A 288,358-nucleotide genomic window follows, 5' to 3' on the forward strand; every position below is an offset into this window, starting at 1 on the left:
CCTGTCATTGACAACCATGTCACTCATGTTTATCATATCTGTTTTTTGTCAGTGCAGTCAGTAACGTAGCAGATTGAAAGGTAAACATCAGAGCATCTTTTGCAGCTCAGCAGACAATGGTGCAGTGGTGGATTGTGTCTGTTGAGTGTTGATTTCTCGCTACATTGTTACCTAGTTTGTGAGATGCAATGCTGGAAAGTAAATAAACAATGTCCATATTTTACTCTCTGTGAAATTAAATTTATAGCTAACTAGCTGTACGTAGCTACTTTCATACCTTGTCAGCTGAGTGGAAGCTAATGTGTAAACAGGTATTCACCAAACTTCAACTGAACAATTCCAGTCAGTGCATTTACAAAATGTAATATTTAAAAGTCTGGTTTTCCACCGGAATACAGTGTAACACCACTGCCGCTGTTTATCTCTTGACTCAGCAGCAGTGAACCATGAGTTACAGTTTGTGACTGTTTTGTTATACATTAACAGCATTAATTGCTGATGATGTTTTGATAAGCAAGAAGAGGTACTTGTACTTTACTTGAGTATTAACATGGCATTCCCCTTCTGTCGCTCTCTCCACGTTGTGTCAGAGAAGCGACACTAGGGGTCTCTCCTGAGCGCCGATATCCACCTCTGATCTATGAAAAAAGGCCAATGAGAAGTTGGCAGCCGGTATTTGCATATCCCGCCCCCGGACATACAGGTATTTAAGCGGCACAAATACGGGAGTTCATTCAGAAAATTTCTTCAGAGCCGATGGTCGTGTCTGCAGTTGCTGCGTGTTACACACCGAGTTCCTGTCATTCCTCTGCTGCATGCTGTTGGATTCTACGGCGCACAACAGTGGCTTTCTCTTGTTTGCACGGCTGTGCATTCCTGCCCCTGGGCGCTTCGACAGTTGCAGATTAAAAAGAACTCTCACGAGTCCTTTTTTTATATAAGAGTGATTTTATTTAAAAGAGTAATTTCCTCTAAAAGAGCAAAACACAGCGGCGTTGAACGTCCTTTTAAGGATGCGTCTTTATAAAGATGCCTTTCCGCCCCGTGTTGTTCCTGGATGCGTTAGAGTGCTCTCTGCTTCAGACGGCCACAGGCATTGTCTCGTGTGTCTGGGTAGCGATCACACAGAGGCTGCGTTTGTGGATGGTTCATGTTCTCACTGCAAGAACATGACCATGACAACATTGCGGTCGCGGCTCGCTTACAACCGTAAGCAAGCCACTCCAGCCGCCCCCGCGTTGCTCCTTCTTCCCAAGGGATTGAGGACGATGCGGTTGGCGATGGAGGCGATTTGGGGATGGAAGCGGGTGCAGCTCCGCTGGGTACGCCCCCTCGGCCTACCCTCCTGACACCGAAGCAGATGAGCTCGCCGCGGCATCGGAGGGTGCGGTATCTGATGCTGAGGACTCCCCTGGGCTGCCGCTTTCAGGCCAGCATGCCCAGGCTGAGGCCGACGCACAGATGACTGACATGCTTTCCCGGGCAGCCACTAGCGTGGGCTTGGATTGGAACCCTCCATCCTCCCCACAGCCATCACGGCTGGACGCCGCTTACAGCCTCGTCCCACCCCAGTCCCGTTCTTCCCGGAAGTGCATGATGAGCTGACGTCTTCGTGGAGAGCACCCCTCTCCACTCGTCACACCGCCACCTGCTCATCCGCTCTCGCCACCCTTGATGACGGAGCGCGCCACGGGTACACGGCGATTCCCCAGGTGGATAGGGCAGTTGCGCTCCACTTATGCCCCAGAAGCCCTACCACCTGGCAGGGCCGCCCTGTACTCCCTTCCCGGACCTGTAGAGCAACATCCTTGCTGACCGCAAAGGCCTACAGCGCGACCGGACACGCCGCTTCCGCCCTGCATGCCATGGCTCTCCTGCAGGCCCATCAAGCCAAGGCACTAAGAAACATGCACGGGGGTGGTCCTGATCCCAACACACTGCAGGAACTGCGCTCAGCGACTGACCTCGCCCTGAGAGCGACGAAGGTCACAGTGCAGGCACTCGGGCAGGCGATGGCCACGCTCGTGATCCAGGAGCGTCAACAATGGCTGAACATGGTCGAGATGCGTGAAGCAGACAAGACTCGCTTCCTCAATGCTCCTGTCTCCCAGTCTGTCTCCCAGTTTCCTCAACACCGTTGAGGACTTTGCCCAGCAGTTCTCCATGGTGAAGAAACAGACGGAGGCCATCTCTCACATCTTGCCTCGCCGCAAACCTGCCGCTACGGCTCATGCCCCATCTGCTCGCCGCGGCCAGGAAACCTTTTGCTCCGCCTCAACCCGGGCCCAGCTCTCAGCCCCAGCGTCGAGCCAACCACGGGAAGCACACGCCACAGGTGCTATGCAAGGTCAGGGGGGACGAAGAGCAAGTCATTCTGGTGGCCCCCTACTGGCCCAACCGGACTTGGTTCTCGGACCTCACGCTCCTCGCGACAGCCCCTCTCTGGCGAATTCCCCTGAGGAAGGACCTTCTTTCTCAGGGATGGGGCACGCTCTGGCACCCGCACCCAGACCTCTGGAACCTCCACGTCTGGCCCCTGGACGGGATGCAGAAGATCTAGCCGGCCTACCACCGACCGTCATAGATACTATCAACCAAGTCAGAGCCCCCTCGACCAGGAATCTTTACGCCCTAAAGTGGCGTCTGTTCGCGAACTGGTGTTCTTCCCAAGCCGAAGACCCACAGAAGTGCACGGTTAGGTCAGTGCTCGTGTTTCTACAGGAGAGGCTGGAGAGGAGGCTGTCACCCTCCACCCTCAAGGTGTATGTCACTGCCATCGTGGCTCACCACGACCCGATAGACGGCAAGTCTCTTGGTAAGCATGACTTAATTGTCAGGTTCCTCAAAGGTGCCCGGAGGCTAACTCCCTCCCGGCCTAACCTATTCCCCTCCTGGGATCTCTCGATCATCCTCACGGACCTCCAGAGACCCCCCTTCGAGCCGCTAGATTCAGCTGGACTCAGGGCCCTCTCTCTCAAGACTGCCCTGCTGATCGCGCTCGCCTCCATCAAGAGGGTCGGGGACCTGCAAGCATTCTCTGTTAGCGACACTTGCCTGGAGTTCGGTCTGGTAGACACATACGTAATCCTAAGACCGCGTCCGGGCTATGTGCCCAAGGTTCCTACCACACCCTTCAGAGATCAGGTAGTGAACCTGCAAGCGCTGCCCCGGGAGGAGGCAGACCCAGCCCTTTCGTTGCTGTGTCCAGTACGTGCTTTGCGTATCTATCACTAGACGCTCTGAGCAGCTCTTTGTCTGCTTGGGGGACAGCGGAAAGGGAACGCTGTCTCCAAACAAAGGCTTGCCCACTGGGTTGTCGATGCCATTTCATTGGCTTATCACACCCAGGCCGCGCCCCCCCTTGCGGGTCCGAGCTCACTCCACCAGGGGTGTTGCGTCCTCATGGGCACTGGCCAGGGGCACCTCCCTAGCAGACATCTGCAGAGCAGCAGGGTGGTCAACACCTAACACTTTCTCGAGGTTTTACAATCTCCGAGTTGAGTCAGTATCGTCCCATGTTTTCTCAGGTCCGAGCCCGTAGAACTCGGTAACACGCTGACGATCTGCCCGGGTGAATCGCTTGTGCCTAGCGCCCTTTCCCTCAGCCGAGGTAAAATAGTGTGCCTCCGTTCCCAGGAGACCTCATCTTCGGGTCGCTGGTTGACTCCTCCCTAGCCCTTTTGGGTCTGCAGTTCAGCGGAGGAACTCGCCGACCCAAGCCACTACGGGTACCCAGAAATGAACCTGTACTGGAATAGGTGCTCCACAGGTAAGGCCTCCTGCTCGGACTCCCCCTGTGTGTAATTCTGCGGTACTGTCCCCTCACGAGCGGAACCCCGTGTCTCCCTTAGGCAGTTACAGCTGCCTCGGTCGCCATGCTGTATGCTTCCCCCCTCTAAGAGGCTGGATCTACCACCGCACCAACTTTTCCACATATGTCCTAACAGGCCATGTGATGTATTTGCCACTTTTTGCCTCCCCTGCCAGGTAGGTGTGGCCTCCGCAGGGTCTTCTCCCCCTGAAAGAAGGGCTAAGACCCCCTTCCCTCAATGCGTGTAAGGACCCCGGCCGTAGTTGCTCTATGCGAGAAACATAGAGAGAAAAGAGGCCCAGCCAGGCTGGCCCGTTCCCAGGTTGGCGGCCATCACCTTGTTCCCCCCTCCAGGGTAACCAGAAGGACTCTGATGGCTTTAATGGGGCATTGGGGAAGGGTACGTGCATTCTGATACATTTGGTCACCTTTGCACGTAGGAATACCTGCTCGCTCCAGTAGAGTATCTAAGTCAGGGTTTGGGGAATGTACAATTAATTTTAAATGATCGTAATCAATGATTAATCATACGGTTTGAACCAGATAACAATACATACAAAAACGCCCCAAAAAGGGCTTATATAGTCCAAGAGTCTGCTTCAAATATATATAGATAATTAAACACAACGAATTATAATTAATTAGGAATATACATTATATGCAGACAGGCTATATTAATTTTAATAACACCTTAATGGAATTGACCCGTAGGCTACCGCAATCAGTCAGTTCGTCCAGCGAACCGCTTTGCTAAATACTCCTGATCAGTTCTCCTGAAGGTTTATTCTTAGTTATAAGCTTACTCATCAAAGCACGTTAACTTACTTTGATAATATCAGCTAGTAGCCAAAGCAGGTTAACTTACTTTGATAATATCAGCTAGTAGCTTTAGATCGCACATTAAAGAGGCTTTGTTTTATGACCAACAAACACAGACAATTAAGCGTATAATTGGGTTTAATACAAAGAACTAGGATATATCACTGCACTTAACAAACAAACATTTAACATATAATAAACATAAAATAAACAGAGTAAACACAGTAAGGGAAAATAAAGAATTATCAGAAGCATTGCAAACTTATTTCAACAATTAACCCTTTGGAGCCAGCACGGAAATTACACACTGTAACGCCTTTGAATGTCAATGAAATAATACTTGCACAATGGACCTTTGTATGTCTGAGCAAGACTGCACTTATGTCGTGTCCTCGTGGCGTCCTTGAGATGGCTTTCTGTCAGTGTTTCCAGAGCGTGGGTGGTTCGCGGAAAGTTCAAAGTGTCTTAGAGGGTATCTGTTGAAGAGTCGACGGGTGTTCCGGAGGGTTGCAGCGTTCAGGGGAGTCCGAGGGAGGGGAAGAGAGAGAGTTGAAATGCTGTTCCAAAGGGGTCCAGAAGAATGGGGGAAGGGTGCAGAAGAGAAGAGATGCCAGGGAAGCGAAGATGCAAAAGAGTTGAAATGTTCAGCAGAAGAGAGAGAGAGTCAAAGTTAGAGCTTGACTTTTAAGGCAGGGAGGTCACACCTCCTTTGGGAGAAGTGACCCAATGAGACCCCTCCGTTTTTGTTTCTTTGTTCTGCCAAGGCTCTTCATTTGCATACTTTACGACAGAGTCCTGGATGTGGTTTGAATCACTCAAACGATGGTAACACATAGCAGAATACGTTTTGATGTGACCATATATATATATATTCAGCTAGGACAAGTCGTAAGGTTTAATTTGATACCAAGAAACGTGTATTTAGTACACTTAAAAGTGGATATACATTTTAAGACCCTTATTTAAAGCTCCAGAGTTTAACTAACACAACTAAACAAATTTTTACTAGTTTAATCTAACATCAGAAATACACAACATACAGGGATTAAACGTATTTCCTTAAAAATAAACACTTCTAGGTTTTAAAATGAAAGACAGACATTCTGTTGCCAATTTTTTTCACGTGCCTGGCTCACATGGTACAGCATGAGGATTTGGAGTGTAGATTTGAGTCACATGGAAAAGGGGGTTTGTCAATAGCGCATTATACTTCCCAGACTAGCTGGTGCCATTTCAGTGATCTTACAGGGGTTCTTTGTATTCCGAATCGATGGGTTAATGATTCGCCTTCGGACTCTACAGTCCCCCTTTTCGTCAGATGAAGTCCCTGTTGGAGACATCATCGGACGGCAATCATCACAATGGCGGATGGCAGGTGAATCATGAGGGTTTTGTAGCAGGTGGTTATTCGGACTGAGGGCTCAATTCGATGAGGTTCAAAGTGGTCTCTGGCATGGTCCCCTCTTTCCGGGGGTTCCGTCGGAAACCTACAGACATGGCTTTCGTGAGCTTGGCTGTGGATGTTTGCATCTCGTTGAGCCTCCTGTACAGGATGAAGGCCAGGCCTAGTGTCAGGAGGTGGCTGATTCCCATAGAGATACACAGCGCAGTGTCAGCTGCGGTCCAGGCTCGGACAACAGGTGAGGTGGTCAAGATGGGCATTCGAGACAAGGCTTGGAGGGCTGTGTCAATAGGAGCAATGTCAATTAACTGGGAGCCCCCTCTTTCGATCCACAGTTCTAGTTCTGGATCTAGGGTGAGGTTTTGATTCTGGAAAAAAGATGGGATTTCCAGTTCTGATTCGTACTCTTCGCCTGGGAGATGGTATAGTGCCAGGTCGTCGAGGTGGAGGATGGCACCTTTCGGGACTTGAATCCACATGCTCTGGTTGGGCAAGGTGAGACGGGTGGCTGTGTCATGCTGGTCGTAGGTGAGTGTAGCTGTGTGCACAGGAGTGTTAACGAGCCACCTGTCGCCTACGATCTCTGCTTGTGTCTCGGTGACTTGAGTGCGAGGCTTGGCATTGGCGGGGCAGCGGGTATCACTGCCCAGGTGTTGCAGCCCACAGATTCCGTAGGTGTTGTCTCTGAGGAAGGGTTTACTGGGGCAGAGGTAGTGAATGTCTTTGGCCAACATCCACATGTGCAGATTTGGGGCCAGGTACAGCCGTGGGTCGCTGTCGTGGTAGGCCACCACGTCTGGGGTGTGGATCTTGATGTGCGTGTTACTTTTCCAAAACCCGATATTGACGATGTCCTTGAGCCAGTAGATTTGGCTTGACTCTATGATGGGTACGTTCAGGAGAAAACCCACTTCCCTCTGCTCGGGGTCAACGTAGAGTGGGATGGTGCTACCCAGAGAGTAGGTGTAGTTGTAACGGGTCAGTTGTCGTGGTGATGGCGGAAGCCAGCACGGTTTGCACAAGGCTTAAGGGTATCAGGTACGGTGGAATTCTACCCATGGCTAGGCTGTCAATGGAGGAGCTCACCTCCCGCAGCATGTCTGTCATCAGGGCTGTGATCAGCTGCGTTTGAGCAAAGTCGTTCTGGAAGACAGTAAACAGCTGTTTCATGGAGTTCACTGTCTGGTTCAGTAGAACGCTGTGAGTGTTGAGGATTACCACCGTTCCTCTCAAGGTCTTGCCGATGGTCTGCAGGGATGCACTTCGTGTGGTGAGTTGCTCTTTTAGCTGTGGTATCTCATTCTGAATTTCGGCCACATGCCGCCTCACGGTGGCTAGGTTCACTGCGTTGACACTAGACATACCAATGTTAAACAGAGTTCCGACGGCGGCGGCGGCTCCGAGCAAAGCTCCCAGGAACCGTTTGGAGCGGTGGTTGTGTCCACCTAACTCCGCTTGTGTGACAGTCATTTTCTCAAGTTGGTTGAGCATGTGCGTGACGTCGGCCTCAGCGTGAGAGAGGGAGTCCTCTGTCCATCGGGCACCTGCCCAGCTGTATTGGGCTACCGCGCGGGGGTAGTGGGCCCGGTAGACGTTGCGGGCGTCGAGTCGAACGTACACTTTCTGGGTGTGGGTCCGGCAGTTGGTGATCAGGAGTCCCGGTTGTTCCCTCAGGACGATGCCGGATGCCGGACCGGGTGAGATGATGTCTGACTGCGGCTGACTTCTGGTTGACTGGAGGCACAGGATGGCGAACCACAGCAGCATCCTGGTAAAGGCAAAAGGGAGAGAGACAGTGGGTCAGTGAGGGTTGTCCTTGGTAGTGCAGGACGGTCTTTCGACTCCTAGGACGGCAATCAGGTTAGTTGGTATTGGCCCTCCCTGCTTTTCCCTGTCAGCAGCATGTCGTTTTATTTGATTACGGTGGACCCATTTGAAAACTGGCTCTTTCTGTCTCCGGCTTAGTTGGATCCGGTACGCCACCGGGGAGAGTTTGTCAACGATCTCATGGGGTCCTGTCCAGTGGGGCAGTAATTTCTTTGACAGCCGATGGGAGGCTGTGCGGGATGGCTGAGTGAAGCTATAATACCAGACCCGGTCGCCCACGTCCAGTACTTGGTGCGACGCTTTCTGATCATAGTATGCTTTCTGTCCTTCGGCACTCTTTTGAAGCTGTTGTTGGGCAAAAGCAAATGTTGCTTTCAGGTGCCGGTGTAGCTCGTCGAGGTACTGGTGAGTGGTGCAGGCTGTGACGAGGCTGGAGTCTCCTGGCTGATACAGCAGATGCAGTGGCAGTGTCATCTGCCGCCCAGTCATTAGTTCGAAGGGAGACACGCGAGTCGAGTCCTGCGGGGTGGCTCTGAGAGCCATTAGCACCGGCGGGAGTTTTACATCCCAGTCCTTCTGATTGGCAGACACGTACTTTTTCAACATACTGACCACGGTTTGATTCGATCATTCCACTTGGTCAGATGAGATTGGATGATGACTGACGTGTAGTTGAACTTGGACTCCCAGGAGTCTCCATATCTGTTGCATAATCTCGGCCGTAAAGTGAGTGCCTCTGTCTGAGTTGACTCTCAGGGGCAGTCCGAACCTGGAGAAGATGTGGTTCATCAGGAGGTATGCCGTGGTCTGGGCAGTGTCGTTGGGTGCTGGAAGACACTCTACCCATTTTGTGAACTGGCACACGACTGTGAGGAAGTATTTGTTGCCCCTCGTCGACCTGGGCAGAGGTCCTACCCAGTCGATTTGGAGGTCTGACCATGGGAATGTGACTCTCCTGCGTTGCAGTGGAGCTATGTGGTTTGGGTTTGCCGGTTGAAACTGGCAGCAAACCAGGCATTCTCTGACCTATTCTGTCACATGTTCCTGCATGCGGGGCCAGTATGCCACTTGCTTCAGTGTCTCATAAGTGGCTCTGGCGCCGTGGTGTCCGGCACATGGTGCGTCGTGGGCATAACTTCGTATGACCCCCCTTAGGCACTGTGGCACCACAAGCCTTGGCGCCGTGATGTCATCAGGTGCATACCACAAAATGTTGTTTATCACATGCAGCATGTGCTTTATGTTATGCAGTCGTCTGAGGCACGGGTTGTCAGTGAGGTCAGACGGCGCTAGAGGGTGGTTGGTGGGGTCTGAGAGGTGTTTCAGGAAAGTCTGTATGGATGTGTCAGAGGCTTGCATGTCTGCTATGTCGTTGTTTGAAATCTGTGGAGCCAGCGTTAGAGGCTGTGAGGGTGGCACTGTTGCAGGAAAAGTTTGTTTGCTACGGGTTATCACTGCAACATTCAAGGTGGGGGGAGGGTTGGAGGTGACCATAGAGTACCGTGCAGTGCGTCAGTCTTGGCAAGTGCATCGGTTTGGTCATTCAAGTCTTTGTCAAGGCCTGGTTGCCTTGAGTGTCCTTTCACCTTCTTCCAGTAGACAATCATGTTGTGATTTATTGTGATGTCATCACATTCTTGGAACAGGTGTTGGTGTTTGATAGGCTTGCCGTTCGAAGTTTTAAAGCCATTTTGTTTCCAGTTTGGAAGGTGGCATGTGAAACTGAGTCTGGCGTAGTTGGAGTCTGTGCAGATAAGGAGTTCTCTGATGTTATGGGTCGATGCGATTTGCAGAGTTATGAGAATGGCTGCAACCTCCGCATACTGTGATGACTGCGGGCCCAGCTTGAAGTGTTGTGGTGGGCACGGCAGGTCATTTATCCATAATACACCTGCTCCTGCTTGACACATGCCCTCTTGGTTGTAGGCACATCCATCGACATAGGCTGTGGGCATACCTTGGCATGCATTTTCATCAAAGTACCTGTGACAGGTTAGTTGTTGTTGTTGGGGTTCTTCCACATCCACGGTTGCAGCTGGTGTGTTAACAGAGCAGTTCTGGCAGGCAGCCAGGCCGTTGCCTAGCGTCGACTTGTGATTCTGCGCATATCGTGCCTCAACATTGCGCCCCTGGAGGGCCATTAACCACGTGGCTATGCGTGAATTGGTGACCACGCCATCTCGGATACGCTGGCTGTTGAGAAACATGACAGGCTGGTGGCAAGTCTCTATGATAACCTTTTGGGCTCCAATGTAGTTGGAGAATCTCTGGATGGCCCATACAGTGCAGAGCAGAGCTTTTTCACAGTCTGAGAATTTACTCTCGGGTGGAAGTAGTGTCTTGCTGGCATATGCGATTACTCTTTTGTCTTGGTCATGCCGTTGGTACAGGCCAGCACTGAGACAGTGGCTGAAGAATCCAGCTTCTAAGTAGAACTCTTTTCGTGGGTCCGGGTAGGCCAGGCACGGAGCGGTGCATAGGTGTCGTTTCAGCTCATCCATGGCATGTTCTTGGACCTCTGTCCATACAAATGGGCATTTTTTTTTCAGAAGGGCAGTTAGAGGTTTTGCAATGTCTGAGTAGCTCTCGATGAACTGCCGCGAATAATTGCACACCCCTAGAAAACTTCGCAGCTCTGAGATGTTGGTGGGTGGCTTGATGTTTTGAACGGCTTGAATACGGCTGGACTGTGGTTTGATGCCCTGTGATCCTATGAGTAGGCCCACATAGTTGACCTTGGTTTGGCACCACTGTCCTTTGTGGAGGGCGATCTTGGTGCCGGCAGTGGACAATTGGTTCAAAATATAGTCTATTTCTTTCATGTGGTCAGCCACTGTTGTGCTTTTCATGAGAATATCGTCTACGTAGATAAGATTGCCTCTTGTTCTGGCATCTGGGCATGCTTTGTTCAGGAAAATGTTGAACTCAGCAGGTGAGTTGGCATAGCCGAACGGGCACCTGTTGCAAGTGAATTGTCTGTTGCCGAACGTGAAAGCTAGCTTGTGCTGATCTTCTGGATGCACTGGTATGGTCCAGAATCCAGAGGCCACATCGAGTGTAGAGAAGATGGTGGCTCCTCTGATTCTGGGTATTTCCTGCTCCAGCTGAGTCATGGGCCATCGTGACAGTGGCACCTGTTGATTCAGTTTCCTGTAGTCAATGGTGGGTCACCACTTGCCGTTTGGTTGGAGGACGGGCCAGATGGGGCCAGAATAGGTGCTGTTGCATGGACGGATGACACCTTTTTCAAGCATGGATTCGATGAGCTCTTGCACCGGTTCGTGTGACGCGATGGGGATCTTGTACTGCCTGACAAAAGTGGGAGGAGCATTAGGGTGCGTTGGGATGCGCACAGTGTGGAGCTTGGTGAGACCACAATCTAAAGAGTCTTTGGCAAATGATGCTTTGAACTTGTAAAGGACTCGTCTGAGTTCTTGTCGATCTGAATCATTATTAATTGCGTCAGCGTCTTTCAGAATTTGCTGAACTTGAGACTCAAACCCTGGATACGGCTCCTCTGTCGGTGTCGTCTGTCGTGTTGGCAGGCAGAGGTGCGGCAGTGTCATCAATCTTGCAGGTAGGCTGTTTGGAGACTGTGTATACTGCAAGGTGTTGGTCCTTTGTCAGTTCTGTTCTGCATACCTGGTCTTTGTCCACTGGCATGACTGAAGTTATGGAGATGATCTTGAAGGAGGTTGTGAACACTGTGTTGTCTGTGTACCCTTCGGGTATCATTGAGGCTGGGATGGGCCCAATGATTGGTAATGTGAGTTCAAAGTCATGAAAGTCGTGGCTCACTAGCCATCCTGCCCGGTAGGCTTTTGGAATTGTGATGTCCATTGCCATGCAGTTGTTGAAGAGGATGTAAACAGCACGGGATGACACTTCAGTGAGGGGCGTGGCTTCCAGCGTGAGTCCAAGTTCAACGCATTCGGGTGAAGGTTTAAAGAAACCCAGGGTGTGGTTTAGGGTTTGACCACAGCGCACGTTGAGCCGAACAGCGACCCCTTTGGTGTAGGCTGGTACTACAGTTTCCTGTTCGTTGACCAAGGTGCAGACTTCTGAATGGTCTGGCCTGACCGGAGGTTCGCAGTGTTGGTTGGAATCACAGGAGGCTGTAAAGTCAGTGGGGCCCACACGACCTCATTAATAATGTCTACATGAGCGTTGAGGCGAATCAGAATGTCTGCTCCAATGTAGACATCATGGGGCAGTTCTGGAAGGACCAGGAAGTAGTGGGTCAGACATCGGTAGTTCCACTTCAAGTTCAAAGCGCAGATCATTTTGGCAGTCACCATTGTTGATCGGCATGAGTTCAAAGGAAAACGGGTGCGCTTGCTGGCAGATGGAAGGTCCGGTGTGTCTTCAATGAGAGCATTGTATAGGGAGAGGCTGATGGCTGAGTTGTCTGCCCACAGTGCAAGTATGATGTCAGTGGCAGTTACACCATTCAAGTGCAGGTCAGCTGTGACCTTGGGGCGGAAGGAATCAAAGTCTTGGGTGAGCTGAAATGTGCAGAGTAGCGAACTTGAATCTCGCTCTGGTGCTGATGCTGTGTCCCTGTGGCTGGCTGTGAGAGTTCCCGTGACCTCTGTGACCTGACAGTCTAGTTCAGGTGTTCGGGGTGGCTGAAGGGGGAGAGGTTCTCGCACTTGAGCCCACATCTTCAGCTGTCTGAAGTCCAGCATGGGCTCGAAGCGGTCTAGTAGATCCTTTCTGATAAGGAGGGGATATGTGTTCATCGGCGAGATGTACAGAGGGTGTACCACGCTCATAGGACCAATTGTCAGGTGAATGGGAGTTACCTGTTCAAGCCGGACGTCATTTTGGCTGTATGACTGGACATTTAGCACGCAATTCTGAGATTTTAGAGTTCGATTTTGTCTCTTAGCTTCAAATTTGAGTCTTTCAAAGAGTTCGGCTGACATCAAGGTGAGGTCTGCTCCGGTGTCTACCAGGGCTTCGAGTCTCACCTCATGTTCCACAGTGATGGCGAGATAGAGTTTTCATGCTACCCCCTTTTCGATCAGATTCCCCAGGAGTTTTGGTGTTGGGGCTTGTGTGGTGATCGATAAGCAGTTAGGGTCGGTCTCGGGTGACTCGGTGCAGAGACACACAACCAAAACAGCACTTTCTGGTATCTTAGGGGCTTGGTCACTGGTGTGACGGATTGGGTTGTCCGCTGCAGGATGTGTGGTTGTCAACTGCAGTGAGTGGGTGTCGCTGTCACTTGGTGATGTGATAGCTGGTACGGTAGTCTGTGTCTGAAGAGCGGTGCTCTGGGTGCTTGGTTCAGTAGGAAGGCAGTCAGGAAGGGTGTTGGTTTCAGGCCTTACACTTAGTCATGAGGAGTCTGACCTGTCCTCTTTGTCTTTCTTGTGAGGTGTTCTATGAAGAAGCTCTTTCAGAACCTTCAGGATCTCTGCGGTCTCCGCCGTGGCCTCACTGTTTTTCTGTGGGGTAGGCTCGGACTTGGACTTGCCGGAGGCATGCCGAGAGGGGTTCCGCTGCGGACTGTCTGGGCTTGACGTTCTCGTTGACGGGGTTCGGTTCTGTCTGGGCCGTCGGTTGGCTTCCCACATGGCTCCACCCTTTTGGTCGTGGGATGGCCGTGGGCTGTCGTAGAATCTTTCAGAGCTCCCGCTCTGGTGCTTAGGACGAGCACCATCACGGTTGTGCTGCCCTCTCCTGTCATGGAACGGTCTTGCCTCAGGGTAAAAAGGTCTGTTACTGTGATGCTGTTGGACGCCCTCTAGTGCCAGCTCTGAGCGCTGATCAGTGACAGGGCAAATGGTGGGATTTTTCACAATCTTCTGCTTGGTGAAAGCTTTATGGGCTAAGTCTTGCAGCTGTTGGGTAGTCATGCTACGAGGGCAGGCCAGGACCCCTAAGTGATGGCTCACCGCGGGATGCAGGTTTCGGAGAAAAAGAGTTTTGAAGTTGAAATCTTCTTCCATACCAGGTTCGTTCCTTGCTCCGAAGTAGGCTCGTCAGATGCGGTTGTAGTAGGCCTGTGGAGTTTCCAGTCGGGCCTGTTTGAGGTCCATAGCGGCGATGAGTCCTTGCTCTGACTCTGGATCAGAGAATTCTCTGATGAAGGCCTGCCGTAGCCGTAGGTAGTCTGATTTGACAGTCTCTGGTTGCCGATCCAGGAAGCTGCGCACGTCGCGACTAGACGTAATTCTTAGCAGGTACACTCCCGCATGGTCCCGTGTGGTCACGTTGGGAACAGTGTGCAAGTGAAAGTCTGTCTTGCAGGTAGGCGTGCACGTCGTGGCCTCCTGCAGGGTTTGGGGTGAAAGTAGGGATGTTTCTGGCCAGCTTGTCAAGTTCTTTGGGAGCCATGCCGTGGTTAGTGACCAGGCTTTTGTGGGCTTTTGTTGCTGACGGGGGTTCTTGGAGGCTGGCTGGTGACATGTTGAACAGTGGGCTTTCACCCCCCTTTTCAGCTCTGAGCTCTTGGCTGAAAAGCTTGGGCCCACTGGTCAGGGGAAACTCTGTGGTGTGCGTTTCCCTTTTCTGTTCACTTTGCAGTCTATAAGAATGTTTCAGTTCTCTGTGAACAGTGTCAAGTTCATATTTGAGATGGTCTCTGTACTGAATAAGTTCATGGATTTCAGCTCGGGCCGTGTTCAGGTGCTTTTCACAGGCTCTGGCTTTAGCATCTCTGTCTTTTAGTGCAGTCTCTTCTCTTGCAAGGAGAGACTCGGCTTGTTGCAACTTTTCGTCGAGTTCCTCTCTGGCTTTTCTCTCCGACTGTTCTGTTTGGTCTGTATCTAGGAGAAGATTTTCCAGGGCATTTCGAAGTCTCTCTACTTCCTTTTTCTGTTCTGGGTCCGTTTCATCCTCTTCCTTTCGCTGTTCCTCGGTCTCGAGGCGTAGCTGATCTAGATGACTCTGAGTTTTGGCTTGGTTCCTACGGGCCTCCTCAGCTTGGAGTTTTAGCGCTGCGGCCTCCTGCTCCAGGTCGAGGTTGTTTTTCTCACTTATCCGTGCCTGGGCGACGAGATTGTGGGCAAGACTTCCGATGATCTTGGTCCATTCTTTGTGATTGTAGCTCTGTGTTGGATCGTGGGCCATCAGGCTGTCCAATTCGGCGTCCAGTTGCTCTCGACCTAGGGGCTGTAGGTCCCTGGCGTCCTTGGGTAGGACGGTGCCCATCATTGCGCTCAGCCAGGTCTCGAGGTGATCCCAGTGGGCTGCGGGACTGGATGAACGGGACATACTGGCTTACTGTAGGCGAGAGAAAAGAACAGAAAGAGGCCAATGCAAGTACGCGTAGGGTTAGCGAGCTACAATGAGGTGGCTATTATAAGCCGTAATTTTGACTAACTGGGGTAAACAGTTAGACAGTTAGGTGGGCCAAATTTCGTGGGTCAGTGCTGGTCTAAATAAAGGATATGACAAAGCGGCAGCCCACAAGGGTCATCTGATGATGCGGGCTGCCTGTTTGTCTCTTTATTCTGTTTTCCTTGATGGCTCTTGTAGGCTCTGTCTTAATGTGAACTGGAAGTACACACTACGACAGAACAGAACAGCAGAATAAAGTAGAGCACAATTAATGTTAGGAATAGATAGGCAGGAGAAAAAGGGCCTAAGTCTACAACCACTGCTAGGGTTTATGATAGGACCAACAGGGTGGGGCGCTATCGAGGTATAAACCCTAGGAAGATGGTGTGGCTTAGAGGAGAGAAAGAAAGGAAATGGGCCAAATGCTTAAATGGCTGGGGGAATGTCTACTATTATGTGGCCTATACTGGTGGATGGATTTTATCTTCTTTTAGTTTGCCTGGGGTGAATCGATGTCACTCTGCTGGGGTTAGGATTGCGAGTGGTCAATCCAACGGTTCCAAACACTTGACCGCAGTGCCCCCGGGCCCTCTGCTACTATCACCGTGCGCCCTCTCAAACAACTTGACTTTAAACACAACCGGCAACACCAAGGTGTCAACTGTCAGGCAGCACAACAAGATTGGATTTTCCCTAGAACCCTCGTAAGAGTGGCCCCTCTTCAGGCCCTGGTTTAGGTAATTATTCAAAACTTGCCCTGCGTGTCGACTGACGGGGTTGACGTTCCTTTGGTGTGCCAAATTGCTGATGTCGTTGCGTGCCGCACCAATGAAAAGAGACAGAAGAGTCCGAGATTCACATACGGCCAGCGTCGGTAACGCCGGTCGGATAAACCAGCTTGCTGGGAACCAACCAGAGATGACTGTCGAATCACCACAGCACACTAGGGAATTCTACATACAAATACAGAACAGGATTTAGCAAGTGAAAGTCTTAAAGTGAATTAAGGCTTTCTTGTTTAAACCAAATTGAGTAATTATGTGTGTAGAAATAACAGGCAAAAGTTTTACCAAATAATGATAAATAAAGAAGTTTGATACTGATGTTAATTATCAAAACAATCTAACCACAAGAAAAGACAGAAGTAAACAAGGCAGGATGAACAGACAAACTTAATTTAAATTGAATTTAAACTTGTTAAACTCAATTTAAATAAGCGTGAAAAGAGATGTCAAGTAACATCTAAGATAGTAAGGATACAGTCGTAATAAAGTATCAAAGAGGGAGAAGAAAAAAATAATAATAATAATAATATTAATAATAATTAATAATAATTAATCACATTAATTAATAATAATTGAAATGAGGAACTTAATTCAAATTTACATTCGAAATTTGTTTGTTTCAAACCAAATTTGAATAAGTGTATCTTGAATAAGATTGCTGTAAGATATCAGTGATAGAATCTGAAATAAAACCAACTGAAAATTAACCACTTCAAAACAGAACGCAAGGAGGAAGGAAGTGATAAACCGACTTAGCAGGGGAGGCCCCAAAGGGGGCGTGTTTCCTCCAAGTGGGCATTAGTCACTGGAATGAGACTTAACTTTAAATTTAAATTCAAATCTTGTTTGAACCCAATTAAGTGTAACAGTCGGAGGTAGAAGGATTGTTTAACATCCAATAATATTAGCACAAGCAAAGCTTGTAAATGCAAATATGTATTGACAGTTAAACCGCCCTTTCAATATTCACAGGGATAAAGAATTTGAGAAAAGTAATGACCTACAATGAATGTCCACACGATGGCGTACTTGTGCTTGCGCAAAATGAAGTCATGGAGTGGGAGTAATTTGCGAAAGCAAATTAAATAAATATATATGACCTGTCTGCTAATGTCCACACGATGGCGTACTTGCGCACGCGCAAGATGACGTCATGGGGTGGGAGTAACTTGAGAACTAATCAAGCACTTACAGGCTTCCCTCTAGTGTTTGTCTGCGGAATAACACTCTGTGTGATTTACTTTTTTGGTGCTATACTCCACACAAACGGCGTGGCAGATTTTTTCCTGCACTACGAGTAAATGTGGACAACAGGAAGTGTACGTCTGTTATTCGGCTCCCATATACATCAGAAATATAGCACTTATTCAAAATGTATTAGGTTTTCGATTGATTAGCTACGTCAATGTAAACCAGGAGTTAATTTTATAACGATTATAATCTCAGGCCTTACTAAGATGAGAAAAGGAGCATCAGCTAACCCAATCTTTTATCACCCTGAAAGAAGAGCTTCGTTCTGAACAGGGGATTTTGTAATATTAAAATATAGCGCGTCTTTACAGAAGCAATTTTAATATTATGAACTGCAGTTTACTTCATCACTCAACAGTGGTAACAAATGTTTAGACATTATTTAGCAACTTGTTAATCATGTTGAACTGGGACAGGCTTTTTGTGCCTTTCAGTTCGGCGCGCTCGCGTACAGAATTAACAACCAAAATACACAAAATTGACAATGCATTCGTTCACAAAACAAAGCTTAAAATGTGCCCGCATTATTCTCCACCATTACTGTAGAGTATCTAAGTCAGGGTTTGGGGAATGTACAATTAATTTTAAATGATCGTAATCAAAGATTAATCATACGGTTTGAACCAGATAACAATACATACAAAAATGCCCCAAAAAGGGCTTATAAAGTCCAAGAGTCTGATTCAAATATATATAGATAATTAAACACAACGAATTATAATTAATTAGGAATATACATTATATGCAGACAGGCTATATTAATTTTAATAACACCTTAATGGAATTGACCCGTAGGCTACCGCAATCAGTCAGTTCGTCCAGCGAAACGCTTTGCTAAATACTCCTGATCAATTCTCTTGAAGGTTTATTCTTAGTTATAAGCTTACTCATCAAAGCACGTTAACTTACTTTGATAATATCAGCTCGTAGCTTTAGATCGCACATTAAAGAGGCTTTGTTTTATGACCAACAAACACAGACAAATTGCGTATAATTGGGTTTAATACAAAGAACTAGGATATATCACTACACTTAACAAACAAACATTTAACATATAATAAACATAAAATAAACAGAGTAAACACAGTAAGGGAAAATAAAGAATTATTAGAAGTATGGCAAACTTATTTCAACAATTAACCCTTTGGAGCCAGCACGGAAATTACACACTGTAACGCCTTTGAATGTCAATGAAATAATACTTGCACAATGGACCTTTGTGTGTCTGAGCAAGACTGCGCTTATGTCGTGTCCTCGTGGCGTCCTTGAGATGGCTTTCTGTCGGTGTTTCCAGAGCGTGGGTGGTTCGCGGAAAGTTCGAAGCGTCTTAGAGGGTATCTGTTGAAGAGTCGACGGGTGTTCCGGAGGGTTGCAGCATTCACGGGAGTCCGAGGGAGGGGAAGAGAGAGAGTTGAAATGTTGTTCCAAAGGGGTCCAGAACGGGGGAAGGGTGCAGAAGAAAAGAGATGCCGGGGAAGCGAAGATGCAAAAGAGTTGATATGTTCAGCAGAAGAAGAGAGAGTCAAAGTTGGAGCTTGACTTTTAAGGCAGGGAGGTCACACCTCCTTTGGGAGAAGTGACCCAATGAGACCCCTCCGTTTTGGGCGCGAGTTTGTTTCTTTGTTCTGCCAAGGCTCTTCATTTGCATACTTTACGACAGAGTCCTGGATGTGGTTTGAATCACTCAAACGATGGTAACACATAGCAGAATACGTTTTAATGTGACCATATATATATATTCAGCTAGGACAAGTCGTAAGGTTTAATTTGATACCAAGAAATGTGTATTTAGTACACTTAAAAGTGGATATACATTTTAAGACCCTTATTTAAAGCTCCAGAGTTTAACTAACACAAAACAAATTTGTACTAGTTTAATCTAACATCAGAAATACACAACATACAGGGATTAAACGTATTTCCTTAAAAATAAACCCTTCTAGGTTTTAAAATGAAAGACACACATTCTGTTGCCAATTTTTTTCATGTGCCTGGCTCACATGGTACAGCACGAGGATTTGGAGTGTAGATTTGAGTCACATGGAAAAGGGGGTTTGTCAATAGCGCATTATACTTCCCAGACTAGCTGGCGCCATTTCAGTGATCTTACAGGGGTTCTTTGTATTCCGAATCGATGGGTTAATGATTCGCCTTCAGACTCTACACTCCTGTAACAGCAGTTCACGTACACGGCTCAGCGCATGGCACTTTTATAAGTGGACCCCTAGTGTCGCTTCTCTGACACAACGTGGAGAGTGAGACAGAAGGGGAACGTCTAGGTTACGTATGTAACCTCCGTTCCCCGATGGAGGGAACGAGACGTTGTGTCTTCCCCGCCACGTTGCTGAGCCGAGCCACTGTTGTGGCCGGACCATTTCCGGCTCCTCAGAAAAATCCTGAATGAACTCCCGTATTTGCGCCGCTTAAATACCCGTATGTCCGGGGGAGGGATATGCAAATACCGGCTGCCAACTTCTCATTGGCCTTTTTTCATAGATCAGAGGTGGATATCGGCGCTCAAGAGAGACCCCTAGTGTCGCTTCTCTGACACAACGTCCCGTTCCCTCCATCGGGGAACGGAGGTTACATACGTAACCTAGACGTTTTCTATTACTTTATACTTCCACTCCACTACATTTCAGAAGGAAATTTTGTACTTTTTCCAGTGCTGACAGTGTATAATAATAATAATGTCAAATATTCTTTGATAAATATATATTTTTAAGAAAGCAGCCTTCTGAGTACATTTTTATAGTCATATTGGTGCAAAATCGGTGAACAATCCACAGAGAAAAGGTCTGTTTTTATTCCAGCTCAAAAATTAACTGTATCGGCTACCATATCGGTAATCTGTGAATTGTCCCCCTCTAAAATAGATATCGTCCCAAAAATCCCATATCGGTCAGGCTCTAATACTTTGGGCTTAACCCTAAAACCATGGAATTTAGGAATGTATTTAAGGATTTAAAGATCTAACTGTGCCCATAATGCATGAAACAAATCATTCACATGATTAAGTAATTCAATAGACTGTCTAATATCATGTCAGGTTTTAACAAGTTCACATGGCTGAACAGTCACACTATAGATGCTTTTGTTTCAGTTCAAACAGATGCAAAAGAGATCTTAACCAAGATCTCCACTGCCAGCGGATGTTGGAACAGTGTGTGGTGGTATAAATAGGCTGGAGAAACAGTATTGTCATCATGCTCCCTAAGGCAGAGTGAGAAGGCAGATAATCTGGTTCCCCAAACCTTCTGTTGAATTAATAATCTGCTGGTTGAATCCCCCACCTCCTGCAGCATTCTCTAGCAGCCTACATGAAAACCCAACTCACCCATCCCTCTCTCTCCCCAGCCCTCCATCCACCCATAGTCTCTGCCTCTTTATGTCCATTCACAGGGCTTAGAAACAAAAAAATTCTCTGCTGGCCTGGTTGGGCAAGTAGTTGCATTTTACGTAGCCTAAGAACTTTTTTAGTGACCTACTCAGTTATTTTTAGAAAAAAGTATTGTTTTCACCAAGCATTGTTTCATTTAAAAATTGCAATCTATAATTTTTAATTTAGAAAATAACTGCAAACACAATCAGCTATAACTGTATAAACAACTGTATAATAAATCATAATTTGAAAAACAAATAAACAAAACTCACTACATACACTGTGCCTTTAAGCAGCTTGAAAAATTTCAGAAAATTATGTCAAGCCTTTAGACAATTAGCTTCTGATAGGAGGTGTACATGTGGATGTATTTTAAGGCCTACCTTTCAACTCAGTGCCTCTTTGCTTGAAAATCAAAATAAATCAGCCAAGACTGCAGAAAAACAATCGTGGACCTCCACAAGTCTGGTCCGTTCTTGGGAGCAATTTCCAAAAACCTGAAGGTACCACATGCATCTGTACAAACAATAGTATGCAAGTATAAACACCATGGGACCACATAGCCACCATACCGCTCAGGATGGAGACACATTCTGTCTCCTATAGATAACCACGTAGCCACCATACCGCTCAGGAAGGAGACACATTCTGTCTCCTATAGATAAAAATAGACAAGTATCTATATCCACAGTAAAAACGAGTCCTATATAGAAATTACATGAAAGGCTACTCACCAAGGAAAAAGCCACTGCTCCAAAACTTGCATAAAAAAGCCAGACTACAGTTTGTAAGTGCACACGGGGACAAAGATCTTACTTTTGGAGTAAGATATCCAAATATCCTCTGGTCTGATGAAACACAAATTGAACTGTTTAGCCATAATGACCATCATTATGTTTGGAGGAAAAAGGGTGAGGAAGCCAAATAACACCATCCCAACCATGAAGCATGGGGCTGCAGCATCATGTTGTGGGGGTGCTTTGCTGCAGGAGGGACTGGTGCATTTCACAAAATAGATGGCATCATGAGGAAGGAAAATTATGTGGATATATTGAAGCAACTCAAGACATCAGCCAGGAAGTTAAAGCTCTGTCACAAATGGGTCTTCCAAATGGACAATGACCCCAAGCACACCTCCAAAGTTAAGCAAAATGGCTTAAGGAGAACAAAGTCAAGGTATTGGAGTGGCCATTACAAAGCCTTGCCCTCTATCCAATAGAAAATTTGTGGGCAGAACTGAACAAATTGTGTGCGAGCAAGGAGGGCTGCAAACTTAACTCAGTTACACCAGTTCTGCCTGAAGGAATGGGCCAAAATTCCAGCACCTTATTGTGAGAAGCTTGTGGAAGGCTACCCAAAATGTTTGACCCACTTTTGAAACAGAAAAACAAAAAGAAAGGTTAGAGTGGGCAAAGAAACACAGACATTGGACAACAGATAATTGGAAAAGAGTGTTATGGATCTTAACCCCATTGAGCTTTTGTGGGATCAGCTAGACTGTAAGATGTGTGAGAAGTGCCCGTCAAGACAGCCACATCTATGGCAAGTACAACAGGACACGTGGGGTGAAATGTCACCTGAGTATCTGGACAAACAGACCAAGGATCTGCAAAGCTGTCATTGCTGCACTTGGAGGATATTTTTCATGTTATTAATCTCCTGACTATACATTGTGATCAGTTGAATAAAAGTACCAATTTCTTTCCACAAGAGCAAAATCTGTACATGATTCCAAACTTTTGTCCGCCAGTGTGTGTGTAGTGGCGTCTCGTTTCTTCTAATTCTTCTGCCACCTTTTGAAGTCAGTCTTAAATACAACCAGTATTTGAAACACGAACAAACCAAACGGTCTTCTTTTTAAATGTTTACTTATTTAACATAAAATTCCACAGACATGGTACGCACGGTCAAAAAACTGTGTTGCTTCCAACATTTCTAACTTCAAACTAAAAACTACATCACATAATACGCTATGACGTAATACTATCTGATTGGAAGCTCAAACACTGAAATGTTATCAAACCTAAACATTACTAAATTATGCATTTTATACCAATACATTTCCAATGAATTTTCAAGAAATAGTTTCCCTTTTTTAACACTTAACTGTTTTTAAATTAAACTATTACTTCAGATTAACTAATTCCTATTTGGCTCTTACATTACTTTGTGTATGTATATATAAACTCAGCAAAAAAAAGAAACACCCCTTTTTCAGGACACTGTATTTTAAAGATAATTTTGAAAAAATCCAAATAATTTTACTGATCTTTATTGTAAAGGGTTTAAACAATGTTTTCCAAGCTTGTTCAATGAACCGTAAACAAGTAATGAACATGCACCTGTGGAACGGTCGTTAAGATACTAACAGCTTACAGACGGTAGGCAATTAATGTCACAGTTATAAAAACTTAGGACACTAAAGAGACCTTTCTACTGACTCTGAAAAACACCAAAATAAAGATGCCCAGGGTCCCTGTTCATCTGCATGGAGGCATGAGGACTGCAGATGTGGCCAGGGCAATAAATTGCAATGTCTGTACTTTGAGAAGCCTAAGACAGTGCTACAGTGTGTCAGGAAGGTCAGCTGATCATCCTCGCAGTGGTAGACCACATGTAACAACACCTGCACAAGATCAGTACATCCGAATATCACACCTATGGGACAGGTACAGAATGGAAACAACAACTGCCCGAGTTCCACCAGGTACGCACATTTCCTCCATCAGTGCTCAGACTGTCCGCAGTAGGCTGAGAGAGGCTAGACTGAGGGCTTGTAGGCCTGTTGTAAGGCAGGTCCTTTCCAGACATCACCGGCAACAACGTCACCTATGGGCACAAACCCACCTTCGCTGGACCAGACAGGACTGGCAAAAAGTGCTCTTCACTAACGAGTTGCGGTTTTGTCTCTCCAGGTGTGATGCTCGGGCTCGTGTTTATCGTCGAAGCAATGAGCTTTACATCGAGGCCTGTACTCTGGAGCGGGATCGATTTGGAGGTGGAGGGTCCGTCATGGTCTGGGGTGGTGTGTCACAGCATCATCGGATTGAGCTTGTTGTCATCTCAATGCTGTGCGTTACAGGGAAGACACCATCCTCCCTCATGTGGTACCCTTCCTACAGGCTCATCCTGACATGACCCTCTAGCATGATAATTCCACCAGCCATACTGCTTGTTCTGTGTGTTATTTCCTGCAAGACAGGAATGTCAGTGTTCTGCCATGGCCAGCGAAGAGCTCGGATCTCAATCCCATTGTGCACGTCTGGGACCTGTTGAATCTGAGGGTGAGGGCTATGGCCATTCCACCCAGAAATGGCAGAGAACTTGCAAGTGCCTTGGTGGAAGAGTGGGGTAACATCTCACAGAAAGAACTGGCAAATCTGAGGCAGTTCATATTACCGTCTTTTTTAATGCTTTACTTGTGTGCCATAATGATGTAATGCATTTTAATTATATATATATATATATATATATATTATAATTTTTTATTATATATATTTTATTTATAATGATTTAAATATAACTGTTTATAAGTATTTAATCATTATTTAGTGAATTATTGTTATTTGAGGGGCTTTCTAAGCAAATATTTATATATGCGATCAATTGCGATTAATTTGATGAATTTATCGGCATACAATGTAATTAATTTGATTCAAATTTTTTATCAATTGGCAGCCCTAATATGTATGTGTGTGTGTATGTATATATATATACTCATACATATACTGTATATATTCCTATTTATTCTTGACTCTAAAAGATTTAATCGGCCAGAATCTCACACAGAATTCTGATATATGGCCATATATGAACATATGTTTACAATTATAATTCGGGAAAATGTGACTATGATTTAGGAAAATGTATGTTACATACTGTTTTTTGTATTTTCAATTATATGTTGCGTTTATGTACATGTTTTTGACTTTTTATATAAGTGAAAACCATGCATGACATGGCATGTATTTCCATACATCACATTCCTGTTTGGTAAATTGCTTTTGTGAGTGCAATATTTAAAATCTACATGAACAATTGGAAGAGAAATGGCAAATCGTTGGTCAAAAAGTTGAGGTAAACTTAGAAATACAAATGTTTGAGTTTTCAGTGTGTATAACACATAATCAGTTGTAATAGGGTTAAAATGGGCAAGGAGGAGGCGGGAAAAGCTGAAGAGTCAAAATAATGTTTAATGTAAACTTAAAAAGACATACACACACAGGGCAGCTGCGTGTGGCTCTCTCTCCTGAACTGCCTTATCCCTCTCCTTGGCAGATTATACCAACCCTTTCCAAAGCCTGCCGGCAGGCTTTACCCACTGCTCTCAAGACCTGGGAGGGAGACAAGGGGAGGGAAAAGTGGAGAGGGAAGAAAAAGCTACAGTGAGAGAAAGAAAAATTGCTCGCCGGTTTCCAGACATGCTGTCGGCGAGCCCCTCCGCCCCTCGTGGTCGGCGGCCATTCCTCCACAACAGCGCAGCCCTCCTCCTTCCTGTGTTTTGGCACCAATGTAGCAGTGTTAAAATGGGCAAGGAGCTGTCGAGAACCAGCTGAACAGTCACAATAATGTCTAATGAAAACTTAAAAATACACAAACATAAAACACATGGCAGCTGCATGTGGCTCTCTCTCTCCGGAATTGCTGCATCCGGGTCGGCCTTATCCCTCGGCTGATTAGCCTGATTGGGGGCCGACCGTGTGCACTCACTCCTCGTCACATCAGCAAAGGTAAGATTAAGTGACAATGCAGCCCTGGCCTGATAGGCTAAGTGATGGTTGTGTAAACTGGCCCGAAACTCTTTCACACTGGCCCAGGGCTAACCAATTTAATTTGATTTAATCCAGTCTTGCATTAAATCTCTTGCTTATGGCTACAGGTTGACGCTAAATGTCTCCTGTTTCTTACAGTTTATTCACAATGTTGTTTCTTCATATACTGCCAAAACTTAGGGGAGTAGGGCAGATTGTAAGACTATTAAACAGAGAACATAAACTGCCACATCGAGCAACAGAGGCAGATACATTAATAAAACTGCCTGGATGTGTTACAGCTACATATCTGGCATCAAGGAGGTTCATATGAGGTGTGCAGACACATACTCGCAGTGACTATGATGAAGTAGAGTGATTATGAGGCAGACACACAGCTCTAATAGTAATCTGTGCTGCAGCAAGGGGGTTGTGCCACAAGCAGTCCATTCATTACCCGCCACATGAACACACACACAGGCATTTGTGACCTAGTCTGTCTTGCTGTACAGTTACACAGCAGTAATACACTGAGGTATATGTGAGACTGAAAAATGTAAACTAGCTTGTGGTGATTCACAGGCCACACCCACAAAACACAAAGGTGTATACCTAGGGTTCGTAGTATAAAATTTAATTATAAGAAATCTCTTAGAAAGAGATTATAGAAATAGTATAAGCAAAGTGTAAGAGGATCAAAAACACAGTACAAGCCAAAATTAAACATACAGATAAATAATTAAAGACTAAAAAGTACAGGTACTTATTCCATACTAATTAAAACAATCCAGTAATTTATAATTACAAACAAAAAGATGAATAAGTGATATTATTTCAGCTAACTGAAATAGTATTAAAAATCCCTGTGCAAAAAATGCATTTAGTGCTTTAAGATTCTTAAGATTGGAAAATTAGTCTTTTTCAAAGGATATAAAGGTAAAGATTGCATTGCTCCGTTTGTTCCCCAGTGTACCTTTGAAATTCAGTTATTTCAATGACTATTTCTGTATCTGGTCAAGTAGCCTAATCAGTTAGTTATTGCCATATGCTGATTGGTAGTGTAATAAAAAATGTAATCCATAAAAATAAAGTGGAATCTGATTACATATTTACAATAGAATGTAATCTAATTAGAAGTATTTGATTTTTGTAATATTTTTTTTTTAATCCAAATTACATGTAATTTGTTCTTAACTTTTCTTATACAGTAGTTACTGAGATATAGCCCTTGGGACAACCTCCCCGTGTGACAAATTTTAATTATGGGTCTAAAAAATAATTAAAATCACTTGAATATCATATACTTGATGGTAGACTATCGTTCCTATCATAGCAAACACAAATCAAAGCAATCCACATTTTAAAACATTAAATTATTTGTTTCCATTGCCTGTAATCACTGGAGTAATATACAAATAAAGTTTAGAGCTAGTTATTTTACTGACATTTAAAATCTGTATTGCTTGCTGTTGCTTTCCCAGAATCCACACCAGGATTCTCTCCTGTCCGTCTTGTCCATGTTTGCATTACGTTTGTCTGAAAGGCTCTGGACACAAAAGCATCCAAGAACTAGATATACAACAGGGATGATTTCACAAGGATTATACATCCCATAAACAGATTAGGTCACCACATGAGGCCTGTCTACAGCAAACGCGTTGGTGTCAATGTCTGAGTGGTGCAAAGTTTGTCAGTTGGGATCGCTACTTATGTTTAATTCTGGTGTAGAAATAATGGTTTGGGGTTTAATGTACTAAGGCTTCTGAATGTATATAAGTCACGGGAGCACATACAGAATGCAAAACAGAGGCAAAACATACAGCAGTGTAAGATACAGGCCAGTGAAGTGATGGATGAGTTCCAGGTGTATAACATTATTATTAAAAGTCTTATACAGTACTTAATATGCAGATGTGAATTGCATTGACTCAACTTAATTTTATTATTATTTTATATATATAGTATATACTGTATGTTCAGAGACCATTTATCAATTTCCAAGAAAGGGAGTGTAACGGTATTCAATGGAAAGGAGGAGGCGAGAACCGGCTTGACGATGTAAATCATATTTTAATAGTAAAGTAAAAAAACAACATAAACACACACATGACGGACATGTCCGTAAACGAACTCTCTCTCCCGCACGATCCTCTGCAGACAGCCTTTAACCCTCACGGAAGCATAATTAGCGTAGAATCACGACCCGGCCCCGCCCTCCGCCCTGCCGCAGTGAGATATCTCTTTTTCTGCACTTATGAAGCCAAATGTGAAAGTGTTTTAATAAGAAGGATGTCTCGTCATCAAAGCAAGTCTAGAACATAAGCTATTTCATATAAGACCTTATTAAAATGAAATGTATCTTTTTTTTTACAAATAATGGCATGTGTTAACCCTATACTCTGCAAGCAGATATATAAAGAATACATACTACCAAATGCTGAAGTAAAACTTAATCTGGAGACTTCATTGTCAACATTAAGAATTTCTAGGTATATTGTGATTAAATGGCATTGAGCAGTAACACAATGGACATGCTGTCCAGCATATTGATTGCACTGATTTTAACCAACGTAACCATGTTTACATAATGGTACAATCAAGGGACACATTATTGAATAATAACATCATTGAACAATGTAAATGTAATTTAGGGGTTAGAAGTGCAAGTTTGAACAAATTCATTCTGTAGTGCCCCCTATTGGAGAACAAAAAGTAATGCATTTGCAATGAAAGTGAAAAATAACTCCCTCCCCCTCTAGTGTTTCTGCGAAGAGTCTTTATGCTTGCCACCTGCATTCTTTGCTGCAACGAGACGCCTACCAGCTTCCCACAGCATTACAGCAGGAGCTGTGCATATCACGTAAAACACTCGATAAAGAGATGCTTGTGTGTATGCATCTTTTTAAAGATTGCATTTACTGTGAGGACATGAGTCTCTGGATGCTCTGCTCAAGGATCGTCCTCGTTCTGAGGGACAATCTCACCCCTGTGATCCCCTCGATCTTCCAATGCAGAGTCCACGGCAGTACAGTGTATGCATGATATCGGTATGACCTTATCACGTTGGTGGTTCTGATGATGGGGATGACGTTCTGTCCCTCGCAGCATCAAATATGAGGATGTTGCCGTCCTTTCCCCCAGTTAGGATGAGGAGCTTGCAAATGCCACTGATTATGGCGGAATTATCTTGCCTGGAAGAGTGGTCTTGCAGTCCGGTCACCATCAAAAGACTGCATCTCAAAGGGCATTTGCATTCTTCCTGGAGATCTGGCTTGCATATTAACTTGCCTCATTAAGTGTTGGCCTTAGAGTCAGAGGACCGTGGTTCAAAACCAGCCTTGGGCCTTGTCCACACTAATACGTTTTCATTTGAAAACAGACTTTTTTTGTCCGTTTTTGCCTTCCGTCCACACTGAGATGACGTTTTTGTCCTCAATAACTGAGCTTTTGAAAATGCACTCCAAAGTGGATACATTTGAAAATGCCATTTTCGCATTGTATTGTGGACTGTGAAAACAGAAATATCTGAAAATTATGATGTATTTGTTGTCATGTGACACAGTGATGTGATCTATCCAACCAAAACAATCAAGATGGCGGCCCATGTTTTATTGGTGCTGTTGTACTTGATACTCACTTTGATAGCATTGTTAAAATATAAATGTTCTTTTGTACAACCATCACATTGCATTTCTTCAAAGGCGAAGGGAAGTTTCGCCTTTGAGGGTCAGGGCCAGCTGTTAAGACTCTGGGTTACTGACCGAAAGCTCGGGGGTTCAAGCCCCAGCACCACCAAGATACCACTGTTGGGCCCTTGAGCAAGGCCCTTGACCCTATCTGCTCCAGGGGTGCTGTTTCATGGCTGACCCCAGCTTAGTTGGGATATGCGAAAACAACTGCATTTCATTGGCTCTGTACCTGTACTCTGCACAATGACAATAAAGTTGAATCAATCAATCAATCAATCAATCAATCAATCAATCAATCAATCATCAAGTTTACTCCGGCGATGGAACATGAGGACAATTGCATTTCAGACCGTACATGCAATGGGAATTTTCCACATGTGCAGTAACATGATTTAAGCGTTTTCATATGTTTCAGTGTGGACGAGCAACTTTTGGAAAATGCTTGAAAATGCTAGTATGGACGGAGAGCGTTTTGAATCGAAAAAGCTGTTTTCAAAAGTATCTGGATTAATGTAGATGTAGCCTTTGACTCAAACTGATACGTGCCATGAGTCATGGATGTGATTTGAAATTTCATGGTTGCCTCAAGATGCCGCTGCAGGTCACAAAATGTATTGCTCCGCAAAAGACAGCTGAACCATCGAATAGTTTCTGTGTTGTGATCAAATAGAGAATGTTCACACAAGAAACAGAAATGCGCTCCCTGCGAGACACCATATCCATACGTTGCTCATCCTCGCTGGGTATGACCGGTGTGGCAGCGGGGGCATGGTCAAGCATCCGTCCGGAGAGAGAAACGCGATAAGGGTGCTTGCACCTGAGCTAGATTATGCTTAACACCTGTTTCTAATTCCAGTGAGCATGGGGAGAGTGGCATATAAGCAGCCACACCACCAGCAGAAAGGAGAGAGTATCTGGCACAAGGAAGGCCACGGTGCTTCTGAAGCTGTTACATGTAATCTATTGTGCCTGTGAAACTGATGTTTAAGTAACTATTTGTAGTTGTAAAGTTGTAAAGCACTGAAGTGGCTGATTAAAGTCTTACCTGAGCCTGGAAAACTCGCTTCCCTTCTCTTTGTAAAGTGTTACACTGGTGCCGAAGCCCAGGATAAAATCGAATAACATCCTATGGAGCCCTCCCAGCTGACCGAGATCCTCCAGCACCTCGCCAGCCTGCACTAGAACCATCAGCAAGCCCTGCTTGAGCTTCGCCAGGACTAGGATCGTGGGTTCTTTGAGATCTTGCGAGCTCAAGCAGAGGACCGGTATGGGATCCGGAGCCTCCACGGCTGCAGCTCCCTGCCCCCACCCATGCTCCTGAAGATGGGAGCGGATGATGACGCCTAAGCCTTCTTAGATCTATTTCTCTGCTCTTTCCCCAGGGCCCGTTCCTCCCCCGCGGAGGCGAGGAGGGGATTTGCAGTTTTACAGTTCCCCGCGCATGGGGATTGGCACCCCCGTCAGCCCCTACAGTGCTCCGCCGCTCTCCTTCTCAGGTGGAAGTGTCCATCGACGCAAGTATGGGCACGGCACCTGGGCCGGCCTGCTGGAGTTGCTGGGATCCGGGGCACTTCCGGGATCAATGCCTTGTGATGGAGCTGGCTGCCCCGACTGGGCCGGAAGGTACCGGATACCGGTAAGTGTCAAGGGGGTTACTTAAAGCATTAGTGGATTGTGGTTTGATTACAAGCCATGTCCACCAATGCTTGGTTCAACATGAGGCTTTGGTCTCAGCTAAAATGGTGAGAGAGAAGTGTGTGCATGGGGACATTCACAAATACCCATTAGTGACCCTTGTGATTAAATTCGAGTGGAGGCTTCGGTTAGTTCCCGCCTCACCCATCCGCTGATTCTGGGGACTAATTGGTCAGAATTTAGAAACGTATTGAAGGGAATATGCGTGGATGAGTCCTGCACAAAAGTGATGAGATGTGAAATGTGTGATGCTCTTGCAGGGGAGGCGGAGCCAGGACCGTCTTCGTCAGCTCCACGTCAGGATGACGCGAGGGGGGATGGAAAGTGGCCCCTCCCGTCCTCAGGGATTTCCCTTTGGAGCAGTCGAGAAACGAAAGCACGCTTTTGACCAAGTGAGAGTGACCGATGGTCAGCAACTCTGGCAGTGAAACAGGACGCTCTAACAAAGGAGGATACAACCCAGCTCTTAATACTGTGGAGCTGGTGGAAAGTGGTGTTCCAGGCTGCTCATTATAATCCGATGGCAGGTCACTTAGGGGAAAGAAAAACACTAAACCACTTAATAGCCTGTTTTTATTGGCCGGGCATTGGCGGCGATGTTCGCAGGTGGTGTGCGGCATGCCGCGAATGCCAGCTGGGGAATCCACCAGGCAACCCCAAAAGCGCCATTGCTCCCTCTTCCTTTGATCGAAGTCCCCTTCGAGAGAATTGGAATGGACCTCGTTGGGCCATTAGAGCGGTCGGCACACAGGCATCACTTTGTATTAGTCCTGGTGGACTATGCAATGCGATATCCGGAAGCATTACCTCTGCGCAACATCTCAGCACGTAGTTAGGATTCCAAAAGAAATCTTCACTGATCAGGGCACAACCTTTATGTCACGGACACTATGCAAGCTTTACGAGTTACTAGGAATTAAATCGATCCGTTTAAATCGACAGCCTTTCCCATCCACAAACCGATGGCCTGGTGGTGCGATTTAATAAGACCCTTAAAAATATGATTCGTAAGTTCGTGCACGAGGATGCTAGAAATTATATCAATATATCACCTCAACCTCCTGAAATTGTGGAGGGAGGCAGTCCCTGTGACGTTGGCAACGATAGTTTCGGAGAGGGCGGAGCCTGGGCCGGAGGTGAATATAAAACACAATCATATCACCCTGGTCACTTGCGGAGACCACTTCTCCCTGTATCAACTCGCAAAGGTTGCCAAGTTGCAAGAGGAGTTTGCAGGCACGTTTTCCCCTCTGCCGGGTTGCACGAACCTGATCCAGCACCACATTGAGACCGAGCCAGGGGTGGTGGTACGTAGCAGCCCCTACCGAGTGCCCGAGCACAAAAAGAAACTGTATTTTCATAAAAATCTGAAATATGCTTGTCGCAAATTTTGAGATTCATCCGCTGCTCATACCGTGCCATAGGTGACTGAGATGATACACAAATGTGTTTCTGTGTGTTGTGTTCTCACACAAAAGGGAAAGAGCTTGTTGCAAGAGACTCTGAAAAACTCTGGTTCTAAAGGCTCGAGGTCTAACTGATGCAGTGTGAAGATTCTGATTTCTTAACAACCACAAAACATATTTCGTGGTCATGGAAAAATGTGTACATCTAAGGAGATGGAAGCTGAAATCACTGGAATTGGGTTAAGAGCTGTCCAATGCATTATTAAAACCTGGAAGGATAGTGGTGAACTGTCATCTTTGTGGAAGAAATGTGGTCGTAAAAAAAATCTTGGAAAATCATGATCAGAGATCAATAAATCACTTGGTGAATTCACATTGTAAAAAACACGGCTATGTTTAATAGTGAAAGTAAGAGCATGTCCACACACACAATGCAACGCTATCTTACAGGATTGGGAGTAAACAGCTGTGTGGCCACAAGGAAGCCACTTGTTAGTGAGGCTGATCAGGAAAAAGTTTGCTAGGGAGCATAAAGATTGGACTGTGGAGCAATGGAAAAAGGTCATCTGGTCTGATGAGTCCAGATTTATTCTATTCCAAAATGATGGGTGCATCAGGGTAAGAATGGAAGTGCGTGAAGCGACACACCTGTCATGCATAGTGTCCACTGTATGAGCTTCTGCAGGCTCTGAGTTATGATCTGGGGTTGCTTCAATTTGTCAGGTCTAGGCTCAGCAACGTTATGTGGCAATAAAATGAAGCCAGCTGACTTTCTGAATGTACTGAATGACCAGGTTAATTGAGTTTTTCTTCCCTGATGGCATGGGCATATTCCAGGATGACAATGCCAAGATTAGTTGGGATCAAATTGTCCTCACCTTAACCCCATTGAAATTATTAGGGATGTGCTGGAGAAGACTTAACAGAGTGGTTCGACTCTCCCCTCATCAATACAACTCTGGATGGAAAAAAATGTTGTGATGTTGCATAAGGTTGTCGAAACAATGCCACAGCGAATGCATGCCTTAATCAAAGCTAAAGGTGGTCCAATGAAATATTGCAGTGTATAATGGCCATTAAACAGTTTTTTTGACTACTGATTTTATGAGGAACTGGTTTTATGTCTCTTGAATCATTCTTTCTTTATCACATCTGAAGCTGTTACATGTAATCTATTGTGCCTGTGAAACTGATGTTTAAGTAACTATTTGTAGTTGTAAAGTTGTAAAGCACTGAAGTGGCTGATTAAAGTCTTACCTGAGCCTGGAAAACTCGCTTCCCTTCTCTTTGTAAAGTGTTACACTGGTGCCGAAACCCAGGATAAAATCGAATAACATCCTATGGAGCCCTCCCAGCTGACCGAGATCCTCCAGTACCTCGCCAGCCTGCACTAGAACCATCAGCAAGCCCTGCTTGAGCTTCGCCAGGACTAGGATCGTGGGTTCTTTGAGATCTTGCGAGCTCAAGCAGAGGACCGGTATGGGATCCGGAGCCTCCACGGCTGCAGCTCCCTGCCCCCACCCATGCTCCTGAAGATGGGAGCGGATGATGGAAAAAAATGTTGTGATGTTGCATAAGGTTGTCGAAACAATGCCACAGCGAATGCATGCCTTAATCAAAGCTAAAGGTGGTCCAATGAAATATTGCAGTGTATAATGGCCATTAAACAGTTTTTTTGACTACTGATTTTATGAGGAACTGGTTTTATGTCTCTTGAATCATTCTTTCTTTATCACATAATAAAATAATTTCATCATAATGGACATTTCATGTTTTTTTATTTATTTGGTAGGTAGTGTGTGATAAGCAGGATAATGTATAGTCAGTCGTTATTGCAAATTACAAGATATATTATGAAATACCTGTAATATAATTAAGTATGAAATATCACATTATTTCCAACTCAATATTAGGACAAGAATTCTAAATGTATAAATAATTCCCATTCATTTTTGTTTCTTTCTGTTTATGAATGGATGTCTGTATATCATTGACTTCATTCTTTAGTGATTTTGTTTTGTTGTGGTGAAATAAACATTTTGTCTGCTCCTCAAATTGTGGCCACGCTCTTCACATTTTGTCCACAATCCAAACAAAGAGGTGAGATTCAAAAGCATGAATTCAAGCTTGCCTTCTAAAGGAAAATGAAAAAATGTTCCACCCTGTTTTCCAGTCACAAGCTATTATAACATATTTTTAAGATTTAAGCATTTCAAAACAAAATTCCAAGAAATGTAATTGTAATCTTTACTAAAATAAAATAAAAAAAAAGTTGTATGAATTTAATTTAGTTAAACATTACACAGTTCTATTTGATGGAATTTTGTTATGAAATTGAAATACATACATCTTAAAAAAAGGCCCAAATATTTTGAGCATTGGAGAAAATTTTGCAGTCCAGGCCCAATTTACAGTATGCTGAGAGATAATCAAGAAAAACTATCTAACAAAATATGAAAACAGTCCCACCCAGTTTTGAGACTATACTGCTTTGTTTTCTTCCTTACAGTCCTATCCTTTTTAATGTCATATCTGCCTTTGACATAAAAACAGATAAAAAGAACATCAATTTTCCAGAAGTCCATCTGTGTGTGTAAAAGTAAAGGATTTAAGTACATTGAGATCATTGACATATTTGTGACATACTATAATCAGTAGAATGTCATAAGGACCTGCTCGCACTGGGTGCGGTTACTTATAAATAATGTTGCACGTGTGCATATTTAAAGACCTCATGAAACTAAAATGTCCTCGTCTGTTAGCTTTGAGGTCATCTATATCTAAGCATTGGCAAAATTCCCTTTTAGCAGATAGGCCCATTCAAAATGTACATGTTTTTCTCTTCCGTGAAAACAGACCACTACTATTGATGACTGATCTTGCGCTCACTCATTTTGGCCAGTCAAATGCCCCCATAAGAATGTCCTTTTTTTTTTCTTTTTTAAATGCCGAACCCAATCTTCCTGTTCAATAGAGTGCACTAGTTCCACCATCTTGGTTATGGAAGTATTTTCCCCATTCCTTTTTTTCCGTTGTGATTTAATAAAATCGTTCATAAAAGAATTGTCATGAACCAAGTCATGAACCAAACCAACCAGCTCCAAGGTGAAACACAATATTACAAACTATTATTTTAAGCAGTGAAGTATTTAAAAATCAAACAAATAGGCAATACAAGGCTATGTTCAAGGCATGTGGGGAAATGCGTATCAACATTTGATATTATCTTTCATAACGAAATATGACAATGACATAATCGATTGAAAAACAATGAAAAAATATAAAACTAGTCATTGTTGTTGATTATTAGTACAGAGACAAAAAAAAAAATATTATATTCCAAAATATTCTGATATTTCCAAATATACACACAGTTTGAGAGTGTAGGGAAACCCACTCGATTGCGCTGCGGAGTTCTTTCAGCCTGCTTTGTTGGCCATGATTCTCTGACTAGTGGATGCTTTCTCTTCAGAATTATGGGTAGTGTTGTTCTTAACCAGGAATTCTGCTTTTAAACATGATTTTTAAACAATGAAGTTGAAATAATGCTGACTGATGGCTTCAACAGAAGCATATACCATTGAATAACAACCTCAGAGCTCACGGTTGGTCTGTCTTTAAAGGTTTCTAAGTTATCGTTAAAATAAATTCACCTATTCAGAATATTTATGGGATTTTTACCTTCGGAACACGACTGTTGCGCTCTATAGAAAATATGTCAACACAGGAAAGAGAACTTTGCTCGTCAAGCCATTTCATGGGGTTTTTAAATAAATAAGATGTAGAAGCACAAAGCGACCAGTAGTCAAGCCAACTAAATGTTACGACACTTGGTGTTGTACATGAGCATTGTAAAAACAAAGCAATGCTGGAATACAGAGGATGGCAAAGGTTTACATATGCTTTAATCTCTTGTAACAACAGCTCCAACTTATAAAGAACATTCAGCTATTTGACCACTTTTATGGCAATTATGAAAATGTATTATCTAACATCAAAGAACATTACAATGGAGTATATTATAAAATCTGTGCCAAACTAACAGATCTCAAAAGTCATTCCAAAGGCACTGGCCAACTAACTGGTGTACAAGATATTAACTACATAACATTTGGTAGAACTATACTGCATAATGTGCTTTTACATTTCCCTTTTTGCTTCACAATCACTACTGTACATTTGTGCATGTTATGCACATTACATCATAACACAGAGATTATGCATTTGACTTTGGCCAAAATACTCAAAAATGTACCAGCCCTGGTCAGAAGGCCATGTCAGAATATTAAGACAACCCCTCCCCCACCCACACACACATTTTCCCCTTTTACAAAGAGAACAAATCAATTCTACAAATTAATAACAGTTGGTCTCTTACTAAAATAGCATTTTATGCATACAAAGGCACTATGATATATCAAGAATATACTGAGCCTATAAAACGTATTTACGTAGAAATAAAGACTGATCATTAAACAGCAAAACAAAACAAAAAATGTATATTCTTAAACTGAAACATTTAAACCTAGAATGGCATAGTGATTCTAAGCATAGTATGATACATTTTATTATTACTATTTTAGGTAACACTGAGAGCTACCATTTCACTCATTTGTCCGTCTCAATTAGAAACAAAAACGTTACAGAGATTGATTGATTGCTACTGTCTGTAAATTATCAAAGCAAACTACTAAAAAAAATACGGCTATAAACAAATCATAATAAGACAATATGCACAATACAAATTTAAATAGTACCTCTATCACATGGTACATGTTTGACGTACTCAAGAGTTAAAGTACTAAATATATACCATACATGTAAAGATAAAGCAATGCACTGCAAATTACTCTGTGAGTGGTACTTCCTAGTAAAATATTTGTACCTTTTAGAGATCTATAGTATCGGAAACACTTTTGACATATAATCATGGGCAGGATATTAATTATAGATGTCTAGATTTTAAATTTTCACTAGGTAAATATTAAGTAATTAAAATTGAATTTGCAATAGTAACAATGTAATTACTGATATTAAAAAAAACGATATTAACTAGTAAGAAGTGCATAGCTGATATGTGTATTTGGAATTAAATAGTAAAAAATGACTGCTTTTACTAGTTGAAATAAAAAAAAATGATATCAAGTATGGGTAATTCTGTGGGTGATGATGTACAACCCCAATTCTGAAAAAGTTGGGACAGTATGAAAAATGCTAATAAAAACATTTATTGCTATATTGAAAGCACTACAACTACACAGTATATAATGTTTTCAAATCAGATGATTGCAACACACTCCAAAAAAGTTGGGACAGTCGAGTGTTTACCACTAAGAAACATCACCTTTTCTTCTAGTGACACTTATTAAGCATTTAGGAACTGAAGACACAATTTGTTAAGTTTAAAAAGTGGAATTGTTCCCCATTCATCCATTATGAAGGTCTTCAGCTGCACAATTGTTCTGGGTCTTTGTTGCCATATTGTGTGTTTCATAATGCACCATACATTCTTAATTGGAGATGGTCAGGACTGCAGGCCGGCCAATCTAGCACCCGCACTTTCTGCTTATTCATCCAGTATATGATTTGAAGTTAATGGTGCCCTCACAGATGTGTGAGTTACCCGTACCATGGGGACTGGCACACCCCTGTCCCAAACCAACTGGCTTTTGGACCTGATGCTGATAATAGCTTGGACGGTCCTTTTACACTTTGACCCAGAGAACACGATGGCTGTGTTTTTCATGTCGACTCATCGGACCAAAAAACACAGTTCCACTGTTCTACTTTACATCTAAGATGAGACCGACCCCAGAGAAGTGGCAGCGCTTCTGGACAGTGTTGATGTAGGGCTTCTGCTTTGCATAGTAAAGTCTTAACTAACAAATGTTTACTAAAGCAATCCCAAACCCATGTTCATGATATCCATTACAGATTAATTACGTTTGTTAAGACAGTGATGTCTGAGGAAATCAGAAATCATGTGCATTCAGAAGTGGTTTCCTCTCGCCCTTTACGCACTGAGATTTGACCAGATTCCTTGAAACTTTTAACTATACTGTGCATTGTAGAGGGTGACATGCCCAAAATCCTTCCAATTTGTCTTTGGGGAAAATTGTTGCCAAATGCTGGATTATTTTCTGAAGCATCTGTTGGCAAATTGACAAGTCTCAATTGATCCTTGCTCTAAATAATAATAATAATAAATTGAATTTGTATAGCGCTTTTCTCGAACTCAAAGTCGCTTGAAGAACTAGGCTGTTTTTGGAGGCTCCTTCTATACTGTGACACGATTGCCTCACCTGTTTAACATCTCCTGTTTCACATTGCCTTATTTCAAATTGCCCCTGTCTCAACTATTTTGGAGCATGTTGCGAATGGAGATTTAAATGACCTTTTCATAAAAATAAAAAAACTTAATTCACAAGGTAAAACATCACAATGTTTAGTTGTAGTGTTTTCAATTTAGCAAAGGGTGAATATCATTTACAAATCACTACTTTTTGTTTTTATTAAAATTTTTCATACTGTCCCAACTTTTTTGGAATTAGGGTTGTATTTTTTTCATATCAATAATTCATGTTTGCAAATCTATTTTTCTAGTAGTAATATAATTTCTGCTTTAAACAATAAGCATTTCAATGAGAGAAAATTGAATTGTAGATATCTATAATTCATATCCGGCACATGTTTAAATGTCAGAAGGTCTTGCAATATTGATAGTCCTTGATTACTTTGGAAAAGTTGTCAGTGCAAAACACAAGGCACTTGGTGGTTTTAATCCTTCAGAGTACACTTGGCAACATTCACAGCTTTAGATATATTCAGTTGGAACTGAAATACTTGCTTTGGAAACATTAACGAGGATAATTTGGAAACATAACTGAAGATAAAGAATTAAGCACAATAGGATTTTGTAAAAACAAAACTACAAAAAAAACATGTAAAAACTGCTTTAGACAGCTTAGAACATCTAGAACTTCTACAACTCTTAAACTCTAGAAACATACAAAAACTTTGGTCGTCTGCCGGAGGATGTGGCAAAAATCTGCTGAAAATCTTTAACATGTTAATTCAGCCTAAGCTGATTTCCTAGTCTTAGCTGGTTTAAGATGGGTCTCCTAGCCTGGCCAAGATGGTGTTCAGATGATTTAATTGGGTTGCCAGTTGGTCTCCCATCCTGATAAATGTCCCAAACCTCTTCTAAAACCAGCAACAGGGAAGGCAGATGAAAATGGGAAGGTAGTTGGGAGAAAAGCAGTAGATTAAGCCATGATCATGTTCTGAGAAGAATTCCAAGGTTTCACACAGCGCTCAGTTGGAGTGTAGTAAATTAGGTTGTGTTTTTAGAGCTTGTGGTCTGTGGCATTGAAGAAAGTGGTTGAAACCGATTTGTTGTAATTTGCACTTCTGTCAGTGGGTAATACTGAGATGCTATTGAGAACTACTACTGACAGGATGAATGGCTCAAAAGCAAACAGTTAAGAGTCAAGCATAGGTTCAAACATAATCTGTAAGAGGAACACTGACAATGTAAAATGGACCTTAGTCAGGGCAGACAACATATTTAATTTTATGTCAGTGAAAACAAGGTTGTGAGGGATAGACATATACAGTTTGTTCAATGGATTATACTGTATTCACCGAACAAACGGTGTATCTTGTCTAATCATAAATTTAACAAAAAGGTTTATGCTTAAAACAACAAATAACAATGGGGCAATGAAAATAAACTTAATTCAAGATGTATTCTCTGAAAACAAGTATTATTATTTTTTGTACACAATTTTGCTTCTTTAAGGGATATTCTGCATTCAATACAATTTAACCTCAACCAACAGCATTTGTGGCACTACATTAATTACCACAAAAATGTATATTGACTTAATTTTGACCCTCCTTTTCTTTAAAAAAAAGCACTTACAAAGGAAGTGAATGGGGCCTATCTGTAAACATTAAAATACTCAAACGTTTAGCCACAAGTCTTAAACAATATGCATGTTAACATGATTTTAGTTTGATAAAAATCACTTACTAACTTTTTCTGTGTTAAGTTATAGCCAATTTTACAACTTCATTGTCATGACAAAGTACAGGTGAAACTCAAAAAATTAGAATATCGTGCAAAAGTTCATTAATTTCAGTAATTCAACTTAAAAGGTGAAACTAATATATTATATAGACTCATTACAAGCAAAGTAAGATATTTCAAGCCTTTATTTGATATAATTTTGATGATTATGGCTTACAGCTTATGAAAACCCCAAATTCAGAATCTCAGAAAATTAGAATATTACATGAAATCAATAAAAAAAAAGGATTTTAAATACAGAAATGTCGGCTCTCTGAAAAGTATAATCATGCATATGTACTCAGTACTTGGTTTGGGCCCCTTTTGCATTAATTACTGCCTCAATGCGGCGTGGCATGGATGCTATCAGCCTGTGGCACTGCTGAGGTGTTATGGAAGACCAAGATGCTTCAATAGCGGCCTTCAGCTCTTCTGCATTGTTTGGTCTCATGTCTCTCATCTTTCTCTGGGCAATGCCCCATAGATTCTCTATAGGGTTCAGGTCAGGCAAGTTTGCTGGCCAATCAAGCATAGTAATACCATGGTCATTGAACCAGGTTTTGGTACTTTTGGCAGTGTGGGCAGGTGCCAAGTCCTGCTGGAAAATCAAGTCAGCATCTCCATAAAGCTTGTCTGCTGAAGGAAGCATGAAGTGCTCTAAAATGTCCCGGTAGACGGCTGCGTTGACTCTGGACTTAATAAAGCACAGTGGACCAACACCAGCCGATGACATGGCTCCCCAAACCAACACAGACTGTGGAAACTTCACACTGGACTTCAAGCATCTTGGATTGTGTGCCTCTCCATTCTTCCTCCAGACTCTGGGACCTTGGTTTCCAAATGAGATGCAAAATTTGCTCTCATCAGAAAAGAGGACTTTGGACCACTGAGCAACAGACCAGTTCTTTTTTCTTTAGCCCAGGTAAGACGCTTCTGGCGTTGTTTGTTGTTCAGGAGCGGCTTGACAAGAGGAATACGACATTTGAAGCCTCAGTCCACTCCTTGTGAAGCTCCCCACACATTTGAATGACCTTTTCCTGACAATCCTCTCCAGGCTACGGTCATCCCTGCTGCTTGTGCACCTTTTTCTTCCACACTTTTCCCTTCCACTTAACTTTCTATTAATGTGCTTTGATACAGCACTTTGAGAACATCCAACTTCTTTTGCAATTACCTTTTGAGGCTTTCCCTACTTGTGGAGGGTGTCAATGATGGTTTTCTGCACAACTGTCAGGTCAGCAGTCTTCCCCATGATTGTGAATTCAACTGAACCAGACTGAGAGACCATTTAAAGGCTCAGGAACCCTTTGCAGGTGTTTAGCTGATTAGAGTGTGACACTTTGAGCCTACAATACTGAACCTTTTCATAATATTCTAATTTTCTGAGATTCTGAATTTGGGGTTTTCATAAGCTGTAAGCCATAATCATCAAAATTATATCAAATAAAGGCTTGAAATATCTTACTTTGCTTGTAATGAGTCTATATAATATATTAGTTTCACCTTTTAAGTTGAACTACTGAAATTAATGAACTTTTGCACGATATTCTAATTTTTCGAGTTTCACCTGTAATGTCAACAAACCCTAAAATGACAGTAAAAATTATGATTTAAACTTTAAAACTCATATTGTACATACAAAATTGTATTTGAATGCAATGTAAGTGCTTTTATAAAATTCTAAGCCTCAAAAAATTGGCCCATTCACTTCCATTGAAGTGCCTCACTGTAACCAAATCAAAATAATTTTAGTGGTATTCAAAATTATGCCATAAATGATGTCGATTGAGCTTGTATAGAACCCAGAACATTCCATTAAGTAAATTGATCATGTTTTAAGGATGTTTCAATATTTTCATCGGAAAACAAGACAAAAATACTGAGAAAGTGAACCTTTTTTTGCTTTAAAACAAAACAACCCATTATATGGACTGTACTTCTATTCTTCACAGCCTCATTTTCATTCGTGTCAAATTTAGATTGCCGTTTACCCCGACTAAGCTTCATAAACAGAAGCAACAGATTGAAGACTTCACTGCAGTGTAGCAGTGACTTAAGATAAGATTCCCTTTTGTATATTTCCCTTTTTTAACCTTCAGCGCAATTTGAGCAGAACACTTGAGTTTGGCTTGATATCCATTGAAGTGCTTAAAGTAAGATCCAAGCGCATCTAGTCAGCGGATCAGACAAACATCTCTCCATAAGCAAAGTATTTAGTATTCTTAAAGTGCAAAGAATTAGTACGACAAAGACTAAAACAAGCATATAAATAAAACTCTGCCTGCTCCATATATAAGCACAGTGCAGGAGCTTGAGTGCCCTTCACAACATTACCATCATTTTAACATGAGTACCATATTGCATAATGTACCATACCACATGTAATATTCAACATGAATACAGTTCTTTGACCCTTGCCCTCTGTTTCCATGGATGTTATTTATTTGGCACAGTTTCAGAAGGTCTGGTTTTTTGGTCCAGTACTGTAAGTCAGATTGGAGTTAGGAATGGGAATTTGTGCAGTTCCGTGTGTCCGTTGCATTGGCATGGGCTTACCAGCGCCCGCTCACACTGGCAGTGTCTGTGTGGAACTGGCGTGGCAGTCGACCACTGGCACCCCCTTCCAGGAATGAGGAGCGGATGTTTGGGGCCTCAAAGAGCTTTCTCCGGTTCTTGTTCAGCTCTGTAAATACAAGAAGAGAGCTTCAACATTCATAGTTTACACTGCATAATATACATGTTTAAATCACCAACAACTCCATCAATTCACTTTTAATAGTTAAAGGACTACCTTGAGTGTTTTAATCCCAAACCACTGGGCTGATAAAACAGGAACAATATGTTCCTTTTGGTAAACATCCATACCAGACTGCAGAAAATTATTATGGTTATTGAGCAGTGGGTAGTGAAGATACGTTTATCACAGCTGTTTTAGATGTCTAATGACCAAGTCTTGTCACTTCGACTTTCTGTCATGCTGGGACGTGGACAGTCAGTCAAGCTTGGGCTGTTATGTAAATTGAAAGTCAAATCCAATTTCAACCCTAACATCTCAATAAATCATAATCGTAATCCCCAAAACCCTTGCCCAGCTGTCCGAATTATTAAAAGTCTCTATTAAAAGAAAATCTTATATGGCATGTTGGTCTGGGTCAATCTGTTCCATCACATTGCAAAAAATAGTTTTTACTCAGTATTTTTGTCTTGTTTTAAGCTAAGTAAGTAAAATAAACATATTTATTTTCAAGTAAATTTGTCTTGTTTTCAGGACATTTAGGTATTTTTAATGGAAAATAAGACAAAAATACAAAGAAAAATTATTTTCTTTAATGCATGGTTAGTGTTGTTTGAAGGAGAACTGACCTGAAATGGCCAGCAGCATTTTCCTGCGAGCTCCGAATGTGGTGATGCCCAGCTCTTTCAGATCCTGATCAGTCAGTGTAAGGAACGTCTGGAGATCAATCTGAGAAACAGACAGAAATCACTTGGGGAAAAAAGCTAAAACCTTATTCACTGTTCACTGAACCCAAACCCAAACTTGCCCGTTATATGGCAAGCTGTAATCTGATTGGCTGACTATACGCAATTTGGGGAGTAAAGGCACACCGAGGGGTAAATTATCTGTGTGGAATTTCAGCGCAAAAACCTGCATCTTATTTACTAACCACATGCATCTAACACTCACTGAGCACATTATTAGGAAGTCTTCTGCTGTTGTAGCCTATCTGCATCAAGATTGTATGTGTTGTGCATTCTAAGATGCTGTTCTGCTCACTACAATTGTAGAGTGTTATCTGAGTCACCATAGCCTTTCTGTCAGCTCAAACCAGTCTGGCCATTCACCGTTGACCTCTCTCATCAACGGGCATTTCCATCTGCAGAACAGATTTTTTATTTTTATTTTAGGCACCGTTCTAAGTAAACTCTAGAGACTGTTGTGCGTGAAAATCCCAGGAGGTCAGCAGTTAGCAAAATTCTCAAACCAGCCCATCTGGCAACAACAATCATGCCACAGTCGAAATCACCGAGATCACATTTGTTCCCCATTCTGATGGTTGATGTGAACATTAACTGAATCTCCTGACCCTTGATTTTATACATTGCACTGCTGCCAAACAATTGGTAATTAATAACATTGGATCAATGGATTTGCCAAAGTTTGCCAGATTAGTGGCATAAAATCTTTGAAAGATACTTAGAATTTTGTTTGATTGAACTTTACAGCAAAGTAAATTAGATATTCATGAGCAGAAATTTATATTTTCCTTTGTTTTATAGAGCGCAACAGTGCCTGCTTGCTTTTTCATACATCTTGGTTCCCATTTCCCTTTACCCATTAATTTGTTTCCTAAAGTCCTTCATAAAAGAGATCTAAGTCATGAACCAAACCAACCAGCTCCAATGTGAATCAAATCATAACGCCTGTTTCACACATACTCCGTTTGCAGTGCGTATGCGGTGCGTATTTTTTTCCGTACCCATGTTAACAGGTTAGAGCTTTCAAACTGCACGCGGATGCAGTCCGTCGATCCGTTCCAGTTGCGGTGCGTATACAGCAGTGCAGCGATCGTTTCCGCACCGAGTCTATTTTTGCTGTGCTGCACCGCACTGAATTAAAGTGGCAGCGCATTGTTCACATTAAAATAGACATAGATTGACAAGAAACTGTAATAATTTCATAACATACGCATAATTATGGTTAATGTGTTCTACAGTTACCAAATTACAGGGGCAAGAAAAATAAAAAAGGAAGATTATAGACCCAAAAGTTGCAAAATGCCATTATAACCCAAATGGGTCTCATTCTTCTCCTTCTTAGCAACAGATATAGCACAATAGCTTTTCTTCTGTCAACAACTCGAACTACATGTAAAACAAAGAATCACAATGATTAAAATTAAATAATGTCAAAGTTAACGTTTGGATGTAAAATCAAAATTACTTACACATTTTTGATTTTGTGGCACACAGAAACTGCGGATAAGTAGCGCACTGCAAACGCAGCATATGTGAAAGCACTATAGCACGTGCTGCTCCTGTACCGTATACGCACCGCAATACGCACCGCATACGCACTGCACACGGAGTATGTGTGAAACAGGCGTTACAATCTTTGTTTTGAAGCAGAGTATTTAAAAATAGGACAAAAAGACAAAGGTACAAGACTGTGTACTTGAGCGTCTTTCATGAGGAAATTAACTACAAACCCAAGAAGCATTGTGAATGACGCAATCAAATAAAAAATTATGGAAAGTTTAGAAACAAAGTAGTTGACGCTTAATAGTAATTTGCAAAGTTGGCGGTAGCTGCTGAGCTCTTTTACCGCACTTTGTTTGCTGCAATTCTGCAATGATTAGTGGATCTTTCTCCTCAGGATCATGAGTAGTGTTGCTCGATTGCAGTAGTCTGCTACATCTTCCACAACCTCATTTTCATAATTCCTTTAGGGTGCAAAAACAACGCAGACACATCTTTGCAAATTTTCTAATATATTTTTACTTTTTGAGAGCAAATTTATGGGGAGAGAGAGAGGAACTGACATGGTCCGGGCTCAAATCGGCACTTCAGCTCTAACGTGTTGAGAGCATGTGCAGTAACCGTTGCTTCACAGCTCTCTCTCTAAAATTCTGATGAACTTTTTACAACAGAACTAAATTCTGTACTCCACAATGACAACTCTGGCATCTAGGAACACAGAGCTTGGATTATTGGGCGAATTTGAATTTAAGTTGTGTCATTGTAACCTTTGTGTAATATTAAACAGTTTACATCGCATTTCATGAGGACTTTAACTATTGACTGCATAATCCATTTGAGACATAAACAGAACCTTCCAAAGGAAGAAATCATACAAAACCAATTAATGTCCTCTCATATCCAACAGTAACACTGATAATGATCACATTAGAAGGTCTGTCGGTACCTCCTGTTGCTGGAAGACATCGGTATACTTTCCAAGGCCGAGTTTACTGAAGAGCTCAGGCAGGTCTGATCCTCTGAGGGACATGTTCAGATTACAGCCATTAGTTCCCATCACTGAAGAGATGCAGTCCATGTAGTTGCTGCTGCTTAGGTAGTGGTCTAACCCAACATACAGAAAAAAATGGTTACCTATGTTTACCAGGCTATTATGTTCCTCCTCAGAAAGTACTGTATTTTAAGGCATCATAGGCATAGTCCCGAGGCAAACGCTGTTCCAAACAGTAACACCTTCTAAGATGGTATATTGTTTTGGAAAACACATGGTTTACACATTGACAAAGCCAGCCTGATCTCATGAAAATTACGTTGACTATGATGACATTTAAGTAAAAGGATATTAGTGGTTTACTACACATATTGAAGCAGTTCCGAGGTGAAATGTCGACTGAGTGGCTCTACAAAAAATAATTACAGATTCTCTTAAACAGATGAGGTTTGATGAAGGCTAATGCTTTATCGAGTTTTAAATCAACAACAAAAAAAAAAAAATGTAAACCTTAAAGCTAACCATAAGTGTAATTACTAGCAAATTAGAGATGAAAAACAGGTTAGGTTTTTAAGGTTAATTCTCTATAGAGTTGTAAATGTCAGCAAATGTAACATGAAAAATGCAATTGCTGAAGCAACAACATCATTTTGTGGTTCTTCTGTGATACTTTCAGCTCACATGTTGACTAGGGTGCTCTGTGGGACTCATATCCCAATAATTTGAGCTACCTTTCAATTTAATCATGAACAAGCTTTTAAATGTAGTTAGTTATGTAATGCAAACATTAAAATGTATCGCCTTACAAGTCATGCGCTATAGTGAAAGTGTTTCTGTGTCATTAGATAGCATTGTTTGAAAAACAGGGCGAAAAGTAGGTTTATGAACAGATAATCTGCCATTTTACTCATGATTTGTGTGAAAGCACAAAAAAAGTCACCAGGAAACTGCTCCACATAAAATACAACAATCCACATAAAAATCACTTTGCAAATGAGCAATGTTGCAGTGCAGTACAACTATGCAAATGTACAAAAAAGAAGCATTGATTTTTCACTTTGGATCGATGCAGTGCATACCAAGATTGCCTTCTCCATGAACCTAGCATGTGAAGATGTACTGTATCTTAGAAGGCAGCATAATTGGGGGCCTGGGTAGCTAAGCGAGTACTGACGCAGACTATCACCTCTGGAGTCGCGAGTTCAAATCCAGGGCATGCTGAGTGACTCCTGCCAGGTCTCCTAAGCAACCAAATTGGCCCGGTTGCTAGGGAGGGCAGAGTCAAATGGGGTTATCTCCTTGTGGTTGCGATTAGGGGTTCTCGCTCTCAATGGGGCACATGGTAAGTTAATTGCGTGGGTCGCGGAGGGTAGCATGAGCCTCCACATGCTGTGAGTCTCTGTGGTATTATGCACAGCGAGCCACGTGATAAGATTTGCGGATTGAAGCGGAGGCAACTGAGAGTTGTCCTACACCACCCTAATTAAGGTGAGTAACCTTAGTATCTTTCCTAACATTTGGAGCAGCCTTTGTTACTGCATCAAGGCTATGACGTCTTAAAATGCTGCCTACATACACCACCGTTCAAAGTTTGGGGTCACTTACTCATTATTTATTTATTTTTACATTTTAGAATTATAGTAAAAAGTCACCACAACTATGGAATAACAGAAATGGAAATATGGGAATTATGTTGTGACTAAAAAAATCAAAAATTAATCAAAACTATCTTATATTTTAGCATATTCAAAGTGGTAAAGACACTTTGCCTAGATTTTGCAGAAATGTACTCTTGGCATTTTCTCAACCAACTTCTATCACCATGGGAGGCTTTTTAAACAGTATTGAAGGCATTCCCATCTATGTTAGGCACTTATTATTCGGTCAAAAAAAATAAATTATTAAATAAAATGAATATGTTGGCACAATTATATTTTTGTCTTCAAAACTAATTTCAAACATTTAAGCATACACCTACAGATCAAAAGATTTTTAAGATCATGACATTTCAGGCAAGTGACCCCAAACTTTTGAAGGGTAGTGTGTGTTTTGGAAAAGAACATTTATGTTTATGAAATTCTAAACTGTTTGATTGATGCTCACCTGTTTTGTTCTGTTTCCTCTTCGGGCTTATGGGAGAAGGGAAGTCACTGTGTGCTAGGAGCCCGCTCCCATTCCTCTCTCTCCAGTTTTCTGAGTCACTGCCACTCGCCACCCCTTCTCTACTGTTCGACCGGGACAAGGCTAGAGGTGAACCCTAATAAAACACAAATCATGTCATCATTAGATCAGTTTATTCTGCTAAAAACCTGCACCAAAAACACACAAATCATTAGAACTACTAAAGACCTTATTCTCAGTAGTGGCATCTTTGATTATTGAAGGGAATGAAATAGAGTCTGTGAGGCATAGATTTACAGTCTCTTCAATGGCATATACTGTATAAAGCTATACAACAGCTCCAAGATAACGTCAACTCATTTTGTCTGGAGTTTTCTGTCCACTGAAATTACTTGGAAAGATGTTATTTTTTATGTTTCATCAGCAGAACGATTCAAAAACACTTTCAACAACTGTACAACCCACTGAAGAGACTGTATAAGCTCCTCTTCATAGGAGACCTGTGCTAGAGACTGTATAAGGTCTGTTTCACACTGCATGCCAAAGAAGCATGTAAGCAGTACACATTTTGGTGGCCATATTAACAAGTTACAGTACTCACGCTGGGTGCATGAGTCAGAGGTATCACGTAGCAGGAGCATTTTTTTGCTGCATGTAGCAGGTGGGCAATAAAATGCTATCAATATTTATTGAGAAAAAACATTCAAACTTTCTCGATAATTAGTCTATGTTCTACATGCGTGTCTCTTAAAATGCAAGCAACTAACTAACTGAATCATAGTCTTTAAATCAACCAGTTAGGAAGTTGTGGCAGGGCTCTCCTCCACCCCTGACAGCGGCTTCATAGCTCCAGGAAGTCCGGGTGGCCGTTCACCGCGTCCGGGCGGATGGCAGCACCGCTCCCCTGGGTGGACAGCAGTGTCGAGGACTCCGCGACGGGCATCTATCCTCCTTCTCGGATTTCGGCACTAGTGTAACGCAGTTCAATGGAAAGGAGGAGGCGAGAACCGGCTTGGCAATATAAATAATATTTTAATGATAAACTGAAACAAAAGACACAAACACACACATGACATACATGACCGTAAACGATCTCTCTCTCCCGCACCATCTTCCGCAGTTGGCCTTTATACCTCTCGGAGGCTTGATTGGCCTGATAAGGGACTGGGTGTGTAGAATCACGACCCGGCCCCGCCCTCCGCCTTGCCACAGAAGTATTAGCTGGACAGCGGCAACATAGCGCTGCTGTCAAATAAACCAGTGATGAGACCAAGTTGCCAGTATCTAGCACCTAGCCAGCTATCGACTGAACACAACAGCAACTTCGACATCAACACCATAGCTAAAATTTTACACATGAAAGAAAGTACTTCTTCATGTGATGTTTGTTGGGAGATGACAGTCTAGCTTATGGTGCATTTCTGCCACCAACTGAGCTGGAGAGTGTCACAAGAAAGTCTTTCAGTGGAGTCAAATGTCTGCTGAAGACAAAATTTCATAGGTCACACAACTTATGTAGGATTAAAACTTTAACCTTTTGAACTTCAAATTACAGTTTTTCTCAAATGCTAAAACACAAAAGCCAATCCTCTAAACCAAATGACCAGTTGTCTAAACACATTTACTAAATCTAGCCATCATTTTCCAATATCATAAACACATTTCACATGAAGACACAATTCACAAAACACAATCCTCCGTTCTCATAAATCTTAACACATTTTTCCTTGCTAAAACACAAGTTGCAAAAGAACTCTGCTCATATTCTCAAATGAAAGCTCATGTGATACAAAATGCTTGCCACAGTCAGCAATATTTGAACACAATGAACACACCTGGCATCATTCATTACACACAAGGACTTAAAATTGAAGACACTTGTTGCTAATGCTGTGACAACATGTATAAAAGCAAGTTCAGAGTGCACAGTTTGCTGAAGATTCCAAACAAACACAATGGATGAAGGCAGAGTCAGGGGAAGAGGAATTCGAGTCAGAGGAGGGAGAAGAGCTGGCTATGGAAGAGCAGGCCAACGAGGAAGAGGAGGAGGCCAACAAGGGAGGAGGAGTCCAACAAGGGAGAGGAGGAGGTCCAGGAGGGAGAGCAAGAGAACCTCGCACCATCATTATGGACGAGATGCGAGCAACAGTCATTGACCATGTCATTGTCCATGGCATGACAACAGCTGAAGCAGGACTGAGAGTCCATCCAAACCTGAGTAGGTTCACCGTGGCCACCATTATCAGGGCATTTAGACAACACAACAGGTATTGTACTCTATTTGTGCTGGACTTTAAACTTCGGTTTAAATAAGGACTTTTATTTTGATACTTATTTTTGAGTTTTCCTTAGTTTTCCTATGGCTTCCTGTTTAAAAGAGGAAGTAGGCCATATTTCTTCTGTGCTTGAGTTGTGCAAGGTGCTCCATGTGGTTGCCGACATCCAGCTTCATCTTGCCTATCAAAGCCTTTTGCAATGCAATATCTGTAAGTGACTGTTTGATTTTGTTTAGTGAGCATTGTGTGTACTTTTATTGTTGTGTTATGTAATGTAGCATTTAATTCAGCATGTTTGTTACTTTTTTTACTCAGGTTTACAAAGTATTAATGCTGTTTACAACTGTATTGTTGTTGGTTATTTGCCTTGTGTGTTTGTGTGTGCTCATTTTGATGATTTATTTAATTTGTGAAATTCATGCTTGTGTATTTTCTCTTCTTTGTAGTTTCACACTTTTCATGATTAAACTACATAAATTGCACCTTCATGGAGTTTACTGTGGAAGTGTTTAGCGACTGGATAGCTGGATTAATTAAAACAGTGAGGCCAGTGACACTATTGCTTTCTTTGTCACAATACAATTTTACAAGCCTGTGAAAGTAGTCAAGCCTAGAAAGCAGGTTTCAAATCAGTTGTAACTATATTGTAAAACATGTCAATTGACAACACATGTTTCATTCTTTAGAGTTGAAAGAATGCCACATAGAGGTGGGAGGGTTGCCATATTTACAGCGGCACAAGAAACCCTCATTGTGGATATGGTTCGTGAGAAGAACCTCATCAGACTCCGGGAGATCAGAGACAAAGTCATTGCCGATAATGTCAACTTTGAGAGCATTGATGTCAGCTTGGCCACAATAGACCGAGTTCTCATGATGCAGATGAAACAAGTCTATAGGGTTCCCTTTGAGCGCAACTCTGCACGACACAAAGACCTACGTTACGAGTATGTGCAAGTAAGTATACATCCATGTTCACAGTACAGTTAGTGGACATACTGTGTTGCTCAGTGGCCTACATTACTTCTGGACAATACTGTGCTACCTGATTGACTGTTGTTCTGAACACCTGTGCACTTTCACATTTTCACAGAGGATATTACAGTTGGACGCGATGGCCAGACCTCATGAGTACCTCTTCCTGGATGAGGCTGGCTTCAACCTGCAGAAACGAAGGCAAAGAGGCCATAACATCATTGGCCATCACAGAGGTTCCTGGCCAATGGGGGGGGGGTGGTAATATTACTCTTTGTGCGGCCATGGGTTTGGAGGGGCTTGTCCAACGGCATGCTGTCCTTGGGTCTTACAACACCCAACGTCTCCTCACCTTCCTAGAGGAGCTAAAAGACATCCTCCTGGACCGCCAACAACACCCTCCTGGACCGCCAACAACACCATCCTGGGCCCGCACATCACATTAATGTGATCATTTGGGACAATGTACACTTCCACAGAACAAACCAAATCAGAGAGTGGTTCACCACCAACAGTAACCACTTTTAACTCCCCTTTCATGAACCCTATAGAGGAGTTCTTTTCATCGTGGAGATGGAAGGTTTATGACAGACAACCATACACTAGAGAGAACCTCCTAAGGGCAATGGAGCTGGCCTGTGTTGACATCCCAGTGGAGGCCTTCCAAGGATGGATTCGCCATTCCAGGGTTGTTTTTCCCGCGGTGCCTGGCAAGAGACAATATAGCCTGCGACGTGGATGAGGTGATGTGGCCCGATGCAGCTCAGCGACATGATGCCGCACTGTGTGTGTGTGTGTGTGTGTGTGTGTGTGTGTATAAATAAATAAAAACTTCACACCCTGATCATGTTTTCAAGAGTACTGTTGTGTGCAATAGATTCTGTTTTTGCATTGAGTTGTGTTACAGTAGTGTACATGCAGAATTTACTATAGATTTATACTCTTCATATGAAACTCACAAATCTAAATGCCTAATCCTCTGCAGAGATCTAAGAAGATCCATTACTGTAAAGTTTCTAAAAATATGCATTGGCAGTTATGAAACAAAGAACCTTCTCAAAAATTGAGCATTGTGTTTTCAATTGTTTTGCTGTAGTGTGTAATGATGAGTATAGTGTTTACATTTTTGAAAGCTTCAAGCTGCTCTTTTGGTGTGAAAGTTTGAGTTTTAAAGTGAGAAGGTGTGGTTGTGTTTATGTAGCTTTAGAAAAGGGTGTTGTGTTTAGACATTGGGGAACATGGAGGAAACGTTTGTGAAATGTGTTTTAGCATTTGAGAAAAACTGTAAAAGGTATTTTACCCTGTGAAAATTCCTTGTAAACAAAAAAGTTATGTTTACATTTATTCTTAAGGTCTAACAAACAAGTGGAATGCATTTAATTCCCCATTAATGGTATGAAATGTATATCATGATAAATATCGATATGAAAAAAGAAATTGTGATAATCTTTTTGGCCATATTGCCCAGCCATACGTAACGTGCTGAACTCAACAGAAAAGATATTTTGCAGTGTATAGCCTTTTATGTAGAAACATAAAATACTGGAGCGAACTACACACCTATTGTTTGAAACATGACATCTGTTGGGCTTGATGCAAATTCCACACACAGCCAGTGACATGTACACAAAAACACACTGCTCATTAAAACTGAATGAAGTCAGTTGATTTAAGCAGCTTACAGATACACTTTGGGGTTTTTGCTCCCTTTTTCCGATTAATTTGCATGAAATGAAAAAGTTTCCCAATAAAAGGAGCCATTCAAGCTTGAATTACTACCTTCATGTTTTTACGTATCCAGTCAGAAGGGAGCAATCAGTGCAACTCCAGCTGTCAGGCAATGCGCATGTTGTACAAGCAACAAACTGACAATTCTCAAAGTTAGTTCCAAGGCACAAAACGAAATGCAGGTGTCTCCTTTAACTTCAAACCGCATTCTAAACAACAGAGTTCATGGCACGAGAGTTTCACCATGGTGAAACGTTACAAAAGGGTCTGTCTGATGCATATGTTCATAGACCAACAGTGCAAAAATGCTCAAATTTGTTCTGTGAGAACTAGAGGTAGACCGATATATATCGGTTTTGCCATTTAATCTATGCCGATAGATGCTTTTTGAAATGACTGGTTATCTGCAAAAATCTGTTGATAGTTGTCAACAGTTTTTTCATCATTTTTAATTTTAAAACGAGAGACCTCTATGTGTTTTGGGCTTGTTTATAATTAAAAGTCCTGCATTATGCACCAAATCTTACTTTTTTTCTGGTTATTATTGGGATTTTGGTAAAAAAAAAGTTTTATAAATTTTTGACTCCTTGTCTTTGCCCACCATAGTATAGAATGGTAAAAACTATTGGCCAATTAATTGGTTATCTACTTATCCCACCATCGGTATCGGCAAAATCCTTTATCGATGGACCTCTATCGAGAACAGTCCTTGGGCAGATTGTCAAACACAGTTGCAAAATTAATTGCTGTGGACTGTAGGCCAGTGATAGGTTTATGTTCAATGATATGGAAATAAAGCAAACAATACACAGTATTGACTTCTAAAGCCACTTTTTGTATTGTCTAATCAATGTTTTCCTTTTCTGCAACAATAATGTCTTTGAATGTACATTTACATTTGCATTTAGTCATTTACCAGATGCTTTTATTCAAAGCAACTTACAAATGAGGAACATAGCAAGCAATTTGTCATACAAAGTTCAACAACATCTAAAGTGTTGTACTGCCAAGCTCTCAAGGTGGCTGGAGTAGTATAGGCGCTAGCGCAGAAGAAAGAGACAGATAAGGATTTATTTTGTGTAAAGTAAGTGAAGTTAGGTTCAATAGCAAGTACAATGAATGTGGATTGATTAAGTGCTTGTGGAACAGATGTGTTTTTAGCTGCTTCTTTAATGTTGAGATGGTATCAGCTGATTGTGTGAAGGTTGGAAGCTCATTCCACCACAGTGGAACAGAGAAAGTGAACAATCGTGAAATAGACTTTGAGCTCTTTGTGATGGGACCACCAGGCGTCACTAATAGACTGAGTTCATAGACTGCAGAGAGCAAGTTGGAGCATAGACCTGAAGAAGTGAATTGATGTAAGTGGGTGCGGTTCCATTGGCTGTCTCGAAGGCCAGAGTCAAAGCATTGAATTTGATGCGGGCAGCTACAGGTAGCCAGTGAATTGAAATCAAGTGTGGGGTTACATGAGCCCTTTTTGGCTGATTGAAGACCAGACGTGATGCTTCATTCTGGACCATCTGCAGTGGTTTAATTGTGCTAGCTGGGAGCAAACAAAGCATTACAGTAGTTCAGCCTTGAATTGACAGAGCTGTGAAGCATATTCAGACAGAAAAGGTTTGATTTTCCTGATGTTGTAGAGAGCAAATCTGCAGGACCAGGTGGTTGGTTATATGTGGGCAGGAAAATGAAGCTGGCCATCTACCACCACTCCCGGGTTCTGAACTGTTCTGGTTGGTGTCAGTGTATTTGAACCAAGATGAATTGTGAGGTTGTGGTCAACTGATGGGTTGGCTGGTATCACAAGGTTTTCAGTCTTGGCAAGGTTGAGCTGAAGGTGGCATTTCTTCATTCAGCCCGAAATGTCCGAGAGGCAGGCAGAGATATGAGCTGAGACTTGAATTAATATTTTGAATTGAATATTATGTATTTATAATATAATGTATTTATTACAAATATTATATTTTTTATTATTTTATATAGAATTATCTTTACTTGGGGGGCTTTTTCAGCCATAATGTATATATGCAATTCATTTGATTAATGAATAGGCCAATTGTCTTTTTAAATCGAAGCATCACCTGTTATTATTTTGTTATTTTTAACCCTTGAAACTCCTACATTAGCTAGACCAGCCTGAAATGTATTTATTTTTTTATTTTTATTTGTGATTTGTGCTGAAGAAGCTAAATGTATTATTATAACATTCTTGTCAGATTTTATTGCTAATTTAATATATGTTATCCAAACATATCTTTGACAAATAGTTTTGGAGATTTTGGTCTTTCCCTAATAAGATAAACAGGAGCTGTACTTGGCTTTCAGGGAGTGTTACAAGTTGGCCACAGATTGAACTGAATTTCCTTAAAGGGCCTTTGCTTGTGCTAAAGGCCATCTGCTGAAGAGCTCACCTCATATGTAGTAGACATGGTGGGTTTGTAGGGCACGTGATTCGCCCTGCGCAGCTCCTTAATGGTTTCTGCAGGCATGGACTTAGAGAAGCCCAGACCACTCCATGTGTTAGTGGGGGTGCGGACCTCTGTCACCACTGGCTTCTTTAACATGGCTGAAAACAGACAGAAACAATTATTTAAAAAACTGATAAGACTAGAGGTCACAGCCTATGTATTACATTTCATGCAGAAAATCATGCATGTCAGTGAAAGCCATGTCTGGGTTATAGTTCACCCTAAAATCAAAACGGAAAAAAAACAAGAAAATATTTTACTGAATGAAAATGAAGCATTTATTTGGACCATTAAGATATTTTTGCATTGTGAAATTATTTTAGGACACCTAAGTACACCCAATTCTCATTCTCATTCTGCAATACAACTTTCCCATTGTTTTCATTGTACAGTACAGTGATTTTAAACTAAATTAAATTAAAGGCAGTACTAAAGGTGTACTACTATGATATATAAATACTTTACAATTTAAATATTTGTTTTTTTTTCACATTATGAGAATATCAAAATGATCATAATTGAATAGGCTTAATTTCCTATATGCAAAATATAATTTCATATTTGTTTCTTTTGATTTTGGAGTACAATAGGACCAGCACATTTTCTTGACAGGTTTCATGAGAATCACCCATGTAAACTTATATATTTTTTTTTTACTATTAACTATCATTATTTAGTTCAAATATATAAATTTTGCATTACAGTACCGATAATGAAATATTTATGCATTACAGTAATGATAATTTCAGGGGAAAATGTGCTTAATTTTAATGAAAACAATGCCACACTTCAAAAAACCTTCACTTTCTTGCGATTCACCCATGTTGGAGTCAGAAATGAGGGTTTATCAGGAATTTGATGCCAAATTTCCCAGCAATGTGCTAAATCAACCCAATCCCAGAGCTTTACAATAAAACTACACCACATTTCGACACCGTTCCAACATAAATCATTAACAAAGTATTATTTACAGTATTTTGGCGAGAAGACCGATTGGCACTGGGTGCATTCCTCATTTTCAGTCTCATAGTTTACAGTATGAACGCTGGACACAGGACATTAAGTATGGAGAAGCTTTATGAGGCTGATTTTATTTACTGTAAATGCGAAACAGGACTTTAATGACACCCTACTTACTGCCAGACATTCAGTATATAAAGACAACTGTAGTCGTGCTTTGTTCATTGCTGGCACAGCAGACTAAACATATCCCTTTTCCAATTTTCCCAAACTCCCAACCAGCAGAATTGTTTTGAGCAGTATGGATGGGTGGGGGACAATCTTAAAGTCTTGGTTTATGAATTCTTTGATTTGATTGGTCGATCACATACCTTTGGTCGCCAATAACTTCTTTTGCTCATAGTCAAATGCCTGTATAGGGGGAAACAAAGAAAGCAAAGTATAGTTTAGGCTGTTTGGAAGTATTTTATAGTTATGCTCCTCATTTCTCCTGTCAGCTTGGTTTATATAACTTGAAGGCAAATGGTAAGCATTGCCTCATTCTGTCACAATCGTTTACCAGATTGTGGTGAGCAGACTAGTGTTGACTCTCTGTCGATTGAGAAACACAGCATTGTCTTGGGAGACAGGGCATGAGATCACAACACAGGCAGCAGGAATTATTTCCATGTGGGATTTTAGGCTGTAATTTAAGCATAAAATGCAAGCTAAGCGTGATATTCATGCCTGCTCAAATTCATTCAATAACTGTTATCGCAACTGAGGGAAGCACTTTGACACTTTAAGCTCCAAGCTAAGGATATTCAATTCAAGTTCCAAGAGATTCAGCTTCTAAATTTCTTTCCAAGCAAATATGTAAAAAATCATAACTTACTCTGGTTCAATAGTCAATATGTTGTATGCAAATGACATTTTAGGAATTTTCATTGTACATATTTAAGATGGCAGCCAAATAGTATGTAAAAGTAAGAATGAATACATCATAAATAGTCAAAACAGTCTAAGATTGCCGTTTTGTCAAGTAGAGTCACAGATGCATCATTAGTTCCCATTCTGTCACTCACTCAATGTTGTGTTGATGTAGTGACACTAGGGGTCACTCTTGAGAGCCCCGAACACCTCTTATTCTTTGAGAAAAGGCCAATGAGATTTGGGGAGTGGAATTTGCATGCCACTCCCGGTATAAAAGGAGTTGGAATGCAATTCCATTCAGATTTTTTCTTCGGAGCCGAGTGGTTGTACTATCAGTGAGCAGAATACTACTGCTGTTCAATTCACCTCTTAAGAAGCGTATGCTGTTGGATATATAGCGCACTTCCAGCGGCTTTACCTCCTTCTGCACATTGAGTGCAGATTTCATCCCTGGGTGCTTCAACAGTGCTAAAAGAGTGTATATTCCTGCTAAAGAGTATATTTTCTCTATTAGAGCACACAAATCGGTGTTGAATGTCTTTTTAAAGACGTGTCTTTCTAAAGATGTCTTTCCGTGATTCCCGGATGCGGTCGTTATCTCTCCGCTTCTGACGGCCACGGGCGCTGCCTCACATGTCTGGGCAGCGATCACACTGAGGCAGCGTTTGTGGATGGTTCATGTTCTCATTGCGAGAATATGACCTTGGCAACTTGTGGTCACGGCTTTAACAGCGGGAAAGCCACTCTAGCCTCTAGAACTCTTTCGCAGAGCAAGGTAAGTGCTTTGAGCTCCCCCTCAGCACAGCCGCCTCGGGTCGAAGCAACACTCCCTGACGCGATGTCGCCTGCTCCCCCGCCGCAAGGCCCCACCCTCCGGTACATCAGACATGATCGTCCCGGGCGATAGACCTGAAGGACGCATACTTTCACATCTCGGTTCTACCTTGACACAGTCCCTTCCTAAGGTTTGCTTTTGACGACCAGGCTTATCAGTACAAAGTCCTCCCCTTCGGCCTGTCCCTGTCCCCTTGCGTCTTCACGAAAGTCGCAGAGGCAACTCTTGCCCCATTATGGGAAGTGGGCATCCGCATACTCAACTACCTCGACAACTGGCTGATTCTAGCACACTCTCGAGAGTTGCCATGCGTGCACAGGGATTTGGTGCTCAGGCACCTCAGCCGTCTAGGCCTTCGGGTCAACTAGGAAAAGAGCAAGCTCTCCCCGGTTCAGAACATCTCTTTTCTCGGCATGGAGTTAGACTTGGTCTCAATGATAGCGTGCCTCACAAGCAAGCGACTGCCTGAAGTAATGCAGGTGGAGGACAGTTGTTCCACTGAAAGACTTTCAGAGGCTCCTGGGGCTTATGGCTTCATCAGCGGCAGTCACGGCGCTCGGGTTGATGCATATGAGACCACTTCAGCATTGGCTTCAGACTCCAATCCTGAGATGGGCATAGCACCTGAGAGCTCTGATAGAACTTATTCAGCTCTTGGACAAACCATGCATTTCTACGGGCAGGAGTTCCCCTACAGCAAGTGTCCAGACGTGTCGTGGTCACCACAGACACCTCCAAACTGGGCTGGGGCGCCATGTGCAATGGGCACGCAGCTGCCAGTACCTCGTCTGGCCCACGACTGGGTTGGCATATCAACTGCCTAGAGTTGATGGCTGTACTACTCGCCACTGGGTTGACACATCAACTGCCTAGAGTTGCTGGCTGTACTACTCGCCCTGCGAGGCTATTGTTGTTGATCCAGGGCAAACATGTGTTTGTCTGGTCCAACAACACAGCGACTTTAACATATATAAATCGCCATGGCAGTGTACACTCTCGTCGCATGTCGCAACTCGCCAGCCATCTCCTCCTCTGGAGTCAGCAGTAACTGAGGTCGCTCATATCCCGGGTAGCCTAAATGCCACAGTGTACGTGCTGTCATGGCAGGCAATGCTCAGCGGAGAGTGGAGACTCCACCCCCAGGTGGTCCAACTGATTTGGAGTCGATTCAGCAAAGCACAGGTAGAGACCTATTCGCTTCCCGGGAATCCTCCCACTGCTCGCTCTGGTATTCCCAGATGGGAGCCCCCCTCGGGACAGACACGCTGGCCCCGGGACTGCGCAAATAAGCATTCCCACCAGTGAGCCTTCTTGCACAGACCCTGTGCAAAGTCAGGGAGGATGAGGAACAAGTCTCTCACGTGGCCCCATACTGGAGGAAGGACCTTCTTTCTCAGGGATGGGGCACAATCTGGCACCCAGGCCCAGACATCTGGAACCTGCTATTATGCACGCAGCAGCCTGCTTGCACCTGCATCAGCAGTTCACGTAACATGGTTCAGCTGTTGTGCCGTTTTCCCCTAGTCAACACAACGTCGAGTGAGTGACTGAAGGGGAATGTCATGATTACTGTCGTAGCCTCCATTCCCTGATGGAGGGAACGAGACGTTGTGTCCCTCTTGCCACAACACTGTACTAGCCGCTGAAATGGCCGGACCCTGTCTCGGCTCCTCAGCAAAAAACCTGAAGGAATTGCATTCCAGCTTCTTTTATACCTGTATGTCCAGGGGAGTGGCATGCAAATTCCACTCATCGATTCTCATTGGCCTTTTCAACTGTAATTCCTGTGTAAATCAGGGCTGTTAAAATTAACATTATATCATGTATGAATGACCCCTTAAGGGCACTGTTGTAGAAGTCTGCCACTGCCTGGAATCTTTTTTATAAGCGCATATATTCTGCTACAAAATACAGTCTCAATACAAATTGCAGAACTTAACAATTATACATATTATTTTTGCTTTATTTTCTTTAAAAAGGAATCGACTGTGTTAACTACAAAATATTACTTGATTAATTGTGTTCCAAAAAATTTGTGTAGATGTGTAAATACATTTATGCCGCTTCTGTAACACCTGCTTGATGTGAAGAGGAAATAATGCTGTTTATATTTATATAATGATAATGTATGTGTAATAATTTGTGTTCCTAAAATACTTAATCTGGACTGTGGACCGCTAAATGGTGACTTCTGCTTTGGACAATTAAAGTAAAACCGCTTTTGGCACATTTCTTGTGATTGAGAGTGGGACTTAAGGGAAGAGTTCTTCACCTCCATGTTGGAGAAGGAGGATTGGGGTGGCAGGCGGATTCTCTCTGAGTTCTGCTGAGCGGCACGTTCTGCTGCTCTCTCGCTGCCTGGAGCGCGCTTATCAGCAACTGGACTCTCAGAGGCGCTGGAGTCAGAGTCCGATAACAGACAGTCTGAACTAGAGTGAGTGGAAAAGAAAGAGAATTAATAGGTAAAAGGCTAAGGAAATACTGTATATGTAAACATGCTGCATTAGCCACAAACTCAAGCTTTGACTTTTGTACTGTTTACTCCAAGATTCACTTAGTCAATTGAACCTTTAATATTCTTTTGAACTGCTTGATCTCAGACTCACTGATCCCTTCTGCTAAAGCTAAATTTCACAGTTATGCTCTAAAGAATGCAACAGGTTGGTTCTGGAAGTAAAAATCTAATTTATTTTCTCCATAGGCAAATTGATTTTGTAATTACAACTTATTAACCTTTAAAGGCACCCCTATCATGAGTTCTGAGGTAATTAATCAATAGCGCATGCTTCTTCTGAAGCCATTAGTCTCCTTTATATCAAAATCATTTTTAAATAATTGTAGCAGTGTCTCAAATGACGAACTATACACTGTGCACTCAGCCATGTAGTGCATGCATTTTCTATTGTAGTGCAGTATCGTCCCAAATGCAACATTTAAAGTTTCTTTGCTACACAGAAACATTTTCCATTTTTCAGCTGATGGAAGTGATGTTTCAAACGCATGCAGTGTTGCCATTAGCTTTAGCGCGTTAGCCAAACTCAATTCAACACTTGTATCTCAAACAACATACATATTCATTCAGTTTCAGTGACGTCACTTTTCCCCCACAGCCGCCATATTTGTGACAATCAGCGGGAGGAAGTAATGGCGGTGAATTGAAAAAAACCTGTAAAACGATCTCAAGAAAAACATAAAAAAATGATTTTGATCAATGCAAAGTCCCAGGAAAGGTGTATACAGGCCTGAGGTCAGCACAATATGGCCAAATTTGACTTTCACTGACATTTAAACATATTTTATCCACAATTTATCTCTGTACGCTGGCGAGTATGATGTGCACACACCTACTTGTCTGGTACATCACATCTCTCATTCAAAAGTTATAAATGTTTGTGTTGTTTTATGCTCTGATTTCGTCATAATCATCTGTGACGCAACCAAGGCATATTAGTGTATATGATTAAAATTATTACATTGTAGTCTGGTGGTGTATATAATGTATGTTCTTCTTATGATCTTATGATGTGTTGTTTATTGACTAACATTAGTATATACTCATGAAATATATACTATGTATTCACATTATAGTGCTTTTTATTTATTACAATGTGTTACAATTATGATGTACCTTTTATACAGTCTGGGTGTTATGAATAGCATCACCCTATGTGCATTTCCAGTTTAATTGTATCTGACTCGATTATGTTATAAATACAGTAGACATGTGTATAGATAACTGACATGTCTGAAAAATGAGCAAAGACTGCTCTCCACCTTCATCGCTGATTGATTTTGGCAAAATTAAGCTGTCACTTAAAAGATAAAACATTATATATTAAAAAAATGTTGCAGACGTTTGCCGCACCCTACAATGAAGATATATGGAATTTTGGTCACAAACATGGCGGTGCGGTCATAGAGTAATGCCAGATGAAACAGGTCAATAGTGCAATTCTGGTGAAGAACTAAACTAATCAGAGAATAAATCCAGTCAGTCAGTCTCAGTACACTCTTAAACTTCTTATATATTTGCATATAAATATACTAAGATTTTGCAATATACTTTTAATATATTGATTCTTTATGTATAACTAACAACTTAAAATCAATAGATTTATATTTACCATCGTTTTAATTCTATTCCATCATTTGCGATGCTTCATGGATTGAAGTGTATTCCCTTATGACACATTCTTGTAACTTTGTCTTTTTGTCTAATTTTCAAATATACTATTGCGTAAAATAAAAGTAGGTAATGTCGAGTTTCACCTCGGAGCTGGTTGGTTTGGTTCGGTTCATGGTTTAGAACTCTTTTATGAAGATTTATATGAAATCTCCATGGAAAACAAATTATTGGAAAAATACTTCCGTAACAAAATTGGGCGGAAACTGTTGCGCTCTATTACATATCTACTGTTGACCTTTAAAAAAGGGAGACAGATAGAGAGACAGACACACTAGATTTGAAGTTCAGTTATAAAGTTGATATAATGATGAAATATGCAGTGCATACATTAAATACAAATTTGAATAGGTGGTCAATTTTAACATTGATTAGTGGTATCATGTTTCTGGAAATACAACATATGTTGTGTGTTTAAGTGCTGTCAGTCAATAAAAAAAATTAATTGCGATTAATCACATAATTTTTTTAGTTAATCGCAGTTATTCACAGATTTTAAAAGTGCAGAAATTTGACACTAAATATACTTCTTTTCTCGTCAAAATTCATTTATTTACATCTTAGGAAAGAAAAAAAAAAACAATATGCAGCAATATAATGCTTCATTAACATTTTCCAAACAAAGCCTTTCACAATATAAAGATAGAAATGCACTAAAATAGAGTCAATTCAAGTAACATTAAACATTTCCCATAGACTAAATTGGAGTTTGACTAATTGAAAGAACTACTCCTCACATAGGTTGCATTTGCATTGCAATAGGCATTACATCCCTTAATCTCTCATCCTGCACAATGTTAATCGGCTTTGTTACAGCAATCGTGAAGCTGTGTTCAGCGAGTAGCTCAGAGAGTATTGACGCTGACTACCACCCCTGGAGTCACAAGTTCGAATCAAGGGTGTGCTGAGTGACTCCAATCAGGTCTCCTAAGCAACCAAATTGGCCCAGTTGCTAGGGAGACTAGAGTCACATGGGGTAACCTCCTTGTGGTCACGATTATTGGTTCTTGCTCTCAATGGGGCACATGGTAAAATGTGCGTGGATCACGGAGTGTAGCACGAGCCTCCGCAGTGTCATGTACAAAGTGCCACGTGACAAGATGAGCCGATTGACTCAGAAGTGGAGGCAATTGAGACCTGTACTCTGCCACCCAGATTGAGGTGAGTAATCGCGCCACCATGAGGACCTACTAAGTAGTGGGAATTGGGCATTCCAAAATGGGGAGAAAAAAAATTATTTGGTGTGCTTCTGTGGTAATCAAAGAGCTCCTTTCTCCATCATTTTATCACTGACAGGAAAGTGCTGTCAGAGATTATTTTATTTATTTAGATAACAACCTTATTGACTCTATCATAGGAGAGAGCTTAACAGTCACGACAGTGCTAACCATAGATTGTCTATAGGACCTATGATATTTTATGCTAAGCTTGTAGGCTCCTTTGTATAAGGGCTCTGGCACTGTTGTGTTTGTGGTGTGGGGTAATTGTAATGACTCTGGACAGAGACATTACAAAGAATTAGCGTTAACACGTACATTTTGACAGCACTAATGATAACATATTTATGGATGATTCATATTAAGCAAATAAATGCATTATTAAAAACTAGACTTACATCAGTTCTATAAACATTTTGAATTTCATTCCATTTTAATTAAAGTCCTGAATATTTACTACCTCCATTCAAATTCTGTTATATTGATAATTTTCAATTCAGTTTCAAAGGGTACACTATTGTGTTTGTGTGTGTTCATGTGTGGTTCATACTGTAAGAGAGAGTTCTTGGTGCCCTGTAACAGCTCCAGAGCTTGTCTCTTTCCTGAGGTCGTCTTACAAGATGCCAACATCTGCTTCAGTTCATTACTGTTCCCAGAGTGAGAGGGGCTACGTGGCATGCCCACCTCCACAAAAGTATCCGAGCCTGAAACACACATGCAAAAGTGTTATTCTTTCCTTAAGCCCCCTTATTTAATGTTTTAGCTGAGTAGTTTGAAATTGTATTCACTATCAAAGAATCTACTACACCATTTACCTTCAGTGCTTTTAAGGAATAATGAGATCTAATTTACTTCATCTCATCTGGTAGTAAAAACAAACATCTCCTGACTAAATGGAAGTATGGCTCAAACACCTTTAACCACAACAATGGCGGAGCACGGAAAACCTTGCACAAAAGCCCCATTCACAGAGCAGGAAAAGAATGGTATAACCATTTGGAAGAGTTTATATTAATGCATAATTAGACTGAACAGTCAATAAATTCTCATTTCCAAGTAGTAGTAGGTTAAGGAGTGGCTGCAAGTACTAATCAAATGGTTGACATAATTCAGCAGTGAATGTCACTGGTTGCATTAAGATCTAATTAAGGCCAGCGTAATATATCTTTTAATTAAATGTTAATTCACATGACATACTCTGTAATATAAAAACAAAGTGTACTGGCATTTTCCAAAGAGCATTACTCAATTTTGACATATGTCTAAAATGTATCTTGTAAACCATGCCATTAAATTTGATTGACTGTAATAGTGTTCTGAAAGAGAAATGTGTGCTCTAATGAGAATATACTGGCCTTGTTTACACCTAGTATTAAGACCTGGTTTGGGTGATCCAATCACAAGTTGTTAGTTGAGACAGATCCCTGTGACTACTCGTTATCAAATGTTAACCTAAAAATGGGCTTCATGTGGAAACATCTAAATTAAATGATTTTATTAAAATCAAAAATATTATTTAACATTACTGAATCAACCTGAAAACATTAGGTTACACCACTAAAACTAAGAAGCTTTTTCTACCTGATCTAAGCTTTGAACTTAAAGGAAAAGTTCACCCAAAAAGGAAAATTCTCACATAATTTTCTTCCAAGTCATCCAAGATATGACTTTCTTTCTTCTGCAGAACACAAGATGGTTTTTAGAAGAATATCGTAGATCTCTAGGTCCATACAATACAAGTGATTGGGGTCCAAAACTTTCAAGCTACACAAAGCATATAAAGACGCTGATGGTTTAATCCATGGCTACTGAAGGGGTCCAGTCAGTTTGGGTGACAATAGTTCAAAGATAATTATGAATTTTGACTGGAAACATGAGCCAAATGTTCATTGCTATTTTAGTCCAGCTCAAATCAGGCATACAGAAGTATTTTTCATGTATATATGGGCTTTTCAAAATTTTTCAATTAGATTGTGGTATTCTTTAAAGGTGTACGTAACCGAAAACGTTTAAAACACTTGTTTTAGTGCAATAACTGATTAACAGGTGACTAGGAAGTCCTTGGATATTTACCCAGGATGCATCAGGACACATTAGCATTTTGCACTAAAACTGCAACATTTTTGGCAGTGTGGTTTAAATCTGATCTCAAAACATTTTTGATTCTGATTACTCTAATGATTTGCAAAACTACATACATTGTTTACTAGTTGAATAAACAGTCTAAAGGAAGCCCTGTATAATTTGAATGACACCCAACGGATGCCTTGCTTAGGGGAGGGTATTTACATATGACGCGTTCTTGCGTTTAAACACAGCTAGATGGAGTACAATGGAATATATATATATATATATATATATATATATATATATATATATATTTGGCATGTAACGATACACAAATTTCACGATACGATACAAAGCCTCTTGAGATGATAAAATAAAAAACTCTAAAAGGAGCCTGACCTCATATGTACATAATCCAATATTATTTAGCGGATTGAGTGAAAGACGATCGGCCCACATTCATTGTTTTTTGGTCTCTTCCCCGTTTCACTTTGTATGTAAACATTACCAGCGTTATTACCGGCATATGACATCAGTTGTGCTCATAACCGTTTACATTTCAACGTCAAAAGCAGCGAATAGTAAGTGTCATGTAATCGTGGGTTTCTTACATTGTCAGATTTTAAAATAAGATTGTTTTTGTTACTTATGAGCGTCTTGCTCACTGTCATGCTGGTTAAAGGTTTTTCCTGTGAGTGTTCAGCCCATCCTCACTGTGGATGAGATTGTTTCGCAGCTCTCAGTGTTGTGCTGCTTGGTTTTAATTACACTATAACGTGTTTGTTTATGTATCGTATGATACATATGGTATTGAATATCGTGTGATACAATACGATACGTAATTTTTTACGTATAATTAAGAAAAGTAGCCACTAAGTGCCCAACATTGATGGGAACATCCCAGGGTGAAATCTCAAGAAGTTGGTTGAGAAAATGTCAAGAGTACATGTCTGCAAATTCAAGTCAAAGGGTAACTACTTTGAAGACGCTAAAATATAACACCATTTTGATTTATTTTGGATATTGTTAATTCCCATATTTCCATTTATGTTCTTCCATAGTTTAGATGACTTCACTATTATTCTAAAATGTGAAAAAAAAAAAAAAGACAATAAAGAATCAATAAGTGTTTCAAAACTTTTGTACGGAAGAGGATTAGGGCCAAGCAATAATAAAAAAATAAAACCATCTCGAGATTAAAGTCATTATAATGCGAGATTAAACTCGTTAAATTTCGAAAAAAATGTCGAAATACAATCTTGAGAATAAACTCATTAAATATCGAGATTAAATTCATTATAATGCGAGATTAAACTCGTTAAATTTCGAGAAAAAAGTCGAAATACAATCTTGAGAATAAACTCATTAAATATCGAGAATAAAGTCATTATAATGCGAGATTAAACTCGTTAAATTTCGAGAAAAAAGTCGAAATACAATCTTGAGAATAATTGGAATTGGGGCAGTGGTGGCTCAGTGGTTGAGGCTCAGGGTTACTGACCAGAAGGTCGGGGGTTCAATCTCCAGCACCACCAAGATGCCACTGTTGGGCCCTTGAGCAAGGCACTTAACTCCAGGTTGCTCCGGGGGGGATTGTCCCTGTAATAAGTGCACTGTAAGTCGCTTTGGATAAAAGCGTCTGCCAAATGCATAAATGTAAACTCATTAAATATCGAGAATAAAGTCATTATAATGCGAGATTAAATTTAACAAGTTTTTTCTCGAAACACAACGACTTTATTCTCGATATTTAATGAGTTTATTCTCAAGATTGTATTTCGACTTTTTTCTCGAAATTTAACGAGTTTAATCTCGCATTATAATGACTTTAATCTCGATATTTAATGAGTTTATTCTCAAGATTGTATTTCGACTTTTTTCTCGAAATTTAACGAGTTTAATCTCGCATTATAATGACTTTAATCGTGATATTTAATGAGTTTATTCTCAAGATTGTATTTCGACTTTTTTCTCGAAATTTAAAGAGTTTATTTTTTTTATTATTGCTTGGCCCTAATCCTCTTCCGAAATTTTGACCACTAGTGTATATATATATATATACACTCACCTAAAGGATTATTAGGAACACCATACTAATACTGTGTTTGACCCCCTTTCGCCTTCAGAACTGCCTTAATTCTACGTGGCATTGATTCAACAAGGTGCTGAAAGCATTCTTTAGAAATGTTGGCCCATATTGATAGGATAGCATCTTGCAGTTGATGGAGATTTGTGGGATGCACATCCAGGGCACGAAGCTCCGTTCCACCACATCCCAAAGATGCTCTATTGGTTTGAGATCTGGTGACTGTGGGGCCATTTTAGTACAGTGAACTCATTGTCATGTTCAAGAAACCAATTTGAAATGATTCAAGTTTTGTGACATGGTGCATTATCCTGCTGGAAGTAGCCATCAGAGGATGGGTACATGGTGGCCATAAAGGGATGGACATGGTCAGAAACAATGCTCAGGTAGGCCGTGGCATTTAAGCGATGCCCAATTGGCACTAAGGGGCATAAAGTGTGCCAAGAAAACATCCCCCACACCATTACACCACCACCACCAGCCTGCACAGTGGTAACAAGGCATGATGGATCCATGTTCTCATTCTGTTTACGCCAAATTCTGACTCGACCATCTGAATGTCTCAACAGAAATCAAGACTCATCAGACCAGGCAACATTTTTCCAGTCTTCAACTGTCCAATTTTGGTGAGCTCTTGCAAACTGTAGCCTCTTTTTCCTATTTGTAGTGGAGATGAGTGGTACCCGGTGGGGTCTTCTGCTGTTGTAGCCCATCTGCCTCAAGGTTGTGCGTGTTGTGGCTTCACAAATGCTTTGCCGCATACCTCGGTTGTAACGAGTGGTTATTTCAGGCAAAGTTGCTCTTCTATCAGCTTGAATCAGTCGGCCCATTCGCCTCTGACCTCTAGCATCAACAAGGCATTTTCGCCCACAGGACTGCAGCATACTGGATGTTTTTCCCTTTTCACACCATTCTTTGTAAACCCTAGAAATGGTTGTGCGTGAAAATCCCAGTAACTGAGCAGATTGTGAAATACTCAGACCGGCCCGTCTGGCACCAACAACCATGCCACGCTCAAAATTGCTTAAATCACCTTTCTTTCCCATTCTGACATTCAGTTTGGAGTTCAGGAGATTGTCTTGACCAGGACCACACCCCTAAATGCATTGAAGCAACTGCCATGTGATTGGTTGATTAGATAATTGCATTAATGAGAAATTGAACAGGTGTTCCTAATAATCCTTTAGGTGAGTGTATAAACTGTGTATAAATATATGTATTTAGTGTAGCACTGTCCACTTGTGACCTGATCGCCCACAACAGAAAATCAAACCAGATGTAATGGGGGTCATTGAGGATCTGTGAGTTATATGGACCTTGGTCTTGGCTTGACTTGCTGGACAGCGGTTCCGAAGGGCAGTGAGAGCTGGCTTCCTGCACAGAGTCAGCATGAGCTGCTGTCATAACTTTATCAGCCAGAGACGTTGCAGACATTCTGCTGTACATGCAGTTGGGCTGCTACAAACACACATACAGAATATTTTGGTCAAAGAAAGAAATCAAAGGATGCTAATAGAGTACCGTAGATATTCATGACAGCTTTAGACTGCATATAATGTCCTGATGATGATGGCTTGCTCACTTTGCTACTGAGGGGGGACACAGCCTTACTGCAGTCTGATACTCCATTGACTTGGGTGTCTATAAGGGCAAGACCGGGTGGAGGCTGAAGGGGTGTTCTGGGTGTAGCCTGGCACTCCTGACAGCAAGATGCTAGTTAAAGCCTGGGTGGCTGGATGGATCATTAGGGGCTGATGAGAAACCTGACAAACAATTGGGTGGAAGAACACATAGAGAGAAGCCCTTACAAGTCATTACAATATGGCTTTAAGTATGGAAGGCCAAATAACTTAAAATTGAATAATTTAATTAATATTGAAATAAATCATTAAATACATAGTAAATTAATGAAATGCATCATTACATCAGTACATAAAATCTCCACTGTCTTTCGTTTCGGCACTAGGTTTCAATCTATTTCATTTCAACAATAGCTCCTATCTCCATTTTTATTTAAGAGCTTGCTTTGGGATCTTTTTCATTTAAGCAAGAGCATTACTGACACGCCAATCAAAGCAGGTGGGTGTAATTAAAAGCACTCTTTGAGATTTTCTCATTGGCTCAGAATGTCAGCAGTCTAAATGAATCGAATGCAAAACACACAAAGTTACTGTCACTGACAGCTTTAATTTCAGCCAACATCTCCCTTACATTTTTTTAATATGGGTTAAAATTAAGACATTGTCAACTTTTTTGGTTAGCTACATCATCTGCAAGAGTCAACAAGAAATCTTTGATTATACCAAGCTCAGACATAGCCTTTGCGGTTTGAAAAAAGCACACTAAACTAACCAAAAAGTCCAAAGAAATCGATTTTGAAAGGTGACGCCAACCATTTAATTATGTATTTAATGATTTATTTAAATATTTCTTTAACTAATAACCTTTTGCATGCAATTAATTCACTATGTTTTAATGATTTATTCAATTATTGAAATATTTAATTACTTGTTTAAATATTTATTTAAGTAATTTGTAATTTATGTAATTTTGACTGCAATTTGTTTTTTTTGACTGAATTCATTATATGATATATATTATTTAAAGATTTTTTCTTCATATTGTGTGTGCACATGTTAGTGGAGGACAGTCTGTTCTATTCATTTCTCTACCTGGAGTGCAGGGCTGGCTGGCCAGTGAGTTGGACCAGAGAGTGGGGCTGGGTGTTCCAGAGGTGGGAGTCTGTAATGGGCTGATGGAACTGTTAAGGGCATTCAGGAGGGAGTTGGTTGAGGGTCCAGTCATGGCTGTTGTAGGTCCCAGAAGACCTGCAGGTCAGACACACAACCAGACATTAACCATACACACACAGTCAAAACAAACTCTCTTGCTTCAAGCACGTGTTTAATTGTTTGATCCGAATCAGAGTTTGATTCCACCCCTGCCCCTGCAGGTCTCTTTTCACATTTGACTTTTGAGTCAGAACCACCAGAGTAGAAAACCACCATGTGTACTAGCGGAAGCTGTTTACTACTGTAACTATGTAACAACACAGGAGGAGAAGACGTGAGTTTTACTGTGTTATTAAAATAGCTGTCTCTTCAGATTTACTACCAAAACTTCCCAAGCATAGAAAAGAAGTTGCATTTGTCTGCTGTGGATACATCCCAAAAAATGTAAAGAACAAATGTATGCTCTCTAATGGCATTTTATGCAGAGACAAGCAGTTATGAGAAATGCATTACTATTGTATAAGTTAATAATAACAATATGGTAAGTGTGTGTGAGTGGTAGCATACAAAGATGCAGATTAGCAGATCACTTCCATGAGTTAAGCCGGATTGCAACAGATGTCTCAATTTTCACTGAAACATTACTTACATTTCAGTTAACCCAATTGTAATCTAATTTTAGTGGTAGTCTTCTGACTTCAAATTGTGTAGTCAAAGCAATGAAAACAATCTTACTTTATGTATAATCTTTTTGTCACACATATATGCAAAGTAAACATACTTTTATAGTAACCACAATATAAATTGACCGTTGTCTTACCCAGGCTTGTGAGCCCGAGGCCGGCAGAGGCCAGTATGTCTAGCCCAACCGGGCAGCTGAGAGCAGGGGCAGGAGCGGACGGAGGGCTGCTGGAGCTGCTGCTGGTGATGCTGGTGGAGGCTGATACACCACTGCTCTCCAAACCCAGCAGATAACGCCTGGCCTCATACATGTTCAAAGTGTTCCTCTCCACACTCTTCACTATCACTGACTGACAGCCCAGAGAAAGTGACATTGAGATGGTTAGGTGAGACTTTAGAAATCAGCTCTCATCCACTAGTAGGTGCTCTATTATTGTAGACACAATGTTTTCAGAGACTTGATTCTTGTTTTCTGTACCTTATGACACAGTCAAAGTCTTCAGGCCATTACATTTGTTAGGAATAATTTACAGTCAAGCTAGTCATTATCTCAAAAAAGGATCCTGACGTGAAGTGGGTGTTCTTGCAACCAGAAGGAGTTAATTTTGCAATAGTGACCAACTAACTGATTATGGATATAATGTGCTTAGTATGTTGGAAAATAATAGTTTATTTGAAGTCACAAAGAACAGGCTTGACACTGTGAACTCTATAAACTGAATGCCAACAGCATTAGTGGTGAACTCTATAAACTGAAATGAATCTGACTGGAGGATTTATGAGGATGTAAATTTGCTAGTATTTACTTTCAAAATATTTCTTAACATATGTATATACTAGATATGACACCGCAGGTTAAGACTTCTGTTGAAGAGAACTATTAGAAGAGTGAAAGAAGAGAAGCTGGTTTATACAGAGGCATCAGCAGACAAATCACTCTAATGGAAAACTATGGGGTTTATGCAAAGACACATAATCTTCAGTGCTGCTATTCAGCCTAAAACACAGGCTAGGATTTCACCCTTGACCATGGCCAAGGACGTGAACATGAATACTGTGGAATTTTCCCAGTTTCCACATCCCAGACTTAAGCCACCCAACATGATTTGAGAATGTTTCAAAGAGTATCTTAACAAAGGAGGTAACATGGTCAATGTCACAAATGTACTTACATTTGATTAGTGAAATAGAAATAGTGCAAAAACCTAAATATTTCATATTAAGTTTACGTTTTAATTTGTCAAAATCCTAAAAAACTACTTTACTCTTAAACAATACCAGATTTTGTTATGTCTCATAATAGAGGTGAAGTGGGACCATTTTTGATCATTTGCCATTGGTATTGTTTTAAAATATTATCCAAATGACTAAATCAATTTCATCCCATACTTGTTAAGGGTGTACTTAACAGTTTTGGGGAAACTACTTTGAAACTTTAGCTTACCAAGCTACAAGCTACTCATAACTTAAATTAGTTATACTACAGTAAAGCTACTAAATAGCAGGCTACTAACAAAAACTAATTCACTACAACCCCAATTCCAAAATGTTGGGACAGTGTGACAAATGCTAATAAAAACAAAAAGGAGTGATTTGTAAATTATATTCACCCTTTGCTATATTGACAGCACAACAATTAAATATTATATAATGTTTTACCATGTGAATTTCATAGTTTTTTTTTTTTAAAGGTGCAGTAATTTCAAATCAGATGATTGCAACACACTCCAAAAAGTTGGGACAGTCGAGTGTTTACCACTGTAAAACATCACCATTTCTTCTAATAACACTTATTAAGCATTTAGGAACTGAAGACACAAGTTTGTTAAGTTTAAAAAGTGGAATTTTCATCCATTATGAAGGTCTTCAGCTGCACAATTATACGGGGTCTTCATTGCCATATTGCTCCACCATTCTCAGTTGGAGATGGTCAGGACTGCAGGCAGGCCAATCTAGCACCCGCATTCTCTGCTTATTCATCCAGTATGTGGTTTAAAGTTGTCCTGCTGTAAATTCCAGAATGTCCCTGGAAAATACCCAGCTCCAATATTTGCACATATCTGTTTGCATTAATGGTTCCTTCACAGATGTGCGAGTTACCCATGCCATGGTCACTGACACACCCCTGGCCCATACAGACACTGGATTTTGGACCTGATGCTGATAACAGCTTGGACGGTCCTTTTCCTCTTTGGGCCAGAGAACACGATGGCTGTGTTTTCATGTCAACTCATCGGACCAAAAAACACAGTTCCACTGTTCTACTTTCCATCTAAAATTAGACCGACCCCAGAGAAGTCGGCAGCGCTTCTGGACAGTGTTGATGTAGGGCTTCTGCTTTGCATAGTAAAGTCTTAACTTGCATTTGTGGATGCAGCAGCGAGTGGTGTTGACAAACAAATGTTTACTAATTTGTTGTGTTTTCAATATAGCAAAGGGTTATACATTTTAGTCATGTCAACTCTCGAAAAGATTTAGCATGTTAATGTGGGTATGACATAATTGTAGAATTTTTGTCTTGGTGGACTAGATTTGCTACACTGCTGCTACTGTAGAGCATGTACAGAGACTAGAATGCCCATATAGCAGATCTAGACAGTGGAGCTGGGGTGGAGGTGGGTCTTAGAAAAAAATATTTGCAGCGCATTGCAGTAAAACTGGCTTATCTGCAAAATTGTGCTACTTAAATGTTAGACAATACAATTTGATTGGCTCCTCGATTACATGGTAAAGGAGCAATCAGCTTACATAATGCAGCTATGTTTAAAATGTCACTGTAACGAACTCTAATCCCCAAGTTCACTCTGCCCCCTCTGGCTCTCACACTGGCTCCCAATCACCGGAATATTAGTTTCACCTGCACTGTTCTATTCCTCTATTTATACCCTGCTCTTTCTCCCCACAGTTGTTGGTTATTGTTTAGTTTACCCCTTCGCTTTGCCAACTCTGGTGTTTCGCTAGTTTTCCCCAGTTTACATTCTCTCGTGTTGTATTTGTTATTCTGATCTCCCGGCTTCGACTTTACGCTTCCCTCTGACTACGCTTATCTGGATTTGCCCCTTTGTACTTTTGCCTGTCTGCAAATAAAGCAGTTTTATCCCGCATTGTGACTATCTCGTCTTGTGTGCGTTACAAAATAACCAACCCAAACAGATATTAGTCACAATGGATTCCGCGGAAAACCTTCACGGCTCACTAGAGCGGATTTGTGCGGCGATTTCTGCCCAAGGATCTACTGTTGGGAGACACGATCAAGCGCTTGCAACCCAGGGGCAGCAGATCCAAGAGATACTACAAACGGTACGTGCTCTTTCTAATCAGTTGAATCCTGTTCCACCTGTGCATGTCCCGGAACCCTCTGATGCTCCCAACGTATTTCCGAGCGCTGTGAGTTTTCAACCTCCCGAGAGGTTTGATGGCTCTTCTGACACTTGCCAGGGTTTTTTAATGCAGTGCAGTGTCTACATGAAGTATCACCCCCTTTTACGCTCTGACAGCGAGAGAGTTCACTTTTTAATTTCACTTCTCACTGGCAAAGCGCGGCAATGGGCCACCGCGTTGTGGATAGCTTCATATGATCAATTCTGTCACCAGATTGCCGTTATATTTGATCACCCTGCAGCTGGTAGAGATGTGGGCAGCCACCTCGTGTTTCTTAAACAGGCGTCACGCACTGCAGCCGATTATGCCCTTGATTTCCGCACCCTTGCCGCTGATAGCGGGTGGATGACACCGCTCTTCTGACTGTCTACCGCCTGGGTTTGAGTAGTCAACTGCAGATGGAGCTAGTCTGTCGAGGAGAATCATTGTCGCTGGAGGATTATATTCAACTCTCCATTACAGTAGATAATCTCCTACGCGATCGCGCTTTTAGAAGTTCCTCGGCCATCCAAGAGCATACTATAGGTTCCAACTCATCTCACCCCCCCCCCTCTCGAAAGCTCTTCCAATCCTGAACCCATGCAGCTTGGCCGCGCTCCATTAACCCCTGCAGAGCGTACTAGACGTTTGACACAGAGCCTCTGTCTGTACTGTGGCAAGCCGGGTCATCGCATTGCCTCATGCCCGGTCTGCCCTCAGCCTTCTCTCTCCAGAAGCCAGGTCAGAACATCTGTCATTCTTAACATTTCCCAGAAACAAGTCTGCCTCCCTGTGGTTTTGATCCTTAATGATGTCTCCTTTTCTGCCTCAGCCCTAGTTGATTCCGGGGCAGCGGGGAATTTTTTGGACGATGGCTTGGCCCAAACACTTGGTATCCCGCTTAGTCCAGTTGTACCACCTCTCAAGGTTAATTCTTTAGATGGTGCACCTCTCGGATCAGATCGTTCCCACAGAACAATGCCATTGTCCCTTCAAGTAGGTTTGTTCCACAGGGAGATCATTCAATTTTTTATTTTTCGATCACCTAGAGACCCAGTAGTTTTGGGTCACCCCTGGCTATCTCTCCATGACCCCCATATTTCCTGGCGCACGGGGGAGCTGTTGCGCTGGAATAACCATTGTCTGTCTCACTGTATTCACCTACCTGTTTGCTCAACCTCCGTAGAGAGCCCCGAAATGAGATCTCTGGTCTCCATTCCCCCTGAGTATTTTTCTTATGCTGACGTATTCGAAAAGACCCAGGTTAATCTCCCCCCACATCGTAGTGTGGATTGCACCATCGATCTTCTTCCGGGGTCCCCGCTCCCTAAGAGCAGAGTATACCCCTTAACGCTGCCTGAAACCAAGGCCATGGAGGACTACATCGACGAGGCGCTCAGTCTCGGCATAATACGACCGTCCACCTCCCCAGCAGCGTCGGGCTTCTTCTTCGTAGACAAGAAGGATGGCGGGCTTCGTCCCTGCATCGATTACCGTGCCCTAAATAAGGTAACGGTAAAGTTTGCCTATCCCTTGCCTCTCATCCAGCCAGCCCTTGAGCAAGTCAGCAAAGCCAAAATATTTACTAAGCTTGACCTCAGGAGCGCATACAACCTCGTGTGCATTCGTAAGGGGGACGAGTGGAAGACAGCGTTCATCACCACCAGGAGGCACTATGAGTACTTGGTTATGCCGTACGGCCTCGCTAACTCTCCTTCGGTGTTTCAGTCTTTCATGAATGAGATCTTCCGAGACATGCTGGACCAATTCCTCGTCATCTACATAGATGATCTTTTAATTCACTCCTCTACACTTTCGGAACACACTAACCACATCTCGAGGGTGTTACAGAGACTTTGTTAGCACGACTTGTTTGTTAAGGCAGAGAAGTGTGCCTTTCATCATTCCTCCGTCTCCTTTCTGAGCTATGTCTTGTCCGCAGGTACCATGAGGATGGAAACCAACAAGGTTGCTGCAGTCCTGTCCTGGCCCGAACCTAGGACGCTGAAGGAGCTCCAACGGTTTCTGGGTTTCGCCAACTACTACAGGCGCTTCATCCGAAACTTCGGGAAGATCACCACACCCCTCACTGCTCTGACACGAGGCAACCCGAAGTCCCTCACATGGAGCATATCTGCTCAACAGGCCTTCCAAGCTCTAAAGAATGCTTTTACCACTTCCTCTGTTCTCCAGCAACCCGATCCTACTCTCCCTTTCGGGATGGAGGTGGACGCCTCTGAGGTGGGGGTGGGAGCGGTACTCTCGCAGCCACACGGGACTCCCGCGAAGCTGTACCCTTGTGCCTTCTACTCCCATAAACTGTCTCCCCCCGAACAAAACTATGACGTCGGGAATAGAGAGTTGCTAGCCATTAAACTAGCCCTAGAGGAATGGCGTCATTGGTTAGAGGGTTCTATGTTCCCTTTCATTGTCTTCACCGACCACAAGAACCTGGAGTACATTCATTCAGCCAAGAGGCTGAACCCCAGACAAGCCAGATGGGCCATGTTCTTCACTCGTTTTAACTTTTCGGTAACCTTTCACCCAGGCTCCAAAAACACCAAGGCTGACGCGCTCTCTCAACTCTTCAACCACGGCTCTAAACCTCCGGAGCCAGAGACTATTCTCCCCACATCGTGCATCGTAGCCCCCGTTAGGTGGGAATTGACGGAGGCCATCCTACGGGCTCAAGGTAACGAGCCCGCGCCTCCTCAAACCCCCCCCAACAAGATGTATGTACCCACCATTATTCGCCCTCAGCTCATGCAGTGGGTCCATACTTCCCTTTGTTCCAGTCATCCGGGTATCACCCGTTCCACCGAGCTGCTCACTAAGAAATTTTGGTGGCCCTCACTCAAGGATGACGTCCACGACTATGTCCTTTCCTGTCCAGTCTGTGCTCAGTCCATAACTCCTCGTCACCTTCCCGCTGGACTCCTCCAACCGTTGCCCATACCCGATCGGCCGTGGTCCCACATCGCCATGGACTTCATTACCGACTTACCTCCTTCAGACGGTCAGACGGAGATCCTAATGGTGATAGACAGGTTTTCCAAGATGTGCCGCTTGATTTCCCTACCCAGACTACCCAATGCAACCCAGCTGGCCGACCTCATGATCAGTCACGTCTTCCGCAACTTTGGCATCCCCGAGGAGATTACTTCGGATAGAGGGACCCAATTCACGTCTCGATTCTGGCGAGCCTTAAGAATCGAGACATATCCCTTAAGTGACAGACTAAGCATCCAGCTAAACTTCTCCTTGGGATACCACCCCCAAACTAATGGTCAGACTGAACGCCTCAACCAGGAGATAGGTAAATATCTGAGAGCCTACTGTGCTCAGAACCAGGGTAACTGGCACACCTACCTTCCTTGGGCCAAATACGCCCAAAATAGCCTGGTCAGCTCTTCGACCCGTCTCACCCCATTCCAATGCGTCCTGGGGTATCAGCCTCCCCTTTTTCCTTGGGAGGCAAATCCCAGTGATGTTCCTGCGGTGGATACCTGGGCCCAGAAGTGTACCCAGGTCTGGAGAGCCACCCATGACTGTCTCCAGCACTCTAGCCAAACCCAGAAATCCAAGGCTGACTGCCGACGCAGACCCACGCCTCTATTCCATCCAGGCCAGCGAGTGTGGTTATCGACCCGAGACATCCGTCTTCGTCTCCCGTCGAAAAAGCTGAGCCCAAAGTACGTAGGTCCCTTTAAGATTTTAAAGAGAATTAACCCTGTCACTTATAAATTACTTTTGCCACCCCGCTACAAAATCTGTCCTGTGTTTCATGTCTCCCTACTTAAGCCAGTGTTTTACAGCCCCATGTTCCCTCCCACTGCATCCCAGACACCCCCTCCACCACTCGACGTTGGAGGTCAGCCCGCATATGCGGTCCGGGCCTTGTTGGACTCCAGACGTCGTGGTGGTCAGTTGCAGTATCTGGTAGACTGGGAGGGCTACGGACCTGAGGAACAGTCGTGGGTACAGTCGAGGGATGTCTTGGACCAAGCTCTCAAGCTTGATTACCATCGCCAGCATCCCGATCGTCCCGCGCCATTCCCCAGAGGTCGCGCTCCTCGCAACCAAGCGCCGCCGTCCGGAGCCGTCCGCAGCAGAGCGGGAAGTACTGTAACGAACTCTAATCCCCAAGTTCACTCCACCCCCTATGGCTCTCACACTCGCTCCCAATCACCGGAATATTAGTTTCACCTGCACTGTTCTATTCCTCTATTTATACCCTGCCCTTTCTCCCCACAGTTGTTGGTTATTGTTTAGTTTACCCCTTCGCTTTGCCAACTCTGGTGTTTCACTAGTTTTCCCCAGTTTACCTTCTCTCGTGTTGTATTTGTTATTCTGATCTCCCGGCTTCGACTTTACGCTTCCCTCTGACTACGCTTATCTGGATTTGCCCCTTTGTACATTTGCCTGTCTGCAAATAAAGCAGTTTTATCCCGCATTGTGACTATCTCGTCTTGTGTGCGTTACAGTCACAAGTGAGCGAGCCAATTGGATAACAGATAACAAGTTCAAAGAAAAATATTAGCTTGCACCTCATAGTTACATGGCTGAACTTATTTTTTAGATATATACCAATCAGATGATATTATCAGTTCTGTTGAACAATGGAGCTTGTTAATGGAAAAGCTAAACTATTGTGAAAATAGCTGAGCTTAAAATGTAGTTACTTATTTGCATCGCTACTTTTAGTTACTACTCACTAACACTGGAACTTGATGATGATTTTTTGTTAATGACAAATATACACATTTATCTTAAGTGTCCCAATTTACCTGTATTCCCCCTAAATGTAAGAAAAAGGGGTAATTTAACTTTCTAGTTTGTGACAATGTGTGCGCAAACCTTGCTAGGTTGTTTGGGTTTTGGTTTGACGCTAATGAACACATCAAGCTGTTCCATCAGAGAAGAGATGCACTGCGGCTCCACCTCAATGTCATCTTTGATATCAAACATCAGAACCAGCGGCAGACATCCCTGCAGAAATCACAAGCATGGAAGTATTAAACCAAGTTTTTGTACATAGTTTTAAATCATTTGTTCAGTCAAGCTTTAAGTGTTTCACGGACTTTGCTGGATTTGGTCCTAAAGCAGCAAATCTCTAGTTATTCACCAGTGATCCATCACCTCCTCATGTTGAAAAGAAAACAGCAGCAGGTCCTCCAGGCGAAAGGCTTTCATTTACTGGGCATTGACCCCCTTTTTCCTCTCTCGGCACAGCTAACTCAGCAGACAGCAAGGAAACTGCTAAATATGCAAAAGTTCTTGAGGGTAGATCGTGCGGTAGAATCCTGCCATGACAGTCTTATTTGTGAATGCTAAAAATGTCCTTAATGGATCTAAGTTTAGCCAGAAAGCTTATGTGAATAAATTATTCTAAGCTGCTATTCTAAGCCTCCCCACAGTGTGTGTTTAAATCAGGACTGTGTTGTCTTGTGACAACATGCAGAGCAATCGCTGTCTCTTAGCGAAGACCACAGAGCTGCGGAGTGCTAATTATTTTGCTTTCTTTCAGCAAGGGAATGCTCTCCACATGTGTGTTCCTTAAAATGGATTTTGTTTTTATACTACTTCTGGTCCCCCTGGCTTTCTCAAATGTATCTTCCTCTGTGTTGGTTTGGAACCGTTAATTTGAAGAGGATCACCACACAATAAGACTAACTAGCTCTCAGTCACTCTTTTCTGTGGTAGCTAGAGATGACCTGGCAACTTTCCCAGGAATTATTAAGTTGTTCTGAGTGGCAACTAGGGCATTAATACTGTATGTGGTTGGGTGTTTTGGTTGAACTCAAATCCCTAAACCCTTAATATAATAAACTTCACCTCGTAACTCACAATATGAATGATACCTAAAATTGTGCGGCTTTTGAGATGGTTTTAGAGGCAACATGTTAAAAATACACTGATAACCCCAAAGCAAATGCATAGAACACACTGCCAACCACCCACTACTCTAGTGCAATTTAGACATTAGTTCGGGAACCACACTACACTGGTTGCGCTGTATGTTTTGCACTGTAGACTCAAAAGATTCATTTGTTCGAGAATCAGACTACATGGTTGTGCTGTGTTTCATGCTATAGATTCAAAAGAGCTGGCTCATAAGAGTAGTTCGTTCAGAAACCGCACTTCACCGCGCGTGCTGTATGTTTCGCACTGTAGATTTAGAAGAGTCATCCGTTAGGGAATCACATTACACTGGCTGCACTGTGTGCTTTGCACTGTAGACTCAGTAGTGAGGCAGCGCTGCCGCTTAATAGCACTGCAGAATATTTTAGTACAGTGTTCCATTCACATTGGTGGAAAAATTGATGGAACCGAAAGTCATGAAAATATCTGGATTTCTGATATTGTTTTTAGAAATGGAATCAGTTCTGAATAAGAACTGCTTCTTTGTACCCAACCTGACAAAAAACAGAAACATATTAATACAGGACAAACCAATCGCTTACCATCAGGTACTGGCGGGCAAGGCACACAGAGTCAATATTTCCCTGCACGTAGATGGTGGACTTCTTCTGCAGACAGTTGGGGTCCGGGAAGTGGACCTGAGCGCCTGTGCGCTGCATGATGTGCTTGATGTTGCTGCCATTGCGGCCCATCATGAAGAGGTGGTGCTGTGGTGCAATATCCAGCTGCGTGCTGACCGTGATGGCGCTGGCCAGGTTACCCGTGAGGTGCTCCAGTAATACGGCCGTGCCCCTCTGCAATGAGACCACAAACACCTTGCTGACCCCTTCTTCAAAGTCATGTCAGTCTAAACCAGTGGTTTTCAATTGGTTTTGCTTCAGGATACAGATTTTACATTAGAAATAATGTTGTGACCCATCACAGTGCTAAAATTGTGTATTAGACCAACGTAAACAAAAATGTCCTTAAAATCAAATATTGGAATAATTCACCTCAGTAAACATTTAATTTGGCTAGTTTCTATCAAGTGACAAATGAATTAGCACCGAAATAATGTAGAGTTTGATTGGACACACATATAGTGAAGTCAACACAAAAGATACAGGACACAATTTGTCCTCTGATTTAATATTCAATGAACCTATATAGTTTGCCTGACTATGCACAGTTATATAGGTAGTTACACTTACCATTGCTTTTACCTGCTGTTTGCGACCCAATCAGAGCAAACCTGTGAGTGACCCATTTTTGAGTCATGACCCACTAGTTCAAAACCACTGGTCTTAACCACCCTGGTTACGATCTGCCAACATGACAGGTGCTTTTTGGAGCTAATGGAGCGTGCTTTGGTTAACAACAGCATCTTTATAATCTTGTTTTTTTTTCTGGCCCATATGATCCTGAGAATGGCCTAGATTGAAACATTGCTTTCAGCACACCATTAAAAGAGGGCAAAAGTGGACAAAGAGAGGAGCTCTTTTTGGGCTCCATTCTGGCTGCATCTGTAGGTGGGTTTGGCATGGGACTCCCCACTCTGACTCTCAGCACATACCAGGCATAGCCAGCAGCCCATAGGACAGCTCCAATCCACAAACCCTTCCTCAAGACTAGGGCTGGAAGAGAATTCTCCTTGAAAAGGTGAACAGGCTCTGGGCTTTTCTCCCACACAAGAACCACCGTCTAAACCACAATGCCTGCAACTATTCACACAGTATGAAGAGCTCACCACCAGTGGCAAACATCAGGCACATAGAGATCAAAGGTGTGGAGGTGTATGCTGAGGATCTACTGTTTCTAAGGTAAAGAGTTGCTTTTTCCTCACCTCTTTATTCAGTTTGAAAATGTGTTTGCCACCATATTACCCCATAGGACATTGAAATAACAAAAGAGATTTCTTTAATATATCAATTGTTTCTCCTAGATACAAATGAGCCTGAATGTGATTGTGTTCTGCTTCTCTCTGTTCTCTCCTCTGGAGTTTTTGAAGAGAACTCAACAATGTCTAGAACTTTGCTCAGATTTGCCAAGATCCCAAAGTCTGCAATCAAAAGTCAAACATTTCAACATGAACTCATTCTCATCATATTCTTCCAAAACTATTTGATACATTGAACCCATTTGTGTGTGAGTGTATGTGTGTCTCGTGAAACGTCTCACCTTTACAGCTGCGGCATTATTCTGTGAGCCCCGCACAACACCGGTTGCTCCGTAGAGCCTGGACCTCTGTTTGAAGGCCACAGAGAGGTTGTATGTCTGGGATATGTGCTGGATGGCAGGAGAGCTGGGGTCAGGGTTTAACTGTACTATGACCGGCAGCTCAAACATCAACACAAGTGGGAGTAACTCCTGAAAGATGAACGCAGACCCATCATTTAAAGGAATCTTATACCATGGTCTATTCGAATACATTCTGATTGGCTGGAATGGGTGGATTAAAACGGTTTAGTTCACAGGTAGTTCCAGTCAGTTTTAATCAACCTTCTACACTCAGAGACCACTTTATTTGATACACATGTACACCTACTTATTTATGCGATTATCGAATCAGCCATCGTGTAGCTTTTATAATGGGCAGAACACTTGATCTGACAATTCAATGACAGCTTTAACTAATCAATGCTTGCAAGTGACCATGGTATAAGCGGGATAATCCAAGGCTAGGTTAAATCATTTGAATGCACTTCACAGAGGCAACCGCCTCGGGTGGTTCTTCGCCTCCATGGCAATCATTAAATTCATTTAACGCACACTTAGCCATATTATCCCTTACATATCACATGTTTTTCAAATGATTTTCTTTTTTCCTAAGGGTCCACTTAAAATATTAGCCAAGGTTTTTTGCATAATGTATTTTTCTTAAAATTAAATGGTCCATTATTCGCACCTTCATCACGTGTGAAATGAGCAACAGCACTTCGCTGCGCTCACACACTGGCTGTGGGTTTGCAGTTGGGTTGAATAAAGGTTTCAAGTGCCCCATCTTGCCCCATTTAATTATTATATTAGAGTTTGAATTCATGAGTTAATGAGTTTGATTCCCGGTGAAAAGTCAATCCGATAAAATGTATACCTCAAATGCACTTTACATTGATTTGGATAAAAGGATCTGCCAAATGCATAAATGTGATATCAATTTTGTAGTTTATTTTACATTGACAACAGGTACAAATTATGGGTAATAAATCAGCAGAACTAGATTGGTCCAAAATGGCACTTCTACAAACAAAACGCATTTACAAGCAAACAACAAGGAATGCCATTCAACATTGCCAAAACCGCTATTAAAACCATGGCGTTTAGCCAATGGCACCTGGGTGAGAACATTCAAGCCATAGAGATCATTCAAACAGTAATTTATCATGAGCAATATGAGCTCACAGACAGGTATGATAAAAGGAGAAAGTGAGATAATTCTTCCATGATAAAAGGACACAGGCAAAAATCATCCCACTCTGATTTAGGGTCATCAAGGGCCCAGCAAAGAGTGCCTTGCCAAACTGAATTAGTAAACAGTATGAATGGCTAAGTCTTAAAATTTAGCTCTGATCAGTCCCATATGTTGTTGGGGTTCTGCTCACACTAATGTTCTGTACCGGGGTCCAAAATGAAAGATATTCTCTGACCCTTTAGATGTGGTCAGGACAGTCGCTCTCTCGCTTTAGACGAGGATACTTTTATTAGGTTTAACGTGAGCTAGGAGCAGCACATCCTTCATGCTTTGGAATTCTAAAAATGTATCTTTGCAAATGGTACCACTCATCTTCTAAGGTATTAAAACCACAAACATGGTTATTTTTAACCTAAGGCTTATGAATAGGCTATATGCAGAGCTTTCAAAACAAAAACCTCCTGTGCTTTTTTTAGATTATTGTTAATAAAGGGTCTGTAGGAGAACGCTGTATTGTCTGATCTTTTACAAACATGGCGACTAGACGTCTGAGCTTTCTTGTGACCTTTTGTAGAATCAATAACTTCTGTATTTGCTTTGCTTTGTGTTATTATTGACAACACAACCAAAGAGCCTGGAAGATGCTTTGTGGCTCATTCCACAGGAATGAAATCGGCTCCACTGAGAATGCAATTCTAATCTTTAAACAGGCTAATCTTACTCAAGCATCAAGTGCTGAGGACTCGGCCAACACGCAGTGATTCCAACTCATGCACAGATACATATTATTTGCTTATACAACATCACCCTGAAAAACAAAAACCTTAAACCAACATAAGGTCTCGACTGGTTTTAGCTGGTCTAACTGGTCTCCCAGCCCAGCCACTGGGTTTCATGTGGTCTAGCTTCTCTTTCAGTAAGGCCAAGCTGATTTTCAGGTGGCCTAAACAGTCTCCCAGCCTGGCCAAACTGATTTTCCAGCCCAGCCAAGTTGGTTTTCAGGTGAAATAACTGGTCTTCAGAAGATCCAGCTGGTTCTCCAGTCTGGCCAAACTGGTTTTCAGGTGGTCTAGCTGGTCTCTCAGCCAGGTCAATTTGGTTTTCATGTGGTCTAGCGGGTCTTCCAGCCTGAGCAAGTTGTTCTTCAGATGGTCTCCCAGTATGGCCAATCTGGTTTTCAGGTAGTCTAGCTGGCCTTCAGATGGTCCAGCTGGTCTCCCAGCCTGGCCAAGCTGGTTTTCAGGTGGTCTAGCTGGTCTTCCAGCCTGGCCAAGCTAGTCTTTGGCTGGTTTAGCTGGTCAGCCACCAGGTTTCCTAGCAGACAAGTGCTCAAAACCCCCTTAAAACCAGCATACAAAACCAGCTTGACCAGGGTGGGAGACCACTTAAAACCAGGCTGGTTTCAACTGTTTTCTTGAGCAGGTAACATTATGATTTTTCTAGTGAGGTTATGACATTCTAACAGTTGGATATAATCTCCTTTGGGGTTCCATGGAAGAAAGAAAATAAAAAGGTTTGGAACAAAATGAGGGGGAGTAAATAATGGCAATTTCATTTTTTGGATGAAACTAGATTTTGCTGAGAAGTGAGGTTATCACATTCTGACAGCTGGAGACCTTCTGAAAGACAAAAAAGTGCTATTACAAAATTTCAGCAATAATCGCAGTTGGCCTAAAAAGAGGCTGAAAAATGTTAACTGAAAGACTTGAGATTAAGTGTGAGAATTACGCTTGCCCCATCCTATTCACAGGGCGTAACAACACAAGAAAGCACAAAAATGACTGTGGGTGAAGATCTTTCAAAGAGAAGTGAAAAACTGGAGATGATTAAGTGGTCAGGAGAAGAATTCCCAGAAGTTCTGGTCACGCGAGCAAGGAAAAGAGAAAAAGAGGCTGCCCTACTAACTTCTTTCCATCAAACGCATAGTTCATCCACAGTACTTGGCTTTATATGTTTTGGACATAAAAATGGGGTGGCCTGGGTTTTTCAAGGGTGCTCATTTTGTACAAATTGCTGCATGAAAAATAGTGAAGGCTTATGATGGGGCTTGGAGCTAATTGGAGCTTGGTCTTTGTGCAAACACTGTGGAAGCATGCTGTTCTTGAATGCTTTGGCTTGTTTTTCTTGGTTCTCTCTGAGGAGGAAACATGTGTGAGGAACCCTGGCACTGCTGAAACCCGAGGAGTGAGTCTGGATTGAGCAGGAGCACAGGCGGTGACACCCAGCCAGCTTCAACTGGCACCATGTGTTTCACATCACATTAAAGGAATAGTTCACCCAAAAATGAAAAGTCAGACAAAATTGACTTCCGTTCATGTTGTTCCAAACTCGTGTGACCACAAAAGTAACTTTTTGAAGAATCTTTCACCAGCTCTTTCCATACAATGACAGTTATTGTGACCACATCTGGCAAGCTCCAAAAAGGACACAAAGAAGAAAAAACAGCATGCAGGTTTGGAACAACATGATGGTGAATAAATAATGGAAGATGACTTGACAGTCAAAAGAGAGAACCTTCTTATTCCTCGTAATTTATTCCATTAAAAGACTCCACATCTGGGTGAACGATTAATCTGAAAATGGCCATGACAATGAAAAGTCTAGAAGGATATAGCAGCAGTGATTATAAAACACCAACAGAGGGCAGCAGTTCTGACTGTACATTTGTAATAATTTTTTGAAAGTTTATTTACCCGAATTCTGGATCTGGCAGCCTCCACCCCTCCTGGCTGACCTGCTATGGACACCTGCAAAAGGAAGGAGAGGGTCACATATACTGTGACTTCCAAAAGTCTAAAACCACTCGTGAATCTGTGATTTCTTTCATTATACCCTGGAAATAAACAAAGTTTTAGGATTTTGAAAAATGCAAAAAAAAAAAAAAAACTGTTTTTCAAGACATTTAAGCTTCTGCTTTAATTATAAAGTAAGCACGTTCCCTATGCGAACTTCCTTGTATAGATGGTACGATTTTCTTTGCTTCAATTGAAAGCACACAAGATGCTCCCTGTAACATTCTTAAATTATGCTGGAACAAGGGGCAGTCACACTTGGATTTGAGCATGCACATTTTTTCGTACAATGCAACGGACCAGAATATGATGTCATGCATGAGGCCTTCTGGTGTAGTAAATAATACATCGCAAAATACAAAAAATATATATTATATTCAATGTTAAAAAATATTCTACTCAAGTTCCTGCAACAATAAAATATGCAGCCTTGTAATATGTATTTTTTTTTAATTGAGTCTTCTTTTGCCCAAGAGTCCTCTTGTGATATAGATTCACAGGTCAGAGTTCACCAAACTTCAACTTTCAATATGCAGTGTAGTCTGACATTACTTCTCATGAAGCTGTGTTCCCGGTCTCCCACATTCAGATGCATTTGGAATGCAAATGGAAGAAAATGGAGCACGAAGTTTAGTGTGACCACCCTTAACATGGATCATCAGATTTTGCACAAACTTGTAAACAAAAGGGGGACATACTGACCAAATAAAGATAATGTAACATTTTTAAATATACGTATTTAATGTATTCAACCTCATTCGCAACTCCACATATTCAAATTTGCCATATTGTGATTGGTCACATGATGAACAAAACATGAACACGAATGAGATTTGAGAGCTACAGCAGAGGGAAAGACTTTCAGCAAAGTGCCACTTTTTTAGTCTGTTCAGCACAAACAGCTATCCTATGGCTTCAGAAGACTTGTAATAGTGCACAAGTTGTATGGATTATGTTTATGTTGCCTTTATGCTGCTTTTTTATAATTTTTGGAATTTTGACAGCCCCTAGTCACTGTATGCTTTCATTGTATTGAAAGGAGCAGTATGAACATTCTTCAAAACATCTCCTTTGTGCTCTACTGAAGAAAGAAAGTAATACGGCTTCGGAATGAAATGAGTCAATGATTAAAATTTTTGGGTGAACTAACACTTTAAGAATGAAATATAACTTCTTGTCAAATGTTATCATAAGAACACCACTAGGAGGAGTGTGATTTCTTCATCCTACCCTGACTGGCTCTCATTCACCTGTCAGCGAGTACCAGCCTCTCTGCACCAAACACATTAGCCCACACTAAGGGAGTGCCATGTCATTGCTCAATGTCCACATTCTCCACTTCATCAAGTCTGGAAAAATATCTCACATCCAATAATATCTCTCTCTCTCTATCACTGAGCCTCTCTTACAGAGGCAGCAGACAACATATACCATATACATAGCTCAGCAGTCCACTCTGTTAAGAAACTGAGGCAGGCCTGCTAAAGCTGGGATGTAAATTATAATATTCTGGGGGAATCTCATGAAACCTGTCAAGAACATACCAGAGACATTTTTCACCTAAAAAAAATGTAAAAAGAAAATTGTGCAGTCCCACTTTATATTAGGTGTTTAACTAGCATGTACTGAGATTAAACTACAGAAAATAAAAAATATTTATTGTATAACCACAAGATGTTCTGCAAAATTCTTACAAGATTCACATTTGCTGCCACTGTTGTTAAGGTATAGTTAGGGTTTAAGGTAAGGTTAACAGTGATTTTCCTACATTAAGATCTTTAATTTATGCTGATTTAAATAAAAACATTAAGTGACTGTAATACAGTTAAACAAAATTAAATACTGTAAAGCAGTAATGTATTTAATAAGAATCTATTAAAAATCACCATTGAGAATAATGGGGGGAAACACCATGTTAACATTATTGTAATAAGAATTTGGGTCCTACGATGCAAAAAGTATTTATTTGATTTTTTTTGTAACCTTAAAAAAAAAAATACTTCTTATAGTTTGTTAACATTTAAATTGATTGTTATATATACATATATAAATATATAAATATTAATTTATAAGATAAATAAATTAACCAGACATATTTGGTTACACTAATAAAAATAATTTGTATGTGTTAGATCAAGTAGAAATAAATTCTAGAGATAACAATTGTAGGTTACCACTTTGAAGCAGGCTTCTTTTTGATTATTTTATTTTTAATGAAAAATATAGTCTTATTTTTGAATAATTTTTAATTAGTCAATATCCACGTTTCCATGACCTTTCCAGTCATTTGTGATTAGTGCAAGGATTTTTGAAAAATCATTTTGTTTCAAATCATTCTCTAATGGATTATTCAGACAGATTTCTGAACCGGTTTGACCAATTAATTGCAAAGAACTGACTCATAAGAACGATGCACTCACAAATCGAACAAATGATTTGCATGCAAGTTTTACTCTACATAAGAATAATAGTTAGACAATGAAAAAATTCTGAGCAGACAACGTACATTCACAGATTTCTATGACATATTCAAGACTTTTAAAGGGATAGTTCACCCAAAAATGATAATTCTCTCATCATTTACTTACCCTCATGCTGTCTCAAATGTGTATGACTTTCTTTCGTCTGTAGAACACAAATTAACATGTTTTGACAAATGTATGGTGTGTTTTTGCCCACACAAAGTAATTCAGTGGGGTCCAAATTTTTACAAATGGACCAGATGTTAAGATTTATAGTGAATACGGACTTTAATTGTGATCTGTTTCCCACCCAAAGCAATTATATTACTTCAGAAGTCATACATTAAACCACTTGAGTCGAATGGACTACTTTCACACTGCTTTTATGACCTTTTTTGGAGCTTGGAAGTGATGGACCACATCGACTTACATTGTTTGGACAAAAAAAGTTTGAGATGGCATGTGGGTGAGTAAAAGATTAGAGAATTATCATTTTGGGGTGAACTAATTTATTAATTTATATGTCATCTACCCTTACTATTGACTAAATGGTTAGAGATGGGTAAGTCAAAATCACACCTGGTTGCTCTTCTCAGCCTGGTTATTACGGTTGGAGTCGGGGAAGTGGATATGACAGCCTGTGTCCTCCATCACCTTCTTGATGTTGTTTCCACCTTTGCCGATGACGTGTGAATGCTCCGTGTGTGATACGTCCATCTTTAGAGTCACACGGTTACTCTGAGATGACAAATAGTTGGATTGCATTGATTGTGGTAATATAGCAAGCACACATGATGAATACAGGAAAACAGATACAGCCCCTCTGAGCTGCTTCGTTAGCATTGCAAGAGACAGATGAGAAGCGTATAATTTTATAAAAGCACGTACATTCATTCTTCTGTTAAAACTCGTATTATCTGAGCTGTAAAGTTGTTTAAACGTTTAACGTTTAAAGAGGGTGCTTTTAAATATTTCCTGTTTCAGTAGCATACCCAAAATTAAAGGTTTATAACTCGACAAAAAACTAAATTAAATAATATAGATTATGATACATTCTCAGACTCCTAGCCTAAGAAACAAAACAAAATTATATATATATATATATATATATATATATATATATTATTTATTTATTTTTTTCTTTCTGATTTGACATTATATATTTCAGTGTATAAATAAGGTAGCTCCAAATAACTGCATTTTGTTTTGTGTCCATTCAAGTCCCCTGTAACTGAGTAAAATGCTGTGTTGATAAGACAAAACAATAAATAAGAAGTTATTGCATGACAAAAAATTGCTCCAAGTGTCGGAAAGCCTCTCCAAACAAATATAACATAATAATTGTACAGAAGAACTAATTACACATACTAATGCAACAAGGTATGCTCTCTCTCTCTATCTCTCCAAAGCATGCAGGCATGAGTAACAATATCTACTTCCGTTCCATTCTGTGTAATTTGGGCAATCATTGAGTCTGTGTCATATACTTGGTGCCAACTCCTGGTGGCCATATGTAATTAGAGTGAACAATCCTCTCTGCCCATATTTGGATGACTTCCAAATCTGGTTGTAGCGATTAGAATCATAATACGATTGGTTTAGCGTTCCATGATTCTTTAAAATGTAATACATTTCCGATGAAGCCATCTGATCCAGGAAAGCTAATGTGTTTTTAGCCAGATTTGCACATTATGTGCTGTTTGCACATTGTGCTTTGTGTGGATTATAGAAAATCTTTGCATCTGATTATATTGTGTGTGAGCTCGTTTTAAAGATAATCACCTCCTCTAAGTAATGGTATGTGATATTTGACTTGATTTCAGTTTATTTTGTGTACATGTACATTAACATGTTTGTCAAAGACATATACTTAGTTATTACTTGCAATATTTTTGTCTGTGAGTAAAACAATTAGGCTGGTTGTATTATATTCTCTGTGGGAGCTATTTGACAGCTTTCTGAAGGTCAGTTTTCTCAGTGGAATATAGACGTCCAAGCAGGGTATTCCACTCTATTTCGGGGTAGCCGGTGCGCAAATGTCATTCACTATAGGAACAGCGATGTCCTCTGCCATTTTAAACAGTATGTAACCAATGTGGAAACTCACAGGGCGCTGTTCTATGTAAACAATGACTAACGGATTGACTTTACGTCACCAACTGGCTCATATTACACACACAAATTATCTTTTGCCACCACCTGCTGGCTAACATATGTAATTTCAAAAATAAAGACAGTAACTCCTAACACATATGCACTACGCTTACACTTTAAGCGTATATATACACCACAGTTAGTTCCGGTCCTTGAATCTGATTGGAGGAGAGACGTTCCGTGAGCATCAGCACTCAGACGCTTCGCTGTGTGTATCACTCAGCTTGTGGTTGTGCCATTCTAAACTAAAGTGTAAGAGCAGTGCAGATTGTTAAGAAAAAGAGCTACTATTTGTCTTTTTTTTACATGTCTTTTTTTTTACATTATATATGTTAGTCAGCAGGTGGTGGCAAAAGATCATTTTTATGTGTACAGTAATATGAGCCAGTTAGGTGACGTTAAGTGAATCCACATCAGCCAGTGTTTACATACAGCACTCCATGATCGCATGTATTACTACTACACTACTAAAGCTAGGAAATAGCTTTAAACGGCTTTAAACGAACAACTTCAGCATTATGGCTCATCACAGCTGAAAGACACAACAGGCTGATTAATTACAAAAACTCTTATCGGACTTTCCACATTGTAGTGGACACACTGTTTAAAATGGTGGAGAACATTGCGGTTTCTATAGTGAAATAGGGAGAAATACCCCCGCATGGACGGCTACTTATCCACTGAGAATGCTGACAGCATCTCTGCTTGGGTGTGGCAACAGGTGACCACACACGCTCCGTCTCTCTATCTCTCTCTCTCTCTCACACACACACACACACACACATCTATCCATCCATCTTTGTTTATCAAATAACTTGTTAGAAACAGCACAAGCCATGATACATTTGGTTTGAATCAGCAATGGCAGATTCTGATCCGTCGCATCATAAAGTAGTTTCATGCACAAATGCATTTTTATGACAGTACAACTTGTTCATTGAACTGTTGTATATAAGCAATATCATACGTGCAATTGTGCTATATGGAACTAAATCAGCACTGCTGTGATTACCTACGGCACTCGGCCTGCGGCCAAATCGCAGCAGTGCTGATGCAGGGCCATATCGCACTCTTGCTCGTGTGATATTTCTTATATATATATATATATATATATATATATATATATATATATATATATATATATATATATATATATATATATGTCATGCATATTATTATTTTTTTCTTTTTACATTTGGACTTCAAACTGTGTTTCTGAATGCTCTTTAGCTCACTACTAGTTTAAAAATGTAAAGGAACTTTATTGCTTTATAATAATCCCTCAAGATTTGTTATGGCTCATATTTCCACAAGCTCAATAACTTCAAATGTCACAGCTGCGCTAAAACTCAACACATCCAACTGCAGGAGTAGCTGAGTTTAAATTAGGCTATTGTGTTGCACATTTGTCAATGCTATATCAAATAAGACTCGTTTAATTTGGCTTGATGTGATCACCTTTGTGTCCAGGACAGACATAATCTTCTCCTTGGCTTCCTTTACATTGTCCCTCTTACCGCTTACTTTGATGTGCGGATCTGAAAGACAGAAATACAAGTGTAAGCCATGTCATAAAGCTTATTTCAGGGGCTAATTATTAGAAATGTTTGCTAAGGCAAGTTCACAGTTAGGGTCAGGAATATGGATTGATGTAGATGAGAAAACATGTTAAAAGATCAATTAGACTTACATTGAAGGAGGGTACTGAGATATAGTTAGAGACCCAAATTTCAATGACACTTTGGGGTGGCCACTTTTTCTTGATTCAGTAACCAACTACTTAGCAACCACTCAGAACACCCTACAAATTACCCAGCAACCACCCAGAACACCCTAGAATGTATGATATCTCACATCACGTTGGGTTCAAGTGTGGCAGACAGAAATCTTTATGCAATGCTTCACAGATAAATGAATCCAGACATTTGTATCATTTAAACACTTGCTCTTCCTGTCATTCACATCTGCACCATGGACAGCCTTATTGTACTCCCCAAATTCCCCAGCATTAATCAGTTTTCCCAACCTCTCATTCCAACATACAGTTGACCTCTCTGTAGTCAGACATTTGACTACTGGCATAATGTTTTGTCCACATTGAAGCTTATTCTTATTCTGAGTTATAATGACACAAGAACTGCCCACTTAGGCAGGAAGATACTATTTGACCAACATGTATAGCAACCAAAGGGGTATCTGAAATAGATTATACTACAATAATAGACTGACAAAAATTATTTTAAATAATGGTGCGAAAGACTCTGCGAAGCAGCCTGATCTGAAATGGCCACTGTGTGGAGCTAAAACCAAGAACATTTTCTCTTAAACTGATGAGGTCTTTTAAGGTTAATGCAATTTTTTGGTTCATGGGTCAACTTCCATGCTCTAATTAGCATGGTCCTTCTGGGTAAGCTGGTTGAACGCTATGCTAGTTAAGAAGCATGGAGGGGAAACCAGAATCCAAAACAAAACATATGCTGGTGACTAGCAATTCTGGTCTTTTCTGCAAGAGAGTAAGCATCTAACAACAACAGCAACTAGTGCCCATAAACTCACACACTTTTTGTAGCAAACCAGTCAGTCAAAATATCTGGAGCAACCCACAAGACAACCCAAGCCTTACAGTTCACTCTCCGCAAAGGGTGAAAAGAAATTCAAGGCTGCAAATGTAATGCTAAACGCCTGCCTTTCTGTGCTATGGCTGCTGTTCCGTGGCTTCAGTTATTATCCCCGTCCCTAAGAAACCTAAAATCACAGGACTTAATGACTACAGACCTGTCGCCCTGACATCTGTGGTCATGAAGTCATTTGAGAGACTGGTGTTGGCCCACCTGAAGGACATCACTGGACCCTTTCTGGACCCCCTTCAATTTGCTTATTGAGCAAACAGGTCTGTGGATGATGCAGTCAACATGGGTTTGCATCATATCCTGCAACATCTGGACAGACCGGGGACATACGTAAGGACCCTTTTTGTGGACTTCAGCTCGGCTTTCAACACAATCATACCAGATATACTCCGGACTAAGTTAAACCAACTCCCTGTTCCCACCTCTACCTGTCAGTGGATTACCAGCTTTCTGACGGACAGGCAGCAGCTTGTGAGGCAGGGAAAATTCACTTCCACCACCTGTACCATCAGCACTGGTGCCCCCAGGGATGTGTGCTCTCCCACTTCTCTTCTCCCTGTACACCAATGACTGCACCACCAAGGACCCCTCTGTCAGGCTCCTGAAGTTTGCAGAGCGACACCACTGTCATCGGTCTCATCCGAGATGATGATGAGTCTGCATATAGAAAGGAGGTTGAACGGCTGGCTTTCTGGTGCAGTCAAAACAACCTGGAGCTGAACACGCTCAAAACAGTGGAGATGATTGTGGACTTTAGGAGGAACACCCCAACATTGTCCCCCCTCACCATTCTAAACAGCACTGTGGCAGCAGTGGAGTCATTCAGGTTCCTGGGCACTACCATCTCACAGGACCTGAAGTGGGAGATACACATCGACTCCATTGTGAAAAAGGCCCAGCAGAGGTTGTACTTCCTTCAGCCAGCTGAGGAAGTTCAACCTGCCACCAGTGCTGCTGAAACAGTTCTATTCAGCAGTCATTGAGTCTGTCCTCTGCACTTCAATAACTGTCTGGTTTGGTGCAGCTACTGAAATCAGACATCAGAAGACTACAAAGGACAGTTCGGTCTGCTGAGAGGATAATTGGTTGCCCCCTGCCCCCTTCAAGAACTATACACTTCCAGAGTGAGGAAAAAGGCTGGTAAAATCACTCTGGACACCACTCACCCTGCCCACTACCTTTTTGAACTGTTGCCTTCTGGCCGGGCTTCAGAGCTCTGAACACCAGAACCTTCAGACACAGGAACAGTTTTTTCCCTCAGGCCATCCATCTAATGAACAATTAAATTGCCCCATTGAGCAATAATTATGTGCAATACACAGTTTAATTTTAATTTTAATTTATATTATCCAACATATCCACTTCTGCCATTACCTACATTGCTCTGTACATAATATACAGGTTTTTGTTCTTTATATAACAGATTGTATTAGATTTGCACTACGTGTATGTGGGTATGTATGAAGGTGAGTGTATGTACGTATATGTATAATTATTTATTTTGTGTTCTTTTCTGTTTTTAATTACCTATGTCTTGCTGCTGTTTTTGGTATTGATTGTATTGTTGTTGACTGAAGCTCCTGTCACCTAGACAAATTCCTTGTATGTGTAAGCATACTTGGCAATAAAGCTGATTCTGATTCTGATTCTGATTCTGATTTAAGAAAACTTGTGATGGGAGCTTTCAATCCCTTGGGGATGGAGTAAAAACTACGCTAAATCGCTGTCCCACGTGGAATGAATTCCTTCGCCACAAAATTCTGCAAAACATATATTTGACCTGATTGGATCGACATTGCGGGAGGAAATCGCTTCAGCCTGGCTCCAATGGCATTTCACGCACCAGTAAATTTACTGAGCGTTTAGAGTTAGCCAAAACAGTAAGACTGGCCTTAGATATAATTGCATGTAATGTGACCATTTTCTGTGGTCAAGCCCAAATACTCACTCAAGGTTTTACAGTTTAAACTGTGGTGTTGGGGGGGAACGGGAATATAATTGCATACAAAGGGGCTTGTTTCATATAAAGGGGCCAATCCAGTGTGGTTTAGCAGTTGTAGGATTACACCAATAATTGGGATATCTCAACTTCTATGTTAATGATTACTTGTCCATTTCAATTTTAAGTGGCATTCTCTCATTTTTGGATTAACAAGAGTGGTAAAAACTGTGCAATTAAATATGTTCATTTCACACTACACGAAAGTATGCTAGTGTGGATGGTGTTCAATGTTAAATCAATGCACTGAACATTCAAAATGGTGCATTAGAAGTAAAAATGGCTTTTTAAAATGCTACAAACCATAAATCAACAAACCATTGGTGCAATTATTTTTTAAATACTGAAAAGGAGGGTTACTACACTCACTGAACACACTATGGTTCTAACAAAGTTCCTGACGTAGTCTTCTGCTGTTGTAGCCCATCCGCCTAAAGGTTCGACATGTTGTGCATTCTGAGATGCTATTTTGCTCATAACAATTGTACAGAGTGGTTATTTGAGTTATCATAGCCTTTTTTGTCAGCTCGAACCAGTCTGGGCTGGTTTTTCCAAAAGCATTGTAAGCTTAAGTTGTATTGTAGAGACCATTGGCGCAAATGGTTTCTACGATCTAATTACACTTAATTTGCTTTTGGGAAATGCAGCCCTTGCCATTCTCCGCTGATCTCTCTCATCAAAAAGGCATTTCCCTCCACACAACTACCACTCAATGGAGTTTTTTTTTTTTGTTTTTGGCACCATTATGAGTAAACTCAGAGTTGGTTGTGCATGAAAATCTCAGGAGATCAGCAGTTACAGAAATACTCAAATTAACCTATTTGGCACCAATGATCATGCCACGGTCGAAAACACATTTAAGATCAAATTTTTTTCCACATTCTGATAGTTGATGTGAACATAAACTGAAGCTCCTAACCTGTATCTGAATCATTTTATGCACTGCACTGCTGCCACACAATCGGCTGATTAGATAATCACATAAATAACTAGGTGTACAGGTCCCTAATAAAGTGCTAAGCGAGTGTATATGGAAAGCATTGATGCATGGATTGGAATTTACAGCTGAAATGACCAACTTAAACAGCATGCAGTTTTCATGGTGGTCTAGGCTGATTTATGCTGGTTAATGTTGTTCTAGCTGGCGGACCAACATTGTCATGTTGTTTTTTTCTGGTAATGCTCATTTGCAGATTTTTACAATCTTTATCTTCCAGGAAAATGGAACAAAATGTCAATGACTCATGCTGCATTATACAGATTTTAGTCCAATAAAATGCCCTCTAGTATGATAGTGTCCCAAACTTCCTGTTTCTTAACTTTATTAACCATAGTTTAACCATAGTACTTGTAGTAAAAACCATAGTAACCACAAAAAGAACCATGGTTTCTACAGTCATAGTTACTACAATATTACTATAGTAAAAACTTGGTTAATTTCCATATAGGGTGACAACATTCAATTGCACACAAATTTGTAGCTAAAAATTAATGAATCAGCCACAATATTAAAACCACCTGCCTAATATTGTGTAGGTCCCCTCGTGCTGCCAAAACAGTGCCAACCCGCATTTCTGAATAGCATTTTGAGATTATATTCGTCTCACCATAATTGTACAGAGCGGTTATCTGAGTTACAGTAGACTTTGTCAGTTTGAAACTGTCTGGCCATTCTCTGTTGACCTCTCTCATCAACAAGGCATTTCCATCCACAGAACTGCCTCTCACTGGATGTTTTTGTTTTTGGCAACATTCAGGATAAGTTCTAGAGACTGTTTTGTGTGAAAATCCCAGGAGATCAGCAGTTACAGAAATACTCAAACCAGCCCATCTGGCACCAACAATCATCCATGCGATTATCTAACCAGCCAATCGTGTGGCAGTAGTGCAGTGCATAAAATCATGCAGATACTGGTCAGGAGCTTCAGTTAATGTTCACATCAACCATCAGAATGGGGAACAATTTAATTTCAGTGATTTGAACCATGGCATGATTGTTGGTGCATGATTGATTTTTAAATCAGATTCACATTGTTGTACCCTATGTTTCAAGTTTAACACATCTTTAACACACAACAGTGTTTAATTATAGCTCCATAAAAGGATACTAAAACACCACCAGAACTCATACACCTCCCACAGCTGGATTTGATAAGCAATGCACTGGGCTGATTTAGGGAAATCTGTTTAAATTACTCTAAGCTAATTTCAAAAACATCAGTGGAATGTAAAAAAATGACTTAAAAGCACAAGCTCAACACAGCAAATCAATTCATTAAAATGATGGCTCATAGGAACATACTGTAGATCTGACTCATGAGGAAAGAATCTGTTTGACTGCTACTGGCTAATCAACTGGAGGTAAACAAAACACTTTCCACTAGCAACATAATGTTGCTAGTGGAAAGTGTTTTGTGATCAGGATTTTCTGAAATGTTCTTATAATATTTAAAGTTTAGATAGGTGGGGAGGCTGAGCTTCTCAGAAAGTAATTTATCCACACAGGGGGTGGTATGTTTTAGCCTAAATGGAGCATACTGTTTTGGAGGCTACAGCATTGTATGGCCTCCCAGCAGAGCTGTTTGGGAATGCCCACTGTGGATTATGTCATGTGCTGAGGGACCCGCAAATTCTTGTAGTGCTGCCTCTGCAAGTGAAAACAACTGAGTATCTTCAGCAGATTAACTACTTGGAAATGTTAGTAGGAGTGTTCAAAGAGTTTTGTGGCTTTTATTCTATGTTTGTTAGCTTTGAGGCCATCTCTATGTTAGGGTAGTGTAGAGTAAATAAACTTTATTTTAATCTCTTAAATGTAAAACTTCAACTTAAATTAGTCTTAAATGTAAAACGTTATAAATTATTGTCTTTCTCTTCTGGAGAAACAGACCAAACATTTTGATGACTCTTTGTCTAACTGTTGATATGTCATGGAAGGTTTGACTTGGAGACATCAAACATCATTGGCTCTCACGTGTTTTGAGATCAATAGGCAGTGGCGTAGCAAGGCTTGTACTGACGTGCCATATTTGAATACAAGTTAATGCGAATATGATCCGAGAAAGTTTTTCAGCAAATAAGGCAAATTTGTATCTTTTCCTCAAACAAAGACGTATTAATTCAGAAGACTTGTAATATGGCGCACAAGTCGCATGGACTACTTTTATGATAAATTTACAGTGCTTTTTTTTTCGGAGCTCAACAGCCCTCATCACTGTATTCTATTGTTTTTTGGAAATTAACTTCTCCCATTGTGATCACCATACTGTTTTAAAATGACATGAGGTAAATCAAAGACATAATTTTCATTATTTGGTGAAATATTCCTTTAAGACATGTTTTACAGAAGAAAAAGGTCTTTGCTAAGCATGTAGCCACATGATTATGTTTAATTGTTTAGCTCAATGCTTAGTATAATGGATTTTAGGTTTGCTTTTCCACTAGGTGGCATCCTAAAAACCTTCTCTGCTGCCCTGGACTTTGAGGTCATCTTTGAAGGGAAGTATCCTTTTAAAGATGTTCACTAATGTATTACAAGAAGCTTCAACTATAGAAAAATGTCTTTGTTATCATGTTTTGAAGGGTCATGATTTTAACACTTAAGGTCCTATAAATCTCATCCATCCCTTAATTTTAAAATTTGCATTCTCATGTGCTTCATAGGTCTCATTACATGGCACATCTGGAGTCAACAGCATCTTGCACAACAAACACTGTTCTGTTCTGAGTGTGACCAAACAGATGTTCATGAGCTAACAAAAACACAATGCAGTCACGCACACTGGCTGATTTCACACCATTGTCGACACGTCCAAAGAAATAAATTACGTAAGAAATTCATTATTGAGAGTTACAATTAATTCCACCTCAATTGACAGCGATTCTTTAGTGGTGCAAATGTTATGTCGGGGGGGGACCACCACTACTACTGCATGTAAGGGGGGGACCACCACTACTACTGCATGTAAGGGCTGCAACCAAAGAAGGCTTGATAGTGTTTTGAGGCTTTAGTGGGGATATCCAAGCCTTCCTGTGGCCCTCTAAGCAAATGCACCCTCCAAAGTGTTTACTGCTGTTGTCTTCTAATAAAAGTCACAGAAAACAGACATGTGAGCTGTTATGTAGCAGAACACTGCTGTGTGCTCAATGCACCGTTAAGGAGTCAAACAGACTTAGCAGTCTGCACTCTGATAATAATAATAACAACACTAACCTAAAGCTTACCTTTTATCTCCAAGAGAGGAAGTATTACAAATCATTATGTACGTAAACAAGTACATGTGAATCATGTGGTGTTGTCAAAGACTAAAGAGGAACGCAGCAAGGAAAGTTTGTTCTTTTCTGCATCAGTGTTTATATTGGTGGGAAACAAGTTGGATACAAGATCCATGAATGATCATTTTGAAGGATTTAAATATTTGTACTTTTTGTAATGTTTTAACTTCAACTGAACTACCAAATTCCATGAACAACCAAACTTTCTTTTTAGGGCTATCGATTTAACTTGTATATAAACAATACATTGGATTCCAAAAGTTACATTTGGTATTGTCTTATCAATGCTTAAAGCTAGGGTGTGCAATCTTTTCCAGAAATGTTTTACTATTATACTGGTTTAAAGTCTCTTCACATCCTGAAAGCAATCAGTAATATAAGTGGTCTAAATGTAAAAAAATATATATATATTTTTTTATATCCGTGGAAGGGACAGGACTTAAAAATGATCAACCGATCATTGCATTCGGTCTAAATGTAATGATAGGATGTCCTTCCTGTCTGTCAATCTATATTTGTAAACCACCAAGCAACTTGTTCACGCAGACAGTCACACGTCATCAGCGTGGGTTCCTTGACGCTGTGCAAAGCGAGTGCGAGAATTACATTGTTATTATTGTAATGTCTAAACTGTGAATGAGACATAAGGTAATCTGAAACCATTGCGATCAATTCCACCAACACTTCTCTCCTTCTGGAGCTTAGACTCTGCTCTGTGCATGTGTGTTCATGTGTGATTGAGGAGGCATGGCTTTGGAGATACCTCTGAACCCTAGCTTTATCTCCTCTGCTGCAATGATGTAATGCATTTGAATTATCTGAATATATATAAATATTATTTGTAATTATTTAAATCTAACTATTTATAATTATTTAATCATTACATATTGAATTATTGTTATTTGAGGGGCTTTCTCAGCAAATATTTATAAATGTGTGTATTATGATGTGGTTCTAGAATGCATACATTTTCTTACGTTTGCACAGATACTGAAATGTAAAATGTTAACGCATTGATAGCATCTAAAAAGTTGACGTACAAATGTTTACAAATTCTTATTGAATTAATGAATATTGAATTCATGGATTAATCCATTTATTGCATTGTATTTATAATAGAGCTGTCAGAATTAATGCATTAACTCATGCGATTAACTAAAAAAGTGAACACATAAATTGTTCTCAAACGCAGTTACCGTTAATACAGCATAAACCAGCATAAACACTTGTATGAAGGGTAGAACCATTGTCAGACTCATCAAATCACAACACACAAACACAACAACGCTTCCATGTCAGTGATCAAATGATGGAGAAAGGAGCTATTGGCGCTATTTAATATACAAAAATATACAAAATAAGCCCAGATGGGACTTCAAGTATTTTTACATTTTACATTTTTACATTTTATGCATTTGGCAGACGCTGTTATCCAAAGCGACTTACAGAGCACTTTTTACAGGGACAATCCCCCCGGAGCAACCTGGAATTAAGTGCCTTGCTCAAGGACACAATGGTGGTGGCTGTGGGGCTCAAACCAGTGACCTTCTGATTACCAGTTATGTGCTTTAGTCCACTACGCCACCACCACTCCAGTGGTGAAAGCACTTTTTCATCCTATATAAGAAACATTTTAATTACCACAGAAGCACGTCAAGTCTTAACTTGACTATCACCAAAACACAGAATCAGATGGTTTTGTCAGCAAACACTTTTCATGTGGAGTTCACTGACGTTGACACCCTGATGCAAATCATGAATGCGGCTTCACGATTGCTGTAGCAAAGTGGATAGCCATAATCTACCAGCAGATTAATATTGTGGAGGATGAGAGTATAAGAGATTTAATGCTTATTGCAGTGAAAATTAAACCTATATGGGGATTAGTTCTTTAAATGAATCAACCTCCCATTTAGACATTGGGAAACATTTATTGTTATTTGAATAGGTGATATTTTAGTACATTTCTATCCTTATACTGCTGAAGGCTTTGATTACATAATGTTAATAAAACATTATATTGCTACATATTGTTTTCTTTCCTAAAATGGAAATAAATACATTTTGACAGGAAAAGAAGTATATATATATATATATAGTGTCAAATTTCAGAACTTGACAAATCAAAATCAACTATACATTTTTTGTGATTAATCGTGATTAAATATTTTAAATGACTGACTTAATTAGAATATTTTATTTTTTTTAAATGCCATCACATTTATTTAATGCATTTGAAGCATTAACTTAATTTGACATAGCGGTTTCATCCATTCTGTGGGATTTCTGGTGCTGTTTTCAACTTGTTTCTAAGGATTATATCACTTTAACCAAGACTAAAGTTTAAAATAGTAAAATAAATACAAATTCTGTGATCGTTTCATTAAATATTTATTATTGTTATACATTTTTATTTATTTATTTTTCATGTTTAGGACTACTAACAGGAGTTTTTAGGATATGCTGCATCACAAAAAAACAATCATAGAAGCAAACTATTCTATTCATGCACCATAAGTCTTCATTAAGTTACCGGTATCTTCATCAATGAGCAGGAAATCATTGTTTGTAGTTCTTTTGCAATGCTTTTTGCTAATTATTCTGATTTAATTAGTTATTATTGTAACAGGCAGATAATTGTAGGGTAAAAATAATTTTAGTTACAATATACTGTTTTATGTTTATATATAATATCTTAACATAAAATAGTATATTGTAACTAAAATAATTTTTTACCCTACAATAATCTGCCTGTTACATTTTTTATATTGATAAAAAGTGGTTATGTTTAGGGGTAGGGGTGGGGTTAACGATCTAAAAATCTATAAAATTAAAATGTAACTATAAAAATTTATTTTAAAATGTATAAATGATTCATAAATATGTTTTTTATGTTTCTAAAGCTGTAAATACATAAAAATGCATATACATTTTAGATGCTGTCAGTGCATCCATTGTACATTGTAACCCTTTCCAAACATACAGTTCAAAAATATGCATTTAAATATCACACATGAATAGCTATGTATAATAATGAGATCAGGCTGCCTTGTCTGTTGACCAGTGGTATTTTAAGTTATTTTAAGGAAATTGTTTTGTATCATTCATAAAATCCTGTGGGAGCCTTTGCCATAAAATGTGTCGCTCACATCTGTTGTCATGGCAACATTTCATTTGCTCCTCACACTGCAAAAAGTTGTTCAGGGGATAAATGTATTTCCTTGGGAGCAAGAGGACGAGTCAACAGTCTTTAAAATCTGCTGACAAAAGAGCCAGAGGTCTTAATTTAATGGAAGGAACCTTAAATCGCCCCTCCAATGTGCCGTTCACTTTAGAAGCATACTGGGCAGCACACGCCAGCAGCCTAGCAGCTCTCCATGGCGACGGTGGACCGGGTCTGTTGCACATGAGAGGTGGAAAGGCCAATAAGCGCAAGAAGAACAGATCGCTCCGGACTGTTTTCACAGCTGTGGCCCCCCTTCTTTAAGATCAGGCCAGTGGGAGTTCTGTTCTCCTGTCCTCCTATAAATCTCTCCATACAGCAGCCTAAGATTTATCCAGAGCTCCGAGCTGGATTGGCCAAAACAGGCAAATCTGAAATGTCAGCCAGGATCTGGGTGTTTGTACTGTATGCGAGGAGATGACACGGTCTGGGTTTCAGACAAGATTTTGCAATCACTTAAAGAGTATGAGGCATTTTAAAAAGATTAACTCGAAATGTGTCATTTCTCCACCACTAATAACTGTTTTCAAACAGGTTTAAAAAAAAACACCCATCTTCCATTGGTTTAACAAAAAGACATTCCTGCCGTAAACTCACATGATTGGTTGAACCAATGTTGCCGTGTTGGGCTGGTTGGGACACTGAAATAAACAACCACACCACAGAGCCCCAGTGTTTACAATTTTTGAAGATATATGGTTACTGACGCTCAGCTGATCATGAAGTCTACCAATACAATTCAGACGCTTATCAGTCCTGTCACCATTCATTTATTTCAAGGGTGGGGAACGTCAGGCCTGAGGGTCGTATAAGGCCCGGAAGACCATTTTACCTGACCCGCGAGGCAATTTCAGAAATAATTTGAAAATTTGCTTTGATTCAATTAACCTGAAATAAATTCCTTTCAAATAATGTTTAAAAATCATTTCACATGATAAAAACACAAAATATTGTATAATAGACAGACCTTTTAGTGTTTTTGGTGTGTGAGCACGTAACGGAAAGCGTATATTAATTTCCACCCACAATCAGAAATTGCAAAGATTGTATGGCCAGCGAATAATTTAGTAAACACTCAAATGGCCCTTAATGGAAAAAAGGTTCCCCACCCCTGATATATTGCCTTAGCTGTCTTTACATTGCATGGATGCAAGCTAGACTTAACATGCACCACCCCATTTTTTCTGTTCAGGTAATAGCGACATAGTGTTGCAGTAAGCTCCTATCAGACAGGGTTTGGCAACATGCTGTTGCCGTAAGCTCCTATCAGGCTGGGTTTTGGCTACATGCTTGTTGCCGTAAGCTGCTATCTGGCCGAGTTTTATCGACATTCCGACATTGATCGACATTGACTGACTGGGTTTTTTGGTGATGCACTCGTTGCTTCAAGAGTGTATAAGTCCCACTCATTATGTCCAGAAGGTTTCTTTCAGTGTTCATGAATGTATAAATTCAAGATACTGTAAAATCTCAACATTAGCAGTCAGCGTTTCCAGCTATGATTCGATATGGCATCTCTTGAGAAATCGTAGCGGTCAGTGCTCATAGCAACAGATTTGGAATTTCGTTTAAAATATTATCTCAACATTCATTACGCCCTGTTGGTTAGCATATGGTTTTCTTTTGAGGGGTTTTATTTGTTGTACTATCTGCTCTGTCCATGCATGGCTGCATGGATGGGTGGACAGTTTTCCCAGAACAGAACCCCAACAACAACAAATTGCTTTACTTTTCTATATGTGAATATGTATTCATTCAAGTATTCCTGACTGAACTCAAATATATTCTTTAAACTTTGGCTTCGAGTACTACTAACTAAAAATTATTAAGTATAAAATTGTGGCTATAGGTTTGATTGAAAAAGGGAAGTTATTTACAAAAATAATAATTGTTATTTAAAAATGTATATAGTTTTAATTCTTATGACTATTGTTGTTGTTTTTTCGTAGGTGGTTGATTTGTGTGAAGTCACCATGAGGGTGAGTAGTGCTACCTCTAGTGAACTTGGAGCATGATAAAATTTTTTTTACTCAATTGTACTTTACAAAAGTACACTAACAAGTACTGAGGAGAATCCAATGTGCCATATGGCTAACCAAGAGTCCAGTTATAATTTCCCTCATACTGTATAAGACGTCTTATAACCCAATTTAAGTCATTACAAAAAATATCATAAAACAACAATAATTTAATTGCAGATGAGTTAAGTTTACTTGTAACTAGTTAACGTTATTCAAAGAATTAAGTTCAGTTTTTCTTGAGCCAAATAAATGGTTTTACTACAGTAACAACTATGGTGTTATTTGTTATAAACCCATAACCACCTAACGTACCATAGCTTTACTACAGGTACCATATTTGAACCTTTAAGTTATTTGTTTTGAAACCATAGTAAAAATACAGGAAAGCAAAAACTATTGTAATCAAATTAATGATCATGAGTTTTATTATAGTAACATGGTTAATTTGTTGAACAAGTACAATGTTTTTTTAAAACTATTGTTCCTTCCAAACAAACACGTCTTTACAAAAATTGGACATGATTTCACTTAAAACTGCAATAGCTTCTTTTCAACCATATGGCTGAATAGTTCTCATAGCAAAACGTCTAGGTTACGTATGTAACCTCCGTTCCCCGATGGAGGGAACGAGACGTTGTGTCAAAGAAGCGACACTAGGGGTCTCTCTTGAGCACCGATATTCACCTCTGAACTATGAAAAAAGGCCAATGAGAGTTGGCAACCAGTATTTGCATGTCCCGCCCCCGGACATACGGGTATTTAAGCGGCGCAAATACGGGAGTTCATTCAGGATTTTTCTGAGGAGCCGGAAATGGTCCGGCCACAACAGGGGCTCGGCTCAGCGACGTGGCAGGGGAGACACAACGTCTCGTTCCCTCCATCGGGGAACGGAGGTTACATACGTAACCTAGACGTTCCCCTTCTGTTGCTCTCTCCACGTTGTGTCAGAGAAGCGACACTAGGGGTCCACTTAAAAGCAGCCATGCGGCTGAGCCGTGATGCGTGATCCGCTGATACAGGAGCCGAGCAGGTATTCCTACGTGCAGAACGACCAACTGTATCAGGCTGCACGTACCCTTCCCCAATGCCCCATTTAAGCCATCAGGATTCCTTATCGTTACCCTGGAGGGGGGAACAAGGTGACGGCCGCCAACATGGGAACAGGCCAGCCTGGCTAGGCCTCTTTTCTCTCTATGTTTCTCGCATAGAGCAACTACGGCCGGGGCCCTTACGCATTGAGGGAAGGGGGTCTTAGCCCTTATTAGGGCGGAGAAGACTCTCTGGAGGCCACACCTACCTGGGAGGGAGGCAAATTTTGAGTGGCAAATACATCGCATGGCCTATACTTAGGTCTTATGCTGGAACAGTAGTCGTGGTGGTAGATCCAGCCTCGCAGAGGGCGAAGCATACAGCCACGGCACCCGAGGCAGCTGTAACTGCCTAAGGAAAACACGGAGTCAACTCTCATGAGGGGACAGAACCGTGGTTTTACACACAGGGGAGTCGAACAGGAGGCCTTACCTGTGGTGCACCTATACCAGTACAGGGTAGCTAGTGGTACCACGCAGTGGTTTGGGTCGGTGAGTTCCTCCGCAGAACTGCGACCCACGAGGGCTAGGGAGGAGTCAACCAGTGTCCCAAACCTGGGATCTCCAGGGAAAGAAGGCGCACTGTTTCCCCTGGTTAGGGGAAGGGCTGGGTGCAAGCGATTCACCCGGTCAGATCGTGGGCGTGCCACCGAGTTCTCACGGGCTCGGTACCTGAGAGAACACGGGACGATACTGACTCAACTTCGGAGATTGTAGAATCTCGCAAAAGTGTTAGGTGTTGCCCAGCCCGCTGCTCTACAAATGTCTGCTAGGGCAATGCCCCTAGCCAGTGCCCACGAGGGCGCTAACACTCCTGGTGGAGTGGGCTCGGACCCGCAAAGGGGGGCGCGGCCTGGGTGTGATAAGCCAGGGAAATGGCGTCGACAACCCAGTGGGCGAGTCTCTGCTTGGAGACAGCATTCCCTTTCTGCTGTCCCCCAAAGCAGACGAAGAGCTGCTCAGAGTGTCTGGTGCTCTGTGTGCGGTCCAGGTAAATACGTAAGGCACGTACTGGACACAGCAGTGAAAGGGCTGGGTCTGCCTCCTCCCGGGGCAGCGCTTGCAGGTTCAACACCTGATCCCTGAAGGGTGTGGTAAGAACCTTGGGCACGTAGCCCGGTCGCGGTCTTAGGATCACGAAAGTGTCCGCCGGACCGAAATCCAGGCAAGCGTCGCTAACAGAGAACGCATGCAGGTCCCCGACCCTCTTGATGGAAGCGAGCGCGATCAGCAGGGCGGTCTTGAGAGAGAGGGCCCTGAGTCCAACTGAGTCAAGCGGCTCGAACGGGGGTCTCCGGAGTCCCATAAGGACGACCGAGAGATCCCAGGAGGGAAACAGGTTAGGCCGGGAGGGAGTCATCCTCCGGGCACCTTTTAGGAACCTGACGATTAAGTCGTGCTTACCAAGAGACTTGCCGTCTACTGTGTCGTGGTGGGCCGCGATAGCGGCAACATACACCTTGAGGGTGGAGGGGGACAGCCTCCTCTCCAGCCTCTCCTGAAGAAACACGAGCACTGACCTAACTGCGCACTTCTGCGTGTCTTCGGCTCGGGAAGAACACCAGTCCGCGAACAGACGCCACTTCAGGGCGTAAAGATGCCTGATCGAAGGGACTCTGGCTTGGATAATAGTGTCTATAATGGCCGAAGGTAGGCTGGCTAGATCCTCCGCGTCCCGTCCAGGGACCAGACGTGGAGATTCCAGAGGTCTGGATGCGGATGCCAGAGCGTGCCCCGTCCCTGAGAAAGAAGGTCCTTCCTCAGAGGAATTCGCCAGGGAGGGGCTGTCATGAGGAGCGTGAGATCCAAAAACCATGTCCGGTTGGGCCAGTAGGGGGCCACCAGGGTGACTTGATCCTTGTCCTCCCTGACCTTGCATAGCACCTGTGCAAGAAGGCTCACTGGGGGAAAAGCATACTTGCGCAGCCCCGCGGGCCAGCTGTGCGCCAGAGCATCTGTCCCAAGGGGAGCCTCTGTGAGGGCATACCAGAGCGGACAGTGGGAGGTTTCCTGGGAGGCAAACAGGTCTACCTGGGCCTTGCCGAACCTGTTCCAAATCAGCTGGACCGATTGGGGGTGGAGCCTCCACTCTCCGCCGGGCAAGTTTTGCCTTGACAGCGCGTCCGCTATCACATTGAGGTTGCGGGGATGTGAGTGGCGCGCAGTGACTCCAGTCGCTGCTGACTCCAAAGGAGGAGGCGACGGGCGAGCTGTGACATGTGGAGGGAGCGTACTCTGCCTTGGCGGTTTATGTAGGCCACCACCGTGGTGCTGTCTGTCCTGACTAGGACATGCTTGCCACGAATCAACGGAAGAAATTTCTTCAGGGCAAGAAAAACGGCCAGCAGCTCTAGGCAGTTGATGTGCCAGCGCAGCGGGCCTCGGTTCCACCGGCCTGCAGCTGCGTGCCCGTTGCACGCCAACCCAATTTGGAGGCGTCGGTTGTAACCAGAACGCGACGGGACACCTGCTGCAAGGGTACTCCTGCCCATAGAAAGCAGAGGTCTGTCCAGGGTTTGAAGGTTTGGCGGCAGGCGGGGGTAACTTCCACGCCGTGCGTGCCGTGGCGCCATGCTCGTCTTGGGACTCGAGTCTGGAGCCAATGCTGAAGTGGTCTCATATGCATCAACCCCAGTGGCGCGGCCGCTGCGGAGGATGCCATATGCCCCAGGAGCCGTTGGAAACGTTTCAAAGGGACCACGGTGCCTGGTTCGAAAGAAGCGAGGCATTCCAGCACTGACTGAGCACGCTCGTTGGAGAGACGTGCTGTCATTGAGACTGAGTCTAACTCCAAACCGAGAAAAGAGATGCTATGGACCGGGGTGAGCTTGCTCTTTTCCCAGTTGACCTGAAACCCTAAACGGCCGAGGTGCTCGAGCACCTGGTCTCTGTGTGCGCATAGTAATTCCTGCGAGGAGGCCAAAATGAGCCAATCGTCGAGGTAATTGAGTATGCGTATGCCCGCTCCTCGTAGCGGGGCAAGAGCCGCCTCTGCGACCTTCGTGAAGACGCGAGGGGACAGAGACAGGCCGAAGGGGAGGACCTTGTACTGATACACTTGGCCGTCGAACGCGAACTGTAGAAAGGGTCGATGTCGAGGGCGAATTGAGACGTGGAAGTACGCATCCTTCAGGTCTACCGCTGCGAACCAATCTAGATGCCGGACGCCAGATAGACTTTGTTTCTGGGTAAGCATTTTGAACGGGAGTTTGGACAAGGTCCGATTGAAAACTCGCAGGTCCAAGATCGGTCGTATGCCGCCGCCTTTCTTGGGTACAACGAAGTAAGGGCTGTAGAAACCCTTCTTCGTTTCGGTCGGAGGGACAGGCTCTATCGCGTCCTTGATTAGAAGGGAGGCAATTTCCTCGCGCAGGGAGTGGGCATGTTCGCCGTGCACTGCGGAGGAACGAACGCCCACGAAGGGGGGCGGAGACCTGGCAAACTGAATTGCGTAACCGAGTCGGATGGTCCGGTGCAGCCAGCTGGGCAGTGAAAGCCATGCCTCTAAGCTCTGTGCTAGGGGCACCAAGGGGACGAGTATTTTGGACGTACCTGGCGGGGCTTCGCAGCGGTGCGGAACAGGTAACGCGGCGTCGGGAGGCGCTGTGGCGTCCCGAGGCTCTGGTGCTGAGAATAAACTCAAAGCACTTACCTTGTTCCACGCACCCGGCAGGGGGCGGGTTCGTGACTGAGGAGGAGGTCTGATGCTGGCGTCCTCTGGACTCGTCTGAACCGGCCGGCCAGGGAACAGTCGTGGGGCTGAGGGCGGAAGCACCGCATCCTGGGCGCCTGAAAGCAAAGTGCCGTGAGAACGGCATTTGCGGGCCATGTGACCCAGAGGTAAAGGAAATAGCTCTTTTATTGAGAATTTGGGAATTTGGGCAAATGAAAAAACAAAAGATTCTCCTCCCGGCCCTCCACCGGGGGACGGAGTGGTCTTACCACCTCCGGAGCTAACTTCTCGTTCTCTGGGTCCGCTGTCTCAGGGACGCTTGGGAGCCTTCCGGGTCCTCGAAGGGGTCCGTGAGGCAGGGGGCGTACGCTTCCTGCGGTTTGCTTCGGCGCCGGGGCTGAGAGCTGGGCCCAGGTTGGTGCGGAGCAGAAGGTCTTCTGGCCGCGGGAGGACGCCCTCGGCGAGCAGGTGGGGCCTGGGCCGTGGCGGCAAGCTTGCGGCGCGGCATGATGTGCGAAATGGCCTCCGTCTGCTTCTTCACCAGGGAGAACTGCTGGGCAAAGTCCTCAACGGTGTCGCCGAAGAGCCGAACTGGGAGACAGGGGCGTTGAGGAAGCGAGTCTTGTCAGCTTCACGCATCTCAACCAAGTCCAGCCATTGCTGATGTTCCTGGACCACCAGAGTGGTCATCGCCTGCCTGAGTGCCTGCGCTGTGACCTTTGTCGCTCTCAGGGCAAGGTCGGTCGCTGAGCGCAGTTCCTGCAGCGTGTCGGGATCAGGGCCACCCCCGTGCATGTTGCGAAGTGCCTTGGCTTGGTGGACCTGCAGGAGAGCCATGGCATGCAGGGCGGAAGCGGCGCATCCGGTAGCGCTGTAGGCCTTCGCGGTGAGCGAGGATGTTGCTCTACAGGACCGGGAAGGGAGTACAGGGCGGCCCCGCCAGGTGGTAGTGCTTCCGGGACATAAGTGGAGCGCAACAGCTCTATCCACCTGGGGGATCTCCGTGTACCCGTGGCGTGCTCCGCCGTCGAGGGTGGCGAGGCGGATGAGCAGGTGGTGGTGCGGCGAGTGGAGAGGGGTGCTCTCCACGAGGGCGTCAGCTCATCATGCACCTCCGGGAAGAAAGGAACCGGGGGTGAGGCTGTGGCGCGCCCACGCCCAAGAACTAATCGTCCAGCTGTGATGGCTGTGGGGAGGATGGAGGGTTCCAATCCAGGCCCACGCTGTTGGCTGCCCGGGAAAGCATATCGGACATCTGTGCGTCGGCCTCCTCCTGGGCGTGCAAGCCCGAAGGCGGCAGCCCAGAGGAGCCCTCAGCATCAGAGCCCGATGTCGCAGCGAACTCATCTGCTTCCATCGCAAGAGGGTAGGCAGACTGGCTGTGAGGCGAGTCGCCGCCACCTCGAGCGGGGACGGGAGTCAACGAGCGTGCCGGGCGCGGGTGGTCCGAGGGCGTACCGGCGGAGTTGCACCCGCTGCCATCCCGAGCCGCGATCGTCCTCAATCCCGTGGGAAGAAGGAGGCGGCGAGGCGGCTGGAGTGGCTTGCTTACGGTTGTAAGCAAGCTGCGACACTAGCGATGTCATGGTCATGTTCTCGCAATGAGAACATGAACCATCCACAAGCGCAGCCTCAGTGTGATCACTGCCCAGACACCGCGAGACAACGCCTGTGGCTGTCGGAGGCGGAGAGTACTCTACGCATCCAGGAACAACACAGGGGCGGAAAGGCATCTTTATAAAGACGGCGTCCTTAAAAGGACGTTCAACGCCGCTGTGTTTTTTGCTCTTTTAGAGGAAATTACTCTTTTAAATAAAATCACTCTTTTATGAATGAAAGAACTCGTGAGAGATCTTTCTTATCTGCAACTGTCGATGCGCTCAGGGGCAGGAAGTGCACAGCCGTGCAAACAAGAGAAAGCCACTGTTGTGCGCCGTAGAATCCAACAGCATGCAGCAGAGGATAGCAGGAACTCGGTGTGTAAAACGCAGCAGTCTGCAAACATGACCATCCGCTCCGAAGAAAATTTCTGAATGAACTCCCGTATTTGCGCCGCTTAAATACCCGTATGTCCGGGGGCGGGACATGCAAATACTGGTTGCCAACTCTCATTGGCCTTTTTTCATAGTTCAGAGGTGAATATCGGTGCTCAAGAGAGACCCCTAGTGTCGCTTCTCTGACACAACGTGGAGAGAGCGACAGAAGGGGAACAGTGCCGTTCAATGCTGATCTGGGCAAGTTGGCACAGTTACAGTTTCTTTTTCCACCTTGGTGCTGTGTACCATGGTACATGTAGAGGTACGTAACAAATACGTAGGTTGGTAATGACGTGAGAGGTAGAAATTGGAGTGAGTGCGCTATGGAGGATGATCACATATTAAAAAATGTAGAACGTCTTTTTCCCCTTTGTTTTCTCTGCTGAAGCACAGGAAAGACATGTCGTAAAAAGGAAAGCAAAGAGAAAACGGCGAGAGGCATACCATAATTTGCTGAGGGGTACTGCATTCCACAGGACATGAACATAGAGAAAGGTATAAGTTCTCCATTAAAATGTAATGATATATTTTATGAGTTTTAATAAGCTAGCTGACGTAAACTTCCTCCTTGATGAAAAAGGTATGTAGAAAAATTATGAACTATACTAGTTAAACCATTATCATAAAATCATGAAGCTAAACCAAGCATACACTAGTGGAAATGCAACTGGAACCGTTCCTCACCATGCCCAGAATGATTATGATTTTTAGTAGTTTTGGTTTTCCAATAGTACTTCTATGGTTTTACTACAAATATCAGGGTTAAAATGTGGTTACTGTAGCAAATACGGTAAATTTTGTGGTTAGTGTGGTTTTACCAAAAATATTATAGTAGTTGAACTGGTTACTGTAGTAAAACCCAAGTAAATATTGTGGTTACTATAGTTTTTCAACAAATATCCTAGTTGAACTATGGTTACTGTGGGCCAACATGGTCATTTTTACATAAAGCTAGTGCTAGGGAACTAATTTAGAGGGAATTTAGAGGTTTAAACTTTTCAAAATTGACTTTCTTAATTTTAATACATTTTAACTTAACTTAATACACATTCATAGTCTTATTGTGCACAATTAATTGGTGTACAATATTCCGTGTAAATATTCCACTTTAAAAATTGTTGGTTTAGAAACAAGTGAGTGGATCTATTAAGAAGGGGGATAAATTACAAATACTTAGACAAAGAGAGGCTTTTTGGATCTTTCATTTAAATGCCACAACTTTCCCTGGTTTGAATGTAGAATTAGATTTGACCCCATATCTATAAAAATAATTTTCTCTCTCCTAAATTTTATTTCTTACAGTGTGTTTTTTTATTTATTTTTTTATTTGTATTATGGTCATTTAGTAAATGTAATGTATTTTTTATATTAGTTTATTGGTTCCTCTATATAATACATATTTAAGGCCTGTATATGTGGTACGTGCAGACATGCATGAATGTGGGGTATATACATACAGATACATGTGCAAATATGTGTTCATATTTGTATGTATATTTGCAAATTTTTTATTGATGATGTTGTGATGTCTAATAGACTGGTCCTCTGTAAGATTTTGGATCTCCTCAACCCCACTGAGTAGTTAATTGCAGTAACACCTTTTCTGACACACTTTGAAGGCTGCTTGCATAAATGCATCAGTGTGCAGTTATTGTTTTTTTTGTTTGTTTTACATTTTTAATGTCCTAATGTGACCAACCATACAACAATAAAGGCTATTTAAATTTTTACTAAAATAAGTGCCTTGGACTTTTTTCAAATTTGTATTAAAATAGATACAATTAGGGCCGCAACTAATGATTATTTTGATAATCGATTACTCTTCGATTATTTCTTCGATTAATAGGATAAAACGCCACATTTTATTTCCATTATTATTATATTACATTCCAGTTCACATTAAACTGTATGCTTAAAATATTCCTTGAAAAGTTCTCCCATGCGTGTCCATGTTTTTTACCGCTTCACAACTGAAAAATCACAGGTAAAAATTCTCCATGCATTTGTTGTCTGTGATTTTCATTATTGATTATTATTGACTTTATCGATTAGTTGTTGCATCTCTATAAACAATACAATATTATTGTGTAACTACAAGATGTTCAGAAAATTCTGCCAAGATTCTGCTGCTACTGAGGTTGAGGTACGGGTAGGTTTACGGTTAGGGTTTAAGGTCAGGATTGGGTAAGGGTTGGGTTTAGGATTAGGTGTAAGGTTAACAGTGTAACTACGGATGTAATTAATGCAGGTACTTTAAACTACAATGCAAAAAGATATAGAGTATCAAATGTTTAAGTACATAGTACTTAAAGACACCTAATATAAAGTAGATCCCTAATTTTAGACCAGCGTATATATTCCATACTGCTTTGATACAATTAAAAGGACTTAACTATGATTTATAGTCAACGTACACACAGAAGGATAACTTTGCAAGAATCATAGTCTTCCAGAGTAAATCAAAGCCAACATTTTTTGTGACAGTGTTGTTTGAAGGTCTGCAGAGTATCAAGCCAAGCTTTGCTGCAATGTCAAATGAGTGAAACAGACAACGGGAGAGACTTCAGAGACCGAGATGAGAAATCCCCACATCAGCTCAGACTCTGCAGAAATGGAATGTGTCCTCAGGAGCCACATAAATACACTGCGAGCTGCATTTCCACTTTTAACACATAAAGAAAGAGTCTCGGTCTATTTGTACTTATTAGCATTCCAGTTTGGGCCCATAAGAAGACAATGATGATTACATTAGTTGTGATGGCTCTTTGGCCAGTAGGGGAGAGAGATAATAACACATAGCTTTGGGTGTTGGTCGCCTCCCAGATGATCCACTGTTGTGGAGACTTTTAGGAGCCTGTAACTGTGTCTGCAAAAAATCTGTCATTATTAAGGAGGCCCTGATGTTACTACGGTCTTTTAGTCACCTAGAGAAATTACTAGTTTAAAAAACTTTACTCATGCTCTCTCAGAGGTTATGAATCTATGGCATTAGAAAAATAATTATTTTATTGGTTGACTTAAAAATGTCACGAGCTAGTTTACAAAGGCTTTTGTAGTTTACAAAAAATGTAATTGGTCTACTTCTTCTCAAAGATTACCTGAATTATCTGGATTATCAGAACTAGGGTATTTACACTCACCGACCACTTTATTATGTAACGGTACACCAACATATTCATGCAATTACCTAATCAACCAATCATGTGGCAGCAGTGCAATGGATAAAATCATGCATACATGGGTCAGGAGCTTCATTTAATGTTCACATCAACCATCAGAATGGGGAAAAAGGTGCTCTCAGTGATTAAGCCATGGCATGATTTTTGGTGCCAGATGGGCTGGTTTGAGTATTTTTTAAATTGCTGATCTCCTGGGATTTTCACACATAACATTCTCAAGTTTACTCAGAATGGTGCCAAAAACAAAAACCAAAAAAGCATCCAGTGAGTGGCTGTTATGCAGACAAAAACACCTTGTTGAAGAGGGAGGTCAACGGATGACCTGGTCTGATAAATCTCGATTTCTGCTGAGATTCATCAGACCAGGTAATGTTTTTCCAGTCTTTAACTGTCCAGTTTTGGTGAGCATGTGTCCACTGCAGCCTCAGCTTTCTGTTCTAGGTTGATAGAAGTGGAACACGATGTGGTCTTCTGCCTTTGTAGCCCATCTGCCTTAAGGTTCGATGTTTTGTGCATTCTGAGATGGTATTCTGCTCACTATGATTGTACAGAGTGACCATCCTCTGCTGACCTCTCTCATCATCAAGGCGTTTCCTTCCACAGAACTGCCGCTCACTGGATGTTTTTTTTGTTAATTTGTTGCACCAGTAAACTCTTAAGACAGTTGTGCGTGAAATTCCCAGGAGATCAGCAGTTACAGAAATACTCAAACCAGCCCATCTGGCACCACAAATCATACTACAGTCAAAATCACTGAGATTCCACATTCTGATGGTTGATGTGAACATTAACTGACCCGTATCTGAGTGATTTTATGCATTACACTGCTGCCACATGATTAGTTGATTAGAAAATCGCATTAATAAGTAGGTCTACCTTACAATGTAAAAAGTTCTTGTTAGTAGTGTCTGACTCCATGTATCTTTCGTTCATTCAATTTCCATTTTGAAATAAAAAAACAGATAATGAAAAAACAGGTTTACATTTTTCATTTTTCTGCAAAAGTAAAAAACAATGTTACAAAAATGTATACATAATTATAATTACATTTGTATAAAAAACAATATATATATATATATATATAATTCTAGCATTTTTCTATTTTTTTTTCTCATTTTCCTTTCAAAACTAAAATTGAAGAGGAAAAAAAAACTGTTCCCCTTCTGTCACTCACATGAGGTTGTGTCGATTGTAGTGACACAAGGGGTCTCTTCTGAGAGCCTCGCGTACCTCTGAACTTGAGAAAAGGCCAATGTAAAATTGGCAGACAGAATTTGCATGTCCCACCCCAGACATATGGGTATAAAGGGAAGCTGGCAAGAATGGAGGTTACAACAGTAACCATGACGTTTTTAATTTACACATCTCTTCTCATAAACACTTGCAAAAGTCACCAGCAGGAGGAGTTTAAGATAAGAGACCTAACATTTATTTTAATTGGGGTAATTGGGATGTGAATATTCAGATGATAAATAATAGTATAGTAAATATGGCATTTTGTGGAAAAACTATTGTTATCATGGTGATTTTAAGTGATACACAGTAAAGGGACATATAAGGGGAAGGAAAGCCCTATTCGGATGGGATTAGTTTACCGGACATGTCTGTATGTTATTATTGCAGATGTCTATAAATTTGCCGTCGATTTTCATGGGAGTTAAGTAGAAATAACATGTCTGCAGAAATAACAGAGCCACATAACTGAACTATCAGAAATGTATGGCAGTACTGATTAATTATGCAGGAAATTTTAAACATGATCATATATTGTATCTGGGATTATTAGAAGAAAATTATAGGAATTTCTGGCAAAATACAACAGAATTGGTGATATTAATGAGCCTGAAATAATATATTACAATATATTATAATATATAAAATATATGGACAATCCATTCACATTATATTTGTCCCTCTGCAAAATATGTTCTGGAATGTGGTGGGCAAATCACAATATTGCATGCTTGTGTATGCATTTTTATATGCATCAGTCCAAACGCAACAGCCAGCGTTATCTGCAGTTTGTCTGAAGTGGAGCACGTTTTACAATTTCTGGTGTGTTCTCTTGAGCAACATCCATTTCAGACACTTGAACAAACTGAGAAACAACGAAAGTTAAAGTGTTCACAGACAGTGCAGTTTGCATGGGATTATAAACAGGGGTTATTTTTTCCAGGTTGTTTTATAGAAGATAAAATAGCTACGCTATAATCTTTATCAGCGGAGGATTGTGCAGTCTGGAAAAAGTCCGGAAAAAGTACTGGCATGACCAATTCACACAAGATTAAAATCACAGAGAAACTCTGGTAATTATTACCTTTCCCCATGTCCCCAAATTAAACTAAGATCCAGCATCTATGATCCTCACAGGAACAGTAGAACAAAAAGTAGGTTAAAAGGGTCAATCCTCGTTAACCTTTACGCAAACTTCTCTGGACATTTCTGGAAATAACAGCCTACAAATGAGTTACAGATAATTGGAAACTTTTATTTACAAAATCAGTATTAAGGTTATTTTTCTGAAACGTAATACTCCAAATAATCTTTTTTTAATGGATATGGAATGAACGGAAGATTCACAGATTTGTCTGACTGACACGTGGCTACTTTCTAATGCATACTTGCCTTGTGGAAATGCAGCCCAGTGTGTGATAGATCAAATTTGTATTAGTCAAATTTCTTCATCAAATTGTCCGTCTTGGCGAGGTATTCATTTAAATACAGGGATTGTCGGTTTGTCATAAGCAAATGTAAAAAGATAGGTAAAATAATATATATTCGTATCAAAATATTGTATTTGTACATTAGGCGGTTTCTTGGAAGACAAAAAAGATTACAAATTTAAATCAGATGATACGGTTAATCGACCAACAGTTTTTAAAATCAATACATTTAATGTGTTCTTGATCTTAAATGTTCTTCCATACTGTGATGGGACAGCCAAGACAAAGAGGCTAAAAATGAATGGAATCTTAGATATAGGCTAGTTTCCCAATAATCCCAATAATTACGAGAAAAAAATTAGATATGGTGCATTTAATATATAAACAAATACGAAATACAGCAGGGACTCTTATTTTGAAATGCTTGTGCTTCCATCAGCTCAAACAAACAGAAACCTAAAGATGGACACAAAATATGCACTCTTACAATCATTCACAATGTATTACAATTTAAAATGTAAAAATCTCCACAGACAAGTTCCACAGGCAATAATCAGAACCATTAGCAGAACCAGCCTTGTGTAACTGTAATCACATTTTTTATGACAACACTTAGCAAAAAGTTTAAATACGTTACAATCTACGTTATGCAGTACTTACATTTACATGAATTCATGATGTATAGTTAACATTACCTAAAAAAAAATTTTTACACAAACTAACAATGAACAATTTTACAGCATGCATTTATCTTGGTTAAAGCAGAAGTATGTAACTTTTCAGTGTTAAAATGTTTTCTATCCCCGTTTAATATGCTGAGATAACTGTAAGTAAGCCATTTATGTTCATTTTCTCAACATTGAAACACTGTGTCTCTGTGGCACTATAAAAATTCCTCTGTTTATTTTGAGTTATGTTTTATACCAGCCCCAACAACACAACTCAGCCAATGATGTGATTTGGGGGCGAGACTCTCTCTTTGTTTGATCAATGGCAGATGAGGGGCGTATTCAGATAGCGTTTTTGAAAACATTGTTTATTTTTGCACTTCGATTCGGTGGCGCTAGTGTTACAAAAATTACATCAGCTTTAATGTTCATTTCTGGAAACTAATACGAATACTAATATACTAATACACTTTTGACATTAAAAGTATATGTTAACATTAGTTAAAGCATTATGAACTAACATGAACTAACAATAAACAATATAATATTTATAAATCAACATTAACCAAGATTAATAAACCGTGTCAATAATAATTAATTGTTAGTTAATGATAATTAATTAATTAATGTTAATGTATGGAACCTTATTGTAAATTATTTCAATTTATACAATCGCAAACACCCAGTTCAAATGACTGCATATTAGTTTCACCATGCAACAGAGGTGGACCCAATGTCTGCTGGGGCAATCGCATGCTGTGCTATCGAGTTGACCGGACTGTGTTTTGCTCAATGTTGTGTTGAAGTCAACACTTCTTCATGGTTGTAATAAGCTGCAGACAGACTCACAGGAAGCAGCATGTCCCCGAGGACCACATGGGCTAAGCCGGGCCTGGTGTGATGCACATGTCAGAACTCTGCATGTGTTTTCCATCATTAATTAGCTGGGATGTTTGCTGTATGCAGTCTAATAAGATAACCACAAATAATTATATAACATTTTTGTCAGTGCCGACAATGCCCCAAGCCGCTTGCCAACATAAACCATGTGCAGGAATTTGAATGGCCTTTAGCCTGGGTCATGACCCTATAAACACATCGCTGGCACTCGTGAACTTGAACGGATGGTTTGATTATAAAACAGATCTGATCTTTGTTTGGAACAGCTAAGATGTTGTTGTCATTGTTTGCATTCCACGATCTTGATAACTATTAAAAACATGCCATTAGCTATTATAAAATTGCTAGAAAAACACTTGTGCTGAGTCTGTATAATATTGCACCAAATGTGTTTTGAACACTGAAGATGTTAATGCTTAAAACATTGAGGCACTGTTTTGCTGGTCATAGCTGATCTAGTGAGCCTTGGAAACCATCTGGCCAACCATTTAATCCAGTGGAGCGATGAAGTTTCTATTAAACTGACAGACGCAGCCCCGTGCAGGCACCTTAAAAAATCCCACTGATTCACTTCAATCAGCAACTGTAAATATGATAATATTCCAAAAATATATATTATCAAAAGAGGACTGATAAACAGAAGTGCAATTTGTTTTCTTACTATGATAACTAGGCCAAAACACGGCCAAATTTGGGATAGCCAACAACCAGATACTAGTAGAATTATCTATGCAACCCTGAGGCCAAGATACTGTCAGGGATGATATTTAAAATTTTATTTTGTCACATCATTTATGTAACACTTTGATAAGACACATTCCAATGAAAATCTAGTGTAAATGCTAAACAATGACTGAGTAAAAGGAAATACCGAAGCAAAGACACCAGCCAACCTAGCAACAAAAATCATCTATGGGATTATCTTACCAGCCAATCACATGGCAGCAGTGCAGTGCATAAAATCATACAGATATGGGCCAGGATCTTCAGTTTATTTTCACATCAACCATCAGAATGGGGACAAAATGTGATCTCAGTGATTTGGACCGTGGCATGATTGTTGGGGCCAGATGGGCTGGTTTGTGTATTTCTGTAACTGCTGATCTCCTGAGATATTCACGCACAACTCTGAATGGTGCCAAAAACAAAAAACATTCAGTGAGCGGCAGTTCTGCAGACGGAAATGCCTTGTTGATGAGAGAGGTCAACAGAGAATGGCCAGAGTGGTTTGAACTGACAAAGTCTACGTTAACTCAGATAACCACTCTGTACAATTGTGGTGAGAAGAAAAGGATCTCAAAATGCTATTCTGAGATGAGGGTTGCCAGTGTTTTGCCGGCACGAGGGGGACCTAGGCAATATTAGGCAGGCTGTTTTAATGTTGTGGCTGTTCGGTGTATAGCACGGCCTCTCATGACTTATTGCTTAAATTAAATTAGCTTTGGTATAATTTTGGCTGTGTCGTCCTTGAATGTGCAATCCTCAAACTTGGTCCTACTCTCCTGAAAGTTGGTTGGTTGGTTGTCTGATCGGTTGAATGTGGAGTGTGGAAATGCAGATTTGAAACTCAAATTAATTGTTTATTGGGGAAATAAATCGTTGATTTGCTGCACATTTTTAAATGTATGACTCTGATGTTTGGTTTTAGAAGGTATAAAGTTGTTGTCAAAGTTGTTGTCAAAGTCTAAGTCGATTCGTAAGTCTTTGATTATGTTGAGTTGCAAGTCCTCAGATTTGTGACTCGAGTCCAAGTCACGCAACTCGAGTCAACAACCCTGCACTTTGTATTTTTATAATGATGATGACTGCTATTATTTTATACCCTATCCTTGACCCAAAATATAACCTTTACACAAAGCTTTCTGCATTTTTATATTTTCATTAAGACATTATTTGGTGTGATAATTAAGCAGTTTTCCCTCCTAGGGACAGTTGGCTGGTCCCCACAATGTCAGAGATTCAACCAGAATGAACATTACTATAACTACATTTTTCTAAACTAAATTTTATGTGCCGCATTCTACATTTCGCTGCAGTGGGAGGCGCTTCAACATTTAATTCACATTTTATTCACTTTCGAACCAATCACGAGTACAACAGCTGATTATGACTTTATAAACACTTATGTTTTGCTCTATTACTCACACTGTGCTGTGTTTATGATATCGAAACACATCACTGATATACTCTAACACATCATTTGAAAAACTATACATTTAAATGCTTGTATTACAGGCCCACCTACATTCACACTTATTCAAATGCGATTAGCTTGCGCGGTACCTTACCTGATAGAGTGATAGACTTTTATGGAGCCAGAAATATGACAAAACAATTTGAACTAGAATTTTTAACATTTGAATTATAGACTTTTGAATTTGAATTATAAGTGTGATTTTGCCAAATGTAATATTACTTTGTATTTTAAATAGGTTTGAATATGAATTCTTTAAACTCCAATCCTGGATATTTCATATTTAACCAAATTGAATTGGTTTTTTTATGGCACAATTTTATAAATATGTATTTTCAAACAGCAAATTTTTTGTTCTGAATTCTTACACTGTAAATATACAGTTTTAAAAAGTACAGCTTCAAGTTTTCAAGATGAAGAAGAAATTCAGAACACCTAATTCAATATTATAAATCAGAAAATCAGATCTACAGAAAGTGGGTCAGAGATCAAGCTTCCGTGTTCTACAGGGAAGAGTAGAGGGTCTCGGAAAAGTCGAACGGAGCATTTTGGCCAATTGCAGTTCGAGGTGCAATAATTCTCTGGTGCGAGAGTGATTCAAAAGGTCGCCATTCTGAACATGAAGTGGTTCTTAAAATTTATGATTTATATTTTTGTGCTTAGCACATTAGCACATTCTCAGCACATGAGACATTTGTCTAAGTGGTCTCTGGTATTTGTTTTAGTATAAAGTATATTTAGTATGAAAGTGGTTAGTATGCGTAAGAGTAAGCATCACATACACTCACCTAAAGGATTATTAGGAACATGTTCAATTTCTCATGAATGCAATTATCTAATCAACCAATCACATGGCAGTTGCTTCAATGCATTTAGGGGTGTGGTCCTGGTCAAGACAATCTCCTGAACTCCAAACTGAATGTCAGAATGGGAAAGAAAGGTGATTTAAGCAATTTTGAGCGTGGCATGGTTGTTGGTGCCAGACGGGCCGGTCTGAGTATTTCACAATCTGCTCAGTTACTGGGATTTTCACGCACAACCATTTCTAGGGTTTACAAAGAATGGTGTGAAAAGGAAAAACATCCAGTATGCGGCAGTCCTGTGGGCTGAAAATGCCTTGTTGATGCTAGAGGTCAGAGGAGAATGGGCCGACTGATTCAAGCTGATAGAAGAGCAACTTTGCCTGAAATAACCACTCGTTACAACCGAGGTATGCAGCAAAGCATTTGTGAAGCCACAACACGCACAACCTTGAGGCAGATGGGCTACAACAGCAGAAGACCCCACCGGGTACCACTCATCTCCACTACAAATAGGAAAAAGAGGCTACAATTTGCAAGAGCTCACCAAAATTGGACAGTTGAAGACTGGAAAGATTTTGCCTGGTCTGATGAGTCTCGATTTCTGTTGAGACATTCAGATGGTAGAGTTAGAGATTTGGCATAAAACAGAATGAGAACATGGATCCTTCATGCCTTGTTACCACTGTGCAGGCTGGTGGTGGTGGTGTAATGGTGGGGCGGATGTTTTCTTGGCACACTTTAGGCCCCTTAGTGCCAATTGGGCATCGTTTAAATGCCACGGCCTACCTGAGCATTGTTTCTGACCATGTCCATCCCTTTATGGCCACCATGTACCCATCCTCTGATGGCTACTTCCAGCAGGATAATGCACCATGTCACAAAGCTCGAATCATTTCAAATTGGTTTCTTGAACATGACAATGAGTTCACTGTACTAAAATGGCCCCCACAGTCACCAGATCTCAACCCAATAGAGCATCTTTGGGATGTGGTGGAGCAGGAGCTTAGTGCCCTGGATGTGCATCCCACAAATCTCCATCAACTGCAAGATGCTATCCTATCAATATGGGCCAACATTTCTAAAGAATGCTTTCAGCACCTTGTTGAATCAATGCCACTTAGAATTAAGGCAGTTCTGAAGGCGAAACGGGGTCAAACACAGTATTAGTATGGTGTTTCTAATAATCCTATAGGTGAGAGAATGAAGCAGAATTAAATTAATTATTGAGTTATACAGTGATCGGAATCCACATCAGATCCAAGTTGGATGTTATTACAAACACTTCTTGGTGTTTGTAAGTGCGTTTTGAGCTCAAGACATGAACATCACAAATGATCATTCAGATTAATTTCACGCAAATTGTAGCTTATTGTAAGGCATTTAATGGCTAATTTACACAGATCTCCAACAAACGTTATGAACACAGGATGACTGTCATTCTCACATGGAGAGTGCACATTCCTATTGATGTTTAGTCATTATGCCATTTATTTTTAGTTTGACTGTCAGAATCATTTTAAACGGAACATTTCAAGTGTTCTTGAAATAAAACTTAAAAGCAGCAAAATAAGTTTAAACAAGCAACATAAAAAGGTTCGGTTTTGGGTAATGTTAATTATTGATAACAATAACAATGTAAAAATGTATAAGCCTTTTTACTGTTTCATAATTTTATTCATCATTATGAAGGCATTTCAACGGCATTAATCCGCACGCGTTATTGATGCTCGCACGCGCGATAGAGTAAATATTAGATATTTTATATATTCTAATGTATATAAAATTAGTTTTTTTAGATATTCTAATGATATATTAGAATACACATATTTTGCTTTGGGACTTTTCATCCCACTCAATGTCTCTAAATACATTGAAAATACCTCTTCCTTTGAAAATAAGTTCTTCCTTTTTCCTCGCGCGGCTTTACTCTATCGCGTGTGGGAGCATCAATAACCAGACTAGACGCAGCTGCCTCTTGCTGTAAGACTTGAGTTCTGCACATACACAATTGAACACAAAGGCATCACCAGCTTTTTGCATGGTTTATAGTGACAAATCATATCAGCGTACTTTGATGTCAAAATGAGTACCGTTGCACCAAAATGCATACAGGTTGGCAAGTCTACTATTGGTTAGGTTTAGGTTAAAATGTTAGGTTAAGAAGGTATATTTTTTATCATTAAAACAACACCTATTCACTCGTTTTTAGCACACCTCACTGGACATTTTACTGGGAAACTGCCATGAGATCAGGCTGCAGAGATTCAGGTATTAGTATCCTTGTGGTGACATTTGGTCCCCTCAATGTAGGAAAAACCTGACCCACACACAAAGACACACAACCCCTTAACACATGTTTGATATAATGGTAATACTTTACAATAAGATTCCATTTGATAAAATAAGTTAACAACATTAGTTAACATGAACTAACAATCAACAATTGTACTTTTTATTAACTAAATATTACTAAATGCTGTAAAAATCTATTGTTCATTGTTAGTATTTTGATACCTAATGTTAACGAATGGAACCGTATTGTAAATTGTTAACAATGTAATGTATCAGATGAGAGACTCTTACCCTTCTTTGACTTTGCACCGATCTTAAGTTTTGATGGCCATGCAATCTGAGTGTTTGTCTCCTCCATGACCTGTGACACACACAAAGGACATACACAATTTAGATTAAATGGACCATATTCTACATTTTTGTAGCATTTAATGATTTTTTTCACCAAAGTCCACATACATTGTCATGGTTTCTTTTATCAAAAAGGTTCTATTAAGATTTTATTTACATTAATTTAGATTATCTTGACCCATTTTACACCCTCTCTGACCCTTAGTATCAGAAAGGCTGATAGTTGCTGAATACTGAATAGGCGTTGACATGGGTGGGTGCATCCTGAGGTAAATCATTTATAAAGTGCTTTCTGAGGAGGATCAGTTTAGGATAAACTTGCCACATGTATACCACTATCATTCGCCTTCACTTCCTTGCTATGGTAACCATCAACATCAGAAACTGTGCCTGCCGTTGTAATTCACATTCCAATAAGATGCTGTCGGTCATTTGTATAAAATGTCAAGAACGCTGTTTATCATTAATGTGATTAATGATAAACCACTAATTACTTAAAACATCCCTGTAGAGCCAAGAAAAAGAAAAATACATTCCTGTGGAGATTATATTTTCACTGCACTAAATATGAGAGGAGTTTTGACCTTAATTAGAGATGTAGATGACAAGAAAAAAACAACACACACATATACAGTTAATTCAGAATGAAAATATTTATCCCTTAACAATGCACAAAAATGCTTTGGAAAAGTTATTTTCAACAAATGGAGGAGTAGACCATTTCATTTGGTTAAAACATGTTAAAGTCTGCATGATATCAAAGTTGATCATTTTTATTTTCGTACTGCATTTTATTGTTCTTCTTGTGGATGATTCATCCATGCATCTTTGTTTTTAGATATAATATATTTTTTTCTGACCTTGTATTCTTTAATCAAAATGACAACTTGTTCTTCCACTGATATGACTGACTCTTCTCTGCAGACATTTGCAGGAATACAGTTGAGCCAAAAGTCAAAAGGTTTTTGTCTGTTTTAACCAGTGGTTGAATTGGCCAAGATTCACTAGGACTATTTTTTTTTTTCCCCCAGATGACTGATGTCTATTCAAAAATAAATATCTATATAATCTAAAAAGCATAATTACAGATCTCTACATGTAACTACTGAGCATAGTTTCTATTTAGGCTATCATAACCGTGGATATAATTCTTAGCTAGCTATGATAGTGAAAATAAATAAAGGTGAATAAGAATGTTCAAAATAGTCTCAGTAGTGATGCAATGAAATACAAATTATTGGCCAAAATGGAAAATTCTGAACACAAGCCAACTCTACAGGATGTTTCTCTTAATTTTCCCCATAATAAATGGGCAATGGGTAACTATTCTCCCAGCATATGATGAAGCATTGTGTGTGTTGACGTCAAGACTGCAGAACAGATATTCTCGGGGAAGAATACCAATACAAACAGCTCAGTATTTATTTGTGCATTCAATTACACATACTGTGTGACTTTTGTGTATTTGTGGATTGTATTGTAAGCACACACAAAAAAGTTGATTTTTGCATTCTTCTGGTGCATGGAATTGTGAATTTGAGTGCATGTGGAGCTGTTGCATGCATTCATGGTTAGATGTGTGCATGTGTGGATCTGTTGCGTGCATTCATGTTTAGATGTGTGCATGTGTGGATCTGTTGCGTGCATTCTTGGTTAGATGTGCGCGTGTGTGGATCTGTTGCGTGCATTCTTGGTTAGATGTGCGCATGTGTGGATCTGTTGCGTGCATTCTTGGTTAGATGTGTGCATGTGTGGATCTGTTGCGTGCATTCATGGTTAGATGTGTGCGTGTGTGGCTCTGTTGCGTGCATTCGTGGTTAGATGTGTGCATGTGTGGATCTGTTGCGTGCATTATTGGTTAGATGTGTGCGTGTGTGGATCTGTTGCGTGCATTCGTGGTTAGATGTGCGTGTGTGGAGCTGTTGCGTGCATTCGTGGTTAGATGTGCGTGTGTGGAGCTGTTGCGTGCATTCGTGGTTAGATGTGTGCGTGTGTGGCTCTGTTGCGTGCATTCGTGGTTAGATGTGCGCATGTGTGGATCTGTTGCGTGCATTATTGGTTAGATGTGTGCGTGTGTGGATCTGTTGCGTGCATTCGTGGTTAGATGTGCGTGTGTGGAGCTGTTGCGTGCATTCATGGTTAGATGTGTGCGTGTGTGGAGCTGCTGTGTGCATTCATGGTTAGATGTGTGCGTGTGTGGAGCTGTTGCGTGCATTCATGGTTAGATGTGTGCGTGTGTGGAGCTGTTGCGTGCATTCATGGTTAGATGTGTGCGTGTGTGGAGCTGTTGCGTGCATTCTTGGTTAGATGTGTGCGTGTGTGGAGCTGTTAGCGTGCATTCATGGTTAGATGTGTGCGTGTGTGGAGCTGTTGCGTGCATTCATGGTTAGATGTGTGCGTGTGTGGATCTGTTGCGTGCATTCTTGGTTAGATGTGTGCGTGTGTGGAGCTGTTGCGTGCATTCATGGTTAGATGTGTGCGTGTGTGGAGCTGTTGCGTGCATTCATGGTTAGATGTGTGCGTGTGTGGAGCTGCTGTGTGCATTCATGGTTAGATGTGTGCGTGTGTGGAGCTGCTGTGTGCATTCATGGTTAGATGTGTGCGTGTGTGGAGCTGTTGCGTGCATTCTTGGTTAGATGTGTGCATGTGTGGATCTGTTGCGTGTATTTCTGGATTCCTGTGTGGATTTGTGGGTCTGTTGCGTGCATGTGTGGGAGGTCATTCTGTTTTCACTCAATATATGCTTCATCAACAGTAAAAGGAGGGTTTTTTATGACTAGACATCATTATCAGACAGCATTTACATTAAATTCGATCAAGCCAGGATCATTTCACGTACGTACACGCAGCTACAATCTATAAGTGAATGGGTGACACAATTTTGACACTCCAAAAAGCACATAAAAGCAGCATAAAAGTCATTCATAAGCCTCCAGTGGTTAAATTCATATCTTCAGAAGTGATATGATAGGTGTAGGTGAGAAATAATCAATATTTTTACATCAGTTATTTTTAGATCAATATGTTTACATTATATCAGTACATTTTTGCTAGAAATGCGTGTGTGTGTGTGTGTGTGTGTGTGTGTGTGTGTGTGTGCATGAATCAACTTGATTTACTGAGCAGGGAGGAGAATTTAGGTGTGAAAATTGACTAAAATATTGATCTGTTTCTCACCCCACCTATCATATCATTTCTGAAGATATGTATTTAACCACTGGAGTCTTATGGTTGACTATTATGCTGCCGTTACAGTATGTGATTTTTGGAGAGTTACAATTTTGGCACCCATTCACTTGCATTGTATGGACCAACAGAGCTGAGAAATTCTACAAAAAATCTTAATTTGTGTTCTGCTGAAAAAGGAAGTCATACACATCCAGGATGGCATAAGGGTGAGTAAATTATGAGAGAATTTTCATTTTTGGGTGATCTAATCCTTTAATCTCTGCGAGGGATAGTTAGGGTGGGTCGCACCAATAAGGATTAAATTAATTTAGAGCAAATCCAGCATTTGTTGATCCAAGTTTTAATTTAATTTGAGTTGTGCTGCACCACTTAATTTTAAATACGGTTTAACAAATCAGAGATTAAACTTTTAACCCATGATTAAAACGGTCACCTGCGATTAATTTTGTCCGCCATGATGGATTCTAAACTTAGCTGTAGATAGTTCGTACACAGGGCCAATCAAGCAGGTTAAGACAATGTCACAGCAGTGTGTACAATGTCACAAGCTTTAAAATATGACATCATAATTTAAGAAAAAAGGACCACACAGGTCTCTGATCGACTATTGTGGCCAGAAATGAACTGCCTATGCTGCCAACTGAAACAAGTATAAGAGAGGAGGGGAGCAATAAAGATCACCTTTCGGTTGAAACTGCTCTAGTTAAATGCCGAAATTACACTTTACTCTCGCTTCTCCTCGAGAGAACAGTCTCTGTCCGGTGTCTCCACATGTAAAGGATGGAGAAGTGGGTAACTTAGATGAGCCGCCGCACTCACACCAAATTTGAAAGCACACATAGTGGCCAATTGACCAACATTTTGGACCATAATAAACATAAATAATATGATAAACATCTCTGAGATTGTTGACTGCACATCCACTCTTCATTTACCTAGTCATACATGTTTAATTGTAGGTCCTTTTTTATTTAAACCACCTCAACTGCAACTTTAAAGTTAATCCCTAACTGAGATTTAAATATGAGTTTTAAGTATTGGAGCAAAAGGTATAAAGTTAATTCAGATTTACAGTAAAATTTTAATCAGGATCAAATCGATGGATAAAATGTCATTTTTCCCCTTTTGCTCCCAATTTGGCATGCCCAATTCCCAATGTGCTTTTAAGTCCTCGTGGTCGTCTAGTGATTCACCTCAATCCGGGTGGTGGAAGACGAATCCCAGTGAATCCCATGCATCTTATCACGTGGCTTGTTGAGCGCATTGCCACAGACACATAGCGCATGTGGAGGCTTCATGCCATCCACCACGGCATCCACGCTCAACTCACCATGCACCCACTGAGAACGAACCACATTATAGCGACAATGAGGAGGTTACCCCATGTGACTCTACAGTCACTAATCATGCCCTGGGATTCAAACTAGCGAACTACAGGGATGGTAGCCAGCGTCTTTTACCACTGAGATACCCAGGCCCCTGATTTAATCTAAATTTAAGATTAATTCTTGTTGGTGGAATACACACTTACAATGGGTTTTACAGTTGTTTAAAGTTTTTTTTATATTTCCGCTGACTAAACAAAAAAAAAATATATCTTTACAAGAATTTTCAGTTCACAAAAACCTCCAGAAAACATTAGTTGTGGAAAATGAGATGCCATCTAGGAGCTTTTTACAGCTTTATACAGTGCATGCCATTGAAAAGACTAAGTCTATCCATCACAGCCTCGTTTTCATTCACTTAAAATAAAACATGGCGTGAATAAGGTCAATTGCCTTGATGTATTTCGACCATTTACTAAAGGCAACATTGCGCATCCAAAGATCCTACATTTATGTACATATCTTGCATAGCTTTCAAAGGGTATTGTGTGGATAAAAGAAAGAAATCCTCTTCATTCCCTTAAAACTTTTAACAACCTTGAACACAGTCCCCCCTTGAAATGTACTCCCCGGACACAGTCCCCCCACGTTTCCAACCCTGGTTGTAACCCTGCCAATTCAAGAGTCATGTGCACAAACCTGGTGAGGAGATGTTGAAGAGATGTTTTTTTTTTCAACTGTTTCCCTCCCAAAAACCTGTTCCATACTTCAAACTATGTACCTTGGTTAGAGGCCCGCTGGTGTGATTTTAAAATGTAGAAAAAGGGGGAATAACAGAGAATTTGCTGTTTTATTCAAGACATTTCACGCAATTTCTCCATCAAATGTATACATTTTTAGTTTATTCATATCAGTCAGAGTTTATTCATATTTTTAATGCAAGCATTTTTCAGAGGTATCTTGGAATGTACAGCATGGGTAAAAAAAATGTATTCTTTATATTTATTGTATTGTGATTCAAAACATTGAAATATTGTGATCTTTTACTTGCTTGTTTCTCATTTATAGACAACTGCTCCAGCCTTGCTGTTAGCAAAGATGCAAATATGTGCATTTGTGGGCTGGTTTTTTAATAAGCTAATGTTGTCAGTTAGATCATCCTTCAAGTCAGTGAAAAAGCTGGGCCTAGTTTCCCAAAAGCATTGTAAGCCTAAGTAGATCGTAGAATCCAACTTATGGTTCATCTTAGTTTTGCAGCCCGTTTCCCAACAGCATCGCAACTTAAGTAGTGCTTGAAAATGCTCATAGATTTATGAGTGTTCTGGAGTAATTGTACAGTGCTAAGAGCATTGTAAGGACATATGCAGACACCTGCAGGACAATTGTGAAATTACACTTCATTAAAACCAATAGCAACACTTTATGCTGAGACTTTAATATATTAGGATATAGTATGTATTATTTATTTTAATTTTAACAGACAAGTCTAATAATAATAATAATAATGATGAAATGCATCAAATAGATAGTCTAAAAGATTGAATAGATTAATTAGTAAACAAATTAAATTATTTGTGTGGAATAGTTGGAAACAACAAAGAGGTGGCATGATTGATGCAGACAACATTATAATTTAATATTGAATAGAGAAGAAAAAAGTGTTTAACTTGCTACCATGCATGAAAATCGACCATATATAAATTTGGCAGATCCTTTTATCCTCATCCCCTCTTCCTCTCTGACACCCAAAGGCACTATCGCCAGCACTACAAGTTTTGTCGCAACACACATGCTGCATTGCTGTCACAGTTATCACTTTTGGGAGTAAAGAGCAGACCGTCGCTTCATTAGTGAATGTCCTTAAAGCTTCTAAACGTCTCCTTATTTTGCGCTCATGATAACAAGTTGAACCTCGTAATATTCATTGAATACTTCATGAGCAGGATAATACACAGGGACTCCACTGTCTTCACTAATCCTGGAAGCTTTTGTATCGAGAGGAATTTGTGAAAACAAAATATTACAAATGCACACCTGATTATGGAAAACTATTTTTTAAATGAAATAAATTGTTCTGCACAACATTATTGTAAAAACAATATGTAAATATGTACAGTAGTTAATAATGTCATAAATTTAACAAGGTAAATTACAAATGATTGTAAAATTACGCACAAATATAATGACGTTACAATGACAAACAGCACTATATGATCACATTTCAGCACTGTCACATGGACAGTGACTCTCTTAAGTAGCACTTAAAGCATATCCTTGCATGTTCATGGTAAGTGCAGTTTTGGGAAACGCACGTAAAAATAACAAACATCCATAAAATTGAGGTCTTCGATCTAAGATCGATCATTATTGGGAAACGCAGCCCTAGTTGGTATTGAGATCGGTTCTCATTTTCCCCCATAACCAGCTCTTGCATAAACAACAGGTTGAAAAGTGAAAGTGGTATGTGTGTGTGGATGTAAACTAAAGCCTATTGGCTATTTTTGTAAAAAGAAACAAACCGTTCGAAATGTCCTGCACCCACTTCCTGTTTTAGTAGGAAATATTTCAAAACACTAAACAGTACTGTGCTCATCAAGGCACTTCACTGCGACTTTAATAAATTCTGTATACGTGTAACAGAATTAGAATTAAAATCTAGATTTGCATTTCCTTAAAGAAAATAAAAGACTGATGAAGAATAGTGTTAAAGTTTTAGAACACTGTTTATCCAATCAGATTAGAAGACCAGGATTAACTGATGAATAAAATAAACTATGAACTAAGCCTGTATTTTTCTTTAAGTAACATCACTCTCCATTATATCTGTTAAAACCACCCATGTTATGGATTTGTATCACCCTTTAACATAAACCTAGCAAAAAAGAAACATCCTCTCACTTTCAACTGCTTTTATTTTCAGCAAATTTTACATGTGTAAATATTTGAATGAACATAAAGATATTCTACAACTAAGACATAAACTGAACAAGTTTCACAGACATGTGACTAACACAAATGGAATAGTGTGTCCCTGAACAAAGTGGGGGTCAAAATCAAAAGTAACAGTCAGTATCTGGTGTGGCCGCCAGCTGCATTAAGTACTGCAGTGCATCTCCTCCTCATGGACTGCACCAGATTTGCCAGTTCTTGCTGTGAGATGTTACCCCACTCTTCCACCAAGACACATTTCTGGGGGGAATGTCCCTAGCCCTCACCCTCACAGACATGCTCGATGGGATTGAGGTCCGACCTCTTCGCTGGCCATGGCAGAACACTGACATTCCTGTCTTGCAGGAAATCAAGCACAGAACGAGCAGTATGGCTGGTGGCATTGTCATGCTGGAGGGTTATGTCTGGATGAGCCTGCAGGAAGGGAACCACATGAGGGAGGGGGATGTCTTCCCTGTAACGCACAGTGTTGGGATTGGCTGCAATGACAACAAGCTCAGTCCGATGATGCTGTGACACACTGCCCCAGACCATAACGGACCCTCCACCTCAAAATCGATCCCGCTCCAGAGTACAGGCCTCAGTGTAGTTCATTCCTTCGACGATAAACGTGAGTCCGACCATCACCCCTGGTTAGACAAAAAATGTGACTCATCAGTGAAGAGCACTTTTTGCCAGTCCTGTCTGGTCCAGCGAAGGTGGGTTTGTGCCCATAGATGACGTTGTTGCCGGTGATGTCTGGTAAGGACCTGCCTTACAATAGGCCTACAAGTCCTCAGTCCAGCCTCTCTCAGCCTATTGCGGACAGTCTGAGCTCTGATGGAGGGATTGTGCGTTCCTGGTGTAACTCGGGCAGTTGTTGTTGCCATTCTGTACCTGTCCCGCAGGTGTGATATTCAGATGTACCAATCCTGTGCAGGTGTTTTTATATGTGGTCTGCCACTGCGAGGACGATCAGCTGTCCTTCCTGTCTTCCTGTAGTGCTGTCTTAAGCTTCTCACAGTACAGACATTGCAATTTATTGCCCTGGCCACATCTGCAGTCCTCATGCCCCCATCCAGCATGCCTAAGGCACATTCACACAGATGAGTAGGGATCCTGGGAATCTTTCTTTTGGTGTATTTCAGAGTCAGTAGAAAGGCCTATTTAGTGTCCTAGGTTTTTATAACTGTGACCTTAATTGCCTACCGTCTGTAAGCTGTTAGTGTCTTAATGACCGTTCCACAGATGGATGTTCATTAATTGTTTATGGTTCATTGAACAAGCATGGAAAACATTGTTTAAACCCTTTACAATAAAGATCTGTAAACTTATTTGGATTTTTACAAAATTATTTTTTAAATACAGTGTCCTGACAAAGGGACGTTTCTTTTTTTGCTGAGTTTATGTTCTGCTGTAAGAGAAAAATAATACAAGCCAATTAAAATATCTCAAAGTATCTAGAGCAATAAGTCAAACATCTCAGTTCCTTTCTGGGGATTTATAAATGGAAGACAGAAAAATATCCTTATGAATATTTTCAGCTTTACAAATGGAGCATAAACAAGCCTTCAGACATGGGGAAAGATTTATGACCTGAACAGGATGTGAGGGCCAGTTCAGTGCTTATGAAAATGCTTGTGTCTATCTAGCAAACTGCAACAGTCAGTCACGATACCAGCAGTGGCCAAGAAGGTCATTGATTTGGGCTTCCAAATCTGGAGATATGGAATCTGAGGTGTCTTCAACAAGTGGGATGCAAATAAAGAGACGTCATCTCTGGGCATTAGACTTAGTATGTCACAGAACTCTTTTCAGCAAACGTACCCTCTGGCTCTGTTCTGAAGCCTAGTAAACTGCCTACAAAGGCTCTTCCTAAAGGTAGTATTACATGTACCCTGTGCAATGAAGGCAATCTCAGAATTCACTGCAACAAGCATAGTGAAAATCATTTTTTGTAAAAGAGTGAAAAATGTCCTCTAAAAAGCAAACGTTTATTTATATAGACCCTTTCTAAAACCCAAGGTGCTCTGCATGCTTCTTACTTGTCTTTTATGCTTTTTTATCAATTACGACTGAATAATTCTGTTTGCTATATTGCACAGCAAGAATGGCAATGGCTTATCTAACAATGACCCATGTAAAATGCCTCTGTGAATGCTCTTTTTGGCAAAGCTGTGAAAGACATTTCAAACAGACCACACATAGCCAACGTACATAGCCAAGACTTTTTACAACATGCAATTGGACACATCTGTAACAGGAGTAATATTCTTACATATTAAACGAGACATTAATTTAACAGGCCCAAAATTACTAATCGACTCCAGTGACCCATCCACATACTTTCAAATATATATATATATATATATATATATATATATATATATATATATATATATATATATATATATATGAGTCATTGAAAACTCAGCCGGTCATTATCACAAAATATACGACATGAAGTGGATATTTCCCTTATTGCACAGCTTTGTACCAAATAAATATATAAAAGACATGGAATGCTGATTTGAGTTGAAATTATTGTATTATGTGGAAGAGAGAGACCGCAGGCAGCTATGAAGGAAATCAGATGCCTGGGACAACAATCAAATACCAGGGGTTTAATTGGGGCAGAGCGGTCCGGAATGGCTTTCCGATACCTTGAGTAAAAAAAAAAAGGAAAAAATATTGGCAGATCACTTCTTTCAATTTTCTACATGCTCTATTCCACTTTGTTTGATGCATTCCATCTCAAATTAGTGAGCGTCCTAAATCAAAAACACAAACCCTGGCGTGCTGTAGACTTTTCGCTTCAAGCGGGGTGCAGTGCAAATGTGCTCCTCTCTCTTTTCCAGTTAAACCACAGATGAATATATAACCAAATGTGCACCCATTTCTGAAATACATTCACTGACATGCAGTAGCAATTTTGCTTGGTTTATAAAGTTGTATACGTGAGTGGGTTTTAAACCTAGGACCCTGTTCTTGTCAAAAGCAAAAATCCTACTTTTGGACCAACACTTGTCAATTAAATGTTAGCGCTATTTGCACTAACCGTACATATATATCTGTACATATGTGTATTTTATTTTTAGTGCATTATTTTATAAAAAAAAAAAAATCTCAAAAAGTGTGAGGTCAAGTGAAAATGATTCTATAGAAACGCATTTGGTTGCTCCTCCTCCAAAACCCAATTTAACCCACCCATTAACGCTTGGTTTTCATTACGCAAGATCTACAGAATGATGTGAGTGACCAATCAAAATCAGGTATTTCAGAGAGCAGTGTAAGAAAAATAAATAATCGTACAGTAATAACTGGATTTCACTACACAGTTTTAACACAGATTTTTAGTCCCAATTTGCAGTCGGGCCGAGTCACTGCTAGTCACCAAGAAGGTAATTATATAAATTTGGTCTGTCCTTCACACAAAGATATTGTGACTTCGGAAGACTTGAAATGTTGTGCACGAGTGTTACTTTTATAATATTTTTTATAGCCCCCTTTTGAACCGTTACAATCCGTGGTCACTATGAACTGTTGTTGAAAGGAAAATACCTATGTGAATATTCTTAAGAATTATCCTTTTGTGTTTCTACAGAAGAAAAAAAAAATCTTCATATGAGTTTGACATGAGGGTGAGTAAATAATGACAGAAATGTTCATTTTTAGATTAACTGTTCCTTTAAGACATGTTTTGGGGAGGAAAAAGCACTTTGCATCACATGATTTGAGTCACATGATTCTGTTTAGAGTACGAGTACTGTATGCTCCTGCTGTGCTCCACCGTGAGAATGGACAGAATGTTGCAAGACTGCGATTGCCACCTGTTTCCAGCCACAGTCCCACTGTGAGGTGCCACAGGTGTTCAGTAAGCAATCGTGGCCAATAAGACCAGACTCAATCTGGGCCTTAGTTTACATAAACAGCTTTAAGTGTCATAATGAAAATGAGGGGCCTTCTATTGATTCAGCTGAAGCTCTGAAATGTGTTTTGCCCACTGGGTCGGGTTGACATTTTTACTGTTTTTTATCAAGTTTTGGTACATAGGGAGCATGAACTTAAGTGAAAGGAGCACACAGAATTCAACTCAGCATCAGACATGTTTGACTGCTGGCTGAAATTGAGTTGGCAAAAACACACAAGCATCACGTTTCTACACAATCACAAGGGATGAGAGGAAATGCCTGAAACAGTTTCTACAGCAGAGACAGGAACTGTATAATCGCACCCTGTTTTTCTTGATCTCCTCAAAAATTGCTATCTTTGAAGATTCCCTTCCATGAATAGAAAGGATTGGGGGAGTTGAAAAACAAACTAGGGTGCTCTATTCCTACACAGAGAAAATTGCACATCCACTGTTCAGCCAAAGAAACTGGGTGAACTCCTATAGGGATATTCCATGTCAAAACCAAATTTCAAATTTTTTTAACTGTGTTAATACTTTTTCTGAAGAAAGATACAAATAAATAATGATGAGTTCGTTCTGAGCAGAAACTATTTTTTTGTTCTGGATCCACTGTCTCTTTTCCAATTGGTAACTGTTTAGAATTCAATTAAAGAACGGTTGATAAGGTCCTTTTTTTAATGAGAGTACTCTGTGCTAAGGGTGGGTGATGTACCCACCCTTAGCACAGAGTTAATCAGAAGGTCGCTGGTTCGATCCCCACAGCCACCACCATTGTGTCCTTGAGCAAGGCACTTAACTCCAGGTTGCTCCGGGGGGATTGTCCCTGAAATAAGTGCACTGTAAGTCGCTTTGGATAAAAGCGTCTGCCAAATGCATAAATGTAAATGTAAATGTACCAGATGCAGAGTCACCAGATCTCTCAAGAAAAAAATGGATCTTGTCTGTAAAAACAAGCTCAAAATAATGGACTTGCCTCAACCAAAATAAGTGATAAATAAGAAATTACATTTAGTTTTCTCCATGTTGGGGAATTATCAGCATAGAAATCATAAAAGGCAAAGTATACAGTAGACACTTGAAAGGGTCTTTGTTCCGTTTTCGGTTAAGTATATGGTTAAAATGACAATTTTCATCTATGATTTTGGAGCAAAACTACAGGTCAAAAAAGTTAAATAGTGTTGAAACTAGAAATGTACCTTTATTTATTCACACATGTGGCTCTTCAGTTATTGTCATACTCCTATCAAGTTTTTGGATTTCAGAAATGGTCATCTGCAAAGCTCTGAAATGCATCATTAGGGATCGAAGCACCAAAGGTAAAAGAGTAAAAACGAACCTTTTAAACTGTGTTGTTCTGGGTTTAAAATCATATAGGATGAGTTACATTCAGAGTTGTTGTAAAATAGATAATATATGCACACCTGTGAACCACACATCATAATGTGCGTTGCTCGACAACTGTAAAAAACAATTTAAGTCATCACTGACTGGTTACAGGATGCTGGTGTGCTGGTGTCCCCACCAAGGTTCTTAACTAGCTTAACCAGCTAGATTTCTTTGGTCAACCAGCCTCAACAGAAAGATCTGGCAGGTTGACCAGTTTCATTAGCTAAGTTTAACTGGTTAACAGTAATGCCATGCTGGACCACCAGCTACCAACCAACACTAACGAACTTGAACCAACCTGGACTCAATTCGCAAGAACACATCCTTCTTTTAACTATAAAAAGGTTAGAGGCCAAAAGCAAAATACACCAAGGAGCCATAACATTTCTAGCTACATCCCGGCATACAAGCACTAAAAGAAAAGGTTGACTAAACAGCCAAACATTGATCCAGCAAGCATCCAACAGAGATACTCATCTAAGGCTCTTAGCTGCTTTAACATCCAGATCAAACAGCAACCCATGCTGTTAATTGCATTAAAAAATAAATAAATATATATATATACATTTGCCAATTAGAAACTTGGACAGAAATGTGAAATAAGGCCATCATTTTAATCTATGTTAAACATGATCAAAAAGCCCATGGTTGAATGCCTAGCCATCTGTCACTTGCATGAATGAAGAACACATTACTCAACAGCATAATGGAAACCGGGCCGTAACCTCCAACATATATTATGATAGTCAATATGGTGATCACCCCATTCCTCCATAAGTGAGTGTGACTCGTCCACTTAAACATGCTTTGATGGCCAATGCTAAAAACCCCAGAGGAAAATTATCTCAGATGATTTAGTATTCAGTGGCACAGTGGCTCCATTTTTAACTTTGACTACTTTTTTTTTTGTCAATCTTCGTCTAATACATCTAGATTGATTTACAACCTCATTCCAAATTGCCTCAGTTAGGAGCAAGGCCAGAAAGTTAAATTAATAGTTCACCCCAAAGAGAGAATTCTAAACCCATATGACTTTTTTTTTTCTTCTGTGGAACATCAAAGAATACATTATGATTAATGTACTGGTCGCATCATGCAACTACAATGATTGGGGACTGGAGCTTTTAAGCTTCAAAAAGAACACAAAAGCACTATAAAATTATCATTCAAGTAGTTCATAAGACTAATATAAAAGTCCTCGGAAGTTATAATCTAAAAAAGTTTTTGCTCCTAAAGTTTAAATAAGAAACACATAAATGAGGTTTGATTTGATTGACGTAGCCCCCATATTTGATTTAACAGAGTTCATTTATAGGTGTGTTTGACTTCATGCATGTAACCTATTAACATTAATAGTGTTTCTGGTTATTATATGTAAAATTCAAGCATCTCTATATCTGAATTTCTATCAAATCCAGTTCGTATGCAATAAAGAATGCAAACATTGTGCAATCTGCCATGACTGATGTAGGTTCAGCACAAGGCAGGAAATGCTTAGTGTCTGGCTTGATGGCTCTCATTTCAACTCCTCCCCCGACTGCAACTGGCAAATATCGCCCATCGGTGCTGTAAGCAGTTTCAGCCGTTCTACTTCAAAGCTAGTGGATTAGCCCCCCTCTTTCCAAATCCCAGCACTCCAAAGATAAAAAATTAGCTATATTTTCAGTCAATTTGAAAAAAACTCAAATTATGATCTTCCAGAAAAAAGCCAGATTACAGGACACCAGATACACATTCATGCTGGGAAACACTGCAATAGAACACACCCTACACTATGACTACCTCGGTCTAAAAATGAGTGCTTCAGGGGGTTTTGGTCTGGCAGTGAATGCACTAAAAGAGAAAGCTAGAAGAGCATTCTATGCTATTAAGGGCAAATTTACCCAATTGACATTCCTGTAACAATCTTTGTTAGTATTATAATGCATATTACTCTGTATGGATGTGAGGTTTGTGGTCCACTCTCTCTGGCAGATTACTCAAGATGGGACAAACACCCCATAGAATCCCTGCATGGAGAATTCTGTAGAAACATTCTAAGAGTTCAGAGAAGAACACCTACTAATGCATGCCGGGCCGAACTAGGAAGATATCCCCTAATTATACATATTGAAAAAGGATCCCTCAAATTTTGGACACACCTAAATTCAAGTTCCCCTAACACACTGCAACATGAAGCCCTTAAAACCCAAGAGCTGAAGCCTAAAACCAGTCCCCTTTGTCAGCTGGCTCTGAAAATCTCAAACCCACTAACAACTAACAAACACCAGTTTCAGACCAGCACTGCTGAACAAAACCAGATCAGAATAAACCAAATCATTAAAAAAAGCAAAAATTCATATTTGGACCATTGGGAAAATGAAAGAAATGTTATCGGGCTGTAAACAGAACATATAATCTGGCAGAATATCTGCACACTGTTAGAGATCCAAAACAGAGACGGATCCTCACCAAATACAGACTCAGTGATCACAGTCTGGCCATAGAAAAAGGCAGACACAGACAAACATGGCTTCCAAAGGAAGAACGAGTCTGTGCTCACTGTGACACACTTTCTCCTTCACTGTGAGTAATTTACAGAGGTGAGAGAGAAATACCTCCCCAAACTCTCAAACCTCATGCCACAGTTTTAAAGTTTGGCAGAAACAGATCAGATGCAGGTGTTACTGGGGGAGGACAATCATGCAATCAGACCGCTGCCAAATTCATTTTTGAGATGCACACGCTCAGAAACCAATCACTGCCTTAATGTACTTCAGTCACAGTACTTTTATTCTCTTATGTTTATAATGTCATGTTATATGCTTATTTTATTTTATATTGTATAGTGTATTGTGGAGCGGAGGGGGGCGGGGCCGGTCGGAATATCGCGAGCCCAGTCCCCAATCGGCCTGATGAGGTGCGCGAGGGATAAAGGCGGCCGGTGACGATTGTTCGAGAGAGAGAGAATTACGGGCATGTCCGTTATGTGTGTTTGTTTATGTGTTTTTGTTTTGAGTTTAATTAAATATGATTTATGTTGACAAGCCGGTTCTCGCCTCCTCCTTGCCCATCCTTTAACATGATAGAATTCACAGCCCGCGGACGGGCCCTTAAATGTACAAAATAAAAGTATGCGATAAACATAACTGCTGTGTGTTACATTGGTACACATGCCACATATCTTTGGAAAGCTAAATTTCTTGATTTTCTATTGATATAAACAATTTTAAGATACATTCACAACAGCAGGTACAATCTATATCTTTGTCAGACCACCAACATATAAACAACCAATAACAAAATTTAGGCAACTCACCTATGAAGCATCATAGTATTCCACTGATCCATAACTTCCTGACAAAAACGGTGTTGTTTCATTATCAAATGTCCAAATGATCAAATCAAGTAAAATGTTTAGTCCAAATCACATTATTACATCAATAAATATCCACAGACTCTTGTTGCATCATTTCAAAGCACCTGGCAGCTGTACCTAAACTTTCACATATTATCGGTAATAACTTCAGTTCAGATGTAAACATTTCCTATATCCGGTATCAAAATGGAAGCACGCACTCTGGCCTTTCGATTGACACCTCATTTGACCCAATAGGAGCTTCCATGTCCTGTCCAAAGCCTTCAATACCCAACCACAGTCTGTGTCGAATGTAAGGGCATACCCACTTTCCTTTGTTTACTGATCAAACCAATTACATCGAAGAGTGGAAATGACTGACGCATCGTATAGCCAATGAAATTCTGAAAACAGTGATATGCAGCTTTAGTGGGAAGATTAGAGCACGGTTCTGTAATGTGTGTGCACAAAATTGCCTTGCCATTACCGAGTGTGTTGTGCGTCTGTGCGTAAAAATATTGGAGAACTGTTTTGGAACTGTTTACACATTTGGCGATTTAAATATGGTGAAACGGACGCGAAAAACAGGATTTTCACCCCAGGATGTGATATAAGAAGGCATTTACTGTGGAAATGATGAGTTTGGAGATGAAATTTCTGAAAACAATACGGATAATTCGGAGGCAGAGGAAATGTTTATGGAGAGATGAGACATTGCTCTGGACAAGTGTTTTCTTGTGTTTTATAACATATTCCGTACTGTATATTCCGCATAAATACCGTAATTTCCGGACTATTGAGCGCACCTGAATATAAGCCGCACCCACTGATTTTTAAATAAAATATTATTTTAAACATAAATAAGCCGCACCTGTCTATAAGCCGCAGGTGCCTACCGGTACATTGAAACAAATGAACTTTACTCAGGCTTTAACGAAACACGGTGTGGCAGCGGGGCGTGGTCAAGCGCCCGTCCGGAGAGAAAAGCGGTAAGGCGCTTACACCTTAGCTAAATTATGTCTAACACCGGTGTCTAATTTCAGTAAGCATGGGGAGAGCGGCATAAAAAGGCAGCAGCCACAGAGCTGAGAGAGTGACACACGTCAATCTAGTGTTGGCGCATAGAAGAATTGAGAAACTTTATAAAATTGATTGTAAACATTGCTGTGGCCATTAAAAGCCTTACCTGGAACGTCAAGTGCCCTGCTGAAAACTGTCACACTGGTGCCCGTGTGACAGTTTTCCCAAGGACACGTGAAGCAGGGCACTTGAAATTAGACACCGGTGTTAGACATAATTTAGCGCAGGTGTAAGCGCCCTTACAGCTTTCTCTCCGGACGGGCGCTTGACCACGCCCCCGCTGCCACACACGGCTTGTAATAAAACATTTGCAGTAAATAGTAGCCTACCAAGAAAGTAATTGGTCACTATCTTCCTCGTCCTGTGCACTGAAACCACTGAAGTCATCTCCTTCGGTGTCGGAGTTGAATAACCTCAGATTTTGTCTTTTTGCACTGAGTCAATTCCTCAAGCTGCTGTTTCCAACGTCTTATCATCGACTCATTAAGACCAAGCTCCCGTGCAGCAGCTCTATTTCATTTTCCAACAGCCAGATCAATCGCTTCAACTTGAAAGCAGCATCATATGCGTTTTTCCATGTCTTTGCCATGGTGAGGGTGACAAAATTACTACCGTAATCAGAATGATGGGAAGTTTGAGCGCGCTCGATTTAATCTAAACAGTAAACAAAAAAAGTTGTTTTGACCTTAACCCGTTCGGCAATTTCATTGGTCTAATGAAAGCTTCACGCTGCCGAAAAACTGAGCACGTCACAGAATATATATATTTTTTTATTTTTTTTTATAAAATTTGAAAGCGGGAAAAATCCATATATTAGCCGCGTCATTGTATAAGCCACGAGGTTCAAAGCGTGGGAAAAAAGTTGCGGCTTATAGTCCGGAAATTACGGTAAGCTTTAGTTTGAATAATGAATACACATTTTGTAATTTACCCTTTGTCGTGTGTTTCCTCAGTGAGTGTTTGAACCGTTTGTGCGTGTTTTTTGTATTTGTTTGTGCGTGTGTGAGTTCATTGAGTGTTTGAACCGTTTGTGCGTGTTTTTTGTATTTGTTTGTGCGTGTGTGAGTTCATTGAGTGTTTGAACCGTTTGTGCGTGTTTTTTGTATTTGTTTGTGCGTGTGTGAGTTCATTGAGTGTTTGAACCGTTTGTACGTGTTTTTTGTATTTGTTTGTGTGTGTGTGAGGTTTTAGTTCATTGTTTGTTTCAGATCTATTGACATGCTATATAGATGTTTTGTATATTTACTGTAAATATGTATATATATATATATATATATATATATATATATATATATATATATATATATATATATATATATATATATAAATAAATCAATAAATATAAGTTGAAAATAAGAATATATGTTGTGTTTGAGAGTCTATTTGTTACAATGCGGGGAGGTGGGGGAGGGTAGGCCCATCTATTTGTTACAATGCTGAATTCATGGGGGAGGTCTAGGCCCATCTATTTGTTCCATAGTACATTGGCAAAGTATACAGTATTTACAGTAAATATACATACAATAATACATATTTACACAGTCGAAAAGAAAAACTATATATATATATATATATATATATATATATATATATATATATATAGAATACAGAAAAGATGGAAAAGTTGTGTCTAGCTTTGTAAATTACATTTATTTATTCTCACTGAATCAGATAGCGATTGGGAGCCGGATCGCGGGCCACATAAAGTGGAGCAGCAGGACAGCACCTCATCAAGAGAGGAGGGCTTTCAGAGAGACCCTTGCTGAGGAGCTGGCAGAGTTGGGGTCTCACTCCACAGCCAGACCCGTATCTCCTGCTCCACGAAGAGCACATCACAGGCCGTTGCACATCACCAAATCTTGCACCGCTGGTCGTCTGAAGTGCAGGCAGTGTCATGCAAAGACACCAGTGAAGTACTCTTCCTGTGATGTGCCTTTGTGCTTTGTACCCAAATGTGACTGCTACAATGACTGGCATGTTGCTAGAAACATGTACAATTTTATAATGGTTTGTAAATACTTTGTGTAAAAATTCATGTAAATAGTTTGTGTATTTTTTATATAAACAAATTGTCCACCATAGCACTAGTTTTGACTCTTTTATGTGCACAACATTTAGTTTCAAGAAGGGAAAAGGCACTCTAATGTGTTTATGCATCAGTTACTCTGTGTCAGCAAAACTAATAGTGGATCTGGATATGGAATATGATAGCTCTAAGTGTCATCTTTCATTAGAGCCCAAAATTATGACTGTACGTTGAAGCGTTCAAAAGTAGTAGCCTTTTTGTCCTAGGTTACCAAAGGGTCCTTTTGGAGTATCCAAAAGGCACTTTTGTAAAACGCCTGGGTGTACCCTTAGAAAAACATGTGTAAAATATTCATTTTTTATGGTATTGTTATAACATTTGAACTTGGACTAGGTAAGGCTTCATGCTGTGATCCCATTGTGTTCTCAAGCTAATAGCTACAAGTTATAGTCATCTGCAGGCATCTGTATGCAAAAAAAAATTCAGGTGGAAAAACAAACTTCTATTTCATTGTGTTCAAACTTCTATTACTCAAAATCAGTAGCACTTACAGTAATTCTGACTGCTGGGGAAAAAACTTCAGAGTGTCCCCTTTCAAATGTGACCAAAACCATGCATGTACTCCAAACGGTTCAAGAACAGCTTTAAATTTACTTTGGGTATGCCTTGATTAGGCGTTTTAGGCTAATTTTACAGGATTGGTTAACAGTGTTACATTGGTGCTGAAACCCGGGAGGGAGGAGGGATGCCCGTCGCAGAGTCCTCGACACTGCCGTCCACCCTGGGGAGCGCCGCTGCCATCTGCCGGGTGACGGAGTGGCCCGACCGTCTGGATGTGGGGAACGGTCGTCGTCCGCGGGGCAAGTGGGGACGGGATACCCCGACTGCCTGGAGCGAGGGAGCCGCTGCCGGGGGCGGAGGAGTGCCCTGCCGTCCCCAGAGACGCGGAGGGGTCGAGGGAGAACGGCATCCGCGAGGGGAGGAGGGAAGAAACTCTCCAACCGCCCGGAGCGGTAGGGCCGCTGCCAGGGGCGGAGGAGTGTCCCCATTTGCTGTCAGAAAAGCGGAGGCGCGTTCTGCCCGCTGGGGGTCGAAGGTTTCACTTCGGTTCGCCCGGGGTTGGAGTGGCTGTCGTCCGCCTGAGTGTGGAGGAGTGTTCGGGGACCACGTGATGGTACATCAGAGAACCGGTGAGTGAGCTTTTTCTCTCCCTCCTCTCTCTCTCCCTTTCGCACCGTGTTGGCCTTTTCCCTCACCTATTTTGTTTTGTTGTTTTCCCCTCCTGTCTCCTCCCAGGGCGAGGAAGGTGGGGATGACCACGCGGGACGCAAGATACACGCCCCAGGGATGGGGGAGTGTACGTCATGCCGGTGGCTCCCCGGCCTGAGATAACGCCGGGAGGAGTGTGGAGCGGAGGGGGCGGGGCCGGTCGGAATATCGCGCGCCCGGTCCCCAATCGGCCTGATGAGGCGCACGAGGGATAAAGGCGGCCGGTGAGGATGGTTCGAGAGAGAGAGAATTACGGGCATGTCCGCATGTGTGTTTGTTTATGTTTTGTTTTAAGTTTCTTATTAAATTATTATTTATGTTGACAAGCCGGTTCTCGCCTCCTCCTTGCCCATCTTTTAACTGTGTTACATGTATATTGCTATTATAGTTTTTATTTTATTTGATTCATTACCTGGCACCTTATATATTAACTCTATCTTTATTATTATTTGTTACTATTTTATTATTATTATTTGTCTTGTCATTATCTGTTTTGTGTATTAGTGCTTTGGCAATATTGTATGTAAACACGATCATGCCAATAAAGTACTTTAAATTGAATTGAATTGAATTTATTGAGACCAACATGAGCAGAAAAGGGTGTTTAAAACAACAATAGCAAAATAGCGCCCTCAACAGACAACTGTTATGAACAACATGGCTTAAAAATGTCAGTAAGACTCAATAATTTGCTGCAACTACAATACTATGAGAAGATTCTCAGGTCCAAAGCATTATTGTCCGCAGACCACGGACACATTCTTATTTGCTGTTTACAGAGTCTAGTGCTGTCAAAGACCGGTTAGATAACTCATGAAATTATTTCATTAATGTCTTTTTGGGAGTGGGAAAATGTTTTGCATACCATTCCATGAAAAAAAAGCACCTTTAAAGCGAGGCGCGATTGAAGTAAAACAGACCTGTTGATCTGAATTCAGATTAAACATATGCTGGTATTCGATAATATGTTATAGTGCAAAAAGTTATAAAAATGAGGACACTTCAAAAAACAATGAAAAAATCTAGATAACCTATTAGTTTACATCCACAAGACAGACCAAAATTGACACTCGCCAAGCACCCAGTGCAAGTAATTATTTGCTTTGGTGAGTAAAAAAAGATTACTTTCCAGTGGCCAGTCTCTTTATTGCATAGTCTATACTGCATCATTAGTCAAATTGTAAGAATAACAGTGGGGCCCTTGCTAATGTTTTCACGAAGACATTCGAAGTTACCACGTACTTCATAACTTTGAAAGTGACTGCAACAAAATAGATGGATTAAATCCAATTGTAAGATTGATATCTCTTGCTTATGACTCTCGCTGATGTTCAAACAGTCTATGAAAGTGAATCTCGAACATCTTCTAACAGCTAACTTAAGTGGAAAATGTATCATTTGATGTTTATTTTAAAATGCCTAAAATTGTTCTCCAGAACTCCATGTGGCAAGACACATATGACATATTCTTTGCATTAAGACACCAAAATGAAAATGTCAGATACAAAATCACAGTGTGTTTTCATCGTTGTTGTGTCAAGTGTCGTTTCACAGAGAGACAGAGACTGGCTCATATCAAGTGACACAGTGACCTTTGCTGTTATAACTACAGTAATGTCCGTACAACGCAAGTGAATGATGATCAGATTAGAAGCCCCAAAAATGAGATAACGTCAGCGTTAAAGAAATTTATAAGACTCCAGTGGTTTAATCAATGTATTCTGAAGTGATCCAGTTGGTTTTGAGTGAGAACAGACCAAAATATTACTCCTTTTTCACTGTACATCTTGAACGAAGTCTCCTTGCCGATCATGATTTCAAGCTTGATTACACTTCTTATAGTGCCATCTATCGCTTTGCGCATTCGTCAAGCACTAGGAAATGCAGCCCAGACATGCCTAGAGACTACAACTGCCAGATATAAAGTGAAAAAGGAGTTATATCTTGGTCTGTTTTCACCCAAAACTGATTTGATTGCTTCAGAAGAAATGGATTAAACTACTGGAGTCATATGGATTACTTTTATGCTGCTGACTTTATCTCCTTTTTGGAGATTCAAAGGCCTGATAACCATTCACTTGCATTGTATGGACCTACAGAGCTGTGAGCTGAGACATTTCTTTTTATAAAAATCATTATTTGTGTTCTACTGAAGAAAGCAATTTTTGTGTGAACTACGCCTTTAACAGCTCACTGAAGGGGATGATTACAAGTGAATAATTACTTAAATTTCAGTCTGCCCCTCAAATAAAACTGTCATATAGCTTTAGAACACTTAAATATAGTGCAGAAGTCTTATGGACAACTTGTGTTATTCTAGTATGTACTTTTGTGTCCTTTAAAAAAATACAAAAGTAGCAAAATCCACATTGATTGCAATTGCATGGAAAAGAGCAACCAGTACATTATTCAAAAATGATTCTTGAGTTCCACAAATAAATAAAGTCATATGGGTTTGGAACAACATCATTTAGATTTTGGGTGAACTATTTCTTTAAACTATTCTGCATTATTCAGAACATGTCACAATGGAAATGTTTACAGCTCAGTTTCTGTGAGATGAATAGAGTCTTTAGTGGTGCAAAGAGCTGTTAACTCATCTAAGATGTGCTCTTTACTCCTTTGAAGGGATAAAACTTGCAGTTCATCCAAAGAAAGGAAATGCACTATCACATTCAAAACAACTTTCTCCTGATCTGAGTTAACAAGAACTTGTAAATAATTCTCAGACCTCACACACACCCTGGTCCAGGGCTTGGGAAAATCCCCTGCCTTTTGTTTTGGAAGAAATGTATGGTAGAGAGGTCAAAAATAAATCCAGCCAACAAGAGTACTTTCTTTACAGCGCTTGGCGGAAATCAGGCAGACAGACAGTGAACAAGAGAGTCCATATATTTATCATGAGGCACGGAAAAGGCCTGGCAAATCCAGCTAGTGATTACTGATAGGAATGGGTGATTTAACAAATTATACCTTGATATTTTTCAGGCTTTTGTCGATAGTTGATAAACATCACAATATTTATGTATTTGATTTGGAATGACTTAAAACTTTCTTTTTTCAATAATTTCAACCAGCCTTGTAAATTAGATTATTTAATAGAAATATTTAATTTTAAGAAGTAAAATACAGTAAAAATATAGTGAAAAGCTGAATCAGTGAGTCGATTCACTGAAATAGGACAATTTGAATCTGGTCTGCTAAAAATATAGAGAGAGAAGTGATCGCAAAAATTATAACAATATTAAAAAAAACAACAACAACAAAAACACAACAAAAGACAAAAATAACTGTTTTCAATTGTGATATAGAAGCACTGTATTTGATTCCTTAAGTAGAAAATTAAGCATTTAATTAGACCCCTTTTGATGTTAAGTTGAATAAAACTTTAAAATGTGGAAGTTTGCATAAAAACAAAAAGGAATTTGAAGACAAAAAACTAAAATAATAAGGGCCCTAATAAGGTTGTTTGGTTGCACTTTACATGACTTTTAAAAAATTATAATAATTCTAAACCTCCATTTCCTGATATACACCCAGCCAGTTGTCCCACAAACTTACCTGTTCATGCCTGACAACACACGGGACGAAACCGGCTCAACCTGGAGACTGTAGAATCTTGCAAAGGTGCTGGGTGTGGCCCAGCCCGCTGCTCTGCAGATGTCTGCTAAGAGGCGCCATTGGTCAGAGCCAAGGAGGATGCCACACTCCTAGTAGAGTGTGCTTGTAGCCCCAAGGGGGGCGGCACGCCCTGGGCGTGATATGCCAAAGTGATGGGGTCAATGACCCAGTGGGTGATCCTCTGTTTGGAGACAGCGCTCCATTTCCACTGTCCTCCAAAGCAGACAAAGAGCTGCTCAGAGCATCTAAAGCGCTGCGTGCGATTCAAATAGATGCATAAAGCATGTACCGGACACAGCAAAGACAAGGCTGGGTCTGCCTCCTCCTGGGGCAGCTTTGCTTGCAGGTTCACCACCTGATCCCTAAACGGGGTCATGGGAACCTTGGGCATATAGCTTTGGGTTGTGCCTTGGGTTGGTGCACTTGCAGGAGAGCCGTGGCATGCAGGGCGGAGGCGGCCTGTCCAGTGGCACTGTAGGCCTTAGTTGCCAGTGACAACGTAAACCTACAGGCCTTGGACGGATGTCTCAGATCGGATCCAGTGGGGGGTTACATGGCAGAGCGGCTCTCATTTGAATCCCGGAATTGCCCCCAATGCTAAACGACGCGGCCTCAAAACCATAGGTAGGCCTGCTGTAGGAAGGACCGCGGCAGGGAGCCGCTGGGGTGGCTTTCCCTCAGAGGAAGGAAAGCCGCGACCGCAACGTTGCCATAGTCATGCTCTCACAGTGAGAACATAACCCGTCCACAAACGCTGTCCCCGTGAGGCAGCGATCATTGGCATCGGAAGCAGAGAGGTAACGACTGCAACCAGAAATTATACACAAATGGAAACGCTCACCATGAGTGCCACTCTTTTAGAAGGAAATATCTTTAACTTACTAATCCATCTATAACTCACTAAGAACAGTCTCCCTCTTATTAATAAAGCTGCATGCTGCCAATTTTCTTCACGATAAGAAATACGAGACATCACGTTCTAATCTAGCTAAATTAAGAGCGCTCGAGGGATGAGCATTCCCGCCACAAAGTGTGACTCAGCAGGGTGCAGTTTCAATCTCTCCCCCTTAGATCGGGACATCTGCGCAACTCACAGAAGAGGTGCTGACCGCACAGAGAAATGCCAGTTTCGGAGTTTGAAGTATTTAAATGATCTGCTGCCATATTATTTGAACTTTAATAATGCTATAACACATTAAATATAACTGCATTTAAGATGTAATGCCTAGGTGTTTCCTTTAAAGAGCTCCGGCAACGATAGTGCGTCTGAATAATTTGTATAAACTTTTGTATAATTCCCCCATAATTTGCAATCTACATCACCTGAAGCTGTTTAGAAAGTTTAGAATGCATCTGAGCAGTGTAATTCTTCCCCTCCTCAGTCAGGTGCGAGCTGCAGTGCTGCTCTTGCGTGCCATCGTTACAGTTTAATGTGATCCCACGTTACGTTAAATAAGATCAAACAACAATTTTACAACGAATATTTCTGTCAACAATTTTTTATTGTCGACGTTGTCGATAATGTCGACTAATTGTTTCAGCCCTACTCTAATGCGCCATAAATCCAACAGCTTTGCAGAGGTGAATGGATCGGTGGAGGAATTCCGCTCGCTGAAACACAACAGCTCGGCTCCGAAGAGTGGATCCTTTTATACCCGTATGTCCGGAGGAGTGGCATGCAAATTCCACTCGCCAATTCCCATTGGCCTTTTCTCAAAGATCAGAGGTGTTTGAGGCTCCCAATTCACAAACCTGACCTGATTCACAAAAATGAGTTAAAGTTACTAACTCTAAGGCTGTTTTTTCTACTGAATTTTAAATCAGAGGTGATATTAAAACACATCCGACTTAACACTCTTGCAAATCGTGAGACAAGGAAGAATTCAAAAACTAGTCTTTTCACACACTCATTAAGAAACGTAAAGACCATTTAAAATGCACATTAAAGTTGTTGTGATATTCATGATGTTGCATAAAAGGACAGTTCCCTCAGATACTTAACACTCTGGGGTCTGAGGGTGTTTTGGGACCTGGCGAAGTTTTGAAATGCCTTGACATTTGTGCTTTTTTCAGTTGCTTAAAAAAGTGTCAAATAAGCATTCAATGTAACTTTAATAATCAACATTTTCTATCACGATTACAATATCAAAGGATGTAATTGACCATTCTGATTTTTTGTCATAATGCTACAGCTCTCTCGGCCCTTATTACACAAGTCTGTCGCAAACAGATTCTCAGTGTTCATATTATATCTGTGTGAGGCACAAACACCCGCCAGGTCCGGGAGTTTGATCCATCGTGGCAGCACACAGATGTTTACCTCACAACCGGGTGTCACATCCAGAGAATGGGATTATGGCTGGCAGGCTGGGAAACAGCTCAAATCAGTGTTTCCATGAGCACACTGCTTCAGCGTACTGTGTAAGATGTTGTTGCACACCCTGTGCATGGTATGAGATCGACATACTTCACGACTGTTGAATCATGCTTGTTTTTCTAAAATGTATGAGGTCTAGTCAAATAATGAAGGTATAGTAAAACTCAGAACCAAAAGGAAATACAAGTGTTTTTTTTTTTTAGATGAAAACAAGCATACAGCAGTAAAACGACATCAATAACAGGTGGCGTTCAGTAAGGTTGAGAAAGATCCTGGATGAAAATGAAACAGGGAATTTATAAGAAATTAAGAAGCACCAATTTCAGACCAATTTAAAAGCCTGATTCATGCAGCAGTTTCGAGTTCTAGTCCAAGACCATATTTCCATTGTCTTGGTCTTGTTATAACTCTTGTCTATTAAAAAAAAAAAAAGGAAGTTAGATATACCTAGTGCTTTGAGGTTACTAATGTGTTGTGAGTTGTTGCTATGGCTTGAGTATCTACACAACCTGATTGGGAATGGCTTTTTCTTCTGCTCAATGTGATTTGGCTGTTAAGTCATGGCATTCTTGTTTTCATTTGCATGTAAACTGTTTCTAGCAGAAAGTATACACCTGCTTTTCATTACACTCCCAAAATTCCAAATCAGCCTGTTGAAAAATACTTTTACAATAGTTTACAATTAATCCTCATTTAATAAACAACTAGCAAGTTTTAGCAAGAAGGGACCAGCGATAACCTAGAAAATGAGCTAAGGATTATGGAAATCCGAAATGAACAGAAATGAAAAGAGGCATCATGAAATATAGACAATCTTTGACAATCTAATTTTTCATTAGCTAGGTTTCCATCCATGTATTTGTATGTTAAATTTGGCATGTCGCATTAAAAAATGCTGTATTGAAATACCAAGATGAGAATAACATTTAGAAAATGTGGAAACGTTAATTCGCTCAGAGAATATCTTCAAAATCAAATGTTGCTCTGGTTATACTGAAATGCCTTAATCATAATGATTACTGGCTACTATCTCCTTCTAGAACTGTCTAACCTGCTTTCGCTCCCAGACATACGGCATCTGCGGCTGAAAACATTACGTTTGTCCGAGTATTTTTTTCTGCACGCTCTAAATCACAAGTAATTTATTACATTTAATAAAAGAGCCACAGTGGTTTCAACTTCTATTTTTATTTCTATTTTTCACAAAAGTACCCAGAAGTTACAATTTTGTTTTCTTAAACACATGGAATGGAAATGCTGTTTCATTATGTTGGCCTGAAAAAAACAGCATACTGTTCTACCCTTTGAGCTTATTAGAATTTTTCCAAAATACCCAAACAAAGACCAAAATTATTACATGCAACTCCTCCTACAACTTTCGAGCTGCAGCCAACAAACTTGACACAGACCTTCAGCCTGTTCTGATTCAGGTTGCTATATCTTTTCTAACTGAACTGAATTACTTTTTTGAATTTAAAACCCCCAAAATCCTATAAACTTACATTAGCCACGTTTCCACTGTCGGGCCAGGGCCATTTGCATTCCCACTGTCACTTTCAGGGCTCCATTGTGACTCATCTGTGCTTTTTCTGGGCCAACGGCTCGCCGTTAGCGCTTGAGCCAAACAAGGCCAACTGGGAAGTGAGACGGGGTCAATGTCAAAGGAGTTTTGAGTTTGAGTTTGTGAGTTGTCAACGCTAACTTATCTTGCTAGCTAGCTAATGTTTACAAACTGTATAAACTCGTTATTGAAGTTAACTAGATAACATAATACCTCAGCTTGAGCTTCCCTGTTGCTTGTGAAATTGGCAGGGTGTGTGAAGTTGGCACCAGGGCGGCATATTAAGGGCGGGTTTGAGGTGCTGTTGGCCCAGTGGTGGGAATGCAGATCGATTTTGGTCTCGCGACTCGAGGTCCGAGGCTATTGGCCCTGGCTGGCCAGTTGATAGACCTGGCTCACACTGGCCCGATAGTGGAAAAGCAGCTATTGAAGGAATGTTCAAAAGGGCCAAGATAAAAAAAAGAATTAAATGCAAACAAACACAGCAAATGCCTTTAAATATATACTTTGGCATCATTATGCATTCATGCACATAAGTGATTTTGTGCCACTCTGTATTTAGGCCATTCTTATTTTTAACTCTTTTTACTATGATAGTTTAGTGCAATAAGATGTTGTAGTTATTTAGCCTATTTATTTGTTTCATAACCATTAGTTACCATGTTGAAATGCTGCACTTAGCATCCATTTTTCCTTCTGAAACTCGTCTGATCAGGGTCAAGTGATCATAATGGAGCCTATTATACATTAGTATCTTTAGCACTGACTAGTCGTTCAAACAAACAACTGACAAGTTGATTAGGAAAATTGGTAGATTTGCACATCCCTAAGACCTAGAGAGAATATACACTGTCTATTCTTTCTTTAAAAAAAATCTTTACATGAAAATATCTGAAAAACATCATCAAGGACACATGCATTTGCTCGAAGGTAAGTTAAAGCTAATAACTTCACACTAATTTATTCATGAATTGATTCAGGTCTTATTAAAGGCGATAGTAAATAAAGAGTTCACAGCATTATAGTGTGTGTGCTATGAGCAATTCTGTTCACTTAAATTTTTATACTTTCAATGTTTGTCTTGAAAATCTTGACCTATATAGATCACAAATAGTTTTTGCAAAATTCCAGTATTTTGCATAAATTAAATTCGCAACATGTATTGATACATAGCTACTGTCGGCTTGATATATGACACACATTTAAACACTGCTATCAAAGGGAATTCATCTTATAAGGAGGGATCTACATCATTTTGGGACCAGAATCTCAAAGATACTTGGGGGTGGGCTCTTTTGATTTGGGCCAGTACGTAATGTCCTAGCAATGCCCAAGAAATCAACCAGAACATCTTGGCAACTGCATAGCAAGACCCTGGCAACCAAGAACAACCTAGCATTGAGGCAGCAACTTTGCACAGGCATGTACTGGTTCAAATTTTCAGAAAGTGTAAAAAATCTAGTATTCTTATTATTCTATTTTCTTAGTATTTTGGAACCCTTAATATTGGCATGCTCTTTCAGACAGATGAGGTGAGATGAGGTGAGGTTTCCTGAGGTTTCGTCTGTATATGAGACCTGATCTGAGCTCACAGCTTGAGAGAAAAAGGGCTGAATCCCATCATTGTGCAGAATCACGGAATACTCAATGGCACAGACACGAAACTAAAAGACATCATGAAAGACAGGAACGCAATGTTGTGATTGAAAACACACGTAATTTTAGCAGGCTGGTATCACTCTCAGAGAGACATGCTCTTGGGATGCAGGGTGCTAAGTCAGCTTAAATATGTTCCACACAGCTCGGGCTGTTCTCTTCACTAGGTGTTGCGTCAAAAGGTTATACATCAAAATACTTTTTTTTTTCTTCCAAAAAGTACTTTTTCTAAACACAAGGATGTTGATTTCCAGATCTGTGAGATAATTTCTGAGGTCATTTTTTTGTAAATTTGTCTGTGTCTCTGGGTGCAGGTAGAATTTCACATTCTTACATAGAGTATTTATATAAAGTATTTCTTTTCAGCACAAGTATGTTGACGTGAGCAGCAGAATAGCACTCTTGTTTTTTCTTTGCTAGATCTACAGTGTCAGTGTTCACGTTTCCATCGAAATTGCAAATGTAATTTATATGAAAAATCAGAATATCACTAAACAATCTATGTGTTCCATCCCAAATTTTTACTTCTGTGGAAATGGTGGCTCTTTTATTAAATGTCATAAATATGGAGGGGAATTGATACAGATTTACCGTTTCAATTCCATTCCATTTCATATGGGTATATTTCAGTCGCAATGTCCATTTTGCTTAAAAATGAAAAAACAAAATATATATATATATATATATATATATATATATATATATATATATATATATATATATATATATATATATCAGCTAATGCTGCTAACTATACAGGGGACATTCTAAGTTGGTACATTGGAAAATTGCTAATTTTATACATTTTATCATTACTTTTTCATAATTTTGGTTCAATTTTAGCTTTTTAAAAATTTACAAATTCCACGTATTCCATCAATAAAGAAAATGTCTTGAAATTGCATTATATTGCATATATATATATATATATATATATATATATATATATATATATATATATATATATTGTTACGTTTATAACAAGTATTTACAGTGATTTGTACAACACAGGCTAAACGGTACTGTCTCTTTAAGAACACTGGCAGTTTAGCGAGTATCTCACAGAAGAGCTTTGTTTGACTGCATATTAACGAGAGTCCCATGGCTGCTTTACCGCATCTGTGCTATGTGTGTTTAGAATTAAGTGAACAGAAAGGATATTAAAAGAGACATTATTCAGTGACAAATGGATTGCGTAGATCTCGTATTTGGACACACTACACGGAACGAGTCAAACCAAACTTTTACTCTCAACACACAGTGAAAGGATCTCATAGCTGAACTTTTCTGCTACAACTCAATTACTAGTGAGTGAAATCTGAACATTTACCAGTCAGTGGCTATAATAACAGACATTTTTAGTCACATAGCATGAAATTTGGTCAAATATGCAAATATGGAGTTAATTCATCAGAAAAAATATATTTTATTACCAAGCCCTAGTTATACATCTCTTGTGGTTTAGAGCATGCAGCACTCGGCAACAGATCTGGGGCCATGTCTACACTAGCCCATTTTCATTTCATTTTCCAAACTATGCTGTAATGGAGAGGGTTTTGAAACATTCAGTTTATGGTTAAGGAAAACGTTGTTCCTGTGTGGAAGCAAAACTAATGCTTTTTCAAACAAAAACGTATCAGAATGACATCGTGTCATACATTTCTGTGAGGTAAAAGTAGACAGTCATTTTGATGACAGGCTTTTGCTCCGGCATTTCATGCTATGCGATGATATTGGTTCGCTGTTACATGGCTTATGCACATGTTATGGAATTTATTCAGGAAATGTGTTTCCATTGTACTGTAGTTTATGTGCATGTTACTTAGTTTCTAACTGAAAAAAAAAAATGCTATGCCCATTTTGGAAATTCTGTTTGCATCTTGGTGTTTTTATCCAACCTTTTCTCTGTGATCCCAAAATATGCATAACAATATGCGGATGGAAAAACAGCTTGTCATTCTTTTCAGTGCAAACACACCTTATTTTAATTTAAATCAGGCTTATTGGAGGATTCTCATGACACCTGTCAATAAAATGTCCTGGTCATAGTTAACCACAAATATTTGTAATATATATACACACACACACTCACTGAGCACTTGGGCCTAATAAAGTGCACGATGTGGTCTTCTGCTGTTGTAGCCCATCCGCCTAACTATTCAAAGTGTTGTGCATTCTGGGTTGTGCACACTACAATTGTACAGACTGGTTATCTGAGTTCCCGTAGCCTTTCTGTCAGCTTAAACCAGTCTGGACCTTCTCATACTCTCTCATCAACAAGGCATTTCCATAATTTCCTAACTGGGTGTATTTTGTTTTTGGCACCATTTTGAGTAAATTCTAGAGACTGTTGTGCATGAGAATCCCTGGAGATCAGCAGTTACAGAAATACTCAAACCAGTCTGTCTGGCCCCAACAATCAATGAGATCACATTTATTTCCCCATGTGTGTATGTGTGTGTGTGTGTGTGTGGTTTACGAGGACAATTGTTTAGGTTACAAACTAGTAATTACAAGGGTATAAATGTGCTTTATGAGGAAATTTGTAGTATCCTCATAATTTAAATAGCTTAAAAAACATATTAAACAATGTTTTATTAAAAATATTTTGTGAGGGTTAGGTTTAGGGGTTGTGTTAGGTTTAGGGGATAGAATCTATAGTTTGTACAGTATAAATGTCATTATGTCTATGGATAGTCCTCATAATGATAGGTAGACCAACGCGCGCGTGTAAAAATACTTTTCAATTTAAATATACCAGACATTTATTTCATATCGGGGAATACTGTATCTTAATGTCTTAATATATAATATCTTAATGGCCCTAAAAAAGACTTAATTTGCAGGTTTTGTGAAAATCCCCCTATTATACATTCACCTTATTCACAAGCATCAGTGCTATTTGCCTGACACAATCAATGTTGCATTAATATCACCCACAAAAAAGTGCCAGTAAGCTCTAATTTCCCATGCATGCAGGCATTATGACCATAACTGAACAAGTGCTTTGACATTTGCAGACAAATCAGAAGCGTTACATTTTGATCATTTCTAAAACAATTTGCACTGTAGATATTATTGCAATCAGTAAAAACTGATCAAATAGCAATGTGTCATATGTTGTTGGAAATCTCTCAAAGAGTAGAATACAAACAGCCTATTTTTTTACTCATAGACAAATATAGCAAGTAATAACTATGTATATGTCTTTGACAATTATGTTGGTGTTGCTTATATGCAGCTTTTTTGCTTATAACTTCACAAAAAATAAATGGAACAAAAAATATAATATTATTTCTTAGAGGAGGTGATTATCTTTCAAACGAGCCCACGCACAAGATAATCAGATGCATAGATCATTAGATAAACCACACAAAGCACATGTTACATATGACCACCTCGAGATAATGGCATGTAAATGACACAGAATCAATGATGCGAGTGAGTCAAAAGGGCAAGGATTCAGGGGGGCCTGAGTAGCAAAGCGAGTATTGACGCTGACTACCACCCCTGGAGTCACGAGTTTGAATCCAGGGCGTGCTGTGAGACTCTAGCCAGGTCTCCCAAGCAACCAAATTGTCCCGGTTGCTAGGGAGGGTAGAGTCACATGGGGTAACCTCTTCGTGTTCGCTATAATGGTTCTCGCTCTCGGGGGGGGGTGCGTGGTGAGTTGTGGGTGGATCCCATGGAGAATATCATGAAGCCTCCACACCTGCTACTTGTCTGCGGTACTGTGCTAAACAAGCAACGTTTGCGTGTATTGTCAGTCTCAGTCTCGAACTAAGATTCGTCCTCTGCCACCTGGATTGATTGACATTATGCCACCACGAGGACTTAGAGCGCATCATTACTAATCATGTCTCCATGCTATGCAAACATTTAGTCATTGTTGTGTTCGCATGTGTAATTAGTTCTTATGTACAATTTATGTGTTTGGAGAGGCTTTTGGACACATGGAGTCATTTTTTACAGTATGATACATTATATTTGTAATGCTATAACTTTTGATTGCTCTGTCGTATCAACACAAAATTGCAACGTGCAAATAAACAACGCTATCAATGGCCGCAATTCATTCCTTGTAAACTGACTCCAGAAACTGAAATAATAGCTTGTCATTCACCATCAACATCCTAATTCAGCGGACATATTGTTAACATGCTGTTCGTGACATTTTAGACAGTGTTTATTTGAAAAGCACGAATTGGCATTCCTGAAGCTCGGCATCAGCTGCGACTGCTCAATTTTGTGGCAGTCCAAGTCCTACTGTGCTTCCAGCCATATCAGCCTGAACAGGCTCACTAAAGCCCTATCCAAACTCTCTAAACCTGGTCTGATTATTTTCCCACACCTTTCAGATTTACACAAATGGAATAGCTTTGATGAGGGCCACATTTCTTACCGTTATCGACATACGACTTTGAGAGTGTGTCTATGTTGAAGGCCATGCTCTGTTTTGCCTCGGCACTCTGCAGACTTTCAAACAGGAACTGAGTGCCCAGTATGCTCTCATTCCTGCCCTGAGCTGTCTGGATGCTCATGTTCTCCCGTCTGTATTTATTCACAGTCTGCCAATTAAACCTGCAAGTGCTCGCCCTTAAAACCTATGACCATTCTCACCCCACTTAATCCAAACACGCGAAGTGTGCTTGTTTTGGCGTAGACAAAAACGAACAGAAGACCTGTTTTGAATATCCTTCGGTGAAATGTGTTGTGTCATGAGTCACCTCTTAGGCCCTCAACGCAAAGGTGATTCATCACACAGTTCACGCTTTTGTGCAAGCATTGTGTACACTTTTGCAGTTAGCATACAATGTGAATTTCATTATTTTCCTATTTCAGAAGCCAGAGTTTTTACAGGTGAATTTAGCATTTCCATTAAGGTTGTCACGATAGGTTAACCTTGTGATGATTTGAATGAATAGTAATATTCTAATATTCCATTTCCATCATCCGGCCGGATGGTTCAGAGCACGGTTAGTAAATGTACCAGTAGCATTTCCTTTAGAAAACATTAGTTCATTCAGCACGGTACGATTACAAACCTGTCCCGTGCGGATTTCTCAGCACAGTTAGCTAACCGTGCTCACGGCAGGAGAACTGTGCTAATAAAATGGCTTTAGTGACGTGGCGACTCATTATTTGTCATTTGCTCAGTCACTTCTAATCTTGATTTGGCAGCACCGCAATGGAAAAAAGAAACCGTAATCACGTCAATGAGGCCGAATCGGTTTAGCAATTGTAACTGTTCAGCATGATGGAATCGAGTTTTTTGTAAAACTTAACATGGCGGAAAAATTTATGGACAGATATTAAATTAGAAATAGACATTTTCTTTCAGTTGACTAGGTAAATTTAGATTCTAGCCCATACGGTTGTGATAATATTTATGGCACCTAGGTTTGGGTGGGTGAATTTTGGACCATCTTGCCAAATTCATTGTCTCTAGGACTTATAAATATAAAAATAATAAGATGATGATGAAGAAGAAAATACAGTAGAAATACAATAGATTTCCGGCATATTCTGTGCTTGGACCCCTAATAATTAGAGCTGAGTGATGTTACGGTATACAACATGTAACATGTGTCAACCAATTTTGCTATAATGATTATACTGTGGTACAATTATTTTAAAGGCTATCAGTGGGCAGGCTGCTTTAAGCTGTTTACACATGAGAATGACAATGAAATGCAAAGTAATGTGAAAATACTGTATATTTCCCAGATTTTCAATGACTTTCAGACTTTTGGTCCCCACTATTACTTTGATTAAACTTTTGGTGGAGTAAATAATATTTTAACTATGCATGCAACTGTAGTTATGGTAACACCTATTTACAATACTACTCTTTGAAGAATACTGTGACTCAGATGGTATACCGTGCAACACTAATCACCATATGCCATTGAGTAAAAATAATTACACATGCAATGGGATGCTAACCTATTTTCTAGCACTGTACGAGGCTGCCAAAGCAATGTGGTTTTCCTTACCTTCTGAAAGAAGTCCTCACCTCCGTTCACTCGCCCCTCAGTGGCAGCTGCAGAGAAGAAAAGGACATTTAAGAAAAAGCATAACATCAGGGATCACTTATGTTGGTGTATTAAAAAAATCAACAATTCATATCAACACGTTTTTCCACATGGCCTTTGGTGGAAATATGCAATTTAGGCAGGGCGCGGATCATTTTCCTGTTCATTTGCAGCAAGTCTCTGTAGAAAAGTCAATGCATTACTACTGCACTTTTAAAAGATTTTGTAGGGTTGTAAGGAACTCTATGATGCATATTACAACATTTAAAAGGTTTAAATTAAGTGTATCTTTGTTTATAACCCACAGGAGATGAGGAAAATCATGTTAGTGTTAAACTCCAGATACTGTACACACTTCTTTGGTTTGAGATGTTTGTCTAAAACATACAGTACACTGCCAATTAAACACAAACAAAATTTATGTTTCTCATGATCTTGAAACCCCTTGAACCCATGAACTTGATATACAGGCTTATGTCTAACCATTGTTTGTTTGTAAGTCACACTTGAGTTGTCCACAGGTCAAATTTACCCAAACATACTGGCCCAAGTGTAGCATTTACATTTTTTATTTTTTTTTAAATATGTAATAACACTAATTTCACTAAAGTAAAAACACATTTACGAAAGGGATTTTATGGTATTTAGACTTTATTTACCTCTAAATAACTCAATTATACCATTCATTTTCATATAAAATAAGCACATTTAATTTTATCTTCAGTTCAATAAAAATGTCCATTTCAATAAATTGGAAGAGTGTCAATATATCAAACTGTGTAATGCATTGTGGGTCCCTTCATTTATGTGTGATTGTGTTCGGCTTGCATCTGAACTATTGATTTTTATTTAACAAATAAAAAAAAAAAAATGCTCTGTGTTGTAGTCGCTCCCATTCATTTCCTATGGAGGGTCAATTTTAACCTGAACAATACAAGTGAAGTTTTTGACTTAGAACTTTTCAAATCAAGTCAAGATTTTGATTTTATTTGTACTTGAATTTTAATTTTGTATTTATTTATTTGTGTATGTGTGTGTGCGTGCGTGCGTGTTAATATAGCAAGTGGAGGAAAAGTCACCAAGTCTTGTACCACTCACATAAAATGTAAAAAAAAAAAATGTAAAATCCTTGAGATTTGAGTACACAAATGTATTTATTTATTTATTTTTACTTTTTGTGTCCAGCATACATGGGATCTCCTTTAATACTGTTTAAAAAACATACCAGGGTGCCCCTCATAAAGTCGACTGAGAAAGCTACTTTGAAAAAGCAAAGTTTTGCTTGAGACAATTTTGATTTGTTGAACATTTTCAGTTCACTACATAATTCCATTCTTCCATGGCATTATGTCCATTTATAATATTTTATATTTCAAGTTTTGATGACTTGATGTCTCTAAAATGTGGAAAATAGTAATAAAGAATGAATAGGTGTGCCAAAACCTTTGAATGATTTAGATTAAACAATAACACACATAGACATGATTTGTTCATCACTTGTTGACAATTAATGATTTGCTGCACGGCCAATTTGGATGCTGCTTCAAGACATCAAAACCACAAAATCTAACATTAACCGATACAGCAGCCAAAAGACATTGACAGCTGTATTGTCAAAGTACTGCAAAATTACCACAGATTAATAAACCACTTTGTAGCAGGAACGTGACCTACATCGAAAGATTCAGTTATGTTGCCTCAGGCATTACAATTTGTGTCTGTAATGCAGATAAATGTGAAGTGTGTATTTATATCCTATGAATTACAGGGGAGAATTTCGTTGGAGAATTACTAAGAATTACTCAAACCACAGGCACCAGCTAAATCAGCCTGCTTTACCACAAAGACATGCTATCCAGAGGCAGTGGAGGAAGCTCTGGAGGCCCTGAGAACTGCCTCACTCAATTCAGTGAACTTGACAGAGTTAACTGCATTCTGTGAATTTTTTTTTTTCATTCTCATATTTCTACAATGGGCCAAGAAACAAACCCAAACAGGGCCTAATGGATTTATGAGAGTGTGGAAAGGTCTCAGGAAGCTTTTCATAAACAGCATTGTCTTCTCAAATAACTTTAATAATTTAACTCCATGTTGTTTGAAATACTTGATGTGTGGTCAATAGTCAACGTGGAAGTAAACTATAGCAAGTACAACACATATACAGTATGATATGGCCATTACCAGGAGAACCGAGCAACGTTCCCAATGGGCCACGATAAGTTAAAACGAGCCGCCGCGTTATGCAGAACGGACCACAAAACGGTGCCGCGATATGCAGAACACCCAACCCAAAAATACCTACATATATTTTTACAATAACATTTTAATATCTGAAAAATGACACAACGGGACTTCGATGAACAAGTTATAAGGCATGCTAATTGTTTAATCAGATTGTTAATCCATTCATTAAAACACTGTTTAAGATAATTCAGGTAAATTCAGGTAAATTAATCCAATTTACCAACTGAAACTCTGTTCATGCAACTGAAATTTCAATTAGAGACCCTAATAAACATCTTTGTCTCACCACTCTCACCCGCGAGTAGCAAAGTAATGAGGGATTGTGAAATTAGTCTAATGACACAAACAAAAAGTATAATAGAATCATTGTGATATATTTTTCACTTAATTATTATGAAATTTCAAATTACACTCACAGATCACTTTATTAGGTACACCTGTACACATACTTCTTCATGCGATTATCTAACCAGCCAATCATGTGGCAGCAGTACAATGCATCAAATCATCCAGATACAGGTCAGGAGCTTCATATAATGTTCACATCAACTATCAGAATGGGGAAAAATGTGATTTCAGTGATTTCAACCGTGGCAGGATTTCTGGTGTCAGACAGGCTGGTTTGAGTGTTTCTGTAACTGCTGATCTCCTGGGATCACAATGGTGAATGACTGGTTTGAGCTGACAACGAGCTGACAATAAGGCTACGGTAACTCAGATAACCACTCTGTGCAATTGTAGTGAGTATAATAGCATCTCAGTATGCACAACATGTTGAACCTTGAGGCGAATGGGCCTGACCAATTCTGACCAGTGCTGTCTTAGCAGCTGTCGCCAGAGTCAAGTCAAGTGGTTTTTATTTTCGTTTCAACCATATACAGTTAGTACAGTACACAGCGAAACGAGACAACGTTCCTCCAGGACCATGGTGCTACATAAAAACAACTTAGGACAAACACAGGACCACATGAGACTACACAACTAAATAAAATACCTATATAAAATACCTATATCGGTATATATACCTATATACCTATATAAAGTGCATGTGCAAACATGTGCAAAAAGTACCGGACAGTACAAGAAATTTCTGACAATGAACAGGACAATAGGCACAGTGAGAGACAGTGCAACGCCGACCAGTACACAGTAGTGCAAAAAGATGAGAGTTTCTAAAAACGTAAACATAACATACTATGAGATAGTGTTCTATGCACATAGCAGTTATTGAGGTAGCAGACAGTTATAAAGTGACAGTAATTAAAGTGTAACTCAGGACACATGTGTGTGTGTCAAACCAGTCTCTGAGTATTGAGGAGTCTGATGGCTTGGGGGAAGAAGCTGTTACACAGTCTGAATGCTTTGATACCTCTTGCCAGACGGCAGGAGGGTAAAGAGTTTGTGTGAGGCGTGTGTGGGGTCGTCCACAATGCTGGTTGCTTTGCGGATACAATGTTTTTTGTAAATGTCTTTGATGGAGGTCCGAAACAGTGCAAGTCCCAAACCAGGCAGTGATGCAGCTGCTCAGGATGCTCTCAATAGTCCCTCTATAGAATGTAGTGAGGATGGGGGGTGGGAGATGTGCTTTCCTCAGCCTTCGAAGAAAGTAGAGACGCTGCTGGGCTTTCGTGGTGATAGAGCTGGTGTTGAAGGACCAGGTGAGGTTCTCCGGCAGGTGAACACCAAGGAATTTGGTGCTCTTGACAATCTCCACAGAGGAGCCATCGATGTTCACCGGAGAGTGTTCACCTTGTGCTCTCCTAAAGTCAACAACCATCTATTTTGTTTTGTCGACATTCAGGGACAGGTTGTTGGCTCGATACTAGTCCGTTAGCTGCTGCACCTCCTCTCTGTATGCTGACTCCTCATTCTTGCTGATGAGACCCACCACAGTCGTGTCATCTGTGAACTTGACGATGTGGTTCGAGCTGTGCACTGATGCACAGTCGTGAGTCAGCAGAGTGAACAGCAGTGGACTGAGCACACAGCCCTGGGGGCCCCCAGTGCTCAGTGTGGTGGTGGTGGAGAAAATGTTCCCGATCCGGACTGACTGAGGTCTCCCAGTCAGGAAGTCCAGGATCCAGTTGCAGAGGGAGGTCTCCAGGCCCAGCAGGTTCAGCTTTCCAATCAGGTGCTGAGGAATGGTCGTTGGGAGGAGGGGTGGTCTTCCTCGCCATCACGTCGTTCTGCACTTCAAACCGAGCGTAGAAGTCGTTCAGCACATCTGGAAGGGAGGCATCTTTGTCACAGGCAACTGATGTTGTCCTTTAGTTGGAGATGGCCTGGATGCCCTGCCACATGTCACCGCTGTCCTGGAAGTGACTGTGGATTCTCAGTTTGGCCCTAGCTGTTCTTAGGGCTACCTTATCGCCTGCTCTGAAGGCGGAGTCTTGGGTCCTCAGCAGCGTGCGCACCTCCGCAGTCATCCACGGCTTCTGGTTAGAGCGAGTGGTGATGGTCTTGGAGAAAGTGACATCATCAATGCACTTGCTGATGTAGCTGGTCACTGATGCTGTGTATTTCTCCAAGATGGTAGAATCGCCATATGTTGCAGCCTCCCTGAACATGTGCCAGTCAGTACACTCAAAACAGTGTGAGGTTTTCACATGCTTCTGATGGCTCCTGCTGGCCAGGTTTTCACATGCTTCTGAAGCGGTTTTGTGCGTCTGACGAGCGGTCTGTATGCTGGAATTAACATAACAGAGATGTGGTCTGAGTAGCCGAGGTGGGGGCAGGGCTCCGCCCGGTACGCGCCTGGGATATTTGTGTAAACAAGATCAAGTGCGTTCGCCCCTCTCGTTGCAAAGTCCACATACTTTAAGGAGCACTGTCTTGAGATTTGCATGGTTTAAATCTCCGGCGACAATAACCAGTCCGTCGGGGTGAAAGTTCTGCAGTTCACTTATAGCCCCATACAGTTCACAGAGCGCTTCCTTAGCATTAGCGCTGGGAGGAATGTAAACTCCGGTTATGCAACAGTGGTGAATTCCCGTGGTAAATAAAAAGGTCTGCATCTAACAGTCACAAGCTCCAACATCGATGAACAGTAACTAGAGACTAGCATAGAGTTCTTGCACCATTCCGTGTTGATGTAAACACACAAGCCACCACTGCACTAAATGAGACGAGCCCGTCTAGCTGAATGGTGGCATCCGGAACTCTGTCGCTGAGCCACGTCTCCGTGAAAACAAAGACGCAGCAGTCTCTAAACTCATGCTGCATAGCCTGATGGAGTCGGATATAGTCCAGTTTATTGTCCGGGGAGCAAACATTTGAGAGCAGTATAGATGGGAGAGCCGGCCGGCTAGGGTTTGTTTTTAGCCTAGCATGGACCCCTGCTCTCTTGCCGCGCTTCCGCTTCCTCGCACACCGCTTATGACGTCCTCTCCCCCGGCCACCGGCATCAGGCAACGCCGAGGACTGGAGGCCTGGTCTCCGCAGCAAGCCGAGTATCCGTAGCACATCCTGCAGGTTATCATGCAGCTTGGTTTTTGCATGAGTCTTATATTTCAGTAGTGTCTGGCGATGGTAGACACGAACACCGGTTTCTCTGATGTCCATGTGCCGCAAAAGTCTGGCATTTTTAACAAAAATAGCACCATTTTGGATCCGAAGGGGCCGCTGCGAGCTACCGTGCCGCCATCTTGGGAAGTGCCGCTATTACTCTGAAAAGCATTAGCTATTTTCCAATGACAGCCTATGGGAGTAATGCAAGATTGAGTAGTTTTAAGTGGGATTTAATCAAAATGATATAAAAAGAAAATCTAAAATGATGTTGCCAGGTCACTTGTAATAGTGACATGAGGTACATGCGCAGTGTTTTTCTTTCTTTAAAAATCAAGCTATAGTAAATAAAGAGTTCACAGCATCATAGTGAATGTGTTATGAGATGTTATAAGCAGTTCACTTACATTAATGTTATCAGGTGTGTAATCACTAACAAATTATTCTTTTCTCTTTTCAAGTGACTGTGATAATAGTTTTCCTTTATTCTGATTCACAGTATCCACAGTTTTTAATCAAATTACTGTGTAATATGAAAATTTAATTTGCACAATGTTTTAGATAAATATGCCTTACAATGTCACTCTTTATTTCAGCCCATTCAAGAATATTATCCATTCCGTAATGAGAATATTTAGCAACAAAATGTGCTGTTAATCTCCCATTTATTCCTATGGGAAGTTCTGCAAAGCTTGTCAGAGCGAGCGACCGTAACGAAGGGGGGTGGAGTTGAACATTGGTCAGTTGAACATTGATATTCATCATTTTGCTGTTGCGCGTCATTTTGTAAAAGCAACAAGCCACATGGGGTCTTGTGTTCCAGTGTTTTTCCCATGGTTACATGGTTTAACTCGGCTGTAACGCATGGTCTCTCATCCCTTATTGCATTAGGCAACAACATTTCCCCAGATACAGGTACACTTTGCTGATTTGTCACAACTACACATGGGAAGACAGAGAAAGCAGAGATTGTTCTCTTGATGCTCTTACAATGAGCCAACCTCTGTATAATGGCTTCAAAGACAGATAACTTTCTGTAGTTGACATGATTTTACTTGGCACTCAGAGAGCTACAGCAGTGTCTAAGTGCAGCGTGCCAACATAAGCCACATCCTTATGGAACACATGCATAAATCAACAGAATGCCTAAGCCTTTGTTAGTAATCACGTACGGTGAATAAACAATGTCACTATGAATTACTGGTACAGGTCAAACATTCATTCTTATCCAAGATAGGCAGTATTCAGGGAATAGTTTCCAAAACCAGATCAGTGACCCAAAAGTCTTCTTTGTGACTAGACTTCTTCCCTTCTGTGTGAAATGAAAAGCTAAATAATATAGGGCTGCCAACATCCTCTCAGGCAAGGTTAGTGGTTAACTTGACTGTAAGTAGAAAAGGCCCCCAGGTTGCTAAATTTGGCATGGCTACACCACTATGAGAGGGGGAGTGTGAGTTTATTTTTTTACAATAACAAAAAAGAAACATTTAATTCTAATCAGGCATAGCACAGATGAGATATAGCCATTTGATTCTCTCTCGTTAACATGCACTTATTTAAAGATGCTGTTTACAGTAATGCAGGATTCCCTTAAAGAGACACATGTTCACATGTAGCACATGTTCAACAAATCAATGTACACTGGGGGCTAAAAGTTTGGAATAATGTACAGGTTTTGCTGTTTCAGAAGGAAATTGGTACTTTAATTTACCAAAGTGGTATTTAATTGATCACAAAATATAGTCAGGACATTATTAACTTTACTATTGAAAATGTACTATTACAATTTCCCATCAAAAAATCCTCCATGTGCAGCAATGACAGCTTTGCAGATCCTTGGCATTTTAGCTGTCAGTTTGTCCTGATATTTAGATGACATTTCACCCCACGCTTCCTGTAGTACTTGCCATAGATGTGGCTGTCTTGTCGGGCACTTCTCACACACCTTACAGTCTAGCTGATCCCACAAAATCTCAATGGGTTTAAGATCCATAACACTCTTTTCCAATTATCTGTTGTCCAATGTTTGTGTTTCTTTGCACACTCTAACCTTTTCTTTTTGTTTTTCTGTTTCAAAAGTGTCTTTTTCTTTGCAATTCTTCCCATAAGGCCTGCACCCCTGAGTCTTCTCTTTACTGTTGTACATGAAACTGGTGTTGAGCGGGTAGAATTCAACGAAGCTGTCAGCTGAGGACATATGAAGCGTCTACTTCTCAAACTAGTGTCTCGGATGTACTTATCCTCTTGTTTAGTTGTAGATCTGGCCTTCCACATCTCTTTCTGTCCTTGTTAGAGCCAGTTGTACTTTGAAGACTGTAGAGTACACCTTTGTCTGAAATCTTCTGTTATTTTTTGGCAATTTCAAGCATTGTATAGCCTTCATTCCTCAAAACAATGATTGACAGACAAGATTTATAGAGTTACTTTTTTGCCATTTTTGACCTAATATTGACCTTAAGACATGCCAATCTATTGCATAATGTGGCAACTAAAAAACAAACACAAAGACAATGTTAAGCTTCATTTAAGAACCAAACAGCTTTCAACTGTGTTTGATATAATGACAAGTGATTGTCTAGTACCAAATTATCAATTTAGCATGATTACTCAAAGATAAGGTGTTGGAGTGATGGCTGCTGGAAATGGGTCCTGTCTAGATTTGATCAAAAATGACTTTTTTCAAATAGTGATGGTGCTGTTTTTTACATCAGTAATGTCCTGACTATACTTTGTGATCAGTTGAATACCACTTTTGTGAATTAAAATATCAATTTTTGACAACACTAGTAAATAGTACAAATTATGAAATGAAACAATACAAATTTAACAAATTATAATATATGCAATATAATATTATATTTATTGATATAATACATTGATTTGTTCATTTTTAAAATGCTCAAATGTGAACAAAATGATGAAAAACTAATAAAATATAATTAATACAAGTTATATTTTCATATTGTACCAAGTTAGAAGGTCCCCTGTATAATTCACAGTATTAGCTGGGAGAGAATGTGTTTCATATGCAAGAAAAAGGGACATTATAACTGAAATATACCCATATGAATCAATATCAAATCAAAACAGAATTGAAAGCTTGTGAATCAGAATTGAATCAAATTGGGAAATCTGTATTGATACACAGCCCTAGTCATCATTTACTCACTCTTATGCCATCCCATATGTGTGTGACTTTCTTTCTTCTGCTGAACACAAACAATATTTTTAGAAGAATATCTCAGCTTTGTTGGGCCATACAATGCAAGTGAATAGTGGCCAGACATTTGAAGGTCCAAAAAGCACATAGAGGCAGCAAAAAACGAATCCATATGACTCCAGTGGTTAAATTCATGTCTTTAGAAGATATATGATAGGTGTGGGTGAGAATCAGATCAATATTCAAGTAATTTTTTTACAATAAAATCTCCTCCCTGCCTATTTGGTGGCGATATGCATAGAGAATGCGAATTACCAAAAGCAAAAGAAGAAGAACGTGAAAGTGAAAGTAGATATTTATATTACTACTTAAAAGGACTTAAAGATTGTTCTGCAGAAGAAAGAAAATTATACACTGGAATGTCATGAGGGTGAGTAAATGATGAGAGAATGTTCCTGTTTGTGTTCAGACTGAATTCAAAGCACTTCATGTACTTTTAACTGCAACACTGAAATAAAGCTACACTGTTTTATTGATATATTCTTACAGTTGATTTCTGCCATTTATGTTGCAGTATATTAGGCTGAAAATTTATATTTACTAATACATTCTAATATATATTGACTTCTAATATACAGTTTAATGCTATTCCATAATGCAAATTTTAATGTAAAGTTTCTGTTATCTTAAATGCCCCACAAAACGGTTTGACAAATGCAATTTTCTATCCTTGATGACATATTTTCCTTTTGAAACAGACATACTGTATCTTGAGATGGGTAATATCACAGGGCGTGTCATTTCTTTTCTTTTTTTAAATGGCAAGTGGCCTTTTTTATATCTTTTTTTCAAAGTTTATGTCACAACCCAACAAAACCATGAATACCTTGTTGCCATATTAGTATGAGGGACATTCTCATTCTAGAGAGCATTTTACTGGACCAAAATGTACTGTGCATGCAAAAAAGTACACTAGCATAGCGATTGGATTCTGATTCACAAACCTTTGATTCAATTCTGATTTTGTTTTGATTCCAGTTCATATGGGTACATTTCAGTTTTAGTGTCCATTTTGCTAAAATATTAAAGAAATTCTCTCTCAGCTAATGCTGTTAATTACACGGGACCTTCTAACTTGGTACATAATGAAAATATTAATTTTAAAAACTTTATTTTAGCATAATTATTTCATCATTTTGACATCTAATGTCTTGAAATTGCATTCATTGTATAATTTGTCATATTTAAAAGTATTTACATTGATATTTAGGACAAGTGCTAAAACGGTACTCTCTTTAAAGGGGTCATGTCATTCGGAAAACAAATTATTTGATCGTTTGACATGTAAGTTCATTGCAAGGCAAAGTTCATATGCAAGGTGCTAGCCTGCCATTGGGAGCAACTTGGGGTTCAGTGTCTTGCCCAAGGACACATCGGCATGTGGGCCGGGAATCGATCCGCCAACCCTGTGATTAGCAGCCGACCCGCTCTAAGACCTGAGCCACAGCCGCTCCCGACATTTGCTCTCTTAGTTTCATTTAAGACCAGCCGTGCTGCTCCATTCTGGATCATTTCCAGAGGCCTAATTGTGCATGCAGGAAGGCCATCAAAAAGAGCATTACAGATATCCAGTTTAGATATGACAAGAGACTAAACAAGGAGTTGTGCAGCATGTTCAGAGATGAAGGGTCTTATCTTCCTGATGCTGTAGAGTGCAAATCTAAATGATCGGGCTGTTTTTGAGATTTGTCTATGAAACTGAGTAAGTTGTCAATTGTAGATGAACCTAGCAGATGTTGTGCTTACCAACAGGGTTGGCAGGAAAGACGAGGAGCTTGATCTAGTGTATGTTTACTTAGACCAACAATTAAAAATAGTGCAGATGGGTGCAAAAATGCCCCCCATTCTGCGTCTTGTTAGGCACGTTTTTGCACCGATCTGCTCTATTTTAAATTGTTGGTCTAAGTAAACTAGATGGACGTCTTTCCTCATTTTGATGTGTTTCTGGGCAATGTGTGCAATGCTTTCAGAGCAGTGCAAGCTCAACTTTTAAAAAAACACATATGTTCAGCTCCATTGCATTGCTGCCACTGGCTGGGAGAACCATGTCTCGTCCAGAGTAAACAGACAATGAAAGATGCAAGATGTCGTGCCTGTGAAGACCAACACCTCTGCTTTGGCACTGTTGAAGCCTCCCAACATCAAGACATAGTGACTGAAGTTTAACAAAGTTTGCATCGCATTGGTTCAGGGTGATACGTGTTAGTGTCATGTTTCGTTGTGCATTGGATTATATGTTTTCGTCATGTTTCACTGTGGATTGTATTATGTAAGTTCAGCTTTGCAAAGGAACTGTTTTTGAAGGATGTGGCAATTGAAACACTATTGGATCCACGGCAAAACCGTAACTGAAGCATAACTGAATGTTATGACTATTTAATATTTATAGTTTATGGTGCTGCTTATCTTGACTGAACAGTTTGATACATTCAGATGCAATGTGTTACATTTACTTTTAGCAATTTAATAGATGCTTTTATCCAAAGATACTTTCAAATAGGGACCGACTTTCCAAGTAGGAACATAGCAAGCAATTATGTGTTATGTGTAAACCCTAAAATATAGCTTTTTTTATTGTTATAGAGCTGGTTTATTCTCTTCTGACTGACTTTTAAATATATATGGCAGCACAATGTTAGCAAATCTTAAGAATGGGCATTTACATTAATGTTTAAAGGAGAAGCTGAGGCCAAAACCCACACTTTTTAGACAGAGGGCTGTGGAAAATGATCATGCACTCACTGAGCACTTTATTAGGAACACCATCAACAAGGCGTTTTCATCCAGAGAACTGCTGCTCACTGGATGTTTTTGTTTTTGGAGTAAACTGTAGAGACTGTTGTGTGTGAAAATCCCAGGAGATCAGCAGTTACGGAAGTACTCAAACCAGCCCATCTGGCACCAACAAACATGCCACGGTTGACATCAGTGAGATTAGTGATGTTTCCCCATCCTGATGGTTGATGTGAATACAAGCTCCTGACCCATGTCTGCTTGATTTTATGCATTGCACTGCTGCCACATGATTGGCTATGGCATGATTAGTGTGGTGGTACTTTAATAAGTATGAGAGATAATTACTGAGGTTTAATGTTTGCTCTGTCATGACAATAAAAATTATTATACATACACTCATTAAACATTTTATTAGTATCACCTGTACACATAATTATTCATGCAATTACCTAATCAGCTAATTATGTGGAGCTTAAGTTAATGTTCACATCAACCATCAGAATGGGGAAAAAATGTGATCTCAGTGATTTCAACCATGACATGATTGTTGGTGCCAGACGGGCTAGTTTGAGTATTTGTGTAACTGCTTATCTCCTGAGATATTCACGCACAACAGTCTCTCGAGTTTACTCAGAATGGTGCCAAAAACAAAAAGACATCCAGTGAGCGGCAGTTCTGTGGATGGAAATGCCTTGTTGATGAGAGAGGTCAACGGAGAATGGCAGACTGGTTCGAGCTGACAGAAAGTCTACTGTAACTCAGATAACCCCTCTGGACAATTGTAGTGAACAGAATAGTATCTCAGAATGCACAACACTTAATACCTTTAGGCAGATGGGCTGTAACAGCAGAAGACCACGTCGGGCACTTTATTAGGACCATAATGTTCCTAATAAAGTTCTCAGTGAGTGTAAGGCAGTCAAATAATTAATGGCCAGTGCTTTCGGCTGCTAACACAAGGGTTACTGGTTCAGTTGCAGGATGAAGTCACCCAACTGAGAATTAATGAGATCCCATTCAGTCCTTTAGCAATTTTGGCACTTAACACAAGGTTGCTCCAGTGGGACTGTATCTTTTATATGTAAAATTTTAATTTCTTATGATGGGAAACTTGTCTATTAAACATGCCATTACACTAGTCTAATAGACCTCTCTGGAATGAAGGCCTGCAGTTGCCTGGACACCACCAAACAATCGCACAGATGTGTGTTGCTGCCTGATCCAATACTCAAACTGGATTTGTTGAATTCATAATTGTTGGCAACAATATCATTAACTTTAACTAATGTCATGGAAATTATGCATAATGCAAACAGAAGAAGACACGGTCTGATGGTTTTTGAATGCATAAACTGTGGCAAGTTATATGCATGACAGATTACAAACATTTTAAAGCCTCAAGAGTTTTCATTACATTGCATTAGGGACAATGAGCAGATGTGGTTTGTGGCTTAAGAAAGTAGAATCATGAAATTTACACAGTTAAATTGAATAGCTGGCAATGCAACAATTACTAATTGTGCAAAGAATTCTGGTCTACATTGATGGAGGTTCAAATCTCAGATAATAAAATTATCTCTGCATCAAATAAAATAAAGGAAACTGGCATCAAGATTCTCGATTCATATCACTCACAAGTGTTTAAGGGTCAATGGTGTGACACTTATATTTTGTCTGGATTTTCTTTTTCTTTTTAATACATTCACATCATACATAAAATGCTTTGAATACACATCTGCTATGCTGGACATGTTATATATATATATATATATATATATATATATATATATATATATATATATATATATATATATATATATATATTTTTTTTTTTTTTTAACTGTATAAAAGTTTTTAAAAAACATGAAACCAGCATGAATACAAAGATTGTGTTTCTAAGAACTTGCACATGCCGCACGTAGTTTAAATTATTTATCTTTTTCATAATCTTTTCATATCTTTATTTGTCACTGGCCCTTAAAGGAAATCTATGGAAACCATTAAAAATTCTAATCAAAGCTTGCAATTTATCTTCAGATTGCAGCACATCATTCACATGTCCCAGCTGGGCGTGAGTCAGTCTAAAAGAATGTATACTTTCTCGAGATTATCAGTGGATGAAGGGAACATACCATCAACATCCACAAAAAGCTGGACACAGCAGTCTATTGAGAAACCATTATCAGCAGTTGACTTTATTAAGTTTCTTCAATGGGAGTGCTCTCCCATTTAAAAACAGACATACTGTAGATGATTTGCTTAGGCCAAAATATTCTTGTATGTGAGCCACTTAAAGGATTGGTTCACCTAAAAATGAAAATTCAGTCATTGTTTACTCACCCCCATGTTGTTATAACCCAATTGTGATGTCATACATTGTGACAATGGCAGGTCAAAAATACCGGTACTCTGGTACCAAGTCGGTACTCAAACAAAGAAACATTTATGATACCAGAATTTCTTAAGGTACCGGAGAACCGAGTACAGGGTCTACCCGGTTCCCAATCAGAGTCGGGAACTTTCAAACGCTCACAACAAGCAAAAGATGACGACAAGCAAAGAAGCTGCTGCTGCAGAGTCTCAACTGAATCTTGTTGAAAAGAAAAGTGGAACAAGCCAGGTTTGGAAATTCTTTGGATTTGAGGCTGATAAAAAAGAAAACATCATAGATCAGCAAAAACCTATTTGTAAACGGTGCTTTCGCAATTTTCTGACGAAAGGAGGAAACACATCGAACTTAATAAAGCACCTGAAAGACAGACACCCGGATTTATTCAAGCAAATAAAGCAGGTTAGTTTAAAAGCATATTATCATTAGGGCTGAAATGATTAGTCGACATTAATTAACAATGCAATAAAAATTACATATTAAATGCAGTTATATTTAACCCATTATAGCTTTATTAAAGTTCAAATAATACAGAAGCAGCTCTTGTTAATAACTATAAACTCAGAAACTGGCATTTCTATGAGTTGCGCGAATGTCCCGATCTAAGGGGGAGATATTGAAACTGCACCCGGCTGAGAGAGACTCTGCCTCGGGGACACTCATCCCTCGAGCGCAGATGCTTAATGCAGCTAGATTAGAATGCGATGGCTTGCGACTTATTAATCATTATATACGTCACTGAGCATTTCTTATCGTGAAGAAAAATGGCAATATGCAGCTTTATTAATACGAGAGCATTTTGCGCATTAGTTTGGAAATTGTTTTTATTCATTCTATTGTATGCTTGTTTATTTAGTTTTTTTATGCACTTGGTAAAAACATAAAGTAAAAGTTGAAGCAAATCTTATAGAAGTGTTCAAAAATACTTTTAAGCATACATTGTACAGTTTTGTTATAATACAAAAAGAATATATTTAACTTAAAGTGTTGCTCAATGGCATATTTTTGTTCTTAGTTCTGCTGCTAATGTTTTGTGAACTTTGTTAATAAAGGAGTGTTGTTCAGTAACCTGTTTTTGTGTTTTGCTTTGGTACCGAAAATGGTATCGAGTACCGTGAAATTTCACTGGTATTGGTACCAACTACTGAAATTTTGGTACTGTGACAACACTATTGCTTACCATTAATTTCCTGTACATGCTCATGAGAGTGCATGAGAGTAGCAGTTTGCACAGCCCACACTCATGAAATGGGGTGTTCAAGTGAGAAACTATTTTGTTTCATTTCAACCCGACCATCAGCAACATTAACAACAGAAAACACAACACAGCTGCACACAAACCAGAGAACAGAACATGTACATCTTACAAAATATGTCTGAAAAGTTTGAAGTCAACAAGGAGATGCATTTCTATGCCTAGCCTTATTTGGTTGAACCGGAGTACCCAAAAGATAAACAGAGAGAAGGAAGAGGCTGAGGCAGAGAGTAAAGGAGGTTGCAGCATTGTGGAGGTTTTGCTAACTGATAGTAAACTGGAAAAGCCAGTGAGAAAGGTGGAAGACATTCGGTAGGTGTGACACCCTCTGCCAAAATGAAGTTTTTTAAATGAATAGTTAGATGCTGGCTTCAATATACAGTTGCCAGTTCATAGCCACAAAAAGAAACTAAGCCAACAATAGAATGTCCCATCATTTATCACAGCTGGTTAGGACAAAAACTCTGATTAACTTATAAAAGATACCTTTTATTGTGTGTGGTTTTGGTGTCTGGTTAGGACACGGTGTGCCTGGGGCTGCCTTCTGCCTCTTCAATATTTCTCAGTTTGATTTCCGAGTGTTCCGGTTCAAACAAACAAGGCTGGCTATAGAAACGCATCTTCTTGTCGACTTCAAACATTTCAGACATGTTTTGTAAGTTCTGTTTTCAGGTTTGTGTGCAGCTGTGTTGTGCTTTCTGTTGTTAAGATTGCTGGTGGCTGGGTTAAAGGAAAACAAAGTGGCCTCTCGCTTGAACACCCAAAGATTTTGGTTTGTTTCTCAGCAAACCTAATCATATGCCTTCAGAACAAGGCATGAGTCGCATACAATAATGTAATAGACTACTGAACTACACTTTTGTGTCCTTTATAAAGCTTGAAGATGTGGTCACCATAAACTGCCATTGTATGACATCACTGGACACATTTTATTTATTTAGTTTTTTTACAATTTCTCCCTTTGTGTTAAGAAAAAGAAAAAAGTAATATGGGAATATAGCACAGGGGTGAGTAAACAATGACTGAATTTTCATTTTTGTGTAAACTATCCCTTTAAATGTTATCTTAAAAAGTACATTTCTCTGAAGCCAACAGCCTCTAAGCATGCAAAACTCTGGAATAGCATGTTGGAATAGACTAACCAAACAGCCTTCCTGTAAACTGACATTTTGTCAAAAGTACTGGTACTTACAAGTCGATAATAAAAGAAGATTTAAGCATACCAGTGTTCCTGTAGCAATTTCCTCGCTGTAAATGTGGTCATGTGGCTGCACGTAACAGTCTATTATGTTGTTAATATTAATCAAACAACAATATAGAAAAAAAAAAACATTCACCACTATATTGAAAAGAAAACCACTCACTTAATGTATTTCTTTGTTTTTCATTACTGTTCTAGTTTACATTATAGCCTACTTATTCTTTTATTATTATGAATCTTTATTAGTGGTGCTTGCAAAGCATCACTATTGTAATCTCACATACTTATTTTTATTTTTATTTTTCTTCTTTTTATTATTATTCTATCTCCGTACAAAACTTCGGCACCTAACTCGTCCCGCACCGTTTAGCGTAGACCCACAAATGAGGTGTCAAATCGAGCGGCCTATTGAGGACACGTGTGCTATGACTTTTATAAGCGATCGAGTGCGGTATTTGCCCCAGGGGCAAAAAGCGGCGAAAAATCCCATAGACTTAACATTGTGACAAACTTTGAGGCGTCACAGCTCCGAGCGAGGATTTCACAGAAGCGTGTGATTTGCCACATTTGAAGAGGCTGGCAGGCTCTGTAAGAGCATACCTCAATATGGGGTAAAAGTTGCACCCTGGGGGCAGGAGCTGCCCAAAAATGCCCCAATTGACTTATAATGGTGTAGGACGGCCCATGACATGAAAAGGCATAGGGATTTGTATTGAACATAGCTCTGGATCACAGTGTCATAGAGACGAGGGGTGGGCTCATTTTACTCAGACGACCAATCAGTCTCTCAGGATCATTGTGAAGCTATCAAGCCACGCCCTAGCAACCATTAAGAGCACCTTAGCAACAAGTCCCATAGACTTCTATTGAAACAGATCAAAGGGATATCTCCGGATAGAAGTGTCATAGAAACACAAGGGTGGTCTCGTTTGACTCGGGACAGCAAACAGCCAATCATGCATCAAATCAACACTTCCTAGCCCCTCCCTAGCAACCATTGTCGAGCACCTTAACAACCAAAATCCATAGAGGGATATCTTCCATTCTGAATGTCACAGAGGCATGGGAGTTGGTTTATATCATTCATACTGACAAGCAGCCTTTGGAGATTCATCATTGGCAGCTGCCAAGCCACTCCCTAGCAACTAAACAGAGTACCCTAGCAACCGTTTAGCAGTAACTATATCTCTGCACCACAAAATCAGAGAGACTTCTGGGTTGATTTATTTCAATCAGGATGGCAAGGAGACTTGATTAGTATCACTATGGTAACTGCCTAGCAACCACATGGGGTTACCCTAGCAACCGAGTAACAAATCACATATCTCTGCATCAGAACAACGTAGAGACTTCCGGGTTGACTTATTTCAATCAGGATGGAAAGGACACTTCATTAGTATCACTATGGTAACTGCCTAGCAACCAGATGGGCTTACCCTAGCAACCGAGTAACAAATCACATATCTCTGCATCACAAAAACATAGAGACTTCCGGGTTGACTTATTTCAATCAGGATGGCAAGGACACTTCATTAGTATCACTATGGTAACTGCCTAGCAACCAGATGAGCTTACCCTAGCAACCGAGTAACAAATCACATATCTCTGCATCAGAAAAACGTAGAGACTTCCGGGTTGACTTATTTCAATCAGGATGGCAAGGACACTTGATTAGTATCACTATGGTATCTGCCTAGCAACCAGATGGGGTTACCCTAGCAACAGAGTAACAAATCACATATCTCTGCATCACAAAAACATACAGACTTCCGGTTTGACTTATTTCAATCAGGATGGCAAGGACACTTGATTAGTATCACTATGGTGACTGCCTAGCAACCACATGGGGTTACCCTAGCAACCTACTAACAAATCACATATTTCTGCACCAGAACATTATACAGACTTCTGGGTTGATTTATTTATGACCACAATTTCTGTTCTTTTCAAGCAGGCTATTTGACGAGTTTTGCCACGGCAAGCACCACTCACATTTTCTTCAGGAAATGTACCTATCTAGTTATATTATATAACTCTTAATTATCCCCTGAATAATTACCTACAAAAACATGAAGCAATGTTTACTTAATTGACAAACAGTAAAAGGAAATATGCAATTGTTTTAATTTCTTATTTACATTGATATTTTACTTGATATTTTACAGGCTAAATATGTTCAATAGCATATTACCTATTTTTGCTGTGGTATTGAGAATAGTTCAATTGGAATAGCCTTTCTACTCACCGCGGGAGTTCCCTTACGAGGAAACTCGCGATGCGTCGATGACGCTTTGGGAACGCCTTTGTGTGATTACCTCTGAAGCACGTATGTCAACTAGTCAATGGAATGAATGAACGCCACGGGCGGGTGACCTCATGACCAGGAAAGGACATAAGCACATCCGGTGTGTTACTCGCGTTAGCTTTTGTGCCTCAGCAAAGCGCTCTGTGTCAAAACTGTCTGTCTTATTTATTGTTGTCTGTCTCTCTTTATATTGGATATTATGGCGAAACAACTATTTAAAGCCTGTGCTTCTCCTTGCCCTCGTTATATCACGGGTGGAGATACACATGAGCTTTGTGTAGTTTGTTTGGGAGTGGAGCATGCGATGTCAGCCTTCGAGGGGTCTGACTGTCAGCATTGTGAGCATCTGCCGCTCCGCGTGCTCCGCTCCCATCTGTCCGCATTTGAGGATGATGGACAGGCTCGCGAACCTCAGGGTTCTGGACCCGCGGCTGCCGAGGCAGCGCGGAGAAAGCTCACTTGGGTTCGCAAATGGATCTCTCGGCGGGGTTGGAGACGGGCTCTGCCTTATCTCCTCCTTTACCCGAGGGATCCATTGCTCTCTTGCCGGTGTCGGAAGCCCAGCGTGCTTCTTCCGCCGGAAGAGAGCCTGATGCTTCGGTGCTCTAGCTCTGAGGAGGTAGAGTTACTGAGCATTTATGAGAGTGACACAAACACTAACACAATAAGGGGAGAGGATTCGCCATCCCTCTCCAGAGCATATGAGGAGCTTATTGAGGTGATAACTCGTGCTGTTGATAAATTAAATATTGACTGGCCAGCAGAAAAAAGAGATACTCGTCCTAAAAGCAAATTAGACGAGCGTTTTCTCACATCTAATGTTTCATCTCAATCACGGGCCCTTCCATTTTTTCCTGATCTACATAGTGAGCTATGTAGATCATTGAATAAACCATATTCGTCACGTCTTTTTAGTCCCCATGTTCACATGTATTCAAATATAAAGGGGCTGAAAGATTTTGGTTATGGGTCGATGCCCCCAGCGGAACAGACGCTCGCGAGCTATCTGTCTCCTGGGTCAGTATCGTCCCTGAGGGATCCCGTGTTGCCGAATAAACCACTAAAAACCACATCCAATTTAGTAGGTAAGACTTATACGGCAGCAGGTCAAGCTGGAGCCTGTCTGCACACGATGGCAGTGCTCCAAGCCTATCAGGCAGATCTGCTGGGGGATATCGATAGGAGTGAGGGAGTTAGTCCCGACTAAATTCGAGAACTTCGTCGGGCTAAAGATCTTTCTCTCAGAGCTACGAAGGAGACCGCCCGTGCTATTGGGCGGTCTATGGCAGCCCTCGTAGCTACTGAGAGACATCTTTGGTTAAATCTTGCAGAGATTAAAGATAAAGAGTGGGCTTTTCTTTTAGATGCTCCTATGTCTCCCTCTGGTCTTTTCTGTGACTCGGTGAATACGGTTGTTGAAAGGTTTCAAGAAAATAAAAAACAATCTGAGGCTTTTAAAAAATTCCTTCCTCGCCGAGTCCATCCCCCTGGGGATGCTGGGCGTGAGCATCCCCAGCCAAGTTCCTTGCACCGTGTGCAACAGAAAATAAGTGTTGCGTCTCGTGCTCCCCCGAATAAATCTTGGGGACCGAGCCAACGCTCTCAGCCGAAGTCGGCTAAGTCTAAGCCGGATCTGAGGACCGTACTTACGGCTAAGAAGGCTTCGGCTCAGAAAAGGTCCTGATGCTATGCACGTCAGACCATCGAGGACAGCCCCAACCGGGGTGGAGCGGTGTACACCTCAGAATACAGTGCCCGCTCCACTTCGGGGTCCTCATGGGACCGGTCTGCCAACACCGCCACCCTTGGTGCTTCGGGGCGCAGTGGTATCCAGCGAAAGTTCGGACGTGAGCCCTCTGAGGGGGGTTCAAAAACAGTCAGTTCGGTTGTTTCCTGCCAATATGCTTCAGGTCGCCGAAGTGGCTGTTCCTTTAACACCAGAGGCCAGTCTCGAGAGACTGGTACCCTTAGTAGATTTTCTGTCAGAGTGGAAGAATCTGACGAATATATCTCCTTGGGTCCTGCAGATAATACAGAAAGGTTACAGAATCCAATTCGGTTCTCCTCCGCCTCGTTACAACGGGGTGTTACTCACGGTAGTACATCCCAAGCAGGCTCTGGTAATGGAGCAAAAAGTAGAGTCTCTCTTAGCAAAGGGAGCTATAGAACAGGTGTACTCCCCCGACACAGAATCGGGGTTTTACAGCCGATACTTCATTGTTCCAAAAAAGGATGGGGGTTGCTTCCAATTTTAGATCTCCGTTTGCTGAATCGTGCAGTCATGAAATTAAAATTCAAGATGCTCACACTCAAACAGATAGTGACTCAAATCAGATCCGAGGACTGGTTTGTCACGATAGATTTGAAGGACGCTTACTTCCATGTCTCCATCCTCCCTCAACACAGGAAGTTCCTGAGGTTTTCTTTCGGGGGCAAAGAATACCAATATCGGATGCTTCCATTCGGTCTAGCTCTGTCACCCCGCACGTTCAAGAAGTGCGTAGATGCAGCTCTGGCCCCGCTCAGGCTGCAGGGCATACGCATTCTGAACTACATCAACGACTGGCTGATTCTGGCGGAATCAGAGCAGTCAGCGGGTCGGCATCGAGATGTCGTTCTCGCTCATATGAAGAAATTGGGGTTGAGACTCATTGCCAAGAAGAGTGTGCTTTCTCCATTACAGAGAACCACTTTCCTTGGTGTGGTATGGGATTCAGTCACGATCGCGGCCACACTATCGCCCGCTCGTGTAGCTGCTATCATCACAGCCACAAAAGAGTTGAAGCTAGGCCAGTCACGCACTGTGAAACAGTTCGAGAGACTGTTAGGCCTCATGGCAGCAGCGTCCAATGTGATCCCCTTTGGCCTGCTGTACATGAGACCTTTGCAGTGGTGGCTCAGGACCAGAGGGTTCTCCCCGTGGGGGAACCCACTTCATATGATCAAGATCACGCGGCGGTGCATCCGCACCTTGATTATATGGAGGAAACATTGGTTCCTGTCCCAGGGTCTGGTGTTGGGAGCTCTTTGCCATCGAGTTGCTATCTCGACAGGCGCTTCTCTCACCGGCTGGGGAGCGGTAATGGAAGGCCGCTCAGCTCAGGGTCTGTGGAGGAACCATCATCTCTCTTGGCACATAAATTGCCTGGAGATGATGGCCGTCTTCAATGCGTTGAGACATTTCCTCCCAGATCTGAGGGGCCATCATGTGCTTGTCCGTACAGACAACACATCGGTGGTCTCTTATTTAAATCGACAGGGGGATCTGCGCTCGCGTCCACTCTGCAAACTGCCGCACCAGATCCTCTTGTGGTCCCTGGGGAAAATACTCTCCCTGAGGGCAGTGTATATCCCAGGGTACCAGAATATAGGACACCCTGTCGAGGCAGGTGCTGAGGCCAGGGGAATGGAGACTCCACCCCGAGGCGGTGGAGCTCATTTGGGAATTTTACGGCCAAGCAGAAGTGGATCTGTTTGCGTCTCAGCTTACGATGCACTGTCCACTTTGGTTCTCCCTCATGCAACTTTCCCCCTGTTGCTCTGCTCCCAGGAGTTCTGGAGAGAGTCCTCTGGGTCGGAGTAAGTCTATTATTAGTAGCTCCACGCTGGCCGAGTCGAATTTGGTTTGCGGACCTAATTAATCTCCTTGACGGCCCTCCTTTCGAGGTACCTGTCAGGAGAGACCTTCTGTCTCAGGCAGGGGGCACAATATTTCACCCCCGACCGGAGATTTGGAACCTATGGGTTTGGCCTCTGAGGGGGCCCAACTTTTAGAGAGTGGTCTCTCGACTGAGGTCGTTGAGACCATTCTTAGCTCCAGAGCTCCAGCCACGAGGAAATTATATACACTTAAGTGGAAAGTTTTCACGTCTTGGTGTCACCAGCATCAGCGAGATCCAGTTAACTGTTCAGTCAATACAGTACTTGAGTTTCTCCAGTATCGTTTTACATCAGGTTCATGTCCTTCTATCTTAAAGGTTTACGTGGCGGCCATTGCGGCTTTCCACGCCCCTGTGGGTAGTACATCTTTGGGTCGAGACCCCCTGATTATTCGTTTCCTTCGTGGCACCCTGAGGCTGAGGCCTGCGGTTCGAACTAGGGTGCCGGCATGGGATTTGGCAATAGTTTTGGAAGGCTTGTCTGGGGCTCCCTTCGAGCCCCTAGAGTTAGTTTCAGAAAAATTTCTGACGTTCAAGACTAACTTTCTGTTAGCCATTTCGTCCCTAAAAAGAGTCGGAGACCTTCAGGCTCTTTCGGTGTCCCACACCTGTTTGGAATTTGCAACGGTTATGGTTAAGGCGTTCTTATACCCTAAGCAGGGTTACGTCCCTAAGGTGCCAACCAATATTCCAAGGCCTATTGTACTGCAGGCATTCTGTCCTCCTCCGTTTACATCTTCGGACCAGGAAAAACTGAATCTCCTGTGTCCAGTGTGAGCACTGGACACTTATGTCCACAGGGCTGCCCTGTGGAGAAGATCTGATCAGTTGTTTGTCTGTTTTGGTTCACCTAAGAAAGGTCTTCCTGCTTCTAAACAGACAATCAGTAAGTGGATAGTTGAGGCTATTTCTCTTGCATATGAGTCCTCTGGCCAGCCGTGCCCTTTGGTGGTCAGAGCTCACTCTACCCGAAGTATGGCGGCCTCTAAAGCCCTCTTATCAGGAGTTTCCCAAACTGGAAGCTGCCCCAGGCAGTAAATTCAAGTAAATTCTTTACTTAATTTGCCGACAGTTTTTTCATCTGGCATTTTGTAATTATGGCGGATTGGGTATTATCGTTCCCAAAGCGTCATCGACGCATCGCGAGTTCCCTCGTAAGGGAACGTCTCAGGTTACGACTGTAACCCTAGTTCCCTGAGAAGGAACGAGAGAAGGGGCCTGCCATACTTCCTGCATCCCTGCGATCGACTTTGCTTCGGCTCTAAAAGCTAACCTGAGTAACGCACCGGATGTGCTTATATGCTTTCCTGGTCATGACGTCACCCGCCCGTGGTGTTCATTCATTCCATTGACTAGTTGACATACGTGCTTCAGAGGTAATCACGCAAAGGCGTTCCCAAAGCGTCATCGACGCATCGTCTCGTTCCCTTCTCAGGGAACTAGGGTTACAGTCGTAACCTGAGACGTTTTCCTTGTGTATTCTTGTGAGTGTTTATATTCCTTCACATGCATGTGTAAGCGCAGCGCTGCAACAGCTGGCTGATCAGATCACAGAAACGGAAAAATACCTGGACTCACTTATTATTATTCTTGGAGATTTTAACAAGGCAAATATTACACATGAACTGCCCAAATACAGATAGCACATTACATGCCCCACCAGAAATACAATGGATCATTGCTACAAAACAATAAAGGATGCATATCGCTCTGTCCCTCGAGCAGCTTTGGGACTCTCTGATTACTGTCTGGTTCATCTTCTTCCAATATACAGGCAGAAAATAAAATCAGCTAAACCTGTAGTAAGGACTGTAAACTGTTGGACCAATGAAGCAGAGCTGGAACTACAAACCTGCTTTGACTGCATTGATTTGAGTGTTTTTGAGGCTGCAGCCATAGACCTGGACAAGCTCACAGATACTGTGACATCATATATCAGTTTCTGTGAGGATATGTGCATTCCTACTTGTACTTATTTAACATACAACAATGACAAGCCATGGTTAACAGCAAAACTCAGGCATCTTTGTCAGGCCAAAGATGATGCTTACAGAAGTGGGGATAAAATCTTGCACAATCAGGCCAAAATCAGACTGACAAAGGAGATCAGAGTGGCTAAAAGAAGCTATTCTGAAAAGCTGAAAAAAACATTTTCAGCTATGACCAAGCATCAGTGTGGAGAGGTCAGAAAGACTTTACCAACTACAAGACACCATCCCCCAATACTGTAGGGAATCAACAACTGGTTGATTCCCTACAGTGGGGGCAGTGGTGGCTCAGTGGTTGAGGCTCAGGGTTACTGACCAGAAGGTCGGGGGTTAAAGCCCCAGCACCACCAAGATGCCTTGAGTAAGGCACTTAACTCCAGGTTGCTCCGGGGGGATTGTCCCTGTAATAAGTGCACTGTAAGTCGCTTTGGATAAAAGCGTCTGCCAAATGCATAAATGTATAAATGTAAACGATGACCTGAATGTGTTTTAATGTAGATTTAAAAAGCCCAGTCACACACCCCACACCCACGACCTTTACAGCACACAAACATTTACACCTCCTGCAACTACCCTCCTCTCCTCTCCTGCTACTCAACCTGCACTTAAGATCTGTAAAGAAGATATGTGCCAGATATAACAGAAGGAAATGTTGTCGTCAAGCAGTTTTATTTATCAATGCTGATATCATAACCAAGGTAATTCTCTATCGGTTTGGCTCGGATGTGTAGCCTAAACAGACAGTATTAGTCTGTCAAAGTTAAAACAACATATTTAAAACTAACTCAATCTGAGACTGAATCAGTTCAACGAATATTTGAGGGGAGATAATCATATATTCATTGTTTAATGATTGTTTGTGGATAGGCTGATGCCTAATGTTTTTTTTGCTGGCCAAGGATGTGTTCCTAGTTGTAGGACCAGACGAGCCTGTTGAAGAATCTTTGCAGTTTGGTGGGAAAGGGGTGAACGCCGGGTCGTTCTGTTCAAGTGCGTTCAAGAGCCATGGTATGCAAAATCGTAGCTCAGTGCATTCAAAGGTTTTTTTTTTCCACCCTAACGGTTTGTTATTTTTATTTATTTATTTATTTTTATCCCTTTTTTTTATTTTTTATTTTTTTTATTTTATTTATTATTATCCATTGTCTGTATGATCATAGAGTTATGGAAATGTGCTGTTGTAAAACATGGCAAGTGAATCTCAGATAACATTTATTTCCTGGAATGTTAGGGGGCTAGGTAAACTTTCCAAGTTAAAACAGGTTATGACTAGACTTAAGCAATTTAAAACACCTATGGTGCTGTTACAAGAAACTCACCTTTTGTCCGGTGAACTATTAAAAATATGTAGAAGGTGGCCGGGCCAAGTATTCTCTGCTTCATATACATCTAACTCAAGGGGAGTAATGATTTTGATTCATAAAGCCAATCCATTTAAAATTTTAAAAGTAATTCCAGATAAATTTGGTCGATATCTAATTGCACAAGGCATTCTTTTAGACAACACAATTACCCTTGTGAACGTGTATGGGCCCAATTCTGATAGTCCAGAATTTTTTGAAAACTTATTCTTAACTTTGGCATCCCAACCTGGATATTTAATCATCGGAGGTGATTTTAACGTAACATTTTACCCAAATTTAGATAGGTACAACAGTAAAGACACAGCTCACATGCAAAGTAGGAAAACACTTCATAATTTCATAAAAGAACTAGATTTATGCGATCCATGGAGGAGAAAATATCCCAACAAAACTGAATATTCATGTTATAGTTCATCACTATAATCATATACACGAAAAGACTACTTTTTGATTTCTAATCATTTATTTCACCAGATTTTTGACTGTTCCTATGAGTCGATTGTGATTTCTGATCATGGTCCAGTTAATAGCATGTCGAAAACTATTAAGGGACCTTGTAGATGGAGGTTACACCCTAGATGGCTTCATGATTCAAAATTTATGGAGTTCATTGGAATTCATATAGATTTATTCTTCACAATTAATTTGAAAGAAACATCGGCATCTCTTAGATGGGAAGCTTTTAAAGCCTACCTCAGGGGTCAAATGATAAGCTACACAAGTTCCTTAAATAATAAAATTAAATTGGAATTACAAAATTTAGATGAAAGAATAAAAAAATTGGAACAAGATATTTACACAGATCAGTCAAATCCGAATCCTCATAAGCAGGAATTGCTCATTTTAAGAGCGCAGTATAATGATCTATCTGCAGCAAAAGCTGAAGCCAGCATAATCCGTCTCAAGCAAACATTTTATGAATATGGAGAGAAGTCAGGTAGACTTTTAGCATGGCAGATTAAACAACTCCAATCGAGTAAAGCAATAAATAGCATTTACACAACAGCTGGAATTCTGACTTCAGATCCAACGGAGATCAATGAAACTTTCACCAAATATTTCCAAGCGTTATATACTGCAGAATCTACAGGTCAGAGTATGCAGCAAAATATATTTTTAGATAATCTCAAGTTTCCATCTATGAACAGCGAAGCCAAAAGACAAATGGATGAACCCTTAACTAGTGTAGAAGTGTTAAATGCTATAATGAAGATGAAAAGTGGTAAAACAGCTGGCCCTGATGGGATACCAATAGATATATACAAAGCCTTTAAGGATAAATTAGTGATTCCGCTATTAGAAATGTATAAATAGTCTTTACTCGAGGGCTGCCTTCCCCCTTCTCTTAGAGAAGCTTTAATAACACTCATCCCCAAACCTGACAAGCCCCAAGACAGATGTGAATCATATAGACCGATTTCTTTAATGAATTCCGATGCCAAAATTATAGCAAAAATTTTAGCCCTTCGGTTAGAGAATAACATGCCTTCCATAATAGGAATTGACCAAAATGGTTTTGTCTGAAATAGACAGGCCTTCCATAATATCAGGCAAGTACTTAATATTGTTTATGAGAAGAATGGCTCTACAGGCTCATGTATCTTGTCGTTAGATGCAGAAAAAGCATTCGACAGAGTCGAATGGTCTTATTTATTTGATGTACTCAGACGATTTGGATGCGGTCAGAACTTTTGCCAGTGGGTAAAGATTTTATATCATAGCCCAACAGCAGAGGTCATTACAAATAATTTAACTTCCAAACCTTTTAATTTATATCGCGGGACTCGTCAAGGTTGTCCACTCTCGCCGTTATTATTTGTAATGGCCCTGGAACCCCTGGCAATTGCGATTAGATTGTGCCCAGGTATAAAGGGAATTGAAATTGCAGGCCTAGAACATCGGATTTCGCTATTTGCAGACAACATAATTGTTTATTTAACTAAACTTAAAGATTCAATACCCACTCTTAACAATTTGATTAATGACTTTGGAATATTTTCGGGATATAAAGTTAACAAATCAAAGTCATCTATACTTTTTCTTAATGAACAAGAAAGACTGAATCCAACAGTTCAACATCCCTATAAAACCTCTATCGATGGATTTAGATATTTGGGAATAAAGGTTATTCCACGGGGTGGCACGGTGGTGCAGCGGTTAGCACTGTCGCCTCACAGCAAGAAGGTCGTGGGTTCAAACCCTGGTTGCCCTGGCCTTTCTGTGTGGAGTTTGCATGTTCTCCCCGTGTCTGCGTGGGTTCTCTCCGGGTACTCCGGCTTCCTCCCACCATCCAAAAGACATGCAGGTTAATTGGTGTCTCCAAAAAAATTGCCGTGGAGGTGAGTGTATGTCTGTCTATGTCTGTCTATGTCTGTCTATGTGTGGCCCTGCGATGGACTGGCGACCTGTCCAGGGTGTCCCCCGCCTTTCGCCCAATGTTAGCTAGGATAGGCTCCAGCCCCCCGCGACCCTGTACACAGGATAAGCGGTTGACGATGGATGGATGGATGGATGGATGGATGGATGGTTACTCCATGGGTGGAGGATCTGATTGCATCCAACTACACTCCCCTGATATCTCAAGTAAATGAAAGTTTAAATAGATGGATGTCTCTTCCTCTCACCACTATCGGAAGGGTGAACATCATTAAAATGAATATACTCCCTAAATTTCTATATTTGTTTCAATCAATCCCCTAACTCCTCCTACTTCCTTTTTTCAAATATAAAGAAGTCATTTGTTAAATTCATTTGGAACAAGAAACGCTCCAGGCTTCGCTTATCGCTTTTGTACCTTCCATTCGAAAGAAGGGGGTTACAACTCCCTAATCTTTTATGGTATTTTAAGGCAGCCCAACTGGGAGCTGCATGTTTCTGGTTTGCTAGTCCATCTCATACTCCATGGGTTCAGACTGAAAAAAAAGGCACAGGAGAATTGAGTCTTGATACATATTTATACTCTGACTCTGTAAGGAGACTCAAACAAAATACAACTAACCCATTTGCTAAAACCACTATTTCAGTATGGCACGAATCACAAGTTGAGATGGGAGTGACACCTGTATTATCTCAACTCTCCCCTATTTGGGGCAATGCAATGTTTGCTCCAGGCAAATCAGACTCAGGCTTTAAGTTGTGGTGGCAGAAAGGCTTACAGAAAATAGCAGACCTGTATGCCTGCAATGATGCCCTTTGAAATCTTAAGGGAAAGACACAAAATCCCCCAGTCCCACTTTTTTAAGTTTCTCCAGATCCGTAATTTCATACGATCTAAGACTCATTCATATCAGTGTCCTCCCTTAAGTAGTTTAATCCCAATGATAAAGGTAAAATCTCTATGATATACAGCCAATTTGTTAATGCTTCTAAAGAATCAACAAATCATAAAAGACTGGCTTGGATTGATGATCTCCAAATGGATGTTACAGAAAATGAATGGGAAAAAGCCTGTCTCCAAGCACAAACATTATCGATCAACACTCATTTTAAAATGATCCAATATAATTGGATAATGAGAACATACATAACACCTGAAAAGTTGAATAGATTCAATCCAAATATCCCAGATATCTGTGGAAAATGTACAACTCATAAAGGAACATTATTTCATTGCATCTGGCAATGTGAGCACTTACAATCCTTTTGGAAAGAAGTAATCGCTGTATTATCTAAAATAATTGCTAAAGAAATCCCTGTTTGCCCCAAAATTTTTATTCTTGGTCTACTTCCACCTGCCTTATTGAAAATACATGAACAGAAGCTTATAAATCTGTGTTTATTGCAAGCGAAACGCCTGATTGCCATACACTGGAAAAGTACTTGTTGTCCATCTTCATCACTCTGGATCAAAGAATTGTCTTCTTGTATAGCAATGGAAAGACTGACTTACTCAATCAAACAAAAAAAGCACATATTTTACAGGATCTGGGACTCGTTCCTTCATTTTCTAGAACAGAATGGAATGACTCTTGAGTAATACTAAGTATGTGTTTTTTTTTTTTTTATGGGTGTGAATATACCTTTATGGCTCTCTTGTTGGGGTAGGGACTAGGGAGGGTGTGTTTTCTTTCTTTTTTTCTGAAAATCCTGTATTGTACATGTATTGTAAAATAAAATAAAAATATGTTAAAAAAAAAAAAAAGATATAACAGAAGACAAGAAAAGAACAGGGCCCAGATGCTATTTCACCCACTTGTCTAAAGTCCTGTGCTGACCAGCTGGCCCCCATCTTCACAGATTTTCAACAGATCACTGGAGCAGTGTGAGATTCCCTGCTTCTTCAAATGGTCCACAATCCTCACCATCCCAAAGAAACCCCAAATCACAAGACTTAATGACTTCAGTCCTGTTGCTCTGAAGTCTGTGGTCATGAAGTCATTTGAGAGACTGGTGTTGGCCCACCTGAAGGACATTACTGAACCCTTCCTGGGTCTCCTGCAGTTTGTGAACAAACATGTCTACGGATGATGCAGTCCATATGGGACTCTGCATTACATACTTTAACATCTAGACAGACCAGGGACTTATACAAGGATACTATTTGTTGACTTCAGTTAAGCTTTTAACACCATCAACCCCCTCTCCTGTGAACTAAATGAACCCAGCTCTCTGTTCCTACCTCTATTTGTCAGTGGATCTCCAGCTTTCTGAGGGACAGGCAACAACTAGTGAGGATGGGAAAATTCACATCCAGCACATGTGCAATCCGTGCTGGTGCCCCCCAGGGATGTGTGTACTGTACTCCCCACTATACTCTTATCCCTGTAGAAGGGAAGTTGAACAGCTGGCTGTCTGGTGCAGTCAAAGCAACCTGGAGCTAAACATGCTCAAAAGAGTGGAGATGATATTGGAGGAACATCCCAACACTGACCCCTTAACATTCTAAACAGCACTGTGGCAGCAGTGGAGTCATTCAGGTTCCTGGGCACTACCATCTCACAGGACCTGAAGTGGGAGACCCACATAGACAACATTTTGAAAAAGGCCCACCAGAGGTTGTACTTGCTTTGACAGCTGAGGAAGTTCAACCTGCCACAGGCACTGCTGATACAGTTCTACTCAGTAGTTATTGAGTCTGTCCTCTGCACAAGTGTTAGATTATCAGTTCATAAACACTTACTTTTCGCCCTGTTCCTAACAAAAAGCTTATCTTATGATGTCAAAAACTTTTACTATAGTGCATGTAGGGTGATACATTTTAAAATTTGAATTACATAACCAACTACATTTACAAGCTTATTTGAGTGCAGTTAAATTACCTGGTAGCATAACTGGTAAATCATTGAACTTGCAATGTAACTTACAGTCCTTAAGAGCATGTGAGTCAACACTTGAGTCAAAAGTGTCATAGAAGCACCCCAAAATGATGTGGTTGTTTCAACAATTATGTTTTCATCTCAAATATATTTTATGACACTATCCATTAGGTTTAGGGTCATGGTTTGTGGTGGGGAGGTAGATCTTGTTGGCTTAAAACTTTATGGAGCATTAACCTTAAAAACCTCATCTGTTTGAAAGAAAATGTAACTCACTTTTAGTGCCACACAGTAAGGGGTTAAATTGGGATTTTTGAGGAGGGGGAACCCCTCTAAACTACTGAAAACATGACAGTACTATGCCCCAAGATGTAACATGTTTTTGGGTTTGATTGCACTTTAAAACAACCTTTTTGTTTTGGACTCTATGATTTGAGTTAGTAGCTGCAGTGCAATGGCTCGTTTTTATCCCTTGTCATAACAAAGTCTCTGGTTCTCGCCAGCTTTTAAAAAAAAAAAAAACACAGCGACTCTCCAACAGCTGCAGTGAATTATGTGCTGTGAGCACAGGCACTCTTCCGCCCACCAACTCTCAGGGGTCTCTCATACCCGACCAACACTAGCCAGGGCTTCCAGAATGCTCCCAACATACTGGATTCTACCACCTTTCACAGACTGATTTCCACTGTTTCCAACATTTATTGACCTTTAGCATTGCATTTAGTTTTTATACGAAATGTATACTATATATGTACTATATTCCAAATGAGATCCTCTTCTTTTTCTGAGGGATCGGATGATATGCTCAAAATGCCAGGCCAAATTACAGCCTGTTCAATTGTGAAGTCGAGGTTAAGAAGCAGCGATTTGACTCAGCAGTAGTTCTTGAGGAGAATGCCACATTTACCCTCTTAAAGCTACAGAGAAAAGTGTTACCCAAGGCCCCAATCCAGAGAACAAGTTAGCCCCAAGCACATTCCTGACCCGACTCACTTCCTGCCTCTATACATTTATTCAATAGACAACAAAAAGTTTAACTTTTTAACCAGGCCTTGCCATTGCACGCACACAAACATACCAAGAATGCAGCCAAAGCACACTTAATACACAAGGAGCTGTATTATCTACTCTATATATTTTAAATAGCAGACCAGCTTTATAACACAGATTGTTTAACTTGTATTTTACTGGTAATTTACTAAGCTAGTACACCGCATTTTAAGGCATCAAAAGCACACTCCAAACAAGGAGGCTATCCCAAAAGAATTAGGCTGCCTCAGTCAGAACATCCAAGATGAGAGAAACATTGATTATTAACATACTTGTATTTAACTATTTTGAAAAGTGGTTCAATCTGATAAAATAATTACTATTTTTTTTGTCATTGACAAATATGGGTGTCTGAGTTGAAAAAAATTATAAAAATCAACAGTTTAAAAAAGAGATCAAGTTCATAGAGATGTAATGTTTGTGTCCGTGTTGGTTTAATACATTTTAGAAAAACATTAGCACAATAAAATAAAAAAAAAATTAAAAAAAGTTTGAATGTCTTAAAAAAAAATTATGTGGTGTAACCATTAATTAAAATGCTTTCCTTGCACCTAGAAAACATGAAAGAATACACAACTTTATCATTAATTCCCAAAAAGTTTTCAAACATGTTTTTCAAGGTAAAACAAACAAACAAAAAAAATAATAATAATATATATATATATATAATTTTTATAAATATAATACAATTTAAATGCAAGAATATCAAAACGTTTTCTCAGGATTACTCCATATAACCCGAACAAAATGTACCTTTTCATATATATATAAACTTTTTAAAACACAGTCATGATGGTCTAAATGGGTCCTTTCTGTTAAATGTATTTATTTATTTGTGACATGACAACAAAATGGCTTCCTGGTTACACCACCTGACTTTGATTTTGTGGACAGAAGCTTTACAAATATTAATAATAATTACAAAACAAAACAACTGTTTAACAGCCTTTTTTTTAAGAAATAATAAAATATTATTATAAATCTAAATGACTTTGAATTCAGAAACTAAAAATATGTTAACAGATGCGGTGTAATCTTTTGGTGCACATTGCATTTTGTCATTACTCATGTGTTTTAAGTGCCTTGGTTAACAATACCAGCTGCCTTTAAACAGAATCAGCCTCCAATCCAATAATCAAGCCATTATTGTGAGTTTGTCATGTTTGCCCCGTCATAAACACTTAAGAAAATGCTAAGTGTTTTCCAAAACAATCAGCCCACGCATCAACAGATTTTAATTTTGGCTCTTCAGAAAGGATCAAACCTATCTGTAACAGAGTTGTTAAACAAGGCATTTAATCTCACTCTGTTTGGACATCTTCAGATTACAACAGATTTCAGGAAACAAAAAAAAATTGGTGCCCGAGTGCGACGATCAAAGATATTGACTCTGTGAGCTGTTCTGTACACTTGTTTGTGAATGACTTTCTCAAGAGTTCTTCTGCAAATGTTATGCTAAAATGTGGGTGGAGAAACTGTTTTCATCTCATCTATGACACTTCATACAAAAAAATCCTGGGTTTTGAAATAGTGGAAAAACCTTATACATAAATGTAAACTGGAATTATCCCAGAACTGTGGGATGGTTCATGTGAGTGAGAAAGCAACCTGTACTCAGATACACACTAGTTCAAGAAGTAAATGACTGTCAGAAAAATGTTGTGTTGCCTTTTATATATGTGTGTGAGTGGGCATGCAACCAGCAGTGTCCTCAAAAAAGATACAAAAGAGCGTCAGATATAGTCGTCTTATCCTGAACATGTACAACTGCTGAAGTACGGCATGTGACGCACAGAGGCGCAAATGTCGTTCACTCTAGTGAGCACCGACACCCAATTAATAAAAAAACACAAATAAAGTGACCATCGTTGTGTTTTCCATCACTTGCACATTTGTGATGACGCAAGTCGATGACAGAAAACCACCAGGGTTTGACAGAATCATACATGACTCTGAAACCAGACCAATGCACATAAGATGAAAACCACATAAGAACAATGCTCTATCGAGTTTTACAAAACCTCCCTACTCTAAACCTTAAACCTAATCGATAGTGTCATAAAAGCAAATGTGAGATGAAAAACTTTGCTAATGCCGCTGTGTCAGTAATGTGGTGTCACTTTCGGCTCACATCACAACTCATGTGCTCTTCAGGACTCGAATCCCAATTCCTTTGAATTGCAAATGCAATGCTCTTTCAGTATAGCTACCACACAGATTGATCAAACTCCAAAAAGCTTGTAAATGTGGTAAGGGCGGTTCTGACACCAGTACCGAACTGTAATGGGAAACATAGCTCCTATGATCAGAAAAACCAGGTATGCTTGAGGTCAATATTAGGCATATTACTTCCTGTTTTTAGTCCGTTTACGTCTTTGGTCCATGTTGCGTTCATATATCAATCAAACCTTACCAGAGTTCGTTTGGCAGCGGACGGAGACCCACTTTTCAGGTGGTCTAGGTTCACTTGTTTAGTGCGCACCAAGGCTAGGGTGACAGCGTTCACACTTGTTCAAATAAACCGCACTAGTGTGTTCACACTTAGTCGGATTGGTTCGATTAAAATGAACTCTGATGCGATTGCTCTGTTAGTGCGGTTCATTTGAACAAGTGTGAACTCTGTCACCCGAACCTTGGTGCGCACTAAACAAGCGAACAGAGACCACCTGAAAAGTGTGTCTCGGTCCACTTTCAAAGAAACTCTGGAACGGTTCGATTGATATATGAACGCAACATGGACCAAAGACGTCTAAACGGACCAAAAACAGGAAGTAATTTGCCTAATACTGACCTCAAGCATGCGATTATATACGATTTTCTTAACACTTCGTTATTTTGATTATATTACAATTTAGTTTGAAGTGTAATTTGAATTTAAAAATATTTTCACATTATCTGCAATTTAACAGAGCATATTCTGAAACACAAGAATACAAGAAGTGTGTCCCATTTAACAAGGATGCAGTTAATGCACAAAATAATGTAAACCATATATCTATTCTTCAAATTCATACAGTCCATTTACACTACCAACTTCTAATGAATGTGCTGTCTTTTGTTATATCCCTGGTGCTTGACTGTGAATAGACTGAATAATAGGATGGTGACGGTGCTGGAGAAGAACTTCTCTTGACCCGATTAGTGCCTTATGCACGCGATTTCGCCAAACCCACTTGCACCTAGACTTAGTGCATGCTTTCACGAAAATACCAAAACTTCATGGCCATGCCTATTGACTTATGACTTATGGTAGTGTGCTGCAATTACAATAATAGGGCTTTTAAAATAGGGCCCCTTGAAGGTTTGTCAAACCAGCAAAAAACTTGTTGCCAAGCAGCCTATTTTTAATGCTGCACTTTATATTTTGTGAATGTGAAGTAAAAAAAATTTAACTTGCAGCTAAGATGATATCCTTGTCCATTGTGAATATTAACTGTAGCTGTGTACGAAACACCGCCCACACAGAGGTCACTGCCAAACCTTGCAACTTCCTATTGGTCAACGTGGCGAATTTGCCTGTAAATGTTCACCAAACTTGAATTCCATGCAAAATCATCAAGGGGAAATTCTTCACCACCTAAAGTCCATTGCACAAAATTCACGATCGTTGCAGATTCCCAGAGATAATATGACTCTGTTTCGGCAACAGATTTTCGCCATGTAAGGTAAAAGTGACAGCACCTTTAGACTTTGGCCCAAAGAAGGTATCCAACAAGGCAGCTTAATTATGCTTTGGCTTGCTCTTTGGAACTTGGAATCTTAATGTCTGGAGTGCATTTGATGCCTTAACATGATTCCTAGGTTGGCAGCTAAACAGCTTTTGGAACAAAGCCTACGTGTTTTGAGTACTGTTCACATTACATGTAGGTAAGTGTAACATTTTGACAGTGGCAAATTCTCACGGCCAGCAAAGCCTTCTCTGCTGGCCTAACATGCCTAATGAATAAATATTTTTCATCTTTTCATTCTCAATCACCTTTTTGCGTATGTATTTTTAACCGCTTTCCACTCTTAATTAATCTACCAACAAATAGAGAAAAACGAAAAGTTTATCCAGTCAGAATTTATTCCTTGATGCTTACAAGTAAAGTGTGACAACTGTTTCACAAATCGCATGCCCGAAGCAGCATGTGAGTTTGAACTCCAACCCGTCAGGCCTTCAGAATTTCTTCAGAATCCCTCAACAGTACAAATGAATGAGTAACTAAAGTCAGATTGTCAGATTCATCAGCCAATAAGATTGATTTATTTGTTCTTGGTGGGTGTGATCTTTAGGATATGTCCTGGTCAAGGCCTTCTAGCTGGCCTTGAGTGACGCAATCACGCTTTAAGTGATGTAACTTGAAAGCAAAGAGCGTGAGATCTTGCTGATGAGTTGGCTGTCATCACCATTAAGAAAGAGATCCTTATGGATTCACAAACAGGAGATGTGTTTACTGTCTAACAAGTATGATGCTGCTGAGAGTTTAAAGATCCCCAATCAGTCATTATGCTGATGATACCTCAGTATTCAGTACAAACTGATTTTTAATTGACCTAACCATTAGCTCTTCTCCAATTGTAACCTTTAAAAAAAAAAAACGTATATGACAGAAACTCTCAACATAACAGAACATTAAACCCAACAAGTCTCCTACTTGTTTAATTTTGCACAGAAATTAGGGCTGTCAGAATTAACGTGTTAATGCATGCAATAAGATCATAAGTTTAACACGTTGATTTTTCTTAATTGCGATTAACATATTTACTGTTATTTTATCATAAACACTTGTGTGAAGGCCAGAATATTTGTAATGTGTCCGTCCGGAGTGATTACATCGATGCACAAACAGACAGAACAGCGACAAGGGGAATCTACAAGCTTAGCATGCGAAAAATTAACTGCCCCCTTAAACTTAACAGCTGGTTTTGCCACCTTTAGCAGCAACAACTGCAACCAAACGCTTCCGATTAATGGAGATCAGTCTTTCACAACACTGTGGTGGAATTTTGGCCCATTCAACTTTGCAGAACTGCTTTAGTTCAGCCACATTGGTGGATTTTCGAGCATGAATTGCCCATTTAAGGTCCTACCACAGCATCTAAATTGGTCACCCAAAGCTTTAATTTTCCTTCTTTTGAGCCATTTAGAGGTGGACTTACTCCTATGCCTTGGATCATTGTCTTGCTGCATAATTCAGTTTCGCTTGAGCCTCAACTCAGGACTGATGACCGGATGTTCTCCTTTTTTCTGGTAGAGATCAGAATTCATGTTTCCCTTAATCATTACAAGTCGCCCTAGCCCTGAAGCAGCAAAGCATCCACACACCATCTCACTACCACCACCATGCTTGACCAAAGGTATCGTGTTCTTTTTGTGAAATTCTGTGTTTGATTTACGCCAGATATAATGGGACCCCTGTCTTCCAAAAAGTTCCACTTTCAACTCATCAGTCCATAGAACATTTTCCCCAAAGGTTTGAGGATCATCAAGATGTGTTTTGGCCAAATTCAGATGAACCTCGATGTTCTTCTGGGTTAGCTGTTTTCGCCTCACCACTCTTCTATGGATGCCATTTTTGGCCAGTGTCTTCCTGATAGTGGAGTCATGAATAGTGACCTTTACTGATGTGAGTGAGGCCTTCAGGTCCTTGGATGTTGTCCTTGGCTTTTTTGTGACTTTCTGGATGAGTCGTTGCTGTACTCTTGCAGGAATTTTGGAAGGTTGTCCACTTCTGGGAAGGTTCACTACTGTGCTAAGTTTTCTCCATTTGGAAAAAATGGCTCTCACTTTGGTTCTTTGGAGTCACAGAGCCTTTGAGATAGTTTTGTAACCCTTCCCAGAGTGATGTATTTCAATCACGCTTTCTTCATCATTTCTGGAATTTCTTTCTACCTTGTCATATTGTGCTACTGGGTGATGCCTTTGAGTCAGCTTCATGCTGCTGAAAAAGTTATTTTTTGGTGTTGACTTGATTGAACATGGCTGGCAGTAATCAGGCCTGGGTGTGACTCGACCAGCTGAACCCCATTATAAATGCAGTTACATAGATTTGGGGACTTAGAAACTAAGGGGCAAATACTATTTCAAACAAGCCCAGTTGGTATTGATACCTTTTTAGCTTCAATAAATCACTTTATAATTTAATTACATTTTTGAAACACTTCAGTATGAGAAATACACAAAAACAGAACAAATCAGGATGGGGGCAAATACTTTTAAAAAGCACTGGAAAAACAAGCCCAGATGGAACTTGTGATAAAAATTAAGAATTTTTCAGCCTATGTAAGGCACATTTTAATTAGCACAGAAGCACATCAAATCTTAACTATCACCAAAATGCAGATTGAGATGTGTTTGTTTGCAAGTGCTTGAGTGGAAAATGATTGCCACATGTGCTTAACACCTGTCTTGTATGTCATTGAGGAGTGATTAGGGATTTTAAGGAGAGGAGACAGCCGCAGTCGGGAGAGAGAGCCCAGCTGAGAAGCTGTTTGTGTGTGTTGGCAAATGCCGTGTGCTTATCGAAACAGCACTAGTAGAAATACATTAAAATGACACTTAATTTTAAAATGTAATCTCCCAATCCAGTCCCATGCAAAGCACGCTGGGAACTGGAAATCTCCTGCCTAGTTTCAGCAACACATTGATGCAACAAATATTATTCAAAAAGTCCCAACACAATTGGATTAAGTGAACATACAGTGGATGTTTTGTACACAATGAAATGTAATCAAAAGATGAGATCAAATACTAAAGAATTGTGTTGCATTAGCTCATTTTAAATAAGTTAATTATGCAAGCAGTAAAATCATGTTGAGTGAACACCATCAGTTAGAAGTCTGAATCCATTTGAAAATTCCATAGCAACGTGTTGAATATCAGTTGGACTGATATATGGATGCAATACAATTATATTCTCATCTCAAACATAATCATATGAAGTTGATTTCAAGTGTACTGGTTTAGTATTTTTAATAGTGCTGCTTTCCCTTTTCTTTTTTCACTGTTTCCATTCCACTCCAATCAATCTACTCATCTGTACATGATGATACTGGTCCACAAAATCTACACAGATTAAATGATTAATATATATTTGGAACAGAATATAAATCCAGATATACTTTATGTGATTCATTAGCAATTCTAGAAAATTCCAAACTGTCAGTGTTCTTCTTCCTTGTGAGCCAGCTAAAATAGTTATAAAATGAAATGATGTATGTATGTTCGCATCCAAGATGTACAATAACATTCACGAGGTCTCGAATGTTGCTTAACTCTTCACATTATATCTGATGGACTAAGTGCTTTTGAAATGCATACCTGCGATGTTAACATTTCTGAAAACATGCAGAGATGAGCCAATTTTCTCCACTCACTGCTTTTAAATGTGATGGCTGAGCTTGGAATAGTAAAATATTTGACAATGGAGAAAAGAATGGAACAAATGGACTCTCCCTCTCTTAACGTAAACAGCCTTCAGGGTCTTCAACAAATTACACTATATCTGGTAATAGTTGCCTATTAAAGTAATAGTTCACATTCTAACAAGGCAACATTACAAATTCTGTATAAATTGTCTGACTAATCCAACTTCAGATCTATCACTCGCATCTTGGTATGATTGTTTTGGATATGCAACACAAGGCCACTTCATGTTTGTTCTCACAGCTATCCAGTTTTATGACTGGTCTGTAATCAATCTATCATTTGGTTTGGCAAAGAGATCTCGTAATTTACATATACTCCTCTGTATGTCTTTCAGAAGAATTTTAACAGCATTTCACCAACAAGTAAGTTGATAAAATACAGTCAAAAAGTCCCATGAAGAGATGATGTATGACCTCAATGGGAAGGATTGCTGTGGTGAACTGAACCTGGTGACTGTGTGTGTGTGTAGGACGATGATGTACCATTCAAAATTAACTCAAGCCCATGAGGAAATAACACGGAATGCATGACCTGACATGGCCAAACTATTACTACAGACGGCATCAAAGTGTTTTACCATCACAGATGATGAGCTCCTGTCCACATTGATAACTGCTTGATAAATCCATTTAAGGTCGATAGAGATGCAGCCAGAGACATTATTACAGTGTTGTTTCAGTGCTCTGCTTGAGGTGATACAGTTTTTAATGTTTTGTTCAGTTAATAGCACGTCAGAATGTGAATTAAAGTTGCTGAAAGCCTCTTTATTGTTTATAAAATTACTTTTACCCAATTTATGTTCATATATAATTATAATGCACCCCAGAGGGGGCTGGAAGCTGGATCCTGACATTCTGAATTTATATCTAAAAATTGTGACTTTATTTAACTTTACTGCCCACAATTACGAGATACAATGTATTTATTTATTTCTTGCAGTAAAATTGCAAAATATAAAAGCTTTTGTTGTTTCTTGCAATTGTGACATTTTTGACGTAATTTCTCGCAATTGCAACTTTATTTCAGCCTATTGCGATTAATTTTATTTTGTGGTGGAATAAAGGCACTCAGGGTTGGGGAGTAATGGAATACATGTAACAGAATTATATATTTAAAATAAGAAATAGTAACTGTAATCCACTATAGTTACAATTTTATCCTTTAAGATCTAAGGGTGTTTTTAAAGATTTCCTGTTTCAGTGGCATACTCAAAATTAAACTTTTTTCTTATTTTTCTGATTTGACATTATATACCTCAGTATGTAAATAAAATTGCTCTGAAAAACAGTTTTTGTTTTGTGCCCAATCATGTCAACTGTAACTGAGTAAAATTTTGTGTTGATACGACAAAGCAATCAAAAGTAATAGCATTACAAATGTATTTATCCCAGTGTCCAAAAATGTCCCCTCAAACAAATAAAACATAATAATTGTACACAAGAAGCTTTATACACATGCAAACACAACCATGGCTAAAGGCTTGCATAGCATTCAGACATGATTTTAGAAATGAGATTAATTCTGTGCCATTAGAGTCATCATTGAGTCTATGTAACGTGGCGCAATCTCTTGGTGGCCATATGTAACAGTCAACAATCGCATGTCTTTCTGCCCAAATATGGATGACTTTATGCACCGAACAGATCCCAATCCGATTGGTTTAGCGTTCCATGATGCTACATCATTTCTGATAATGTAATTTGATCCATGAAAGCTAATGTGTTTTCTGTCAGATAGCAAGATGTCAGATAGCCATATGTTATGTGCACTGTGCACATTGTGCTTTGTGTCATTTATCTAACATCTGATCTTGTGTGCGGGCTCAGTAAAGGTATGATATTTTATGTTCTGTTTATTTTTTTGTTAAGTTATAAGCGAAAATGCGGCATATGAGCAACACCTGCTCACATGAAATATACATTTCAAAGACATACAGTATACTTAGCTTTTACTTGCAATATTTTTGTCTGTGAGTAAAACAAAGGCTGGTTGTATCTACTCTTTGAGCTTTCCATCAACATATGACTATTTGATCAGTTTGATCAAAACGGAACACTTCTGATTTGTCTGCAAATTTCAAAGCACTTGTTCAGTTTTGGACACGATGCCTACATACATTGTAAAGAAGAGCTTCTTCGCTTTAAAATGATGCCTATTTTGTTTTGGTCAAGACTGTTGTTATTAATATTTTGATTGTTTTTTGTCTCATGGGCCTGCCGGCAGGGATAGTTCACCCAAAAATGTAAAATGAGAATTCTATGATAATTTACTCACCCTCATGCCATCTGAGATGTGTATGAATTTATTTCTTCTGCAAAACACTTTTTGGAATATTTGAAGGTCCAAAAAGCACAGATAGACAGCATTAAAGTAATCCATCCTACCTTCAGCGGTAATATTAATATCTTCTAAAGTTAATCGATCACTTTTTGTGGGAAAAAGAACGATATTTAAGCACTTTTTAACTAGAAATTTACATTTTAACTTTTTAGCCGAATTTATCCGAGTGCTTCCGAGACTTAATCGCGATGGCATGTGAAATGACGTGTGACAGAAACACAACCAATGAGTCAAAGGAACGTGCCAACATCTTGAGTAAATTATCAGAGAATTTTCATTTTGGGTGAACTATCCCTTAAAAGGATTAAATGAAACAAATGACAGTAAAATGCTAAGTATTATCTTCAGTTATCAAAATACTTAATTAACATTACTGTATTCTGAATACAAATGATTTAATACTCAGTTGAAAAACATTCAAACATTCATCAGACGATGTGATCTGAGGAGCATTTGAACAGTGGTGAAACACTTTCTTATGATGTGGTACATTTATACAAGCAGATAGAGGGCACTTTCTTCACCCAATATTCTCTCATCATTTACTCAACCTCAAGCCATCTAAGATGTGTATGACTTAATTTTTTTCTGCTGAACACAAACAAAGGTTTTTAGAAGAATATCTCAGCTCTGTAGGTCAATATAATGCATGTGAATGGTGACCAGAACATTGAAGGTCCGTCCAAAAATCACATTAAGGCAGCATAAAAGTAATCCATATGACTCCAGTTAAATCCATATCTCCAGAAGCAGATACCTATCATATCTCTTCTGAAGACATGGATTTAACCACTGGAGTTGTTTGGATTAATGTTATGCTGCCTTTATGTGCTTTTTGGAACTTCAAAGTTCTGGCCACCATTCACTTCCATTGTATTGACCTACAGAGTTGAGATACTCTTCTAAAAATCTATGTGTTCAGCAGAAGAAAGAAAGTCATACACATCTGGGATGGCATGAGGGTGAGTAAATGATGAGAGAATTTTCCTTTTTGGGTGAACTATCCCTTTAATGTCCATGTGCCACAATTTAGCATGAGTTCATGGTCCAGAATCTCCACAATGAAGCATTCTCTTTCATTTCATCCTCAGCCCTTTCTAAGACATGTGACCGTGTGGCCAGAAAGCCACCTGTTCTAAAACAACTGTAGAACTACAGTGCAGAACAAGTTGAGGAAAACGCAACAATCAATTCAAATGTAGTAACATCGCCCCCTATTGGTCGAGTTATTCAATGCAGTGTTCAGTGTTGCGTTGTGTCAGAGTATACAGTCCTGTTATTACTCTTACCAAGAACAGGAAAAGGAAAAATTGGGGTGTACAATAAACTTACCTAAACATTTAGGAGGTCAAAGACAAAATAGGGAATAACATACAACCCTTATTTCAAGATGGGACTTTTAAGCTGCCGAAAAATGTATCCAATATTTAAAGTTTCCCAGGTATAAAATAAACCTATTAAAATGTGGATTAACAGGATAAAGGATCAATTAAAACTCCAAGAATCATGACTTTAAATATGTTGACGCTATAGTTTAAAGGTTTATTTTTTAAAATAGGCTATACTTTGTGTCTCCAGTAAATTATAAAATAGGCCTACTCATAGATACAGTCATGTTATATATATATATATATATATATATATATATATATATATATATATATATATAGGGAGGGAGAGTCCATTTGTTCCATTCTTTTCTCCATTGTCAAATATAAATATTAGTTACAGCATGTATTAATCTTTTTTAATGTTAGTTTGTTAGTTCCTGTTAGTTCATAGTGTATTAACATGTTAACAAACTTTTGAACTTTAAAAAAATGTATTAATATAGCCTATGTTGAAATTAACATGAACAAAGATTAATAAATGTAAGTATTGTTCATTGTTAGTTCATGTATACTTATGTTAATAAATGGAACCGTATTGTAAAGTGTTACCAAACAACGTTTATGCTCATGCATATGCCAAGCAATTCTCATAAAACTGTAAGCAAAATCAGCATGGAAAAATAATTATACATGTAAAAATATGACTAAGGATCAAAGGAGTAAACAATAGAGGAGTTTAACACAAAAAATGTCTCAAATCTATACATGCTTTCTTACTTTCTTTCTTCAAATGCAATGCAATGGTAGGCTATTTGTTGTCATGGAAATAACGGTTTTACCTAATAGCATGATCTCCAGTTTCTTGCGGTCCACTCGAAACCTCTCCTCGGTCCACTCGGGGTCCGGAGGCGCCGTGGGTCCGGTGGAGTCATCCTCAGACACGGGCAGAGGGGAATCAGTGCTGCGCTCGCTGTTGGATCCCGGATCAGACTGCTGTAAGTATCCGCTTAAGGGTTCACACTGAGCGGCCATGACTTTCACAGAGCACCGCTGACTCTCCGCTGTGCCACGCACGCACGCGCTCTCAGATCAGACACATTCCCGCGGAGGGTGAGAGCGATTCATCACGACCACGGGCTCTCTGTTACTTACACTGACCACGGGAGGATAAGTTGAGGGCAGGCAGATGTAGAGCGCCGCCCCTAGCTCAGTAGGAGCCAGAGGATCATGGATGGATGGATGGATGGATGGATGGGATCACTAAACTTAGTGAATTGTCTAGTCCTACTTGACAGCATTTTGGCCACCAAAGGCGCGTGTTGCATATTTGTTCCGAGTCAGCTCTTCTTTTGATGTCCAGAAATATTGCACAAAGTGGCTATTTAGGTAGGAAGGTGGAAGGCCACTAAGTTTTGAGTGTTTTAAAACTACCTTGTCTGATACTGTACCTCAACCTACCTTCCTGCTCCCTTTATAATATTAGAAAATAAAAAAGAAGGATGTCTTTATATAAAATCACGAAGTTGTTGCTATTTCTTTGTTATTTTATTTTAATTTCATATTGTCGTTATGTTTTCTTACATAGGCCTAATTGATTTATCTATGATAAATAAAATACATAATAAGACGTTTAATAATAAGACAAATATGACATCATAAGAGCACACGAGCCACATATGAAATATATTTTATAATATATAGTATAATATAATATATTGTTAAATCTAGTGACTATCATAAAAAAAGTTTTATATCGCATCAATTATTTGTTCTTTTAATTTGCCTTATTTCAAGTGGAAATCTTCTTACATAGGCCTAATTTATTTAATAATTTATGAATAAAAGTTTAATAATAATAAGACAAATATGACATCATATCATATTTTATAACACAAACTATATATATATATATATATATATATATATATATATATATATATATATATATATATATATATAATATATAAAATATATATATATATATTAATAATATATATCATTATATAATATGCTAATATATTGTACAATCTAGTTATTATTTTATATAAAAAAAGTTGTATATCACATTAATTATTTGTTCTTCAAATTTAACTTATTGTAATGTTATCTTTTTACATGAATAAAATGTTTAATAATAAGACAATCATGACACCATAAGACCACATGAGACACAATTATATATTACTAATATATAATGTTATATAATATAATTCTAGTGTTCTATATAGTGAACATAATCAAACTTTGTATTTCTCGTAAATTATTTTGCTTATCTTCTTGCATAGCCCTTATTTATGAATTATTATTTTTTAAATATAATTTAACAATAAGACAAATGACACCAAGGCCAAATGAGACAAATATAAATATTGTGGCATCCCAGCATAACTGTGTGCTTAGTTCTAATTGGCTGTTCCGTAACAAAGAATTATGGGTATTTGCTATTTTGTGTCTCACCATCTTGCAAACCTGTAGTGCTTTCAAGTAATTGCTGTTGTGTACCTGTTCAGAGTGAGTGTGAAGTGTAATCTGTCTCATGATTAGAACATTGAGCTGTTAATTGATAAAATAATTTTTATTATTTAATATAAACCAATACATTTGATGTTGGAAGTGGGATGATAGCTCACTTCCTATTGCGACATTTCAATGATTTAAGTGATATTGATTAAGAGGTGCAATGACATTTTTAATATAGAAGTCGAGGAGAGGAGGCAGTTACTTTACCAAGCACACTGGAAAAGGAAAAGTACATTGAGGTGCCGAAGTTGAGGGAAGTGGCTGGAGCCAGCACAAGGAGCATTCGCTTCCGGGAGGCAGGTGCCTTCCATGTGTTTTGTATATCCTTTGTTGACTCGGCCACCTCTCTTGAGGTGCCTGCTTTTTTAGAAGCAGTTCACGTGGGCAAGGGCTGGAATAAGATGCCAGAATGGTGGGCAGTATGGAGCCAAGAAGATGCTGCAGTTCACATGGTCCTGGCGCTTGAAGGCCCAGCGCTGCAAGTTTTGCTTGATCTCACACCGGCAGAACAGCAGAATTACAAGGCTCTCATCTCCACTCTTGAGCCTCGATTCAAGAAAGGATGAATGGAAGGTGATAGTCTGGGAGCTTTAGCCATAGATGTGCAGATCTATGTGCAGTGCGGCTATTCGCAATGTGATGTAGCTGCACAAGAGAACTTGGCCCTTCATGCATTCCTGCAAGCCCTTCTTCCTGAGAGGCTGCGGCAGCATTTTTGCCTCGCTGCCCCAAAAACCTTGGCACAAGCGCTGGTAGAAGCAGAGTGGGCAGAGTCTGTGTTCTTTATGGATTTTGTAATGATGGGTTTCAACAACCTGCACACAAGGGTATGGCAAGTGCAGTGTGCGGACAATGCGGACGTGTGACAGGTGGAGGCAGTCAGACCTCAGTTAGAGCTTAAATAATTTCCACCAAGAGAGAGGAAGCGTACCATCAGGCGTGAACCATGTTACCGCTGTGGGGAGATGGGGCACGTGGCACGTGACTGTCCTGCACCTGCACCTCAGCCCCGCATTCTTTCACCATCAGAAAACTGATGATGAGCGGCAGGGCGGAGGGACTGCCACTCCATCCCATTTCTACTCCCTTCCATGGCAGGTGCTCACTCGTGGGCCACACTCAAGGCCTATATGTTGTCTGTGTCGTTGATAGCCATCCCTGCCAGGCTCTGATCGACACAGAATCCACCATCTCTATCGTCCATCCTGGAATCGTTCCAGGAATCACGGGTACGCAATCGGCTGGCTGGTCACCTACTGTGATGAAGATGAAAACGGTGACTGAGGAGCACATGTCCATCAAAAGATGGACATGTGCAATTGGACGGAGCAATTGCAAGTGACAATTGGGGCTGAGACCATCATCCATGAGTTTTGGTAGGAGCTCAGCTATGACTGGGCATGAATATGGTACCCTTGCAGAGGGGTAGGAGAACCACTGGATTGTCCCAGGCTTGCTTTTGGAGGAAGTCAGCCAGCAAACGGATTCGCAAGCCATTCCATGGAGATGCTTCTATGACAATTCCAGCCATGGTAGGTCAGTCAGTCCCATCAGGATCATCAACCACCTGCAACTTGCTACAGGGCAAGTCACCATCAACAGAGACTGTCCAGGCTGTTAATGAACTGTGGCGGTGCAGTTAGCAACTCCATGAAATGCTTGACAGAAACCAATAAATGTTTGTGGTGCGTGATAAGGAGTGTGGCCGGATGGGGCTGGTGCAGCACGAGATTGACACCGGTACTGCCCCACCTATTCGCCTATGGCCCCATCGATTGGCACTAGCCAAGCAAGTGGCAGCAGAGCAAAAGTTATAGGAAATGGCAGAGGCAGGAGTCATTGAGCCAGAGGCAGGAGTCATTGAGAAAAAAGACTCCTCCTGGCAGTTCTTTGTGGATTACCGATGGCTTAATACGGTCACCAAGAAGGATTCCCATCCACTGCTCCGCATTGATGAGGCTCTTGATTACATTGCTGGGTCCAGTTTCCACCAATGTCAGCCTGCTTAACTGGCTGATGGAAAAGGGACAGGCCTTTGACAGGGTTGACACCTGTGAGGAAGCTTTCCATCGGCAGTGGGAGACACTGTCTGGGGCACCCGTGCTGGCAAATCCTGATCTAGAGCGTCCATTATTTATCGACTGCTTGGTGCAGTTTTGTTACAAGCAAAGGATGATGATGAGAACGTTATTGCTTACTACAGCCAAGCCTTAAGTAAAGCTGAGAGAAATTACTATGTTACTTGTCAGGAATTAATGGCAGTGGTGCAGGCTTTCCACCATTTCCGGCCCAAATTATATGGTCGACTGTTTTGCTTGCGGACTGACCATGCTTCCATCACTTGGTTGTTATGTTTCAGAAACCCTGAGGGATAGGTTGCCCGGTGGCTAGAGCTACTTCAGGACTATGACTTTGAGATCCAGCACTGGCCCGGCAGACACCACGGTAATATACAGTAGATGCTCTGTCCAGTCACCCGGGTGAGGTGGCTGACTGTCATTACTGATTGCGGCTGGTGGAACCAGAGCATGCAACTCCAGATATGATTGTGCTACAGGCCGGCGGAGCAGCTGGTGCCTGTGCAGCCATAGATCGGTAGCAGCTGCAACAGCTACAAGAAGCCGGCCCAACCCTGGTAAGGATACGAATATGGCTGGTTGCCGGGCGTCAGCCAGAACGGCAAGAAATGTCGGGATTGGCCTCTGAGGTGAAAGTCTATTACTCCTAGTGGGACACTATCACTCAACACGATGGTCTGCTGTATAGGCGGTGGCAAGCACAGAGCGGGGGGACTACCTACTTGCAACTGCTGGTTCCATGTTCCATGAGACTTCGGGTCCTGCAAATGTTCCATGGCTCTGCGGGCGCTGGTCATATCGGGGTGTCAAAGACCTTGAGGCGGCTGAGGAGCTGATTCCACTGGGCAGGATGCCATCAGGATGTGGAGCTCCACGTCCACTGCTGTGATACCTGTACATCTCAGAAAGGTCCCACACAACGACCACACACCCCTCTGCAGCAGTACCCGGTGGGGGCAACAATGGAGTGGGCTGGCAAGTATGGACTGTTTGCAGCAGCTGCGGGACAGGCTTTGAGTGGTATGCCAGGGGGCAAGAGACCACCTGGGGAATGTTTGCAGTTAAACAGGTGAATGAGGGCTTACGATGTACACAGTAATAAAAAGACTTTGCTCCTGGCGACAAATTTTGGGTTTATAGTCCGAACCGGAAAAAGGGCCGCTCTCCAAAGCTCTGTAGTCCGTTACATACAGAATAAAAAAACTCCTATGTGATAAAGACATTTCTCTTTACAATATATTTTTCAAATAATACTAATTCATATTAAGGCGTTTAAATAAATAAGTCTGTCTATGGCAGAAATAAAAGTAGTGTGGTAGTATGCCATTACCATGGTGTTTATTCTGACACCTTTCTTCTGCGAAAACTATCACAACTCCGTGTTTTACAACAGTTCATCATGAGGCTTGTTCGATATGAGCAAAATCTGTGCAGCACCAATCACCGGTGATCACCGCGAGGCGGTTAGAAATGTGTCCGAGTGTGGTCCGACTTGCTCTGATGATTTGTTTGTATGCCAAACAAATCTTGCGATGGCGAGGCGGCTGTGACAGGTGGTGCAGTCGAGTGCAGTTGCTCTTCCCTGACTGTGCTGAAAGCATGATGGGAAAAGACTTGCTGAGGACACAGCTTAACAATAGGCTCATTTGAGAAGCCAAATGCCTCGCTTTGAAAGAAGATGAGAGTAGCAGCAGTCAGGGGAGGAATGAAATACGTGCTGTCAATCGGACATTTCTCACTTCTTGTATTCTACTCTTGTCTACTTTCAAGGTGAGGCATTTGGCATCTCAAACGAGCCTATGTTTATATAATGTTATATTATGTTTGTCATATTATGTTATGTTTATTCATTAAAAACCTTCAAAATGATAAAAAATTCAGATTTTATTGTCATTAAAATAATACAGGCTTTCATTGTTATTGCACACCCAACATGCACTGTATTAAGCAGCACATAAACCTTTCAAATGAATAATGTTTCTGATTATGTTGTGTAAAATTCAAGCATATGTCTATGCAACACATTCTCATGGTGAAATCGTCAGGATTCGAACAACTTTTTAAATTTGGCTAATTTGTATGATACCGTGCGACTGTACTCGTTTGAATTCCTACGACTTTCACTACAGCCAATGACATCACTGGACATCGATTTTATCTAATACGCAACAATTACTTGCTTCTGTCACACACAGCCACCTTCCTATCATGTTTGCACACTCTGCTGATTGGTTAAGTTTAGATAAGGGGTTTGGGTTAGGGCATAATATTAATAAGTGTGTATTTAATGCCTCATTTGTTTATGCGAACAACATCGAAATAGCCAACTCGTAAATTATGTATGACTTTTCATGAGATCGAGGTGGTCTATCTGAATCACATTTCGTCTGCAAACATTGCGTGATCTTCCACACAAAGAGTCTCCTTTCGAAGACTGCATGCTAGGTAGGATGCGTCATTTGAAGGCTGCAGTATACTGAGCATCCTCCCACAAGTCTTGTTTAAACGAGACGGTCTTCCTATGATGAACGGAAACGTAACGTAACATGGTTGCCAGGGTTGAGCAGTAACAAAATACATATAACGAGAATATGTACAGTATTTAAAATACAAAATATAAATAACTGTATTTCCCTACAGTTAAAATGTAAACAATTGGTATTTAAAATACAGTTAAATTCAAAAAGTATTTTGATTACTTAAGAGATTACTTTGCATTGTAAAATAATGTATAAATGTATACATATAAATGATGCGATCCAAAGTGTATTTGAACAGCAGTGAAACACTTTCTTATGATGTGTTATATTCATACGAGCAGACAGAGAAGTTTGGAGCAGAAGAAATAGAAATAAACCTTGTGTACATTGTCAGCTTTATGTTAAGCTAAAATGCTATTTCTAGCCATTTTACATGCACGTTAACAAGCATGATCATATTTATTAATTAAAAAAAGTTTTAAAAAAAGACATTTGACATTAATAAAAAAAAGTCTAGAAAGACATTTGATATTAGGGCAAAAATCTTATTTTTGATAATATTTTTCATATTGTTTTCCTGTAAAAATATCAAAAATCCTTAAAACAAGATACATTTTATTTATCTTGTTTTAGAAACAACACTGCATAAGATATTTAGGTTTTTCAGAGAATGTATTTTAACATGTGTCTTACTGTTTGGCAGATTTTTTTTATAGTAAAAACAAGTGAAAAACTCTACCAGTGCTGAAGAAGTAATCCGAAGTATTTAGAATACGTTACTGACCTTGACTAATCTAACAGAATACGTTACAAATTACATTTTACAGCATGCATTCTGTAATCTGTAGTGAAAAACATTTCAAAAGTAACCCTCCCAACCCTGGTGGTTGCTATGACAGCACGCCACTATTTAATAAGAGCAGGGCGCTTAGAGTGAGAAAGGAACAAAGTCTCTTTCCAAGGGAATGCATGAGGTACATGAGGGTTAGACTTCCAAACGAGACACAGCCAAAGGGAAGAGCAAATGTCCGGGTTGGCTGCTCACTTTTTAACTCCTCCCCCGACTGCAAATGCAAAATCTCGCCGATCGATAAATCGAGATGCAGTTCAATTCGAACACACCTAATATTATAAGCTCGTGCGAAATGCCAAACGCCTCGCCTAGAAAGTAGACGAGAGTAGACATCTGCAGTCAGGGAAAGAGTGAAATAAGAGATGTCAATTTAGACAGTTATCAGTGGATCAGAAACCTTCGCGATTAAAGCAGATATCGCGGGATTCCCGTTCATGTGCTGTTGCTGATAAAGTGAATGCAAATTAAAATCTGTTGATTTAAAATTAAAATAAATATGTTGAAAAGACTCTCAATATACCTTTTATTTAATTCCCCTCATAAGCCTTTCCATCCATTTTTAATTTAGTAAAGACACATATTTGAGATATTTCAGAAATATGATAAAAATCACATATTCCATAGATCGCACTGTCAGAGTGTTGGGAATATTCACACGTCATTTATGCTAATAAAAACATAATATTAGAGATAAAAAAAAAATCCAAAATTTTAGAAGATACCGAAACATAAAGGTTGTTTAATCCAATGAGCCATCAGCCAGTCATTTCCCATCATGCACAAAGCTCTGAAAAGCAACTGCGCCGCCTGCCTGCTACAACTGCGCCCACCTCACCAAAATACAATTAAAAGGCCATCCCTAGTAGTATCAAAACTCTTCTGAAAGGAGTGCAACTTTCTAAATCCATTTTTTTAAAACAATACCGTTTCAGTAGAAGGAATTTGTATTACTGATGACAAGTTTTGTAGAAGGTTTATTCCAGCATTTTCCTTTCAATAGATGGAATTAGCTATAGACTCTAGTTGGATTCTAGTTTGTTTTTTTCTCCACAAATTAATTTATAAGATTAAAGAATGTTATCCCTGTAGTAGTAAACTTTCAAAATATATTCAAATTGTGGAGAGAAAAAAATAGTTTCTGTGATCAAGAAGAGACGATTGAACATCTTTTTGTGTGAATGTGTTTTTATTCAAACATTTTGGAATGAGTTAGGGGAGCAGTTAGGGAAAATAAATAAAAAAAACTTTGGAAGACATCGCCAACATTTCATTTTAAATGAGCAAAAGTAGAAATTCACATGAAAGTAGGCCTACATTTTCATCGCTGTTTTTATTGTTTATTTAAAATGAAGCAAACTTGGTATCATTTTAATCTCCAATTTTTAGCTAGCAGAAGTGACCAACCAATTTTATATCCCAGTTGTGCCGACGGGGCACATTGTAAAGCAGTGTTATTTACTAACGACACAAAACTAGGCCTATATGCAATTCCATGCAGTCAGATATGTAATTTACATAATTCCCCTTTGTCTTTGTGTGTGTGTGTGTGTGTGTGTGTGTGTGTGTGTGTGTGTGTGTGTGTGTGTGTGTGTGTGTGTTGTCATCAATCTATTATTTCGGTCACTGCTGTGGCTTTGTTGTGTATTTATTGTCAAGTGTCAAAATTATTGCTATATTATATTTGACAAAGTTAATAAATGGCTTTTATTGAAATGGAAATTTGGTTTATCTTCTAGGCTCTTTACAGTTGTAAGAGGGGGATTTTAAGCTGTTATATGGTCTTGTTACAATGTGCCCCTCACCTGTAACGTGTCCCGCCTATGGGGCACGTTGTAACATACACTTACTCGCCTCTCAGAAAAACAAATATTAACAAATGTATTAATACAGTAACATATTTTTCTATCAAAACACAAGCCTTAGATTCAGTATTTTATTTAGTTATTTATTTGTTATTCTTGAAAAATATTTTTTTACATAAATGCAAACAATTTTCTGTAATACACTCCTGCTTTCTTTTTAATAGATTATGATTACATCTAGTTGGGAACAAATAACAAAAAAATCCTTAAAATGTCAACTACTAGCATTGTTTTTTGGTGTTATGTGATTCCTGCCATCATCTGTCTTGTTAAACGTTTTTGGCATAATAATAATAATAAAATGTAAAAAAAAAAATACTAAATACAAAACTCTCGTAGGGGATATAGAAATATACATCAATAGGAACAATACAATTGTTGTCAGTGTAAATGAAAGAAAAGCGTCCCCTACATAATAGGCTACTGAATATCAAATAGCAAACAACAAACGGGTAGGCCTATAGTAAAAAAAAATATATATTTGCTCATCTCGAACGAGCCTCATATCTTTCTTCCGAGAAGCCTGATCACGTGATCCATAATGCTTCCGCGAGTTTGTGGCCGTCAGCTGGACGAATGTAACAAAGGTGTTTAAACAAATTTCAAGTACGTATAGTCTTTATTGTCTTTTGTTTGTATGCAAGGCAAACGTATTAACGTCATTGTTCCATGCATTTCCAAATCCCGGTAGTGCAAAGTAGCATGAAGAAGCATCTCAAGCTTTGTTTTGACAGCTGATGTTGCTAACAAAATGGAGGCGCGTGCGCCCTAAAGCGTAATTTCAGTTTGCGCGCAGCGTCTATGTTGAACGAATGCCTTTTTTATTAATTATTATTCACTTTTAAAAAACAAACCAAACCATGACTGTCTGAGTCTGTGTAGTCTTATGGAGACTTTAATGAATACGCATACATAAATGATGCAGAAAGCCTGATTGGTGCGTCTATGATGCGCGAAGATGCTGCCTAGGTAGTCGGCTCATTAGGGTTTCAGACACAGCTGCATATCTGGCTATGAATTAGTGTCTTATGGTGTATTCAGTAAAGCAAGGATTCCATTCCAAAAATAGAATGTGTTTTCAATATATATATATATATATATATATATTTATTTATTTTTATTTATTTATTTTTTGTCAGGATGTCTGAACATGGCGATGGGGATTCAGAGGCAAGTTCATCTGCCAATTTCAGACCATCATTTTCTCCAGGTAGAGGACTGCCAGGCCGGATATCACTGAATCCACCTCCTCCTGGCAGACTGACCTCTCTGCGCTCCAGAGACCTGACCCTGGGTGGATATAAGAAGGTTGCACCCTATTCTGTTTCCTGCGACTCTCACCCCCTTTAGATGTTTGACCAATTCATGGAACATGTTAGGTTGAATGGGAAGGGAATTCTTAGCTCTAGAAACAACATATGACTCAAATAGTGTTTTTTTTCCCCCCCAACAGAAGACGTTTTTACCCAATGTTCACTCTGTTCGCAAAACTAAAGATGAGTAAGTATCTTAGATTCTCTTATAAACTTTATTTCAGTGCTTTTGAGGCTTAACGTACAGACTCCGTTCATTGTTAATGGTATACTTTTGAAGTAATTTAAGACAACAAAAGTTAACTAACTTTGTTAGAATCTACAGCATTCAAAATGTAACTGACAGTGATAACGTGTAATGTTTCACAATCATGATTGGTCTTTGGTTCTTGCATGTATTTAACCTTTAAAGCTGCCTTTATATTGCACTCATGTTTTCTGGAGGTTACAGGAGGAGACTCGCATTCCACCAAAGAAAGAGAGGAGAGAAAGGGAAGATAGACAAAGAGAGAGACGGCGACGAGAAAAGCCACAGACTATTCAGTCTCACTCCATCTTTGAGCAGGGACCTGCAGACACCTACAGGAAACATGGTGGAACACACTTATACAACATTGTTGGTGGAACATTGAAAATAAAATGGCAAACTAAAAGCTGAACTGCTAATGCAATTTTTGGGTGCATAATCTTAATAATTTGCAGGTAGTTGGGGTAGTTCTAGCCTAAGTGACTGTGACCCCGCACTTGTCACAAAGTGCATTAAAAAGGAGAAGAAGAATACTGAGGATGATGATAATGAAATTTTACAAAAACTCCAACGAGATGATGTAAGCAACACACAACACAAAGACACTTTATCTTTACATATGTAGTCTGATGTGCTTGAAAGTTGATTAGTAACATTTAATTATTTATTTTTTTGAACAGTTTTTGGATGATCCTGGATTAAAAAATGATCCAAAGCGAAGACCAATAAGACTTCCACTCCATCAGTCATGCAGCTTTTTGTCAACAGAGGCAGCTAATGCATGTAAGTTGTAGTTTATGCTAACAATATTTTGATGTGCTTAGTGGTCAGGTATTGATGATTTGTTTAAAGGGATAGTTCACCCAAAAATGAACATTCTCTCATCATTTACTCACCCTCATGCCATCCCAGATGTGTTTGACTTTCTTTCGTCTGCTCACATCAAGACACTATAAAAGTAATCTATTATAGTTAAAGATCCATATCTTCAGTAGTAATGTGATAGGTGTGGGTAAGAAATAGATTGATATTTAATCCTTTTTAATATAAATCTCCACTTTGACCAGCCCTCCTATGCGGCGGATTCAAGAGAGGTCATCTTTAGTTTTTGGCAATTTGCATTCTTTGTACATATCACCACATACTGGGCTGCTGTGCAAATATAAAAAAAAAATTATCTTTCCTTTATTTTCTTTCTCCTCCCTGCCCAGTAGGTGGCATTTTGCACAAAGAACGTGAATCGCCCCTAAAAAGAAGAACTTGGTCCTCTTATGAACGCATATAGGTGGTGAAAGTGTATAGGAAATAATGACTTGCATTGCAATACATACTTGCATTGTATGGAACAGAGCTGAGATATTCTAAAAAATAAAATGTGTTTGTGTTCAGCAGAAGAAAGAAAGTTGTTCACATCTGGGATGGTATGAGATTTCACGATTAAATTTGGTTCCGATTCACAAGCTCTTGATTTGATTCCAATATTGATTCGATTCGATTCGATTCGATTTTGATTAGTTTTCACCAGGGCGTAGCCAGGAAATTATTTTTGGGTGGGCCTCAATAAAATTGGATGAGCCCCAATTTTTTTCTCCAACTTCTCCAGAAAAGTTGAAAGGCGGCACATTCAAACAGTCCTTTCACACTTTCAGAAAGCAGAATTTATGCTTTTTTAAAACAGCTTTATAAATGTATATTTGAATAAAAAAAACCAATTATCTCTAATATTCGCACCCTGGCCCACCCTTGGCTACGCCACTGGGTTTTCATCATTTTGGTCACATTTTAGCTTTTTAAAATTTAACAAATCCATGTATTCAATCAATAAATATGATATTATATTGAGTATATTATATTTTGTTACATGTTTTTTGGTTAGTTGCATAATTTGTACTTGTATTTACATTTGATTTGTTGAACACGTGCTAAAAACTGGTACTGTCTCTTTAAGAAAACCAGCTGTTCTGTAAAGAGCATCTGCAAATCAGCGCATATTAATGAGAGAAGACTCGAATGGTTTATCTCGTCCGAGCTATGCATGATTAGAATTGAGTGTTTATTTTTTGTTGTTTTTGATCAACAACTGACTGAAAATAATAGAAAGGGTATTGAGATAGACATTATTCAGTAACAAATGGGTTGCGTGGATCCACTTTTACTCGCAGTAAAATGATCTCACTGCTGAATACTCCACCACTATATTACACAATCACTGGTGAGTGAAATCTAAATATTTACCAGCCAGTTGCCAAATGTATACATTTTTAGATTGATCTTGGGATTAAAGAATCCATATCAGTTTAGAGAGAAATGCAACTGAAAATAATATTTTTTGAGGGTGAACTGTTCTTAAAATGCACTCGAGCAATTTCTCGAGGTCGTTTTGTTTCCTATGCTGACGCAACTCCAAGCCTTTAATTTATGTCACACCCATGAACCATTGTTTGCTACTTAAAATTGATAGTCAGAAGCATGTTTATGATACTAGGGGATATACATTCTTGTTCTAGAGAGCATTGTATTGGACAAAAAATTCTATTTTTGCCCCTGAGTGACATTTAGAGAAAGACTACATTGAAAACATCTGCTAAGAGATAATCAACCTTTAGGGATAAAATAGCATATAGATGGTCTCAAAGCTAATAGACATGTACTAAAAGCCTAATTTATTTTTTGCAGTTAAAGAAGACGCCGTGTCCGATTATGCACTGAAATCATCCAGAGCCGAGAACAAAAACCCACTTCAAGTGAGAGGTGCATCCATGTGCCCGCAGCAGCCAACAATTGGAGAACTTTTTGAACAGCTAAGTGTTTCAGATAAAGAAGAACTACTGTTTATTCAGCTTCCTGATACCTTACCTGGTCAACCCAAAACCACCAGCCCGGAGAAGATGAGGAAGGAAGATAACAAGCCTGAGGACAAACGCTCATTGCATGTTAAAGCACTGGTTAGTTCACATTTCACACTACAGAATTGTGCCGGTTGTGGTAAACCACATTCAGTTTGATATAAAACATTTATTACATGGCTCTCTGGAATACTTCATTCTGATTGGTCAGTCAGGGAACTCTGCTATCACATTTATGTATAATAACTGCTAAACTTCAGTATATAAACAATTTCCTACATTGCTGTGCTTGTTTGATGTCTCCTCACATAACAAAATACCTTAAATTATCAATATTCCATAAGTAGCAGTGTAATAAATAGGATTATGTACAGTCATCTAGTCATTATATAAATAAAATAAACTGACTGTTGGGTTTTATTTGGCTATAATTATTGTCTTACTTTGTATTATCATTTACTTATTATCATCTTGTGTCCTCTGAAAGATTGTAATGGTATGATATCATTCTTTAGGATCAGACTGATAAAGCCACTATGCCTCTATTGTCCGACTTCTCAGAGGGTCTAATTGGAAAACTTCAGATTAGAAAGTCTGGGAAAGTCCAGCTGGTGATGGGAAATGTTACATTAGATGTTTCGGAAGGAGCCGCCTTCTCTTTCCTACAAGTGAGTTTGTGTGCTGTAATTTTAATTTAATGTTGCAAAATTGTCTAGTAAAGAGAGATAAAAAACCAACATTCAACTGGCCCCAAAAAGTATTGGGAAACACACTTCAACATGGGCACTTTTTAAAAATGTTTTATTTATTTAATTTTGATATACCATTTTCTTCCAATTTGGAATGCCCAATTCCCACTACTTAGTAGATCCTCATTGTGGCGTGTTTACTCACCGTCAATCCGCGCATGTTATCAAGTGGCTTGTTGTACTCAGAGACTCACAGCAGAGCCACCACTGCCCCCTTAGTGTACTTCGATACAAGTATACATGCCTAATATCAGTGGACATGCTGTAATTAAAAGTTGGCCAAAATGTTTTGCCATTTTCCAGTGGACTTTTTTCATATGGGATTATATGGTCAGATTCGATTCATATCAAGCTTTATTTTGCCAGGACATGCATTGTGCATAATGAACAAGCATGCACTGCTCCACACAATCAGTTTTTGTGTTAGGATGTGCAGTCGAGTTGAGCGTGTACCGCCTGGAAATGTATATATGCCAGATATAGCCACAGGAAATGGGGACAAATATTAGTAAAGTTTCAGGAAGTGAAAAAAAAGTGCACACTGTAGTAACTGTGTGAATAATTTTTTTTTACATGTTAATCAGTCAACTATTAACCAAAGAAATGAACACATTCAATTGACCAGCCCTAGTTTGAACGTTAATATCCTGGCCCCATTCACTTCCATTGTAAGTGCCTCACTGAAACCCAGATTTCTTTTTTAAATAAACAAAAGTCGAGATTAATTATTTTTGTGGTAATCAACACTGTGACAAATGCTGTTTGTTTAGCTTACCTTGTTTTGAACCTGGTACATTTCTTTTAAAAAAAATGGCAAAAAAGCTTTTGGCTCATTTGTCCTCAGTTCCCACTTGTTTTTTAAAATTGTATTTGATGTAATGACTTTCAGACATTTAGGGTCCAAATACTTATGGAGCCACTGTAACTAGATTCTGATGTGTATATTATATTTGGACAGCTTAATTCTTGGACTTGGATGTAATTTACGTCAAAGTAAAAACATATTTTTTTATTTGCAGCAACTTGTTTGTGTGCGGCTGTCAGAAGGTCTGACTGGGGACATGACCGTGCTGGGAAACATCACACACAAGCTGGTTTGTTCCCCTGATTTTGAGACTTTACTGCAGGAGGCCAAACTGCCACCTGACCCCCGCTCTGCCTCCAAGTCCTGATTTTATCCCCATTATTTAACAAATAATGTAAATATCTTTCTTAATGTTTTTTAAATGTAAATGTTTTAAATGTGAAGTTTTGTTTCCTGAGGATTACAAAGTATTGAACATTGCATATAGGTGTACAGTTGGCTAATATTTAACCTGTAAATCTGAGGCCACATGACTTGCATTTAAAGGAATAGTTCACACAAAAAATATCTACTCACGTGCATATCGATTGCTTACTTGGTAAGATATCTGGGAAGAATCTCCAATCTATTCTTTGCTATACACCATATATATATTGGGTAAAAAGTGATAAGTTAATAAAAGTAGCCCATACAACTCATGCACTATATTCCAAGCCGGTAGCTGTGAGTGAGAAACAGAAATTGTATTCTATAAAACTGTTCCCACTGCCATAGCTCTCAAATCTGTGTTTATTAGAGCTGTCAAAATTAACATTTTAGCACATGCGATTAATTTAAAATGTTTAATGCGTTCATTTTTCTTTTACGCAATTAACGGCTTTACCAATTTGACATTTTATTCAGCTCCGTGCAAGTTCTGAACACTGGTTGGAGTAGGGCATAACCTTTGCTATGTATCCAGGGTGATGATTGCACTGACACACACATCACAAAAGCAATTCTTTGTCAGTGATAAAGTGATTGAGAAAGGACATTTAAAAATACTTTTTGCCAAAACAAACTCCGATAGGACTTTTGATTCAGATGACATGCTGGAATGAAGCATCAACATTTTCATGGCATCATGATGCGCTTCCATCTAACCGGACAATTCTAATGAAGTATTGTACTGCCAGAGCTAAAAGCAAAACATGTTCTCTGCAATCGCTTTTCATGTGGAGTTCAGAGCAGCGTAAATCATGTTACTTGAATTGGTGCAATTTTAGTGCATTTCTATCTTTATACTGTGCAATACTTTGTTTGGAAAATTTTAAAACGTATTGTTTTGCTTTCTTTCCTAAAAAGGAATTTAATGTATTTTGACAGGAAAAAAGTATGTGTTAAATGTCAGCACTTTAAAATATACGATTAATCACAATTAACTATGAAAAATCATGCCATTCATCGCAATTAAATATTTTAAGCAACTGAAGGCGCTAGTGCCTATACATTTTCAAATTTAGCATGTAAAGGCTCATCCCATCAAGCCTTGACCTCAATGATGATAAAGGAACACCATTGGTTCTCAATTTATTTGCAAAATGCAAAAAGTTTACATAATCAGAAGCATGAATAAGATTTGAGAGCTACAGCAGCTGGGGACAATTTTCAGTGAAATTTGACTAAATATTTCTTAAAATCAGCTTTTGTGTCCCACGGAAGAAAATAATGTGTTAGGAACAATATGAGAGACTAAACAGAGTTTTCATTTTTGGGTGAGCTTTTCCTTTAACCTTTGAAAGCACAGACTTTGTACACTATATGATATTCAATGTAGAGTTGTATAGTATGAATTTGTAAATACTTGTTTTTATAGAAAATATGAATGTTTATTTTGTAAGTAAAGACATACAAAACATGGCATCTTCTACTTCAAAGCATGATATGCAAACACATAAGAAGCAAAAGAAAACCGTTGTCAGTATTACGGTTCATGGCTGGTAAAGAAATTGTGACTTGTTGAGAGAAGCAGTACAATACAAATGTAAGCAGTCCTAAAATATTGTTTACATAATACAGTCTATGTCAAACCTGCAAGAAAATGATATATAGAAAAGAATACCACCTCCTGACTGGCCCTGAAAGGCTCGTCACAGTTTTAAAGGGGTTCTGTCATTATCTACTCATAACTAAGCATAACATACTGCCAATCATCATCTTTAGTGCTTCACGGAAGATGGAAAGTTATGCAGGTATGGAATGACATGAGAATGAGTAAATGATGACAGAATTTTCATGTTTTGAAGATGTTGTAATAACGGAAAGCATGTAGCTTTTTTATTCAGGACGGAACTGGCCTTTATGCAACACACTCGGTGTAACATAGTATACACCCGATCAGCCACAACATTAAAATCACCTGCCTAATAATGTGTAGTTCCCCCTATGTGCCGCCAAAACAGCACCAACCCACATCTCAGAATAGAATTCGGAGATTATATTCTTCTCATCAAAATTATACAGAGTGGTTATCTGAGTTACCATTGACTTTGTCAGTTCAAACCAGTCTGGCCATTCTCTGTTGACCTCTCTCATCAACAAGGCATTTCCATCCACAGAACTGCCGCTCACTGGATGATTTTGGCACCATTGTGAGTAAATTCTAGAGACAGTTGTGTGTGAAAATCCCAGGAGATCAGCAGTTACAGAAATACTCAAACCAACCATCTAGCACCAACAATCATGCCACGCTCCAAATCACTGAGATCACATTATTTCCCCATTCTAATGGTTGATGTGAACATTAACTGACGTTCCTGACCCATATATGCATGATTTTATGCACTGCTGTCACATGACTAGATAATCGTATGGATGATTGTTGGTGCCAGATGAGCTGGTTTGAGTATTTCTGTAACTGCTGATCTCCTGGGATTTTCACAAACAACAGTCTCTAGAATTTACTCAAATGGTGCCAAAAACATCCAGTGAGTGGCAGTACTGTGGATGGAATAGTCTTGTTGATGAGAGAGGTCAACAGAGAATGGCCAGACTGGTTCGAATTGGCAAAGTCTATGGTAACTCAGAAAACCGCTATGTACAATTGTGTTGAGAAGACTAGCATGGCCTGTTTTGGCGGACGAGGGGACTTACACAATATTAGGTAGGAGGTTTTAATGTTGTGGCTGATCGGTGTACATCGTCTCACTTCTTGGTGCTCTTCACAGTCTTTTCAGCATTTGTTCCAGAAGCAGCTTTCTTTACAGCCGTTTTCTTTTTCGGCGCTTTTGCTTTCAGCGCTGTGACTTTGGATTTATTTTTTCTGTCTTTGGTGGCTGTTGCCTTCTTGGGCCTCCTCGCTTTCCTCCGAACGAGGTCTTCCCTTCCGATCTCTGTCATGTGCTCCTCCCACGATTGCATTTCATTTTTGTAACGGACTTTGTCATCTTCTGCCAGCTGCATGTAAATCTGAGAATGGAACAGCAAGGTCAGATATAATGTGATTATGCACGTTTGAAAGGAAGATAGTGAATTAAGGTGAAACTCACTTGTTTCTGTGGGATGTTGAGCATCTTCCAGTCATCTGTCAGTGACACCATCTTCGCCTGGAAAGAGAAATGACATTCGACAACCAAAACACATTTTGTGAAAATAAATAACAGGGTTTCTACACCTTTTGATTCAGGAATTTCCATGGCTTTTCCAGTTGTTTGTGATAACTGATTAAGGATTTTTTAAAGGGCACATTCACAAAGAGCAATTTCTAGATGAAAGTTAGATTAGATAGTAGGTAGTTATAGTTATTTTATGGACTATTGTGTATTGTCCATTAAAATATAGTATTAGAATAACTCTTTTTCTGATTACTGAACATTTACATTAACAATTTTAATCACTATCAATTGGCTAAATGCAAACAGCTAAACTAGGTGCTTAGATAGAACTGTTATTCAATCTCCAAAAATATTTGGTAAGATTTGCAGACTTCTGTACTTTATAGCGGTGGTTCTTAGCTTGATGGTTTGGGACCCAAAATGTGTGGCAGACAGATAAACACATGCAACTAAACTTATGTATAGTCACATAGTTAGGGTTACAAAAGAAATAGGCTTATAAAGTAAAAAAATAATTTGTAACACTTTGCAATAAGGTTCCATTTGTTAACATTAGTAAATGCATTTGGCATCATGACCAAACAACTAATATATTTTTACATATTTTATTACACATTGTAATAAAAGTTAATGTTAGTTAATACAAATATAATTACTCATTGTTAGTTCATAGTTCATTAACTAATGTTACTATACTATATGGTGAAATTAACATTAAGACCTATAAATGCTCAAGTATTGTTAATTGTTAGCTCATGTTAACTTATGTTGTTAATACAATGTTAACAAATGGAACCTTATTGCGGTGTTATCATATAACGTAAAAAAAAACAAACAAGTGTAAACACTCCATGTTCAATGATTACAGTCTAATCAGACTATGGTATTATGGCACAAATTTATTTAAATTGATGATAAAGATGGAATAAAACCATGCCTATACAGACATGATGCCTGATATCCCCTCATCCAACAAAACCATGAGCAAAACAACATAATGTAAAGAGAAAAATTACATTAAATTTGGGTTCACCTGCAAAGTTTTTAGCTTTAAACATCAATGTCTACAGTATAAAATTAGACATTTAAAGGCCATGAACAAGAGCCAATCTTCACCTGCATAGTAGTTCCTCTCGCTTCCTCAAAGTGCTCTGCCATGAAGATGTTAAAGGCGCTCCTGGGGCGTTTGGGCTTGCCAAGAGCATTCAGCTCCTACAGTTACAACATAATATTCCTTTAAAATAAAGCACTGTTTCAATGTTGGACATGTTAGTACCACAGATTTAAAATAATGTATGCTTTTTGTCCTCTATTATAGGCGAGACTCCGGTGAATCAATGTCTTGATAGCCAGAAACATTAAATCTTAGGTAACCATAAAGGTTTAGTAAAATGAACACACTCTCTTCTGATACTCACCCTTATACCATCCGAGCTGTGTATGACCTTCTTTCATCTGCAGAACACAAACTACAATTTTTAGAAGAACATCTCAGCTCAAGTGAATGGTGACCAAAACTTTAAAGCTCAAGAAAGCACATAACAGCAGCATAAAAGCATACTCCAGTTGTATAATCCATGGCTTATGAAGCGATCCAATCGGTTTTGGGTGAGAACAGAGCAAAAAAAAGTTTTCACCCCCTATAAAGGTGCGTACACACTGCCAGCGACATCGCGCGACAGTGACTCCATACCATTCATTTTCAATGAGAGCATAGCGACTTCCGGCGACACGAGCGGTCACGACCGTTCGCGACTAGATGTGGGCGTGTCCAGCGACGCGACAAAGTTGAGACAAGTTCAACTTTATTCAAATGAAGAGCGACTAACGGAAGCGGCAGCCAACAGGAGAGAAGACGGGAGAGCTCACGTGATCCTTCTCTCTCTCTCTCTCTCTCTCTCTCTCTCTCTCTCTCTCTCTCTCTCTCTCTCTCAGCTCCTGCAGTAACGGAAAGATGGATGAAAGGCTAATTCTTGCAGTTAGAAATTTTTCATATAAAGCATTTTATGTACTGATTCCATTTATATTTAGTCTTTTCCCTCCAAAATGTTTGTTTTTAGTGGCAAGAAAAGAGATTCGCTGTCAACAGCAATGGAATGGAATGACATCCGTGAATGTCATTTATAAACGTTACTAGGCAACCAGTAGTGGGAACACCCACTAGCGACTTCACCGCCAGCCACTGGCGACCTGCAGCGACAAAGTCGCTGGCAGTGTGTACGCACCTTAAATCTTGACATCAGAGTCTCCTTGTTGATCATGATTTCAAGTTGATTACACTTCCTAGAGCCATCTAGCGCTCTGTGCATGAGTCAAACACTAGGAAGTGTAATCGTGCTTGAAATCATGATCCTGGAATGCCAAGAGACAGCAATGGCAAGATGTATAGTGAAAACTTTTGTTACATTTTGGTCTGTTCTTACCCAAAATAGATACTATTACTTCAAAAGACAAGAATTAAACCACTCGAGTCTTATGGATTACTTTTATGCTGCCTTGGTGTTTTTTTGGAGCTTTAAAGTTCTGGCCACCATTCTCTTGAATTGTATGAACCTACAGAGCTGAGATATTCTTCCAAAAACCTTTATTTGGTTTCTGCAGAAGAAAGAAAGTCATACACATCTGGGATGGCATGAGGGTGACTCCAAACCTAATCATTACTTAAATATAGCCCTTTGATAACTTCCCTGTGCTACTACTACCCCCGGGCACGCCCTATTTGCACTCCTCTGCTTTTCTGATAATAATAAGAACTATAAATTGGAAAATTATCTAAACCATGACCCAGACTTTTGGGATGACAATGTCTGCTATATGTGACCAGTTCTGTTCCAATAGGACCTGGGTGCAAATAGTCACTCCATTTTTTGGGAATGCAAAAAACAGGAACATCCATGATTTAGCTAAGGAGCTATTCTGGTTGCAGACACAACTTGGTCAATCAGCTACTCAGGAGGAAACCAAAGAACTATTTTGTAGTTAGAGCCATAACCTAGCGGACTGCAATCATGACATGTGGTTCTGATACATCGCAGGTTTCCCGAGTTTGAGTCCCGGCTTGTGAGGTCCTTTCCCGATCCCATTCCAACTCTTCTCCCTCTCATTTCCTATCACCTCTTTGCTTTCGCTATCCCATTAAAAAAACATTGTTTGCAGACGTCCATGACTCTCTATAGGAGACCAAGCTATTGGGTGGAAATACATCTTATTGGTGGTCAGGTTTACTAAGTATGCAACACTCACCTTCTTTTTCCTAATTGCTTTTCTTTTGGCCATCTTCTGTCTCCTCTCCACTGCAATAGCAGCAGACTGTGCCGGGGTGAGCTGGGCTTTGTATTTCTCCACAGCAAGCTTGTACTGCTCCCTAGCTGTTAAAGATGCATCCTGAAATGGCTATGAAACATATGATATACAATAGATCAAACATAAGAAATTCTTCTGCCGCCATTGGTGTGTGAATGAGACACAGTGTAAAGTGCTTTGGTAACCACTAAGGTTAAAAATAAAAGCACTATATAAGTGCAGACCATTTACTTTAAAATGACCAGTATGTTTTAGAGTTTACTGAAGTGATCAAACTAAAGACTGACCGATATATTGGCCAGGCCAATTAATTGGTCGATGATTATCTATTTTGAGATTACGGTGTCAATCAATGTCCTCAAGAGTAACGTTTTCCTTGTGTCAGATCCAAAATCTATTCAAAACTCATTGAATTTGTGGATTTTGGGTAAATAAAGTGTTCATTTCATTGTTCACCCTGCTCTCTAAATATTGGTATAAGACATTGAATCACCTACATTGGTTGACCACTACAATAAAGCATTGTGTTTTAAAAATAATCTACACTTTGTTAATATTACAAAATAAATTAAGAGACCACATTAAAGGGATAGTTCAGACAAAAATGATTAAAATTAAATTCTCTCATTATTTACTCACCCTCATGCCATCGCAGATGTGTACGACTTTCTTTCATCTGCTGAACACAAAGATTTTTAGAACATTTTCTCAGCTCTGTACATCCTTACAGTGTAAGTGAATGGTGGACAAAAATCTGAAGGTCCAAAGAGCACATAAAGGCAGCATAAAATGAATCAATGTGGCTCCAGTAGTTTAATCTAGGTCTTCAGAAGTGATATGACGTATGGGTGAGAAACAGATCAATATCAATAAATCTCAACTTTTACTTTCACATTGTTCATCTTTTTTATTTGGAGATTCACATTCCTTGTGCATATTGCCATGCAACTTACTGGGCAGGGAGAAGATTTATTGTAAAAAAGGACTTTATTGATCTGTTTTTCACCCACACCTATCATGTGGTTTCTGAAGACATGGATTTAACCACTGGAGTCTTATGAATCACTTTTATGTTTCCTTCATGTGCTTTTTGGAGCTTCAAAGTTCTCTTGCATTGTATGAACCTACAGAGCGGAGATATTCTTCTAAAAATCTTCATTTGTGTTCAGCAGAAGAAAGAAAGTCATACAGATCTGGGATGGCATGAGGGTGAGTAAATTAAGAGATCTTTTTTTTTTTTGGGTGAACTATCCCTTTAATTTAGAACAGAAACAGAATATAGGCCTAAAATGCTCATCAACCCAAATGTACCTGCTTCTGTTCAGGAGTCAGATTTCTCCACTGCTGTGCAATCTTCCGAACAATATCCACGTTTTTCACTCCTGGTCAAAAGAGATTGGTCATTATCTGAGAGCAATATCTTTTTGTTAAACAAACCTCATATGCAATGAACCAATGTAGTTACAGTAGTGAATTCTCCAATTCAACATATTACCTGGATTTTGTCTGATGAAGTTGGGCTGCATCTCCTGCACATATTTCATGTATGCTGTGAGTGGTCTCTTAGGTGGAATCCCTGTTGTGGTACTAAAACACTTTATCACTGGAACTACACATGAGCACCTACAATTACAAAACAATAGGACATTACCCAAGACTACCATGAATGGCAATTAAAATATACATATGCACACACAGTATATCAGCCACAACATTAAAACCACCTGACTTATATTGTGTAGGTCCCACTCATGCTGCAAAAACAGTGCCAACCTGCATCTCAGAATAGCATTCTGAGATTATAGTTTACTCATCACAATTGTACAGAGTGGTTATTTGAGTTACCGTAGACTTTTTCAGTTCGAACCAGTCTGGCCATTCTCTGTAGAACTCTCATCAACAAGGCATTTCCATCCACAGTACTGCCACTCACGGAAGGTTTTTTTTTGTTTTTGGCACCAGAGACTGTTTTGTGTGAAAATCCCATGAGATCAGCAGTTATAGAAATACTCAAACCAGCCCATCTGGCACCAACAATCATCCATGCGATTATTTAATCAGCCAATCGAGTGGCAGCAGTGCAGTGCATCAAATCATGCCAATATGGGTCAGGAGCTTCAGTTAATGTTCACATCAACCATCAGAATGGGGAAAAAATGTGATCACAGTGATTTGAACCGTGGCATGATTGTTGGAGCCAGATGGGCTGTAACTGCTGATCTCCTGGGATTTTCACGTAGAACAATCTCTAGAACTTACTACGAATGGTGCCAAAAACTAAAAACATTCAGTGAGGGGCAGTTCTGTGGATGGAAATGCCTTGTTGATGAGAGGTCAACAGAGAATGGCCAGACTGGTTTGAACTGAAAGTCTATGGTAACTTAGATGACCGTTCTGTACAATTGCGATGAGTAGAATTTCATTTTAGAATGCTATTCTGAGATGCAGCCTGGCACTCTTTTGCTGACTCCTACACAATATTAGGCAGGTGGTTTTGATGTTGTGGCTGATCGGTGTGTGTTTGTACACACATATACACACACATATATATATATATACACATACATATATATATATATATATATATATATATATATATATATATATATATACACATATATATATATATATATATATATATATATATATAAAATTCATAAAAAATGTTTGTATGACTCGGCATTTACGTTACGATCCACACTCCTATAGTAAACTGCTAATGTTTTTTAAGACAATATAAAACGATAGAGCGCAGTGTAAAACTTTGTTGGATTATTTTGTGGTGAGGCCAGCAGGATATTTTTTTTTTTTAACAAAATATAATAAGATATATATATATATATATATATATATATATATATATATATATATATATATATATATATATTCTTGAGTCATACATGGTACTGGAAATAAACACCATAGTACTGAAATTATTACCATATTCATACACCATGATATCGACATGGTTCCCACGGCCATGGAAAATCTGGAAATATCAGGCAATTTCAAATAGGGATATTCAGGCCTTTCAAAGTCGTAGAAATGAACAACATTTTTAAAAGTCATGGAAATTTCAATTGTGAAAGTGAATTTGTCCATAAATGCTAAGCTCTAAAATATTTAATTTAGAAATTGCTTGTCTGGTTGAATATCTATACAAATTATTTTAAAAATGCATTAACCAGTAACACAAATGAAAGGAAATTAATTGTTTAAAAGGTGTGGGACAAAAAAAAACTAAAAACATTATAATACAAAAAAAAAAAAAAAAAAAATAGTATTATCATAGTAAATGTCACAAAACATTTAAATGGCATTGTACATGTCCACACTAATGTCCAAAAAAAAAAAAATCATTGTACATGTACAAAAACATGTCCAACTTAGTATTACGATAGTAAATGTAAAAATAAAAACACCATGGTGCAATGGTACATCTACAAAAACATGGTATTACCATATTAAACGTAAAGCAAACCAACAAAAAGTAGCATGGTACATTTACAAAAAAGAAAATGCAATAATTTCTAAAACATAATGCAATAAACTGGTCATGCATGAATAACCTTAAACTTGAAGCATGCTCGCTGCTCACCTCACAGCAGATGTAGCGGAGAACAAACCCAGAGACTTAAGCAGAACATTAGCACCGACTGACAGCAAACTGAATGGAGCCATCATACACGCGCTCTGACAATCCCAGTAATATCAATCAGATATTTAACGTAAATATCAGTGAAAACAAGACACACAAAGACTTTGGTGCGGTAAATTGCAATGGTTGTCAGTTATTATGATCCCCTCCTGCAGTAAAGGCGCCATTCAACTCTGCAATCACACCGAGGGGCATCATGGGAGAAACATTATTCTTACATTCATAGAAGTACTTTCAGTAAACTAACATTTTGGGAAATTACAAGGTTATGGATTTACCACATGTTTTGTATTTTTTTATATATTTTTTTAAGTGGATGTATTATATTATTTACACTTTTCACCACAATATATAACGTAAAATTATTTAGTTCATTATTTAGTTTAAGTTAAATCATATTTTAAATTTGATTGTTCAAATCTTTCATTTCTTGACTGTAATATATATATATATATATATATATATATATATATATATATTATAAATTCCATACATTTTTCAAACGAATCTGTGATAATGAATGAAGTCTTCTAAGGACTTTTATGTTGTTATTGATGACTCGTATGTAAGAAATCCTCTTGAAATAAAACAAATTGGTGCCAAATAGATATTTTGTGAAATTCTTTAAGCAAAGAAGGCCTATTTGTATTTATTATTATTATTATTTTAGAAACCTTGATAGAATCAAAACAATTAAAGGGGGCTGAGTTTGTTATGTTATTGTTAACCTAAATTTCACACACGCGCGTGTGTGAAATTTAGGTTTGCACTTTGCAGTTATTTGTTGTGTGTGTGTGTGTGTGTGTGTGTGTGTGTGTGTGTGTGTGTGTGTGTGTGTGTGAAATTTAGGTTTGCACTTTGCAATTATTTGTTTGTGGATATAATATTTGAGAATTCCATAATATATTCCGCATATTTCTAAATGGTTCCTCCCACATAGGCTGTTGTCTTGTTCTCATTTGAATAGAAACATACATTTCCTGGTACACTTTCCTTTTTAAAATAACGAGTTCGTAGCAATGACGTAACACAGAAGATATATTGAGGACGACATAAACGTTTATTTTCACTTACAGAGATTGAGACATCTAATGCCAAAACAGTATGAACAAAAAATAAAAAATTACAATACTCTAATTTTCAATGTTACAAAATGAAAATGAAATATATCGAATGTTTCGTTCCTCTGTTGATTGCCTCTTCTTTCGATCCATAAGTACTTTTATTTTGCACCGGAAGTGAGAGATATAGGAGCTACAGCTGTCTCGTTTTCTCGCCGCTCGTATTTGCGTCTTAACTCAGGGAAACACAGTATTGCTGAGCTCTTTCGTAGCAATAATACCTGACACATACCAATATCGTGTAGATCTGGGGTGGTTCACACATTAAACATCATGGCATTAAAGAGAATACAGAAGGTAAGACCTGTGTGTGTGTAAATGAGAAAAGATTCACTTTAGCCTGACGATGTTAGCCCAGTTTTTGTTAACGTTGTTTATCTCGTATATCGGAGTTTAAATTGTCATTTATGTAAGTAGCTAGTACTTCATTATATGTTATGATTTTTTAGTTGTTAATCTGTATCTGTATTCTGATCGAAATAGTCGACGATTTAAGTGAAATGTAGCAAATACAGGCTAACTAGGAACGGTTCTCCTCTTAAACAAGACGTTTTTTTAATTTAATGTTTGTTGTGAACTGATGACGTTCAGGTCAAAAGATCAATGTTTTACTTAACTATCTGCAATGCTGGCAAACCACGACTTAAGTTGTTGCATCATGATTGTCAATCGCTGCGTTATATGTTTGTGTGCTAGCAGTGATACACATATACTTGTCAAAACACATAATGAAGCAAACAAGTCACTTAGTTTTATCAGGACGTGTTGAATTTAATGTCTGCCCGAGCAAAATAACTGAAAATCTGTATTATTAAATAATATTCCCACTATATATGGTTTTTACTTCCGAAATAATACACAGTGTTCGAGAAGGCCGAGATCTAAACAAAGACACCAAACCTGCTCTCACGAGCTTCAGTAACGGCCACACTAAACGAGTCGAATCTCTGGATGTATTCAGCCACTTTTGTGTTCTTTGTTATACCTCTCAACTGTCGAGACATTACGAGTGACTTTGGCTTCAGTTGATTTGCTGTAGTTTATGCCGAATGCGGCCAGTAAGCGTAAGTGTGCGTATTATGTGACAAAGCGATACACAAACTGATTCTCAGAAATTCCACCATGATGCGATCACTTTTGTCATTTTGACAGATTTTCTTTCACAATACTGTGATACTGTGGTATCACATTACGACAATGTTGTTAAACACGCTTTTACGTCCCAAACATTCTTGCCCGATGACACGAAAACAAATCGTCTACATATACTAGAATGGATTCAATTAAAAGAGGTATGGGATTTTAATGTAGCTAAATTATGTCATGATTTATATTTTATAAATTTGGTCAATAGCTAAATAAACTGATGTATTTAATTATTCGTAATCTTCAAAGCCCTTCTGATCTTGCCTTATAGGGACAGATAAGTGGCACGTGATAATTAATTTATATATTTTTTAACCCTTGTGCGTCAATTTAAAATAGTTTCTCAGAGGTCATTAGAGGACAAAAATGTCCGTGTCAAAAAACTGCCGTAATAATATTATATATTAATATTATTTTCCACTTTCAATTATTATAATTTTTTTTAACCTACATCAGTACTTATCATAACTATCAAATATTCATTCATTTTCTGGATTTGTGGCAGTGGATGCCACTGTTGCTTTTAATGATGAAAAATAAAACACACAAAATATTAATTATTTATTTATGCTATGGGGATTTTTTTATTTTTTATTTTTTTTATTATCACAGTCTGGGATATGTCAATGATTAGCAACGACATTGATTATTAGTTTTTGTGTAGTGTCAGATAAAAAAAAAAACACATTCAGGACCTTAAAGGACAAAAATAACTGTGTCAAAAAACTGCCATAAATTATATATTAATATAATGTTCTACTTTCACTGACTTAGAATTTTTTTTAACCAACATCGGTCCTGATCATATATATACCAAATGTTCATTCATTTTCAGGATTTTATCCTTATAATTGCCAGTTTGTTTACATAATGCCACTGTTGTTTCTCTCTATCTCACACACACACATTTCTCAATACACACATACAAAACAGTCTGACATCCATACCAACACACCCACACAATTTTAGGTGCATAATTTATTCAATTGGCCTGCAGTGCTCTATAATATAGCAAACAGAAAATAGGGAAAAAACATTTATTTGCTCCATAGGCTAAACATTAGAAAAGTGGCGCCATCTGGTGGAAAATATTGAAAATGTTCATTTTTAAGCCAGGGCTGTTGAAAGCGTAAAATCATATAATTCATGATTATATGCTTTAATGGCACTGGGAATCAAATATTATTGTTTCAATGGGGAAATGTTTTTCCTTAAGATCCTGAGAGTAACTATTTTGTGTACATAAAGATGTATTATTGAAACTGAGGTTGAGATATCCAAATTCCACCAAAATAACACACCTTTGCCAAATTCATGCCATTGGCATTAACACAGTCAAAATTATAGAAAACCTAAAATGTCCCGAAGGTCGCACAAGGGTTAAAGTAACAAGTTTATATGTAAAAGTATTCAATCCCACACTTAAAAATCAATTAATGCCATTATATTAGAGGACAAAATATCACAACAAGAGTTGTTTATTTTAAAACCATATATAACTGTCCAGAAAAAATTATTCGGACACTGTGTGTTTGTCAATGTTAATGGGTCATATCCATAGTTAAGGTGATGAAATGGAACTGGATGAAATTAACTGACTTAACCATTGGTTAAATGTTATTGCAAAAATTTAAATATTTAAGTTCTGAGAAAAACTCTTGCAGTATTTGTTTGCAGATGATATGTATGTTATTTTGTTATCTAATGCAATGATATTTATGCATGTGTATGGTGTACGTACATTTAATCCTTAATTCATTTTCTATTTCAGGAGCTTCAAGACTTGCAAAGGGACCCTCCTGCACAGTGCTCCGCTGGACCTGTTGGGGATGACCGTAAGTTTCCTTTCTGTCAAAATAAGCTGTTTTATATGAAAACTAATAATATCTGACTGATCATACATATTTCGCTAAGCCTCTACTTTGTTTTTTTGTAGTGTTTCACTGGCAGGCCACTATTATGGGACCTGTAAGTATTCACTTCATTAGTCTTTTCCACAGTGTTTGACTAAAAAATAATTCTGAATGCAGATGTTTTAAAGTAAGTTTCAGGCATAATAGAAGTATGCAACCATGATGGGAAAAGTTGTTTTTTTTTTTTGCACGCCTGCCACAGTGGCTTGTGAATTCCAAATTAACCAGCTACATAGATTTTCTATCTGCCAATTTTATTATACTACATTTTTGTATTATTAGTGTTAATAATAAAATATATGGGTGTTCCTTCAGCTACTGTGGTCATCTAGAAATTAAAAACTCATTAAAAAAATTTTCTCACTCTCACTGGTTAATTTAATTTGTCATTTAACAATGTCCAACAGTGTATATACATGCATCACAGGAAACTAAAGGGATAGTTCACCCAAAAATGAAGATCCTCTCATCGTTTACTCACCCTCATGCCATCCCAGATGTGTATGACTTTCTTTTTTCTGCTGAACACAAATGAAGATTTTTGGAATACTATCTCAGCTCTCTAGGTCCGTACAATGCAAGTGAATGGGGTCTAAAGTTTGAAGCTCCAAAAAGCACATAAAGGCAGCATAAAAGTAATCCATATGACTCCAGTAGATTATGTTTTCTATCACGTCTTTTATTATCATGTTTTCTTTAGTGATCTGCTGTCTCCTTGATGATCATGATTTCAAGCTCAATTACACGTCTTAGCAATCTACACATGCATCAAGCACTATGAAGTGTAATCAAGCTTGAAATCATGATTGTGCCTAAAGACTGCAATCACAAAATGTACAGTTATATTTTGGTTTATAACTGTGTCAAAAACTGCCTTTAATTATATATTAATATTATTTTCCAATTTCACTGACTTTAACCAACATCAGTCCTGATCATATCTACAAATATTCATTTATTTTCAGGATTTTAACCCTTTAAATGCCAATTTCTTTATATAATGCCACTGTTGTTTTTTGACGCAGAATTATAAATCAGCCTTGATTCTTAAAAAATAAATTATAGAATCTTTCACCCAATTAATATTGATAAGGTTTATGTTTATTTCACTCTTTTGTTTTGATTATCATAGTTTTCAACATGTATTAATTTGTAATTTTTTACTGGATTTTCATACTTTAATACTAAAAGTATGGTTAAGCTGTTTTTAAGGCTATAAAATTTAAATCTATACATATTAGGCATTTGAAAATAATGAAGGCATGTTAACAAGCTTCTAAGTCAGTTTTAAGGTGATATTCATATCAAAGAATAAAAATAAAAAAATCGGTTTGAATAAAAATCAACCCCAGGGACAGGAAACTGCAGAATTTAAATAAACACCCATATATAATGTAAAACAAGACCAAACAACAACACATTTCTCTTTGCATTCTCATTGTTCCTGGCCTTGAAAGTGGACCTGGGTTTCTCTTGTATCACTTTGTTGAATTATTCTCTTGTATCAATTGTTTTATTACAATTGTGCATCGTTGCTTTTGTGCAACAACATTTCTTACCAAAGTCCAATCATCATAAAAGTTGTCCTTCACAGTGGTTGGCAAAGAAGTACCCACTTTTGGCTTATGTGTGCTAATTTTACACCCTTTATGTAACCTGTCTACATTTCTCTCATTTACAGAGTGACAGCCCATACCAAGGTGGAGTCTTCTTTCTCACAATTCACTTTCCTACAGACTATCCCTTCAAGCCACCAAAGGTAATCGGGTTACATCCCACCGCCATTTACTCGCTGTGTTTTCTCAAAATAACCTTTTGACACCTTTCTCCTTTTATCAGGTAGCGTTTACAACAAAAATCTACCATCCAAACATTAACAGTAATGGAAGTATTTGCTTGGACATTCTGAGGTCACAATGGTCTCCAGCACTTACAGTTTCAAAAGGTACAGATGTGTTACAAGTTGGTAACTTTCTAGTTAGAATTGTTTTCAGAGTACCAGGGATTTCATGATTGTGATCATTGTTTTCATCTCTCTTTTTAGTTCTATTGTCCATATGTTCTTTGCTTTGTGATCCAAATCCTGATGACCCCTTAGTCCCAGACATAGCACACATCTACAAATCAGACAAAGAAAAGTAAGTATATGCATAAAAAGTCAGGCTTGATCGGTATACTTCACTGTCTTTGTGGCTATGGAGTTATCGATGTATCCCTTTCGTTCGAAGGAATAGTCCAGGCTCAATACAAGTTAAGCTCAGTCGACAGCTTTTGTGGCATTATGTTGATTACAACAGATATTAATTTGGACTTGTCCCTCCTTTTCTTTAAAAAAGCAAAAATCGAGGTTACAGTGAGGCACTTACAATGGAAGTGAATTTACAACTCAAAATGTAAATATCGCATTAGCTTGACATGCCAATCAAAACAAACTAGTCTAGATAGGAAACTCTTGAATTAAATGCATGTATTTTTTTCTCCCTCAGGTACAACAGACTAGCAAGAGAATGGACCCAAAAGTATGCAATGTGAAGACTCAACAGACATTTTTTTAAAGTCACAAATCACTGTAAATTCTAGCATCTAAAAAGTAAGATTAGGTTATATTAAACACATTGTACTGTTAACATTTGCCATCTGAAATGACCAATTAATAATAATGGATGAACTAGTATTTTGAAGCGGACTGTGCGCTGCACAAAGTGACGTTTAAGCTTTTTATTGGTTTCGTGCATTTTTGGTCATCTCCCGCAGTGGTGTTGGGCACTTTGTTTTCTTGTATCATAAATACTATTTAAGATTGGCATGACGTTATACAGCTGCGGTTAACCCACAATAGGGCAGTTAATAAATTGAAAACAGTTTTACTGTATCACTCATTCATCTGATTACATTTTTCTCTTAGATATTTTTATTGTATAGTTAAGAGCAACTATACAGGATCTATTTTTTCTTTTTTTATTTTGCATTAAAATTTGTTTAAAAGCGTGCATCTGTGTTTCTATTTTTCTTTGGATTTTCTCATATTTGTACACAACAGTGGTTTCGTTTTATTTGAAGCACTCCAACAAATTTGGGTGATTTAATCTGATCTGACCTTGTGCATAAATGACTGTGACTGCAACATTACATACACAAAGGCTCCATTTCCACTAGATCCAATGCAATGTTGCAATATTAAAACAATGTCTTTATCATGATTTAAGGTCACAATATAAAAGTTCATCTCAAACTATTCACATATAACCAAATATTTGGTTAAGGTTTCTGCATTTAGCAAAAACTGTTACCAAGAATCCATTTATCTGAATTTTTAGACAACATTGCTGCATGGTTCCCCCTTAATAATCAATATTTTAATTTATTCTGTTGCTTGCATAAAGAAAGCACTCATTGAATTGTAGTTAACAGTTTTGTGAGCTTTACAGAACCTTGGGTAAAAAAAATAAAACACTTTAATTTCTGTATCCCCATAAGTATTCACATAACATATTCATTTGTTTTTGTGTAAGCAAGCAGATCCCGGTATAGTCATAATTATCAGCATTCCCAGTAGAATTTTATCAATTACGTCACAGGAATTTTCTTGATTGCCTGCCCTAGTAAACTAATCATATCATTATGTAAAATATTTCCCTTCTCTGTGTTTATGTTCAGTACGTTATCTGTTCTCATTAGTAGTCACGCAATAACAAGTAGTCTTTAAACAGTATTTTATCAGTTGTAAGAATTATGTATTTTTGGTTATGTAAGTAATAGTTATAACAAATAAGCTGTTGTGATCTCATGTTTTACTCCTACCTTCGAACTGATACCTAATTCAAACATTTAAATTGAAAAACATGCATGCAGTGTATTGAATTCCCTTTTTATTTGAATGTATTTGCACATAACACTTAGCACTGCATTGGAGAAATACAGAGAGAGTGAGAGAAAGAAAAATACAGACATTATTTTACATCAAAATAAAATGTTTATTTACATAAAAGACATTAAATATAAACATTAAAATAAATAGAATCTCTATCGGAAAGAATAGTCATAAGTCAAAGTCATAGTACTTTAGAAATGAGTTTGAGATTTTATACTATTTCAACTAAAAAGACCTACTATCAAAAGTGGGTGTACTATCGAGAAATGTGTCTGTTTTTTACTGGTTACTGTTTTTTACTGTTTTATTGATGCTCAAAACAGTACAGTAAAAAGAAACAGTCAACAACAAAATACATCAAAAATATAAAAAAAACTAGGGGTGCACATAATATAAACTGTACATATTAACAAATGATGAGAATTACATGACACTGAAAAAAGGAAAAGTATTGCAAACAGATAATGTTTTTAAGGCTTTTCTGTTATGTGTCCGTATACATTTTATGAATCGTAACACCAGTGACGCGTTTGCCAGTCGTGCGTCGTTACGTCACACGCAGCGTGTCTCTCAGGGACGCGCATCCGTGTGTGTGCGGAGCGGACACAAACAGCGAAGCGTTCGCAGAAATGCGTGTTCCGGTGGGTCCCCACAAGTGGCTATGACTAGCTTTGTACCGTACCCGTTCCGTATCTACCATCTCGTACCAATTACCGAGGGAGGAGTGTAAACATCTGTAAAGTGAGGAAGTGGGATGTGGTTTTCTGTGATGTGAACAGCCCATTACATGGTTGCGCGCGTGGGCTCCGTGACTGATGGCAGGCGATCGGTCAGTCATCCACATCAGTATCGTTACACTGGATGACGCGTCGAGGGTGTGAGCTCAATATGTGAATGTGCATGTTAATGGCAGTTTTGTGAAATAAAGAGCCAGTGCATTGAAGTCATCGGCGTCCGTGTGAGCTCGCCATCAGATAATGGACTCATCTGTGGCGCTGGTAATAGCCCGGGGCTCGTGTTTACCGGAGGACGCGGGGAAGAGCGCGCCGAGCCCTCACCTGAACGGCTGCGTACCGCTCTCTCATCAGGTGGCCGGACACAAGTATGGCGTGGACAAAGTGGGTCAGTATACACTTGTTGTCATTCCTCTTGGGCTGAACCATGCTCCTGTTGGTTAATAGGGGAGACTGTGGCTATACACTACATATATATTTCTCAGGGTAGGTTAATCAAGTTTATTTCTGCAGTAACATATGCTTTATAGTCTTGGCTACAAATAAGCTGTAAGACATTTCCATTGGTCTTGTCCAGGGAATATGGGAACCTGCCATTTAATAGCATAATATAGGCATTTCAGCAGAATGTTAACACTAACACAAATAAAAAGCAAAATTCCTGAAGTAGCAAAATATTCAATGTAAAACAACTTGTACTATGGTATAGGGCACAGCTAACTATTATTTTGATAATTGATTAATCTAATGATTATTAGAACAATTATTTGACTTTTTGGGTGATTATTGTAATGATTAATCATTAGCTCTTAATCTATTCAGCTTGTGCCCCATCCTAAAAGGTTGTATTAAACGTGCTCAATAACAATAAAGACAATTTTATTAAGTTTGATTCAGTAAAAAATTTACTGCAAAAAATCTGATTATCAAGTTTTCCATTTAAAAATGTCTAATAATCCTTAAAACAAGAAACATTTACTTTAGAAGCAACATATAAGATATTTAGACTTGCTTTAAGAGAATGTATCTTAAATATACAGTAAGTGAATTTTGTATTTAAGTGTATTTTTTACTTGGTTATACTTCTGCGAGTGCAGTAAAGACAAAATATGCTTATATTCAAGATCTATTCTCTAAAAGCAAGTATAAATATCTTATATGCTGCTGCTCAGGTAAATGCATATTTTTTGCAAATATTTGTATTTTTAATATCATATTCAACAATCTCAGATAAAATTTTTTTCTTCTGCAGTATAGCTGCTAAATAAAATGTATGTTGTTTTAAAGGAGTTTTAGATATTTATATTGGAAAACATGCCAAAGCAAAAACAAATCAAACACGTTTTTTGTTGCAGTGTATAATGAGGCAAAGACTGCCCCCTCTCACCTTTTTGTTCACTTCAATCCATCTTTAACTAAAAAACAAAAAACTCTCTCTTATTAATAAAGCTTCATTTCGCTGATTTCTTCACGATAAGATACACATCGCAACACATATGTATTATGATTCACTTCATGGTGAGCCATCATGTTATAATCTAGCTGCAGTAAGCGGGCGCCAGGGACGTGCGTCCCCGCGACAGAGTGTGCATCAGCTGGCTGCAGTTTGTCTCTACCCCGTTTTATCGGTCACTTCCCTCGACTCATAGAAACGGCGATGACTGCACAGAGATATGCCAGTTCCAGGTTTATAATTATGTACATGATCTGCTTCTGTATTATTTGAACTTTATTAAAGCTAAAAGACATTTAATATAACTACATTTAAGATGTAACGGCAGGGTGTTTCCTTTAAAGACACTCGACACACAAGTTTTTCTCCGGCCCTGCTTATTCGACAAGGAGAGTGCTTCTGTATTTATTTATTTTGCATTATAATTCCCTCATACTTTGCGATCTACATCACCTGAACCTGTTTGGAAAGTTTCGAGTGCATCTGGACTGTGAGCGGTGTAATTCTTCCTCTCCTCAGTCAGGTGCGAACTGCTGTGCTGCTCTCGTCATTAGAGTTTAATGTGATCTCGTGTTGCGTTAAATGAGATCAGACGACTATTCAACAGCGAAAATCTTGGTTGACAATGTTTTATTGTCTACGTTGTCGATAACGTCGCTAATCATTTCAGCCCTACTACTGTAACTACAGTAGTTGTAGTTCATGTATTGTATAAAGTCTTTATAGTCTTGGCTGCATAAAAAAGTCAGATATATTTCCACTGATTTTACCTAGAAAGAAAGATACAATTTAAAGAACACAACTTGACCTTTTGTAACAACATGTTATTATATCCAGATGCATTGTATAAAATTACAACATATACTGTATGCTAAATCACATGACAACTTGCCCCAACTGGACATTCATGAAAGATTCCCTTGTCCTAAGAACACAGTTAAACTTTTTGGTTAAAATCTATCAGTATAGTTATTTTAAACTAGTGTGGCTTTTATTGTGTTTGTTATACGCAACAGCTGTAACAAAAACATTTTTCTGGAAGTATAGTTTGGAGGATGGAATTTACAAAAATACCTTACAATCGCGGCATCTCTAGTTAGAACTACAGATTGCATGACCTTGTAATCAGATGCTGTCATTTCCTTTCAAACAGAGATATGCAAGTACAAAATTTGAAGAATCTTAAAAATATTAGTATGCGCATTTACACAAACGGTGAGGTGTTTCATTTACAGGTATATTGCAACATCCTGATGGCACAGTGTTGAAACAGCTACAGCCCCCTCCGAGAGGACCCAGAGAGATGCAGTTCTACAGTATGGTAAGTGTTGATGTATATTTGATTTGTCGTAGAGTGGTATTTGATATGGAGGTATAGTAGATAATACTGCAGTATTTGCTATAGGATTTTGATTTTGCAGTGGGAGCTATTCTTAACCTCAAAATTGGGCGTTACAACATCAGTGTTATCTGATTTTTTTTAATAAGCTGATTTTTGGTTGTTTTTAGCATATAACTGTCCCTGTAAACCCACTCAATAACCTTTTTGTGATATGTTCATTTGTGATGTATTGTACATATTTGATATGTCATGCAGCCCTAATTCTAACAACAAAAACCCACACATCAGCTTAAACTAATAATGTTGTCAGTGGGTAGAAACCTCCCACTTCAATGAATGTGGGACGGAGGTACTGTTACTATACAGATGTTATTTTATAATGTAAATCATATTGGACTTCGGATGATGTGACCCTGTTTTTCGCACCAGGTGTATGCTGAAGACTGCTGCGACCCCTGTCTCATAGACCTCCAAGAGCACCTTCCCAAGTACTACGGCACCTGGTCCTCACCTGACATTCCCACAGGTATGTAGATAGTAATGGTGAAAAAGTACAGATAGAGACGGTGAGAAAAATGAAAAATGGATGTAACAATGAATCGAACAATAAAAACAACGATGCAAATACAAATCGGTGTACACTTTATGTAGCATGAGTGGTGGCAGACAGACTCTGTGTGCATCTATAGAAACCTGTTTGAAGAGATCACCCAAAATACATGTTTGTTGTTATAACAGTAATAACATCAATAGCTGTTTTTCTGGTAAGAACTGTACAAGAGTCTTCTCTTGCTTAGTTATTAGTTATTTGGGGTGGCTGTGGTTTAGGTGGTAGAGCGGGTCGCCACTAATCGCAGGGTTGGCAGTTCAATTCCCGGCCCACACAACTCCACATGCCGAAGTGTCCTTGGGCAAGACACTGAACCCCAAGTTTCTCCCAATGGCAGACTAGCACCTTGCATGGCAGCTCTACCGTCATTGGTGTGTGTGTGTGTGTGTGTGAATGGGATACAGTGTAAAGCGCTTTGGTAACCTTAAAAAGGTGCTATACATGTGCAGACCATTTACCATTATTTGCATTATATAATCTAAACAAAACCCTAAAAAGGGTAAACGGATCATACTAATGATTTCACACTGGAGCAGTTTTGTAGCGACTATTGGAAATAACTTTTGAAGGCACCTCTGGTGTGTGTGATGCTAAATCCTCATGCTGTTTACTAGTTTCCAGTGTCCCACAATTATATTTTTCATCAATGATTTATTCAATAAAATATATATTTTTGTCTATAATAATAGACAGTAATTTTACAGCATTGTGTTTTTTGCATTTAAGCTAATGGATGATCAGTGTTAAATCATTGGTTATGGGCATCTGCCTCAAATTACCTAACCAGTGCATAATTAATTACAGAACTGAAACCATGGGCACAGTACTATGCAAGAAATATGAACCGTTATTACACCCCGAATAAATAGATGGTTAAATAAATAAATGAATGAATGAATGGATGGATATGCAGTGTGTGTGTGTGTGTGTTTAGTAAGCATATCTGTTTTTCACCACAGACCTGTATCTAAAGCTGGAAGACGTGACGCGCAGGTTTCAGAAGCCGTGCATCATGGATGTGAAGATTGGCCAAAGGAGCTATGACCCCTTTGCCTCACAAGAGAAACGGGAGCAGCAGATCAGAAAATACCCGCTGATGGAGGAGATTGGCTTCCTGGTTCTGGGTATGAGGGTATGTGCCTTTTAAAATCCCTGTACTGTATATTTAAATTATGGGTGAGTCAGACAGGTTATTTTAAAATGACATGTGCAGCTGTAATGTTACTTTAATTCAACTAAATGGCCAGGTACACATTAAAAACTAGGGATGTATTTGTACTTGTGCTCATAAAAATACTCTGATATAAAATACAGATACCATCATGAGCATTGCATTGTTGCAGCTGACAGCAAGCAGAGCGTTAATTCACTTTGTAGTGTGAAGCGCATACAGACTATATTTAATTAAATAGTAGGCTTTTGCGGTTTGATAACCACATTGGGTCAAGTTCATGGATTTCTGGAGGTGAGAAGCTACTGTCAAAAACACACAGAAACGGAAAGAGCTTCAATCCAAAATAGAAGCTTCCGCCAAAATAAAAGCTCAGTTTAAATGGAAAAAGTACGACAGAAATATATCATTGCTGTATTATGTAATATTCACCATAATACTACTACTACAACCACCACTACTACTAATTACAGTAATAATAATAATAATAAAAAACTAATTAATTTTATTATATTTAAGCAATATCACACATCTGTGATTCTCTGTTATGCAGCACTCCAATGTTGTATTTTGGATTGTGATTTGAGTTTTTTTTTACAAAAGCACTTAATTTGATTAAAAATAATAAAATATTGTGTTGAAAATTAAATTGAAATTCATTTGATTTAAGTTTTACTGAATGCATTTATTTAGATAGTTCTGATTAAACACATTGAAATAAACGGTTGATATGGAAATCTGAAGAAATTCATTTTTATTTTATCCGCGTAGTATCTACAAAACCGAACTGAACTAGTTGTTAATGTAGTGACACCATTCTTTAGACATGGACCATAAATTTCTTGACTCATATAGAGTACATGACATTTAAAATTTTATATAAATGTTTTGCTAGGCCTTCAGCCCAAAGCCTACTCTAGGCAACTATGTAAACACAAATGCTTCTAGCTACTCAAGCTCAATTGCACACATCTCTGCATTCCAAAATTTGTCCGAACGCATTTGATAATGTAACACAAGTAAATGTTGCCTATTCAGCATTGCTGTAAGGAGTACTGGAGCGAGTATTAGCGTAAGCCCTTTTTGTCAGTGATCCAATTTCTATTTCACTACTATATTGGCTAATCCAGTTTGAGGAAAACTTGTTGAGCAAGTTAGTTGAACTTTGTTACCACAACACTAATGTGAGACCACATGTCACGAAGGTACAAACGGACAATGCCCTTGCTGTGTGTTGGCCAAGCATCGGCTTTTCTGTTTTTTCTTTATTCGTTTATTTTTTTTATTGTTTCTGGCCTTAGGCTATTTGTCATGAAGAGCCTCCTAACTTCACATGCAAGCAAAGATGAAACCTAGCTAGCATGCTACTGTACATAAGCATTTATTCCTACCGACTGAATGCTGCTGTAAAAATTCTCAATTTAAGAATTGCATGGGGGTCTCTTTACTTTGGTGTGAAGAGTTGCCTCACTGACTTGTGACTTGCGCTGTGTAAAATAGAGCAAAACCGCTGGGGTAGAGGTGTTAGAATGACTTAGTAGCAAACAGGCAGTGTTGCAAGCCCACTCAAGTTCAGAGGTGGTTGTTCCACTCTTTAATGGCTCTTGTGAATAACTGTTTCCTCCGTCTAAATCCCAAACACTGCTATCCTCTAGCAAGTGGCCCTTACCTTTAAGTAGGTTGTCATTTTCCAACACATTTATCCACAGTGATTCACAGTACTCTTATTAATTATTTAAACTCATAGTGGTGCCAAACTCTTGCAGGGTTCGAACCTGCAAACTTTTTGTTACCAGCCCAGGTCTTGCACAGACACTTGTATAGGCTAGTGTTGTCATGTTTAATTTCAGCAGGGTCATTCTTTGTCAACTCAACCAGAGGTCCCCAGGTAAAATGTATTTTTTATTTTTTTTATATACATTTAATTTTTTTATTGGTGAAAGAAATACATAAATGATGATTAAAGACAAAATCTTAAATGTCATAATCAATATTTACAGAGTAACACAATATTTTGTAGAGGGTGGTCAACATGACAATTCTAAAGTTCTGAAATTAAATCATAGGCAAACATTTTGATTATGACCTCCCTCTATTAAGTAATTGATTACTCTGTGGATGTTGATCCGTGGCATTAAATATTTGGCTTTCATTGTCTTTTATGTTTATCTTTCTTCAGAAAAAATATTAACAAAATGAAAAATATCAGGAGAGTTTCTGAAATTTGGTTGGTGTAATGGTATACATGGAATAACTCTGTTGTCCCAATTGGAGTGAAATTTCACAAATCTCAATACCAACTTTGAAACCACAGCAAAAGCTAAAATTCTGTTGAACACTTTTATTTAAGAGTAAAAAAAAAAAGCAAAGTAAATCAATGGGGTCCAAAATTTTCAAGTTCCAAAAGTACATAAAGGCAACATTAAAATAAACCTGGCGACTTTTGTGGTTTAATCCATACCTTCCAAAGCGATATGATAGCTTTGGATGAGAAACAGACCACAATTTAAGTATTTATTCACTATAAATCTTGACATCCAGCCCAAGTTATCTTGTCCTAAACACGTCCTCGTTGTTCAGTGTGTATGTGGCTTTGTTCTTCCATAGGTTCTGTCACTTCAGCTAATGAATAGCTTCAGCACGGCCGGTGTCAAAGCCTCATGTTTAAAGAGGTTTTAATTAATGGTCAGCAGCTTTGAGAGAGAGCAGTGGGGATGAATACTTAGTAGAGAGGTCACAGTATGTGCACTGGAGTCACAGATTTACGGTACTGAGCTTTGCAGGCAATAGCGAACACTGATGGAGTGATATATTCGGAGGGTTCGGGAGAGAACTTGGGTCTGTAGAATGGGAAAGGGGAAAAACTGAACATTTAAATTATGCAAGGACACATGGCAAGAACCCTGGCAAAACAAGTGGATAAAGCATTTATTGTAATCGTGATTAAAACAAACTTAATCCTCTTTAAATTGGTAAACTTTGAACACCTCAACGTTTAGTATAATGCTGTTGGCTGGATAGCTACCAAACTGTTAGACAGTGCCCAGTAACACCGAATCAGTGGGGGACATTTACATAGTTTTGCCAATATAAAACACAATCTGTTGTCCAAGCAACAACACACAGTTTTCAATGGGTGATATCAGAAAGAAAAAACATACAGACAGCTAGGGTTGTCATGGGGACTATGAGAAATGCTTGTTGACAATGACTCGCATATTCACGTGTTTCTTCTGGAAACAGATTTTCATTGAAAATTACTCGAATTTCAGGTTGTTTCTCACCAAAACCTATTGCACACCTTCAGAAGACTTGAAATATGGCATCAAGACTTGGAATATGATATAAGGTTGTATGGACTACATTTATTTTACCGTAAGTCCTTTTTCAAGATTTAAAGTCGCTACCGACTGCCATTTTATTGAAAAGACAGACTGGGAGTATCAGTCAACACACACAATTTGTGTTTCCGCATAAGAAAGTTATATGGGTTTGGAATGGCATTGGGGTTAGTAAATTATAACATTTTTGGTTGAACTATTTTTTTAATGTTCAGGGCCCGTATTCACAAAGAATTTTATCTTACCACTAGGAAATCCCCAAAGAGTTCCTACCTAGGAATTTTTGCTTAAGACCTTTGCGCAAACTGCTAAGAGCAAGTTTCAGTAAGGAAATCTTAAGATAAGAGTAAGGCGGAGTTTACAGGGTTTGTTTTTTACCATTTGTTGCTTTGGATAAAAGTGTCTGCCAAATGAATACATTTAAAATGTAAATGTACCTTATTGCTATGGATGATGTCACGTTTTATTAGTGAGATTTTTAAAATTGCCCACAATGATTGGTAGAGAGGGAACTGCTATTTGTCAGCTAAGACATACAATGATAGATAGATAGGTAGGTAGATGGGTAGATTATAAGGTAGATTGACAACAGCAGCCATGCTTTGGATTTTTTGTGAATCGCATTTATGGATTTAGAAGTGCTCAGGACGACTTCTGAGCTGTCGTGGGTTTAGGAGCTACTTTTAGCGTTAAAATGCTTAATGAATTACTCTTAGGTGACAATTTTACGAGTCCTGAAATTAGGAGTGGCACTCTCTGTTAATACGGGCCCTGATCCTTTAATCCTTCTATTGACATGGGTAAAGTATACATTATAAATACTGCATAGTTTTTTGTTCCAGAACCAAATGTTTTGACTTTGTCAAGATAACAACAAAACTCTCTCTCTCTCTCTCTCTCTCTCTCTATACGATGTTTAAAATAACAATTGGGCCAATATCAGTCGATTAGTTAATACTTTATTTTGTATTTGTTGTTATTTAATCCCCCCTTTGTGCCAGTGAAACAAAGAAATCTGTATAATAAAATATAAGTCTTTCAGCCCTGCATTACATTATCTTTGAATGAGCACAAATTCAATCATACAAATTTATGAAACAACATTTAATATAACCTTCTTTCACATGACAAAGATTGTTTCTTTTTGTGAAAAATAACGTTTTCAAGAGCCTTTTAGCCTGCTATACATCTGCCTACTCAATGAGATTAATTTTTCAGTACGTAGCCCAACAAAAGTATTTTTTTGTGAAACATAAATTTATTTAAATTTAAGAGAGTCTCTGACTCTCCCTCTGTCTGGAGGTTCTGTGGTTGTTTATATGCCACTCTCCCCATGCTCACTGAAATTAGAGACAGGTGTTAGACATAATTTAGCTCCGGTGCAAGCGCCCTTACCGCTTTCTCTCCCTGGACGGGTGCTTGACCTCGCCCCCACTGCCACATTCACCTCTTAGGAAATACCTTCCCATACATTTGCAAGCGAGCACCCAGTGGCACCTGAAGCTCTACGCACTGTGCGTACCATGAGTGCAGGGACTGTTCTGAGAAATATGTATCTAAGAATATTTCACCAATGATGAAATGTGCCCCGTATTTCTGATGGCTCTTTAAAAGAACTAGCAATGCCCAATTTGTGGATGAATAATCCTTTTCAGTTGGTTCTTTTCTGTGAATTGGCCAAACAGGCTTGCAAAATTCGTTCAGAGCGCACTCTCACTGAATCATTTGGAGCGGTTATTCACACAGTAAAACGTCATCTGGATATTTATGAATACAGCGCTGGATAGAATGTAAATTTACCTACAGTCAACTGTGTTTTTGAGAGGTAACTTTGAGAAACTTCAGCTAGTGATGTGTCATGTGAACAAGGGGCTGTTCAAACTGAATGTGTTTTTGTGTCGCCTCGTGCTGTTTTTCAATCATCTTCCATGTAAACATTCGCTAGATGGATGTCTTTTGACAACTGCTTCACGCTTCACTGTGTTTTTAGCATCTCTCACGGGAGCGCAGTATTTTTAGATGGCTTGTCAAGTTAAAAAACTTCATCTGATATAAACGCGTCTCGAGACTCCTGCATTCTGCTCTTTGTTGTGGTGCGTTTTGCTTTTTTAGTGCGAATACGCATCTGTCTGAATGGTTACTGGAAGAAATGCTTTAGCCAATAGTTACATGAATGCTACTCGTACTCGAGAAAATAAATAAATGCTTATCTCAAAGTTACCAGAATTGAACGCTTTGATGTTGGTATTATAGTACCACATGTTGGATCTTCTCACAATCTGCAGCTGGGTAGGTAACAGTTGTCCAAGTAGACCGCAAATAACCAACGTATATAAACAGTTAAACATCGGCCACTGCCATCGGTGAATGAAATCATATTTGCCGATGGCAGTCAATATCGACGTTTGGCCGATAAATCGGTGCATCCCTACTTATTTTCTATTTTTGTATTATAACTCCCTCATACTTTGCGATCTACATCACCTTTGTGTCTGGACTGTGAGCTGTGTTTTCATCCTCCATTCAGATGCGAGTGGCAGAGCATGTGTCATCATAAGTGTTTCAAATGATCTCGTGTTACATTAAATGAGATCAAACAGCGATTATTCAACAGCGATCATTTTTATTGTCGACTCTGTCGGTAATGTCGAATTATCGTTTCAGCCCTAGTTTTTACACATTAAACATTCAACTTTTAATTGCAAAAATGAATGTGTAAAATGTCACAGCCCTAACTAAATTACAACAAAGTTATATTATATAGAGTATGTACAGCTCAAATTCTGATGCATCATACCCTGTCAGCATGACATATAGACTAACATAGTGCTTGTTGTCATGTTTTCACACTCCTAGAAACAATCCTTGTTTCTAGTGAAACGCCCCAACACCTACAGTTGAAGTCAGTTTACATACACCACCAAACTATAGTTTGTGCATGACACAAGTCATTTTTCCAACAATTGTTTACAGACAGATTGTTTCACTTTAAATTGACTATATCACAATTCCAGTGGGTCAAAAGTTTACATACACTAAGTTAACTGTCTTTAAGCACCTTGGAAAATTCCAGAAAATTGTGTCCAACCTTTAGCCAATTAGCTTCTGATAGGAGGTGTACTGAATTGGCGGTGTACCAGTGGATGTATTTTAAGGCCTATCTTCAAACTCTGCCTCTTTGCTTGACATCATGGGAAAATCTAAAGAAATCAGCCAAAACCTCAGAAAAAAAAGAAAATGTACACCTCGACAAGTCTGTTTCATCCTTGGGAGCAATTTCCAAATGCCTGATGGTACCACGTTCATCTGTACAAACAGTAGTACCCAAGTATAAACGCTATGGGACCATGCAGCCAGCATACCGCTCAGGAAGGAGATGCAATCTGTCTCCTAGAGATGAACATAGTTTGGTGCGAACAGCAAAGGACCTTGTGAAGATGCTGGAGGGAACAAGTATCTATATCCACAGTAAAACAAGTCCTACAGTATATCAACATAATCTGAAAGGCTGCTCAGCAAGGAAGAAGCCACTGTTCCAAAACTGCCATAAAAAAAGCCAGACTACAGTTTGCAAGTGCACATGGGGACAAAGATCTTACTTTTTGGAGAAAATTTTATTTTAATTACTATTTTACTTTTAATAAATTTACTTTACAGATGTTTAAACTTATTTAGTTAAGTTTAACACCACTCCAATTTTATTTATAAATAAATAAATTAAATAAAATTAAATAGAAAGATTGAACAATTTATACTGGTGAGTATTTATGGGATTTTTTAATCCAAATCAACAAATACAGTTGGATACAATTATAGAATTGTATTCAACTTTCTTGTAAATGTTAGCCTATGCTTGTGATGTAGTGTTTCTAGAGCAGTGGAAATGCTGATGTCCTGACTCTCAGAGAGAGAAAAAAAATGCTCCTCCATGGTGGGCAAAGTTTGCCGTTTCGCTTCTATTCCTCAACACTCCTGTAACGTGAGTCACGTTCACTGATCAGGACGATTGGGACCACAGTCGGCTATGATGTATATCGTGCAGTCTGACATAACGTTGCACAATGTGCCATGGCGATATCAATGCATTCATATCGTAGAGTCTGACAAGCAACAATCGTAAAGACCTATTATAAATCGTGCAGTGTGCACCCGCCTTTAAACAGAGAGTGTGTCTGAGTCCCAAACCATCTTCGGAAGACTATTCCATAGTTTAGGAGCCAAATAGGAAAAGGATCTACCTCCTTTTGTGGATTTTGATATTCTAGGTATTATTAACAGGCCAGAAGTTTGCGAACTTGGTGAACGTGATGGAATATAGTGTGATAGAAGGTAACATAAGTACTGTGGATCTAGACCATTCAAGGCATTGTAAGTAGTTCGATGTATTTTAAAATGAAGATGAAATTTAACAGGTAGTCAATGTAGTGATGCTAAGATTGTGCTGATATGGTCATATTGCTTAGTTCTAGTCAGCACGCTCTCTGCTGCATTATGAACTAACTCATGTTAATTTATGGAACCTGCAGGACATCCTCCCAGTAGTGCATTACAATGATCTAGTCTTGAGGTCATGAACACGTGAAATAGTTTTAGGTATTAGAAACAGAGAGCATGTGCTGTAACTTAGCAATATTTGTGAGATGGAAGTATGCTATTCTACAAACATTGGAAATGTGGTTTTCAAAGGACAGATTGCTATCAAATATAACCCCTAAGTTCTTCACTGTAGAAGACAACGTGACGGTACACCCATCGGGAATCTAATTATATTTAGCATCTTATTTTTAGAGATTTTTGATCCAATAATTAGTACCTCTATTTTGTCGCAATTGAGTAGAAGAAAATTTCCAATATTTTATATCATTGATACAATCTGCTTACTTGGAGTTTGTGAAATTTCATGGGGTTTCGTGGAATTATAAATTTGGGTATCGTCGGTAATTATAGTTATACATTAGTATCAGGTTCCTGATAATGTCTCCCATGGGAAGCATATTTAATTAGAAAAGGAGAGGCCCTAAAACTGATCCCTGTGGCAGTCCATACTTCACATTAGTTTGATCTGACAATTCCTCATTTACACAGACAAAGTGGTTGCGGTCAGATACATGGGACCTAAACCAAGCTAATGTCTGTCCACAAATGCCAACATAATTCTCAAGCCTATCCAAGAGAATTTTGTGATCTATGGTGTCGAAGGCAGCACTAAGATTTAAAAGCACTAGAAGAGAAATGCAGCCGCGATCAGCTGATAAGAGCAAGTCATTTGTAACTGATAAGTGCAGTCTCTGTACTATGATGTACTATGGTGCCTAAATCCTGACTGAAATTCTTCATATATAAAAAATCTTTTTTTTTGTATAAATGAACTTATTTGGGATAACTCTACTTTTTCTAGCATTTTCAACATAAACGGGAGATTTGAGATCGGTCTATAATTAGCCAACACTCCAGGATCAAGCTGTGTTTTCTTGATAAGTAGTTTAATAACTGGTTAGATTTTCTTTGGACATGCCCTAAGGATAATGAGGAGGGAATAATATTAAGAAGAGTTACTGTTATTACAGGAAACACTTCTTTTAAGAGCTTGGTCATATTGAATCTAACATACGCATATGTTGTTGATTTTGATGTTTTCATAACTTTGTTTAGCTCTTCCTGTCCTACGACAGCAAAGGATTTAAGTTGCTCTTGGTGAATAATATGAGACACTGTCTTCAGAGGTGCCATTGAAGATGGTTGCATAATTCCAATTTTGTTTCTGATGATTTCAATTTTATCAGTAAAATCATAGTCATTACTACTATGCTGCGATGGAATATCTGGTTCAGTCGAAGCTGTATTCCTTACTAATTTAAGTAGTCTAGAACAAATTAGGGCTCTCAACAGGGCCGAGAAACAAATGTTGAAATTTTCGCTGAAATATTACCAAAATTAGAATTTTACTCAAATTCCACTTTCATGCATTAAGCAACTTTTTCCCATTAAACAACTTTATGGTGTCCATGTAAACAAGTTTAGTGTGAACAGATGAGATTAAGCTCTCAGGAGGGGAGTGACAACTGTTTGTAGTTGCAGTGTATATGTGGCCTATGTGTAGCCTGACCACAGTGATGTCAGTGACAACAAACCTCTGTTGGTTTGCTGTGTATGTGAGAGATAGATATCTGTGACATAAGACAGGATGAGCTTATCACACACTGTGGCCTCTCCCAGGAACTCATTAGCATCACAAATGTCTTTAGGGTCTTTCTCATATTTGAAAAACATGGGTGGAGACCTCTAAACTCTCTATCAGCAGCACATAGTAGATGATAACAGTAAAGCTGTTGAATTAGTTGTTAAAAGATCACGATTTCGAGTCAGACACACACGCGATCTAATTTCTAAATGACAATGATTCTGCAATGTATATTAACGGTCCCGTCACTTGGCATGCCTTTGTAAGGCGGTCAAAATTCAATTAAAAATTCACTTCAATACTTGTTTTTAAATGCTCCCGCTTGAGACGATGTATAAACTAAAATGCAGTACCCAAAGACGTTTGTCCAGCACACTGTTTTACAAACTGCAGTGTGCTGCTACGATTAATTAGGAGTGTGACAGAATCTCTGCTCAGTTCAATATTTTAATAGCCACCGAAGATTAAAAAAAAAAATAACAGCATTACCAAGATCTGACTAAGTTTATTACCCGTTTGATTACAATATATATAAATATATATAAACATTTGTTTTTTTTATCTTAAAAGAAATTTGGGTTCAGAGCTGAATATATTTCAGAAATGGCTTTATATGTGGCACCTTCATAATTTGCTGCTAAATGGCTTTTAAAGATCCTATATGGCTTTTAAAGTCCATATGAAACTATGACCCTATGTTGGCCCATTTCCGATTGAAGCAGGGATTTGGGGCTGGACATAAGCCAATAGTTGGCTTAATGCAAATGTATAAGCCAATAGAATACTGAATGTCACAGCCAAGAAATATTATTTCCTACTTGCTTTTGCTGGGCGGTTACAGGTGGTATTATGAGGAGGGACGTTCTCATTAAAAATAAATCTTTTCTCATTATATAGTAAAGTTTAATTATGAAAGTTATTCACTGACCTTTACTTTTTAAAGAAAATATTGATTTTGAAGTCTTCAGGATAACATTTGTCTAAAATTGTGCACAGATAGGGCAGTACAGTCCAATTTCTTGATGTAATATTGATAGGGAGCAGACGGTATGTAAATTCTGAATCTTGGTCCATCCCAGGGGTCCAGCTCTCTGCCAGCCCGCATGGAAAAACAGATGGATGAGAAGCAGCAATCTACATTACCGCCAAGCAAACAGAACCATTAGTCATAATTGCGCTGCTGATTTGGGTGATATAGAAAGGAAGTCATGCCCCTCAAAATAAACATGAATTACACAGTGCAATATTACATTTGCTGTCTAATCACCCATTCTAGAAGTTCAACTTGTATTTAATTTCCTCACTGTAACAAATTCTATTATTTGAAATTACTGTAATGACAAAATGTGACCTTTAGAAGGAGAGCAAGACCTTTGAAAAGACTCATCACATTTCAAGTTTATATGTTTTATGCTTAATGTCTGACTGTTTTATTTCTTTTTTTTATCTTTTAGGTATATAAAGCGGGCTCTGACAGCTATGACACCTATGACCAGCATTATGGAAGAGCCATGATAAAAGACACAATCAAGGAAGGTGAGGTCAAACTAAAGAGTGGTTCTTGCATGCATTTGATGATATTCTCAATATTAAAGGTTCTCTCATCATTTATACTTCTGTCATCTCAAACTCAGTTGACTTTCTTCTGCAGAACACAAATTAAGATATTTTAATGGAGATTTGATGTCAGTTGGTCGATTACCTTCCTACCGCTTGACGCATGCATAGAGTGTTAGATGGCACTAGGAAGTGTAATCGAGCTTAAAAAAACATTATTTGTTTGTGTTCCGTGCAAGAAAGTCATACAAGTTTACGATGTCATAAGGCTGAGTAAATGATGAGAGCATTATCTTTTTGGTTGAACTCTTCTTTAAAATCAGTGGTTTTCAACACTGTTACTGAAGCCCTTCAACACTGCACATTTTGTATATCTCTATTTTCTTACACACACAATTCAGGCCTTGGAGTCTTCACTAATGAGCTGATGAGTTGAATCAGGTGTGTTTTGTTGGGGGGCTCCAGGAACAGGGTTGAGAACCACTGCTTTAAAGTTTTCGCACTGCAACGGCTTAACAGGGTAATTTGCATATACAGACATTGTTGTGAATTAGATTAAAATGTTTGATGCAAGAAGTATGGTAAAGATGTAGTTAAATAAATCAAGGCATGGATTGTACATATTCTACCCTGCATATGACATTTTGTACATTTTAAAGTTAAATACTTCCTGCTGGTGCATTGGAGAGCTAAATTAAGAGGCTGGTGTTGTGATCTTGTAAACACTTTTGTGCTCTTAAAGCTGTGGTAGGCAACTTTGAAATAAATTTAATTGTGAGAAACAGCGCCCCCAATTCTTCCCCATTTACATGAAGCGCTTCACCCCCCCAGCCAGGATTTAATTGACAGCTGTTCACAAACAGAGCCAATGCCTTCCTCGCCAAAAGCAATTGGCTAAAATCTCATCTGGGGTTTAAAATATTTAAAATACATAAAATATTTGTGTATGCTCATTCTGAAAGCAGGGTACAAACTAGGGATGTCAGTTTCAGCTTTTTATCTTTTAATGTTACCTCAGACCACTAACGATAGCTAGCTTGTGAAGCCGTAAGCAGTGTAAAGTTTTGTAATTAACCTAGTAACGTTAATGTTAATTTACGTTAATCATCATGATTCTAACTTTGGCAGTAATATTATCTGTTTGCTCATGTACAATGATGATCATAAATTGTATATAATGCAGTGTATACATTTAATATTAGTTAACGTTACTTACCTCAAAGATTTGTCATCCTCTTCAACCAAATAATGTTAGACTGATCCAGGAATACCCCAGTGTGTGCGTGCGTGCGTTTACAGCAGCAGGTGAGGAGCTGACTGAACTGACTGGAATGTGAGAGAGAGCGCAAAACACAACCTTTTATTTAAGGTTATGAGAATGAGAAGTGTAAAAAAAATGTTAGGCTCATTATGAGACCGTGGCGAGGCAAATTAGACTGTGGTGGGCCACCATAGTCTTGTCAATTAATGGGATATTTAGGGATGTGAGTCTTTGGGTTGAAATTTAATTGAGGAATCATAGGTTTTTGATTCAAACGATTTTTTTCAAATTCAGAGTGATTGAATTTGATTTGATCCACAAGGATTTGTTTTGAAAGATTCTATTAATTTGCATGACATTTCCAAGCCTGGGACACAATTAAAACACAATTTAAAAATGCCCTGATATTTCCAGGTTGTCCATGACCAAACAATCCAAATATTACAGCATTAAAGAATCATCATATGACCACATTCAGTTTCCTCAAGTCCTCATAAACAAATAAGAAAATGAACTGATGACTTCAACTTAAAAGTTTCTGCTTGACAAGTCCCCAACTAACCAATAATACCATTAAAATGGCACTTTATCTTATAGAAAATAACTAAGTTTTACCGCAATGACAGCATTTTGTTTCAGTAATGGCCACACAATGGCTGTTGTATCCTAAAACGTAGGCAGCTGACTTGCTCCCTAATCAGTGATGAGGGCGTAACGATGCTGCACGTCTCCATTAAATCACTCATGTAACTAATTAAATATATTTATCTCTTTAAATACTGTACATTTGTTTTGACCCTGCATAGGACAAGCGTCTATAGAAGATAGATGGATGTACAATGTTTTGTTGAATTGCAATTCATTCGATTTTTAGCATTTCAAATCGATTATTGACCAACACTAACAATTCTAGATTCAAAAATAATATTTCAAGATTGATGCATTTAGATTGGCAGTATAAGTAATCGGTGCATGTCTGCATCTTTAAAGAATTGTTGATTTTTGTGTATTATTGCTAATGCTTATAATTCTACAGTAAGCTGTGTCCCAAATGACACACTAAGAAAAATTCCATAGACTTACATTGTTCAATGTTCAAATGAGACCACAGAAAGATGGTGGCATTAATCTGGATGCATTTGAAAACTGCGTTTTTATTTTCAAAACACTTTCCCTCCACACTGCTGTTTTGTAGTGTTTTCCAAAAGTTGCTTGTCTACACTGAAACATAAAAATGGTTAATCCCCTTACTGTGCATGCAAAAAATTGGCATTCCATGTACTGTCTGAAACAATTATCCTCGTGTTCCATCACCGGACAGCAATTCCGTGTAAAATTCCTGTCGCATTTGAAGGAATGCTTTTGAAGGTTGTACAAAGTACCGTTATCTTGAATAGCAGGCACAACAACGCTGCTACAATATGAGCCACCATCTTGATTGTTTTGGGTTGAATGGAGCACATGACTGCACCATATGACAACCAATTTGTAATAATTTTTTAATATCTTTGTTATCCTGTCCACACTACAACAAATGTATCAACTTGGGAGAGCATTTTCGAAAAGCTCAGTTTTTGCTATCAAAAATGCTGTCTCAGTGTGGACGGAGGGCCAAAACGTAGAGGAAAAGATGCGTATCAGTGTGGGCTTGGCGTCAAATTCCGACTGTCATAAATTCAAATTTAAACGAACCCAAAAAAGATCTTTAATATGCTTTTTAAAGGTGTTGTAAGCGATTAGTTTTTTCATGGAAAGGTATGCAAACAAATTTTGTACACCCTGAAAGATATGAATGAATTAAGTGTCCTGAGATATCTCACCAGTCTCTGTGACTAATATGTCCGTGGACAATGACGCTTCTTGCCTGTCAATCATATTGCACGTCTTCATAGTATTTTACTTGCAATGAATTATTGAGGCATAATGCCACTTTTATGCCATGTTGCACATAATAGTTGTCAGTTGATGTTGCAATTTTGCTGCTGTTGTTTTTGACAACTGTCTCTGCTTGTGTCTCATAAAAGCTCATTTGATATCTTTGGAGTGCTAGGGTTTTGAAAAAGGGGGTGTGGCTCAGGCATGTGCTATGGGCTTTGAGACTGGGCAAGCATCAAAGATTTTTAAAACACATTATTAAACACTGTGCCCAAAACACATTATAGGGGTGAGTGTAATGCCGTGGAAATGTTGGACATAAATTGTTGCCTTAGAAGCCACCAGTCAATTAAAAAAGTTGTCAAAGTGGCAGATTTCATGACCAAATTGTTCTAAATTCAGGACAGTTATATTGATCATATCACACAAATTAAAGATTGTCATATACTGAGCCAAGCATGTTTGTTTAATAAATCGTACAATGAACCATAGTGCCAGAACAGCTTGTTTTGTCATACAACAGAAAGAAAAAGAAAAGATACTTTTACTAGTTTCATCATAGCCCTCACACGTCACTCTTCCCACAGTTCAGAACCACTGGAATGGACCGCAGCAATTAACTAATCTGACCACCAAAGATAACAATCTTAACCTGAATGCACAAGACAAATGTAATGTAGACACAGCAGTCTAAATGCCTTATTTATTTTTAAAACTGACACTGCATCCTAACATTAGAACCATAAAACAGTGTACCACAAGGACAAGATTTCTAGATCAATACTTCATAGCCTCAGACTAACCAGAAACAATCACCTAATATCTATGATCTAGTATCAGTAACACAGATTTTTTATAAATGTATGAACTTGCCTTTATTTAAACACAAATCCATGCATCTCTCCTTGCTAATGAACATCTGTCACTTGAAAAAAAATCACCTGCTTTTTGAAGTTTCGATAGCCTCTCTTTCTCAATTACATTGAAATCAACTTTGCAAAATCCCCATAGGTCACCGATGCTTACACTATATAATTTTAGCGCTTAATAGCGCATTAGTTATGTTAACTTGTACGTGTTGATGATGCAAAACAAAAATATAACCTATCAGATAGTGTGACAGAAGGAAAGAGCATTCTGATTGGCTTAATCATTTCGTTAAGCATGCTTACCTTGGCCATTTGTATTAGCGGGCGTGATTCAGTTCATATGTATGTAAAGTTTGGATGAAAGGGCAGTAAACAATGCTTTTAATCATAGAAAGCATAACATAAAGTGCTTCTACCTGAGCGTGGCATCAAAGCAAAGAAATTAAAACCTGTCTGTGCTGCTAAACTGTGATGAAAGATTACGAATTTGAGTGAAAACAGTAATTTATATGAACAATTATATTTAAGTATTTAATAGTGTCATTTTTCTTTTCACTCCACTGTTAGGTAAGCGCTGCTTTCCTTGCTTGTATGGACGGCACGTCCCTGGCATGGCTAATCCAATGGTTTGTAGAAATTCTAGAAACGCTAAAATCGCTTGCAGTACCTTATAAGTTGCTCTCTCTCTCTCCTTGCTAGCTAGCGTTTTTAAACCACGCTCGCTCGCTTAGTGAAGTCATAGAAGCTAAACAGAAACTCGCTTACAGTAAGTTATCCAAGTGATGCACTGGAAGCTTTTAAGCACATCAAACAGCACAATTAATATTTTCATTATCTATTGTTATTGATTGTATCGATTAGTTGTTGCAGAAGTCAGAACGTTGTCGTATTTAGTTTGACACAAAACCAAAGCTGTGAGAAATACAGTCCATTCTTTTTTTCCTACTGTTGTGTACCTGGGTGTCGATCATTCAGCCAACACAAGACTGAAAATACTTTTTTTCGTCCACTGGAAATTTGTTGAAAGATGTATTTTCAGTGTTACGTCGACTGAACTATGACAATATATTGAATATCTGGAATTAAATATGCTGGCACCTGAAGTCTTTTTGCTATTGATTGAAAATAAAAAATGGTGTAGCTTTGTCTTACATTGCCTGCAGATAAGATATAAATAATGTGGTTCTAGATAAATAGTTCATGTAAAACATGTTCTCTGTGATTCTGTTGAAAGCTTGACTCACTCTTTAACTCGCTAATTGTACCCTTTGAATTTTCAACACATACATCAGCCCTTGCATATTTTTTATAACATATTTTGGCTATACCTATAAAAAGCTCAGTTTAACACATGTCGCCATGTTTAAGTCCATGCTATAGAATTTCGCCCCAAAATCAGCACCGAACATACAGAAAATATTTTTTGTTTAAATTGGAAATGGCATCCACTCTGTTCCACAGGTTTATCCAAGTTCTTCTACAATGGAGACATTCTCCGCAAAGACGCCATCACTGCCAGCATCCTCAAAGTCCAGAAGATCCTCCATTGGTTTGAGAGCCAAAGTCAGTTAAACTTTTATGCAAGCTCTTTGCTCTTCGTCTACGAGGGTGTCTGTATGCCCAGTTTCGGCTCTCAGACCATACTGGAGAGCCACCTCACACCAAAAACCTGTGAGCAGAACAACAACATTGACCAGAGCCTATCAACCATGTACTCCCTGCACAACAAAGGTTGCATCCAGAGCCACTACCAAATCAAACAGGATAACAGCGCTTGGAAAACGTCCGCACAGCAGCCCAATGGCAACCACAGTCTGGCAAGACTGGAAGAGGAGGGGAGGGAAGCGAAAAGTGAAGTGGGACAGAAAACGGTTGGCAGTGTGGAGGTTAAAATGATTGACTTTGCACATGTCTTCCCTAGTGACGTCCATGACCATGGTTACATCTACGGCTTAAAGAACCTGCTGAAGGCCCTACATCAAGTTCTTGATGAGTGATGAAGCTCTTTTATTTGTCCTTAGATTGGTTACATCTGTGACTTAAATAACCTACTCAAGCCCCTACAGCAACTAACAGATGGAGCTCTTTAAGTGGTTCTTATAGATGAGTTACGTACACCGCCTGAAGAACCAGCTAAAGGTCCTTCAGCAAGTTCTAGAAGAGAGATGGAGCTTGTTTATTGATTCTTGATGGGTTACATTTATGGCTTAAAGAACCTATTGAAAGTCCTGCAGCAAGTTCTAGACAAACAATGGAGCTCTTTTAGTGGTACCTTAATGGGTTACATCTACAGCTTGGATATCTTACTAACGGTCCTATATCAACTGCTTGATAAGTGATGGGGCTCTTTTAGTGGTTCTTGGAGAGCTTATTTTTGAAGGTATGAATTTTGTAGCCACTTTCAAAACTGTATAACCCCTTCGCTCTAATCTGCACTACCTACTACCATCAGTGGAGTAACATATTTGTAATCCTCGTCTAATGTATGTGCTTTAGTCTTCAAAAACCTTTGTACAGTTTATGATATCTTACTCAGGTAAATGAATCCAATATGCTTGTGTATGTTTATCTCGGCAAAAGAAGAAAGCCTCATGAAATGTTGAAACACACTCAGATTTCACATATTAGTTACTGTTTCTAGAGCCATGACAGAGCCAGTTCTTTTTTTTTATCTTTATTTTTTAATTGATGTGATTGAAAATAGGATCAATGTAGGAATATATATCTGAAATTTGTTGTGCAGATGCTGCCAAAATGACCCTGCCTGTTGTTTCAGACCTGTTGAATTGTGAATTTTATCAAAAAATTTTAACAAGTGATTTTGAAATAATTAAACCTTTGTAATTATATTCATGTTCTGTGATTACTGATGCAATATGACTGAAATGACAAGAATGACAGTAATGAAGATTTAAAAGAGACCCTTGTGTCTACAACAAATGCCAAATTTTCCACCAATGGAGAACGAGAACTGAATGATGCAAGTAACTTCAGCAACTTAAGACTGCATTCATAAATGGTTTAGTTGTGTTTTAATGATAGCATGTCCCACTTTGAGTGTTCTCCAGGAATTTCACTTGGGTGTTAATCCACATTTATTGGGTGAGCACTAGGGCTGCAACTAACGATTATGTTGATAATCGACTAATCTAACGGTTATTAGAACGATTATTCGACTATTCATTGATTATTGCAATGATTTATCATTAGTTCTTAACCGACTATTCAGCTTGTGCCTGACTTAAAAGGTTGTATTAAACGTGCTTGCTAAAAATAGGACAAAATCATCTTTTAAATGTACCTTTAAATGTAATTCCCTGAATTAAAGGAAAAAATACTGTTTAATTCAGTAAAAAAAACTCTTACTGCAAAAAATACTTTTGTTATCAAGCATTTTTGTCCTGTTTTCCATTTGAAATTGTCTAAAAAGCAAGATACATTTACTTGAGAAGCAACATATAAGATATTTAGACTTGCTTTAAGAGAATGTTTCATAAATATAAGTGTATTTTGTATATAAATGTATTCACTTGGTTCTACATCTGCGAGTGCAGTAAAGACAAAATATACTTATATTCAAGATCTATTCTTTAAAAGCGAGTCTAAATATCTTATATGCTGCTGCTCAGGTGAATGTATTTTTTTACATTATATTCAACATTCGCAGAAAAACTAAATTCTTCTGCAGTATAGCTCCTAATGTAAATGTATGTTGTTTAAAGGAGTTTTAGATATTTATATTGGAAAACAAGTCAAAACTAAAACAAAAACGTATTTAGTTGAGGGGCATAATGGAGCGAGGACTACCCTCTCACATTTCTGTTCACTTTAATCCATCTTTAACTCACAAAACAACAAACTCTTCTTAATAAAGCCGCATATTGCCAATTTTCTTCACGATAAGAAATGCACAGTGACATATATTATGATTCAATAATTCGCGAGTCATCACGTTATAATCTAGCTGCATTAAGCATGCACGCTCAAGGGGTGAGCATCCCCATGACAGAGTGTGCATCAGCCTGATGCAGTTTCAATCTCTCCCCCTTAGATCGGGACACTTCGCGCAGCTCATAGAAGAGGCGCTGGCCGCACAGAGAAATGTCAATTTCATAGTTTGTAGATATTTACATGACCAGCTTCCTTATTATCTGAACTGTAATGAAGCTATAACACATTAAATATAACTACATTTAAGATGTATCGCCAGGGTGTTTCTTTAAAAGACGCTCGACACAAGTTTTGCTTCACCGGAGCAGCAGCTCCATCTCCACTTATTCCACAATGAGATTTGGATTTACTTATTTTGTAATTTTGCATTATAATTCCCTTGTACTTTGCGATCTACTTCACCTGAAGCTCGTTGGGAAGTTTGGAGTGCGTCTGTGAGCTGTTTTCTTCTCCTCAGTAAAGCACGAGCTACAGTGCTGCTCTCGCTCGTCATTAGAGTTTAATGTGATCACGTGTTACGTTAAATGAGATCAAACGACTATTAGACAATTGCCGATAACGTCGTCGTCGTTTCAGCCCTAGTGAGCACACAAGATAAAATTAGGAACTCGCACAGACAAGGTTAAATTGAATAATAAAAAAGCCATAGAATGTGAGTGTATATATATATATAATACAAAAACTCAGTAGGGGCACTTTAGTAATTTTTTCCTCATTAAAAAGGTTTTACTCAAAAATATAAATTGTAATTTTGCAATAAATGTAGGAAATCATGAGCACTCATATTAAAATGAAGACTCCAGTCATATCAGTAACCTTATAAAATCTGTTTTATTCTACATGGAGAGGGTCCGCACATGGGGGCTGCCATGTTAGAATCACACGACCAGCTGAATACTACCCACTTAATCTCAGTAACCGTCATGTTATTTGACACTTTTACTCATTGATTAAAGTTATCATGGCTGACTGTGGTATCTGAAACTGAAAACTTGATTTGATGCTATATCCAAGCCGCTAGATGTCAGTGTAGGCCTAAGTCCAAAAGGACACAAAGACAGTTACCTTAGTGCACCTTTAACATATATATAATTTTTTTTTTTTAAATGTCTTTATTTGTTAGTACCCATTAGGACCCCCTGTTGCATCCCTTTTAAATTCTCAGGAATTGCATGTCTTAATGCAAAATGTCTTATAAGCATAAATTGTTCTTATGGATATTATGTTCATTCATTTACATCTCAGTATGGTTATGTTTAACTCAAAGTCTCTGTTCCAAAACCTAGAGAGCTATCATAGTAGGCATCATTTTAAGGTATTATGTGGAAGGCTGTTCAAAAAGCTTAAAATTTATCATTGCTTAAAAGACACAATCGCATGTATCTTTCATGGAGAAGGAATTTCTTGTTTATTATAATTTATTCATTCAATATATATTTTAAATAGTTATGTCGATATAAATAATTGGGCTATTTTGTCCAATATTTCTTCATGTATTGTAATTCTTATCAGTGTATTGAGTTGTTAGCATAGCAACATGCTTACTCCACATACTATTGAAGTCAATTGTGTTTTCGGTTTCCAAATCGGTCACTTATAAGGTTTCATTTTAGTTAGGATGCTGCCTTAAAAGCCAACTGCCTATATAGGCAGTAGACAGCAAAGCAACTGACTAGGTTTTTGAATGAAGCCTCAGTTTCCATTTTGTGTTCCACATGTATTTTGTTTTTGTTACCTGTTGTGTGTGTGTGATATATTTTGAATTACCTTGGTTGTGATGGATGTTGAAAGATACAAGCTTAATGCAGCATAGCAAGTGAATGAAATATTGTTTTCGTTCTTGTCCACTTTCATCTTTTGAATTGCACAAAATTGGAAAAAGTTGCTTTCTGTTTGTACCTCAAATGACAGAAGTGCTTGAAAAGCATAGCTCCAAATGAAATGGAAATATGTGTCTTTGGGCAAAGTTAAACTGCCTTTGTGCATAAGAAAGAATAGTCATAAGTATTTTTTCAATTCATGCTGGCATATTCTTTTTAGAAAGTCTTTTTCTGGAGACTTTTGCTAGCAGTCTAAGTGGGCTCTAGAGTACTGTAATGATGTGCCAACGCAAAATGCAGTAACTTCACATTTGGTCAAAATTGAGTTTTGACTTAAATCAGGTCTCTTAGACTATGATCTGTTCTGTGATATGTGTTTTGCTCAACTATAATCAGATTTAGAGTAAACTGAGTGTGGAAGTTGCAAAATTCACTCCAAACGCAAGGAAAACCACAGTATTCAGTTTCAGTATTGGTGCAGTTACTGCGTTTTGCCTTTGTGCAGTCTAGTGCTCCTGGTGGTATATTTTGTTTTAAAAAAGTTAATGAACTGAATCTTGTTTACATTCTACCTTTATGGTTATCTGGACAAAATCACTTAACACTATATAGTCATCTATGCATAACTCCTATAATAAATGTCTATTCATCTTTGTTTATGCACTGAGAAGAAGTGGAATATTATAAGATGTGTACATTCATGCTTTTGTTACTATATCTCAAACTTTTTTTTTTTTTCCTGGCTATTTGTTTTTTTATTACTGGTATATAGTCCCTGATTGGTAACTAACTACTGTATGGAGGTGGTTAAAGCACTTTAGTGAGCCTCTGCAAGACTGGATTTAAAAAAATCTTGGAATAGATCCATCTTATGGGCACATTTATTTCTACAAATGAAGTCTTAACACTCAAATGTTTGTACACTGGTTTGATCTTTTGTTTTGTAGAATGGCAGGAATTTTTCCATTGCATTGCTTCTCTCATGCAGAGTCAGTGGAGAATATCTCTCTGGTGTCCTTATGCTTTGCTGTTCAATACACTGAAATATGCAGGTCTAATTCAGTGCTGTCTCCATTTTTGAAAACCCGTCTTTTACTTTGATACAAGCTGAGCTAAGGGCTAAACACAAGAATTCAACCTGTTCAAATGTCATTTCATTCAGATGGTTTCAAAGTGAATAATGTATTCTTAGTGTCAGCTATGGGTCAACAAATTGGTCTGTCCCTGAATTTAACCGTTTTTATAGTGATTTTTCAAGGCAATTTGAAGAAAATAGTTATGGAGATTTCTCATAAAAAAGAATGAAAATGTACTGATTTAATTCAAATCAATGTACACTCTGGTTTGAGCAAATCTAATGCTTTCTAAACCTATGTAGTGTGTTGTCTTTGGAGATAAAATGTCTGTTTAACCCTGCTCTAATTATACTCAAACTAATTACTTTTGAAAATAAGTATATGGTTGTAACTTAAAATATTTACTTGGATGATGTGTATATTTGGCAAAGTTTCATTAATAAAATCTACACTTAATACCAGGTTTGTTTGCTTGTCTTCATTTTATAGCTCTTCGATAAATTACAGTCAGAAATTTTCAATGACAGTATATGGGATTTTTAGGATCAGCTATTGGAAAAACAAAAAAATTCCAACAAGGTCTCATGTCAAGTCGTAATAATAGTACGAGATGTTGAGTTCGGGCGTGGAAAAACAACAGCTTTTTACTACCATAGAGAAAAATAAATGAACCAACAACACATTTTTCCTTCGTTAAACCCCTAAACTTAACCATGATTTCAATAGGAAAATCACTGTTGTGTATTATGGAAGAAAGAATACATTGGGTTTTGGAACGGGACAAGGGAAGCGTATTAGAGGTTATTGACATCAGTAATTTTTTTTTGTTGCAAAAATGAGAAACATTTGTTTACAGACGTTTTCTTTCTTTAAAGTGTTGGATAGAAGGCTAGTTAAAATGTGATTTATTGTATCAATTTGTAATTATGTTTGTTAATTGGTATCTACAGGGAAAATACATTCATAACGTTTTGTATGAGACAAGTCATTAAATATCTTCCAATTTTGCCATCTCGTACGAGTTGACATGAGACTTGAAAAAATCAAATCGGTTAGAAAATTACATGTTAGAACAGGCTGAGTTTGTTGGCTGTACCTTGAGAGTTTATCAAGCCAATAATACTCAATATTATTAATCACTGTGAGTTTAAGTAATTAACAGTCTTTTTAAATTGTACTAAATGTTTTGGTCAATAAGGGTAGACTGTATTTAACCGTGGTCTCACTAATGGGCTAATCGCTATGAGGAAGATTACTTAAAGTGATCGACTGGTCTAGAACTGATGCCATTTCACTGCAAGTGTTGAATCAATCTCTTGCAGCAGATGGGTTGTAAGAACCTGAATAAAAACTCATAAACATAAGGCTCATTGTATAATTTAGGGTACATGTCCATTGATTATAATTATATATTTTCTAATAATTTTCTTCAGAAATATTCCATTTTATCCATAATTTTATCCAACCATGTCACACAAATATTTTTGACCTACTTTATTCCCTTACCCTAGCCAAACTAATAATAAAAGTGGTATTGTTATCATATTTCAAAAATAAGTGAAAAAAACAATGATATTACATATTTTGTCCCACTGAAATGCACATTACGGCATTGATTTTGAGTTTTGGTATTGACAACAGTAAGGATCTGTAACATCTATAAAAAGTAAGTTAACACCTATTTTATGTGACTAAATTATTCCAAAAGTGTGACTGAGTTGGAACTCCTTTCACCAGGTTCTTATTGATTCAAATGTTTAATCTCTTGGAATTTCTGAATCACTCAAACAAAAAATATTTAAGCCTATTATTTAGGATTTAAGCATTTCTATTTCATCTAAAAAATAGTGTATTTTGCATTTGTCCTTATGAACATTACATTTATTTATTTATTTATTTTATTGTTTTAACAGTGGTAATCTGCCAGGTCAGCATATTTTAGGAAATTCACAAAAAATAAACACAACAATCCTAGGAGTTTATTCAGTACTGTGGCTAAATTGGTTGGGAATAAAGCCTCGAATGAACCAGATGTTCTTACACAATAGTAATGACTTCATGAATTTCTTTACAGATAAAATTGAAATCATCATAAATTAAATTGGAATTATGCAATTGTCTGTCATAGTACCTCATAATTTTCCTCACAAGCAACTTTAATCCTTTGCTGTCATAGGTCACGAAGAGCTAACAAAACTTATTGAAACATCAAAAGCCACAACATTTATGTTAGATCCAATGCCAACTAAACTCTTAAAAGAGGTATTCCCTGTAATCTCAGAAACTCTTGTTAATATTATTAACTCCTTGCTATCCTTAGGACATGTCCCAAGAAACTTTAAAATGGCAGTTATCAAACTGCTTATTAAGAAGCCACAGCTTGATCCTGGAGAATTGGCTAATTATACACCGATTTCAAAGCTCCCTTTTATATTCCGTCAAAAATACTGGAAAAGGTAGTGTCCTCCCAACTATGTTCATTTCTACAGAGAAATCATATATATGAACAATTTCTGTCAGGATTTAGGCCCCATCACAGTACAGAGACTGCATTTATCAGTTTCAAATGACTTGCTCTTATTATCTGATCGCAGCTGCATTTCTCTTCTTGTGCTTTTGATCATACAGTAGTGCTGCCTTCGACACCATAGATCATGACGTTCTCTTGAATAGGCTTGATAATTATGTTGGCACTTGAATTAGCATGGTTTAGGTCCTATTTAGCAGACCGCTACCATTTAGCAGACCGCTACCACTTTGTCTTTGTAAATAAGGAATTGTCAAACCAAACAAAAGTATGTGGTGCCACAGGGATAAGTTTTAGGGCCTCTTCTTTTCTGCTTATATATGCTTCCCCTGGGAGATATTATCAGGAATTGTGGAATAAGTTTCCAATGTTATGCAGACGATACCCAACTTTATATATCTTCAAAACCTGATGAAATTTCACAATTCTCCAAATTTGCAGAGTGTATCAATTAAATAAATAATTATAAATCTGTTTCTGCCTAAAGTACAGTTAGTGTTACTACTGTATATACTATATACATTCACTGTGTTTTTTTAGGATCTCTCACGGGAGTGCTGCATTTTTAGAAGCCTTGTCAAGATAAAAACGCATCTTGAGACACCTGCGCTCTGCTCTTTTCGTTGTGTTGCGTTTAGCTTTTTTAGCACGAGAATGCTTCTGTCTGAATGTTACTGGAAGAAATGCTTTAACTAATAGTTACATGAATGCTACTCATACTTGAGAAAAAAAAATGCATCTCTCTGTCACCAGAATTGAACGATTTGGTGTTGTTTTTTGCAACAAAACAAATTCTCCCCGGGGAGCATGCCCCTGGACCCCCTTAGATATAAGGTTGTATTAGGCAGATTTCTGTGCATACCCTCAGATAAAATCTTGCATGTGCCCATGTACACAGGCAGCTAAGCACCATGGTGCCACCTAGCCATGATTTCAGGGTGTAGTATTATTAATTATAATTGTCTTAATTATAATACAAGACCATGGAAGTCAACAACACCCTCATCATTTGAACATTGGCTGGAGGTTATTTCTAATGTTGCCAATTATGAACAATAAGTGTTGGGGTGGGACAGGGTTAAAAGTGGAATAAAAGTAAGGACATGTCACAGTAAACATTGTTCTGAATTTTGTCAATCTTGTGCATGTTCAAGAAACAAAACGATAACAAAGAAAATGGTGCCATAAAGAAATGTACTAAATTATTAATATCCTTTCCAATTATAATGTGTGAGTTATTAAAAGGTACACTGACTGACACTACTAGAATTTAAATTATAAGAATATTATTCCCAAATTACGATGGGGTATAGATAATGTAGATTAAGTTTAGTTCAAATAAATCATTGTTGTTACTTTGCAACTTGAAACTCCTGGTTAAATGTATGGGCACGTGTTAGCTCCAGGTTCCTGGTGAAATGTCCACAGAGTGGCACTAAAAGTGAGTTATATTTTTAGTTGTTAATTATGCTATACAGTCATCAGGAATGCATATTTTATTAACTGTAGGGGAGAACCGGGCACAAATGAACTCTGATGGGGGATTTATTGGGTTGATGTCTGGTTACACAGACTTTCGGAGCAGCATGTCGATTTCCAGTGTGATCATGTGGAAAATTGTTGTGGGACCCCACACTTTTGGGTCCCTATAATTGTTCCCACCTTTTACCCCAATAGCTATGGCCTTGCTTTTATGTGTCAACTAAGATTAAAGGATGAAAAAGGGCATAATCAGTCATTTATTCAAATATATTTCAGTTTTTTCATTTATGGTTCAGTAGTTTAGGGCTCCTAAGGTCTTGCCATTTCAAAAACCTTGGGGGCAGTAATTTTAGAGGTCCTACAGTGCTGTACTGTACTGTGCAATATTTTTTGAAAAATTATTACCCTACTACTGTGCTGTTAATGTTGAACATTTTCCAGGGCCTCTGAGGCCATAAAGTTCTGTATATTTTACATTATAACATTAACTTGATATTTTGTGACTTATGATTTATGAATAGCATTTTCAGATAAAATCTTGTACATTGTGGACCTATTCATTAAAAATGTGTTTAAAATATGATTTGGATGTGCATATGTTTCTATTCTCAAAGGAGCTTTAATCGAAAAGATGACATTTTTGATTGAGCCCAGTAACGAGAAATTGCTATTGGGAATATTTGTTGCACAACATGAATAAAATATTACAAAACTGTTTTGTGTATTTTCCGTTTCCTGCAATTTCAGCATATCCTAGGCATATTCATTTGCAATATGGTGGGAACAGACCACATTTTGGTTTTATAATTTTTTTCCTTTCCATATCTCTTGACATATCTTTATGATGTTGAATAATCACATTTAATTGGATTGTTTACTCCTGACCAAAACAATTATGTCTAAGCATCAACAGAAGATAAGCTTTTGGGGAAGACAACACTGTATTTATGCTGACACTCAATAGCTTGTCCTTGCACTGTGTTTGACATACATAAGGTGTAGCATATAAATTGGCAAAGACAATTGGGAAGACTGGAGTTAGTTGTCACATTGGGAGGTTGTCACAAGGGCTAGGTTAAATCTCAGTAACTGTAAGGTTTTGAGTCCAAATTCAACTAAAATCATCATCATATTTTTGCAATAGGTGATTGATAATTGAATGAACACGGAGTCTAAAAAGCACACATGGAAACCTTAAGAAATTGTGTGGACCTTGTATTTTAGCTTCGCTATATGTACCGCATAATTTTAATTATTTAAACTGATGGATGTCAGTTTAGGAGACTCTGAACTGTCAGCTAAGGGTTAACCTTTTTATGCAAGGAGTCATGTGACAAAACAACAATCACAGCAGTGTTTGTCTTTGGGAGAAATGCCAACAATACTACATCTAGTAAGAAACCTGTTTGAGTCAAAAGATTAGAGTCTCTAGTTTCATCTGATATACCATTTAAAAAATTTGAGCAATTTATCGCGAAACGCAGTGCTGTTAAACACAATGTACACTACAGAATGTCCAATATTTACTGTGCATTATCACATTGAGAATCAATGGTTCATCCAAAAGCTGAAAACATTTTGCTTCCAGAGGTTTTAAATGGAGTTAGGATGAAAATAAGGTGCATTTAGAACTGTTCTGAGAGCAGTGCAGACAGACTGCACACTGGAGGTTAAGTCATTCACTTAAGAGGAAGCAAGGGAGCATCCTATAGCTCTCTATCCAGTTAATTGCTGGATAGAGAGTTAATAGCACTCCTAAAATCCAACCAACAGTGCAGTTTCAGATTGCAGATGATGTTTGTACCCCTCAACATCTTTAGAAGACATGGGACAATGATAATCAGTACATAGATTCAGAATTTATAATGTAGAATTTTATTTTAACATGGTTGGCAGTGATTGGATGATGCTGGCCTTTACTTTGAATTAGTAATAATTATGCTAATTTCCAGTGTTGGGGGTAACGCAATAAAAGTAATGTGCATTGTGTAATCAGATTACTTTTTCTAGTAACGAGTAAAGTAGCGCTATATTTTTTTAATAGACTTATTTTTTTAAATAAGTAACGCGTTGCTTTTGTACTCCTCTCCTTTTCCCGTATTGTGATAAATCAGGAGTAAAAGAGTGCAAACTTCGAGGAGGGGCATGATGGGTATTGTAGTTCTAGACAGAGGCTTACAAGAGATGTTCAGTGAAGTTGTAGTATGTGTGTGCATGATGGGAATTGTAGTTCTAGAGAGTATGACCCATGCTTATCAGCGATGGTGAGAGCACAACAAGTCTTCTTTTAGCCCACCCTGAGATTTATGTTTTAAAAATGGCTAAATATTGCTGGTAAAGGAATGTAAATCTGAACGCTTCAGTGGAATCCAGTTGTACTTATCATTTGCAGTGGTGGATTGTTTTGTGCACTGGAGCTTAAATGAGCAGCCTTCATAAGCTTTGCCACTGTCATGACAATCACAGCAAGAGTTAAGAAATAATATAGTACAGGCATAAGCCGGAGATAAGTCGTCCCGTGTCCACGGCATGATTATACAGATACATACAACATGGAATGATCGCTGACTTTTTGTGCGTCTGAATTGTTTTGTTTTAAAGCTGCCCATAACTATCTCTCTATGATCAGTTTGCATCTGAACTGCATCTGGGTTAAAGCATTTCCAGATCATTTCCAGCATTGAATCAGCTCAATACAAGCTTGTTCTGAGATGACAAGCTTGCTCTGAGAAGTAAACAATATTCATTTATTCATCAGACGTATTCCTTGAACATGTTAGAGTGGCATTCCCCACTGAATTTTATCGTGGCTTCTGAAAAACATCTCAAGTGTACTCTGACATTGTCGATGGGCATATGTGCGCATGTGATGACATATGATGCAGGTTCAAATGATGGACTTAGCTGCTTTAGGTAAGACAGTGGTTATTCTTCATTATTCATGTTGGCTGCCATGCCAATGGAAAAACAAATCATGAATATGCTGGTTATTCCAGTTATTATAAATATGACGTGAAGATCTGATTTCTAAATATCTGTTTGTTTAGAATGTTGTTTTGATATGAGTGTTGTACAGTAGCTAGCATGACCTGTAATGTCTCTACATATATCTTGTATTTGTATTGAATGCACAGCAGAAGAGAGAGGCAGTGAGAAAAGTGTTGCAAAAGTAACGTAGCAATTTACTTTCCATAAAAAGTAACTTTTTAATGAATGTAGTTACTTTTTTAAGGAGTAACGCAATATTCTAACAAATTACTTTTAAAAGGAACATTATCCAACACTGCTAATTTCTGATGTAATGTCTGAAACGTCTCAAAAACATGAATAACCAGCACTCCTGGAAACATATTAAACAATTTCATAAAAAAAAGAAATATTGGACTTTCTATAGCTTGGTATTATTTAAAATGTTACAACTTAGTCCTGCTGTCCACATATTTTGCCATACATTTTAATGAAAATATTTGGACTACAAATGTATTTATTTATTTTTTGCATGTTTATTAGGTTCTAATAGTTACAAATCATAAAGGGAAATGGAAAATGCACACAGGAGTCACACTCAGGTCACAGGAGGTTATAATGAAGATGTACTGTACCTAGGGACAAGTTGTCACATGTTTGTATATACAGTATATATATATATATATACTTTTAATTGTAATATCTGATGGTCAAAATAATCATTTCATAAATATTTATTTTATGTTTCCTTCTCAATTGTTGCCGCTTCATGTGTTGTTTTGCATTATAAACTTGTTAACTGTTTACATTTTGCTGAAAAACCATTACAAAGCCTATAACACATTTCAAGGTAACGCTTTACATATTTTTTTTAAGGGTTTATAAACATTTATTTGAATTGAATAATTCATGCAATATAAATCATTTATATGTGGTTATAACAGCATGCACAAAAACTGCAAATATAATGCCATACTTAACAAATAGTAAGCTAATTAACTTGCTTGTTATAAATGCTTTATAACATTTATTTAACATTATTAACCTATGAAAATGTACAGTACCTTAGTGTAAAGTGGACACATATGAAGAATTTACCTGAACATAAAGTTCAGTGTGGTTAAACGTTCATCAGGCATTATTATATTCTAAATTCTGTGAATGTGAATGGAGACATGAAAAGTGTTTTTGCTAGGACTTGGTTAGTTGGTACACCACCTGGACCAGCACCATTCTTTTGACATCAACATGACATGGAAAGTGACATTAATTCATATTAGTATAAACATAAATATAAATTGGCCTGTTGCAAATTGACAAAATCTCTCCTTTTAAACTCAATATAATAGTCTATTTTTGCTGCATTGTGATATAAATAATAAATTACAGCATTTTTATTAAGTGTATTTATTAAAAATATATAACATGAGTTAAAATGCTCACTATTTGCCAAGTTTTAAATGAAAGGCGCCCTTTTAATTTATGTTGTTATATTTGATAATAATTGATTTATAATGACTTATTAGTCTATAATAAACTGATTTATAAACCCTTAATAAAGGGAGCATTAATGTTAAGTGTCCTATGCATTTAGCATATGTATTTATTATTATTAATTATTGCTTTAGATAGTATTACATATTTGAAATGAGGTATTCTTCTCAAATCTGAACCCATTTAGTGTGACAACAGCCCCAGCTATTGTAATATTATAATGGATATTTTTCCCTGGACAATAACAGCGGACATTTTCAGTAGCATTTTGAATACTGAAATATTTACAGGAGTAAAAGTTCTCAGTTTCCCCCATCTCACAAAGTTAAAATTACTGTTATGATGAAACATACCTCAATATCCTCTTGGTGGCGCCACACACCATTACATATCCCTTGACACTCTTCCAAATGAATAAACAATGTACTTTGAGGCATCCAAATGCTATATGCAGTCTTAATGAACTGTCACGAGTAAATGCAGCCTCAGATTCCGTAGTATAATGAATATTTCAGAAGTAGATTTGTATCTTGGAAAACATAATGAGCAATTAAGTTAAATCATCCCACCGTGGTGTCCTGTCCATGCGTGCATGAGGTATGAGGAATGGGAATTGCTCTGAGGAGGTTGTTTGGAGCCCCTCTTAATAACTGAGCTTCATAATTTACTCACTGTGCCCCTGGAGCCAAAAGAGTGACATCCTACAAATACAGCTGCCAGTAAACTCTTAATGCGGAGCCTGTTTGGTGCATCTTTGCCCAGCACATCGCAGTGAAATGTCTGCAGGCGATTCAAACCTTGCTTGAATATAGAGCCGCTGTGCAAGAATGGCATTTCTCAAAAGTGTCTCATGCTGTCTGGCTTTCACAGGGCTCTTGGGGGTTTTGAATTGAGAGTCCAGTTATATTCTTGAACCACTGTCTCAAAGAGGAGGAATTAGGATGATTTATATTGAATATATATATATATACATATATATTGCTAAACTGTGATGTAATATATAACCACCCAGAGGAATATTTGAATGCTCAGTCTTTATGGAGTTCTTGGTTATGTTTCATTTAATTAACCACTAAAAGTCCTTAAGAGAAATAGAAGTAGACACAAATGAAACAATACTTGACATACAGGATCAGTAACATACAATAAAATGAATGAGGATGTGGATAGCATAGCTTCAGGTCTTGGAAGAATTTGATTATATGCTTTATTATATTATATACTGTGAATGAGCATGAAGACCTGAAAAGTGTTTTTGCAGAGGAGGTAACTTGGACTAAGTAAGTTAAGACACCACTCGGAGTAGCACCATTTTCTGACATCAATGTGACAAGTGACAACACAAGTGAGTCAAGGCATTACATGAATGAATATAAACACAAAGCAGACTATATATAGCAATATGACATAATCCCCCTTTTAATCTCACTATAGTCTATTTTTGATGCATAGTGACATAAATCATGAATTTGGGCATTTTATATTTTTGATGAATACAACTATCAATAAGTGTTTATAAAGCATTTATAGGATGTGTTCAAATGCTCACTATGGGCAACTACTATATCAGAGTCACTCTATTTATCCATTTACCCGTATTTATCCATTTATCTGTAATAACATGCATATCCATGATTAACACTATCCATGATTTATAATGTATTTGTAAATGACTTATTAGCCATTAATGAACAACTTTATAAACCCTTTATAATTGGTACATTAATGTAAAGTGAAATCTCTGACTTTTTAGACTTTGGTACCTTGGTCAACATGAGCACTGTAGGAGGCACATGGGAAATTACTGGGGTATTTTTATTATTTTTTTAGGAGAAAAATCTGAGAAGCAGGAGACTTACGCAGAAATGTCAGTTTCCTCTCCATTTAATCTCATTGTTGTCTTAAAGAAAACATTATATGAGATATTAGATCTCATTTGTTATCTTTCTCATCTCTCATGAACAGCACCAGTTCTAGTAAAAGGGTTATGTATTTTATAAAGAAGTGGCAAGCTGAATTGAATGTTAATCACATGCAGGATTCAAATGATAGATATTAACAATTTAGTGTTCAATAAATTAAGACACCAAGTCTTGATATCAGGAATGGAATAACTAGTGAAAGTGCTCATTTTTGTTTCAATACTTACATTTGCACTATTGAAAATGTTAATTCTTGATAACAGAAATGGCATCGTCACTCGCAGAAATGCACATTTCTATATATCAAAAATGGAATTTCAACTAGTAAAAAAATGTATATCTTTAATTGCATTTTTGCTAATAAGATTTTACAATGATCTGTCATTCACTTCTATTCAAAATGAAATCATGCATATCTTAATTCATTACTAGTTGATATTAAAATTTCTCATATCAGCACTTATTACTTTAGTAAAAATGATATTTGAATAACATTGTTTCTAGTGCAATTGTCTATTCTTGATATTCTTGAATCAACAACTAGTATAAATGCTCATTTTTGATATTCTTAATATGGTTTACACTAGAGGCAATGCTAATTTAAGATCTGTAATGTAATTGTTACATTTAATAAAGCCTTTTATTTTTTATCTATAATTACTCTCCAGGTTATTGATATCCAAAATCTCATTATCCGCGTGTCATTGGCATGGACGGATTATCACTTTCAAAGGCCATGGGGCCAATTGTAGTTTTCGGGGTTTAATTTTCCAGCCCAAAAGTTGTTGAGTTATGGGTGTTCGTTGTTCATGCCCCATAGTTGTTGAGCGGGGGTGGGTAGTCAAGGGCCCCTGGGAACTGGCCCCAATGGCCCTGTTGGTAATCCGTCCCTGGTTATTGGACACTTTCATTTCCAGATGTCTTCCATATGAAATCATTCAAACATGTTGAAATACATTTACAGATTTCAAAGATGTTAAAGGTGCACTCAGTCTTTTTTCCCTTATTAAAAATGTTTTACTCCTAAAGTAATTAATTACAATTTTAAAACATATTTAAACAATCAATCATAATGAATCACATGATAAGACACCATTCATACATGGAGAGAATCTCCTCATAGAAGCTACCATGTTAGGCTCACATGACCAGTCAAATACTACAAGTGGAATCTCAGTAACCGCATGTCATTGGACACTTTCACTCGTGGATCAAATTAATAATCTAATCAACTAATCAAATTAGTTCCAAATGTGAAATAGGATTTTCTACAACTGCATATGTAACTAAAAACTACTGCATTTGAAAGAGTGCACCTTTAAGATATACAGCTTTTAATGTTAATTATGTATTAGTAATTAACAATAATTAAGATGAGTAACTGCTGTAGTTCATTGTTAGTTCAAGTTTTCAATTTCTGTAACACTAGTGCCACCGGAATTGCAAAAATACAAATATATTTTCCAAACAACTTTTCGAATACGCCCCTTGATTGCAGTTGTTAAAACGTTTCAAACAGTCAGATAGTTCCGCCCCCAGCTCACACCATTGGTCGACTAATGTTGTTGGGGCAGGTTTAAACGGGTCTCTCAAAGTTCTACAAGTTTTATGTTCAAACAATGGGGAAAGTTAGTATTGCTGTTTGAAAACTTTTCTTAACATCCTTATTTTTTTTCATAAAGTTCATGTGAAACAACCACTTCAAAAACTGATTATTAAAATATTTGTATTAAAATCATATTTGTCGAGCGCAGCTCAGAGGCCTTTGCTTCATGACTCAACCTTTTCCACAATCACCTCCCTCATTAAACATGCAAAGCAAGACGGTTGTGAGTTGGTCCAGCCAAGGCTCAACATCCCATCATGTGGTAAGTCTTCAAGGAGAGATCTTGCCGAAGAGACATCAGAAATGAACAAAAGCACTGTGCTAATTGAAAGCCAGTGTGTAATTGATGCAAATAACAGTGTTGGAGAGTAACAAACTAAGAGTATTGACACTATTACTAGTTTATGCTACACCAGAAAGCACAGCAATCCGTTGATTTCAAAATGCAATGGTGCATTGCACATAGAGGAAAAGAGCAAGTGTTTGTAAAAGTGATAATCTGCCACATGACCGTGTTGAGAAAATGTTAACTTTTGCTTAAATTCACTCTGACATAGGCATCTGTTTAACAATGAGGTTTACACTGACCAATCGGATCATCCATTCAACTTGGAAATCCAATTTGCTATATTCTTGTGTGATTTCAAACTGATTTGGTCCTTTGAACATCCCAAAATTAAATCTAATGCAATTTTATCCATTAAATAAGTGTAGAAGTTTGACCAACCCGACCCCTTTGGGACCTAACAAAGTAGGCTACATTTTCGGGTTTTGGTCGAGTCTGTAATTAATGAAAATGCACGTACGCACGGAAAATGAAACCAACAAGGAAAATCCACAAACTGAATGAAACAAGACTGAATACCATGAGTTAAGATTTAAGCAAGTGAAAGAGTCATTAAGACACGAACAGCTTACAGACGGTAGGCAATTAACGTCACGGTTATAAAAACTTAGGACACTAAAGAGACATTTCTACTGACTCTGAAAAACACAAAAATAAATATGCCCAAGGTCCCTGCTCATCTACGTGAACGTGCCTTAGTCATGCTGCATGGAGGCATGAGGACTGCAGATGTGGCCAGGGTATTAAATTGCAATGTCTGTACTGTGAGACGCCTAAGACAGCACTACAGGAAGACAGGAAGGACAGCTGATCATCCTCGCATTGGCAGACCATGTGTAACAACACCTGCATAGGATCGGTACCTCCGAATGTCACACCTGCGGGACAGGTACAGAATGGTAACAATAAATGCCCGAGTTACACCAGGATTGCACAATCCCTCCATCAGAGCTCAGACTGTCCGCAATAGGCTGATAGAGGCTGGACTGAGGGCTTGTATGCCTGTTGTAAGGCAGGTCCTTACCAGACATCACCAGCAACAACGTCACCTATGGGCACAAACCCTCCTTCGCTGGACCAGACAGGACTGGCAAAAAGTGCTCTTCACTGACATCGTGGTTTTTGTCTAACCAGGGGTGATGATCGGACATGCGTTTATCATCGAATGAATGGATTACACCGAGGCCTGTACTCTGGAGTGGGATCGATTTTGAGGTGGAGGGTCTGTCATGGTCTGGGGCGGTGTGTCACAGCATCTTTGGACTGAGCTTGTTGTCATTGCAGGCAATCTCAATGCTGTGCGTTACCTCCCTCATGTGGTACCCATCCTGCAGGCTCATCCTGACATGACCCTCCAGCATGACAATGCCACCAGCTATACTGCTCGTTCTGTGCATGATTTCCTGCAAGACAGGAATGTCAGTGTTCTGCTATGGCCAGCGAAGAGGTCGGATCTCAATCCCATTGAGCACATCTGTGAGGGTGAGGGCTAGGGCCATTCCCCCCACAAATATGTCTTGGTGGAAGAGTGGGGTAACATCTCACAGCAAGAACTGGCAAACCTGGTGCAGTCCGTGAAGAGGAGATGTACTGCAGTACTTATTGCTGCTTGTGGCCACACCAGATACTGACTGTTACTGTTGAATTTGACCCCCACTTTGTTCATGGACACATTATTCCATTTCTATTAGCCACGGATTAGGGTGGCACAGGGAGGATGGACCAGATGGCCGGCAGAGCAGGAAACCATGGGAATGTCGGCGGACTGACAAGGGAGCGAGGCCTGGTGCCTTCAGGGAAGCTGCAGCAGCAAGGGTGGGTACCTCGACAGGAGCTGCAGCGGTGTGTTGGGACATCTCCAAGAGAGCTGCAGTGGCATGGGTGGCCGCCTCCAGGGGAGCTGCAGTGGCAAGGGCAGGTGCTTCCAGGGGGTTTTAGCTCCAAGGGCCGGTGCCTCCAGGTTGGAATTAAGGGCAGTGGAAGGAGGCCTCCACATCACTGAGGATGGCTGCGGAATCTCCTCCAGAGGAAGGGAGTGGTCACCTAATGTGTAATCCTCAGCAGCAAAGTCTCTACGATGGGTGACAATGAAAATTAGCTCCATCTGAAAATTAGAACCACATACACAGACAGGCACATTAGGTGTATATATATATATATATATATATATATTGAACATTTTGTGTAGTTCTACATATAATATATAATACCTGTGTATGTAAAATGTACTTTCATACCTGTTGTCAGGGTTGGGAGGGTTACTTTTGAAATGTATTCTATTACAGAATACATGCGGCAAAATGTAATTTGTAACGTATTCCGTTAGATTACTCAAGGTCAGTAACGTATTCTAAATACTTTGGATTACTTCTTCAGCCCAGGTAGATTTTTTCACCATAAAAACTCTGCCAATACAGTAAAACAAAATACACATGCTAAAAATACATTCTCTGAAAAACCTAAATATCTTATGAAGCGTTGTTTCTAAAACAAGATCAATCAAATTTATATTTTTACAGGAAAACAATAAAAAATATTATCACAAAGAAAATAAGTTTTGCCCTAATATCAAAGGTCTTACTAGAAAAATATAAACTATGATCCATTAACTATGAACGTGAATTGTCTTGATAAAAAAATATGATCATGCCTGGTAACGTGCATTTAAAATGGCTAGATATAGCATTTTAGCTTAGCATAAAGCTTAACATTTACACAAGGTTTATTTCTATTTCCTCTTACTTAAACTTACTTCTCTGTCTGCTCATATGAATGTAACACATCATAAGAAAGCATTTCACCGCTGTTCAAGTGTACTTTGGATCGTATCATTTATATGTATAAATGTTTTCCATCTGAAATGACTAAAACGAAAAGTAATCAAAATACTTTTTGAATGTAACTGTATTCTAATTACCAATGATTTCAATTGTAACCATAGTGGAATACAGTTACTTATATTTTGTATTTTAAATACGTAATCCCGTTACATGTATTCCGTTACTCCCCAACCCTGCCTGTTGCACTAACACAGGTGAAACACAGTTGTATAGGCCTCATTCATGAACATGAGCAAAACAATTTAGGTGAAATGGCTTTTCAAACAAATAACTCAGATATTAGTTATATTTGTGTTTCATGAATAAGCCCAATGTGTTTGAATTTCACAAGTGTGGAATATTTCTGAGCAATGTACAAACAAAATCTCAGAACTGTCACAAAAATAAGATGGATCATCTAAAAATAATATCTACTTGTCACCTCAAATCAAGGCCAAATCCAAAAATTAAGGTTCATCAAGTCCAACAATACTAATAATAATCTTATTTCCATGTTAAAATTCTGTCAACGGATTTCTTGACTGATGCAAAAAAATATAAAATAAGATCTCAAAACATTAAAAAAGATCTCTACAAGAAAAATGATTGGCTATATATGTAATGCAGCTTGGCTGCTGGGTGTCAATAGAGTATTGATCTTATTTCTGTTCTCTTATTTCCTTTCACTTCCTCTTCAATGTCATCATTTTAAGCTTTGATCAGTTAACACTGATTTTTATTAAGTTGAGCTGGTATTCTTTCGTCCATTTAATTTTTGATGGTATGATAGGGATAGTTCTTAATTTAAATTCTGTAACCATTTACTCACCCTCATGCTGTTCCAAAACTAATTGATATTCTTTCTTCTGTGAGATTGTTGGGTTGAATAACAACCTCATGCACCATTCACTTTATTCCTTGGGGAAAAAAATTTGCGTTCCACAGAATAAAGAAAGTAATTTGGGTTTGTAACAACATGAGTGTGAGTGAATGACAGAATTTACATTTTTTAACTTAAACTATTAAAAATATATATCAAAAAGGCAATGGACTATGCCTGCAGCACCCATATTGAGCTTTATGATTCCATATCAGATGTATTTCACTCCAGCATTTTTGAAAGCATTCATTCAAAATATTTTCATGAAGTAAGGTTCTAATTTTCTACAAAGTTCAAATATTATGCATATGTCATAAAAAATTTATTCTTATGTGTTTTGAGGATTTGCTGCACTTTAACCGTTCTACTGTTATGTTCTTGTAAAGCATTTTGAGAGGAATGTTAACTTGAAGCCAGGGCTGGACTGGTAATCTGGCATACCAGATTTTCCTGGTGGGCCAACGCACTTTGGAGCCGATCAGAGGCGAACTGCCCATAGGGTGAACCGCAAAATGCGCTGAATGGGCCGCGATAATCTAAAATGAGCTGCCGCATTATGCAGAACGGACCACAAAACGGCGCTGTGATATGCAGAAAAGGACAGCGAACATCCCCCCGCTCAACTTTTGGGCCAGTTGCTATGTCAAATCCCAGGCCGATTTCTCTCCCTGTTCAGCTCTGCTTGAAGCACTTTGCTATTTTTCACCATGTACTTGTGTCACTAAGGGGGACACACCAAAGCTGTTTTTCATATATTTGACTAAAACCCATGGGTCCTTTACCACCATGGGAACTTTTGAAGCATTTAAAAGAAGGTTGATCACGATTGACCTGATATACAGCCAGTTGTGATCCTGAACATGCCTAAATTTTGGATTTTATCAATGGGATTGAGCCTGCTAGAACACTGTAGTTCATGAGGAGCGTAGAAATTATATTGTGGTTTGCCTCAAGTGAATTATGAATGGATCATTTTGAACTTCTAAACAAATTTGTTCTTTTGATTATTAAACTGAATGATAATTGCATGTAAAAAAGAATGTCTATGGCAGAAAACTTTATTCACATGTCTACATTTGGTCAGTCCAGTCAAGTCACAAGTTTCGCTAAAGGCAGTTAGGATCTTGTACTTACAGGGAAGATCAAGCCGCCAATTAAATGAGTAAACTTACAGTGTGCTGTTAACTTTTGCCTTCTATGACTGATCTATTTGAGACAATCATATTTCTTTTGTGTTTTTTTTCCTAACAGCAGGATGTGGTGATTAACCCTGGTGCCCCCGTACAGAGTGACTATTTGCACTAGGTGTAATATAACACCAGCCCCACATAGTGCCACTATTTGCACTCTATTAGTCTGATAGAAACATAGAAATTTAAGACAAGCTGAACTCCCTAGTATGAAAATAATTTATGTCCAAGAGCGCATCTGGTACTCAAAAAAACGCCACAGGTGCTAGAATCACACCTCAATATTAACAAGAACACAATATGCAAGTTCAGTCCATGATTATAGGAATGGAGAAAAGTCAATGTCCACATTGAGACCAGGATACAAAAGCGGTTTTAAATGTATGTATCCAGTCTCATGCTGCTTTAGTCTTTTCATCCGGTCTCCATCCCTGGTACAAAGAGACACCTGTTCTATACCCAATACTTTCAAAGTGCTGTTTTATCCATGTTTGGTTTGGATGTAGTGTTTAGCCATTGGGTAGTTTGTGTTGCCAGTGCGTATTGCGTACATGTGTTCTGCCTCTCTGTCTCTTAACCTCCTCTTGGTAAGACCTATGTAAAACATTTGCAGGGGCATTCCAGTCTATATACTACATAAGTGGAATTGCAATTTATGAAGTCCTTGATGTCTTGTGTCCTCAAAAGAATTGCTTCTAACCATGTCGATACAATAGTTGCAACTGCCAAAGCTAAAATTTCCTTTTGTCTTAACCAGGTGTCCCATCTTGGAGTTGGAAGATAGCTTCTCACCAGTTTATCCTTTATTGTTGGGGCATGTTTAAAGGGAAACCCAGGAATTCAGTGAATATGTCCCTGAAAAATATAATCCGTTTGGCGAATATTCCAATTCTTTTTGAGAATTTCTTTGATTTGCACAGCTTCTTTACTATACCTTGTGACAAAGTAGGGCTTTTGATTTTGTGCCTGGTCTTGTTTTTTGTCAAGCAATTCATTTCTCTTGAGTGACCGCACTTTATTATATGCTTCTGTAAGTACCGACGGCTGATATGCTCTGTTGAAAGCACTGTGTAATAACAATTGATTGAACATCGAAGTCTTCATCAGAACCACATATCCGTCTCAGTCTCTGGAATTGCCCATATGGAATATTTTTGATAAGCCATGGTGGATGAAAACTGTCTGCATTTAAAATGGCATTGCGATCAGTGGTTTTAAATTGAAGTTTGAAATAGTAAAATCTAAAAAATAGGGTTTTGCCTTATGTTCTAAGTTAAATTTGCTTATAATTTTCATCAGTTGATTAACATAGGCATGGAACCCCAACAAATTCTAGCAACCTGAAAAATAAAAATTGGCATAATTGCTTCTACAATTGAAGAATACAGCCTATTAATCCATGCTACCATGCAATCCAATGGATAATATGAAAAGACAATGTATTGAGCCAATGACTGAGGCAAGAAATGAAAATTGGATTTCACAACATGAATATGACTACCTTGTGGTTCCTAATCCACGTTTACCAGTATTTTACATGTTACCTAAGGTTCACAAAAATCTAGCAGATCCACCAGGCAGAACAATCATCAGTGGCAATGAGTCTATAACAGAACCGATATCTATTTTTTTTTTATAAAACCTTTTGTAATGGAAATGCCATCTTATATTCAAGATAGTACACAAGTTTTAAAGAAAATACCTGCCATTTGAAACATTGGTGATTGCCTTTTAAGTCTACTATGTTTCAATGAGTCATTAATTAAGGTCGAGATCGGATGATTTATTTGACCTCCTAGTGATTTTATTGTGCGCGTAACTGAATGGACTCTTACAAAATTGTTTGGTGGAGGAGTCACAGAGATGATGTCATTCAGTTTTTTTTTCAGGTTGTGAGAAATTGTTGGAGTTCCATGCCTATGTTAATTCAACCAATGGAAATGAAAAATGAACTTGGAATATGATAAGGCCAAAATAATTTTTGGGGATTTGACCATTTCTACAAATGAAAGTTGTAGAAACCTCCACACTTTTATTTATAGGAAAACCACTGATCGCAATACCATTTTACATGCAGAGAGTTTTCATCCACCATGGCTTATCAAAAATATTCCATATGGGCAATTCCAGAGACTGAGACGGATATGTGGTTCTGATGAAGACTTCGATGTTCAATCAATTGTTATTACACAGTGCTTTCAACAGAGCATATCAGCCGTCGGTACTTACAGAAGCATATAATAAAGTGTGGTCACTCAAGAGAAATGAATTGCTTGACAAAAAACAAGACCAGGCACAAAATCAAAAGCCCTACTTTGTCACAAGGTATAGTAAAGAAGCTGTGCAAATCAAAGAAATTCTCAAAAAGAATTGGAATATTCTCCAAGTAGATTATATTTAAAAATATTTTAAATGATATTTTATTTATATTTTCACTGAATTTCCTGGGTTTACCTTTAAACGTGCTCCAACAATAAAGAATAAACTGGTGAGAAGTTACCTTCCAGCTCCAAGATGGGACACCTGGTTAAGACAAACAAAAGGAAATTTTAGCTTTGGCAGTTGCAACTATTGTATCAACATGGTTAAAAGCAATTCTTTTGAGGACATCAAGGACTTTATGAATTGCAATTCCACTTAGTATATAGACTGGAATGCCCCTGCAAAAAGTCTTACCAAGAGGAGGTTAAGAGACAGAGAGGCAGAACACATGTACGCAATACGCACTGGCAACACAAACTACCCAATGGCTAAACACTACATCCAAACCAAACATGGATATAACAGCACTTTTAAAGTATTGGTATAGAACAGGTGTCTCTTTGTACCAGTTGAAAAGACTAAAGCAGCATGAGACTGGATGCATACATTAAAAGCTCTTCAGTATCCTGGTCTCAATGAGGACATTGATTTTTCTCCATTCCTATAATCATGGACTAAACGTGTATATTGTGTTTTGTTAATATTGAGGTCTGATTTCTATGGTAATGTCAGACCTGAGCCTGATTCTGTGTATTTTATTTTTGTTGTTGTTGTTGTTATTGTTGTACATACATTTCTCTCTTTATATATCATTTTCTCTTTATTGCAATGTTAGTATCTCTAATTGTTTAATTTGTTTTTGATTATTGGTGTTAAATAATTTCAGGCCTCTAATGGCTAGCACCTGTGGTACAGCACAATGGTGAGACCATTAAGTCACTTCCTGTTCCCCTTCTGTCGCTCTCTCCACGTTGTGTCAGAGAAGCGACACTAGGGGTCTCTCTTGAGCGCCGATATTCACCTCTGGACTATGAAAAAAGGCCAATGAGAGTTGGCAACCAGTATTTGTATGTCCCGCCCCCGGACATACGGGTATTTATGCGGCGCAAATACGGGAGTTCATACAGAAAAATTTCTTCGGAGCCGATGGTCGTGCATGAACTCTATATTTATATATTATATTTATATTTATGCATTTGGCAGATGCTTTTATCCAAAGCAACTTACAGTGCAGTTATTACAGGGACAATCCCCCCAGAGCAACCTGGAGTTAAGGGCCTTGCTCAAGGGCCCAACAGTGGCATCTTGGTGGTGCTGGGGCTTGAACCCCCGACCTTCTGGTCAGTAACCCTGAGCCTCAACCACTGAGCCACCACTGCCCCCTAGTTGCGAGTTACACACCAAGTTCCTGGTTAATCCTCTGATGCTCTGCATGCTGTTGGATCTGACGGCGCATAACAGCGGCTTTCTCCTTCGTGCACGGCTGTGCATTCTTGCCCCTGGGCGCTTCGACAGCGCAGACAACTCGAAAGAGTTATTCTAAAAGAGTAATTTCGCTCTAAAGAGCAAAACACAGCGGCGTTGAACGTCCTTCTCAGGACGTGTCTTTTTAAAGACGATATTTCCGCCCCTGTGTAGTTTCTGGATGTGGTTGATGTCTCCCCACCTCTGACGGTCATAAAAACTGCCTTGCATTCCTGGGTTGCGTTCACACGCAGGCAGCATTTTTATGAATGGTCTATGTTTTCAGTGCGAGAACATAGCCATGACAGCATTGCTGTCGTAGGCTTTCTCTTGTAGTGAGAGAAAGCTGCTTCAGCCGTCCCCCGCGCCTCGCCTCCTTCCCACGGGATTGAGGCAGGCGCCGCAGGCGATGAAAACGATCTGGGGACAATGACGGGCTCCGTTTCGTTGGGTGAATCCCCTCGAAACCCCCGCCTCCCCCGCACGCTTGCTTGTTTCTGTCCGAGCTCGGGATGAGCATTCTCTCCAATGGGTTATGTTTTCAGTGTGAGAACATAGCCGCGGCAGCGTTGCGATCTCTGCTTTCTCTTGTAGTGAGAGAGAGCCATCTCAGCCGCCCCCCGCGCCTCGCCTCCTTCCTACGGGATTGAGGCAGTCGCCGCGGGCGATGGAGAACGATCTGGGGAGAATAACGGGACGCTTTCGCCGGGTAAATCCCCCGAAAACCTCCCGCCTCCCCGGCACGCTTGCCTGCTTCCCTCGAGCTCAGGATTAGTGCGGTCCGCTTAACGGCCTACCGTCTGGTCCCTCGAGCTCCCCAGCATTGGATGATGACATCACCGCTGCATCGGAGAGCATAACAGCGGCGGCCGGATAACTCACCTGGGCCGCCACCTTCGGGTCTCCGCCCAGTCTGAGCCTGACGCAAGAAGGTCCGCTATGCTTCCCTGGGCTTAATTGGTTCCGCGGGCATATGCGCCGCTCACAGCCGCACCCCCCGGATTCCTTCCCGGACGTGCATGATGAGCTGAGCAAGCCCAGCTTCCTCACTCCTCCGCTCTCGCTACCCTCGGTGGTAGAACGGTCCCAGACCGCTCCCCCCTGCACGCCATGGCCCCCTCCTGCAAGTCCACCGGGCCAGGGCACTTCAAAATCTGCACTTGGGTAGTCCTGTTCTTGACGTGCTGCAGGAACAGCACTCGAACAGGCGATGGCCACTCCGTGGTCCGGAAACGCAACGATGGACAGGCAGTACGGGAGGCAGACAAAGCACGCTTTCTCAAACGCCCCCGTCTCCCAGCTTCGTCCATTCGGTGACACCACTTGACGACTTCGCCCAGCAATCCTCAGTGGTGAAGAAACAGACGAAGGCTATTTTCAAGCA

General features: G+C 39.5%; 5 protein-coding genes across 6 annotated transcripts; 3 read left to right on the forward strand and 2 right to left on the reverse strand.

The window, feature by feature from the left end:
• Positions 1-41,752: 41,752 nt before the first annotated feature.
• On the reverse strand, positions 41,753-205,547 carry LOC127626598 (protein bicaudal C homolog 1-like). Its single transcript, XM_052102500.1, is given in 22 exon segments — positions 41,753-42,862; positions 43,543-43,642; positions 46,103-46,260; positions 48,251-48,404; positions 55,662-55,816; positions 57,050-57,089; positions 60,698-60,854; positions 64,376-64,529; positions 69,295-69,436; positions 69,561-69,644; positions 69,646-69,741; positions 70,673-70,806; positions 71,531-71,741; positions 79,609-79,740; positions 81,216-81,467; positions 82,831-83,019; positions 86,755-86,808; positions 89,895-90,053; positions 92,928-93,007; positions 125,402-125,471; positions 161,126-161,172; positions 205,256-205,547. Coding segments are annotated over 22 exon segments (2,892 nt in total). The 5' UTR covers positions 205,449-205,547; the 3' UTR covers positions 41,753-42,731.
• Positions 205,548-214,732: 9,185 nt separating this feature from the next.
• Positions 214,733-222,715, forward strand: zgc:171971 (uncharacterized protein LOC569690 homolog). The gene is made up of 9 exons (XM_052102977.1): positions 214,733-214,815; positions 215,349-215,517; positions 215,663-215,709; positions 215,967-216,115; positions 216,225-216,349; positions 216,450-216,552; positions 218,446-218,714; positions 219,131-219,283; positions 220,384-222,715. The coding sequence occupies exons 2-9, from the start codon at positions 215,350-215,352 to the stop codon at positions 220,534-220,536; spliced, it is 1,167 nt and encodes a 388-aa protein (XP_051958937.1). The 5' UTR covers positions 214,733-214,815; position 215,349; the 3' UTR covers positions 220,537-222,715.
• A 400-nt stretch (positions 222,716-223,115) lies between these two features.
• Positions 223,116-230,910, reverse strand: LOC127626999 (transcription factor A, mitochondrial-like). 2 transcript variants are annotated; one of them, XM_052103185.1, is made up of 8 exons: positions 230,664-230,910; positions 230,006-230,054; positions 228,561-228,688; positions 228,377-228,447; positions 227,006-227,155; positions 224,879-224,974; positions 223,697-223,753; positions 223,116-223,616 (listed from the first exon to the last, which is right to left on the reverse strand). In XM_052103185.1, exons 3-8 carry the CDS (start codon positions 228,607-228,609, stop codon positions 223,353-223,355), a joined length of 687 nt encoding a protein of 228 aa, XP_051959145.1. In that variant the 5' UTR covers positions 228,610-228,688; positions 230,006-230,054; positions 230,664-230,910; the 3' UTR covers positions 223,116-223,352. The 2 variants fall into 2 exon arrangements, with proteins under 2 accessions (XP_051959145.1, XP_051959144.1); XM_052103184.1 differs by lacking the exon at positions 230,006-230,054 and having other exon boundaries at positions 223,117-223,616.
• Positions 230,911-231,937: 1,027 nt separating this feature from the next.
• Positions 231,938-237,887, forward strand: LOC127626789 (ubiquitin-conjugating enzyme E2 D4-like). Its single transcript, XM_052102824.1, has 7 exons — positions 231,938-232,141; positions 234,762-234,825; positions 234,927-234,958; positions 236,585-236,662; positions 236,743-236,848; positions 236,948-237,041; positions 237,390-237,887. Exons 1-7 carry the CDS (start codon positions 232,118-232,120, stop codon positions 237,433-237,435), a joined length of 444 nt encoding a protein of 147 aa, XP_051958784.1. The 5' UTR covers positions 231,938-232,117; the 3' UTR covers positions 237,436-237,887.
• Positions 237,888-239,359: 1,472 nt separating this feature from the next.
• Positions 239,360-262,516, forward strand: LOC127627178 (inositol polyphosphate multikinase-like). The gene is made up of 6 exons (XM_052103448.1): positions 239,360-239,896; positions 242,197-242,282; positions 242,733-242,829; positions 243,873-244,045; positions 255,061-255,142; positions 260,630-262,516. Exons 1-6 carry the CDS (start codon positions 239,752-239,754, stop codon positions 261,163-261,165), a joined length of 1,119 nt encoding a protein of 372 aa, XP_051959408.1. The 5' UTR covers positions 239,360-239,751; the 3' UTR covers positions 261,166-262,516.
• The last annotated feature ends 25,842 nt before the right edge of the window (positions 262,517-288,358 follow it).

This window comes from Xyrauchen texanus, chromosome 33 (genome assembly GCF_025860055.1).
Source record: "Xyrauchen texanus isolate HMW12.3.18 chromosome 33, RBS_HiC_50CHRs, whole genome shotgun sequence".
NCBI lineage: Eukaryota > Metazoa > Chordata > Actinopteri > Cypriniformes > Catostomidae > Xyrauchen > Xyrauchen texanus.

Excerpts from the sequence above, each read along its gene's own strand:
- zgc:171971 (XM_052102977.1), top strand. The coding sequence starts at position 215,350 with ATGTCTGAACATGGCGATGGGGATTCAGAGGCAAGTTCATCTGCCAAT. Across the intron at positions 215,710-215,966 it reads GTTCGCAAAACTAAAGATGA|GTTACAGGAGGAGACTCGCA; the intron begins GTAAGTATCTTA and ends TGTTTTCTGGAG. Across the intron at positions 219,284-220,383 it reads CCGCCTTCTCTTTCCTACAA|CAACTTGTTTGTGTGCGGCT; the intron begins GTGAGTTTGTGT and ends TTTTATTTGCAG.
- LOC127626999 (XM_052103184.1), bottom strand. The coding sequence starts at position 230,749 with ATGATGGCTCCATTCAGTTTGCTGTCAGTCGGTGCTAATGTTCTGCTT. Across the intron at positions 228,448-228,560 it reads CTTCATCAGACAAAATCCAG|GAGTGAAAAACGTGGATATT; the intron begins GTAATATGTTGA and ends TCTTTTGACCAG. Across the intron at positions 224,975-227,005 it reads AAGCAATTAGGAAAAAGAAG|GAGCTGAATGCTCTTGGCAA; the intron begins GTGAGTGTTGCA and ends TTGTAACTGTAG.
- LOC127626789 (XM_052102824.1), top strand. The coding sequence starts at position 232,118 with ATGGCATTAAAGAGAATACAGAAG. Across the intron at positions 236,663-236,742 it reads ATCCCTTCAAGCCACCAAAG|GTAGCGTTTACAACAAAAAT; the intron begins GTAATCGGGTTA and ends TCCTTTTATCAG. Across the intron at positions 236,849-236,947 it reads AGCACTTACAGTTTCAAAAG|TTCTATTGTCCATATGTTCT; the intron begins GTACAGATGTGT and ends CTCTCTTTTTAG.
- LOC127627178 (XM_052103448.1), top strand. The coding sequence starts at position 239,752 with ATGGACTCATCTGTGGCGCTGGTAATAGCCCGGGGCTCGTGTTTACCG. Across the intron at positions 242,830-243,872 it reads CTCACCTGACATTCCCACAG|ACCTGTATCTAAAGCTGGAA; the intron begins GTATGTAGATAG and ends TTTTCACCACAG. Across the intron at positions 244,046-255,060 it reads TCCTGGTTCTGGGTATGAGG|GTATATAAAGCGGGCTCTGA; the intron begins GTATGTGCCTTT and ends TTTATCTTTTAG.